This window comes from Acartia tonsa, chromosome 5 (genome assembly GCF_053477335.1).
Source record: "Acartia tonsa isolate MP-2025a chromosome 5, ASM5347733v1, whole genome shotgun sequence".
NCBI lineage: Eukaryota > Metazoa > Arthropoda > Copepoda > Calanoida > Acartiidae > Acartia > Acartia tonsa.
The window spans coordinates 49,309,666-49,590,599 of record NC_137264.1 but is presented as its reverse complement, the minus strand read 5'-3'; the positions used below and the strand labels follow the sequence as shown (position 1 = coordinate 49,590,599).

At 32.6% G+C, this 280,934-nt stretch overlaps 9 protein-coding genes and 1 long non-coding RNA gene across 11 annotated transcripts; 6 read left to right on the top strand and 4 right to left on the bottom strand.

Moving 5' to 3' along the window:
* Positions 1-644: 644 nt before the first annotated feature.
* Positions 645-7,392, bottom strand: LOC145319748 (uncharacterized). The gene is made up of 9 exons (XM_080162082.1): positions 6,981-7,392; positions 6,581-6,703; positions 6,072-6,269; positions 5,043-5,661; positions 4,648-4,789; positions 3,038-4,356; positions 2,617-2,703; positions 1,942-2,130; positions 645-1,476 (listed from the first exon to the last, which is right to left on the bottom strand). Exons 1-9 carry the CDS (start codon positions 7,077-7,079, stop codon positions 665-667), a joined length of 3,588 nt encoding a protein of 1,195 aa, XP_080018208.1. The 5' UTR covers positions 7,080-7,392; the 3' UTR covers positions 645-664.
* A 36-nt stretch (positions 7,393-7,428) lies between these two features.
* LOC145319749 (uncharacterized) lies at positions 7,429-9,077 on the bottom strand. Its single transcript, XM_080162083.1, has 4 exons — positions 8,925-9,077; positions 8,381-8,697; positions 7,940-8,163; positions 7,429-7,725 (listed from the first exon to the last, which is right to left on the bottom strand). Exons 1-4 carry the CDS (start codon positions 9,012-9,014, stop codon positions 7,583-7,585), a joined length of 774 nt encoding a protein of 257 aa, XP_080018209.1. The 5' UTR covers positions 9,015-9,077; the 3' UTR covers positions 7,429-7,582.
* A 4,389-nt stretch (positions 9,078-13,466) lies between these two features.
* LOC145319726 (uncharacterized) lies at positions 13,467-15,131 on the bottom strand. 2 transcript variants are annotated; one of them, XM_080162036.1, is made up of 3 exons: positions 14,843-15,131; positions 14,162-14,488; positions 13,467-13,908 (listed from the first exon to the last, which is right to left on the bottom strand). In XM_080162036.1, the coding sequence occupies exons 1-2, from the start codon at positions 14,995-14,997 to the stop codon at positions 14,182-14,184; spliced, it is 462 nt and encodes a 153-aa protein (XP_080018162.1). In that variant the 5' UTR covers positions 14,998-15,131; the 3' UTR covers positions 13,467-13,908; positions 14,162-14,181. The 2 variants fall into 2 exon arrangements, with proteins under 2 accessions (XP_080018162.1, XP_080018163.1); XM_080162037.1 differs by having other exon boundaries at positions 14,162-14,950.
* A 919-nt stretch (positions 15,132-16,050) lies between these two features.
* On the top strand, positions 16,051-19,606 carry LOC145319727 (uncharacterized). The gene is made up of 4 exons (XR_013880009.1): positions 16,051-16,171; positions 16,570-16,637; positions 16,867-16,934; positions 17,366-19,606. It is a non-coding gene; the product is annotated as an uncharacterized LOC145319727 (long non-coding RNA).
* Positions 19,607-72,612: 53,006 nt separating this feature from the next.
* On the top strand, positions 72,613-149,118 carry LOC145320187 (uncharacterized). Its single transcript, XM_080162627.1, has 6 exons — positions 72,613-72,749; positions 142,900-142,991; positions 147,148-147,241; positions 147,566-147,831; positions 148,245-148,832; positions 148,947-149,118. The coding sequence occupies exons 3-6, from the start codon at positions 147,236-147,238 to the stop codon at positions 149,116-149,118; spliced, it is 1,032 nt and encodes a 343-aa protein (XP_080018753.1). The 5' UTR covers positions 72,613-72,749; positions 142,900-142,991; positions 147,148-147,235.
* Positions 149,119-149,374: 256 nt separating this feature from the next.
* LOC145320186 (uncharacterized) lies at positions 149,375-209,507 on the top strand. Its single transcript, XM_080162626.1, has 9 exons — positions 149,375-149,679; positions 157,010-157,833; positions 162,348-162,498; positions 190,465-190,667; positions 196,219-196,306; positions 201,272-201,383; positions 202,354-202,393; positions 206,891-206,991; positions 208,943-209,507. Exons 1-9 carry the CDS (start codon positions 149,499-149,501, stop codon positions 209,505-209,507), a joined length of 2,265 nt encoding a protein of 754 aa, XP_080018752.1. The 5' UTR covers positions 149,375-149,498.
* A 377-nt stretch (positions 209,508-209,884) lies between these two features.
* Positions 209,885-234,119, top strand: LOC145320374 (uncharacterized). Its single transcript, XM_080162787.1, has 5 exons — positions 209,885-209,974; positions 210,531-210,686; positions 233,103-233,204; positions 233,382-233,413; positions 233,869-234,119. The coding sequence occupies exons 1-5, from the start codon at positions 209,909-209,911 to the stop codon at positions 234,044-234,046; spliced, it is 534 nt and encodes a 177-aa protein (XP_080018913.1). The 5' UTR covers positions 209,885-209,908; the 3' UTR covers positions 234,047-234,119.
* Positions 234,120-234,188: 69 nt separating this feature from the next.
* Positions 234,189-240,472, top strand: LOC145320185 (uncharacterized). The gene is made up of 5 exons (XM_080162625.1): positions 234,189-234,201; positions 234,484-234,807; positions 235,048-235,116; positions 235,486-235,949; positions 238,362-240,472. Exons 1-5 carry the CDS (start codon positions 234,189-234,191, stop codon positions 238,836-238,838), a joined length of 1,347 nt encoding a protein of 448 aa, XP_080018751.1. The 3' UTR covers positions 238,839-240,472.
* Positions 240,473-250,343: 9,871 nt separating this feature from the next.
* On the top strand, positions 250,344-261,391 carry LOC145319725 (uncharacterized). The gene is made up of 9 exons (XM_080162035.1): positions 250,344-250,456; positions 250,968-251,066; positions 253,226-253,324; positions 253,856-253,954; positions 257,425-257,523; positions 259,723-259,821; positions 260,518-260,616; positions 260,847-260,945; positions 261,208-261,391. Exons 3-9 carry the CDS (start codon positions 253,240-253,242, stop codon positions 261,288-261,290), a joined length of 663 nt encoding a protein of 220 aa, XP_080018161.1. The 5' UTR covers positions 250,344-250,456; positions 250,968-251,066; positions 253,226-253,239; the 3' UTR covers positions 261,291-261,391.
* Positions 261,392-261,761: 370 nt separating this feature from the next.
* On the bottom strand, positions 261,762-267,576 carry LOC145320373 (uncharacterized). Its single transcript, XM_080162786.1, has 7 exons — positions 267,499-267,576; positions 267,046-267,118; positions 265,792-265,837; positions 265,557-265,611; positions 263,006-263,116; positions 262,553-262,596; positions 261,762-262,228 (listed from the first exon to the last, which is right to left on the bottom strand). The coding sequence occupies exons 1-7, from the start codon at positions 267,559-267,561 to the stop codon at positions 262,168-262,170; spliced, it is 453 nt and encodes a 150-aa protein (XP_080018912.1). The 5' UTR covers positions 267,562-267,576; the 3' UTR covers positions 261,762-262,167.
* Positions 267,577-280,934: the final 13,358 nt, after the last annotated feature.

Genomic DNA, 280,934 nt, shown 5'->3' with positions numbered 1-280,934 from the left:
TTTTTTCCTTAGTTTAGGGGGTAAACTACAACTGCTATATACTGAATTACAAAAAATGCGACAGATTATACAACAAAAAATTTTCAGTTTAAGCTCTTAACTTTAAGCTCATTAAACTTAATTGGTGGAAAGGGGTAGTTTCACAAAATGCATTTGAACTTAATTTTGTGAATTGCATATTTTTCTTTGTTAAGATGGTAAAAGTACGTGGTAGAAAATTTAACTTTCTTCAAATTTATGCCATATAAATAGAGTTTAAACACATTTAAACAGGTTCAAATATACGGTTCACTAAATTAACTTCAAATGCATTTTGGGAAAAGACTCCTTTCTAGATATTATAAAAAAAAATTGAAGATGAAACTTATGAAATCAAAAAAAATTACATATAAATATATATATACGTAAAGTCCTGGAATTATTGGGATTGACTGCGACCTATAATCAGGTCTTCGTCTTGTTCTTCGTCTTGTTCTTCGTCTTGTTCTTCGTCTTGTTCTTCGTTTTCAGACGAAAGTTCCGACGGATAATACTTGTCTCCATTCTGCCAGGGATGTATATTCTACATGGTTCGGATGTGTAATATTTTTTCCAAGTCTGCTCAGGGATGTATCTTATATTTCAGTAAATATAAATAGATGGAGGTAAGAAAAAAAGGTAATAATTAAGAAAACTGAAAACATTTGTAAATTTTAAAAATTTTTAGCCGTGGACAAACAATATTTCTTGTGCAGAATATACACCCCTTTCCCGAATCAGCTGTAATGTAGCTGCCAAAGATACTGTAATTGTTTATGTTTTGAGAACATTGTTGAGAACTTGCTCTCTGTGGTGGTCTGGAGCTTGATCTTTTCTTCTTCTCTAACTCATCATCTTCAGGCCTGTGTCCCTGTTCCCACAATCTTTGCTTCTTCATGTTGTCCTTTACTCGTTTGTTGGCATCTCTTCTTGTCCGAGCCTCACCACGCTGGCCGAAATCGGGCAAATGTGTATTTGTTCTGTTCAACATTTGCTGCAGCTTAATTTGGTTAGGTTGCTCACTGAGTTGACTATTACTACAACCTGGCTCTGGACTGACTTGACTATAACTACAACCTGGTTCTGGGTTTACGTCTTCATCAGGATTTGATGTGCCTGCGCTTTCAGCATATTCCCGGCTTGAATTAATTTGTGCTCTGCTCGTGCTTGCTCTGCTCTGGTTTCTGTACAACACCGCATCAATTTGATTCGTTGATGGAAATGTTGTTTGTTTTCTGGGACGTTTAGGACCTTCTTTGGTAGGCTTTGGCTTTTGGGCCACTTTTGCTTTTGGCCTGCGTTCTTCTTCTTCTTCTTCACTACTACTACTACTGCCAGTTCCAGTGTCTGGGTCTGATTGATGACCTTCATCTGTATCATCACTCTCTGGTGCTTCTTCTTTGATGTCAGAAAGTAATTCACCTTCTTCTCCATCTTTTTTCCACTTTGCTTTTTCTCCTACAAAGAAATAAAAAATGTTAAAGCAAATGTACATAATTGTAGCTTCAATATTATTTCCATACCTATATGAACATTAGTTACTATTAATCAGATTCAAATGAAAACAAGCAATATTTTTTACCCTATATTAATATGCCAATCAAAGATAAAAGGGGGAATTTTGCATTGGCAGTTGCTTTATAGGGGTACAATATGGAACTGTGAAGAAACGGCGTCGCCACCGCCGAGAACCGCCAATAAAAGCCCCAAAAAAGTGTCACTTTCGACCACCCCCCCCCCCCATTTATTACATTAAGACCTGTAACTTACCGTCAATGTTGATGAGTTCTAAAATTTCCATTTGGTTGTATATCGAAACATTTGAGCCTACTGCAACAACCTCATAATGACCCGTGTGGTTTTCAATTATAATGGCAAGTTTGGGTAATATTATTCCACATGGATGTATCCGAATTTCCTTACTTGCATTGCCGTCATTCTTGCCCTCATTGTCCTCAACCTCCACAATTTCGTCACTCTGGTTTCCGTCATCTTCGTTATCCACCTCGAATGATGGTTCATTGTCCAGCTGTAAACTTCTCTTGGTTTTTGCTTCGGCTTCCAATGCGGTTTGCCTTCGCTCCCGGTTCTTTGGAATGATCGCCACATCATCTAAATAATTATTATAGTCATTATTTCAAATAGTATAAATGTTACCCAACCCCCCCCCCCCCCCCCCCCTCCAAGGAAATAGCTTAAAATCACCGCAGGACCAATACACAGAAGAGTAGAATCCGATCTCCAGGATACAATTAATACCATAAAAAACCTAGTTTTTACCACTTTTATGGTAAAATTTTACCAGCCTATACGATTTAAAAGGTGGTAAAATTTTACCGTAACCTCGATCGAGTCAGTGGTTACTGAGATCTTAAGCTTCTGACGGCCGGACAGACATTAAGCTACTTAGTATTATAGATAGCGGCTGCGCCCATACAAATTTTAGCCTAAAACCCTGTCAGGGCCTGTACGAAGTTTCCCTTAAAACAAAATTAATCCACAGGGTTTTTATCTAAGACTACTTCTCAACTAAAATATTAATAAACTTAAATTTAGGTGATACAGTTCCTACGTTTTTCAAACTATAAATAACAATACCTTCGGCATCCTCATCATTCTCATCACTGCTGCTTTCCTCCACGACACTTGTTGCCTTTCCAGTCACCTGTCTCTCGTTACTGTTGCCTGTAAATAATTAATTTATACATTAATTTTATACGTTTCCAAACAAAAAGCAAGTACTGAAAACATTTTTTCCACCCCCCCACCCCCCCTACTTGGTTGAAAAAAAAATTTTAAAAGGAAATGTGTTGTAGGAGGGATAGAATAAATAAATCATAGAGTTCTTTAAAAATTTTTCAATTTTCCCCCTACTTGGTGAAAAAAAACTAGGGGGGGGGGGGGGAAGAAAAATTTAAAAAAAATTAGTAGCAGAGGAAAAAAAATCTTGTGCAGTATATACACAATACGAGGAAAGATAAAACTTATAAATAATAATTAATGTTCAACAAATATGTACCTGTGATTGAATTATTTCGTCCATAAAATTCTTTCTGTCTTTGCAGTGGTGGAAAGTTTGGTGGTTGTTCATCATCTTGCATTGGGACTGTATCATCAAGATTTCCCACATTTTGGCCCTCATCGTCTGTTTCAGAAATAATTATCTTCTTCGACTTTTTCGAGCCCTTTCCATGCTTCTTCCTTTTGGAGCTTGAGATGTTTTCAAATACATTTACTTTGGGTTTATTATTGGACTGGCTGTTGACAATTGGATCTTCATATAACCTACGTGGCTTTACTGGTTGCTTTACTGGTTCTGGAGTTACTGCTGGATTCTCCGCGGGTGGTATGCGTAAGTCATTCCCAATCTGATCATCATTTGAATTCATTTCAACGTCGTCGCCTCCGTCATCAATTACAAGCTCCTCACCATTGTTGCTTTCTTCATCAGCAATGTTTTCCATACCATTTTCTTCAACAGCATTGCCTTCAGAATCATTGTCTTCAACAGCATTGCCTCCACCATCATTGTCTTCAACATCAGTGGATTCATCAGCAGTGGAATCATCAGCAGTGGAATCATCAGCAGTGCAATCATCAGCAGTGGATTCATCAGCAGCATTCATCTTTCTATTTCTTGAAATTCTAGTTGCTTTCTCACTGGCATTGTGAATCTTTGTCTGTTCTTCACTCATTTCTGGTTTCAAATTGGTTGTGGCGTACGAATAATACATTACAGCTCTTTGTATAACCTTCTTATTACTATGGACTGTCTTGAAAAATTGCTTGGGGTTCTTTGCCATGTCTGCATAATTTTTGATCTGAAATGAATTTCTCGACCTGTCATTGTTTATTCTCAAGTAAATCGGGTTCTTTCCTTGAACTTCGTGGGGTAAGCAACCCATTGAGTGGGCACCTAACATGTGGTAAAATTTCTTGTCTTCGGCTGTAACACCTGGTGTTGAAGTTGTGATTGTCTTCGGTTTAATACGCCGCTTAATTCTTTGTAACTCTGCAGGGGCCAGATAAAATTCACACATCTGTAAGGCTGATCGTTTCTGTGCCTTTTCCTTCTTGTCTTTCTTGTCTTTCTTGTCTTTCTTGTCTTTCTTGCCTTTCTTATTGCTTGTCTCCTTCCTTGGCTTGATTTCAAAAACCTGTTCATACTTGTAGTTTGGGGTTGACAATGCGCGTTCTTGTTTTCGCGTTACCAGCCCTCGAAATAGCCTCCAGCAGACAGGATCCTCATTAGCAAGCATATAATCTTCGGCCCTCTTCTTATTTTCACAAAAACCAGTCGCGTCCTCTTTAAAAGTGTGTTCGAAATTGCGCAAGAACCTAGATAAAAAAAGGGTTTATATCAAAACAGTCTCAATATATAACATATAACATATATCAAGAAAAGATGAACTAAAAGTCTTGCCACATAAAAAAATACATGGTACAAAATTGAAATTCTTTGAAACATATGCCATAGAAATGTAGTTTAACAATTTAACAAGAATACAATATGCAGTTAACATTTCGTGAAACTACTTTTTTAACTAAAGAACATTGAAATGCATTTTGTAAAACTACCACTTTCACATTTAATAGACGCGGAATAGATGCGATAAATAATTGAATTACCTACAAGCTTGTATGTGGTTCCTCACTAGAAAAAGGTCGCTTGAAGACACATAGGTTCCTGTTCTCCACAAATTTGGTGGGATAGCTTCATGTAGGTACGTCTCGTTAAGCACTAACTTACAATGATCCAAGAAACGTTCCACTGAAATAATAATGAAATTTTCAATTAACTCTGCATAGGTACATGTTTATTATTGTACCAGGGGTGTATATTCTGCACAAGATTTATTTTCACAAATAAAATATATATATAAAAAGATTATTGTACATGGTCACCTGCTAGCAAGAATAGGAATGCCCCTTTTATTCGGTTTATTTCCCTTGCCCCCACCTCCCTTCTCCCTGTTTTAAACGTTTTCTCATCATGTCAAATTTACAAAATAATATTTACTTACCAGTTTCGTCATCAATAACTTCCGGAGCAGTCCAAAAGGCAGCTGTGATGCGGGCGTCAAAGGTGAACTGCTCGAACACGACATACAGGAAGGTTATGATGTCTCGGCATACTTTCAGTAAGGTTTGCCAGCCTATATCCACTTTCCGTGAGTCTTCGAAATTTTGGATGAAAAAGATAATTTCTTCTCTTCTCATATAACCATCTTTTTCCAAGGGGTCATGGTTCTTTATTCTTTCTTTGTAAAAATCTGGTGAGAAAATCTGGTCCACGACAACATCCTGATTCTCACTAGGCCCTTTATTCGCCTCCTCCTCATCAAGCTCATCCACATTGGTCAGTCTTCTTAGATCAGTCACCAAGGTTTCCACAATTTGGCCGGTTTTCTTCATTTCTGTTTTCAGGGTTTTAGTATTTTCAGCCATATCTCTTGATACACTGTCTTGCAGGTCTTTGATTTCATTCTTCACTAACTCATGGTTTGTGGACGTTTTGTTTACCAAGTTTCTGATGGACGCATTAATGGGCTCTAGTTGATTTTTCATTTGTGAGGTCAAGAAAGTACGTAGCTGCTGAAATTGGTTCTGAATTTGGTTCATAACGGCCCCGGTGAACAAATCCTTAAAATGAAACATATTAAACCACATATTTTCAAGTCTTGGTATTTTAAAAACTACGTGGTAGAAAAGAAGACTATCCACAAACAAGAGCAAGTGATCCTTAGCATCTTCCATCATTTTTGGACTTTGACAAACAAAAAAACTTGGTAAAATTTGACCAACTTTTTGGTAAAAATTGACAAGGTAAATTTTTAGGCTAAGTCCAGATTTTTGGACTTTGACCAAAAAATCAACTTGGTAAAATTTGACCAACTTGTTTGTAAAAATTTACAAGGTAAATTTTTATTGGTCAATGTTTACCAAAAATTTAGTCAAATCTTACAAGTTATTTTTTCCAGGCTAAGTCGATATATATCCTAAATAATTGTAATTTGTATCCTCTGGATGACAAAATGAAATAAAAATAATACCTCGCTTTCTTCCATCTCACCAGAAGGGCCAGATGATCCCTGGGGTCGTGATGACTGGGACTGGGATCGTGATGATGTTGCAGGAGGAACTACAACTCTCGCGGTCCGTTGACTCGCGGAGTGGTGCCGTGCCCGTGGAGATGGAGGTGGGGTAATATTTATTGGCCTCATTGGAGATGTTGTGGTTCTAGTTGTGTTCTAAAAATAATATAGATAATTATTGTAAAGCATTACTTACCGAGGATTATAGTTTTAAACAACACCGGCATTATCCTAATTTTTTTCTTCTATTTTTTAAAACTTTACCCTCCCCCCCCCCCCTCTCCCGACAAAATGACTGTGTTAGGTTAGGCTAGGTTAAGTTATATGGTTAGAGGGACCCAATTTGTTCAACGGTTAACGAGATTTGTTGGTACAAACCCACAAACAGACATCATGTTAGTAAGTTTAGTTTAACAACAAAACACCAACAAACCAAAAACCGATAACAATAAAACTTAAAACCCTACCTTTGCTGTTGTACCTTTGCCACCTCCAGTAGATTTGTTGCTTCCAGTTTTGGCACTTGGAGCTTTGGCACTTCCACCTCTGGCACTTCCATTAGGTTTGCCACCTCCAGTAGGCTTGTTGTTCTAAAACAAGAAATAATTGTTGTATTTACAATGCATAAAAAGATATTAGATAGCAGTGGCTACGCCCCTAGAATTTTAATTACTAATATCAAATGTTAAACACACTGTGGAAAATTAATAAATAATTATACTTGGTCAATAATCTTTTGTGGTCTGTTAAGCATGAACCGATAAGGTTTTCCTTTCGATCCGGTAACATGCGAATTTATAAGTTTTTTGAGCGAAGGGTAGCAGCAATTTGTACAATAGTAAATTAGGCCTTAAATATAATTTTTACCTTTACAGAACTAGCACTCTTTCCAGTCCTCGTCATTTTGGGATCTAGCTTGATCAATTGCCAGTCGAAATTACGCTGTTGGATCCAGGTCGTTGGCATGGGCAATTTGCATAGTTTTAAATCTGAAATGTGTAGACAGAAATTAAAATTTTATGTAAAATTAAATTAAATTGCAAACATGTACTCTTTCAAATTACAGACTAGACTTATAACACTTTAACTTCATACCCATCGATGGCCAAAAAGGTAGGGTTTTGCTAAATTTAGTTGAAATGCCTTTTTTAAAATTAGCTATAAAAAATAATTTTAATGAAAAAAATATTTTAAAGTACATTTCACATAAATTCCAAATAAAGAGGGAAGGGCCTTCAGTTGAATTTTACAACATTTTACATACATATTATAACAAAAGGGGGGGGGGGGGGAAGTGACACTTTTTGAAACCAAAACTAAAAGTCAAAGGAACTGAACTAAAGAAACAGTTACAGATCTGTCATTTTGCATGGCAGTTGTTTTATAAGGGTACAATATGGAACTTTTAGTTTTGGTTTCAAAAAGTGTCATTTCCCCCCCCCCCCTTTCTCTGCTTTCAATGTACAAAATTAAATTCCGATAGGAATTACGATGGAGACATCTTGATGCAACAGGTGTACGGAGATATGTGCTACTCTGTACTTCAGTAGGTTGGAGGCTAGTTGTGTTGGAGGATGGCTATAGTCTTCGGGATCGTCAGTCTTGCCTACTCCTAATACCAGGGGTGTATATTTTCAGTGTTTAAAACCATAAAACTTAATTCATATTTCCTAGACCCCCCCTCCCCCCTTTACCACACTCTCCTCCTGGCATGATAAGAGAATTACAAATAAATTGTGGTAGGTTAAAAAGGAATTAGATGAAATGTATAGTTCATGAAATATTTCTATACAACAATTAATCATGTGCAAAATATACACCCCTACCTATTATTCTGGAATCTTCAGGAAAGGTGTATGCCGGAAAAAATGTCCTCACTTTGTGGACCAACCATACTGTTTTATCACGACGGCAGTCTGGGACAAAGTAGAGGTCTTGGCAGTCTGTATAGAATTGATTTCTTTCGAACTTTCGTTTGTTGGCATTCCTTTTTCCCCTGACAGCCAGCTTTTCATTTATGTACGGTTTCACTGTGTGAAATATCAACAATCTAAATATGTCATTAATGGCTGTTAAACGGAAAGGTATGTTGCTGGTGAAATCGTTATAGCTTAAGTGTTTGATCAGCAATACACGGAAAGAAAGTTATGTTACATTTTTAAAAATTACATTAAAATTTGTAAAGAGTGGGGGGGGGGGGAGAAGTGACACTTCTTGAAACCAAAACTAAAAGTCAAAGGAACTCAACTAAAAAAAAATAGTATTACCTGTTTGAAACCTCTTTAAGGCCAAAATTATATCCTCGGATGTAAGTTGCAATCACATGATTGGCACTTTCGAAAGCATAACAACTGAACGCCATGGATGGTCCAAATCGGCGGACATGTTCCGGCATATGGTAAAGCATGTGAGTATTGTAACTCAAGCACGATTCGCCGTACATCTCCGCCAATTTTGAGTTCAGGACCATTATCATGGTCTTGAGCTCAGCCACACGTTCAGTTGTTATATGCTCTTCGAGACAGCGCAATATGTGGAATAAAAACTTGCATATCAGACGTTGTTCATCTTTAAGATTTGCCAACTGGAAAAAAAAACATTGTAATAATTTAAGGGAAAACTAGCTCTTTCGCCCCTAGCCTCTAGGGGCTTCGCCCTATATACTTATTGGAAGTCCACCCTCCTCAATAGAAATATATATATAATATAGCACACGTGCGCAAATTTAAAAAGAATGTTATTGCTATACAATATAATGAAACTGAAATAAGCTTTAAATTCTAAAAAGATTATAATATGGTAAAAACCTACCTCTGCATAAAATATCATATGGTAAAAGCCCAGTACTTTGAATTCAGAACTTTTCAAATTGAGGGCTAGCTTCTTCTCTGTCAGGCGCATGATGGACGTACGGGGAACGCGATCAAAATCGCCAACAAGCTTCAATTGATCGTTGATTTCATCTATAATTGGAGTTACTGCAGTTCATGGTAAAATATGGGTGATAAGGAGAAAATTTTCAAAATTTAAGTTCTTTAAACTTTTCAAACTAACACTCTTTTAAGCGGCATAACAAGGCGTACAAATAATGTGTAATAGACATAAATCTAAAAATGCAGAATTTTATCGCAGTGCCCAGAAATGCGCGAAGAAAACACCTATTTTACGCGTCATTTCTTTAGTCAAATGCAGTACATCCCTGTAATTCTCTCCATTTGAACTAAGTCTTCTTCTTCCAATTCTGGATAACTATTACGTCCTTTCTTCAGGTACGTCATCACTTTCTTTACATAGCCCAGGTGCAACGCGTGCATCGGATCACTGGGGGTATCTTGTATTAAATCCAAGCTCGGGTCAAGCTCAGAAAAACTGGTTTTCATGTTCTGATTATTTTCCTCTAACTTGCGGAATTTCTCGTCAGACCTCGGCGTACCCATATTTTGACTGTCACTGGGGTAAAATACATTCATTGATTCGAACAATACCAAGTTCTTTTGACGGAGATAAGTCTGTGAAAAAGCCATCCCTGGAAGGTCACAGTGTGGGCATCCATTTTTTGATCCATGGCCAAGAATGCCGAATACATCGGCTCTCGCAACGGCATCGTGGATGATGGTTCTACATTGAAAGGTATGTCCAGGTAATCCTTCTTGAATTAGTTTGTTGATGAATCGGGTAACATTATCCAGAAAGTTGTAACTGTAGGGACGCCTCCTCGTCTTCTCAAATATGCTGACTGGCAATATAACACTGAAATCCTTGTTGAAGAATAACCTGAAATAATAAAGAAGAATTAATAATAATAGCATTTAATACCTTAGACTTAAAATTGTAGTTACTGATTTATAAAACGTAAAGGCTGGTAAAATTTTACCGTAAAAGTGGTAAAAACTAGGTTTACTTATGGTATAAATTAAGTCCTGGTATACAGTAAGACAGATTTTTATATATGTATGCAATAGAAAAAAGTATCAATAGTAAACTTAGTTTTCTTTCTTATTTCTTTATTGAATGGTTTCCTAAACTTTGGCTTTAAAAATCTGGGCTGTCAATTGATGTAAAACAAATATTTTGATATCCTTTGAAATATAGGGTGCCAATCCTAAAAAATATTTTTTCGAGGGTCATGCTGTATATGAAAAGAACTTTATCCCAACCCAACCCTTTCAAATCCACAATATATTAATTACTTACCTAATCCAGACAGTATAATAGGAGATATGAGATCCCTGAGCTGCTTTCACTCCGTCGCCCGAGATGTCAAAAGTTATATGATCATCAACGGCCTGTTGTCCATTCAACCGTTTAAAGTCTGTGATGGCGTCTTGGAGGATCTCATAGGTAGGGAATCTGGAAAAAGAAATATATTTTTAACTAAAACTTGCACAATTCAAAGAAATTTTGCACCATCGGGCTCCAAATAATATTACGATGAAAAGTAATGGAACAAGGATGACAACATCCATAAAAACCAAAGCACTGTAACGGTACGACAAACGGACATTAACAATTGTGAAGTATCTGAACTGAATTTAAAAATATTAAAGTCGAACCAAAATTGAATGTAAGTAGATTTGTTAAAAAAAAATACTTCAAGAAGGATAAGGTTTATGCACATACTTAAATTTTAAGGAATTAATTATAGAGTGGCTTCGCTTATAATATTGTTCTCAAGTTGTCGCAGGAAGCAATATACCAAAGAATGATCAAACTGATAATTAGAACACTTGAAAGTTTGTTGTTAAAAAAGGAGAAAAATCGACATGTTCAAAATGGACGTACGGAAATTCTGGTAATGATTATAGAAATGCTACGCTTTCTAAATCGTATATAAACATACCTGCACTCAATCAGTGAACCAGGAGCATTTGTAGGATTATATTTGTTTTCTTTGATTTCAACTTTGTATTTGGGTTTGAATAATGTATTATATGACGGAAATTTGAAAATACACGAGCGTTTCAGAATTGCCAGGATGATTCTAACTTTGTTGTGAGAGATGGGGTTGTCTAGAACACAAACGCTTCTGAAATCATTAACAATTTCTTTCTCAAGTTCTGTAAGATGTTTGAAGGGATCCCCGTCATGATCGCCATCAGGTTCGCCATCAGGTTCGTCATCAGGGTCATCGTCATCATCTGGGTCAAAATCATCTTCAGGTATATCAAACAATTCGACGTGTTCCCAGTCCTCGGCATCTTGAATGCTGTCATTGTCTGCATCATTATTATCGTTGGTATTATTGTTGTTAATATTGTCTACAACAATATTAATGTAGTTTGTTTCTTCAGGATTGTTATTTAATCGCTCCAAAACTTGGTTTGCGTAGCATTGATAACATATACTTTCGGTTTCCTTTGTGAAGTTGGTATTGCAGCCTGTACAAACTTTACCTAAAAAAATACGATGTTAAACATGGTGTTTTATAGTTATAAACCTTCCCGGGACCTATGTGAAGGTACCCTGTAAAGGAGAACCCAATCGGTTCAGCGGTTAGCAAGATCCTTTTGAACAGACACACAGACATCCTGTTACTTTAGTATAAGGATAATGCCGTAAAGAAAAACTAGTCAAATTAGAAAGTTAAAAAATTAAAAATTCCAGAAAAAGTAGATAAATGTAGAGAGTGGGTGAAGGTGGGTTAGGTTAAGGGATCCCATGTAGAATATACACCCCTGGAACAAGGATATCTTGAGACAAACTTAACTAACGTTTGATCAAACCAATTGTTTGAAATTTAGATTGAAAGGAAAATAAAAAACAAAAATTGGGAGACAATGTTTGTGGGAATTTGGACAAACAAACAACAAACAGACAGACCGACATCGTTCTACTTTATATTACAGATATTGTAGGTTACCTTTTGACGATGCAGTTTCGTTCTCATATTCCACATCCATCAAATCCTCCTGCTTTTCTTCTTCTAGTAATGGCTGACTGTCTTCACTTTGTGGAGGTTTCTTGCGCCATTTTCTGTTTCTCGTTGCATTACAGAAGAGTTTTCTTATGGACCTCAGTTTATGCTGCAACTGGAAAAAGATTACATAATTAGTGAATTACTTATTTAAAATAATATAGGGGAGTTGTTATGGATCGTTATTTGGGCAAGCTACACGTGTCAATTGATTACAGTACATATGACTATACTGGTGTAAGAGCAAGCATGTTTATAGTGCGCTGACTGCAAGTGAAAAATAGAAATTAAAGTCGAGCATAGATTATACTTTAAGTACAGTAATGAAAAGTAAGGTCTCATCTTAAATATGTAGAAATAATTAGTTGTAAAAAGTCACCTGTACATTTTTCCTCTTATCTCCACTTCTTATACGCTTCAGTAGAGCTTTAGAGAGTGTACCAATCAAATTGTCTCCCATTGCAATAACGTCTAACAGGGGTGTATAGGTAACTCCTGAAATAAGAAGTATATGTTATAATCAGGGATGTATATTCTGCATGGGATCCCCTGCTCAGGGGGGGGGGGGGGGGGTGGAAATAAAAAATAAGTGGTTGGAGGAAAAAAAAATGTAAAAATTAAGAAAACTGAAAACATTTTTTCCATTTCCCCCCCCCCCCTCCTTGGTGAAAAAAAACTAAAGAAATGTGTGGTAGGAGGGATAAAATAAATGAAGTATAGAGTTCTTTAAATATTTTTCTATTTCCCCCCCTACTTTTTCAGAAAAATCTAGGGGGGAAAAAAAATAAAAAAATTTGTAGCAGGGGAAAAAAAATAAATCTTGTGCAGAATATACACCCCTGGTTATAATAATAAGGTTATTACTTGTTTACATATAACGAAAGAAGGAGAAAGTAAAAAAGGGGGGGGGGGGGAGTGACACTTTTTGAAACCAAAATTAAATGTCAAAGGAACTCACAAAATAAAGAGTTAGAGTTACAAACAAGAAAATACCCTTATTTATTCTTTGATTGTCTATAAAATTAATTAAACTTACCTATCAAAATTGTGATCCAATTATACATACGTCATCCAGCGTTGGTCTGACATTTTTTTACTTTGAAAAAAATAACTATATACAATATACATAATATTTTGTTTGTTCCAGTCCTGACCTGGATAATACCTATATAAATTTCCTGCCTTCCCTGAAAAGCCGACGAACGCATATATAATCGAGCCCCACTGGTCGTGACTTTTGCAGAATTCTGCAGTTGCATGGAGTTTTATTATAACAACAATGTTGAACCCAGAAAATTTGTTAATTTGCTATAAAATAAATAATAATAAATAATAAAAAACAACATAACAAAAATATCAAAAAACAAAAACAAAAAATAAAACATATCAATTAAGATCTCCTAGAGAGCTATAGCCAGAAGCTTAAAAAACTACACGTGCATACGTAATCGTCGGCTTTAGGGGTAAATAATGTTTATTAATGTTTATATGCAGGAAATTATATATCTGCACGACCAGTGGGGCTCGATCACTGTCACCATGGGTACTTAATTATAAAATATATGGGCGCTGCAATCAAAGAGAGGTTAACGTAAATGTTCTGAAAGAACAAATTGATGTTATCCTCTTAGGAAATACCCCCCCCCCTAGAAAAACGGCCCCTGGCCTCTACCTAGCCGTATAACTTAACCTAGCCTAACCTAACCCAGCAATTTAGTTTGGGGGGGGGGGGGGATGGGGAGTTAAATAATACAAACAAAATTTTCTAAGAGGATAACGCCACAAATTACAATTAAAATTCGCTTTCAGCATGGATATCCGGAGGCTGGATGAAATCGCCGGCGGCGAGCTCGGCTTCTCCTAGCTTCTCCTTTCTCTTCCCTGAAAGGAAAGAACATTGAATTAAAAATGAGAAAACTAAAGCGTTTTTTAATGAAGAAACTCAAAGAATTCTGAAACATTTTTTGGTTAAAAACAATTTTTTCCCCTGCTACAAAAGACAACTAGCCATGAACAAGAGCATGTGATTTGAAGCAACTTCCATCATTGATCCACTTATTTCTTTTTTCCCCCTCCCCTCCCCCCCCCCCCCGGAGCAGAATATACACCCCTGCAATAATTTCGTAATTTTTACCTTGTTACTCTGGGTTTTATTTAGAAAAAAGGGCTGACGTTGGTGAGGAAAGGTGCACAGTCGGCTTCATGGTCAATGACACGTCTCTCGGTATCATCCAGGCGGGGTCTCTCGTTCTCGTAGAGATTCTCGGGCATAGGTTCAATCTTCTTTAAGTGTGTCTCTACCCAACCGTGATGGTATAAAAGTTTTACTATTTCAACAGCGTCATCAATGCCACATGATTCTTCTTGAACTCGAATATTTAGCTTGGAGAAGAGTCTCAACATCCTAACCATGAGGGCGTCCCATCTGTCATGCAGCTCGTGGTATTGGTATGGATCCATCCTAATTTGAGGAATGATTATTTTGTTTGTCTTGTTTATTTTTGGGAGGGGTGTGATTAATGTTTTTTAACTTTCCGGTATTTTATTTGTCCTTAAACAAGGGGGGGGGGGGGGAGAAGGCCTGGAGCTCCGGAACCTGGAGGCCTATCCAAAAAATATTAAAACTTGGGAAAATTCATCATATAAGAATGATTTTATCCCTAATAACCTATACTCTCAGTCCAAAGATAAAGCCTATACTCCCTGTTTACGCAAATGTGTCAAAACTTCCCCCCCCCCCCCCCCTATTTATTTAAAACAAATTTTGTAGCAGGAGAAAAAAAATAAATCTTATACAGCTAATATACACCCATACCTGTTATTATGATGTACGCGTACCCAGGTGATTAACTTGAATAGCCTGTTATTCAGAACTATCTGAAAAGGTAGAATATTTAAGAAATAAAAAATTACAAAATAAAAATAGCTCGTATTCATTCGAATCCGGTGGATAGGAACAGGTGTTCTCATTCATACGCCAAAAAACTAGGTAACTAGCATATCGTATTATATGCATGGTTTTCTACGAATATAAAAATCTAAAAGCATAAGATTAAAAACAGTTATTTTTAGCCAGTGCCTCCGGCACCTCTGGGCCAAAAAAGTAGTTTCATTCTTATAATTGTACTCCTATATTTGCGACAATCCGTTTATACTACGGTGCAAGACATATATTTATTAATTTTACATTTAAAAAAGTCCTGTATATTACGTAAGCTAAAAAGAGTCCCAAAAATGGGAGAAAAAACGAATACGAAGAATATTTTAGAAAGAATTTTCAATAATTAATGATAAAATTTGAATTATAAAACAGAATGATACATATTAACGTCTTAATTCACTGTAATTTCACTAAAAATGATTACTAAAATACAAAAATGCACCGTAGTCATATAGTCCAGTTGAATTATTGCGCCGATGGAAAGTTACGGTTGCCAACATACAGATTGAATAGGTGGCAAAACACTTTGCAAGACAGTTATATTTTTAATCGTAAAATTGCAACGAATAATAACATTTCATGAATTATATAAGTTATGCAGTTTTAATTAATTAACCGGTAAAATATTAAAATGATATTATATACATAAGGTGTTTTTTAAAGTTTGGCAACTTTGTCCAGCACGTTGATTTTATCATCTGAAAACAGGGTTACGAAAGTTAAATAAATGTAAATTTTTTTTAATGTGAATGTAATATATTTTTGGCAATGACTTAAATGAAATATCATCGATAAAATATAAAAAAATATATTGCAATGGATATAAAAGAAATATTTTTCAATATAAAGTTGTATACCTGTACAGAGCATGTGCATGAATGCCGCTATACCGATTGAAAACTATTGTAAACAATGAGTGTTATAGTTCAAGTCTCTTAGAGAAAATACGTGTTATATCCAAGTATGATTGACAGGAGATGGTCCATGTCACAAGATTTATATGAATGTCAGTTAAGAACTCCTAGAGAGCTATATATTCAGAAGTTTAAAAAAGTACTTGTCTACCAGTCTTGGCTGTTAGTGTTGATATATGGACCCTGCAATCAAAGAGATGATAGTCAGATGTTTAAAAAAGTACGTGTCCACCTTCAGTCTTGGCTGTTAGTATATGGACCCTGCAATCAAAGAGTGGTTTGCGTAAAAGTAAGTGTTTAAATAATTTTAATATAAAAACATTAATAATATAGGACCTTGAGCGTACGGTTTTAGGCTGCCTTCGATTAACGGTTTAAGTTTTACTAGCGGCTATGCCCCTTAGAAGCCTCTAGGGGCACTTAAAGTAGGAAGAGAAAAGTCGAGGCCTCATCCTATTTTTAATTTGAGTTTCAGCTATAGATTAAAATAAATAAAAAGCTTCGTTGTAAAAGAGAACAATATTAATATATATAATAGGATAATTGTTTTAAGCCTTTTTTAAACCTTTTTGATTTGATCTAAGAAACACTTTTTATCCTATTCTTAATATTAAATAATCCGGGTTTAATATATATGAATGTAAGAAATATTAATAAATTATATTTAAATTGAATATTGTTTTTCAGGTTCAGCAACACTGATTCATCAGAAATAACTATTTGGGCGCTGCAATTAAAGATTGGCTCACATAGAAGTAAGTTTTAAATAATGTAATAAAAAAATCAATATAATTTAGGACCTTACGCATGGTTTTAAGCTACTTCGATAAACTGTTTGTTTTATAATTTTTTAAACCTTTTTGATATATGATATAAGAACGACTTTTTATCCTATTCTTAATATTTAAAGTATTCTACTATTAATATATATAAATAATAATAGAAATATTAACAAATTATATTTCAATTAATATTGTTTTTCAGACTTAACCAGGAATCAGATTCGTGAGAAAATATATGGGCGCTGCAATTAGTGAATGGTTTACATAGAAGTAAGTGTTAAAATAATTTTAATAAGAACATGGATATTTTAGGCCATGTTATTAAGACTATCCTTTAACGAAACCTTTTTAATTCAACCTTGCTACGAAGCCTTGTGTGATACCGGTAGAGTGTTTGATTTCTTAGGGAACCACACTAATTACATAATATTATCTTGAGTTAGACAGGTTTTATAAGCTGTAAACAGACTAATACAATTAGATATGTCATTATCTTTAAATTATTTATTATAATTTATATAATAGCACCTTTGAAATAAGCTCATATTATATCCAACCTATATTCGCCCTTTAAGGTTTATGATTGTTTTAAGCGTAACGAAGTTTTATACCCTTAATAGAAAGATATTATAAGATGTGTTTTATGTAAAATAATATTAAAAATATATATAAATTATATTTCAATTAATATTCTTTTTCAGGTTTAGCTTCGCACACAGCTGGGTGTATTCTCTGATTATAAGCTGACCGCAATTCGACCGTGGAACATTTCTTAAGCACCAACATGAAGCTGTTGCCATCAGAAATTCATCCGTTAAAAGTAAGTGTTTAATTATTTGTAATAAAAGATAGTTGGAATAATCCTACACGCAACTACGGCAACACCTCGGCCCCAAAAGGTAGTTTCCATGTATACAAGCATAACAAATATGAAGTTAATATACACAGACACACATCGAACTACCTTTATGAAACTGTATACTAAATTATATTAACAATTAAGCTATTATTAAATTTATTAGATAGATATTAAACTGGTTAGACAAAAGTTAATACATAAAAATAATGTACTAGATAGGTAGCTATTTAAAATTAGATTTTACTACTTTATATTATTGAAACAGTACATTCAGGATATTATTAAAATCTAAACAGCATTACATTCATCCTCGTGCATGTTTACTTCGTGAAGAACAGCTGCCAGTTCGGCAGCCTGGGCAGCGGCGGGCAGCAGAGGGGAAGGACGGCAGCGATTAAGATGTGTAGTAATCCATCCATGTTGATATAACCTCTTACAAACCTCCCTCTGGATCTCGACATTGTCAGTTCTGGCTCTAATCTCTAGACTCTCTCTTAGTACTAACATACGACTATTTAATTCATACCATAACTCCAAATTCCCGTTATAAGACATTCTTAGTTTCTCTCAGTCTGGTTATGTATTGATAACTGAATTAAACTTTCTCTAATAAGCAGGCACATACACAAGCTGTATCTACTTTCTCCATGAAATTTTCCCAAAACCGTTAACTTTCCTTTTTGTAAGGCCTTTTTGATTTGTTAATCCTTTAATTGCTTAATTTAAAAATGAATATTCTTTTTCAGGATTTTGGAGTTGAACCAGTTTTGAAGTACGTGGAGCTTTGCAGTTCCATGGAGAACAACTAGAGTTCCATCTCAACATGTAACAGTCACAGATTATACAAAAAATTTCATTATTTATTATAACGACAATGTTGAACCGAGAAAATATGTTAAAATATGTTAGTCAGTTAAAATTAACAAATAATTTACAGAACGATACTAATAAGTTTTATTATGACGATCAATGTTGAACAGAGAATATTCTGTTAGTCAGTTAAAATTAACTTAAATAAAGCGTATTGATTACAATCAGTGTTTATTATGACGACAATGTTGACACCTAACATTCCACAGCTAAAATTCTAAAAAATATTGACTTTAACATATAAAGCGTATTGATTACAATCCGCCCAATCGGTGTTTATTAATTAAGTTCTACTCGAGAGCTCCAAACATTCCACAAGCTAAAATTCTAAAAAATGTTATTTACAGAAACGATACTAGTAAGTTTTGTAGTTTCAGTATTGACCTGGATAATATCTATATGACCTGTTATGTTATAATATGAAATAAATTCTAAATAAAATCATTATCATCATTATATTTTATTTGCGATTTTTATCATTAAGTAGAAGGATGTTTGTTTGGAAAAATCTGGACTTAGCCTAAAAATTTACCTAAAAATATTGACAAGAATTTAATTAACAAGTAAGAATGGAAAAACCTACCTTAAATACTGGAGATCTTGAGGCAAGTATAAACTTGTGCACTTTTAATTTGGAGGTACTAGTTTCTATCAAACAATCAGTAAACTCTGGATCCTCAAAACAATTCTCCAGGTCACCAGAGAGACAGGATACTGCACTTTCAGGTCCAGGTTTTATAACTTCCAGCCAAATAGTCAGAGTACCTCCAGGTAGGAGACTTGCCTGATTGTTCTTCAGTACATTAATCTCCATAAAAGCAGCATTACAATTTACCTCTCCAGGTGGCACTGTTATCAATCGACATTTAGGCATCAGTAGTAGACTGTTGTTATCTTGGATGCCAATCTTTTGTAGTTTCAGTATTGACCTGGATAATATCTATATGACCTGTTATGTTATAATATGAAATAAATTCTAAATAAAATCATTATCATCATATTTTATTAATTTCATATTCCATATAACGAAAGCAAATAGTGCTGAGTAAAAGGATGCTTTGTTTGGAAAGTATTAGGTCTGAATATTTCCTCATTATATTTTATTTGCGATTTTTATCATTAAGTAGAAGGATGTTTGTTTGGAAAAATCTGGACTTAGCCAAAAAATTTACCTTGTCAATTTTTACCAAAAAGTTGGTCAAATTTTACAAAGTTTTTTTTTTTGGCAGAGTCCAAAAATCTGGACTTAGCCTAAAAATTTACCTTGTCAATTTTTACCAAAAAGTTGGTCAAATTTTACCAAGTTTTTTTTTTTGGCAAAGTCCAAAAATTTGGACTTAGCCTAAAAATTTACCTTGTCAATTTTTACCAAAAAGTTGGTCAAATTTTACCAAGTTTTTTTTTTTGGCAAAGTCCAAAAATTTGGACTTAGCCTAAAAATTTACCTTGTCAATTTTTACCAAAAAGTTGGTCAAATTTTACCAAGTTTTTTTTTTTGGCAAAGTCCAAAAATTTGGACTTAGCCTAAAAATTTACCTTGTCAATTTTTACCAAAAAGTTGGTCAAATTTTACCAAGTTTTTTTTTTTGGCAAAGTCCAAAAATTTGGACTTAGCCTAAAAATTTACCTTGTCAATTTTTACCAAAAAGTTGGTCAAATTTTACCAAGTTCATTTTTTTTGGCAAAGTCCAAAAATCTGGACTTAGCCTAAAAAAATACCTTGTCAAATTTTACCAACTTTTTGGTAAAAATTGACCAAATTGTGTTTTTTTGTCTAAGTCCGAAAATTCGGACTTAACCTGAAAAATAGAGTTGTAAAATTGACCACATTTTTGGTAAAACTTCCAAAAGTGGTAAAATTGAAAAAAAAAAAAAAAATTTAAATTTAGGCTTCATTGTATAAAAGTCATTATTTTAAAGTACTACAACTGATTATGAAGAGCTGTTTTTTATTTAAAACACAAAAAACGGGTTTTTTTGTTTCGTCAAATTTTACAAAAAAAATGGTAAAATTTGACTAATTTTTTGGCTAAAATTTTTGCTGGTAAAATTTACCACGAAACTGGTATATTATACCAGGTTGACCAGCTTTACCACTTTTCTGGTAAAACGATTTTTTTTTCTGGTATTTCGTAGAACCTGGGAAGCTCTGAAATGGTAGGACAAACGGACATTAACAATTGTAGTATAGTGTCAGAACTGAATAATCAGAATATAAATGAATCAGAGTCAAAGCAAAATTGTGAGTACCTCGGGGCTAAAAAAAACTGGTTTTAACCTTATAATTGTACATTCTATATCCGCGGAAAGCTGTTTGTAATATGATTCGAGAAATAACTATTTACTATTAAAAATACTTTCAGAATTATGCCTTAATGTTGCAGGAATAATCCTGTAAGGCTTTTATTGATAGGACTATTAAAACATGACTTTATTTACAACAATGAAATTAATTCGAAAAAAAATAACCTATATAGGATTTTCAGCTGTCGTTGGGGGGAGGGGTGGGGTGGTCACACATAGTAGAATTAATGACTTTTTATCTGCCCCTCAAATATTTTTTATATGTTTTTTTGCTTGTTGGCTGTACCTTATTCCTATTATCTGTTACGTACGGGTGTACAAAAACACTTTAAATGTAAAAATCTCCGCTTTGAAAACAATGCACACACATGAAAACAAAAGCAATTATGTCCTGAAATGGCAAAAATAAAAATTAAAACTATTTTTAAAATACCCATCGACCCTCTCCTTTCTCCCATCCCTTTTTTTTAAAATATGCTTAATCCTTAATTCGAATTTATCATTTTTTTTCATTTTTATCTAATAATAATTTTTATAAAAATATTTTTTAAATGCTTTTATAATACAGTATTCTTTATTCTAACTATAATATTTTTAGAAAAGAAAAACTTAAGGTATATAACTTTATGCAATAAAATATAAATCAACCTCAAAACTATACATTATTCTACTTTTATTATCATACACAACCCTTATAATAAAGTAAAAGGATGTTTGTTTGTTTATATCGCTAACCGCTGAACTGATCGGGTTCTCCTTAACAGGGTAGCTTCTCATAGGTCTCAGGAAGGTTTATAACTATTTTGGGGAGGGTACCACCACCATCCCAAGAGAAATCGCCCCTAGAAAAAATTTATCCCCCTACAAAAAAAAATAATACTAAAATGTGGTAAGGAGGGTTTCGATCAAAAATAAATTTTTTTTAACTTTAAAAAAAATCTAAATTAAAAGGAATGGGTTTTGAGATTCAACTCCCCTCTCCTCAAGTGCCCCTAGAGGCCTCTAGGTGGCTAAGCCGCTAATGTACAATAAATTGATTATACATCCCCCAAAATCAACCTTTTACAGATTGAAATTATTGTATGAAAAGACCCATCACTGGATTCCAGTTTAAAACTTGTTGGGGCTTTTTGTTAAGACTTTGTTTAATATATTCTATTTGTTTGAGGTATGTATTACTTTACTATAAGCCATGAGAATGTAAAATTTACTAAAAATATAACAATCACGAAAACATCAAATAGTAGGGAAGCTTTTTCAAAGAAATATTGCGTCAGTGGGCACTCGAATGGAAGTACAGAGACTAAAGCACATGATTACTTATAGATTAGCTTTGCTACCAAAAATTGTGGATTCAAAAGACTTAATGTGAAAATGAAAAAGTCAAGGAGAAATGTAAATTTTGCTAAAGAAAAATATTGTAAATAATCTACGTATTGAGTTTTAAAAATGAAGGAATAAGAATATGTACCTAAAAAAAGTTGTAATTATTTCAACATCAATAAAAAGAAAAGATGAAAAAAAGATAAACTAAATATATTGAAGCAAAATTTTAATGGACATAAAAAAGGTAGAAAGAAAAAGAAAGATAATAGTTATTTCTTTCATCGTATTATAAACGGCTTTCCGCGGATATAGAATGTACAATTATTAGATTAAAACCAGTTTTTTTAGCCCTGAGGTGCCGAAGTCACCGGCTAAAAAAACTGGTTTTAATCTTATGATTGTACATTTTTATATTCGTAGAAAGCTGGATATAATACGATGCTAGACATAGTTTTTTCTTATGGATGAGAACCGGTTCCTGTCCACCGGATTCGAATGAATACAAGAAAATGATTATATTTGTTTCAAAACTGACGGACCGACAAACAAAGTAAGTTGTGTACTTGATGCTCTTTGGCACAAAAACAATCAACAATCTATCTTAAACAGCAGCTGAGAAAATCATATTTCCCTCTAGCGTTATAGACTATCAGGGTGAATTTATCAGCTTACGAATTTACTTATTAATTTAACCTTTCCACTAAAATAATCATAAAGTAGATAGAAAAGTGGCATGTGTGACGTCATAAAAATATTATTATCCATATCTTTTTTAGGGGTTTCCTTTCCCACTTTTCATCTCATTGTTCCTTGTTAGGCGTATTTTTACGACGTCAGACATAACACTTTCCGCTGTTCCTACTTTTCTGCTTCATCCAAAATATCTTTATTGCTGCGCTGAGCTGGATCTTTAAATCATTTTAGTAGTGAGCCAGATCGGGGTGAGCCAACTTTCCACCAATGAGAGCACAGCATTTTATGAAATGCCGCGCTGTGATTGGCTGAAATTCGGCTCACCCCGATCTGGCTCAACACTAAAATGATTTAAAGATCCAGCTCTGGTCATGCACAATATATTGTCCTGTTTACTTATTTCTAACTCCCTGAAAAAAAGGTTCACCTCTTTATTAAGTTTTATAGTTTTTTTTATTTAACAGTAGGGCAGCTACTCTATAAGTTTAGGCTGTCCGTACTACGTCAGAGTATGAAAAGTTGATCTTCTTTTCCTTTACTTACACAATTCTACTGTAACTTGTTTTCCAAGTTGAAATACTATTGGTTGAAAAGTTTGGACACTGCTCATTTTAACCAACAATCAAGATATTTCAAGGTACCCAAAGCTTACGTTAGATAATGTTTTTAAACTTTGGGTACCACTTTAAATTACAGTCCAATAACCCCAAACTCTCTGCACTATTTTAAAGATTGATGCTATATGTATTTTTCAATATTTGGGCTTATTTTGTTGCGCTACTTATGTACGTAATTATCCTTGTTTTATCTGAACCCGTGTGAGAGCGTAGGTGTGCATTAAACTCCGCAGATTTCCACATGCGCAGCATATTCGCAAAAAGACATATTACCAAACAATTTCAAGTTTAGGGAAGGGGGAGGGGGATTTATGTTTAGAGCAAAGGATAGCTGTCTATAGTGCCCTAGCAAAAAGGGGATAGATATCACTGCTTTTGGCCTACCTATTATTTTGACGTCAGGAAATACCCTACACCCAATTTCTTTTTCTGGGGGGTTTCTTTCTCCCTTCCCTTTCAGGTTCCCTCTACTATGACGTCAATAGAATAGGTAGGTCAAAAGCGGTGACGTCTATCCCCATTTTCCTAGGGCACTAAACACAGCTACACGCAAAGGGGAAGAGGCAGTTTGTGCTGTTTTAATAAATTGCAGTTGTGATGCTTTGATAAAGTAACACATGTGCGGAAGTGAGGGCACTCTGAGAGCATAAATTATTTGATATATTGACATTTTATGGAAGATTACCGCAGTTTAATGGACTTTTTTCTTCCTTTATGTCAAGAGAAAAAAAATATATTTTTATGTTGCATTTTAAATCCTTTGCATCTATAAATTAATGTAATTAAAAAAAAACACGGAAAACAAGCTGAATACTATAAAGGGAAAAATTATATGAAAAATAAACAACCAGATTATGAACTATGTTATCAATTCTAATGGCATCGTGTTATCTCAATAATCAAGTCAGCTAAAAATGTAAGTGTCCTGTATTTAAGCAGTTTTGCATCAAATTTACTTCCTTTTTTGTTTAAATTTATACATTTCTATCCTTCTTATTCAATTCTGACACTCTACAAGTGTTAATGTTCGTTTGTCCTAGCGTTTTACATTTTAGAGCTTCGTTTTTGATAAAGGTTGTCATCCTTGTTTTCTCAGTTTTTGGCTATAATTTTGTTGTAGCCTAAAAAATATATAGTTGTGTCCTACTCTAATATAAATATTATTATTTTTATTATTATTATGCGCATACCTTTGCTAATACATTTACTCTTCATAGGATAAGAGGACAGGTAAATTATCAATAATTCGTTAGGTTCGAATCTCGGCTCTACACCGAGTAGGGGGGAATGCTTTGGCACAAAACAGGCGCGAAACATTACCATACTCAGTTAGGACTTCTAAGACAAAGGTCGAGAAATTAAAGGGTTGGTTGTCTGAAGGACGTATGGCCATATAACCATGCACAGTAGGATATATAAGTTGGAAGGAATTTTAATGTTAGAGGGAGATTTGAAATCTGCATCAAATTTTAAGGATATTTTTTATAAAATTCGTTTTTTGTATAATTATTTATCTAAAAGCGGAAATACAATTTAAGTTCATAAATTTTGACCAATAGGATAGGTGGATTGGAAACTACCTGCACTCTAATTGGTTGAATGATGTGCGACACTTAAGCTTCTCCAATCAGAGCGAAGATAATTTTCAATCCACCAATCACAGATGTCAAAATTAATTAACTTAAATTGTATTTCCGCTTTTATATAAAGAATTATACAAAAAAAACGAATTTAATAAAAAATCCTTAAAATTTGATGCAGATTTCAAATTTCCCTCTAACATTAAAATTCTCTCCAACTTATATATCTTAATGCACAGCATTAAGAAAGGTTTGGTCAAGTTTTACAGTAAAATAAGATCTCGTGGTGTATTCCGTCCTCAAGGCTATTTCAATAATTCAATACTTTTTTACATTTTTTTTAGATATAGTTTTGAGTAATTTATATTTTAAATTTTTAAAATTTTACTTTTTTTCTTCAAATCTGGAAAACCCTAACCTATATTGCAAAGATTAACTAAATCATAAGATGCAGAAAGATAGAAAGATAGATAGACACCCAGTTACTTTTAAAAAAAATCAATTTTGCTGTTTCTTTATTCCTGTTACATAGAGAACTGAATAATCTGATTAGACCAGATTCCTTCCATCAAACTATCTTATGTTAGCGTTACAGATATATAAATATATGATATGACAGCTCGGATAAGACAATGGGCGATAAATTGATATACATACATCCTTAATGTTGATAAACAAAGGTAACAAATATGTAAATGAAATTAATTGTTAAAAATTTTGGACTTTACTGGTTTAAAACAATATTAAAATTTAATAAAAAGAACCCAAAGATTTAGAACTGACAAATAAGAAAACGAAGTAATAAAACTTAAATTTCCCAATGTCCCCTCACTCATTCATGTAATAAAGAAAGGATTAATTTGTCTCAATTTTCTCCCTCCCCTGTATCCCTGTATAAAAACCCATTTCGTTTGTGACACACTAGATTAGTTATGATTAGGATATTTCATGGATTTGGGGGTAAGGCAATTCTGTGTGTGTGTGTGTGTGTGGCCATAATTTCTTAGTGTTTGGACCTTAGAAGTCATGGTCCATTGAGTAGGACGAGACACTTTTGTATAGCCACTAGGGCCAGTCTTATGGTAGCCACTCTTTATTACCTTACCTTTGCCGAGTATGACAGGTGTCCCAAATTAAGTCACTCTTCGAAGAGGAGTTTGAGTAAGGGCTGTTATGGTATTATGTACGTGACTATTGGGTATCCAAGTCACTCAATAATCTCACTTCTTAGACAATTGTAACACAGTGCGTTACCACAAAGATGTCATCGTATTATAACAAGCTCTCCGCGGATAGAAAAATGAGAAATTACGAGATCAAAACCAGTTTAGTTAGCCCCGAGAGGCTGTAATCCCGGACTAACAAAACTTTTTATGATTTTCATTTTAGTATTCGTTGACAATTTTCTGTAACACGAAACTATACATTATTTTTCAGTATAGCTGAAAACTGGTTCTAATCCTGCGGATATCAATTGGTTTCGAAGCCATACTGGAAAAGATTACTGGCCACTTGGTCAGGTGGGCTGACGCACACACTTTATCATCGCTGTAGCTGCGCTACTGCATAGCAAATAAGCAAGGAAATTTCGGTTTTATTCATCCACAACCCTGTTTTCTACATTTCATTTTTACCATCTAACAATATTGAGAGAAATATTAGTATTTTGTATATTTTTGCATAAAAAATATGCAAAACCTAGATCATAAGGTACATTTTGACAGGCATTGTTTTTCATATTAAAAAAATGTTTATTTTTTCTGTAACATAAGACGAGATAGGAAAACAAAAGTGTGTAATCGCTGCCGCATTTTTATCACATCTGCTTAGTGTCTAAAAAAAGACACAATCTATAATACAAAGTAGAATGATGTCTTATCCGTCTGTCCGTCCGTTCCTTAAGATCTCGGTAACCACTGAACCGATTGGATTCTACTCTTCAGGGAATATACCTACTGTTCCTGTGGTGGTTTTGGGCTACTTTATTAGGGGGGTGGGACACCCACAACCCCCCTCCAACCTCAAAAAAAAAAAAAATCCCCTTACCATTTTTTAGGCAGTTATTTTAAAATAAATGACAGCACCAGAAATACTTCATTTTTAAAAATTACCTCTTGGAGCAAAGCCCCTAGAGGCTAGGGGCGAAGCCGCTAGTACCAAATAAATTAGGAGGAGCGTAGGACTAAGTGACAATTATTCTTAAGGGATAAGATAATTGGCGTTAAATTATTGAAGATTCCTCATGATAATAAGCACAATTACCACATCTGTAGATTAACAGTATTGGTTAAAAAGTGTAGACTCTACTAGTTCATTAAGAACCAACAAATCATTATTCAATGAAAGTTTTTGAGCCAATAAATAGGACTACGTGGTTATACAACTTTGGGTACCGCTGTAATGTACAGTCCAATGTTCACTCCCACTAGGTAATGTGATACATACATTTACGGAAATAAATTTACACCGAAAACAAAATAATCACAAAGACAGTTATGTCCATATGTAGCGCAGCAATAACAAGCCAAAACAATATTTGGATATGAAATAAGAATATTATCATATAAAGTTACTCTGTCAGCTTGCCTTGATAAACTGACAATGCAGGGATCTAAAGGGATAAGACAATGGTCGATAAACTGATGTACATCCCAAATAATTATAATCAATATAAACCCTTCCATACATTATAATTATTGGTTGAAACGTTTTGACAATCAACATAATGAATTTACCAATCTAAATTCATTAAAAGTCTCCAAAGTTGTTCATTCGACGAATAAGAAAATGTTAAAATTAAACTTTGGGGACTAGTGTAATAAACAGCCCATTGTCCCCTTCCTTCCTGTGGGTAATTTATAATACAAAGTAGAATGATGTCTGTCCGTCCGTCCGTCCGTCTGTCTGAAGCTGAAGATCTCGGTAATCAATGAACCGATTGGATTCTACTCTTCAGGGTATATTTCTATTGGTCCTGTGGTAATTTTAAGCAATTTTTTTAGGGGGTGGTAAACCCCCAACGCCCAAAAAAAATTCCCCTCCCCCCCAAAATTAATTTTCTTATTTTTTTCTAATTTTAATTTTTTTTTATGTTTTATATATATTTTTATACATTTTTTTTTTTATATATTTTTTTATACTTTTTAAATTTTTATTTCTTTTAAACTTTGTTTTACCAAATTAAAAAGATTGTGAAACCTTCCTTCTCATGTAGGGGCGAAGCCCCAAAAAGGCTAATGGCAAAGACATTTTTAGATCATTAAAAAAGAGAAAAAATTCGAAGGTTTTAAAAATATAAATCAATATAAAAATTTATAAAGAGTAATAAAGAGTTATAAAATGATATAAAATACAGGAAACATCTAAAAAAATGTAAACAAATTTTTAAAATTCTTCCTCTGAACCTTTAGAAATGAAAGCCCATAGAGGCTAGGGGCGAAGCCACTAGTGTCCTTTATGAAGAAGTCGCACAAAGGTCTGAAGAAGACAATATATTTGAATGTTGTGAATTTATTATTTTTTAACTTCATCTTATGAGATTAGCAAGAGATTAGAGATTATGGCACATTAAAAGATTACTGCATTTTATTAGTACCACATAAGACGGCTTTATATTAGAATTAGAATTTAGCTTTTGTTTTTATTCAAATGTTAATCTACATTCTAAAGAAACAAGATGTCTGTCTGTCTGTCTCTTTTTTAATGTAGCTTTTCATAGGTTCTAAGAAGGTTCATAACTATTTTGGGGAAGGTCAACACCACCTTCCCAAGAGAAATCGCCCCTAGAAAAATGACCCCACCCAATTTGTTTTACATTTTCTTTTAAAAACTAAAAAGATTTGACACCCCCTTAAATAGATCCAGTGGCGTGGGGCGGGTGGGTTTCAACACCCCTCTTATAATTGAAATTAGAAAGTACTTATTCCATTTTTAACTCCTTATGGATTGACATCCCCTTTGAATGGAAAAAAACTATAAAACCTTAAAAAAGGTTTATCTATATTTAAGAACAGTTTAACTTTATCAAAGCATTTAATTTAATTTGAAACGATTTTCAAAAACATAGAATAGTAATTTCGCATCGTATTATTGAAAGATTTTTACCGACATTAAAATGAAAAGTTTTGAGATTAAAACCAATTTTGTAAGCATCGAGGAGGCTAAGGCCCGGGTAATAATTTTATGATTTTGATTTAATGTTCGTGTGATATTGTCTGTAATACGATGATTTTTTCAGTATGGTTGAGAACAGGTTCTAATCAAGTTGATATTAATCGTTTTCGAAGCCATACTGGAAATAAGATTAAAGAAAGCCTTTCACCTCTATAGTTGTAAATGTTCGTTTGTCTGTTTTAAAGCTTTAAGGAAAGTTGACAATCTTTGATTTATAAATAGTAGCTTCGACTAATCTTGAGTTAAAACAGCCTAAAACCATCCTAGGAGCTAAGTGAGGCCGCCCTAAATTATAAAATAGAATTTATTAATATATTAATGAATATGAAAACCTTACTTCTTTACAATAAAATAGGATTAACCTAATTCTATATATCAATGAATTACTCAAAAATAAATATACTTTTCGTTTACAGGCTAAATAAGCAATATACATATTTTTTAAGGCATATAAACAAGGAACTATCTATTCATTGTATCAAAAAGCAAAATACTATTGTTGGAGTTGGGGCCTTAACTACTCTACAATACAAAATACAAATAATAGATAAACGGGTATAGTCCCCCCTTTCGTAACAACGCCTCATAAGGGGCGTTTCGTCGTATTTTTACAGTAGCTTTTTGCAAGGGCTAGAAAGTTACTGTGAAAATACAACTAAACGCCCCTTAAGAGGCGTTGCCGCAAAAGGGACTATACCCAAATAAACTTATCAAAGTTCTAATTAAAATCTTACATAAGATAAAAAGGGCAATTTCTGTATTGTAGACGTTTCTAATATTATTATGGGACAAACAAAAGGGCATACATCATATTTTTTAAAATTATTGTAAGGTATAAATAAAAAACAAACTTAATTCACCCTAAAAGAAATATCCTAAACATAGATTAGCTGCGCTTTAAACAAGTTGTTTACACTAATTTGTTTATATTCTACATATGTTAACATTGATTTTTTAGGCGCTTTTAGATTGATAGCATTTCTAGGAAATGCAATTTTAAATTATTTTCCGGGATAAGGGCTCGGCAGCGGTCCATTTAAGATCAGCCTGGCTGCAAAGGCAACTATTTAAATTGACTTGTGGCATCTTTAGATTGATGTAGTAAAATAAAAATAATAATGCAAAAAAATACAAAAAATTATCATTAGCGGTTGCTCCCCTAGCATCTATGGATACAGAAAAAAATAGCATAGAACCATCCTAAAGACTAAAGAAATCTAAAGGTAAAATAATTTTAACCTTTACCGTAACCTATGAGAAGCTTCACTAAATTGGAAAACTAAATCAATTTAGTAATTGTCGAAATCTTAAGCAATGTTAAAAATTAGCATCAATACTTTAGCTAAAATTTCAAAAAATACGTTTTAGGCTCTAATTTTATTTGTCTAAGTTTTATGATAAAATGTTAGATTTATACTCTAACGGAAAAAATATGATGAAAGAATAATTTTGTGGGAAATAGAATAATTAGTTTCTATTGGAATTAACTTTCATAGGAAGGAAAACAATTTTAATCTAATAAAGTTGAAACTTTTTAGAAAGCAAAGATTTTTCACAATTAAAGTACGTTACAAAGTCAATTTAAAATCAATGACATATTAACGACGTTATCACTTAATTAATTTCTACAAAAGCAAAAAAAAAATCTTGTAAGTAAACATATCTCAAACTATTACAAAGAATATATGTCATCTATAGGTTTCTTTAAAAAAGATAATCCACAGAAACGCTAATAAGAAATTAAATGTTTATTTCTTTGTTAAAAAGTAAAAAAAATATTGAGGTATTATACTAAATAGCGGCCTTAGCATCTAGAAGCTCTGTATTTAAAATGATAGGAAAGGACAAAAAATGCCGACAACTATTTAAAGATTTTAATCTAAAACATAAAAAAATCCTAAAACTACCTTTATGTGAAGTTTCCCCTAGATGGTTAACGAAATATAAAGCTACCCCAAAGAAATCTTTCCACTAAAGTGATAGGATTTTTTTTTTATAGACAGACGCAATTAACTTATAAAAGAACTTAGCTACCATTAAAATCCTAAAATAGGAAAGATTTTTCTACTAAAAGTAGAATTTTCTCATAAAATACTTTTATATCTAAGTCAATTATCTAAATTTTATTGCTGTAATCTTGGATGTGGAAAAGAATTCGAACCTTTTTTTTTTTGAAAAACATAAATGTTTAATTTTCTATTTTTAAATTAATATTAAACATAGCTCTCATTAAGGGGCACTATATTCAAAGGAGAATGGAGGGGGTAGAAATGGCCTGAAACAAGTCCTTGTTAAAACAACCCAGAACCTATATGAATCTTCCCTAAAGTGTAAAACTCAATCTTTTAAGTGAGATATTAAAGGACAAACAACCAAAAAAACTTACTACTTTAAATAATTGGATAAAAATACAAATTTAGTTTTGGAAGCTTCTTTTTTTTTGTAACAGGTCTCCCTATCTTCAGCAATAATATTCAAGGTAAATCAGAAAATATAAGAAAAGAGAAAAATTTCAACTAAATCTTTATATAAACTTTAAAAAAATTAAAATAATAAAAAAAGACTAAAATTTCAATTTCTCGAAAAATGCGGAAGATCTTTGTATTTTTGTATTCTGTTATAAGTAGTAAGTTTTTTTGTTTGTCAGTTTAGATTTCGCTAACCACTGAACCGATAAGATCCTGCATTTTAGACTAACTATTCAATTTTCATGATCAATATTTTCAAGTATTTTAAGGTAACTAATAATAATGCATGCTATTACTATGCAACTTGGTAGTTTTAATAAACTCCGCCAAACATTTTTGGTGTGTCTTCATTTCCTTACATGTATTACATTATCAAGTCATTAGAAATGCATATCCTTTATATTAGCAAAAATGGTTACTCCTTCTTTCCTTCGCCCCCATTTTCAAACACCCCCACTTTTCATTTGCTATACAGCATTTTTGCTAAAATGAAACAACAAGCGAAAGTTAATGCACACCCAACATTTTCTGGGTGAGAGCTAATTGATTATCCATTGTTATTTCCCTGTTTTGTCTAATATACACAAACCTGATTCCTCACTTGCACTCTAATAGATTATAACAGTGGATTTGATGCCTTTCATAGCAGGGATCTAAAGGGATAAGGCAATGGCCGATAAATTGATATAATCTATAATGATGATACACAGAATCACCCATTCTGTAAAACACAATTAGTTATTGACACTCAACTTAATGAACCAACCAATCAAAATTCAATATAAAAGTCTTCAAAGATGTTAAGCACACGAATAAGAAAATGTTATTAAAAACTTTGTGGACTAGTGTAATAAACAGCTCAATGTTCCTTCCTTCTCTGCTTTAAAAGCCAGCATTTCCTGTTGTTATTATGACTTTCATTATTGACAACAATATTAGCATGCTAATATACAATCAGATGCAAAAAACATATTTTTATTTTTTTTATTTTGTAACCGCGGTCAACTGTCTATAAAACACCCTAGAAAAATATTTTCCGTAAGATACATATTAAGAAAATCTGTAGAAACCGCCACCAATATTACAAGGGGTTATGTTAAGCTAAATATATCAAAAATATTGGGAATACACATAGTGTTTCATTCACCTCCGCACTTTTAATACATTTTCTAAGCATCTGAATTGCACAACTGCGAAAATATCATCATTATTTGATTTTAAATGTTTTTACGCATATAAAACTCTATTTAGTAAGGGAGAGAGGGGACAATGAGCTGTTTATTACACTGGTCCCCAAAATTTTAAAACAATCTTTTCTTATTCGTTTGCTTAACAACTTTGGATATTTTAGTGAATTTTGATTGGTTGGTTTATCAAGTTAAGTCTCCAAAATTATCAACCACTATTTATAATCTAAAGAAGGGACAATTTTGTGTATCATCATTGAGGAGGTGCATCAATTTATCGACTATTGTCTTGTCCCTTTTTTGATCTCTGATTTAGTTGCGAAAAATTTATGAACACCCCAAATTGTAAAGGCATATTATTGTTTCTTTATTGAATAACTTTGGTTCGTACACAAATATTCTGTAACAGATGTTAGTAGTGTAACTCTTCTGCAACTAGGGTCTAAGAAGTTGTCTGTATGTTGCGACGACGTTATAATGTAAAATGCTCGCTCTATTTTACTACAAAATCTTGCTTTTTCCTGTAGAGAGATTAATCAAGAGACATAATGTCTGATTCCACCAATAGGAGAATCATTACAGAACATTCAAGAGATCTCATTGGTTAAAATTGTGTATACATTTTTTACGAATGCATGTTTTTTTCATTTCATACATAGATAAAAATCAGCTGTAAACAGTATAATTTTTTAGTACAAAGCTTTGCCGAATCAGACTTTATTGCCCAAAAATTTCGTCGTAATTTTTTTAAAATGTGAAAGCTTCAAACAGAGGTGGGTTCTTAAATAAAAATTAGGCTCGCAGTATGTCTTTAACATACAAAAACCCAAACACACACAAACGCTTGAATGAAATCAGAAATTCTACATGACAAGACAAACTAATAACATACTTTCTGTAGACTAAAATTATTGGCGGAAAAGTATTGAGAATCATCTCTATAATCAAGTCCTAAAATGTCAGTATATGTCCTTAAACATAATTCTGTATTGAAGAAGTTTTGCAACAAATTTATGATTTTGTCAAAACTTATATATTTATATTTTTCATATTCAGTTCTGACAATCTACAAGAGTTAATGCTAGTATGTCGTGCCGTTTCAGAGCTTAGCTTTTATGGATGTTGTCATCCTTGTTAATATATAGACCTAACAACATGCTTATCTAATATTGGCGGTGATAATTATTAGCGTTGTTGATATTCAGGCGAAGATAATGGCACACCATTATAAACAATTATAAACCATATTATGCTAACCTATGTTTATTATAACACAATAACAAACAATAACAATTATATATATATATATATTTATATTTATACAAATAATAACAAGGACATTAATTTATGTCTCTAGGTAGCACATCAATAGTTCATGTAAATATAGTTTTTCCTCACGAGTAGAAGTTAATACGACTTTTATATTCTAAAATTGTATAGACTACTTATCTAATTAAAGAGTATTTGTGTTTCTTAAGAGGTGCAAGTGAGACGGACGGACAAACAGATAAGATTTTGGCCGGATTTCCGGTCTCGCCGGCCGGATATTGAAACTATCCAAATACTGGATATCGGGCCATTTTTAATATCCGGCCGGATACCGGATGTCCTGCATTAAAAATCGGCCGGATATCCGATATCCGGACAAAAAAAGTATCCTGCCCAACTCTAAAACAGATACAAGCGTATTACAGAGTAGATTCGCTTCCTAATATACATCAAACACATTACATTGAGAAAGATTCGATTATAGATAAAGACCTTTTTGTTTATCTTTATCAGTTAGGGAGTTGAATCCATTTTTATAGAAGCAGAAATATAATCTATGATTATGGTTTGGACCCTCTAAAACTGTAATCTACCTTTCCACTTTCCCCTCTCTTGGTGAAGATATCTTCAACGCCGATACGATTTTTGAAATGTAAGATTCTACTTTCCCTTCTCTTGGTGAAGATATCTTCAACGCCGATACGATTTTTGAAATGTAAGATTCCACTTTCCCCTCTCTTGGTGAAGATATCTTCACCAAGAGAGGGGAAAGTGGAAGGGTAGATTACAGTTTTAGAGGGTCTAAACCATAATCATAGATTATATTTCTGCTTCTATAAAAATGGATTCAACTCCCTAACTGTTTATTATATGGTATTTGTATAATTTCTTTTTATTTATGTATAGTTTTACTAGATATTGATTAATAATTCTTAAGAGATTTAGATATTCTAAGAACTTTTTGGTAGTATAATAATTCTATGTTAAGCAATTTATATTTTTAAAAAAACTGTTTTTTTTTACTCAAAGATTTCTGTTTTATAAAAAAAAGTGTGTTTTATAAATCAATATATAATTATAAAGAACGATAATCTAAGTTTTAAAGATCCCATTTCAAATTACTACTTTTTTTCATTCTTACAATGAAACTAACAATTATTTAAAGCTTTGCTACTGATGGACATAATTGTCCGTGTTAAAAAAAAAGATTTTCTCAACTTTTTTCCTTTTCACTCTGCCTTGAAAATTTTTACCTACTAAAAGTTAAGAGTTGAATTGAGTTAAATTGTTTTTGCATACTTAGGCGAAGGATTAGCAGCCGATAATTCTTGTTCAACAGCCGCGCAGCCGTTTGTCGGCTATGGATTGTTGAAATAAACTGTAAAAATTTAAATCCTCCATAATTTTTTTCTCGTATACAATCTAACAGAATTATAGACTAATAAACCACAAAAACCTACCCCCACCTCTTGCCTATCTACCAAACCCCTTACGAGGCTATCAGTTGCCTGATCGGACTAATCAACAAAACCTAACGGAAAGTATAGCAATAACACACTAAAAATCATCCTCCCCATTATTTTTAATTGTTTCAAAATAAAGGGGAGATTCTGTGTTCAACCAGGCACTTTCATGGATACCACCTGATATAACTACACAAAATTGGTTGAAGCGGCCACCGAATCTTACTCAAGGTATGCACAAAAAATTTTCTAATCTTAAAATTTAGAAATCTTTAATCTCTACCATGCATCCTTGTCTCTTAACCTTTTAATACATACTTGCAGCTGCGCCCCTAGCATTTAGGAGCTCTAATTTTGAAGGGATATGGAAGGGCAGAAAAATAGCTTAAAATAATACAAAGACTTAGTTATAAAAATAAAAAAAAATTAGCCTAAAACCATCTCAGGGCCTATACGAAACTTCCCTCTAAAGGGAAACCATATAGGTTCAGTGGTTAGTGAGATCCTTCACTACAAACAAAAAAAGCTTAGTACTTAGATATATATAATATGTAATAGGATAGAGATAGGACAATACACGACAAATTAGCAATAGCATATCCAAAGATTAATATTGAATTTTAAACAACTTATAAAATTATGTATAAATATCTTTTGTGACATAACCGACAGACAGACATACAAATCAAGTTGCATACTGGATGCTTACAGGTACTATCATTCAATCTATGATAGACTTGAAACATTTTTTCGTTTGCAATTAAAAAAATCGTTGAACATTCTCACAATTAACCTTTAAGGGATCTAAAGTGATAAGACAATTTATAATAAATTTATGTACATCCCCAATCTTGATACACAAAATGTCATTCTGTAGATTACAATTAGGGGTTGAAACGTTTTAACACTCATCTTATTGAACCAACCAATCAAAATTCAATGCTGTACCATCACCCAAAATAATAGCAGTCTATACTCAATAGCATTTGAAAAAGTCATATTACTGACTAATGGCCGAAAGAAAAAAGTAAATTATTGTTTCTCTTAATATTGCTGCCTTGTTATCAATTGTCCTTGTTACCTGGAATCTAAAGAGATAAGACAATGGCCAATAAATTTATGTATTTTATGATTAACAAAATTATCCTTTATGTAGATTATAATCAGTGGTTGAAAAGTTTGGAAACTCTAATTAATGTAGCAAACAATCAAAATCAAATTAAGTCCTCAAAGTTGTTAAGCCACAAATAATAAGGAGATATTATTATAAAACTTTGGGTACTAGTGTAATAGCCTCTCTCTCCCTGCCTTGTTATTCATAATGCTTGTCTATATCCCATAAATCAAGGGAAAATGTCAAAGTTTCAGAAATGAAGATTTCATTTTTTATTTTATCTTTTTATTTTCCAACGTACTTAAGAGAAAAGCAAATTTATATTTTTTTGTGAAAAACTTCATAAAGAAATATGAAAGTTGATACTTACATAAACCATATAAGTTTCACAGCTACTCTATAACTTTTGTAGCTTGTCCGTCTGTCTAGCTCAGACACTAAACCTTTCACCTACATACTCATATTCACATTTGTATAAGGAATATTTACTAAAAATTTAGCCGTCAATCTTGAACAGCAGTTGAGACATTCACGTTTCCCGACTGACGAACATACACACGAACACACATTTCTAATATAAGATTAGCTTCGCTATTAAAAACCTATGAAGAGCAAGATGAATTTAGCCTTATTCCAGTTGCCCCCTTTACCATAATCTCCCCCAATAATAAGGAGCTACCAAAGGCTAAATTTGCACGTAAAGAATTGGCCATGAAGATAAAACATTGACTATTATTCCATCCCTATATGTATAACTAGTGGCGTCGCCCCTAGCCTCTAGGGGCTTTGCCCCATAAGGTAATTAAAAAAAATTTTAAAAAATTTAGAGGGATTTTTTGTTTTTTTGGGGGGGTTGGGGGTGTCCCACCCTCCAAGAAAATAGCATAAAACCACCACAGGACCAGTAGGTAAATATTTTCTCTGAAGAGTAGAATCCAATCGGTTCAGAGGTTACCGAGAGCTTAAGGGACGGACAGACAGATAGAAACACGGACAGACAGACATCGTTCTACTTTGTATTATAGATAGAAAATTACTAAAATACCTAAACCAATTTTTCGTGTAAATTATTCTTGTTTACAACAAATTGAAATTTTATTGAACATCATTTTAAATTTTGTTGGGGAGGGGAAAAAGGATCGCTCCCAGATATTTTAATCTTTAGTGTCACAATATAATTTATAGCCTAAGGTATATGTGATCAATTGTGCTATTAGAATTTAAGGAACCGTTTTCTGGCATAGTTGAGAGAGGAAACTTGTGTGCATTCATCACCTCATATTCATCGGAATGTCAAATCATTAGAACCGCTTATGATTGAAACAGCACAAACTGTTTTTTCCCCTATTTTTCCTATTCTTTTTATCATACAATCTTTTAATTTCTTTGACATTGAAGCTGTTTAGAGTGCCTACAAGAAAAAAAACGTCATAGAATACAAATGACCAATGATAGGCCAACAAATATACTGAATTACCAATGGCAGGCTAGTATACATTTTAATTGACCAATGGTAGGCTAAAATGACGTCATTTGTATAGGCACTTTAAAAACCTTCTTTGATATTGTGACTCTTTTCGCATATGAAGCAATTTTCAGATGTTATATAATGCGAAAGTGAATGGACATCAAAATTTGTATGTTGGTAGGTGATGCAAATAGTATTGGGAAGGAACATTGGACTGTAAATTACACTGGTACCAAAAGTTATTATAAAGTTTTAAGGATAACAATGGTTTGTAACCAACTAATCAAAATGCATTAAAAAATACCTAAAGTTTGTCAGCCAAAAAATAAGATAATGTGGTTAAAATTTTTTGAGTACGAATGTTATTTACAGTTCAATGTTCCTTCCTTCACTTTTATATTTATTTTCAAAGCCTTGCTTTTTAATATTAATTTCTGTTTTAGGTATGTTTGTTGGAACTTTTCAATGGCAACTCAATATAAAAAAATAAGGAATTAATGTTTAATCCCATATCCTGTTTTATAAGCAGTAAAGTTTCAAGATCCAAGCAAATATAGATCACTCAATTCGTTTTAAAATTGAGCAAAATTAAAACTATAGATTGCTATTATTCTGATTATGTAACATAATTTACTCTGATATTATAACCAGTTTCATAAGTTTTATTATAAAGCTATAATCCCAACTTTAGAGATAATTTATAGAAAAGGTATGCATAATAAATGCAACATATAATGTGGGGCATGTCTATGTACAAACTAGAGTAGGACAATAATCTAATAAAACTATTGCTTTTTTAACAAAAAAAATACCAGGAATCTTAAGGGATAAGACAGCAGACGATGCATTGATGTACATCCCTAATAATAATAAACAAAATTATCATTTTTTTAGATCAAAATTTCTGGTTGGACACTACTTGTCTGGAAACTACCAATCAAAGTGTTTTAAAGATACACAAAGTTTCTCAGCCGACAAATTAGATAACGTGATTATAAAACTTTTGGTTCCAATAATATTTACTGTCCAATGTCCCCTCCCTGTCTGTAAAATATACACTTTCCTGTTGCCGAATTTCAAATATTGCATTCTAATTTTGCATGACAACAACTCAGAACAAGAATTGTATTTTTTTACAAGTTTGGTTTGGCATGACTAGCAACTACTACTGCTGCTAACAATTGATTGGTCTGTTCTGTTGGCTTTATATTTGGTTTGGCCTGACAACTGATAGCAATAAATTTGGTCTGCTAGCTACAGGCCATATATATATACTGTATTTAATATACATTTATATTGGTTTCAATGCCAGTACAACTTGAAAGTGAATTGAAATGCAAAATTTTCAGCTGCTTGACGCAGACAGAGATATTCTCAAATAAATAGAAAAGATTTAGAGGATTTAAAATTGTATCGATTTTGCATTTTTGGTTGGATTATAGATATGTGGTTCACTCTGGGTAAATTAATTGTGGTTTTTGTTTTTCTAGTTCAGATTAATATTATTCAATCTAGAATATGAAAATATAATATTATTATAGTAAAAGATGAATTAAAAAAAGCATTAGTTCACATTGCATTAATCTAAAAGTTTTTTTTACATTTTAACTAATCATAAAGATGAATAAAACATTTTTAACAATAGCTTTGCCCCTAGCCCTTAATCTCTAGCTCCCTAATATTTGTGTTTCGTTTTTCGTGAGTCAAATTTTTCTTGAGCCTATTTTTGTGCAGTTGACCAAAGTTCCCTCCCTCCCCCTCCCTTTCTGCAAAAATCATATATGTATATAATAATAACAACAATATAAGCTTTTAAGGGTGGGGGGGGGGGGTATAAAGGGGTGTTTACAAACAATCAAAATTTTAAAAATACATTAGATTACCCCCTCCAAACCTTTGAAACCCTTATTTTACTCCCTAAAAAAAGCGCTTGGTCGTCCTTGTTTCTTAAAAATTATATAGCATTCAGTCAAACATTATTGTACAGACATACAAACACAACTTACCATTTTACTATTTAGAATTGATCCCAGGAAATAAAAAGGGAAAATTTTCTACATTTTGTCTGAAGTAGAAAATAAATTAGTGTAAGATAATATGTTGAGCATAGATAATTGTTTTCAGTTATCCTTCCTCATTCATTCCTAGTACATCAAGGAAGACAGCATCCATAAAAGAATAGTTATTTCTTTCATCGTATTATAAACCGCTTTCCGCGGATATAGAATGTACAATTATAAGATTAAAACCAGTTTTTTTAGCCACAAGGTGAATACGAGAAAAACTCTACTAATCGTGACCTAAAATTAGAATTGGGTCGGATATCCGAGTTGGCCGGATATCCGGTCATTTTAATATCTTGCCGGATACTGGTTATTGAAGCTATAAGGATACCAGATATCCGGCTGATTTATAATGCCGGATATCTGGCAATTTGCTTGATATCGGGCCATCTTAAATATCCAGCCGAATATCCGGCTAATTTCTAAAGCCGGATATCTGGTATCCGGCCAAAAAAGTACCAACCCTACCTAAAATATATATCTGCTACAAAGTTGCTAAAATTTCTTAATACATATGTACTTAATTATAGAGATGCTTCACTTTAATATCATAATTTAAAAAATTAAGAGTATAATAACATCATATTAAAATTGTTTAAAAAATACTAAAGAGTCAATTGTTTAAAGCATAAACTTTTTTGTGGTTTTTGCGCTTCCTCATATTTGCATAACTTTTATAGTTTTTTATTATATAAACTAGCGGCTACGCCCGCTAGAGGCCTCTAGGGGCACTTGAGGAGGAGAGAGTCGAATTTAATAATTCAATTTCTTATTTTAGATTCTAAAAGATAAAGTAAAAAAATTTTTTTGGGGGGGGGGATTGGGGGTGTCCCACCCCTCAAGAAAATAGTTATAAACCTTCCCGGGACCTATGAGAAGCTACCCTGTTAAGGAGAACCCGATCGGTTCAGCGGTTAGCGAGATCCTTCGGTACAAACATACAAACACACAAACTCACAGACAAACACACAAACATCCTGTTACTTTATTATAAGGATAAGAAATTAACCTTAATGTAGGAAAACTTTGCTTCCGAGTTTTATTTCTGCTCATTTATCCTGTTTAAATACATGTTTAGAAAGAATAAAAAACATGTATAATATTATGATAATAATGCACAGTGCATGCTATTATGTATACTCCTGTAATGTATAATTTAACCTCTCCCCCTCAACTCTTTTCAACCATCTCCCCGTCTTATAAGTCCCCAACCTGGAAAAAGTTTTGAGTGCACAAAATCCAGGGACTTTAAACTAGGGTTGGGCCGGATATCCGGTGTGGCCGGATATCCGGCCGGATACCGGATATTGAAACTATCCTGCCGGATATCCGGCCACACCGGATATCCGGATACCGGATATTGAAACTATCCTGCCGGATATCCGGCCACACCGGATATCCGGATACCGAATATTGAAACTATCCGGATACCGGATATTGAAACTATCCGGCCGGATATCCGGCCACACCGGATATCCGGCCCAACCCTACTTTGAACCTGTGCAAGAGTAATTTAGATGGGCAGTGGGAAAGGCATGGGGCGAAATAAAGATGTTGGGGGGTGGAATTTTACAAAAGGGAAATAGTAAACCCGGAAACTTTGCTAAAATCATATTGCAGATTTGTTAAATCTTTTATACAAAATTGGCGAGTTTCTAGGCATCTTGTTGAGTCCAGATGTTGGAGTAAATTGATTACCAATGCATTTACATTTTCATCCCCAAATGTACACTCATGCATATTAAACATTCATGGAAATGATAAAAGAGTTTGAAATGGATTCAAAAAAAAAAAAATTTATTTAATAACAGATATTAAAAATACTCATACAGTGTATTTTTCTAAATACATTGACTTAAAGATCTAAAACAAAGATACTACAAATCTAGGAGTAAAAAACAGAAATCAAGATTGATGAAACGTATTAGCAGATATTTTAAACTACATACTTCTCCTGTTGTTCATATCCATGGAATGTTGCCCATATGGGTTTCAAGATCTAAATGATTTAAATTTTGATATAATTCATCAAAGGATTTGTTGCACAAAATTTGTTTTCAAGCTTTCAACTTTGGCGGGATGGGCAGGTGAACAGGTTGAACTGAACAATTTGTCTGCCAAATCATTTTAATGTCTTTCATCTTGTAAGTCATGAACATAGAACAATTAATACATAGAAACATATTTAATCAGGATTTGACTTTGTAGCTTATATTTTATAGCTTATAACTTTTATTGTATGTAGATACTAGATGGTTTTTAAAAGCGAAGCTTTTCTATAATTAAGGTCGGCCCGTCCGTACGTCCGTAACGGATAGCTCTTTTCATTAATTTAGGCATGTTTGTAGAATTGTCCTATCGATGTCAAACATTGCATGATGATTACTATAAGAGTTAGGAACTAGCTAGAAGGCAAAGCAACTCTATAATCGTTACCAGAAAGTCCGTGCGTCCATTTTAAACATGTTGCTTTTTAACTTTCTTACAAATTTTTATGTGATGAAATTATCCGATTGGTCTGATTTTTGGAATACTGATTCCTAGGACATTTTTATAAGCGAAGCATCTCTATAAATAAGTCTTAAAAATGTAAGTATGTCCTTAAGCAATATCATGTATTTAAGCAGTTTTTCAACAGATCTACTTACAATTTTGTTTCGTTCGACTTTAATACATTTATATTCTGATTATTAAGTTCTGACACTCTACTCAAGTGTTAATGTTCGTTTGTCCTACCATTTCAGAGCTTCGATTTTTTTGATGTTGTCATTCTTTTTAAAAGCGAAGCTTTTCTATAATTAGGGTCCGTCCGTCCGTCCGTCCGTCCGAGATAGATAGCTTTTATTCGGTTATTTAGGCATGTTAGAATTGTCCTATCGATTTCAATGACTTTGCATGATGATTCCTGTAATAGTTGGGTACGATTTAGTAAGCGTAGCAACTCTATAATCATTACCAGAATGTCCGTACGTCCATTTTAAACATGTTGATTTTTCTACTTTTTTAACAAAAAAAATTAATGTGATCTAATTATCCGTTTGATCTGATTTTTGGTATATTGATTCCTGGGACAACAAAGAACAGTATTATAAGCGAAGCAACTCTCTAATCCAGTCCTAAAAATGTAAGTATATCCATAAACATTATCCTATATTAAGCAGTTTTTCAACAAATTTACCTATAATTTTGCTTCGACTCTTATACATTTATATTCTGATTATTCAGTTCTGACACTCTACTCAAGTGTTAATGTTCGTTTGTCCTACCATATCAGTGCTTCGCTTTTATGGATGTTGTCATCCTTGTTTTTACATTAATTCACATTCCCTGATGAGTATGACACACACACATGAACTAAATTCAAAAGTATAATATCAAAATTTTATTCATAATTTGTCTTTTTCTGTGAAATATTCCAATTGACTTTGGGTTGATGTAGGTAGACACCACTTATGAGCATGACCAACATTTCTCACAGATTTTTACATATTTGATGTTATTCAACGGATATGTATAATAAATGTTGGATTCTGTATATTTTGAAATCTTTACCTTGTAAGATCAAAGATAAATTTCATTTTACAGATGGAAGCACCCATGAGCAAATTGTAAGATAAAATGAAAAAGACTATTTCTAATTTAAACTAAACTTCTGGATTTTACATTTTAAATGGAGAACTATCAACCTATTAAGCCGTATTACCTACAAAATTATATAACAATAGTTCTTAAACAAGGATTATCATATCCATGATAGCAGAATCTCGATAAATCAAAACTGAGACTAACAGACTGTGGATATAGGGTAACAGTACTTTAAAAGAACCATGGCGCGATTCTGCAGCAATTTTGTTGTTGTTGCTTTTTTAGATATCAGTTATAGATGCCTTGATAATGATATTTGTTTGTTGGATGGCGTGAAAATTTACCATCCAAAGACACATTTATAAGTGAGAGACACTAATCAGCCTGCAGACAAAAAAAACTAACATTATATAATAAAGGAGTAAATGTAATTAAGTGAGATTACTATTTTTTTTATATTTTTGAAAATGTCTGCCTGCCTTTTCCGTGAAACTTTTTGCATTTTGTTGTTGTTAGGAAAAAGGTATTTCAACAGCAGTTAGGTTATAGTTGTAGTATGGGGTTAGTAAAAATATTGGAGGGGTAACAACAGTTTATACAAACCTGCTATATATGCAAATATCTTCAAAATTGAACAAAGACAATTAATTCCATATGTAAAGCCGCCATGCAAGCTGAAAAAGTTTCATAAAATAAGAATATAAAATTAAATTTTTGTCAATAATTAAAAAAAGATTGAAATCATAAAATCTATTAAAAGGCATATGTGTGCTCGTTTATTTTTAATAATGAATGTACGGACGGACATACGGCAATGCCCAAGTTATAGAGTATCATATTAGAATTATTACAATCAATTGTAAATAAATATTTTGAATCTTTATATTAGAAATTTTTCTTGTTATTTTTTGGAACAATTTTGTAAGAAAGGTAAGAAGAGTGGTTGCAAAGATGAGGTAGGAAGAAAGTTTCAAAAGCTGCTTCATTTGGATAGTTTGACTCTTCAGGGACTTTTAATCTAGTCCTCAATTGTGTTCAATTAGTAATCGCTACAACAATAATGTCTTGCTTAAATAGAAACATTGCAGCTTTTACCAGTAATTTGGTTTGCATTATAGAATGATTATTCCAAATACGATAAGGCACAGGTGTAAATTAATAAAAAAAATAATTATTTACATAAACAAATTTGATGAAAATCTATTTTTTGCTTTGATAATAAAAATTTATCTTGATTTTTATGTTTTATAGGCTTTTAATAAACTTACATATTTGTTCTTAATTAGAATAGTTATTTATTGCATCATATTACAAACAGCTTTACATGGATGTTAAAATACATGGAAAATTGTTTGTAATACGATTCTCTAAAATTTTTTTTTCAGTATGGCATAAAACCGGTTCTAAACCAGCGGTTATTAAACAGTTTCGAAGCCATACTGGAGTACGTGTACTCTCAAACATCTATGATCAAAAAAGACCCAAATTTGTCAGCTTCAAGTTTCGCAACAGCTTTTACACAAATTGTGACGTCACAGTGAAATTTTAATTTTCAAGAATCAATCAAAAGGAAAAAACTAAGGATCCTCAGGGAAGTGAATGGATCATGGATCAATGTACACCATTAATAATGACATCCTATGTAATTAAAATCATTGTTGGAATAGTTTGTATTAAAAAATCAAAAACAAAAAATTAAAACTATTTATTAGGCAGATTAATGTATCCTAAATCTATGAGAAAAACTGTAAAAACTTCAAAGCATAAACGTCATGTAAGTTTTAGGAATACAGGATAGTATTTGATTATTTAACTTCCAAGTATAAGAAAGTCAAACAGTACTTTTTATCTAGCGGCTTCGCCAAACCCTTTATAGCCATAAACTTGCACGGAAAAAAACACACAGGAACATATAGTATCAATTTTTAAGTAAAAATCTAAAATCTAAATAGTCGTATTACAAAATTATGTAGTTAATCTATTTGCCAAAATTATTTATCAGTTCTTAGAATATAAAGTTTAGTAGCTTCAATAGTTTCTTTATTAGAAATACAAAATCAAAATAAGTTAAATTTCATCATATTAATGTTACGATTGAATTGAATTTTGAAAAATAAGAAAAAGATTATTTTTCAGAATTAAAAAAAGTTTTCTTTAAACCCTAAACCAAATGTATTACCTGTCATGTTTTCATTAAAAGGAGAAAATATTTTAGATTTGTTAAACATTTTTTAGATTTAAATAAAGTATTTGATTAAGTAACAAATAGAATTCTGTAACGAATTGGTACTTACTCAACTTTTAAATTACATATGATATATATGATGAAACATACTAGTTTATATGATGCTAAATACAAGTTCAAATATTTTTGTTTACAAGGGTAAATACTTTCATTTGAGGGAAGCTTATAACATGAATTTTAATCTTCCTTTATATTTATACTAGCAGCTTCACCCCTAGCCTCTAGGGGCTTCCCCAAGAAGTAATTAAAAAAAATGTAGTACATGGGGTTGATCTTCATCAAATGCATCTTCAAAAAAAAAAATGAGGAGGAAATTTTCTTATTTTTTGGGGGGTTGGGGGTGTCCCACACCCCAAGATAATAGCCTAAAACCACCACAGGACCAATAGGTATATACCCTGAAGAGAACAATCCGATCGGTTCAGTAGTTACCGAGATCTTAAGCTTCAGACAGACGGACGGACAGACAGACGGACGATCAGACAGACATCAAGCTACTTTGTATTATAGATTGTATTCACAATGAATGTTCTATAGAACTAACTTCATTCAATTGTTTCCCATATATGTAAGTAATTTGATGCAACCAATAACAATTGACAAACTTAACTATCTAAAGACTTGTAGTTTAGACGTGCTACTAATTATGAGTCTTTGTATTTTGAGTTTTAACTGTCTGTGCATCTGTGAACTTTTCTGTGTGTGTGTGTGTGATTTTGTGTGTCTGTGTGAGTGTATTTGTTTAAATCATCAAATGAATAAGTTTGAAATCTGGCCGTTTACATAAATTAGCATATTTTAAATCTCAGATTTTATAAAACTCACTCTTTCTCTCGCTGCGAAGCTACCTTCCAAGTTGATTAGTCCGTCTTTCGTTGTTGTTATCGTGTTTTTTTTATGCCAATTTTTTTTGTTTACTATTTGAGACATTAATTAAAGCAAGCATGGCTTGCATATAGACGAAATATCTTTATGACAGCAAGATCTCCTCACAGAGAAAAGTAAAAAAGGAAAAAGAAAAATTAATTTGATTTTATGTACGTAATTGTTCTTGTCTTTTCTATATTTTAAATTCACTTTTTCTTTCTTTGTCTTCTTTTTATTTTAATCATAATATTTATTTTAAATAATAAATTTTATAATATTTATTGTTTCAGGTATGTCTCCAATCGGAAGCGTGCACAGCGTTGTACTATGGGAGTTGCGCGAATCGCATCTAAAAAAGTTATACCTGACTTAAGCCAAAAAGGATGATTCACAAATTTACCCCTTCTGTAGATAACAATTAGTTGTTGAAACGTTTGGACACTCAACTTAATGAACAAATGAATCAAAATTCAATAAAGTCCCCAAAGTTGTTAAGCCAAACGAATAAGAAAAGATTAATTTAAAACCTTGGGGACTAGTGTAACAAACAGCCCAATGTCCCTTACCTCGCTAGGTTTGGAATTGATGAAGGGTAATAGAAATCTGAAAATAGAAATGAAGCAAATGAGTACAAATGATACGCCAATTTTGATCACTATTCTCACGTTTATCTAAAAATGCAACATTTAATAATAGCTATTAAAACAATTTTCAAGCATAACTTTTGTCTTATTAGGATAACAATTAAATAAGAAAAATATTTTTACCATATGCAATTCGTGATCAAACACCTAATTGAAAAAAAATGCAAGACATAGCTTTTATTTTAAGAAAGACTAGGGGCAACGAACGCCCCCTAGAAGCCTCTAGGTGTTCTTAAGGTGGGAGGGGGATAAGTCAATCGCCCTTCTACTTTTTAATTTGAGTTTTAATAAGAAATATTTTTTAAAAAATGGGGGGGGGGTATTTAAATTTGGAGGGTGGAGATACGCTCTACCAAAGTAGTTAAAAATCTTCCCTGTACCTAAAAAATAGGCTTAATTGCAAAGGAAAACCAAACAGATGTCATTTTTAAAAAAAACTTTATAAAAAAAATTGGCGCATTTGTATAAACACCCATGAGTTGTCACGAATTACGCATTTTTAGGGAAAGAAAAAAGAGGGCGAGGGGAACAGGTTTGAAGACATCCTAGAATAGTTATGATACGGATCTGCTGCTATCTTGGAATTAGTTTGAAATTAGGTGACAGAAGATATCGATCTCAGATATTAAGGATCTTTTCAAACCCGTTTACCCCTCCCCTATTTTCATTGTACATCAACCAGAAATTTCTGGATACACCCCTTCAAAGCTCTTTCAATATGTTGCTACAGTTCAACAAATTTAAATTGTAAGTTGCGGTTACTAATTTTTTGTTAATTACTAGCTTATATAACTATTAAATATGTAACAACGTACAGCCAGAAGTATATAAAAACAAAAAACTATACTACTTTATATAAATGGATAAGGATAATAGTAATTTTCGATTAGTATTATAGATAGCTTCTCTAAGCCCCGGGCTAACAAAACTGGTAGGTATTAATTCTATGATTTTTATTATAAAATTCGCGAAAATTGTCTATAATACGATGCTATACATGATTTTTCAGTAGTGTTGAGAACTGGTTCCAATCCCGGGGATCTTAATCGGTTCTGAAGCCATACTGGAAATTTTTAGTAGGATAAAAGTTATGCTTGAAAATTGTTTTATTAGCTATTATTATAAAAAAAAATATCATTTTTAAAAAACGTCATTTGCGTCATTTTCGCGTAATTTCTATTTTCAGATATTTTAGAGAAGCCATCTGAAATTAGTAGGGGATGTAATCCAGAATCAAGAGGGGTATTATATTATCTTCAAGGGGGTTTAAGTCTTAGGGATGACGGGTAATACATATCTGAAAATACGCAATGACGCAAAAGAGTACAAATGATACGCAAATTCTGATCACAACTCTCACGTTTATCTAAAAATGCAACATATAATAATAGCTATCAAAACAATTTTTAAGCATAACTTTTATCTTATTAGGATAACAATTAAATATGAAAAATATTTTTACCATATGAAATTTGTGATCAAACACCTAATTGAAAAAAAATGCAAGACATAGCTTTTATTTTAAGAAAGACTAGGGGCAACGAACGCCCCCAAGAAGCCTCTAAGTGTTCTTAAGGTGGGAGGGGGATAAGTCAACCGCCCTTCTACTTTTTAATTTGAGTTTTAATAAGAAATATTCAGAAAAAAAATTTTGGGGGGGATTTTAAATTGGTAGGGTGGAGATACGCTCTCCCAAAATAGTTAAAAACCTTCCCTGTACCTAAAAAAAAGCTTAATTGCAAAGGAAACCCAAACATATGTCATTTTTTAACAATTTTATAAAAAAAACATTGGGGCACTTGTATAAACACCAGAATTATAGGTTTGATGGGGGAAGGAAAAAAAGAGAGGGGGGAGAACAAGTTTTAAGAATTCTGAAAATAGTTATGATCACCATCTTCCACTATCAGTCTTAGGGTGTAATAAATAAAAAGAGGGAGGGGGTTTAATCAACACACTCAACAGTGTAGTCAGTCATGTATCCTATAGCACGGAGAGAGAACCTAATAGAGAGCACTACCGACTAAAAATAACACGACCACTTAAAGAGTAGCTTTGCTAGATACAAAAGAAATTAATGTACTTTTTTTCACTAAACCGCAAAAAGTCGGCTAATTTCTAGAATTGTAATAAGTGCATTTTTACACTTCCGTTTTCTTCGTCAGGAATGGAGGAACTGGTTCTCAGCCACACTGAAAAATCATATATCGTATCTTATTATATCCAGTTTTCTACGAATATAAAAATGTACAATCATAATATTCAAACCAGTTTTGTTAGATCGTGCCTTCGGCATCTTGGGCATACCAAAACTGGTTTTAATCTTTAATTGTACATTTTATATCCTGGGAAAGATGTTTATGATACGATGCGATAACAAACTATTCTAACAAGAAAGAGCTTTTCCTTGGTTAATAATATTTCTATGAAATCTAATTATTTTGTAATATTATTCATTTCTGCCCTACCGATTTTTTTGTACCCTAGCTAAAAAAATATTAAAATATAATTTTACCAACAAATTTTTCTCAAAAAACTACATATATTAGACTTTGCTTATATCCTTTTTTATGTATGTATCAAATTGGAGTATATAGTATCATGTCGCTGATATGTCAGCCATTATCACTACTGTTTAATGCTAGGATTATGATCCTACGACAAACGCAGGAGTCCCAAACGTCGGAGTGGACAAACATTCAATCCTGACATTTAAGAGATCTTAATGTACAACATATAAACAAACACCTTACTACTTTGGCGCTTTATTTTGTGAGATTGTGTGGACAATTTTTTTCCAATCTGTTCACTTTATGAAAAATTTGATGATTATTACTTTTGCACAACGACCCACTACCCTCTAAAAATTGTAATAGACAATATTAGTAATAGAATAAACCTATCCGGTAAAAAAACCTTTATGATATACTTACAATGTTGACTTGTACCCGCTATAATGTTGATATAAAACAGAGTATATTGTCCAATAAAAAATGACGTCATACAATGCAAATGACCGAACCTAGTAATAGTGTCTAACTTTTTATCTTTGTGACGTATCAAAAATCAAAGGATGAGAGGGGAGGTGGGAAAGGAAACCCCTAAAAAAGAGATGGATTTTTGTTACATCACAAAGATAAAAAGTTAGACACTATTACTAGGTTCCAAATGACCAATAATAAGCCAGTATACATTGTAATTGACCAATTGCAAATTGTTTACTGGCCTATCATTGGTCATTTGTATTGTATAACGTATTTTTATTTGACACTATACTTTGTTTCTAGTGATATTCCACTTCCCACTGTTGTGTTATACATATGTAATCACCCTATTTAAAAAGATAATCAGTTTTAGCCTTCTATATTGAAACACAGAAAATGAGATGGAAAAAACCTCCCCCAAGGGTTAAGTTCGTCCAAAGTGAAATGTGCCTTGTTGGGAAGGCAATTTGAAGTTGCTGGATTCGAGTCTCTTGCTAAGCTCTCGTCATAACTTAATCAGTTTCATATAGTTTCTACTTCTATTATTTCAGATGCGTTAAAAGGGGAATGCATTAGTCCATAAACAGGTGTAACTTATTACCATACAATGTTAAGACCAAATTACATGATTTTTGCTGGTGTAAGTTTTTAATCTATAGACTATGTGATCATTCTAAATAACTTCTAAAATTGTGAAAACCCAGCAACCCTGGTAAAAGTAAATCTTATACTAGAACCCATGGCCCAAGGTATTGATTCCAATATTTTGTGCTGTTATTTTATCAACACAAGATAACAAACAAACTTCCTAGGTAAATACAATATTATATACAAAATTTAAGTATATTAATATGTGGAAAATATAAGATATTAATTAGGTATTCTAGGCTGAACTAATGACATTTCTATACAAACTAATACTAAAAACCTATATCTTCAAAATTCACAATGCTACTTCCTTGATATCTGTGAAATGAGAAGGTTTTTATTGACCAGAAGTTTTGCAGATAATTTTACTAAATTACAACCACTTATTTTAACATAAACTTTTCAAGAAAATATTTAATATATAAAATATTTTCTTAAAATTGGTTGCATTTTTAAATCTAAAATACAGAAAAGATTTTTGGTATGAAGAATAAAGGACATTTATAAATATTCAATGATCTTAAGAGAAAAAACAATGAACAATAAATTGATGTACATCCCAATGGTAATATACAAAATTATCACTTCTGAAAATTTAAATTATTGGTGGAAAATTCAAAACACTGATAGTTTGTATCTACCAATAATAGAAGTGTGTTCTTGCTGTGTAGTTAGCTCTAGCCGCGCGTTTTTTGAGACAATAAAAATCTATGAATAAAATCCCCAAAGTTTTTAAGACAACGAATGTGATAACGAATTTATAAAACTTTGGGATAAGTATAGTTGGGAGACCCCCCCATGGGAGGACCCCCCCCTGGGAGACCCCCCCTAGGAGACCCACCCTAAGAGACCCCCCCCTGGGAGACCTCCCCCTGGGAGACCCCCCCCTAGGAGACTTCCTCCTGGGAGACCCCCCCCTGGGAGACCCCACCCTGGGAGACCCCCCCTGGGAGACCCCCCCCTGGGAGACCTCCCCCCCTCTATAAAAATATTACGTAGATTTAATTTAGAGAATAAGAAAGCTCAATTCTAATCTAATGTTATAGTTAAGGAAAAAAGGATTCCAATAATATAATTGTTGTTATGACGTCATACAAGCAGGTGCGTGCACGCCATATTTACCAGGGAAAGAATGAGGTGGGAATGGGGGTAAATATTTTCTCGTATTCATTCGAATCCAGTGGATAGGAACCGGTTCTTATCCATACGAAAAAACTATGTCTAGCATCGTATTATATCCAGCTTTCTACGAATATAAAATATACAATCATAGTTTTTTTTAGCCCCGAGGTACCGAAGGCACTGGCTTAAAAAAATGATTTTAATCTTATAATTGTACATTCTATATCCGCGGAAAGCTGTTTATAATACTATGCGAGAAATGACTATTTTCTTCCAACTTGTGTAAAAAAAGGAGAAAAGATTTTAAAATACAAAGATGTTTGTGAATGATTATAATTTGCTTTGACAATGTGTCTCCCTGACTATTTATTATAAGGACCGTCATACTGACATACTGTTATTATAGAGTAGATACGCTATAAGGAAAATTAGCGTTTATTTTCTGCTAAAATCTTTATGTCTAAATATATTACTAGTAGTTTTATACCAAGAGGGGTGCGGGCAGTTTTGCTTACTCCCTATATTAATTTTTTTGGGGCTCATTTTTCAAGAGACCATTTTTTATGACAGATTTTACCTTACCTTAAATTAACTTGAAGCTATATATATTGCTTCATGAAAAGTAGAACAAAATCGACATAGTGATTAGCGAGATCGTTCAGGACAGACAAACAGACACCATCCCCCCTTTTATATTACTTTAAGTTAATTTAAATATTGTGTAAAAATGTAATGATGAGAATGTAGTAAAACTTACTCTAGAGAATTTTAACCCTAAAGCTTTTAAGATTATCATAAGTTTCCATAGAAAATTTAATGTTTAGAAACATATTTAGGTATTTATATTCGTTTCCATTCAGACAGGTATAATCATTGTTAGTTGCAACTTCTATACAGCTGGTGTCTGTCTGCCAGTCACGTTGTCACTACGTCAGAGTAAGCTATGCAAATTGACTGTTTTGTGTGTTTGTAGCTATAGTTTTACTAGTGTTTGGACCTAAGTAGTCATGGAGAAGGACGAGACACTTTTGTATAGCCACTGGGGCTATCAAGCTCTACGCCCAAGTACATTATGCCCTGACCCGCTGTCTCAAGGGAGCTACTCTTTATTACCTCACCTTCGCCGAGTATGGCAGGTGTCCCATAAAAAGTCATCGTAATGAATGACGCTCTCCGCAGGGGAGCTTGGGATAAGGGTTATACAAATATTATGTACGTGACTATAAAGTATCCAACCCACTTAATAATCTCCCTTCTTACACAAATTGACTGTTGCTTTACTAGTTGTCATTCAATTTCTATTTTCTTTCAATCCTTAATTGCAGCTTATACTGATATCAATACTATAGAGGGTTATTGTTGCTGCGCTATTTATGGTAAAAATTGTGCTCGACCATCCATTCTGCTCATAAACATGCCAAAGAATTCACCACTTTTTAGAACAAAATCAATAATATAACTTTCTTGAATACTAAAATGAAACTTCTCTCATGATCTATGTAAATTGTGTTAAAATCTCTTTTAGAAACAATGATTTAGCTAGTAAAACTTTGGACAAAACTTTGACAAAATCAATTAGAAAATTCCTGCACCCCCACTCCCCCCCCCCCCCTCCCTAGCTAGCCAGAACCAGGTTCTGTGTATAATGTTTAAGTTTCAAGTGTTTATGATTTAATTATCCTCTACTTACATGGGACAAAGTAAATTTAGACCAAACGTAAGGATTTCTTTTCTTGACTTCTAAGACATTAAGTAATAATCATAACATATCTAGAATTATTCATTTTATCTATTCTATATAATTATTTGTATATGAATTTGTTTATGTTCATCAGTCCGTCTGTCTGATATATTGAGTTTCGCTTTCATGCTGTTACCATTCTTGTATGAGTGGTTCCTTGTCCATTTGTCGCTTATTAAATGTAAAGATTATATCTAAAGGAAAACATAAATAAAGATATTTCATTATGTTTTTATTCATGTTTTTAAAAACTTTTTCGGTACTTTTTAATCTTCTTTAATAGCAAAACTGCTCTAAAAAAAAGTTTATTCTATTTCTAATAATATATTAGCTAAAAAGTATCTCGTACTTTCTGAAACCGATTCCCTTACCCTTAGCCTTTTGGGGATGGTGGGGGAGGTAAGGTAAATAGCCTAAAACCACTCAAAGATATGTATAAAGCTCCCCTGAAAAGTACAACCAATTCATGCCAGTATTCTCTGAGATCTTTAGCTTCAGACAAGAAAACCGTACTACCGGATAATGTTAAATTGTTAAATAGCGAAGTTTTGATACAACTATATTTTTAAAAGCGAAGCTTTTCTATAATTAGGGTCGGTCCGTACGTCCGAACGTCCGTAACGGATAGCTTTTTTCGTTAATTTAGGCATGTTAGAATTTTCCTATCGATTTCAAACTTTGCATGGTGATTCCATTAGTAGTTGGGTACGATTTAGAAAGCGTAGCAACTCTATAATCATTACCAGAATGTCCGTACGTCCATTTTAAACATGTTGATTTTTTTACTTTTTTAATAACAAATTTTTTTGTGATCTAATTATCCGATTGATCTGATTTTTGGTATATTGATTCCTGGGACAACAAAGTATAATGTTATAAGCGAAGCAACTCACTCTATAATCAAGTCCTAAAAATGTATGTATTATCCTGTATCAAGCAGTTTTTCAACAAATTTACTTACAATTTTGCTTCGACTCTTATACATCTATATTATGAATATTCAGTTCTGACACTATATATATGTAAGTGTTAATGTCCGTTTGTCCTACCGTTCCAGTGCTTCGCTTTTATAGATGTTGCCATCCTTGTTTATTAACAGCTTCTCTAGTCTGTCCGTACGTCTGTAACGGCATATGCTTTAAAACATTAGACTCCTAAGATATAATTGATGATAATTCCTAAGATGAGTAGGCAAAAAGTATTCATAATGTTCCTTCCAATGCAGCACTCTCTTAATCTTAATGTCCGTTTGTATGAAAGTATGATATTTTCATTCTTGTTTAAATTTAGTCTTTTCTTTCTATTTGTTTTGATTTATTCCCTACGGATACGAACAATAGAATTAGAGATTTTACTTTTAACCATGTTAGATTATAAAGAATATTTAAATGACAAAATAGAGACGAACCCCAAACTGTCCCACTTTGAGAAAGACGATTCCAGTGACGTCATATACGTTTAGGGAAGGGGGGAAGAAAATCTCTTCCCTTTTCTCCAATCTCTTTTGAAAAGATTTTCTTCCCCCTTCCCTTTTTCTTTCCCGAAACGTATATGACGCCACTGGAATCGTCTTTCTCAAAGTGGGACAGTTTGGGGTTCGTCAAAATAGAAAGTAATTCTATTTTAATTCCTTCTTAAAACAAGCTTTTTACTACTAAAATTAAAGAAGTTATTAATCGCATCGTATTATAGACATTTTTAGTAATGTTAAATGAATAATTCCCAGTTTTGTTGGCTTCAAAGGACCATAGGCCCGGGTCGATTAAACAGACGGTTTCGTAGCCAAACTGGAAGAAAAAAACCATTCGAATTGTCAATTAAGGGCTTTGTTAAGGTCAAACTGATTTAATTCGTATTGATCATAGAAACAATAGTTATAACCCACTAAAGACACATTTCCAACATGAAAAAAGATTAGTTTATCCTCCATTAATAACTCCCTGTAAACAAAAAGACACTGCCTCAAGGATTTAAATCCAAACTCAAAAAAAGTTATTCTGATTTGGTGCTACATTTTACGTTGAACTAAAAAAAAACAGGCATTATTCTAAGGAATGATTATGACTTTATTATTTTAAATATGAGGGGGTAGGAGAGGATAAAGAATTAAATGGCTGCCATTATCCTTTTCCTTGTATCCTTTATTAGGATTAATATTATTTGATAAAATATGATTATAATAAAAATAGGTTATATAATTTTGTATATATTATTGTACAAGACAAAAATAAGTAAATGCAAATTTTAAGTTTACCCAGCCGACCTTATTTGAATTGAGACATTCAATTTCAAATGTTTTCTCTTTCTTTCTTTTTTCTCCCTTCCTCTCTCTTTCTAATTCTCTCTCTTTCTCTCTAAAATCCCAATATAATGTCAGAATTTGTGAATTTATTTATTTAGATGTGAATTGATTCTTCCTAGCAAACAAGATACAAATTTAATCCATCTCACAAATTTTATCAACAATATAAAATAAATAAATTTATCTAAAATGATAAGAAATTAATTTTTTCGTATGAAATTAGATAATGGGAACTTTATCATTTTACAAAAAGGTAATTAAGAGTGTGAAGTTACTTAAACAGCAATTTTTTTTTCACAGACAAGAAAGGAATAAAATGATCACATGCTTCTATATATTTGGTAGTCTATGATAAAATCATTAATATTTTACTCCATGTATGTAAGCCTATGTGAAATCAAGCTTATAGTACCAACAACAAAATTAATTCAAAAGCATCACTAAACTCATACATGATTTTCAGCTGTTGTTGGAGGTCAATAATAGTAGAATTGACGACCTGTCCCCCAAATATCATTTTAGATTTATTTTGCTTATTGGTTATACCTTATTCCTGGATAAAATCAATTATTTTCACTCTATATTTAGTCTATGGTAAAATCAAGTAAATTCTACTCTACTTTAGTTATTCTATGATTAAATCAATTATACTCTACTCTATATATGTTAGTCTATGGTAAAATCAAGTTAATTCTATTCTACTTAAGTTATTCTATGATTAAATCAATTATGCTCTACTCTATATATGTTAGTCTATTGTAAAATCAAGTTAATTCTACTCTACTTAAGTTATTCTATGATTAAATCAATGATATTCTACTCTATATATGTTAGTCTATGGTAAAATCAAGTTCATTCTATTCTACTTAAGTTATTCTATGATTAAATCAATTATGCTCTACTCTATATATGTTAGTCTATGGTAAAATCAACTATATTCTGTTAGGAATTTAAAGAATCTTTAAACATTCAAGGAGTGAGAAAAATATTCATAAAAAGAAGAACATGATTTGATACAAAATCTTATTTCTTGGGCATGTTTATAAAACCTTGATGGGGTGGTTCAAACTAGCAGTGTCCAAATTTTTAAAACAATGATTTTAACCTACATAAAGGGTGATTTCTTGTAATGTAAACATTTATGTTAAGTTTAGTAAAGTTGCTTTTTCATAACAATAAATGATGGCATTAATTAAATGAGACCATGTGAATTATACATTAGGATATATAAGTTGGAAGGAATTTTAATGTTAGAGGGAGATTTGAAATCTGCATCAAATTTTAAGGTTTTTTTTTTATAAAATTCGTTTTTTGTATAATTCTTTATCTAAAAGCGGAAATACAATTTAAGTTAATAAATTTTGACCAATAGGATAGGTGGATTGGAAACTACCTGCGCTCTAATTGGTTGAATGATGTACGACATCCAATCAGAGCGCAGATTTTTTAAATCCACCAATCACGGATGCCAAAATTAATTAACTTAATTTGTATTTCCGCTTTTAGATAAAGAATTATACAAAAAACGAATTTTATAAAAAATCCTTAAAATTTGATGCAGATTTCAAATCTCCTCCCTACATTAAAATTCCGGAAAACTTATATCTCTTAGTATGCATACCGATTTGATAGAAATTGTTTTTAGTTTCAGTAGCCCTTTCCCTGAAAACATTCCAATCATTTTATATCTTAAACTTCCACTGCCCTTGCCATCCCTGTTAAACGAAAAGTTGTATTGCATTGACATGAAATTTGGTTTATGTCGATTGCAATGCTTGCAATGAAAGTGATCATAGCTGACATAATAAAGTATTCTTACCATGGCATATTTTGGTCGCCAAAATGAATATACCCCTGAGAATGTTTGGTCACCTAGAGCCTTTATAGTGGGTCCTAAAGCACTACCATCTCAACTATTGCATATAACTAACCCTGTGTTTGCTTGACAATTTCTTATTATGTCCTATTATATATTTTGTACTCAGGCATACCCCCCCAAATCTTAATTTAGTTATGACACGGTTAAAGCAGAGATTCGAACACATCACCACATCGACCTATTATAATAAGTCATTGTAAGCGTTATCAATTTAAGTTTCATCCTTCAATAATTTGCCCAGAAAAACATTAAACATATATTGTAATGTCAATATAATAACAGAACAAAAGTTTTACAGGGCTTTCTTAACAAATACTTTACCTTTCTCGCATATATGTTTATATATGCCTTATATGTATATATATATATAGATATATATGCTATAGATATAACTTAAAAGTTTAAAATTCTGTACATTTTGTATTTTCTTTAAATATGGTTTTACGAACTTTTTAAATATTTAAACTATTTAATTTGTTTTTATTAATCAATTAAACACAAGGAGCGCTGCCATAATAAGCTGAAAGAAATGTATGGTAATATAACATTAAAGTATTAAACAGTAAAGACAAAGAAAACTTTTGACAAAATTTAACATGAAGATATGTACAAAATTAATTTTTGATAAATTCAATTATTAATCATCAACAAACAAGAAAATAATAGAGACGTACAAAAATAGAATCTACAATTTAATTAATTATAAGATATTATTTTGGGCCTTTTAGGTAAGATTAAAATAGAAATAGAAACATTACAAAGCATCAATTTAAGTTAATTAACAGAACAATAGACTTAGCATTCTGTTGGTGTAAAATTGTTGAAATTAATTCTCCAAACATGCTTGCAAACATACAACAACAAATTTACCCCACAAAGTCCCTTAATCAAATCAAGACAATTTGACATGAATAAACTGAATTAGATTTTAACTCCTCGTGGGGCATCTGTTTCTATTTTGAAGGTTAATCTAGAATCTTTTCCTAAGACTAACAGTAACAGTAAAAAGTAACAAGCCTTTTCACTCCACAGGGGGAGCATAGGCCACTGACAATTTGTCAGTGTTTCTGTAACAATGTGGATTTTTTATGGATATCGGATAGGGTTGTCAGTCATAAGCCCTATTATTGCAAAGCGTGTAAACCAACCCTTTGATTGCATGACCTTTGTCTGATAAGTCCTAACTGTGCATGGTAGTGAGTTGCGCCTGTTTTGGGCCAAGGCATTCCCCCTACTCTAACTATTTATGCCGTGCACCTGACATAGCAGCAGTAAGAACCATTTTTAACGTCTTTAGTTATGACACGGTGTTGGAAAAAGATTTGAACCTGTCACCTTCCCGATGACGAGCGGATGCGCTACGTGTTGAGCCACTGTCGCGGGTCCTAAGACTATCAAATAATATAAAAGGGCTGTTAAAATAATAAAAATAATTCTAAATAATGAAAAATTTTGTACTTTCAAATCTATTTAGAATTTTTTTTATTGAAATGCTCAATCCTTTTAATAAGGTCTAGCTTATAAAATAGGAGGTACCCAGCCGACAAATTTGCGAAATTTTCGCCAACTTTCGCAAATAGATTGCGAAAAAATGGCGAATTCGCGAAATATTTGCGATTATATGTTGCGAAAATTAGCGAAAGTTTGCAAAATCGCATATTTTGCGAAACCTTGCAAAATCACGACAAAACATGCAAAAAAAAATTTGCAAAAATGTGCGAAAATGCTTTTTTTTGGCGAATTTTTTTGGGTTGCTAAAATATACAAAATCGCAAAAAAAAAAATTAGATAAAAGTTGCAAATTCGCAATAAATCTTAAAATGTGCTAAAACTTGCTAATTCACTTAAAATGAAAACTTCCAAATTACCTATCTTGCTAATAATTGCTAATGATTGCAATTTAGCACTAATTAGATTTATTCCCAATCTTGCTAATTAGCAAGTTTTAGAAAATTTTGAGATATAGTGCGATTTTGCAACTTTTATCTTAGCTTTATATTTGCGATTTTGCATACTTTATCAACCCTAAAAATTTGCCAAAAAAATAACTTTTTCGCTTATTTTCTCCCTAATTTTTATAATTTATAATCTTGCTAATTAGCTAGTTTATCACATTTTGAGATTTAGTGCGATTTTGTATATTTTTGCCAAATTTTTCAAAATTCCCAATCTTAATTAGCAAGTTTAGCTTATGAGATTAAGTGCGATTTTGCATATTTTCGCCAATTTTTGAAAATTTTCAATCTTAAGCTAATTAGCAAGTTTAGCATATGAGATTAAGTGCGATTTTGCATATTTTTGCAAATTTTTGAAAATTTTTAAGCTAGCTAATTAGCAAGTTAAGCATATGAGATTTAGTGCGATTTTGCATATTTTTGCCAATTTTTTAATTTTCAATCTTGCTAATTAGCAAGTTTAGCATATGAGATTTTGTGCGATTTTGCATATTTTTGCCAATTTTTGAAAATTTTCAATCTTAAGCTAATTAGCAAGTTTAGCATATGAGATTAAGTGCGATTTTGCATATTTTTCAAATTTTTGAAAATTTTCAAGCTAGCTAATTAGCAAGTTAAGCATATGAGATTTAGTGCGATTTTGCATTTTTTGCCAATTTTTTTAATTTTCAATCTTGCTAATTAGCAAGTTTAGCATATGAGATTTTGTGCGATTTTGCATATTTTCGCCAATTTTTAAAAATTTTTAATCTTGCTAATTAGCAAGTTTAGCAAATGAGATTTAGTGCAATTTTGCATATTTTCGCCAATTTTTTAAAATTTTCAATCTTGCTAATTAGCAAGTTTAGCATATGAGATTTAGTGCAATTTTGCATATTTTCGCCAATTTTTAAATTTTGTTAAAAATTTTCAATCTTGTTAATTAGCAAGTTTAGCATATGAGATTTAGTGCAATTTTGCATATTTTCGCCAATTTTTTAAAATTTTCAATCTTGCTAATTAGCAAGTTTAGCAAATGAGATTTAGTGCAATTTTGCATATTTTCATCAATTTTTTAAAATTTTCAATCTTGCTAATTAGCAAGTTTAGCATATGAGATTTAGTGCAATTTTGCATATTTTCGCCAATTTTTTAAAATTCCCAATTTTGCTAATTAGCAAGTTTAGCATATGAGATTTAGTGTGATTTTGCATATTTTAGCCAAATTTTTTTAAGTTCCCAATTTCCCTAATTAGCAAGTTTAGCATATAAGATTTAGTGCAATTTTGCATATTTTCGCCAATTTTTTAAAATTTTCAATCTAGCTATTTAGCATACATATACATATATTAAAAACGCCTAAAAAAAAGTTTTCTAAAAAGTAAGAGACACCTAGCGGCAAATATTTGAACTATATAAAGTAAAAATTTGTTTAACTCTATTTTAAATGTGCAATGGAAAAGACAGCTCTCCACAATTTTATACAAAGGGAGGGAGGGGACATTGGGCTGTTTTTTACACTAGTCCCCAAAGTCTTAGTATTGTTCCTTGGCTTAACAACTTTAGGGACTTTATTGAATTTTCATTGGTTGTGTTATTAAGTTGAGTATTTAAACATTTCAATCACGAAAACTAATCTACAGAAGAGGTAATTTTGTGTGTCACCATTGAGGATATGCAAATCCATTTAGATTTTATTGAGAACATTTCCCGTTAGATAGACAATTGATGTTTTTTGGGTATTAATAGGGATGATGTGAATTGTCTTTCTTATATACCCATTATTTAGTTCAAAGATGAAAACGCACGAGCATTGTCGGTCAAATATGCGCACTAGACCAATAGCAGTTACATGAGGTGCATGTGAGAGCATATGAGCGGTCAAACTGGAAACGTAATAAACAGGGAGGGATTGGGGATTGGAATTTAAAATATGCTGCTACCCAAATTTTATAAAACGTTTGCTCATTTTGGTTGGCTTTTAAAAGTTGGATACTTTTCTAAAATTTATATAAATATTTATCTCAAACTAAATCAAATACAGGATGCCTAACATTTGAAAATTAAAAAAACAGTGGTGCTTCGCTGATAACTTTGTGTTTGTTCGTTAAGATCTCGGTAATCATTAAACTGATTAAGTAATTCATTTTAGGGAAGCTTCCACAGGTCCGTTTTTAAGCAATTTTAGTTTATCATCTTATCTTGTTTATCAACATTGGGAATGTATGTATATCAATTTATGATCCTCGGCCTCTCAGGGCTAATTAATTTTATCTTATAATTGTACATTATAATATCCGCGAAAAGCTGTTTATAATACGATGTTAGCTTATGAAATAAAATCTTTATGTTTTTTCTTCCAATATGTGAATAATATTCAAAAAGATGCATATTTTGTTTTATAAGTTGACCTCTAACTCATCAAAAAAAGTTGATTTTTAACTTTTACCTGTACAGAGACCACCTGGAGGCCTGGAGCTCCGGAAACTGGAGGACTATCCAAAAAATCTTAAAACTTGGGAAATTCATCATATAAGAATGATTTTACGTATGTAACATAAGTTGTGTATAGAGAGAGATAGTTGTGTATGTATATTTATATATTTTTAAAAGCGAAGCTTTTCTATAATTAGGGTAGGTCCGTACGTCCGTCCGTACGTCCGTCCGAGATAGATAGCTTTTATTCGTTAATTTAGGCAGGTTAGAATTGTCCTATCGATTTCAAATTTTGCATGATGATTCCTGTAGTAGTTAGGTACGATTTAGAAAGCGTAGCAACTCTATAATCATTACCAGAATGTCCGTACGTCCATTTTAAACATGTTGATTTTTCTACTTTTTTAACAACAAATTTTTATGTGATCTAGTTATCCGTTTGATCTGATTTTTTGTATATTGATTCATGGGACAACAAAGAACAATAGTATAAGCGAAGCAACTCTATAATCAAGTCCTAAAAATGTAAGTATGTCCAGAAACATTATCCCGTATTAAGCAGTTTTTGAACAAATTTACTTACAATTTTGCTTCGACTGTTTCGATTCTTTTATATTCTGATTATTCAGTTCAGACACTATACAAGTGTTAATGTCCGTTTGTCCTACCGTTTCAGTGCTTCGCTTTTATGGATGTTGTCATCCTTGTTAAAGAGCAATTGAAAATTTAATGCAAACTCAGGAATCTAAAGTGATAAGACATTGAATGACAAAATTACCCCTTATATTATCAAAATTAGTGGCTGAAACGTTTGAACACTTAACTTAATTAACCAACCAATCAAAATTCTCCAAAGAAAAAAAATATTACTATAAATATTATAAAACTTTGGGGACTAGTACATTAAACAGCCCATTGTCCCCTCTTTCTCTTCAAACTTTTCCAACAAATAATCTAATTGTTCATAAGGGGTAATTGTCAAAAAAAATCAATCTTTTATCTTTTATAAGAGCCGAGAAAATCACGTTTCCCCCAAACTAAGACAGACGGACATTTCAAATTATAGAGTAGCTTCGCTACTGATAAAAAAAACAATAAATATCAGAGAGAGAGAAAGGGGACAATGGTTATATTACACTGGTCCCCAAAGTTTTACAATAACGTTTTCTTATTGGTTGACTTAAAAACTTTGGGGACTTTAGTGAATTTTGATAAGTTGGTTTATTAAGTTGAGAGTTCAAACTTTTAAACCACAAATTTTTAATCTACAGAAGGGGTAATTTTGTATATCAATTTATCGGCCATTTTCCTATCCCTGTATAACATACACTTAATCATAGAATAGTTGCATTTATTCAATTGTTCATTAAAATTTTTCCAGTTTGGCTTAAAAACTGACTATTATCCCCTTGATTAGAACCGGTTCTATGTTCTGAAGCTTAAGATCTCAATAAATACTGAACCGATTGGGCTTTCTATTTTAGGTAAGCTTAATATTTGTCTTGTGATAGTTTTAGGCTATTTTATTTTAAGTCGTGGATTGGTTTTAGGCTATTCTATTTTAAGTCTTGGGAAGGTTTTAGGCTTTTTAACTCTCCCCTTTGAATACAGAGCCACTAGAAGCTAGGGGCGTAACCGCTAGTATTAAATAATGGATTATTATTACATGGATTTTACACAGGATTATCATGTTCTTTAATAAATTGAAACTATTAGCTGGCTAAAAGAACAAACGCTCTTATCCACCCACTTTACCCCACCCCTCCCCTCCTACTGGAAGAACAAACTAACAAATAAATGATATTCAAGTTAGTGAACCATTCAATGAAAATTCAATAAAAGTAACTTATATAGTTAAAAATTTTCTAAGTTGTACCTACGTACTACAGGAATCACCTTGCAAAGTTTTAAATCGATGGGAAAATTCTAACCTGCCTAAATTGACGAAAAATATGACAATTCTAACTACTTAAATCTATAATACAAAGTAGAACGATGTCTGTCTGTCCGTCTGAAGCTTAAGATCTCAGTAACCACTGAACCGTTTGGGCTCTACTCTTCAGAGAATATACCAACTGGTCCTGAGATGGTTTTAAGCTATTTTCTTGGGGGGTGGGACACCCCCACCGAATGAAAAATCAGGTTAATCAAACATCTTGGTGCAAAGCCCCTAGAGGCTTTATATCTATAATACAAAGTAGAACGATGTCTGTCTGTCCGTCTGTCCGTCTGACCGTCTGACCGTCTGTCCGTCCGTCTGTCTGTCTGTCTGTCCCTTAAGATCTCGGTAACCACTGAACCGATCGGATTCTACTCTTCAGGGTATCTACCTATTGGTCCTGTGGTGGTTTTAAGCTATTTTCTCGGGGGGTGGGACACCCTTAACCCCCCCAAAAACCAAAAAATCCCCCCCCCATTTTTTTTTTTTTTTTTTTTTTTTTTTTTTTGAAGGGCATTTCCATGGTCCTTTATGGTCTCTCGCAATAATTTTTTTTTATCACCTCTTAGGCAAAGCTCCTAGAGGCTAGGGGCGAAGCCGCTAGTATCCTATATAAAGTAGTAAGCGTTTTTTGTCTGTCCCGAAGGATCTCGCTAACCGCTAAACTGATATTGTTCCCCTTTACAGTGAAGCTTCTTATAGGTCCTGGTAAGGTTTTAAACTATTTTTGGAGAGGGTGTCTTCACTTCCCTCCTCCCAAAAAAAAGAAAATAGGTTGAAATCTTTTTTTTCATCAAATCCTAAAAGGAATAGATTATTTCATCGTTAGATGGTTGTCCGCGGATAGTAAAATGAAAACTTGTAAGATTAACTCCAGTGTTATTGATTTTATTTTACCCTATGCGGAAAAGTGTTTATTGTGATACATGACCCAAGAACCGGTTCTAATCCAGCACAAATTTATCAGATTCAATACCATACCGGTTAAATTTTTGTCTGTTCTTGTATATGGAAATTTACGGATAATTAAAATTGACATTGAATTTGAAATTCACTTAATATAAGGTGTAGAAAACAGGGATCTAAAGGGATAGGACAATGGCAAATGAATTCATGTACATCCTCAATGATGACACACAAAATTACCCCTTCTGTAGATTAGAATTAGTGATTGAAATGTCTGAACACTTAACTTATTAAGGCAACCAATAAAAGTTCAATAAAAGTCCCCAAAGTTGTAAATCCAACGAAAAATACTAAGACTTTGGGGACTAGTGTAAAAAACAATGTCCGCTCCCTCCCTGTGTATAAAATTGTGGCGAGTTGCTTTTATATTTTTTCAATTTGCCATTTACATTGGATTTCAACAAATGTATACTTCATATAGTTTTAATTTTTGCCGCTAGATGTCTCTAACATTTTAGAAAATCATAATTTTTTTTGGTATTTTTGATATAAGTATGGTTGTTTAAAAATTAAATAAGTATATCATATTTATAATAATTTTCTTTTTCATTTTTTTCCGGTATTTTGAAATTTTTTGTAAGAAAGAATAACAAAATCTGAACAACAGACAACAGTATACAAAATTTGAACATTTTCAGCATACGATGGAAAGTATTATAGCCTTTATCACCTAAGAATAAGTATATGAGATTCTCAATACTTAACTTCTGAACCAGAGGTTAAAGTTAAGCATATCTCAAGTAAAGTAATATGAATCCGCCAAAATTTGCAAGGAAGATTAGAAAAACATTGGCGAATTTGCAATACTTCTTGAGCCAGAGCTTACAATGTTTAGTTGAAATATGACGTAAAATTTTGTGAAAAATCTGCAAATAAACATACGGATCCGCTGGGTAGATTAGGAGAATGACTGCTAATTTGCAATGATACGTAAGCTAGAGCTATAATAATAGCCGCGAAAATAAATAGACAAAATTCGCGAATTAGCAAGAATTTGGAGGGAATAAAATAGAGAAAAGCCGCAAATTCGCAATGATTTTGAGGAAAAAAGAGAATAGCCGCAAAAATAAAAAGATAAAAGTCGCGAATTTGCAAGAATTTTTAGGAAAAATATAGAGAATATCCCCGAATTTGCAAGGATTTCTTGAAAAAAAGCCGCGAATTCGCTAGTTTTATCTGCGATTTTTTTGCGATTTATAAAAGGCGAATTTATTAAAGGTGATGACAAAGAATCGCAAATATTTTGCGAAAAATGCTAATTCGCGAATTTTCTCTATTTTTTTTCGCTAAAAATTAGCGAATTTGCATATTTTCGTTCTCTCAAAAATCTAATTAACACAGTCGCAATTATTAGCAACTTTTAGCTTGCTAATTCACAATTTTTAGCAACTTTTAGCTTGCTAATTCGCAATTTTTAGCCTTTACATTACGCAAAATTTTCGCGAATTCGAAATTTTTCGCAAAAAATACAAAAATTTTGCTAAAAACTGCTAATTCGGCTTTAATCCCTTGCTAAAGTTCGCGATTTTGCCTGGCGAAATCGCAAATTTGTCCGCTGGGTATCTTTTGATTTGTTTTGTTTTGTCTTATTACACTAAGGGATGGTGTGAATCAACACAAGAATTAATCAAGCTAATGTTGACGAACAAAACCATGGCCTGGTTTCAAAGTTGTGTTACACTAGTTAAATCACAGCATAATTACACCATGGCCTGGTTTCAAAGAAGTGTTACATTAGTAAAATCACAGTATAACAACACTATTATCAATGAAACTTAATATATTGTGCTTTTGTGATTTAACCCTTACAGATCGGGGGGGGGGGGGGGCTCCAAGAGCCCCCCCTCTAGTTTTTTCAATCTCATTTTTTTTGTAGGTAAGATGGAGAGCTGTAACTTCATGACTTTTTAAGTTTAGTAATTATACGTCGACAAGAGTTGATTTTATAAGGATATCTGTTCTGTGTCGGTTGTGGTGTCCGGTCAAAGTCGGTTGGGTAGCAATTTCTACATTATGACTTTTGTGTATAAGGTAGAAACCTAAAATTTTTTTGGTGAATACTTAGATATCAATGACCTTCTGAGAAAAGTGGTGTTATGACCGTTTGACCGCTCCCTGACCGACTTTATGACCGATTTTTGTCCGGCTTTTACTACAGACATATATCATGAATATCGTGGCTTCTATTACAGCTAGAGACCTATATTTTTTTTGGTAAATCTTTGAGAAATAATAAACAGATAAAAATATTAATTTGCGCCGCCAACCGCCGTTTTACCACAGTTTTACCGCCGTAACCGCCGAAAATGGCGGTTTCCGTATTTGCCGTTTTTCGGCGATGATCAGAAAAAGTAATTTTTTTGTTATGAAAAATAAAAGTTTGTCCTAAAATTTGGTCATCCTAGCTGCAAAATTGGCCGCTCTACAGCTGTTTTAAAATTTAGCGGCTGGCCGCTAAAAGGCGGCTAAGGAGCGGTCTGACTGCTATGACTAGAAAAAGTAATTTTCTCTAAAAATACACACAAACCACCAGAAAAAATTTTTACGTCTTTATCTGTACCAGAAGCTGAGATAGAGGGGGGGGCTCTTGGAGCCCCCCCCCGCCCCGATCTATTAAGGTGGGAATTGGGGCCCGATCTGTAAGGGTTAAATAATATTATACACCATCCCCAGTTTAAATAAACTAAACTAGCAGGCTGAAGGAAGTTAAGGCAGAAAGGGATAGTACATGTTCAATCAAAGTAACAATTGAATAAGTCACAAAGTTTATACACAAAAAAAATCAACTAAAAATTTTATAACAAAACAATAACAAATATGCATAAAGATAACAGGGCAAATTAAAATTTAACATAGTAAAGGACACTAAGATTGTAATGATCATTAATAAACAAATGGATGTAGAATATACGTGGATAACTTAACAGGAGAAAAATTGTCGTCAATTTAGGTTGCAAGTTTCTCCTGCATTTATTGGTCGGGCCGTTTATCCAGTAGGAGGAAAGAGGACGAGGTAAAGGAGTGGTTTTATCCTGCTACAGAGTTCATTTTATTATAGAACATGAAAATCCGGTGTAAGATCCAAGTAGTACGTTATACATCCATTAATAAACAGTAAAATAAAATAACATGATGACATAAAAGAAATGAACACCCAACTGTTTTTACAAGTGAAAGATTGAAATCAGACAGATGAGGGAACTATATGAGGCAGATGTGTAGACTTTTATAAACATTTATATACCTGAACACCCAAAACTTCTTGATTATTTTACTTGAAAACTAATTTCCCAACAATTTTTGGTTGTAATGAAGACTTGCCAAATAAATTCCCTTGGGCTCAATAAATGCTCTTTAAACCAGGCAGGCCAATTTTTGTCTGTTTATCATATTTATCAGGAATTATTTAATATTTTGAAAATGATTGTATATGTAATTATTTTTAAATGTTTGGATCAATAATGTGCTTAATTATAAGGTTTAAAAGTATTTATAAATCATAAAATTTGAAATTGAATCATCAACCTTTAAGAATTATTTAGCAATAGTTGTACCTTGCATATTTAATTTGAAGGCAAAAGGGGATAGCTTATGATAGCTTACTTTTTTAGGATTTAGGATTTGTTAATTAGTTTTATCAGCAAATTTTTTTTGAAGGAGATCAAAAGTACATAAATTACATTTATACAATTCATAATTTTATAAAATGCATTATTTTCCACTAGTGTCATTTAGGTTTAAAGCATGTAACATATTTATCAAACTCTTAATAAATAAATTACAAATCTGATTACAAAAAAATGCATTAAAAAATACTCTGCATTGTTACAGAAATGGTATAGAGAAAAAAGTAATCAAAAAAACTGTTTATTTGGATGCACACTGTGTAAAAATGTGTACTCTTTAAATTGGTTTTTAAATGAGGCAGGAAAAAAAGAGGATAATATGTCATGGATTTTAATTCTCAAAAACACATTATATTGAAAATAATGAATTTATAGAAAAGTATTGCAAGGTAAAGAAATCTTATAATCCTTTTTTACCATATCTAATTTTAAATATATTGGACAGAAACCTTCCCCAGACCAAGGCATTTTCATATTTAGAAAAAAGTCAAATACATTTATTCTCTTCATTGATCTATTGGAGCTCAGAATTCAGTATCTTTTACCCTTTTTAATGATATGTTGTGGGAGAATTGAAATATCATTAATTGTTTTTAAAGCAGTTTGTACTATCATCTTTAAACTTGATAAATTTGATACTTAATCTTACATGAGCTCAAATAGAATCCACTATTGTAATACAATGTATGCATAGAAAATATTTTTTAAAAATAAAAATATATTTAACATATTCTGTTTAGGTTCAGATTATTGCATCAAGTAACCATGTTGGATATACAAAGAAATTTTTTGATTGAAAGTTTCAAGGCTGTTTATAGTCAAACATCCATCTGCTTAGATACATCCTATCATTTTTTTAATCTGAAGCTTAAGATTTCATTAATTACTAAACTGATCGAGTTCTCCTTTACAGAGAGTCTTCACATAAGCAATGGAATGGTTTTAGGTTTTAGATTTAATCCTTGAAACCTAATCCTAAACCAGAATAATGCAAATTGCTAGATAATAGTTATTTCTCGCATCGTATTATAAACGGCTTTCCGCGGATATAGAATGTACAATTATGAGATTAAAACTAGTTTTTTTAGCCCGCATGTGCCGAAGGCACCGGCTAAAAAAACTGGTTTTAATCTTATGATTGTACATTTTTATATTCATAGAAAGCTGGATATAATACGATGCTAGACATAGTTTTTTCGTATGGATGAGAACCGGTTCCTATCCACCAGATTTGAATGAATAAGAGGAAAGTCCCAATGGCAATACATGAATAGTTATTTCTCGCAGCTTTCCACGGATATAAAATGTACACTTATAAGATTAAAACCAGTCTTTTTAGACCCGAGATGCCGAAGGCACGGACTAAAACACTAGTTTTAATTTCATGATTATATTTGTAGAAAACAGGATATAGTAAGATGCTATACATAGTTTTTTCATATGGATAAGAACCGGTTTGGAATGAATACGAGGAAAAAACTATCTTCTTTCTCATAAACTTTAAATTTACATTACCTCATATTTCCTGAAACCACAAATCATAGCACCATGTGGTCTTAACTATTAATACACCAAATAAAAGTATTTAAATTTTATCTTACTGTCATTTAACTATTTAAGAAAAATACGTGACTTCAATACTAAGATTAAAGACAATTTTTTGACTTATAAACTCACCCTCTTACAAGCCAAGCTGTGACTTTTAGACAAAAAAAATGAAATCAAAGAATAATTTAAAAAAAAAAAAAAAAAAAAATATATAATGACTGATTGAGAGATCTACCAAAATTTTGAATATTAATGCTTTGAATGATATAATTATTCTCAAAACTTATGCGGCCAAAAACGTGACGTCATAAAAATGAGGGAGATGGGAGAAAAAGTGGGAAAGAAAACTCTTTTTATGACGTCACCTGGTTGTTTTTAGAGTGACTTTCTCCCCCAACCTAAATTTAAATAGAATTTCTAAGTATTGATGACATGAATTAGATTTTCTAGATTTTTTTCCTTTACATTTGCTAGATGTTAATAGCTCTTTAATGCATAATTTTACACATCATAGCTTGAAGGAAGATTTATTTATCATCCATTTTCTTATCCATGCATGTATGGATGTGTGTGTTACTGTGCTACTGCGGCAGTATTCATTTTTAATATATTTCCACTAACTACAGACAAACCTTACATTAATAATTCATTATCAAACCCTTACATAGATAGTGAGATACTTAAGATGGATAGATTAGCTTGATAGATAGATAGATTAGCTGGATAGATGGATAGAATAGCTGGATAGATGGATAGATTAGCTGGATTGATGGATAGATTAGCTGGAAAGATGGATAGATTAGCTGGATAGATGGATAGATTAGCTGGATATATGGATAGATTAGCTAGATAGATGGATAGATTAGCTAGATAGATGGATAGATTAGCTGGATATATGGATAGATTAGCTAGATAGATGGATATATTAGCTGGATAGATGGATAGATTAGCTGGATAGATTCATAGACGTCCAAGGGGGGGGGGTAATGGGGCGATTACCCCCCCCAAACAATTTTTGGGGGGTAAATACCCCCCCCAAAATAAAACATCTCTAATAAAAAAAAATTTTGCGCGCTATGCGCGCATTTTTAAAACTAAATATTTAATCAAATTTAAATTACCCCCCCCCAAAATTTTACCCCTAGGGTAAATTTTGGGGGGGGGGTAAACTGAATTTACTCCCCCCAACAGACTTCAGGGGGGGTAATTACCCCCCCAATCAAATTTTACCCCCGGGGTAAAAATTTTGGGGGGGGTAAAAAAAAATTTCGGCGAGCTACGCGCGCCATTTTACCCCCCCCCCCCCAAAATACGAATTACCCCCCTCCTTAAAATTTTTTACCCCCCCCTCAAAAAAAAAGCTTGGACGTCTATGGGTAGATTAGCTGGATAGATGGATAGATTAGCTGGATAGATGGATAGATTAGCTGGATAGATGGATATATTAGCTAGATAGATGGATAGATTAGCTAGTTAGATAGATACATTTGCTGGATAGATGGATAGATTAGCTGGATAGATGGATTGATAGGAGAATACATTTTTAAATAGATTAAAATGATTAATAAACGAAAGATAATACAATAGATAAATACATATATTTGAACCCTCAGATAGAAAGATATATAGGTAGCTAGACACATTACATTAGTAGGATAGATAGATATAAATGGATATATTATTACTTGGATCTTACACCAAATTTTTATGTTCTCTAATAAAGTGAAACTTGCAGCGGGATAAAATAACGATCCTCCTTTACCCCATCCTTTCCCCTCCTACAGTGATCGAACTGACCAATAAACGAGTTCTATGTTAGCATGCTAAATTGACGACAATTTTTTCCCTGTCATAATATCCACCTATATCCTACTTCAGTTGATAGAATGATAAAAATAGATGGTGAGATAGATAGATAATAAGGATAATCTTGATTAAGGGCGAAAAATTATTGTTAAGTGTTATGTTCCATTATGTTAAATCCGTTTGGACTTTTATTTTACTTTTAATAAAATTATTTTCAGACAAAATAGTGACAAAATGAGCATAAAATGTTATTTTCAAACACAAGCATAAAAAAGATCATAAAATCTTATGATTTAGTGATAGTTAAAACCTAAAAATGTGAACAGTTTTAAAGAAATAGGTTTGTTTTCTTCTTAAAGGTAGGATGTTTGATTTTAAAAGCAAAACTACTCTAAACTTTCTATCTGTCAATATTCTATGGTCAATGCAAGCATACTATCCTATATACTTATCTATAATATGAAGTAAGGTTGGGCCGGATATCCGGCCATTTTCAATATCCGACCGGCTACCGGATATTGAAACTATCCCGCTTGATGTAATGTCAATGTAATCTTTTATATTATACAACAAAAATCCCTACATTTTCAATTTTAAATGGCTGTAATTTTCAAATTTTTTTTAGAAATCTCAAAAAATAATTTTGGCGACAGCAGCTGTACTTGGCAGCTGCCAGCCGCGGCAATATAATAAAACATGAGATTATGAGGAATTCTGTTTTGTTACTTAAATATTCGGTTATCCGGAATTGACCGGATATCTGACATTTAAAACCAGCCGGATATCCGGCCAAATATGTATCCAGCCCAACCCTAATATGAAGTAAATCGATATCTGTTCGGATAAAGCTTAATTTTCGATTTGGTCCTCCTTTCAGTGACACAAAGGTTCTTGGCTATTTTCTTGGGTGATGAGACAACCCATTTCCCAAATAAATGAGGCTAAATGAGTTTTTAAAACTAAAAAGTACTAAATCCTTATGTTTAATAAATCCAATGGGCTAACGGAGCCGTCATTATTATACAATACAGGAAACTTGTTCTTTACAAGATACAACTTTAGTAACGATGGTCTTTCTCAAATTTAGCTCGATAATTTTTAGCTCTCGGACAATGTTTAGTTAAATATGTTTCATAAGATTAGTACAGGAAAAGCTAAACTGATTAAAAAATACAGATTAGCAGTTCAAGTAAATTATTTCAATTATCGTACTAGTGGCTGCGCCCCTCTCAGTGGAGCGCACAGCAATTCCACTGGAAAATGTGAAACCTTGGAAAGGGGGGGGGGGGGAGTTGGGCAGTCCTCCCCTGTTTCATCTTGTTCTAGAGCAATGTTTACTACCCCCTTTCGAATGCAACTGGCCCCTAGTAAATAAAGACTTTGTACTAGAAGGGGAGCTTAGGGAACAGAAAGAATGTCTATAATCATCCCAAATAATAAAAAGACAGCTTAAAACCATCTCGGGTTTATTTGGATCTTATCCAAGATAAAGATTTTAAAAAAAATTTCCATAAACCTGAACAATGACTTCTATTTATTACTTGTAACTTTATTAACACGCTTTAAATTAGTGAGCAAAAATCATTGACGCACTTTTTGAGTTTAACCCTATGATGCTTGATAATAAAGGCTATTATTATTATACTCACCTAAAACTTTTTCCTTTCAACTATGTTGCTGAATTTATTAATAGTCTATACAAATCAGGGGGGGGGGGGAGAGAACAAGGGCGGCTCAATCAATCTATAAACCTTTCCTTCTCCTATATATTTACTACTAGCGGCTTCGCCCTTAGCCTCTAGGGGCTTTGCCCCAATAGGTAATTAAAAAAAATATAAAAAAGTACTACTGGTGCAGCCTGTAGTTTTATGTGAACTAACTTCCCAATAAACAAAAAAATGGGGGGGTATTTTTGTTTTTGGGGGGTTGGGGGTGTACCCACCCCCCAAGAAAATAGCTTCAAACCACCACAGGACCTATAAGTATAGACCCTGAAGAGTAGAATCCGATCGGTTCAGTGGTTACCGAGATCTTTAGGGACGGACAGACAAACGGACAGACGGACAGACATCAAGCTACTTTGTATTATAGATAAACCAAATGCAGGATTACGTAGGTGTTAATAAATTAATTGTCCATTGTCTTATCCCTGTTTTCCTAGTTTTTATATATGTACATACAATGTTTGATGAAAATTTAACCTTGTCCTAATTGGACCTAACTTTAAAGATCTGCAGGGTTTTAGCATAAAAACACTAATAGTTGACTAAAATCTAAAAATTCGATGAACTACCAGCGTCTACGCTATTTTTTTATAATGGATTAACCTTTTTTTGTGGTGTTTGGAGGGGGGGGGGGGGGTGGTTGTGGTCAATAGCCAGAAATCAAAATTACAACTTTATCGGATAAGACACTATACAGATGTTTTGCTGAAAAAGCTTTAAGAGGCTGAATTGGGAAGGTTAATATAGACTAGTAGTTGGCTAAAACATTTAAGAATCTTCACTGTGAAACACAACCCAATTGGTCAAGCCATTATAGAGCTCTTAAACTTTAGATACACGATCCTTACTACTTTATAAGTACTGCTACTGTGAGACAAGAGTTTTTTTTATTGCTGCGCTTCATATAAATATGATTGTCCTTTTTCCCCAAGTACTAGACAGCCCTACCGCCAATTATTACTTTTTGTACACTATGCCATGGTAAATAGTAAGATTAACACAGTTAAGTTTACTTTTTTTTTATAATTGTACATAAAGTTTCAATCATTTTTACTGGGTTAATATAAGGAAACATCACAGAACAAATTCGATTGAAAATCTTTACAATTTTTTTTAAGTGGGGTGGGGGGGGGGGGTTCTAACCCCTCTCCCCCTCCTCTAATTCTTATATTGCGCATGGTTCAAACCCTTGACGTATTTGAGATATTTCAAACACCTTAAACTTTGTCTAAAAGTATTTCATTTTTTATGGCTCTTTTAATTTGCAACTACAAATCAATACAAATATTTAACATACAGAGGTGAATTCTTAAAAAACTTTTGCCTAACTAAAATTAGTTTGCCCCACTAAAATCAGTGAGGCTCGCTAAAAATTTAGAGGGGATAATTTTGCCTCACTAAAATTTTTTGAGGCAAACTGATTTTAATGAGGCAAAAGTTTTTTAAGAATTCACCTCAGGTTTAACAAAATAGGAAATTGCTACATATAACAATAAAATCTGGGGGAAATAATAAAAATAATAACTTCTTTTTTGTGATTGATAATATGACCAAAAAGTCAATAGTTATTACAATATAAATATTTTTTCTAAAATTTTCTTTTTGAAACGTTTAAGCACAAATGCTTATCCATATTTTAAAAAAAACAATTTATAGCTGTTCCACGTTTATGATGTATGATATGATCGTCTGTATATCCTATTATACCTATAAAGCAGTAAGATTTTTTGTCATACATATTTAAGTCTTCGGTTGGTTTTAAGCTATTTTTCTAGCCCCATTTCTCGGGCCATTCTAACACATAGCACCTAGACGCTAGGGGCTGTACGTTAATCCTCAATGAATAGCCAGTATATATAAGCATATTGAGATTGTAATATAGAATAAACCTCGGATTCCTGTGACGTTGAGGTATAATCATAAAGGCATCATAACTTTATCATAATTATAAAAATATTGCTACGTTTATTTTAAACATTAGACATCTCTATAAATATATATACCTAACTTTAAATTCAAAGCACATATTAACATCGATTTCTTAAAAAAAGACTCCCAATAAAAAGTTCCTCTATATATGTATAAAAAACTCTTTTTCTAAAAATACTTGTTTGTCATATTGGTTGAGCTCATTTTTAATGGATATTATTAACATTCTTGTGAAGAAATGGTTATTTAATGTAGCATAATACATAAATTATGCAAGGGATAAATCTTGTTTATTACTTAATGATAATATATGCTAAATTTACCTCCATATTTTCCTTGTCAGTTTTTTTTTGGCAGAGTGGATTTTCAGGGGCCTTCCTCTAAGGGCTTCCTAGTTTACCGAACGGACACACGAACAGCATTCTACTTTTATTATAGACTAGCGGCTTCGCCCCTAGCCTCTAGGGACTTTGCCCCAAGAGGTATAATTACATCTTTTATAGCCTACCCAGCCGAAAAAATGTGAATGGATTGCAAGTTTTCGTGGAAAATTGCAAAATTCATAAAAATGAAGTAACTTTTGAGACGATTTTTTTTGGGGGGTGTTGGGGGTGTCCCACCCCCCCAAGAAAATAGCCTAAAACCACCACAGGACCAGTAGGTATGTTCCCTGAAGAGTAGAATTCGATCGGTTCAATGGTTACCTAGATCTTAAGGGACAGACGGACGGACGGACAGACAGCATTATACATTTATCATAGATTACAAGTTAAAACGGAGCTAAATGTTAGGTGCAGAGTAGAGCCGCATGGTTAGAGCCCTTCGCAGGGACTAGGCATAAAGACAATTTTGAAAATTGAAATATTTCACATTAACTTTTGCGCTTACAAATCCAGACTTTGAAGAAACTTTAAGGACATGCAGAAAACTTATTGCTTAACTACTCAAAGACATAATTAATCATGTAAATATTAGATTATAGTAGTTATATGTTCTTAAAGTCTACATATAATTTTGTAACTGAACAAAATGATAGTGCTTTTTTTTAGAAAAGTGGTAATCAAATCCTTATAATCAACTAAAAGAATCTCTGTCTGTCTATCTGTTTGTACTGAAATATCTCGCTAACCGCTGAACCGATATGGTTCTCCCTAACAGTGTAGCTTGTTTTAGGTCCTGGGAAGTTATTTGTGGGGAGGGTAACACCACCCTCCTAAGAAATATCGCCAAAAATAAATTTAACTATAACGCACCGCCTAGCAGATATTTTTGTTTAACAGCTAATCTGAACATACATTAAAAAGAAAACATAAAATGTTACATATTATATGTATATCTAATTAAATGCCTCCGCTAATTTGATAAATAAGTTAGCTAATTCTTAAAAACTATTCATATCCTCTCAGATCCTAATATTTACTTTCAACAAACTTTTTCCTCATGTAAAAAAATCGACTAACATTCACAAGAATGACAACATCCATTCCAGTAAAGCCTAACAAATTTGACAAACGAGCATACATAAATATATAAAAAAACGGAGTATTATCTAAAGGACTGAGATTGAAATAATATGTTAATCTGTCACAAAATTGCTTAAATACTGGATTCATAATGTTGTTTATGTTTTTGTTGATATTATTCTTGAGAGCCCAAACATAGGTTTACTGGACTTTGATCATCAGTTTTTATTGGCTAAACATTCGGCAACTTTTTTCTTGAATGATGACAATTTAGGCAGCATTTCTATATCATTTGGCAGTTCGTTCCATTTCTTTGCAGCTCTGAAATGTGGATGTACTTTCATTTTTTGATGGGATTTTAGAGATGCTTTTCTTATTGGGGTAAGCTTAGGAATCACTAGTCGAATAATGCATGTTATAGGATGATTATATCATGAAGAAATTATTTTTAAGGAAGTTGAAGAATTAAATGTTAAATATATTATAATTTCTGGTAACACAACAAATAGAACATACAACAGACCCTACTCGTAGAAAAACTTCGAATTTAAAAACAGAACAAAATTTTGCGTTCCATTCAATGACTAAGGCAGCTTGAAACAAGAATAACAACATCAATAAAAGGAGAGCTGAAACCAACTCAGACAGAATTAACTGTAGAAAAAAGCTTACACAAAAACATGCTTAATCTAAATCGTCCCAAGAATATCAATTTCAAAAATTGAATTAATAGGATAAAATTTTTATTTCAAAATAGCTGTCGATAAATCTTAATAACAACATAGTTAAAAGTGTCATGTGTTGCGTCATAAGAAAATAAATAAATCCATCATTTTTTTTTATTGGTTTTCTTTCCCACTTCTCCTCTAATCCTTCCTTTTTAGACTTATTTTTTTGACGTCATACATGACACTTTCCGTATCTCAGAAAACAAGTATGATTTTACCCTTCGATTTTGGCATATCCACCTCTCCCCCCCCCCCCTAGTTAATAGAAGCTAAGCTACTAAAATGTTACAAAAAAAACACGAAAAACGCCCAATGGACCATCAATATAAATAGAGATGCTACGAATCTGAAAAAAAAGGCAAAAAACATAAACTTAACTTGATTTTGTGTATATATAACTGCTAATGAAGGATTCAAAGTGAGTATGTATGTCTGTTTGTGTGTGTGGTGTGTGTCTGTCCGTCTGTGTATGTGTGTCTGTCTGTCTGTGAATGTCTGTAATGTTTACAAATCTATCAGGAGCAGAATATCTAAAAGTCTGGATTTACCAGGGGGGAGGGAGGGAACAATGGCATATCAATTAATATATCTAAATAAATTTACCTTCAAGCAATGACAGAATTTCTCGCTGAGAATTTTTGAGGAATAAATGCTTACAGCCTATTGTCCCATTCCTGTATTCCTTTGATTTAAAGAGATTTATTCTGTATCTGCTATGTTGAGAAACAAACATATTCAAACTAAAAGTCATAACAACAATATAAGTTCTTTTTCTCAACAAAATAAGTTATTTATCGCTTCGTATAATAGACAGCTTTCCAGTAAATAGTAAAATTTTCTCTAATACGTTATAATACATGCTTTTTCAGTATGAATTACAACCAGTTCTAATCAGCGGATATGAATCGGTTTCGAAGCCATACTGGAATAGTTATTTATCGCATCGCATTATAAACAGTTTTCCGCGGATATAATGATGTACGATTATAAGATTAAAACCAGTTTTGTTAGCCCCTAGATGCCGAAGGCACGGGCTAAAACACTGGTTTTAATCTTATGATTGTGCATTTTTATATTCGTAGAAAACTGGATATAATTTTTTAATATGGATTAGAACCAGTTCTAATCAGCGGATATTAATCAGTTTCGAAGCCATACTGGAAAAGTATATATATTGTAAAACAATACAGAAAATGAATAAAAGAAAAAGGAAAGAGGAACTATAAGACTGAATACATAAACAAGGATAGCAACATGCTTTACAGGGCGGTACTTAGACTTAAATATAGAGATAATTCGCTCATAACATTGTACCTAATCATCCTATAAGTCCCAATAAAAATTTAAAAAGATGATCAAATTGAATGAAATATTTTATTATTTGTTTACATGATAAATTATATGCACTGCACTGTATAAAGAAAACAAGGATGATAACATCCATAATAAAAATGAATATAGAATACGTGGCTAGTGTGAGAGATTCTGGCATACACTTCCTTTACCCCCATACCCTCTCCTCGTACCGGAGGGACGAACTGACCAATAAATGAGTATCATTTTAGCAACTTGATTTGACGACAAAATTTTCCCTGTTTTAATGTCCCCGTATTATAATCAAACAGAATATAGGTAGATATTATTACAGGCGAATTTATTTATTGGTTCACACAGTATAATGGGAGGGGTTTGGGTAAAAAGGGGGTGAATAGGGGGTATCGTTATTTTAACCCGCTGCGAGTTTCACTTTATTAGAGAACATGAAAATCTTTTTTGACGTGTAACATCCAAGTAATAAAAAATGCAGAAGGTAAAGGAAGGTAACAAAGTGGGAACACTTGTATTATTAAACTTTCCTATTGTCTTTTCTCTAAATATTGCTTGACGTTGAAGTCATATAGAAATGGATATTTGTGTAATATGTAATTAATTGTACTAGGAATCACTGAACAAAAACAACAACAAAAAATAATAAGGATTTAAATCATATCAAAATTGGACAATATGGATTTTATTAAAATGAGTTGTTAAACTTCCTAATTTTATCTGGAACATTCATATACAAAGTTTGAAAGCGAAAGGAAGATTCTAACTTAAATAAACGATTTAAGCAATCCTTACAAACGGACACATACTAATGTTTAAAAGCTTTGATTTTAAAAATTAGATGAAATGTATAAAGCAAACAAACCTTCAACAAATCAAATTGATTTCAACAATTGATAGATCAGAGAAATGGACAATTATTCTTCAAAATAATTCTAAGAGTTACTAAGTTAATCTTTCGTTCATGAAATGGAAGGGAGGGTCAAGGGCTAATCCCTCAGATTAAAATTTGTGTTAAAAATAACAATTAATTTTTACGGAGCTAAGATATGTTTTGTGTTAGTTAATGATAATTGTACACCTTTAAAATAACCTAAACCCAGAAAATAGCTATTCTGAAAAGTGATTTCAGAGATAATACTGGACAAACGAATCAAATAAAGAATCAAAAAGTACCTGTAATTTATAAATCTGTTATCTAAGTAAAAGCTCTTTAAAAATGACGTCATACAATACAAATGACCAATTATTTGCCATTACACAGGCAAGCGAGTATACATTTTAATTGACCAATGGTAGGCCAGTATGACATCATTTTTATAGGCACTATACAAAGCTTCATTTAAGTAGGTATCTTTTAGAATTTTTGTCAAATGCCTTGGTTATGTCATGAAATTTTAACCATTAATTAAAAATCTGGTTTAAAATAATATCTATCCCAATCCCTGCAAGATTGATGGATACTTTTACTAGGAAGTGCTTCAATAAAATGAACAACAATATACAATATCAGAGGTACAGCGATTAGTCAAGTAAAATATAATAATATTTCCAGTTTTGCTCCAAATCCGATTCATATCCGATGGATTAAAACTGGTTATGAGCCATACTGATAAATTACTTATCGTATTATATACATTTGTTATTACAGAAGAAAGACATACAAATCATAGCATTATTCCTATGCTGTTGACATGGACCTTCGGGTCTTTGAGGCAGACAAAACTTTAATTAATCTTAGTTTTTTTTTAAATTCTACCCTCAGAAAACTGTCTATATTACAATTTAATACATGGATAAAATATATCTTTTACTCATTTCATGTTTTCTTTATTTTCTGAAAGAGCTTAATAGCTACCACAATATAGTCTTGGGAAGTTTTAGGCTATTTTATTACCTTTTATTTAAATTTTAAAGTTGCTTATTTGAAGAGGTCTTTAGTTTAGTGGTCTGATATTAGAAATATTTATTTTTGAATGAAAATTGAGAACTCCAGATGATAAAAAGAGTTACAATAACAATGAAAAATATTGGATGAACAAAAAGTGTATAAAGAACAAAACTTGAATCTAATATCCTTATAATAAAGTAACAGGATCTGTGTGTACCGAAGGATCTCGCTAACCACTGAACCGATATAGTTCTAATTAACAGGTTAGCTCCTGATATTTTTGGGGAGAAAAAACTGTAACAAAAAAAACGCCCCTTGAGCCTCCACGAAAAAAGTTTTTTTTAACTTTTCTTTTTAAACTACAATTTAAAGTGGGGGTCTACTCCCCCTCCTCTCAAGAGCCCCTAGAGGCCTTTAGGGGTGTAGCTGTAGCAGCTAGTAATTTAACAGTTTGCAGTTAAGTGACTAAATTCATATTTTTTAAAAAGACACTTTTAATTGTTTCAATTCTTATAATATAAATTGAAAGCTCTAATAAGATCCCACCGTAAGAGTTCAAACCTGGAATTGTAGTTGTAATCAGAGATAAAGGGAGAGAACAATCCAATATTGTTTCTTTATAGTTGGACAAAGTTTCTCAAATATCAGCCATGTGACGTCATAGAAATGAGGGAGATGAGAGGAGAAGTGGGAAAGCAAACCCCTAAAAAAGAGATGAATAATCTCTAATTTTTATGACGTCACAAGGCTGTTTTTTTAGACACTTTTTTCCAGCTACATTTTTTCACCCAATTCAAATGGAACACAGTAATAGTGTCTGACTGATTATGACGTAACAAAAATAAATTAGCCAATGAGAGGCCGTTATTGACCAATGGTAAAATTTATAGTGGCCTCTCATTGGCTAATTTTTTTTGTTACGTCATAATCAGTCAGACACTATTACTGTGTTCCATTTGAATTGGGTGAAAAATTTTATTGGGAAAATTTTGGATACTGTTAGTTTTTACAACTCAATCAAGATTTTTATCTTAACTCAACCAAATGAGGTAACGTGCCTTTAAAACTTTGGGGACCAGTATCATTTACAGTCCAATGCCCTTATCTCCCTGAAGAATTGTAGGTAAGGTTAATGTGGGCAAAAAGAAAACAATATTCGTCCTTTTAACCAACAAATATTCAACTTGTAAAAATTCAGCAAATTGTTCAAAATTATTCTTGTCTTCAATCATTTAAAACTTTGACTTTTGTAGCTTATATTTTTTGGGGGGATTGATTTACCCATATTTGTCATCTCCATTTCTTTATTTTTCAGGGTATGACCAATAATTTTTTGTACATCTCCAATTATGATACAACAAATTACCCTTTCTAAAGATTGCAATTAGTGGTTAAAACGTTTGGACGCTTACCTTAATAAACCAGCCTATATAAACTCAATAAAAATCCCCAAAGTTGTTAATAAAACGAATAAGAAAACTTTAATTAAAAACTTTGGGGACTAGTGTAATAAAGAGCCCAATGTCAGCTCTCCTACCCTAATATTTTTTTCTAAATTGAATTTTCCTCAAAAACGTTCTTTGCTACTTTTGGTAGCTTTTGATTCATGGATAACGAAATGGTTGTAGATTAATTTATTAGTCAATTTTTCCTTCTTCCCTTTGCTTTTAATGCTTTGCTATTTTACAATTTTTGCAACAACGTATAAACATCGCAAAAAAAGTGCTGCAAAGGTTGTAATGCCAATTTGCGTAAAACAGCAAAAGTTGTTTTTATAGAAAAACAACTTTCCCTTTGTTAAGGTTATACAACTTATATATAAAGGTGTTTTTACCAATTTTTGTTTAAAAAACAGGACAATTATGCCTAAAAGTATCTAATTACTTTATCGTAGAAACCTAAAGACTTAAAGAGAAAGAGAAAAATACAAGATATTTGAAATAGATAGAAAGAAATAGATATAAAGAGAGAGATGTAGATAGTGATAGATAGACAGACAGAAAGGCAGATAGTGAAAGTGAGAACGAGAGGGATAGAGAGAATCTTATTCCTAATTTTATAAACTAGATATATTATAAATCATGATACTTTCAAAAGTCAGAGATAATCATCAACCATATGAATTTAAAAAGTTCTTTATCTTAATATGGATATATTTCGAATTTAGTGAATTAGTTTTCAATAGCCGGTTGTAGAAGTAATTCAAGCAATATTAGCTTGGTTGTTTTTATGAATTTTGGTATAAAAGGTATAAAAAGACCATTACAACATAAAATAATAATTTTTTTACACCCCATTCCATAATTTTAACCGAAAATTTGTTCATCGTGATTACATTTTTTCCATTTTTTTAATGCAGATTCAAAAATAGGATTATGTCCCTTCAAAGCAAAGCGAACTGTAATTCGCCAATTATTAACATTAGTTTTTAAGCTTCAATTTACCACGACTGTGGTTGCCCTTGTTAAAACACGACTTGCTATTTTCTTTGCTATAAATCTGTATTACATATTCACACACCCAACTTTAATCTTGACAAGTCATGCTAGACATATAAGCATGGAAATATAATACTTGGATATTGTGACGGGGGATTTTTGTCGTCAATTTGGGTTGCTAGTATAGTCCTAAGATATTGGACCTTACTTTCCTCCTTGATCAGTGAAAAGGATGGGATAAAGTCATAAGGGGGTATAATATCATTATTTTAGCCAGTTTAAAGAAACATTTTATCCGGGTATGTGAGAATCCTTCACAATATCCACGTATTCTATAATCCATTCATATAAGCAATATCGGATATACAAAGCAAGCAAGGCATTTTTGTTGGTATAGTCTTGGTCCGAACACCATTATAACTGGCTCAACAAGTAATATAAATAGCCTAGAACCATCAATGCAAAAGCAAAATAGCAGTGCACGCCAACTTGCGCGTTTTCTCAAGCGGTATTATATACATGTGTGTGCAGTATTTGGTCCTGGCTATTCCAGATATTTTGTAGGCCAGGTATTGTCATATGATTATGCAAAGGTTTCTATACAGAAGATGAAATGAAATGAAATATTTATTTTATGACACATGTTAAAAAAATAATAGATAATATGAAATTAAACCTGTATTTACAGGGATAGGGCAATTGGCTCTCCTATGACCTATTCATTAACAATTTTTACACTATAAGAAAAGTATTAGCTTCTACATATATTGTTGAATCTATATAAGTTTTAAAATCATCCTTATTAAAGTTTTCCCATTATGGCATGTTTGACTGATTTATTTTCTTTGAGTTTTCATCTGATTATTGACGCTGCGCTACTTATGTACATGCTGATTGTCCTTGTTTAAATATTTCTTTCATATTTCTGCATATATTTGATCTAAAAAGTATATATACCTTTTTAGAATATTTGATCTATATACCCTAGAAAATTACCCAATTTATTTGGTGTAAAAAAAACTTCAACTAGAAGGCAGCAAATATTTAGGAGAGAATATAGGATATTTTTCGTAAGGGTAACTAAGATTCAATTTTTTTGTATTTATGCAGATTCTGTATTCCTTTCTGTAATGCTGTTCTTTCTTTCTCTCTCTCTCTCTCTCTCTCTCTCTCTCTCTCTCTAGTGGCACTTTAAATGTTTTTTTTTTAAATAATACGTAATCTTTCTATGTTGCATTCTAGTCTCTACGTAATTTTTTTTTGTTGTGATTTCTCTTTTGAGGGTTGTGGTACCCTCCCCCAAAATAGTTATAAACCTACCCTGTTAAGGAGATCGGTTCAGCAGTTAGCGAGATCCTTCGGTACAAACAAACATACAGACAAACACACATCCTGTTACTTTATTACAAGGATATGCCCTCCATTATGTTTTGCTTATAATTTAAAACAGCATCGCTATTAATGATAAAATAATCCTTATGGTTATGCCAAAAATGTAATAAGTGCCCGTAACTTAAATTTAATAATATGAATGTTATATAATCTTATTGGCATAATGGCATAATGGCATGATGTTTACATATATACCATTGGGAGTTCAGTTTATTGAAGAAATGACTAGAAAACATTTATTTTAAGCACAATTGGGATTTTTTATTTACTATTCCGCCATGTTCCTGCAAGTATAATTTAGGTGGTGTTAATTGCATAATAGGTAAAGCAATTACTTCTGTTCTACTTGGTTTTAAGTAGCGCAGCTAACCTATATTCTGATTGCTATTGCATGATTCATAGATCCACACACAGTTTTATTCTCAACATGTCAATTTGATGACGTTGTCATATAGTGAATTTTTTTTCAAATTTAAATTTAAATATTTATTTGGACAAAACAACATATACATTTCATATTAACATTTATAAATGATAATAACATTGCATTAGGTATTTATTAATAAACTGTTTATTGTACACAATGAGTACTATAGGTTTAACACAAAATAATACAAGTATCCAAGGACTGAAAAACGCCTGGGGGCGGTGTTGACAGCCTTTTAATTTCAAACTTTATTTTTTTTTATAACGGACTTTAATATAAGTAATATATGTACACTATATATTATACAGCAATATGCTAGGAAATCTGTTTAGGAAAAGTGAGGGGGGGGGATAGGAAAGTGGAGAAAAAATGAGGCCTCTGTGCAATTATAATAAATGTATATATTTTGAGTGATCAAAAGATAATTTACAGGTTGACTTGAATAATCATAGATTGAGGACACCTTAAACCAGCTCTCCATTGAGGAGCATAAGGACTCGACTCCATTCGTCTATGGAGGTTCTTTTAGGGCAAATGGTTAATTAGATTGAAACTATTTAAAATAATTACAGACTCTAATTATAGAAAAGATTCGCTTTTAATTTGATAATTTATAGAAACAAAATTTAAAAGAAAATATAACTGAACTTAAACTGTGTACTAAGTAACACTTAGAAAAAAATAATAATTTCCCCCCAAGTTTCTATTTCTTTTCTGACAAGCACCATTAGGCATAAATAAATTGGTTACTAATAGTGTTTGCTGCATAGCTAATACAACCCCTTTTTAATATCCCTCCACATTAATTTTGTGGGAGTGGGAGGTTCTGACCCCTCCCTCTTACCGCCTCTTATTAGGTTAAATAATAATAAAGTGATATGAAAAGGGCAGACACTTGTGTTAGAGAGGGGGGAGAGGGGGCGTTTAAAGTGGAAGTGTGTATAATAACTTTCAAGGCAATTCACAGTTTCCTAGTTGTGGACAAAATAAGGATAATAATACGTCTAATAAAACAACAAAGACTTCCAAACAGAAGTAATTAAATCAAGGACAATTATTTTTAAAGAAAGCGCAGCAACAAAAGCTTAGAATAGATAAATTGTTATACAGTACAGTATACATGAGTTTTCTATTAAATAAATGTGTAATAAGTTAATACATAAAATTAAATACAATTCATTTATTTCTTACAATTTTTTAATGAAAGCCTTTTCATTTATCTTTTGAAGTAAGGAATCTAAAGGGATAAGACAATGGCCGATAAATTGATGTACAATGTACATAATCAAAAATGATACACATAATAAATTAGCACTTACAGTTAGTGGTTAAAACGTTTGGACACGCAACTTGATAAACCTACCAATCAAACTGCAATAAAAGTCACCAAGTTGTTAAGCCAATGAATACGAAAACGCTATTATAAAAGTTTGGCGACTAGTATAATAACAGCCCAATATCCCCTGCTTCCCAGATTAGAAGCATGGCTTCTCTATAACTAGTAGTTTCTTACTAACTTACAAGCCAACCATTAACTACCAGTAAAAGGTTTAGTTTTCTTCTTATTTGTTTTCTAATGTTTAGTTCTTTTTACATACAAAATGGTAGTATCTTAATTTTCTGTGTTATATCATTAATTAATTAATTAACTGATTAATTAATTGAAATCTTAAATGCCTAAAATGTATTTAAAATAATAATTTGAATATGCAACGAGTTTTACTTTATGCAAAAGTTAATGCAAAATCAATCAAATTATTTACATACATCAAATGGGGGCATTTTGTGCACAATAATCTGTAAAGTTAGGTGAAAGCTTCCAGTCAAATTGTTTTAAATTATGACCAAACGCATAGTATAATTAAACCCACAATTAAGAACAGTTTGACCTAAAAAGCGCATTTGACTGGAAGCTTGCACCTAACTTTAAAAATAATATCGTGAAAAAATACCCTCGTTTATTTTAGGATTTTATGAATTTAAGATTTATCGAATTGCTTATTTTATTTGTTATCATAGAAAATTATTTATTATAAAAAAGTGTTTGTATATTCAAATTTGTTTATAAATGAAAACTTTAAAAAATTTTGCACACAAACAAGAATATTTATTGATGGAAACATGCAAGAAGTTAAAAAAATGTAAACATATTTCTCACAAATTCCATAGTGCAAAAGAAAATGTTTTCAACTACCAACTATTTTTTATTAAATTACTTTTGGAAGTAAGATTATTATAAGCAAACAAGTTGGGGAGGGAAAGAAGGAAATAGCTTGTTTATGTAAAGTCTTGCTTTTACTTAAACAGATTAATTGGATGTTTTTTACTTAAGCTTTATATTAGGTTATAAAAAATTTTTAAAAACACTCATTTAAAATGAGATATGTTTTGGTTAATATAGAAAAATAACTCTTAAGAACTGTTAAACGGCAGGACCAGGTTATTTTTTTAAAAGGGTTCTTATATATAAGAACAAAGCTAGTGCACCTCCCCCACTCAAAAATAAGTAGCTAAGGGCTAACTAATAGTTTTAAATTGATTCAGAGTTTTAATTTATGAAATTATAAATTTGGCTGGCATATAGATCTCCTGGTCTTAATTCTATTATCAAGTCAATACTAAATAACAAGTTGAAATAGAGAAATGCATTATTCATGTGTAATGTAAGCTCTCTATCTCTCTCTCTCTCTCATTCTCTCTCCCTTTCTCTCTATCTATCTATCTTTCTTTCTCTCTTTCTGAGTGTGTGTGTTCACAGGGATCTAAAAATGGGACAATGAATCAAATTTTCAATATTTTAGGGGTTTCAAACCTTGGGAACTCACTTAAAGTTTTTTTTGAGTTTTCTCAATTATTTTAACAATGACACTTTACTATTTTCTTCAAATTTTCTGGATAAATCTGGTTTTCATAACCTTTCAGCAAAACTCTTAAATTGAATTATTTGCCCATTTACCCATCCCAGTATCCCTAGTGTGTTCATCTCTCAACAAATTCCAATTGTTACCTCTATCTTGATCCGCTACCAGGATTTATCTGCCAGGAAAATGTGAGTAGAAATTCTGGTTGTTTATCATTGTTGCACAGATGCTATATTTGTTATTTAAGCATCGTATTACAGACAGCTTTCCGCGGGTATTAACATGCATAATTTAAAGTTTTAAACCGGATTTGTAAGCCAAGCCAAAGGTCCGGGCTAATAAAACTGGTTTATTTTTATTTTCATGGTTTTGATTTTAATATTTATTGAAATTTGTCTGTAATACGACGCTATACATAATATTTCAGTATGGCTAAGAACCGGTTCTAATCCAGCGGATATTAATTGGTTCCGAATCCATACTGGAAAATGCATTACATATGTCATAGGCATCCTGTGAAATTAATGGCTGTACTTTAAGTTTTTCAGCACCTTTTTCCCAAAAAATAAACTTTATATAAAATGGTTTTATGTAAAATTAAATATTTTCTTAATATCTTGTTGAAAACTAGAATTTTAATTATTTTCTTTCATGATAGCTTTATTTATGTTCTGACAGAGTTTTTATTTATCCTTATGAAGTTTTTTTTAACCCTTCCAAATTAGTTTCATTCAATATTTTTTCTCTATTAGATTTTTAGACTTTAACTTCTTTATCTCAGGAATCTAAATGGATAAGACAATGGCCGATAAATTAATGTATATTCCGAATGATGATACACAAAATTATCTTTTCAGTAGATTAAAATTAGTGGTTGAAACGTTTAACACTTAGCTTAATGTTCCATCCAATCAAAACTAACTGTAGTCCCCAAAGTTGTTAAGCCAATGAATGAGAAAACGTTATCATAACACTTTGGGGACTAGTGAAATAAACAGACCATTGTTCCCTCTATCTCTCTATCTTAAACGCCCCTTGAGTCAAGAGGTGAATAAATTATAAAAGAAAATAAAGCAAATACAATCTAGATTAAGTAGTTTACTTTCTAGTTGACCTTTCTAAGACTGATTGACATTATAATTGTATGTAATGCTTTTAAGAGTATATCATCAAGTCTACATATCAAATCTACATATCATCAATACAAATAAAGTATGACATTAGTTATTAGTTTTTTTTATAAACAATTTGATATTTTTTATCTGTAAACTAGGTGATCTGTTTTCAGTCAAATATTTATGTTAACCTTAAAAGGATCAAAGTACATATATTTGTATAGAAGCAAGCTACTCAAAATGATAACTTAGACAGGGGTCTTAAGGGATAAGACAATGGAATTAAATTGATATACATTCTCAATGATGATATATTAAACCCATAGGTAGATTAAAAGTTAGTACACTCTATTAATCAAAATTCAATAAAAGTTTTAAGCCTCAAATAAGAAAATGTGCCAACAGTCCAACTACCTTTAACTTCCTGCATTTTAGCAGAAAATTAAGATAAATATTTAATATACAGCTACTACAGTTTTTGGCGTTTTTTTTGTCGGCCAGCCAAAGTCGTACCACCACCGGCCCGACAGTTCAGCCCGCTGATTGGCTTAGCCGCACCTAACGCCGACAAGAGAGATCACACTAGTTCATCATATTCAACAATTTATTTATTTATGTTCACCAGATTAAATAAAAATATGATTAGTTACCTATTAAAATTAAATATAATTATGATTATTATGCAATATTAACTATAAAATGTCAATGTGATCTTCTCAAATCGGAATTGAATGAGTTCTTGAATAAAAGTTATTATTATTTTTGTTATTACTATAAAATTCAATTGGTCTGCCCATTACACTGTTAGATGGGAATTAAATGGGGAAAAGTGTTCTTTTTATCTTTTGTATGATTTTTGTCTTCTTAAAAATTTATTGATTCTAATTGGTATTTGCCATATTTCTTCTTATTTTGTTAGTCCATCTCATCAGCATTGCAATATTTATTTTATTTTCTTCTGCTCTTTATTGCTTATGCATGTTACCATTCTTGTTATATTACAATATCACCCTTTACTGTGGAAAAGAGATAAATGGCTCTAATTTTGTAACATACATATTTGCTCAACACCTTATTACAACTTTAGGATCTAGTTCAGAGAGGGGTGATGGGGGGGGGGGGGGTGATTTGTATTTTGAAAGAGAAAATAAACAACAACTTTGGAATGTTTTTGATTCTACACCAAGTGTTAGTACTGTCCTAGGTCAGAGTACACTAAGTATTGTGTTGTACTATAATTAGGTAGATAATTAGAAAAAAATGTTATGTAAGTGAAGTAGGAAGATGTTTTTTTTATTATTTTATTTTCAAATGCAGCTTAATAGAACCTTAGGCTCAAACAGAAAGCAAAATCTTTTTGGTATTTAAATTCATTTTAAATTACCGAAATTTAATATTTTTTTGGCATTCAGTTGGAGTAAGACTTTTTTTATGTAGCTGAAGGGAAGTGGGTAAGAAGGGGGGGGAAGAAATAAGGGAAGGGGGTTGTGGGAAATCACATTTTCTAGTCATTGGGTATAACAATGTTGATCATCCGACTGTCCCTATCGTTTAAGAACCTTTACCATTGAGCATCCAGTATATAATTTACTTAGTCTGGCAGTCTCCCGGTCATGCTAAATAGACCAAAACATATTATATGAAAAAGGTTATGGGATTTTTTATATTTCTAAAAACAATGATTTTGCTTTTCAGCACTATATCTCACTTTGTCCGTTTGTCCATTTACAATTTTGTTTGTCCTACTTAAATTACGTGTTACAAAATATTCAATGCTCGATTTAATTTTGAAAATTGTTACAACTGTTTGGCTGATGTATAAAAACATGAAACTAATGTAAATTAATGCATGCAAACTTTTTTGCATTTTTGTTTTAAAACATATGCAATGCATATTTTGTTCTACTAATTTCAAGATGTTGTGATTTCATTATTTCAGACTTTTCGTGTGTTTTTTTTATGACGTTGAATTATACAATATCCTCAAATTTTTTTTCTTCTTCTTGCAAGTATATGATTTTATAAATACTTTTTTACTTGATTAAGAACATCAATCTTAATATAGTATCGCATGCTTAATTTTAAAGAAGATATGTTATAAAATACGTTCAAAAAGTTATTCTTTATTTGAGTAAAAGAAATTAGTAATATACCTTTCACAATACTAAAAATAAAATGTGAAATAGGCAGGGATCTAAATGGATAAGACAATGGCCGAAAAATTTATGTACATCCCCAATGATGATCCTTCTGTAGATTAAAAATTTTATTGTTGAAACGTTTAAAAACTTTTCTTAATTAACCAACCAATCAAAATTCACTAGAAGTCTCCATAGTTGTTAAGCCAACAATCATGTAAACTTTATATTATGGGGACTAGTGTAATAAACAGCCCATTGTCCCCTCTCTCTCTCTCTTGAAATAGGCCTTTTAAGGCAAATTTGATGTACCGTGTATATTAAAGTTAAAATTTGATATTGGACAAAGCAATTTACTTTGCACTCAAGGATCAGAACTTTGTTATTTTCCAAACACAAAGTGGTGGCATCACAAAATAAACTTCATGTTCATATATCTTATACTAGCGGCTACGCCCCTAGAGGCCTTTAGGGGCACTTGAGGAGGGGGGAGTCGAATTTGATAACCCAATTTCTTATTTTAGATTTTAAAATAAAAAGTAAAAAAATAAATTTTAAGGGGTGGACATTTTTTTTTTTTTGGGGGGGTATTTTTAATTTTTGGTGGGGTTGGGGGAGTCCCACCCCCAAGAAAATAGTTATAAACCTTCCCGGGACTTATGAGAAGCTACCCTGTTAATGAGAACCCGATCGGTTCAGCGGTTAGCGAGATCCTTCGGTACAGACACACAGACAAACATCCTGTTACTTTAGTATAAGGATATTTTGAATAGGAGCTTTACAAAGTGTCCTAAAATATGTGCCGCATGACGTCAGAAAAATGAGGGATGAGAGGAGAAGTGGGAAAGGAAACCCCTTAAAAAGAGATGGATCTATTGACGTCACACGGCTATTTTTTAAAGACACTTTATAGAGCTTCTTTTACATAAAAATAAATATGTGCAATGAAATTAAATTGTTAGGATTTTTACTTTTTTACCAAAAAATATTAATGCAACTTAACTTCATGTAAAATCATCATTTCTTCATTTTATTAGCTATTTTCTAAAATTATTAAGTTGTCATGGTTATCTGGGCTTTAGTTCATAAAAGGGCTCTGATGGCTTACGCCGACAGCCGTCATTTTAGGGTTTCGGCCAGTAGCAATTTTCAGCTGCCAAAAAATTAGCATGTTTTTAATGGACGTACGGACTTTCTGGCAACAATTAAACAGAAGGTTGTTACGCTTATAGGAATCATCATACAAAGTTTGAAATCAATAAGACATTTTTAATTTGCTTTAATTGATTATTTTAACGGACCGACCCAAATTGAAGAAAAGTATTCCAGTTTATTTCAATAGCTTGCCAGCCGTAGCCGCACATAATAATATCAAAGTACACACAGTACAAGGGAATTTGTCAATGGAAAACAAGAAGGTTATGCTAGAAGAAGAAAATTTATAGATACGCTACTATTGGATACTAATGTCCATATTACAAGATATTCCTAATGTTAAGTGAATCATTAAATGTTTTGTTTAGTTCAAACTGATTATTATTAAAATAAAAATCACCAAAAATTAGGGTTGGTCCGGATATCCGGCCATTTTCAATATTAGGCCGGATACTGGAAATTGAAACTATCCGGATACCGGATATTCAGCTGATTTTTAATGCCAGGATATCCGATAATTTGCCGGATATCGGGCCATTTTCAATTATTCAATGTAGTAAAGCTTTTGTTGTCTCAAGCTTAAGATCTAAATGAATACGGAGCCCATATATAAAAATATTCTTTTATTCATATTTTAAAAAACTGCATAAATGTCCAATGATGGTTCTAAGCTATTTAACTGTCTTAGATGTTAGTGGCGCATATAGTAAAATAAAATATTAGCTAAATTTAATACGACGAAAAAGTATTTATATCATAGAAGCCCAAACTAAATTCATTGTTAAAAATATGAAAAATTGCTTAAAATGCAAGATACTTTTTATTGAGTTTCTTTATTGTTCTAAGGCTCTAGCTAGAAATAACTGTTCCAAAAACCAAAGAAATATAGGAAATCTATCTTGATGAAGTCGGTGTCAAATACAAACTGAGAAATAACCAAATTTAGCTTAAGAAACTCTACCTACTTAATTTAATATCAGCTTTGAATAGAATAGAATGTGTTTGAATGTGTGTGTGTTTCTGTGTGTGTGTGTGTGAGCGTGTCGGTGTGTGTGTGTGTGTGTGTGTGAGCGTGTCGGTGTGTGTGTGTGTGTGAATGTGTAAATTTGAAGTAGATATATACAAATGGAAGAAAAGGAAGTGTGGCAAGAAAATGCCCCATTCAAAAAAGAATTAGAATATTAGATTTTTGCAAAGACAAATTCTTTTTTAAAAATTTTTCTTAACATGACGAATGCATCTATTTCTACCCAATTAATATATCCGTTATCAAATACATTGTAAATTGAACTATACTTTAATTCTGATGAGTGAAATTCTGCTTTAGTACCTTTGATTTAGTGGTAGAAACATTTTTTTAATTTTATTTCCGTTCTTTCATTGATTTTTCATTTCTATGTATTTTTACAAATGAGATTTTTTTTCTTAGAAAAACTGTTGGCCAAAAAATGGCACATCTTTTGTGTAGGCTCTGTAATTGTAATTACACCTATTCTTCTTCATTCTATTCTCACCCCTTCCATTCAAATATTCTCTCCCCTCTCCCTCCATCCTTTCTTATCTAGCACCAAGAAACAAACGTAGGTTTGTTGTAAAACCAACCTATTTTTCTAAAAGTTTTCTAAAATGTAATTTTTATAATTGGTCCTGGGCTAGTTTTTATCTATATTTTCGTTGGAGGATGTGTAAAAAAAACTTACTCAAGGATACATAAAATAACCATAATTTACATGGATCTAAAGGGATAAGACAATAGCTATTAAATTAATGTACATCCCTAATGATGGTACATAAAATTACTCCTTTGTAGATTAAAATTTGTGGTTGAAACGTTTGAATACACAACTAAATGAATCAACCAATCAAAATTCACTAGTTGTCCCCATTGTTATTAAGCCAACGGATAAGAAAACTATATTATATGACTTTGGGGACTAGTGTAATAAACAGCTCATTGTCCCCTCTCTCTCTCTGATAATTTACGATGAGCAAATTTCTTTAGAAATAAATAAAAAATAATCAAAATTAGCTGGTTTGTTAGATACCTAGGAATACCCGTTCACACATAGAATCATAGAAATCCACATTCTTTGATAAAATCAAATTCTTCTTGTGTTTTCTTACTTTATACACACACACACACACACTCACACACACACACACACACACACACTCACAGACATATACAAAGTACATGATTTTCATTTCTGCATTTCTCATACAGATAGGTATATGGCACCTTAAGAACATTACGGTTGTAAAAAGATTAAAACAAGTTTTGTTAGTCCAGAGATGTTGAAGGTTGTACATTTTATATTCTTAGAAAACTGGATATAATACGATGCGATACATGATTTTTCAGTGTAGCTGAGAACCGGTTCCTATTCACCGGATATTGATTCGAAGCCATACTAGAAAAGACTATTCAAATATTATTTCCAGTCATCATATGGAACAATTATATTTTATGAGTTTTTAAAACCAGACATTTCTTTTGGTTTCACTATTACTGGATATTATTGTCCCTCATGGAATAGCATTATATAAAGTTTTTTTTGTCTGTAGCTTAAAATTTCAATATTTACTGAACCAATTGATTTCCTCATTTAAGATATGTTTCACATGAATCCTATAAAGGGTTTTAGTTTTTTTTCTGCCCTTTTATACCCTGTAATGTACAGAACTCCTAGATCCTAGAAAAAAAGAACTGTGCAAATATGAAAGAAAATAAAAAATTATACTGAAAACGATATAAACTACGAAAGATGGATAAAAAATAGTTTTTAGAAAAAATGAATATTAAGAAGAAATAAAAAACGAAAAAAGAGTTTTGGTAGGGGAGGGGGTTAACAAAAGGGATAGAATATTTTGAATAGACTGAAAGGGAGAAAGGATCTAGAGGAAAGGAGAGAGATGAAAGAATATAGAAAATTGAGTTTTTAAAGGACGAATATGGGATAGATATAGGTATTCAAAAAAAGGGTATAGTCCTTTCCATGACATCGCTCCATATGGGGCGATGATTTTCTATAGCTCCTTCAAGGAGCTATAGCATAGCCTCTTATCATATGGAGCGATGTGATAGCCCCTTTTAAGGAGCGTTCATATCGCCCCTTATGATAAGAGGCTATGCTATAGCTCCTTCATGGCCTCTTAATAGCTCCTTTAAAGGGGCGTTCATATCGCCTCTTATGATAAGAGGCTATGCTATAGCCCCATGATGGCTCCTTTATAGCCTCTCCATCGCCCCTCCGTAGTCCCTTACCTTAATTTATATAACAACCCACTTGATGGCCCCTACATCGCTCCTCCATCGCCCCTTCTCCAAATTTATATTACATTGTACTTTGATGGCCCCTACATCGCTCCTACATCGCCCCTTCATCGCTCCTACATCGCTCCTTCATCGCTCCTTCTCCAAATTTATATTAAATTGTACTGTGATGGCCCCTACATCGCTCCTACATCGCTCCTTCTCCAAATTTATATTAAATTGTACTGTGATGGCCCCTACATCGCTCCTACATCGCTCCTTCATCGCTCCTACATCGCCCCTTCATCGCTCCTTCTCCAAATTTATATTACATTGTACTTTGATGGCCCCTACATCGCCCCTCCATTGCCCCTCCATCGCTCCTACATCGCCCCTCCATTGCTCCTTCATCGCTCCTTCTCCAAATTTATATTACATTGTACTTTGATGGCTCCTACATCGCCCCTCCATCGCTCCTACATCGCCCCTCCATCGCTCCTACATCGCTCCTTCTCCAAATTTATATTAAATTGTACTGTGATGGCCCCTACATCGCTCCTACATCACTCCTACATCGCTCCTACATCGCTCCTTCATCGCTCCTACATCGCCCCTTCATGCTCCTTCTCCAAATTTATATTACATTGTACTTTGATGGCCCCTACATCGCCCCTCCATCGCTCCTACATCGCTCCTTCATCGCTCCTTCTCCAAATTTATATTAAATTGTACTGTGATGGCCCCTACATCGCTCCTACATCGCTCCTTCATTGCTCCTACATCGCCCCTTCATCGCTCCTTCTCCAAATTTATATTACATTGCAACTTGATGGCCCCTACATCGCTCCTACATAGCTCCTCCATCGCTCCTCCATCGCTCCTTCATCGCTCCTACATCGCCCCTTCATCGCTCCTTCTCCAAATTTATATTACATTGCAACTTGATGGCCCCTACATCGCTCCTCCATCGCCCCTTAATAGCCCCTTACCTTAATTTATATAACAAAGCTCCTATATGGCCTCTCTATCGCCCCTTAATAGCCACTTAATTTAATTATATAACATTGCCCCTACATAGCCTCTCCATCGCCCCTTAATAGCCCCTTACCTAAATTTATATAACAAAGCTCCTATATAGCCTCTCCATCGCCCCTTAATAGCCCCTTACCTTAATTATGTAACATAGCCCCTACATAGCCTCTCAATCGCCCCTTAATAGCCTCTTACCTTAATTTATATAACATAGCCCCTACATAGCCTCTCCATCGCCCCTTAATAGCCCCTTACCTTAATTTATATAACATAGCCCTACATAGCCTCTCCATCGCCCCTTAATAGCCCCTTACCTTAATTTATATAGCATAGCCCCTACATAGCCTCTCCATCGCCCCTTAATAGCCTCTTACCTTAATTATGTAACATAGCCCCTACATAGCCTCTCCATCGCCCCTTAATAGCCCCTTACCTTAATTTATATAACATAGCCTCTACATAGCCTCTCCATCGCCCCTTAATAGCCCCTTACCTTAATTTATATAACATAGCCCTACATAGCCTCTCCATCGCCCCTTAATAGCTCCTTACCTTAATTTATATAACATAGCCCCTACATAGCCTCTCCATCGCCCCTTAATAGCCCCTTACCTTAATTTATATAACATAGCCCTACATAGCCTCTCCATCGCCCCTTAATAGCCCCTTACCTTAATTTATATAGCATAACCCCTACATAGCCTCTCCATCGCCCCTTGATAGCCTCTTACCTTAATTTATATAATCCTTACCTTAATATATATAACATAGCCCCTACATAGCCTCTCCATCGCCCCTAAATAGCCCCTTACCCTAATTTATATAACATAGCCCCTACATAGCCTCTCCATCGCCCCTTAATAGCTCCTTACCTTAATTTATATAACATAGCCCCTACATAGCCTCTCCATCGCCCCTTAATAGCTCCTTACCATAATTTATATAACATAGCCCCTACATAGCCTCTCCATCGCCCCTTAATAGCCCCTTACCTTAATTTATATAACATAGCCTCTACATAGCCTCTCCATCGCCCCTTAATAGCCCCTTACCTTAATTTATATAACATAGCCCTACATAGCCTCTCCATCGCCCCTTAATAGCCCATTACCTTAATTTATATAACATAGCCCCTACATAGCCTCTCCATCGCCCCTTACCTTAATTTATATAACATAGCCCCTACATAGCCTCTCCATCGCCCCTTAATAGCTCCTTACCTTAATTTATATAACATAGCCCCTACATAGCCTCTCCATCGCCCCTTAATAGCCCCTTACCTTAATTTATATAACATAGCCTCTACATAGCCTCTCCATCGCCCCTTAATAGCCCCTTACCTTAATTTATATAACATAGCCCTACATAGCCTCTCCATCGCCCCTTAATAGCTCCTTACCTTAATTTATATAACATAGCCCCTACATAGCCTCTCCATCGCCCCTTAATAGCCCCTTACCTTAATTTATATAACATAGCCTCTACATAGCCTCTCCATCGCCCCTTAATAGCCCCTTACCTTAATTTATATAACATAGCCCTACATAGCCTCTCCATCGCCCCTTAATAGCCCCTTACCTTAATTTATATAGCATAACCCCTACATAGCCTCTCCATCGCCCCTTAATAGCCTCTTACCTTAATTTATATAATCCTTACCTTAATATATATAACATAGCCCCTACATAGCCTCTCCATCGCCCCTAAATAGCCCCTTACCCTAATTTATATAACATAGCCCCTACATAGCCTCTCCATCGCCCCTTAATAGCTCCTTACCTTAATTTATATAACATAGCCCCTACATAGCCTCTCCATCGCCCCTTAATAGCCCCTTACCTTAATTTATATAACATAGCCCTACATAGCCTCTCCATCGCCCCTTAATAGCCCCTTACCTTAATTTATATAGCATAGCCCCTACATAGCCTCTCCATCGCCCCTTAATAGCCTCTTACCTTAATTTATATAATCCTTACCTTAATATATATAACATAGCCCCTACATAGCCTCTCCATCGCCCCTAAATAGCCCCTTACCCTAATTTATATAACATAGCCCCTACATAGCCTCTCCATCGCCCCTTAATAGCCCCTTACCTTAATTTATATAACATAGCCTCTACATAGCCTCTCCATCGCCCCTTAATAGCCCCTTACCTTAATTTATATAACATAGCCCTACATAGCCTCTCCATCGCCCCTTAATAGCCCCTTACCTTAATTTATATAGCATAGCCCCTACATAGCCTCTCCATCGCCCCTTAATAGCCTCTTACCTTAATTTATATAATCCTTACCTTAATATATATAACATAGCCCCTACATAGCCTCTCCATCGCCCCTGAATAGCCCCTTACCCTAATTTATATAACATAGCCCCTACATAGCCTCTCCATCGCCCCTTAATAGCTCCTTACCTTAATTTATATAACATAGCCCCTACATAGCCTCTCCATCGCCCCTTAATAGCCCCTTACCTTAATTTATATAACATAGCCTCTACATAGCCTCTCCATCGCCCCTTAATAGCCCCTTACCTTAATTTATATAACATAGCCCTACATAGCCTCTCCATCGCCACTTAAAAGCCCCTTACCTTAATTTATATAACATAGCCTCTACATAGCCTCTCCATCGCCCCTTAATAGCCCCTTATATCCTCCTTCAAAACAGTTATACACCTTCCCAGGATCTATTGGAAGCTACCCTATAAAGGAGAACCATATTGGTTCTGCAGTTAGCGATCTTCTTTGATACATACAGACAATGATCCTGTTACTTTTTATAAGGATTAAAAATAAAATGGCCTAAAGCCATCTCATTACCCATAGGAAGCTTCACTGTAAAGGAGAACCATGTCGGTTTAGTGGTTAGCAAGGTACAGACAGACATACATACAGACAAAGATCCTGTTACTTTATTATAAGGATTAAAATAAAATAGTTATTAACCTCCCCAGGACCTATGAGAAGCTACCCTATTAAGGAGAACGATCTCAGGACCTATAGGAATCTTCACTGTAAAGGAGAACCATATTGGTTCAGCGGTTAGCAAGATCCTTCGGTACAGACAGACATTCATACATACAGACAAAGATTCTGTTAATTTATTTTAAGAAATACAGATAAAATTGTTATAAACCTTTCCAGGCCTAAAACCATCTCAGGACCTAATTTCTGCCGTTGACAACTCGAGTTAAGTTACTATATTATTTTTACAATGTTTAACTTATCTGTTATTATTGGCTGACGAAAAGTTTGGGCAAAAAAAAAATTTATTCTTCAATGAAATATCTCTCCAGTATAATTTTGCCAAGTGCTAATTTATTAAGAATAAAGTTTGCCACAAATTTACCAAAAAATCTCATTGTCATTTCGCCAGGGAGGATTAGGATAGTTCCCAAAGTGTTATAAGTTGGCTTATCCAAGAGTGCTGTCTAGTCTCCAAAGTTTTATAATACCGTTTTCTTATTCGTTAGATTAACAACCTTGGGGACTTTTTATTGTTTTGTGATTGTTTAGTTCATTAAGTTGAGTGTCTAAATGTTTCAACCACTAATTCTAAACTAAAGAAGGGGTAATTTTGTGAATCATCAATGGGAATAATTAATATATAAACATACATATATATACAGTGTTTTTTTTTATGAGAGCATTTTTGAAAGCAATTTTACCCTACTTATAGTTATCAGAATTTAATGATTAATGGCTTATTCTCTTCGTTTTTTATAACCATTAACAGAAAAGCAAAAAAATATTTCAGTTTTTATTTAAAAAGTACAGTAAATTCAAAATTTCAAAACATGGGTGTCAACATCTAAAATAGTTATTTCTCGCATCGTATTATAAACGGCTTTCCGCGGATATAGAAAGTACAATTATGAGATTAAAACTAGTTTTTTTAGCCCCGAGGTGCAGAAGGCACCGGCTAAAAAAACTGGGTTTAATCTTATGATTGTACATATCTATATTCGTAGAAAGCTGGATATAATACGATGCTAGACATAGTTTTTTCGTATGGATGAGAACCGGTTCCTATCCACCGGATTCAAATGAATACGAGAAATGGTTTTAGCGCATTTTTCTTATGCTCAAATCTTCTACCCTTTCCAAGAATGGAGGGAGTACATTGGGGGGCCAGTATTCCCTCCCTGGTTGAGATATGGCCTTCAAATTTCAAAATGTTCTAGTACATGTCACAAGTAGTATCTATATAAATTTTTAGCTCAATATCTCAACTTTGAAGCGTTTTGCAGCCATTCTTGCAAAGGTAGATTATAAGAAAAATGCACTAAAACCATTTTTAGATGTTGACACCTAAGTTTTAAATTTTTTAATTTACTGTACTTTTTGAATAAAAACTGAAATATTTTTTGCTTTTCTATTAAAGGTTATAAAAAAGAAGAGAATAAGCCATTAATCATTAAATTCTAATAACTATAAGTAAGGTAAAATTGCTTTCAAAAAAGTTCTCATAAAAAAACACACTGTATATATGTATATATATCATTTTATCGACAATCGTCTTATCCCTGTAGATCTCTGATTATCAGAGCATTTTTGAAATATTTGCTGCTTATTTTTTGGCTGCCTTTGGCAAAATAATTTTTTTTCATAAAAAATGTATACAAAATTATCGTATTAATTTGGTAAATATATCATTGCACTTGAATTATTTTTAAGTCACTAACGGCTAATCCCATAGATGACCCTAGGAGTACTTTAATGAATAGATGTGGTGGAGAGGGGGGGGGAGGGGGAAGGTTAAGAATTTAAGGGAAGTGATACCTTCCGGGGGCTGAAAGTGTTAGTCCCCTCCCCAAAATGAAAACTTTTCCTGCGAGTAAAATAAGCTTCAATGTAAAGGAGAAGCATATCGGTTCAGTTGATACTGATAAACATCCTGTTACTTTAATGTAAATATTAGTTTAAGGATAGTCTGTATAATCTCAGGGATAAAGGAAACATTAGGCAATTTTTACAATAGTCTCCAAAGTTTTATAATGAAGTTTTCTTATTCGTTGGCTCAAAACTTTGGGGACTTTTGTCATATTTTGGTTGTAGTGTTGCAATTTTGTGTATCGTTATTAGGGATGGATAAAAATTTATCGGCCATTGTCTTATTCCTTTAGATCCTTGGTATAATCAACTGAATAACAGTTCCAACAACAAAAATTAAGATATTGCTTCGCTTTTTATGGACAAATATCCTGTTATTTTATTATAAGGAAAAAAAATAAACTATCTTAAAATCATCTCAGTACTCAGCGGTTAGCAAGATCCTACTGTATAGACAGACAGACATACATCATATCATATCAAATGGGGGGGGGATTTTTTTGTTTTTGGGGGGGTTGGGGGTATCCCACCCCCCAAGAAAATAGCCTAAAACCACCACAGGACCAGTGGGTATATTCCCTGAATAGTAGAATATAATCGGTCCAGTGGTTACCGAGATCTTAAGGGACTGACAGACGGACAGACAGACGGACAGACAGACGGACAGACAGACGGACAGACAGACAGACGGATGGACAGACATCATTCTACTTTGTATTATAGATTTACGCTAATTTTAACAAAATTTATGTTTGACCTCCTGATTTTAGAGCTTTGCTTTTGTGAATGTTGTTATCCTTGTTATCTTGCTTTTTTTTCCTTTTTCATAACCTATTATATAAAGTAGTAATCTTTTTTTTGTCTGTAGAAAAGCTAACCGCTGAACCTATATGGTTCTCCTTTACAGTGAAGCTTCTTTTAAGTTCATAGAGGGTTTATAATTATTTCGAGGGAGGGTATCTCCACCCTCCCAGAAAATTCACCCCAAGAAAAATATTACCCCATCCCCACAAAAAATCTTTTTAACTTTTTAAAAGCAAAGCTTTTCTATATTAAGGATCAGTCCGTACGTCCGTAACGGTTAGCTATTTTCGTTAATTTAGGCATGTGATTCCTGTAGTAGAAAGGTACGATTTAGAAAGTCTATAATCATTATCAGAATATCCATACGTCCATTTTAAGCATACTAATTATTAACTTACAACAAATTTTTATGTATCAAAATTATCCGATTAATCTGATTTCTGGGATACTGATTCCTAGGACAACAAAATAGAATGTTATAAGCGAATCATATCTATAATCAAGTCCAAAAAATGTGAGTATGTCCTTAAGCATTTTCCTGCATGTAAGCAATTTCTCAATAAATTTACTTACAATTTTGTTTCGAATTTTAAATTTATGTTCTGACTATTCAGTTCTGACACTCTACATTATTAATGTTCATTAAAGGACGCCTGCAAGAAATAACACGCTTTAACTGCTAAAAGACTGCCACAAGAAGACCCAATACCCCAAATTATAAGCCTTCAGCTTCAATAACAAAAAAGTTCTAGGCATTTCAAAATAGCATTTTATGTACAATGGAATTTTTGAAAGATTTCCAATGCTCATAAAAGAAAAAACAATATTAAATTACGTTGCCTAGACATAAAATTATAACCTTATCTTTGTCAGAAACTTAGATTGCCTGTAACTGATTACATTTTTACAATAAAAACACCACATTTCATAGTCAAAATCTATGAAAAAAAATCGATTTAAATTGCATTTTTAAACAAAAATCATAGCGGAAACAAAGGGGTAAACTAATACAAGCTTAGCTGTGATTGGTTGTTAAGCTGATTCAGCCTTCTGATTGGCTACAGTACATTCGGTACAACGCAAGTAAAACTTATTTTTTTTTAATGATTTTGACTATAAAAATGGGTATTTTTATTGTAAAAATATAATTAGTTACTGGAAACCTAAATTTATGACAAAAAAAATAAGCTTATAATTTTGTTTCTAGGCCACGTAGTTTAATTTTAAAGTTTTCAACATGAGCATTGCAATTCTTTCAAAATTTCCATTGTACATAAAATGTCATTTTAAAATGCCTAGAACTTTTTTGTTATAGAAGCTGAAGGCTTCAAATTTGGGGTATTTGGTCTACTTGTGGCAGTCTTTCAGCAGTTAAAGCGTGGTATTTCTTGCAGGCTTCCTTTAAACTTTTTTCTACCGTTTCAGAGCTTTGCTTTTATAAATGTTGTCATCCTTGTCATCCTTTTAAAACTTAAATTTAAAACTGTAGAGGGTCACATTCCTTCCTTACCTTAATGCCCTACCTTCTATAATGAAGGGGCAATACAATTACAGAGGCTGTACAGGAGCCATAAAGGGCCTATGTTATATAAATTAAGGTAAGGGGCGATGAAGAGGCTATGAAGGGGCTATGTTATATAAATTAAGGTAAGAGGCTATTAAGGGGCGATGGAGAGGCTATGTAGGGGCTATGTTATATAATTAAGGTAAGGGGCTATTAAGGGGCGATGGAGATGCTTTGTAGGGCCTATGTTATATAAATTAAGGTAAGAGGCTATTAAGGGGCGATGGAGAGGCTATGTAGGGGCTATGTTATATAAATTAAGGTAAGGGGCTATTAAGGGGCGATGGAGAGGCTATGTAGGGGCTATGTTACATAATTAAGGTAAGAGGCTATTAAGGGGCGATGGAGAGGCTATGTAGGGGCTATGCTATATAAATTAAGGTAAGGGGCTATTAAGGGGCGATGGAGAGGCTATGTAGGGCTATGTTATATAAATTAAGGTAAGGGGCTATTAAGGGGCGATGGAGAGGCTATGTAGAGGCTATGTTATATAAATTAAGGTAAGGGGCTATTAAGGGGCGATGGAGAGGCTATGTAGGGGCTATGTTATATAAATTAAGGTAAGGAGCTATTAAGGGGCGATGGAGAGGCTATGTAGGGGCTATGTTATATAAATTAGGGTAAGGGGCTATTCAGGGGCGATGGAGAGGCTATGTAGGGGCTATGTTATATATATTAAGGTAAGGATTATATAAATTAAGGTAAGAGGCTATTAAGGGGCGATGGAGAGGCTATGTAGGGGCTATGCTATATAAATTAAGGTAAGGGGCTATTAAGGGGCGATGGAGAGGCTATGTAGGGCTATGTTATATAAATTAAGGTAAGGGGCTATTAAGGGGCGATGGAGAGGCTATGTAGAGGCTATGTTATATAAATTAAGGTAAGGGGCTATTAAGGGGCGATGGAGAGGCTATGTAGGGGCTATGTTATATAAATTAGGGTAAGGGGCTATTTAGGGGCGATGGAGAGGCTATGTAGGGGCTATGTTATATATATTAAGGTAAGGATTATATAAATTAAGGTAAGAGGCTATTAAGGGGCGATGGAGAGGCTATGTAGGGGCTATGTTATAAAAATTAAGGTAAGGAGCTATTAAGGGGCGATGGAGAGGCTATGTAGGGGCTATGTTATATAAATTAGGGTAAGGGGCTATTTAGGGGCGATGGAGAGGCTATGTAGGGCTATGTTATATAAATTAAGGTAAGGGGCTATTAAGGGGCGATGGAGAGGCTATGTAGAGGCTATGTTATATAAATTAAGGTAAGGGGCTATTAAGGGGCGATGGAGAGGCTATGTAGGGGCTATGTTATATAAATTAGGGTAAGGGGCTATTTAGGGGCGATGGAGAGGCTATGTAGGGGCTATGTTATATATATTAAGGTAAGGATTATATAAATTAAGGTAAGAGGCTATTAAGGGGCGATGGAGAGGCTATGTAGGGGCTATGCTATATAAATTAAGGTAAGGGGCTATTAAGGGGCGATGGAGAGGCTATGTAGGGCTATGTTATATAAATTAAGGTAAGGGGCTATTAAGGGGCGATGGAGAGGCTATGTAGGGGCTATGTTATATAAATTAAGGTAAGGAGCTATTAAGGGGCGATGGAGAGGCTATGTAGGGGCTATGTTATATAAATTAGGGTAAGGGGCTATTTAGGGGCGATGGAGAGGCTATGTAGGGGCTATGTTATATATATTAAGGTAAGGATTATATAAATTAAGGTAAGGAGCTATTAAGGGGCGATGGAGAGGCTATGTAGGGGCTATGTTATATAAATTAGGGTAAGGGGCTATTTAGGGGCGATGGAGAGGCTATGTAGGGCTATGTTATATAAATTAAGGTAAGGGGCTATTAAGGGGCGATGGAGAGGCTATGTAGAGGCTATGTTATATAAATTAAGGTAAGGGGCTATTAAGGGGCGATGGAGAGGCTATGTAGGGGCTATGTTATATAAATTAGGGTAAGGGGCTATTTAGGGGCGATGGAGAGGCTATGTAGGGGCTATGTTATATATATTAAGGTAAGGATTATATAAATTAAGGTAAGAGGCTATTAAGGGGCGATGGAGAGGCTATGTAGGGGCTATGCTATATAAATTAAGGTAAGGGGCTATTAAGGGGCGATGGAGAGGCTATGTAGGGCTATGTTATATAAATTAAGGTAAGGGGCTATTAAGGGGCGATGGAGAGGCTATGTAGGGGCTATGTTATATAAATTAAGGTAAGGAGCTATTAAGGGGCGATGGAGAGGCTATGTAGGGGCTATGTTATATAAATTAGGGTAAGGGGCTATTTAGGGGCGATGGAGAGGCTATGTAGGGGCTATGTTATATATATTAAGGTAAGGATTATATAAATTAAGGTAAGAGGCTATTAAGGGGCGATGGAGAGGCTATGTAGGGGCTATGCTATATAAATTAAGGTAAGGGGCTATGAAGGGGCGATGGAGAGGCTATGTAGGGCTATGTTATATAAATTAAGGTAAGGGGCTATTAAGGGGCGATGGAGAGGCTATGTAGAGGCTATGTTATATAAATTAAGGTAAGGGGCTATTAAGGGGCGATGGAGAGGCTATGTAGGGGCTATGTTATATAAATTAAGGTAAGGATTATATAAATTAAGGTAAGAGGCTATTAAGGGGCGATGGAGAGGCTATGTAGGGGCTATGTTATATAAATTAAGGTAAGGAGCTATTAAGGGGCGATGGAGAGGCTATGTAGGGGCTATGTTATATAAATTAGGGTAAGGGGCTATTTAGGGGCGATGGAGAGGCTATGTAGGGCTATGTTATATAAATTAAGGTAAGGGGCTATTAAGGGGCGATGGAGAGGCTATGTAGAGGCTATGTTATATAAATTAAGGTAAGGGGCTATTAAGGGGCGATGGAGAGGCTATGTAGGGGCTATGTTATATAAATTAGGGTAAGGGGCTATTTAGGGGCGATGGAGAGGCTATGTAGGGGCTATGTTATATATATTAAGGTAAGGATTATATAAATTAAGGTAAGAGGCTATTAAGGGGCGATGGAGAGGCTATGTAGGGGCTATGCTATATAAATTAAGGTAAGGGGCTATTAAGGGGCGATGGAGAGGCTATGTAGGGCTATGTTATATAAATTAAGGTAAGGGGCTATTAAGGGGCGATGGAGAGGCTATGTAGGGGCTATGTTATATAAATTAAGGTAAGGAGCTATTAAGGGGCGATGGAGAGGCTATGTAGGGGCTATGTTATATAAATTAGGGTAAGGGGCTATTTAGGGGCGATGGAGAGGCTATGTAGGGGCTATGTTATATATATTAAGGTAAGGATTATATAAATTAAGGTAAGGAGCTATTAAGGGGCGATGGAGAGGCTATGTAGGGGCTATGTTATATAAATTAGGGTAAGGGGCTATTTAGGGGCGATGGAGAGGCTATGTAGGGCTATGTTATATAAATTAAGGTAAGGGGCTATTAAGGGGCGATGGAGAGGCTATGTAGAGGCTATGTTATATAAATTAAGGTAAGGGGCTATTAAGGGGCGATGGAGAGGCTATGTAGGGGCTATGTTATATAAATTAGGGTAAGGGGCTATTTAGGGGCGATGGAGAGGCTATGTAGGGGCTATGTTATATATATTAAGGTAAGGATTATATAAATTAAGGTAAGAGGCTATTAAGGGGCGATGGAGAGGCTATGTAGGGGCTATGCTATATAAATTAAGGTAAGGGGCTATTAAGGGGCGATGGAGAGGCTATGTAGGGCTATGTTATATAAATTAAGGTAAGGGGCTATTAAGGGGCGATGGAGAGGCTATGTAGGGGCTATGTTATATAAATTAAGGTAAGGAGCTATTAAGGGGCGATGGAGAGGCTATGTAGGGGCTATGTTATATAAATTAGGGTAAGGGGCTATTTAGGGGCGATGGAGAGGCTATGTAGGGGCTATGTTATATATATTAAGGTAAGGATTATATAAATTAAGGTAAGAGGCTATTAAGGGGCGATGGAGAGGCTATGTAGGGGCTATGCTATATAAATTAAGGTAAGGGGCTATTAAGGGGCGATGGAGAGGCTATGTAGGGCTATGTTATATAAATTAAGGTAAGGGGCTATTAAGGGGCGATGGAGAGGCTATGTAGAGGCTATGTTATATAAATTAAGGTAAGGGGCTATTAAGGGGCGATGGAGAGGCTATGTAGGGGCTATGTTATATAAATTAAGGTAAGGAGCTATTAAGGGGCGATGGAGAGGCTATGTAGGGGCTATGTTATATAAATTAGGGTAAGGGGCTATTCAGGGGCGATGGAGAGGCTATGTAGGGGCTATGTTATATATATTAAGGTAAGGATTATATAAATTAAGGTAAGAGGCTATTAAGGGGCGATGGAGAGGCTATGTAGGGGCTATGCTATATAAATTAAGGTAAGGGGCTATTAAGGGGCGATGGAGAGGCTATGTAGGGCTATGTTATATAAATTAAGGTAAGGGGCTATTAAGGGGCGATGGAGAGGCTATGTAGAGGCTATGTAGAGGCTATGTTATATAAATTAAGGTAAGGGGCTATTAAGGGGCGATGGAGAGGCTATGTAGGGGCTATGTTATATAAATTAGGGTAAGGGGCTATTTAGGGGCGATGGAGAGGCTATGTAGGGGCTATGTTATATATATTAAGGTAAGGATTATATAAATTAAGGTAAGAGGCTATTAAGGGGCGATGGAGAGGCTATGTAGGGGCTATGCTATATAAATTAAGGTAAGGGGCTATTAAGGGGCGATGGAGAGGCTATGTAGGGCTATGTTATATATATTAAGGTAAGGGGCTATTAAGGGGCGATGGAGAGGCTATGTAGGGGCTATGTTATATAAATTAAGGTAAGGAGCTATTAAGGGGCGATGGAGAGGCTATGTAGGGGCTATGTTATATAAATTAGGGTAAGGGGCTATTTAGGGGCGATGGAGAGGCTATGTAGGGGCTATGTTATATATATTAAGGTAAGGATTATATAAATTAAGGTAAGAGGCTATTAAGGGGCGATGGAGAGGCTATGTAGGGGTTATGCTATATAAATTAAGGTAAGGGGCTATTAAGGGGCGATGGAGAGGCTATGTAGGGCTATGTTATATAAATTAAGGTAAGGGGCTATTAAGGGGCGATGGAGAGGCTATGTAGAGGCTATGTTATATAAATTAAGGTAAGGGGCTATTAAGGGGCGATGGAGAGGCTATGTAGGGGCTATGTTATATAAATTAAGGTAAGGAGCTATTAAGGGGCGATGGAGAGGCTATGTAGGGGCTATGTTATATAAATTAAGGTAAGGGGCGATGGAGAGGCTATGTAGGGGCTATGTTATATAAATTAAGGTAATGGGCTTTTAAGGGGCGATGGAGAGGCTATGTAGGAGCTATGTTATATAAATTAAGGTAAGGGACTATTAAGGGGCAATGGAGAGGCTATGTAGGAGCTTTGTTATATAAATAAAGGTAAGGGGCTATTAGGGGCGATGGAGAGGCTATGTAGGGGCTTTGTTATATAAATTAAGATAAGGGGCTATTAAGGGGCGATGGAGAGGCTATGTAGGGGCTATGTTATAAAAATTAAGGTAAGGAGCTATTAAGGGGCGATGGAGAGGCTATGTAGGGGCTTTTTTATATAAATTAAGGTAAGGGGCTATTAAGGGGCGATGGGGCGATGGAGGAGCGATGGAGGAGAGATGTAGGGGCCATCAAAGTACAATGTAATATAAATTTGTGGAAGGAGCGATGAAGGGGCGATGTAGGAGCGATGGAGGAGCGATTGAGGTGCGATGTAGCAGCGATGTAGGGGCCATCAAGTTGCAATGTTATATAAATTTGGAGAAGGAGCGATGAAGGGGCGATGGAGGAGCGATGTAGGAGCGATGTAGGGGCCATCAAGTTGCAATGTAATATAAATTTGGAGAAGGAGCGATGAAGGGGCGATGTAGGAGCGATGAAGGAGCGATGTAGGAGCGATGTAGGGGCCATCACAGTACAATGTAATATAAATTTGAAGAAGGAGCGATGAAGGGGCGATGTAGGAGCGATGGAGGGGCGATGTAGGGGCCATCAAAGTACAATGTAATATAAATTTGAAGAAGGAGCGATGAAGGGGTGATGTAGGAGCGATGGAGGGGCGATGTAGGGGCCATCAAAGTACAATGTAATATAAATTTGGAGAAGGAGCGATGGAGGAGCGATGAAGGGGCGATGTAGGAGCGATGTAGGGGCCATCAAGGGACTAAGATATATATAATAGTGAAGGGGCCATGAAGAGGCGATATTTAATTAAATAGCCCCTTGGGATAAGAGGACATATCATCTCCTCTTTAGAAGGGGCGATAAAGGAGCGATAAAGGATCATTTAATCGCCTCTTAGGGCAAGGGGCTATCAAATCGCTCCTTTCAAGGAGTCATAACATCGCCTCTTGTTATAAGGGGCTATTAAATCGCTCCTTTCAAGGAGCCAATACATCGCCCCTTGTCATAAGAGGCGATCAATTAAAATCATCGCCCCATATGGAGCGATGTCATGGAAAGGACTATACCCCAAAAAAATATTACCCGCTGAAATCATAGAAATGTTTTTTTTTAACTCGATAAAATTAGAAATGATTATATTGTTTAAATCTGTACCACTTTTGATCCCTGTGACGTAATAAAAATGGGGGATTCTCCATCTCTCTTTTAGTGTTTTTTCCCCACTTTTTCTCTCATCTCCCTCATTATATGACGTCACAGGAATCAAAAGTGGTGCAAAAGTGGTACAGATTGGGCTTCTCTTGTATTAAAGAATTATTCATATTTGAGACTCATTATAGAAATACAGGGATAAGGGATAGGAAACCTGGCCATAAATTAGGTCTCGGCCTGGTTTTGAAAGGGATCATGCAACTTTTACCATTTGCCTAATTTAATGACCTTACTGGCGGACGGCTCATATTGGCTACCGCTCTAAACCAATAGTGTTCTGTGATTGGTTGATACAAAACAAGCCCAAATCACAGATGGCGGAAATTTTAGAAGCAGACAATGTTGGAAAAAATAATGATTTCGTCTGCTACGAAAAAATAAATATAAATGGTGTTAGATCACATTAGTTTAATTATTAAATCTGCTTAGAGTTAAACATTAAAAAAGGGCCACATAGAAAAAACAAAAATAACGGGATTATTTTTTTGGAAAGAAGGTAGCTACGAATTTTCATTTGGTAGTTTATAAATTAGATGTTGTATTTTGAATTTTAAAAATTTAGTACGGAGTTGATACAACACCTTCACCCTAATTTTTGTACAATACAACACAGTACAGATATATCATTACATTATATCCAGTATAGTATCCAAAGAACTTGATAGAATGTTACCCAAGTGCATATTTATTTATTTATTTTGAATTTTAATTAGCAATGAAATTTTCAAATAAAATTTTTACTCATTAATAAAAATGCAAATAATACAAACTAAAATCTGTCTGAGGGAAACCCAACGATAGCTTTCTGACAGTTCAAATTACCAAAGTAAAAGATAAAAAATTTTGGGAGAGAAAAAACTTCTTTTTAACAAAAGCCATTAATATATAGGTTTATAAAAAGTTATGTTTTTTACTTTAAACTAGCTACCTGAATTTGATTCTATACTTTATCTACACACACACACACAGCTTTTTCATTAGCATTTTATACGAACCACTGCGCTATCCCAAAACTGGTTTATTAGGCTAGAAATAGGCCTAGGCTTGAAATAGGCCTGAAATAATATTTTCCTACGTTTCCCATCCCTTATCCCTGATGATAATTGGTATTGTTAATTTTTTATCGATGTATAACACATCATAGCATATCAGCTATATTAGCCAGTGTCGTAAGTCGACATAGTCAATTAAAATGTAGCCGCAGGTTTGACCCTATTCTCATTAAATCAACATTATTATCCTTATAATAAAGTAACTGGATGTCTATCTGTTTGTGTGTAATGCTAATGTGTAATTTCGCTAAGTCCTGAACCGATATTGATCTCCTTTACAGTATAGCTTCTTATAGGTCCTGGGAAGGTTCATGACTATTTTGAGGGAGGGTACAACCACCCTCCCAAGAGAAATCGCATAAAAAAATTACTAACCTCAAAAAAATTAAATGTTTTTTAAACTTAAATTAAAAATAAATCCAACCCTCCCTCCTCAAGTGCTCCTAGAGGCCTCTAGGGGCGTAGCCGCTAGTGTAATCATAAGGTCATAACAAGTTAACCATGACCACTACTATTTTATGTCATTTTGTCGATTTACAAACATAATTGTTTGTCGACTCTATGTCAGAATACACCTCCCCTGTCCCTGGCTTTACCTGGAAAACTAAAATATCCAAATTAGGAATTTGCTAAACAATATTTTGTATAAAACTAAACTCTAGTGGTCTAAAAACTAACAAGGTTAATTTTGTTTAACTGTAGCGCAGCAAAATAATACACACATACTTCAAATATCTCAATTTTTAAAAAAGTAACTATACTATTGTATTTTCAATATACAGTATAATATAATGTTATAGGGTACTTTTGTATGTCCGTTGAGATCTCTCAAACCACTAAACCAATTGAGTTCTCAATTTTAAGGAAGCCCCATCTTGGGCCTTGGAAGTGTTTTAGCTTTCCTTCACATTTGATGATGAAGTATAGAATAAAAAAGCGACTTAAAACAGTATGATAAAACCTCAATGATTTATGCCATATAGTTTTGGGAATCTAAAACATCAGACACTTGGTATAAATATTGGCTGAATAAATCTCATTATTGTGTATAAATAAGAGTAAGACAATCCAAGGGAAGGGTTAAATGACTGTATGTCCCCGCCCTGTGGACCCTGTGCCGACTTTTGATTGGGTCTCTTAATATTAGCCTCTAGCATCGTAATTAATAACACAGCCATGTCGCTACAAAGGAGCAGAAAACTATTTGCAAGCAGACGAAAAAGATCCCCAAGACTGGGTCTAGGTATATATACATCTATACATATTACATTTCTTTAATACAAAGTAGAATGATGTTTGTCTGTCCGTCTGTCTGTCTGTCCGTCCGTCTGTATGTCTGTCTGTCTGTTTGTCCGTCCGTCCCTTAAGATCTCGGTAACCACTGAATCGATCGGATTCTACTCTTCAGGGAATATACCTATAGGTCCTGTGTTGGTTTTAAGCTATTTTTTGGGGGGTGGGACACCCCCAACCCCCCAAAAAAATGAAAATCCCCCCCCCAAAAAAAAATAAAATAATTTTCTTGGGAACACATTAGACCAAGCCCCAGGGGTACTTTTTTTATTATCTCTTTGGGCAAAGCCCCTAGAGGCTAGGGGCGAAGCCGCTAGTATTATATATAGTAGCTTCACCTCTGAAAACTAAATATTTGATATTTAATCGAATGTTTTGTTAAAATCAAACTGATTCTAAATATGAAATTTTTGTTTTATTTACATCAATAACCTTAAACGAGCTGGATTTTATTTGTTTGGTTAGGGATACATTCAAATTATTTCTTGTATAATAATTCTTTAAAAATGAATTAGTTGATATTTGTCATATTTGTATTAAAATTGCCCTAAATCATAAAACGATCATAAAATCTTCTACCAAAGTATATTTTAAACATAAATATTGAGTACGTACAAAAATATACCAACATTCTATTATAAGAAAAGAAGAAAAAATAAATTTCCTCATGGTGGTATAAAGAACCACTATTTAGATATCCAATTGGGGGGGGGGGGTGTAAAGGGTTTTTAACCCCACTCAAACTTTAAAATCTTTTTTAAACCCCCCCAAATGCTTAGCATTAGCAAACCCCCCCAAAACTTTAAAATTGCATTAAAGTACCCCATCAAACCTTGAAAACCCTCATTTTACCCTCGTCAAAAAAAAGCTTGAACGTCATTGAATCGCCATTTAGTTTTAGTTTTACAATCTACCTCTTGGATAGTTTATAAAGATCGCTCTGTACACTTTCCCTAAATTATTCCTATAGTAACCAGAAAGGGGTAGGTTGTACGTCTATCAGTCTGTTTGTGTGTTCCATGATCTATCACTAGCCATTACTTTTCAGGGACGTGACCTACAGTTCCTGGACATATTTCTACATCTTAAAATAATGGGATATTGTTGGATTGACGTAAATTTCTGGTTAAAGAGGAAATACAATAAGATATATATAACATAACAAAAATTACACATACTTCTTTCATGTTGGGAAAAAAACTATCAAAGATTAAAGCAAAGTATTAAAAAGAAACATTGTGACATCGCCTCTTTATGGGCTTTTCGTCGTATTTTCAAAGTACCTATACACCTATTTCTTGCCCCTTCAGGGCTCTTACCCTGCAATGCCAACCCCCAAGAAAATAGCCTAAAAACAGCACAGGACCAGGATATATTCCCTGAAGAGTATAATCCAATCGGTTCAGTGGTTACCGAGATCTTAAGCTTCAGACAGACGGACGGTGTCAGGGATGTATATTTCCTGATAATGTATCACCTCAGAGACAGACAGACAGACGGACAGACGGACATACAGACGGACAGACAGACGGACAGACAGACGGACAGACAAACAGACGGACAGACAGACGGACAGACAGACGGACAGACATTATGCTACTTTGCATTATAGATGAATCTTAAAGCAATGTTTAAAACAAATAGGACGATAGTAACAATTTTATATATACAATTGTACCTAGCAGTTCAGGAAGAAAAATCTTCATTAATTTTTATATTGTTTTTTTGCTTTTGGCATAGCAAAAAAAGCTAATTACTTGTAACTATTATACAACCTAAAACAGTGTTTCATAATTTCTACTTTAATTATATAGCACTGTGACTCAACACGTAGTGCATCTGCTCGTCGTTGGAAATGTGATAGGTTCGAATCTCGTCCGACACTGCGACATAACTAAAGACGTTAAAAATGGTCCCTACTTCTGCTATGTCAGATGCGTGACATAAATAGTTAGAGTAGGGGGAATTCCTTGGCCCAAAACAGACGCAACTCACTACCATGCACAGTTGGGACCTCTCAGACAAAGGTCGTGCAATCAAAGGGTTGGTTGTCTGATGGGCAAATGGACGCTTTACACCGCAATCATAAAGCTTAGGGCTGACAACCCTATCCCATATCCATAAAAAAAGCCACATTGTTACAGAAACACTGACAAATTGTCAGCGGCCTATGCTCCCCCTGTGGAGTGAAAAGAGCTTGTTACTGTTAATATGGCAATAATGAAGCAGTGCTACTCCTATTTTGGCGATTTTATCAAAAGGATCTTTATGGAATTGATATATGACCGTGTTTATCTTGGGGTATTAATTGGAGATAATTCCCCTTCTTATACCAATAATTAGCTATAATATGACAGGGCTGTTAGGAATAGTTTTGTTTTGTCCAACTTTTATTTAAATAATCATCCTTCTTACAATCAAAGCTTTTCTGAATTTGGTGATTGACTGTCCTTACAACTCTATAATAAATTTTGAAATGATGTTTTCTTTGACGATTAAGCACCATGTAACAAGCAAAGATTCTCTACAATTGCAACTAAATATGCATGTATGTTTATTCAAGCTTTTTTCGACTTATCTAATGCTATATTGGATTTTTGTTCAAAGTTAAAAATTAACACAAATCTCTGCTACTTTGTGGTTTTTTATGTTTATATGTCCGTCTGAGCATCAATTTAATGAATGTTATCGTCCTTGTTAAATATCAAACTATTTACCACCCAATTGTGACAACTAATTTACATATGTATGTGGTTTAGCGTGACTGTGTTTGCTTGTGTACCAGTCACTACAAGTGTGTCTTTGCGTGTGCGACATTCGGACACAAAGTGTGAGCGAGTGGTGAGGAAAAAAGGTGTTTTTTTTAGAGTGGCAGAACTACCAAAACTAGTAAAAAAAAGTAAAATTTCTGAGAATAGAAAATTCTTTTTCCCTGATAATTAGGTATAATAAGCATTATATAAGGAATCCGATACTATATATTCGTTGCATAATTATACACCATTTTTTCCTTTTTTCTCATGTTTTCCCTTCCATTCAAATTAATATTATTTTTTCAGGGCTTTTTTGGGGAAAAAGGAATTTTTACCTTTTTTACTGATTGATTTAAAAATTGTTTCTCCAAAGAATCTTTACCTTGGGCAACTCTATAATTTGAAATGTCCGTCTGTCCGTCTGTCCATAGTCCATATGTCTTAGTTTGAGGGAAACGTAATTTTCTCGGCTCCTATAAAAGATAAAAGGCTGAATTTATTTTGACAACATCCCCATTATTAAGGAGCACAATTAACTCTAAAACATCAATGGCATCAATCGGACTGCTTTTTAGGCTATTTTTGTATTTTTCACATTTTTCTCCATATTTTGGTGTTTATGATCCGATTTTAAATTTTTTTTTTCAGTTATAGATATCAAAATTAAATTTACTTTCGTTTAAAGAAAACAACTATGACGGTCAGACTGATTGGTTTCTCCTGAGGATCTTTACCTTGGGCCCCATAAAGTTTGTTTGTCTGTCTGTCATTACCATATTTAGAAAATTGCAAATCTTAACCAATTTTCTTAAAATTTTATTTTTTTTCGCTAAAGGCTTCATAAAATGATTATTAGTCGTTCTATGCAGTATTTGGATGTTTATCTGACAAATTAGTAGTATGTCTGTATAAATTTAATATTGCATTTCTATACTATTCTTTATGATTTACTATGTTTTTTTTGCTGAAAGTATCAGAAAATATCTTCTAAGGACGAAAGACATCATTTTATTTTTTTTTATATGGCATACGTTTTCATTTTATGTCAATTCTATAGTTGTAACTTAATAATACTTGAAGACAAGTTTGTCATTGTTTTATTTATTTTCTATAAGATAATGAGGATAGGTAGGTTCATAAGTAGCGCTGTTTAAAAAATATATTATTTATGTTAATGTGGTAGTCGGACTGACAGACTGTCACTTCCTAGAGCATACTACGCTCCGAGACTCCCGATAAACACGCAGGTGTTAAAGCTCCACTTAGCACATTTTTCAACAAACCCTTTTCTTTTGTTGGACCGCCAGATAATGCGGTCAATTCTACCAGCCGCCGACGGGGTGAAGGGGTTTCCCCTCCCCCCTCATGTTCCAGATAACCTACCCTTTTCTGGGGGACGCCAGCCTTACCCCCACAGGGGCCTGCCCTTCGGCCTTTCACCTGGCCTGCAGTTCCCCATTCTCTCCAAACCCATTTACTACCTAACTCAATATCTATAATCTGTTGTATATAAAGCCATTAATTTGTTATGTATAATCAGTTCTAAATAAATCTTCAAACTGTAATCTACTTGGAGTATTTTATTGATAGAATCATTAAGGCTAGGGGCTCTTTTGCCGGACTCACCAAATAGGGTTGAACTGCTTCACCCCTATTACATTAATATACAAAAGAGGAAAAGATATTTTGATGAATTTGCTCTACTAATTCTAAACAATTTATGGGACAGTTATGGTTTCCTAGAACTTGCATATCCCTATAAGACTAAGAACACTCTAACTAGCCTAGAAAATTATATTAGGATTTAGCCCAGTATTTTAGGTTTTAATGATTTAGGCTATTTCATTTTTTTTCTGAAGTCTTTTTATAGTTTAGACTATTCAGCTGCTTTTTATACTTCTTCGATTAGGAGCTTCTAGATACCAGAGGCGCAGCGACTAGTAAGAAAAGTAATTTTACCGAAACGTACAGGCGGACATTTAGAAGAGCAACTACGATACATAAATTTCTTTAAGTACTGATATTTGACATAATATTGACATTGTAAATCGTGTAAAGAATTGATAGAATACAAATAATAAATAATTGTGAGTGAGTGTGTGTGTGTGTGTGTGGTATGAGTGTATAAGCGGGTTTCAAAAATATCCATAAAGTGCTTTTTTTACTGGTACCATAGAATTTTGACCTTATATTGATACAGTTTTTTAATTTAAACTTTTGAAACCTATCCATATTACCTCTCACGATTTTGTTTAGTCCTTTGACACTGTACACGTACAGTGTACATAATTATTATTTGATTGATCTGTCCTTAATTTTTATTCATATTCAATTTTATTGTTTGTATATGAATATTTAATACCTGTATTATAATACTATTATTATTATTATTTGTTAGGTGTGTCATAAAATAAATATTTCCAATAAGTAAAAAGTTATATATAAAATAATAATTATGCAATAACTTCTAAAAATGATTAACGGTGCTTTTACTAAAACCTATTTTTAGCTATCAACACACCCCTAACCCTGTATTGGAAATATTTGCAAAATATACTTCTAGCTTCTGCGGAGAGCTATATGCCAACGGGGGTTAACCCATAGGGGCTCTTCTAAAAATGTTTACTTAAACTAACCTAACCTAAATTACACATCGCAAATACGTTTTTTTTCTTTAAAAAGTTCGTTTATGGTCTACATGCTAAATGAGGGAAACCACCATATGTGAGGTTACAATAAGATTCCTAAAATTAAAATTCTTATCTAGATAGGAATATAATGAAGCTGATTAAAGTCCCTCCACCGATTATGACGTCATACGATGAAATAGCCAATGAGTGGCCAGTATAGACTGCCATTGACCAATGGTAAAATTTATACTGGCCTCTTATTGGTTATTTTATCGTATGCCGTCATATTCTGTGGAGGGACTTTAATCAACTTCAATATAATTTAAAAAGCAATAATTTTTGGGACACTCTAGTGTATATTGATAAAATGATTGGGATTCAAAATAGGATTACAAATCTAATTTACATAAACACACTTACATATAATATACGAGCGGTTTCGCCCCTAGCCTCCAAGGGCTTTGCCCCTAGAGGTATAATTGCAAATTCTATTACCTACCCAGCCGAAATTTTCGCGAATAAATGGCGAATTCGCAAATTCGTAAAATTTCTATAAAAAAATTGGAAGGGGGATTTTTTTGGGGGGGATGTCCCGTCCACCAAGAAAATAGCCTAAAGCCACCACAGGACCAGTAGGTATATTCTCTGAAGAGTAGAATCCAATCGGTTCAGTGGTTACCGATATCTTTAGGGATAGACAGAAAGACATCATTCTATTTACTTTGTAGATACACACAAATATATATCCTTATACTAAAGTAACAGGATGTTTGTCTGTGTGTCTGTCTGTGTGTCTGTACCGAAGGATCTCGCTTACCGCTGAACCGATCGGAGCTGGATCTTTAAATGTGTAGCCGTTGCCGTAGCGGAAGCCGTAGTCGTAGACGTCGCCACTGCCAGTGCTGCCAATAAAACATGGATTTTAAAATGTTTTTTTTACGTATTATTACTTCTTTTCTTCATTTTTTTACTGTAAATTCAAAAAATGGTTGTGAAAAGATCGCATATAGCCGTGGCCACATGTAGCCAATTTGATTTAAAGATCGGTAATAGGTTAGTGGCTGTACCTCTGGCAACGGCTACACATTTAAAGATCCAGCTCGGGTTCTCCTTAACAGGGTAGCTTCTCATAGGTCCCAGGAAGGTTTATAACTATTTTCTTGGGGGGTGGGACACCCCCAACCCCCCTAAAAAATGAAAAATCCCCCCCCAGAAAAAATTTTTTAAAATTTTTTTTAACTTAAATTAAAAATGACGGGGGGGGGGGCACCCCCCCACAAAAAAAACTTTTCTTTCCCCCCCCCCCAATTTTTTTTTTCTTTTAAAATCTAAAATAAGAAATTGAATTTAAAGATCCAGCTCGGGTTCTCCTAAACAGGGTAGCTTCTCATAGGTCCCGGGAAGGTTTATAACTATTTTCTTGTGGGGTAGGACACCCCCAACCCAACCCCCCAAAAAAAATTAAAAATCCCCCTCCCAAAAAAAAAAAAATTTAAATTTTTTTTAACTTAAATTAAAAATCACGGGGGGGGGGGCAACCCCCCCCACAAAAAAAATTTCTTTCGCCCCCCCCCCCCCAATTTTTTTTTTCTTTTAAAATCTAAAATAAGAAATTTAATTATTAAATTCGACTCTCTCCTCCTCAAGTGCCCCTAGAGGCCTCTAGGGGGCGTAGCCGCTAGTCATATACATAAAGTAATATATATGCTTGTTTTAAAAGTTGTACATGATATGTTCTGCATCAACAGCCTCTAGGTCAGTCCTATGTTATTTTAAAACCGTAGTAAATGTCCTATTCAATGATTCTTTTTTTTACAATAATCGCATAATAAATCAAAAGAATTAAAATTATTGTAGCAAAGCTTGTAAACAAGTCTTTTTATCCTTCTATTGGTTATTTTAGGATTAGATTTAAACTGCCTCTCTTGTTGACAATTGTAATACGTGAAACCTTTCAACGATTGTAAGTAAGCGTCCTTGTTTTCCTTGTTGTTATCAAATGGATATTATTTAGGTTGTGCTAAAAATAAAAATACAATATAAAATAAAAAAAAATTGATGGGTAACTTTATTTTTGTCTGTAGCTAATTTCTGTGGAGATCTTAAAGTCGAGAAAAGCTGTGGATAGGTCTTGGAATTAGTTTTGACTACCATCTATTAAATTAGATTAATATATATTTTTTAAATTTCAGGTATGTTTTTTAACAAGAACACAAATGATCAGATATGCGCAGATTTTAAATAGGATTTATGTATTCCTAATAGGATTTCATGAACAAACCAAAAAGTTAGGTATAGTTATTTCTCGTATCGTATTATAAACGGCTTTCCGCGGATATAGAATGTACAATTATAAGATTAAAACTAGTTTTTTAGCCCCGTGGTGCCGAAGGCACCGGCTAATAAAACTAGTTTTAATCTTGTGATTGTACATTTCTAAATTCGTAGAAAACTGGATATAATACGATGCTAGACATAGTTTTTTCGTATGGATGAGAACCGGTTCCTATCCACCGGATTCGAATGAATACGAGAAAAAAAAAACTTAACTAAAACTTATTTTGAGTTATTTTAGAAACTACGTTATAAATGTAAACTTGTTTAAAATTGAAAATACCTATTTATCTTGACATATTCAATAAAAAGCTATTAAACGTGTATGTATAAGCCTAATATGAACTGTTTATTGTAATAAGGTAAATGCTACATAGTAATATGATACCATGTAGTTGCAGGGCTTTAGGAATTAAAAGGTTGGTTGTCTGTAATAATTGGAATTGATTCACCAATTTTAAGACATTTTACACATTTAGCAACGGAGGTTAAATCCATAAATAGCACAATAACGTAGTTAAAAAAAATAGAATGATGTCTGTCTGTTTGTCCGTCCCTTAAGATCTCGGTAACCACTGAACCGATCGGATTCTACTCTTCAGGGAATATACCTGTCCTGTGGTGGTTTTAGGCCATTTTCTTGAGGGGTGGGACACCCCCAACCCCCCAAAAAACAAAAAATCCCCCCATCATTTTTTTAAAATTATTTAAAATAGTGGTGGAGTGAGGGCTCTCCAGGTAATAAAAGATGTAATTATACCTCTTGGTATTTAAAAGGTATAACTTCTATGCTTAGTATTTTTACCTGTAATAAAAATAGCCAAATTCCTGTACTAAAACGAATGCATTCATCTTCAAATACACTTTTAAGCCCTTTTACCTGACCTATGTTTGTGTTATTGCTTATACAGACCTATAGTAAACATATATATTATATCTATATAGGTATATTGCAGTAAGGCTGGTTCAAAAGACACACATTTTAGATAATAACATTACTGTGACAGCCAAATTTTTGGTTGAAATTTTACTGTTATATCAATATGATTCACCTGTAGACTATGTCCGTAGAAGAATGCGCATTTTATATATGATATAATTATATACATACAGTTGGAAAGTTAAAATATTTATATCAACAAAAATAAAACTTATAGGTGAATGGCGTCAAAGGTATATTTACCGATTATTTGAACCTATCCCAAGCGACTAAAAACGTAACTATAGAAACCATACAAAATTTGTAAATCTTGAATGATTGAGCAAGTTAGAACAAGAAACAGCCAGTATAAACTTTATTTGACCTATAGCTGCCTTTTGATAAATTCAAATGGCAAAAAGACCTAAAATTATCCAAGTATCTATATAAAATTCCCTAAAATGAAGAACCTAATCGTTTCAAGGGTAAACAAGACGAACCTTGTCACTTCATCTTAAAACATCTAAATGTTAATAAGAAAAGAAAAATATTTTGAGCTTCCCACTGTTATACATATATATTTACTAAATACAACACTTTTAGACATATTGCTGTACGTAGTGTTAAAAAGATCATAGAATACAGTAGTTGACGAAAACGTTTCTAACATTTGATTTTAATTAGGGAATATTTCAGTCCGCCAGTACCTACGACGCGAAGTTAAGAAAAGCAAATTAATTTATCTTTATTTTAACTAAATCGCAAATAGAATACTTTTAATGTTGAAAAAATGTTTACTTTGAATGCTTTGATATTGTTTGAAAGCTGGCTTCTGTTATCTTTTTAGATTTAAAAATCATGAGATTTTCTTTGTATTTTTACGAAGACCTTGCTTATGAAAGATTTTGTGTAAAAAATATTATATTCAAGTTGATTAGTTCCATGAAAGCGAAGCTTATGACCCAATATACAAAGGCAAACGACATAACAAATTATATTTTACTAGCGGCTTCGCCCCTAGCCTCTAGAGGCTTTGTCCCAAGAGGTATTTTAAAAAAAGGTGAAATTTGTAAAAGGACCAATGAAATCTTCAGCAAAAAAAAATTTGATGGATTTTTTTTGTTTTTTGGGGGATTGGTGGTGTCCCTACTCCCAAGAAAATAGCCTAAAACCACCACAGGACCAGTAGGTATATTCCCTGAAGAGTAGAATCCGATCGGTTCAGTGGTTACCAAGATCTTAAGGGACGGACGGACGGACAGATAAAAAGACAGACAGCCAGACGGACAGACAGACGGACAGACAGACGGACAGACAGACGGACAGACAGACAGACGGACAGACAGACGGACAGACAGACAGACAGACGGACAGACAGACAGACAGACAGACGGACGGACAGACAGACGAACAGACAGACGGACAGACATACGGACAAACGGACGGACAGACATTATTCTACTTTGTGTTATAGATAACACTTTTAATATATCAGAAACATCTTATGTTCTTATTCGTTAGAAGGTAATTAATATGTTACAAACGATGTAGTGACGTGGGTAATGGTTTTATAAGTTGCTATGCTGTTCAAATCATACCTTGTTTTTACGGGATAACTTAATGTTTTAAATAGATAGGACATTTCTAACCATCCTGATGTATTGACGGAAAAAATCTAACTATATAAAAGGTTTGCTCTAAAAAAAATTATTTAAAAAAGTTTATGTTTAGTTGATAGATAAACTGAGAATCTAGCATATGCGAAAAATAAATCAGGGTATTCAATAAATTAACCAGGGAAAAAAGGGTTTGTAAATGATGTAACAAAAAAAACATTGTGTTTATGTAAAGTATTTTATCCCTATATTTATTTCTAATTCCTTATTTTTCTTTCATTGCTTTTTATATTTTCCTTTTTTCCATCTCTTTTTAATCTTTAATATGACATTGTTGGTTGGGACAAAAGAAGCTTGAGAGTGGACAGTATACTGGTCTAAAACCATCTTAAGTCTTAGACTAAAATAAAATTTCCTAAAACCCCTTTTTGAACCTAGTTGAAGCTTCTCTAAAATTATAAATACAGAACTCAATCGGTTCAGTGATTACCGAGTTCATAGTAAACAAACATAAAAACCTTACTTCTTTGTATTTTAGGACATACCTTTTTCCCTTTTGGCTTAAACCTTTATCCATGAGATAATGAAAAGGCGTACATTTATAAAACTGCTCCCGAAAATAGTTTTTTTTTCATAGCTTCTCTTTATTTGTTCCATTCCCTAACTCAATGAATAAATTATTTTGAAACTCAGATTTAATTAATTAGGCAGGTTCTAAAAATTATCTTGTTTTCAAATTACATTTGAAAATTGATTTCCCATTTGTTCCCTAATTTCCAAAGTTGTACGACAGATAACCCAACTATTGCAAAAGCTATTTTCAGCTACATCATCATTAATTTAAAAATAAATATTAAGACAACTTATTATACATTCAAAATTTTGATTTTTCAAATTTTGATTTTTTTTTAAAGTTTAAAGCTTTTTTAGCTAGTAGTAAATATTGAGATAGGATGAATGCTAATCTATTTTTATTACTCTTTGGTGTACATAAAAATACTAATCTATATATAATTCTTCTATGGTGTACATATAATACTAATCTACATATTATTACTCTATGGTGTACATACAATACTAATCTATTTATTATTACTCTTTGGTGTACATACAAATACTATTCTATATATTATTACTCTATGGTGTACATACAATAATAATCTATATATTATTACTCTATGGTGTACATACAATAATAATCTATATTTTATTACTCTATGGTGTACATACAAATACTATTCTATATTATTACTCTATGGTGTACATACAATAATAATCTATATATTATTACTCTATGGTGTACATACAATAATAATCTATATATTATTACTCTATGGTGTACATACAAATACTAATCTATATACTATTACTCTTTGGTGTACATACCAATACAAATCTATATATTATTACTCTATGATGTATATACAAATACTAATCTATATATTATTACTCTATTGTGTACATACAAATACTAATCTAAATATTATTACTCTATTGTGTACATACAAATACTAATCTATATGTTATTACTCTATGGTGTACATACAAATGCTATTCTATGTATTATTACTGTATGGATTACATACAAATACCAATCTATATATTATTCATCTATGGTGTACATACAATAATATTCTATATATTATTACTCTATGGTGTACATACAATAATAATCTATATATTATTACTCTATGGTGTACATAAAATACTAATCTATTTATTATTACTCTATGGTGTACATACAAATACTATTCTATATATTATTACTCTATAGTGTACATACAATAATAATCTATATATCATTACTCTATGGTGTACATAAAAATACTAATCTATATATTATTAGTCTATGGTGTATCCAAACAAGACAAATAGATTTTCTCATGAAATGCCTCACTTAACTACGTCCATGCAGGACTAGAGAAAAACTTTCGGAAAAAAACATAGGAAATATAAATTTTTCAGCCATATAACAATTGCCTGGGGACATTGGACTGTAAATTATGCTTGGACCCAAATTGTAATAAACCTTACAGTTTTGGTCCAAAACTGATAAAAACTTCTTATGTGGCATGTAAAAACCTTTCTATAGACATCTTAACAAGGTTCTAACACAATCTTAGCCAATTTGACAGACAGAGCCGCCATGCCTCAAAATTGAATGGGTATGTCTTTTTTATGCCAAATTGGGAGGGATCGAGTTAGAAATCTGGTTAGGGTGTCTATAGAAAGGTTTTTACATGCCCCATAAAAAAAAACATTATAGGGTCTATCTCCAAGATTTGAAGTACTTATGGTGGTTCAAATTGTAAGGGATTGGTTTTTTAACACCCTTTAGAAGTCTAAAAATAATATTTCGTCAATGGTTTTAATCTACTTTGTAGTCTACATCAATTGATCGTCCATTGTCTTATCCCTTTAACAATGCCTTAAAGATTGTTTTTGACAATGATTGTCGCATTTTCCTACGCCCACGAAGTTATTTTGTTGCCGTGTTTATAGAAAATAAACATTTCTTTTTCATAAAACTACTTCAAATAGATTAAGAGGGACAAAATGAAAGAATACTATAGGCTGAAGTAGTGACATTTTGTGTGTGTGTGTCCTTTAAGATCAAATTATTTTGTTGAGGTTTTCATCCCCTTCTCCTACTCTTCTTGTCCTTGTTTTACTCACGTTAACATAATTGTGACGTATTTACATATTAAAATACAAGGGTTGCTACGCTCTGAATAATGCAGCAATTATGCTTATCATGACCTGACAGACAAAGATAAGTACATATATTAAGTCAGGAAGGAAGGGAAAATTTTAATAACAAATTAACAGGGATCATAAGAGATAAGACAATGAATGATAAATTGATGTACCTGTCAATTTAAATTCAGCAAGTATCCAAAAACATTTTGCCATAAATAATATGTTTAAAGTGATAAAACTTTGGGTACCATTTGTATTTACAGGTCAATGTCCCTTTCCTTTATGGTTAACTTGTGGCTTCGCCCCTAGCCTCTAGGGGCTTTGCCCTAAGAGGTGATCAAAAAAATTAAGGCGAAATTCGTAAAAGGACCAAGGAAATCTTCAGCAAAAAAAAGGACCTAGGAAATATTCAGAAGAAAAAAAATGGGGGGGGATTTTTGTTTTTTTTTGGGGGGGGGTCCCACCCCCCCCAAGAAAATAGCCTAAAACCACCACAGGACCAATAGGGATATTCCCTGAAGAGTAGAATCCGATCGGTTCAGTGGTTACCGAGATCTTAAGGTTCATACGGACGGACGGACAGACATCATTCTACTTTGTATTATAGATTATACCTAACTTATCCATTAATTAATTTAATCTACGGAAGGTTTAAGTTTATATAAAATAATAGGGCATAAACATCAATTATTGTCCGTTGTCTTATCCCTTTAGATCCCTGATATTAAGAAGATTGCATTCATATTATTCTGACACACTTTCACATTTGAGAAAAGAAAAATGTTCTCATTTGAACAGTGGAGACAAAGATTATTACAACAATGGATGTAGAATATACATGGACATTATGACAGGAGAAAAATTGTTGTCATTTTAGGTTGAAATATCCCCTCGCATTTAATGGTCGGGCCGTTTATACAGTTGGAGGGGATGGGATGGGGTAAAGGAGGAGATGGGGGAGATGGGGGAGATCGTTATTTAGCCCGCTACAGAGTTTACTTTTCTAAAGAACATGAAAATCTGGTGTACGATCCAAGTAATAATATATCCATTATTACAACTGAATACTTGTGGTGAATGCGTCCCTAGCCTCTATTTTATTATTAATGGATAATTGCTATAATACTACTTATAAAGAAGATTATTCATGCTATAGCTGGATCTTACCGTATGTACAGGGTGGGCCACATAAATCCGGACTTTTTTCACACGGCCATAGCTCCAAAACTACTTGACCAATCAGGACGTTTGACCACACTATAAAAAGCTTAGGTCATTACCTTTTTGCCCATAAAAATTTTTGGAGGATGGAGGACGTGTACTCCGAGCTGGCAGCGCTTGTGTTCAACATGGCAGATTCGAAATGAGCGCTAGTTTACCCTAGATTCTCAATATGGGCCCACTAAATCTAATCTCAGACCATCTGTAGCTGAGATAGACTTATGAAACTAGCTGGATATACTGTTAGATACTTAAAGAAGACACTAGAAAAGACTAGAGCGCTCTATCCCATCTGGTTTGGCCGTAGTACTCCGGCAAAGTGAAACGTGGCAGATTTTAGGGTGTCAAAAATGTAAAAAATCTTGAAAATTTCTCGGTTCTCGACTACATGGGCCCATTTGGAACCTTAAAAATCGTATTAGACTATGTGTTACGATGATAACCATAGCTTAATCTTCATGCCATTTCCAAAAAGGTATAACACGTTGTTCTAGCTTAATTGTGGCCAAAATGAGAGCCGCCGTGTCGAATGGTAGCTTGAAAGATGGGTATATCTGGATCCTGCGGTTACTCACGTCCCTAAGGAGATGTGGCCTCCCAGCAGCCCCGATCTTCATACAATTGACTTATGGGCCTGGAGCGCCATTAAAGCACGAACCAATAGACGCGCCTATACCACAAAGACCTCCCGCATTGCCACTATCAAGCAGAACTTCGCCATCTTGGACAGGGACATGGTGACCAGGGTCGGGGGGCGGTTTAGGGGGCGGGTAAAGGCGGTGATGGAGACTGGCGGCGATTTTATTGAATAATTTAATAGTCATATACCTAGTTTACTTCCCAGTTTTTAAAATTCAATAAAATCTTTAAAATTGACGATTTTATGTTCATTTGTTTAAAAATAAGAAAAAGTCCGGATTTATCTGGCCCACCCTGTATATAAAAAAAACGTATTAATGCTTTGTATTTTGTAAAATAAAGAATTATAATTTTCGGATAAAAAAGTTATTAATTAATGCTGACATATAAAGCTTTTACTAGCGGCTTCGCCCCTAGCCTCTGGGTTTTTTCCTCCAAGAGGAAATTTTTAAAAATGACGTGAGTATGGGAATCATTACATCTTTTATTACTTACCCAGCTGAAAAAATTGCGAATAAATCGCCAATCCCAGCTGAAAAAATTGCAAATGAGTCGCCAATTTTCGCGGAAAATGGTGAATTCGCAAAATATATGCAAAAAAAGACAGACGGACGGACGAATGGATGGACGGACGGACGGACAGACAGACAGACGGACGGACGGACGGACGGACGGACAGAGACGGACGGACGGACAGACATCATTCTACGTTGTATTACAGATTATTATTTACATTTTACCTAATTGTTACTGGAAACTTCATGTTAAATTGAAAATGATAGGATGATTTTAACAGACTTAAAACAACTTTCTGTAGAAAAGCTTTAGAGAATTATTCAGAATATTATTTTCACTTGCTCTAAATGTTCATGCATTTGGAAACAAACAAAATTATCCTAGAATTTAAAAAATCTGTACTGAATATTTAATTTATTCATGCTACAGAGTAATAGTTATTTCTCGCATCATATTATAAACAGCTTTCCGCGAATATAAAATATACAATTATAAGATTAAAAGTTTTTTAGACCTTAGAGGCCTAAGGCACAGGTTAAAAAAATGGTTTTAATCTTATGATTGTACATTTTTATATTCGTAGAAAACTGGATACAATACGATGCTAGACATAGTTTTTTCTTATGGATGAGAACCGGTTTTAATCCACCGGATATTAATCGCTTTCGAATGCATACGAGAATAAGTTTTTCTATATCAGTCGTCAAATGAACTAAACTGGATGCTGATAGCTACTGCCTGTATTGAATGCATTGTAGTCCAAATGTTTTTAATTGATAGAGCTCTTTTAACATTATTATTTAAATATTATTTATTTATATCCATTACATAATCCCCAAATCTAGAAAAGATAAAAATATATCTAATAAATAGCTTTTCAGTTTTTAGATACAAAATTTTGAAAATAATTTTTGGAATCTCTCTTCTATGTTAAAAAAGTTTCTGTGAAAATATTTGTCAAATATGTTTTAGTGATAAACATTATACATACATTTCTAAGAAATGTGCGAATTAAATTTTATTGGATAGAGGGATAAAATTTTGCTTTTGGTTGTAAATATCCGCTGAATTAGAACAAGTTCTCAGCAATACTGAAATATCATATAGCATCGTTTTACAAACAATTTTCATAAATACAAAAATTTTAAAAAAATTAAATAAAAACAATTTTTTTGGCCATTCTGGTTTTATTCTTGAAATTTTTCATTTTAATATCTGCGGAAAGCTTTCTATAATACGACACGATAAATAACTGTTCTTAAAATTGTATATCATTGAACTTGTCTACTAGGAGTGTGTTTAAACTTAAATAATCCCAGAAATTAGTTTTTTTTTAAAGCGAAGCTTTTATATAATTAGGGTCGGTCCGTCTGTCCGTTCGTAACGGATAGCTTTTTTCGTTAATTTAGGCATGTTAGAATTGTCCTATCGATTTCAAATTTTGCATGGTGATTTCTTTAATAGTTAGGTACGATTTAGAAAGCGTAGCAACTCTATAATCGTCACCAAAATGTCCGTACGTCCATTTTAAACATGTTGATTTTTCTTCTTTTTTAACAACAAATTTTTATGTGATCTAATCATCCGATTGGTCTGATTTTTGGTATACTGATTCCTGGGACAACAAAGTATAATGTAATATGCGAAGCAACTGTATAATCAAGTCCTAAAAATGTAAGTATGTCCATAAACATTATCCTGAATCAAGCAGTTTTTCAACAAATTTACTTACAATTTTGCTTTGACTCTTATACATTTATATTATGATTATTCAGTTCTGACACTATACAAGTGTTAATGTCTGTTTGTCCTACCGTTTCAGTGCTTCGCTTTTATGGATGTTGTCATCCCTGTCTTCTTTTAATCTGTTGTAAAATCCTTTAAATAGTTATATAATTTATATACACACAACAAAACTAATTGTAACCTCTAGCTACTGGGATAGGACAACAAATAAAAAATTAATCATGTATAATCCTTATAATAAAGTAACAGGATGTCTTTTTGTCTGTTTGTGTGTACCAAAGGATCTCGCTATCCGCTGAACCGATCGGGCTTTCCTTTACAGGGTAGTTCTCATAGGTCTTAGGAAGGTTTATACCTATTTTTGGGGAAGGTACTACCAACCTCCCAAGAGTAATCATAAAAAAATCGAAAAAAAAATTAGCATAGAGACTTCAACGCAACATAAAGAGGTACCGTAGAGACTTGACCCAAAAAAAAACCCAAACATTTATAGTGCCATTAGAGACCTCTAGGGGCGTAGCTGCTAGTAAATATATATTAGGACAACCGGCACTTAACTGTATTCTCTTTGGTGAACGTTATCTTCACAAAAAGCTTGACAGTCTGACAGAATGACGAACTGAACATATAGAGTAGCTTCCCTAATAAAAAGTACAATAGAGTTATTATTAAATTTTTTGTGCATTTTTAGACAGTGTTTTGTTCTTTTCTACCCCCTCCCCTGCCCCGTTCCAACCCCCGCATAATAAATTTTGGAAGCCCTAGGAGAATAGGGTTAAAGGTTTAAACCATTATTTTTATTAAAGTCCGCCAACATTGCATAGTTAATTTGAAGGGCAAGAACTAGACAGTGTTTAATTCCTTTCCCTACTCAACATTGGGCAAAGTGGTTAGAATACAAAACTTCAATTTTTGATAAATTATTTCATGATTATGAATTATGAGGTTATTTTTTTTTATCCATTGCACACTGGTCCGAAAACGGAGATTTGGGTCAACAATTCGTTTTTAGCCGTTTTTTGGCCGATTTCGATGCCCAATACGGCAAATTGGGGGTTTTAGGGGTCAGGGAGTCCATTTATGAGAAAAAAAATATATGACCTCGAAGGTCAAAGACCTTTAAAATGACCTTTAAAGTCTGTTTTTGCCGTTCTCGTGGTTTTATTGGACATTTAGGGGGGGAAGGAGGTGTCCAATCAAGGCGACACTAAAATACGTTTTTATAGGGGATTGCATTAGCTAAATTTCATGTGAAGTAAATATTTTTGTAAAATAAACTGGTTTTGCACCAGCTGAATTTCAAATTTTGCCTTTATTTATAGTTTTAACCCATTTATATAAATATATATAAATATATATATATTATATTATTAAGACATACTTTTAAAAAGAATTTATTTGATACTTTAAAGTCTTGCAAATTGTAATTTTTAATTAATGAAATATTTAAAATTATTAAAGCCCAAAAAATGTGTTTATGTTTAAATAGAAGAAGACGAACACACACACGAACGCACACACACGAACGCAGACACACGAACACATAGTTTCGACCAATCAGAGGCAAGAGATTTTTCTTAATTGTCCAATGAGAACTCAGTATTTTGGCTTCGACTAATAGGAGACAAGGACCTTTGTTTCGACCAATCAGAGGCACACACACACACACACACACACGAAGACATAAAGAGTAGGCTGAAAGAATAATATCAATTATATGAATATAAAACAATAAAATTGACATTTAGAAATTTTTTTAACTAATCTACATGAAATATAACAGATTTTTATACTATTTAGCTATTTCGTATGTTTTCATTTTGTTTCTCAGATATTACTCCGCAAAAATAGATCCTTCCCCCCTCTACACGTTCAGAATAATTTTAAATTACAACATCGATGAAATTTAATCGATCTAATAGTTTTTAAGATATTGCACAAAACGAACAAAACCGGATGCCATATATATCGTGAAATATGAAGTTAATTACAATATCAACAAATTCTCTTTAATAAACATGCGAAAAGCTCAGAGAGTACTCAATAAGAAAATTTTGCCAAACTGACCCTTATCCTAAAAACTGAGAAAAAAAAACACATTTTTGCATTTTGTACCATTTTTTGTGTTATAAATAATTTTTGAACTTATATAGGACTTATTTTAGTTGGACAATTTCCAACATGCGGATATTTGATTTTATCAGATTTAAGCAAGTATAGCCAATTTAACAATGTCAATAATACGTTCTTAGATTTTAGAGTTCTGCAGCTTTGGCCCCAAATTATTTCAAAAAACATATTATCAACATGGGTTGATATTTAAAATATAGGTGGCCCAGGATGTCTTTGAAGGCTGGCAGGTCAACTTTTGTCTAAATTGATGGGTAGGAAAAATTGAATTGTTGACCCCTTCGGACCAGTGTGCATTGCCACAAAAATATTTGAAACATTAGGTAGATAGTCTTATACTATAGTATGAAAGTATTAATAGAAAACAAAAATCTTTTAACCCTAAACATTTATAAATTTATACTGTATATCAGTGTATATTATTACGATTAAATAAAACAGTTTTAAACCTCTCCAAATATTCATAGTAGAGTTGCTTTCTAATATTTTGATTAGATTGAAAGAACAGCGGGCAAAGTTGGCCATTAACATATTCCTTCCAGCCAACAATTGATGAGTTCAACAGACAGGGAAGCAATAATATTACAACATAATCACAGCTTAGAAAAGGCTAATTTTCTACTGTAATTATTATTATAAATAAGGATTATTAAAACAGCCTAACTTCTTTCATGTTGAGCTAATTAAATTAATTATCCATTCTCCCATCCTATGTTTATCATTCTTGTAATTTCATTTTTTCTTTTTTCTTATCTTTCAGCATTTTTATTCTAGATTTTTATTTGCTTTTTATATTAAAATTTATGTAATGGTCAGGGTCAGGGATAAGATAATGCATGATAAATTGATGTTCACCCCTAATTATGTTCAAATAAGTTACCCGTTTTGTTGATTTAAATTATTGATGAACAAGTCTACAATGTTTTTAAACAAGCGAATGAAAGAAGAAATGGTTTTTAAAACTTTGAGTTTCTAAGGAGAGTGGGGTTTGGGGGTTGTACAATAAACCCCCAAACTTTTTAGTATGATTTTCTACACTATTAACTATTCACCTCTATAATATGACTAGAGGCTTCGCCTCCATCAGACTTTGATCGGGAAAAAAGATAGCATGAAACCGTCTAGGAAGATGTGTCAAGCTTCTCAAAATAGAGATCTTATTTGGGTCAGTGGTTGGCTAGATCTTTAATGACAAAATACTATGGGAAAAATTTCATATCTCTTTGAAAAAAATCTATTTCTAGTAAAATAAACTCCTGCCCTCATTCATTTATTCTGTTTTTATCCATCTAAGATATAAATAATATATACATACATGTACATATATATGTAGTATGTTATTCTTTTATGCATAAATCTGGGACCGTTCAAAAACTCCACCAAATTCAATTCTTTATGCAAAAGAAACATTTTAAAATGGATAATGCATTTAGGGTCGGTCCGTCTGCCCGTCCATCAGTAACGGATAGGACTTATCATAAATTAACGCATGTTAGAATAGTCATATTGATTTCAAACTTAAAATAACAATTACTGTAACAGTTAGTTACTATTTATTAAGTGTAGCAACTGGTTAAAAATCAATCATATCATCCATTTTTTTTATCAAAAAGCCTTTTGAAATATATCATTTTCCATTGATATATTAGTTCTAATATTCGGAGGTTCTTTCAATAATATAAAGAATATAAAGCAAAGCAAACACAAATTCTAACTTTCAACAAAACTGATTTATCAGATTTAAAATGATTCCTGGGGTAATATGGACCATAAGATCACAGCATAGTTCTTCCCTGAAGTAGTTAACAAAAATTATATTATACAACAATAAAAAAGAGTCTTTGAAACCTGTAGGAATGCATCCAAACTTTTTTGTTCAGTTTTTTATGTGTTTGACTTTGAACTAAAGTTATTGGTAGAATATATATTTTTCAGATGCCATCTTTGCATATTGTATGTACATATAATAGGGGTGAAGCGTTTCAACCCCTAAATGGCGAAGTCCGGCGACAGAGCCTCTATCCTAGTGATTCTATCCAACAAGATACTTCAAGTGTTTACAGATTGAAGATTTATTCAGAACTAATCATATATTACAAAGATGCAGTTTATATACACAGAATTATAGATAATTGGATAGGCAATCAAAAGGAATGGAGATGATGGGGAAGCTCTATCCAGGTGAGGGAGAGAAGGGTAGGTCATCTGAGGGAGTAGGACTGGTGTCACCAGAGAAAGGGTAGGTACCTCTGCTGGAAGGGGGGAGGGGGAACCCCTACCCCCTTATCTGCCGGCAAGTTGACCGTTTTAATCCGCCGATGATAAACAATGGGCTTTTGTCTGAGGGATCTCTGTTAGGAGATAGAACACCTGATATCATATCTAAATCTGGCTTGCAGCAAAGCTTATCTGGGAAATGACAGTCTGTCGGTCTACCACATACACAATGTCACATGTAGCGAAGCAATAAGAATTACCAACAACAATTATTCATTTGTTACATATCAGGGATCTAAAGGGATAAGATAATGGCCGATAAATTGATGTACATCCCCAATGATGAATTACAATCTCTGTGGTTGAAACTCAAACTGTCAGACACTAAACTTAATGAACTAACAGTCGATTATTCACTAAAAGTCCTCAAAGTCGTTAATCCAACAAAAAAGAAAACGTTATTTAAAACTTTGGTGACTAGTATGAATACAACAAAATAATAGTTTAGAAGTAAAATGTACATTTATTATTGTCCATCTATTTTTTTAAAGCGAAGCTTCTCTATAATTAGGGTCGGTTTGTACGTCCGTCCGTCCGTCAAACACGGATAGCTTTTTCGTTAATTTAGGCATGTTAGAATTGTCCTATCGATTTCAAACTTTGCATGGCGATTCCTTTAGTAGTTAGGTACGATTTAGAAAGCAACTCTATAATCATTACAAGAAAGTCTGTACGTCCATTTTCAAAATGTTTTTTTTTTCTTTTTTTAACGACAAATTTCTATGTCATCTAATCATCCGAGTAATCTAATATTTGATATGTTGATTCCTAGGGAACAAAGTATAATGTTATAAGCGAAGCAACTCTATAATCAACTCTTAAAAATGTAACTATGTCCATAAACATTATCCTGTATCAATCAGTTTTTCAACAAATTTACTTACAATTTTGCTTTGACTCTTATACATTTTATTCTGATTATTCAGTTCTGAAGTGTTAATGTCCGTTTGTCCTACCGTTTCAGTGCTTCGCTTTTATGGATGTTGTCATCCTTGTTTACTTGTGGCTTTGCCCTTAACGCATAGTAATTATATATTTTACGAGTAAGGAAGGTGGCTGTAGATAGCCTAAAACCATCCCTGAAACTTTTGAGGTTTCTTTGAAATTAAGAATTCAATCGTTTCAGTGGATAGCGAAATCTTAATGGACAAACATAAATACTGACAACAATATTATAATTGTATAATGTACAGAGGAATTAAGCAAGTTATTAAAAAAGTTGATTTTGACTTATACTTTTGAACAAGGACGTTTATGTTTCTACTGGGTGCAGCAAGTTGTCAATAAATAAGTAAATGTATACTATGCACTTGTTTTGACTTAAGCAAAACAAGCGTTGTTATTTTAATTTGATAAAAATAAGTTAAAACTTAACTATTTTATTTGATAAAAATAAGTTAAAACTTAGCTATTTTATTTGATAAAAATAAGTTAAAACTTAGCTATTTTATTTGATAAAAATAAGTTAAAACTTAGCTATTTTATTTGATAAAAATAAGTTAAAACTTAGCTATTTTATTTGGTAAAAATAAGTTAAAACTTAGCTATTTTATTTGATAAAAATAAGTTAAAACTTAGTTATTTTATATGATATAAATAAGTTAAAACTTAGCTATTTTATTTGGTAAAAATAAGTTAAAACTTAGCTATTTTATTTGATAAAAATAAGTTAGAACTTAGCTATTTTATTTGATAAAAATAAGTTAAAACTTAGCTATTTTATTTGATAAAAATAAGTTAAAACTTAGCTATTTTATTTGATAAAAATAAGTTAAAACTTAGCTATTTTATTTGATAAAATTAAGTTAAAACTTAGCTATATTATTGGATAAAAATAAGGTTGGGGGACAAAGTGACAAATCAGTCATGTGACGTCTTCAGGGAGATGAGAGGAGAAGTGAAAAAAAAACACCTAAAAAGAGATGATAATTACTCATTTTTATGACGTCACATGGCTGATTTTTTGAGACACTTTATCCCCATACAAAATAAACTTAGCTTTGAAAGTTTTAGTGAACGGTCATACGGACAAACATAAGAACTGACACACCCTGGTTATTGAGCAGCTGCGGTACTAATAAAAATATATTCATGTATTATTATTACATATTAGATAGAGGTCACAGGAATTGTACTAAGTTTTGAAGGTAGAGCCAACTTTTTCAATGTCATTACCGTATATAATATCCTATTTTAAGTATTATTTAGAATTAGACCTTAGATATATGAGTAGCTTAGCTAATCTATAGCTTTACGTTTGACCCGAATTTGCAGGAATGTCTGGTAATAAATAACAAATGAGAGAAAGACATACAGACCAGCTTTTAAAGTTTAAAAGCTTCGCTACGTTTAACTTTGAACAGAGGGTAGGTTTATAAGTAATAGCAAAAGTTTCTATAAAATACTAAAGTTACTAAGGGTGAAAATATTTTTTATGGCCAACTTTAAAGTAGGTTAGTTTATTCAGGGAGGGAGGGGATATTGGGTTGAAAATTACACTGGTACTCAAAGTTTTGTGAACTGGTCATGCATATATTCTTCGCTATTGTCTTACCCCTTGAGATTCCTGTAGTTTAGTATAATTTAGAAGGGATAAATCATAAGTATTAAACAATTTTGCGTTTTTCTTCAAAGTGCCTATTCGAGGACAAAGAACCCCACTTTTTTATTGACTTTTTAAGTAAAAGGAAAGGGGTTGTATTGTTGTGTTAAATTTTACCTAGGTTTGTGCAGGTAGGTAATATTTGGTAAAGGGTAGACTAAATGGGTTATATCAATTTAATAAATACAACTTTTTCATTTCGTTTTTGTCGTGATTTTAAAACAGAAATAGAAGACAAAGGTACGCTAAAAATACAATATTCTCTAGAAATAATTCAAATGACAAAATGTAATTAATTGATCCTTAAATATATTTAATTTGTTTATTGCATGTTTACATCGGGCGTTGTTCATTTTACAAAAGCAAAAATACCATTACTGCGTTTTTAACAATAAATGGTTGTGTTTTTGTCAATTTCAACATTATGTGTCATACCAATAGCGACATTAGTTGGGAATCAAATCACGAAAAAGTGATTTTCAGCTGTCGTTAAGGGGCAACCTTTTTATCTGCCCCCCCCCCCCCCAAAAAAAAAAAAATATCATTTTAGATTTATTTCGCTTGTTGGCTTTACAGTACTCCTGATTATATGTATACATAAAACATATATGTATGTACGTATTTCTATTAAAATTGCTGTTAAAAATAAATTCAATGTTCATCTGCTGAAAATTTGCTTTAAATTTGCTTAAAATTGATCTTTCTTATATAAGTCTAAGTAATCAATATGTAAACAAGGATGACAGCATTCATAAAAGCGAAGCACTGAAACGGTAGTACAAACGGACATTAACACTTGTATTGTGCCAGAACTGAATAATCAGAATATAAATGTATAATAGTCGAAGCAAAATTGTGAGTAAATTTGTTGAAAAACTGCTTGATACAGGATTATGTTTATGGACATACTTACATTTTTAGGACTTGATTATATAGTTGCTTTGCTTATAACATTACACTTTGATGTCCCAGGAATCAATATACCAGAAATAAAATCAATCGGATTATTAGATCAAATGAAAATTTGTTGTTAAAAAGTAAAAAATCAACATTTTTAGAAAGTCTAAATAATCAATATGTAAACAAGGATTACAACATCCATAAAAGCACTGAAACGGTGGGACAAACGGACATTAACACTTGTATTGTGTCAGAACTGAATAATCAGAATATAAATGTATAAGAGTCGAAGCAAAATTGTAAGTAAATTTGTTGAAAAACAGCTTGATACAGGATAATGTTTATGGACATACTTACATTTTTTAGACTTGATTATAGAGTTGCTTCGCTTATAATATTGTACTTTGTTGTACCAGGAATCAGTATACCAAAAATCAGATAAATCGGATTATTATATCACATAAAAAATTGTTGTTAAAAAAGTAAAAAATCAACATGTTTTAAATGGACGAACGGACATTCTGATAATGATTATGGAGTTGCTACGCTTTCTAAATCGTACCTTACTACCATAGGAATTACAATGCAAAGTTTGAAATCAATAGGACAATTCTAACATGCCTAAATTAACCAAAAAAGCTATCCGTTACGCACGTACGGATGGACCGACCCTAACTATAGAAAAGCATCGCTTTTAAAATAAGCAACTGACTTTCTTTTTATTAAATGCGAAGCTTTTCTATAATTAGGGTCGGTCCGTCCGTACGTCCGTCCGTCCGTCACGGATAGCTTTTTTCGTTAATTTAGACATGTTAGAATTGTCCTATCGATTTCAAATTTTGCATGGTGATTCCTTTAGTAGTTAGGTACGATTTAGAAAGCGTAGCAACTCTATTATCATTACCAAAATGTCCGTACGTCCATTTTAAACATGTTGATGTTTTACTTTTTTAAATAGCTTTTTCCGTTAATTGAGGCATGTTAGAATTGTCCTATCGATTTCAAATTTTGCATGGTGATTCCTGTAATAGTTAGGTACGAGTTAGAAAGCGTAGCAACTCTATAATCATTACCAGAATGTCCGTACGTCCATTTTAAACATGTTGATTTTTTTACATTTTTAACAACAAAATTATATGTGACCTAATTATCCGATTGGTCTGATTTTTGGTATACTGATTCCTGGGACAACAAAGTACAATATTATAAGCGAAGCAACTCTATAATCAAGTCTAAAAAATGTAAGTATGTCCATAAACATTATCCTGTATCAAGCTGTTTTTCAACAAATTTACTTACAATTTTGCTTCGACTCTTATACATTTATATTCTGATTATTCAGTTCTGACACAATACAAGTGTTAATGTCCGTTTGTCCCACCGTTAGTACAATATCATAAGCGAAGCAACTCTATAATCAAGTCCTAAAAATGTAAGTATGTCCATAATCATTATCCTGAATCAAGCAGTTTTTCAACAAATTTACTTACAATTTTGCTTTAATTCTTATAAATTCGCATTCTGATTATTCAGTTCTGACATTATACAAGTGTTAATGTCCGTTTGTCCTATCGTTTCAGAGCTTCGCTTTTATGGATGTTGTCATCCTTGTTAATTATTGAGTTACAACGCTATCTAAATAGTGCCTAACTGTTGCAGTAACCTTTATACAAGGTTTGAGGTTGATAGAACGTTTCTAACATGCCTTAATTGACAAAAAGATAACATACTTATACTTAAACTTATATTTAAAAATTACTCAGTTATGTATATGAAAGCTGTAGCCATATAATGATGTGTTCAAATCTAAAGATCTAAACCCATGTAGAGTAGATTTAAAGCTAACCAATAAAATCTATTATTGCTTTTTCCTGGGTTTATACAAATATATCTTTTATATATACATAGATATAGATTTGGAAGGAAAATTTATCATTTTTCTGCTTTTAAAAAGTTATTGGGATAATCGATGTCAGACGCATATGGTAGGTCAAACTATATATACCCTAGATATATAGTTGCTTGCCAATTAAACAAGAATGACAACATCCATCAAAGCGAAGCACTGAAACGGTGGGACAAACGGACATTAAAACTTGTATAGTGTCAGAACTGAATAATCAGAATATAAATATATAAGAGTCGAAGCAAAATTGTAAGAAAATTTGTTGAAAAACTGATTGATACAGAATAATGTTTATGGACATACTTACATTTTTATGACTTGATTATAGGGTTGTTTCGCTTATAATATTGTACTTTGTTGTCCCAGGAATCAGTATACCAAAAATCAGATCAATCGGATTATTAGATCACATAAAAATTTGTTGTTAAAAAAGTAAAAAATCAACATTTTTAAAATGGACGTATGGACATTCTGGTAATGACTATAGAGTTGCTACGCTTTCTAAATCTTACTTAACTACTACAGGAATCATCATGCAAAGTTTGAAATCAATAGGACAATTCTAACATGCCTAAATTAACGAAAAAAGCTATCCGTTACGCACGTACGGATGGACCGACCCTAATTATAGAAAAGCATCGCTTTTAAAAAGAGCAACTGACTTTCTTTTTATTAATTATTGAGTTACAACGCTATCTAAATAGTGCATAACTGTTGCAGTAACCTTTATACAAGGTTTGAAAGCGATAGTACGTTTCTAACATGCCTTAATTGACAAAAAGATAACATACTTATACTTAAACTTATATTTAAAAATTACTCAGTTATGTATATGAAAGCTGTAGCCATATAATGATGTGTTCAAATCTAAAGATCTAAACCCATGTAGAGTAGATTTAAAGCTAACCAATAAAATCTATTATTGCTTTTTCCTGGGTTTATACAAATGTATCTTTTATATATACATAGATATAGATTTGGAAGGAAAATTTATCATTTTTCTGCTTTTAAAAAGTTATTGGGATAATCTATGTCAGACGCATATGGTAGGTCAAACTATATATACCCTATATATATAGTTGCTTAAATAACAATATCCATGAAAGCAAAGATCAACAAATTATACAAACGATCATTACCAATATAATTAAAGAGTGGCAGCACTTGAAGAAGCAGAATATTATTTTAAAGTTTATAGGAAAAATCAGTGTAAATCCTTTAAAATTTAACTTGGATAAACGATGCTTTACAACAACGTACTTTAATTTCTATGACTTGATTATTTAGATTCTTTGCTCTTAACATTGTGTCTTATTGTCTTAGGTCTCATCATTCCAAAAATCAAGATAAAGCAATGGGTTTAACAAGTAAAAATCAGTGTCAAAATTGCAAAATTACTTTCTAGTAATGAATTCAAAGATGCTTCAATTTTTTTAATTTTACCTTATTTTTACAAGAACCACCATGCAAAGTTTGAAATCAAGAGGACGTTTCTAACTAATCCGGTACCGTTGTAAGCACCAACCCAAAATGTAATTTTGAAAAGATGGTATATTTGACTATTACATTTTTCCCTTTAAAACAGAGAAAACTAATTCTATAAAAACAACATACACACACAAACACATATTAATTACACATACACACTTAATTTACCCAGAGCCGCACACACACACACACACACACACACTCACAGACAAAGTTTTGTTAGTAAAAACTTGTATAAAATGAATAGAAAAGGATAGAACAAATTTAGTTTCTAGAGCCATTCGGTTACAGTTAATTACATTACAGTAAAAGTCCAGCCTAGAGTGTTATTAAACTGTAACAAAATAATTTTCTAGAACTATGAAATCTTCCACAAAAGTTTAGCTTGCTTTACAGCTCAGATAACATCGTTTTTCTTCTCCTAATTTTGATCTTTGACTTGAATATAAATTTCACTAACGGTTTCATCCTAGCCTACAGGAACTATGCCTCTAGAAGACCAAGGTATAATACAGGAATAGGACATTCGGAAGTTTAATTCTTTTGCAAAAAAACTAAACTAAACAACATTAGATGAATAATTTTAAAGTATTATTTAGTAAACAAGGATAAAACTGTCCAAAAGTAGCGATGCACAAATGGAATAATTTATGGAAATATGGACAAAATGGTTTAAAGAACTGATGCTAAGACACACGGACGGTCGGAGAGACAAAGAAAATTAAATTGTAGTTTTGCTACTAAAATAGTGAAAATATAGAAGAAATGTTTAATAAAAAAAAATCAAATATCAAACCTAAGTATTGGTAGGAATATTGCATATGCTATTTTTTAGATAGCTCATTGAACTTGTTTTTTTTTAAATTTTAAATGACTTATTAACAGGTTGCTACTTTTACCCAAAAAGTAAAGAAAAAAACATCTTTTAAATATTAAATTAAAATTTGGGTTGCTTGTTATTGCTGCGCAATATGTAGACATTATTTTCCTTGTTTTTTTAAGTGTAAATATTTTTTTCAGGTGATTTTCCGGAGCAACCTAATCCAAGTTAAATTATCATCATATTCTCAAACAAACAATGTGAAATATATCCAGAAGTTTTAATTTTACAGGTAGATAAATTAAGGTGCTTTTAAACAAAATACTTTGTTGAGCAATATTCAACCCTACCTTTTTTTAGGGTAGTTTTTTTCCTAGGCCAAATTCCTGTTGGGGGCCATTACCCTATAGCAGCGTTGTCCTAACCCTGCAGGATTTTTAATTACCCAATATAACCTAAACTAACTTGTCTAAATAAAAAAAAAAAAACAAGGCACATAGGGCTGGTTATCAATCCTCATAAGGCATTTTGTGCCACTAAAACTGTTTACCAATTAGTCAGTTCGTATGTAGCTATGACTGCGAGTTAAGCATGTCAGAGTCGCCCCATCAAATTAATATCTATAGAATTAATCTTAAAATCATTGTAACTTTATTTTAAATCTTTTAATTTATTATAAACAAGTTAATTTCTTTATATCTAAAAACCATTTTTTAACCTGGTTGAAATATCCTATGAACTTCAAATTATCAAATGACGATTCTTCTGATGATTAGGCTTAATATACATTTTATTTAAAAAGTTTGCATGAACACAGTAAAAGTGTCGGACTGATTATGACGTAACAAAAAAAATTAGCCAATGAGAGGCCACTATAAATTTTACCATTGGTCAATAATGGCCTCTCATTGGCTAATTTTTTTTGTTACGTCATAATCAGTCCAACACTTTTACTGTGTTCGTTTGCATCTTTTAGTTTGAATTTCTGTCTTTCGTATGTATTTTGTTATCTTATAAGCAGTTTGAATTTAACAAAACGTTTGAAAACTTAATAATAGTCTGTAATATTTGATAAAACAACTTATCATCAGCATTTAAAGAGAAATTTGAAATTTATTCCGTAATAAATTTCTAAAATATGATTGACAGAGTGTTTACACTAGCCCTAATACAGAGCTAACATATCTTGTTTATTTTGTATTTTTAAACATCTAAATTATGAGCATCTTTCAAAAGCAATGCTTCTCTATACTAGGAATTGCAGTCTCTAAATAAATCCGTGTGTAATAGACGCATGATTGATTATACAATGTGTTTTAAAGGATTTAGCCATATAACTAATAGAATAAAACTATAATCACATTTTGTATTGTGCTGAATTTAGAAGGAATTTTTTGTTTAGACTTTAAACTTCTAGACTTACCCGCGACCGTGGCTCAACACGTAGCGCATCTGCTCATCGTCGGGAAGGTTAGAGGTTCGAATCTCGGTCCGACACCGCGTAATAACTAAAGACTTTGAAAATGGTTCCTACTGCTGCTATGTCAGATGTGCGACATAAATAGTTAGAGTTGGGGGAATGCCTTGCCCAAAAACAGGAGCAACTCATTACCATGCACAGTTATAACTTTTTAAATAAGTCTAGAGTCAAAAGTCAAACTTCTAGAGTTAAAATGTTTTTTTTTATGTTTGTTGCTTAATTTTATGGGACTCATTCACTTTTAGGAAGTTTTCATTCTTGTTTTAAATTTAGATTTGACAACCACAAGCAAGAAATGTGTATTTGAGTTTTATTTATTTCAATGCATGTCTTTACTTTTTTTTAAAGCGAAGCTATTTTATCATTAGGGTCGGTCCGTCCGTGACGGATAACTCTTATCGTTAATTAGTTCATGTTAGAATTGTCTTACACATTTCATTCATTGTCTTATCCCTTAAGATCCCTGACTGCCATACCTCTAAAGAAATCAAAATACATAGGTATAACTAAAGTCAGAATTAAAAAAAAGACAATTTATCGTCTGTTGTCCTAGAACTGTATGCCTAGTATATGATGCAGAACTACCCTAACCTAATAATGCAAAGCATCAGTCTTCATGGAGAGAGACATTTTCAAGGAACAATAAACAAGCAATTTTTGGATCATAGAAAGAAAACGATGTAGCGGGTTTCGTCGTATTTTCACAGCAGCTTTTTGTTTTATTTTAGTTTTATTTTAGGTTAGGTTAGGTAATTGTTTAGGATTGCCCTGTAAGGTTAGGAAATTGGCCCCGCAAGGGCTATAAATAATGTGTTTTCTATGATCCAATTAAAAAAAACAGCCTTTATAATTGTATGCATATAATATTCTATTTTTTTTTTCTAGCAAAGCTACTCTATATCTAGAATCAGTCAGTCTATATGTGTGCCCATCAGTACCTTTCAGTTTCATAAAGAAAGAATAAGCTTTGCCGCCCCTTGCCTTTAAGTGAGGGTAGGAAAGGAGGTCAATAAAATAGCAAAAAATAACTTCATATGGCTTCCTAGAAAAGTACAACTACTTCGGTCCAGTAATTTCTGAGATCTTAAGCTTACTACTTTAAATCATAGGATAAGAACCACAAATTGGCCATTTGTATAGCACTTTTATTTTTCATAATAATTGTAACTGCGTTACTTATTGTTATTTTTTTTCCGCTTTGTCCTTTTTCGGTAAGCTTGTCTCTAGTTCTGTGAGTGTTTATAGTCGTGACAAGAATTCAATTCTTAGCACACACAATTTATTAAAATGATGCAAAAACACAGGAGTTGATGGATTGGACAATAGAAAATCAAACTTTTCCTCAAATTCTCAATTATACATAAAGTTAGGTAGCTAGAGAATATTTAAGGGAAAGAACGGGTTGTAGATTTATTAAAACTATGCAAAAATGGAACTGACATTCAAATAAGAATTCATTAGAAAAAATATAACTTTCTTGTTTAAGAAGAATTTTTTTTTAAATTGCTTAAAACGAAAATAAAGATGCTGTGAGTATTGGTGCAAAAATATGACGTAACAAAAAAAATTAGCCAATGAGAGTCCACTATAAATTTTACCATTGGTCAATAACGGCCTCTCATTGGCTAATTTTTTTTGTTACGTCATATTTTTTGCACCAATACTCTCAGCATCGAAAATAAAATTTTAAAAAGGCATTAACTGATATTATTTTGCTCACTAACTTTTCCAATCTATCTATCTTCTCTATCTATCAATCTATTTATCTTCTCTATCTATCAATCTATTTATCTTCTCTATCTATCAATCTATTTATCTTCTCTATCTATCAATCTATTTATCTTCTCTATCTAGCAATCTATTTATCTTCTCTATCTATCAATCTATTTATCTTCTCTATCTATCAATCTATTTATCTTCTCTATCTATCAATCTATTTATCTTCTCTATCTATCAATCTATTTATCTTCTCTATCTATCAATCTATTTATCTTCTCTATCTATCAATCTATTTATCTTCTCTATCTATCAATCTATTTATCTTCTCTGTCTATCAATCTATTTATCTTCTCTATCTATCAATCTATTTATCTTCTCTATCTATCAATCTATTTATCTTCTCTATCTATCAATCTATTTATCTTCTCTATCTATCAATCTATTTATCTTCTCTATCTATCAATCTATTTATCTTCTCTATCTATCAATCTATTTATCTTCTCTATCTATCAATCTATTTATCTTCTCTATCTATCAATCTATTTATCTTCTCTACATATCAATCTATTGTCTCTTAACTTTCTATAGTGCCTATAAAAAGGGGGATAAATTTAAAAATGTTTGGCCAAAGTATCCCGAATGACGTCATATTAGAATAGTTCACTATCTTCCAACTCTTATATGCTCCACTATTTATGGTCTTTATTATTTTTTTTACTTTTTCTTTATCCAAGTATAAAGAATGAAGAAGAACACATCTGTGTATGTAGTGTTTTGAAAAATTAAACTGAAGTTAAATTCAATTTTATACTGTGCAAAATAATTTTGCACAGATTTTTATATATACATATGTACACTTGCAACAGTTTGCCTTTTTTTGTGGTGTGGCTACTCTAAAACTAGATTTATCTGCATTTTACTCATCCGCTTTTTGGCAAAAATGTGGTTGCACGGATTTTTACGTGGCATGTGAAATTTTTTTTAGTGGCGTTGCAGCTCTATAACCAAGATATGTCACTTATCTCGAGTAAATTACTATAATTGGCTGTATTTTTCTTGTTTTCTCATTGATTTTAATTCGTCTTTAGTTTTCTTTAGTTGTTCATCAATCCAAACAATCAGAAAACATTAATTGACAACACAAATTTACTTCATTTTCTAACATTTTAATCTTCGGCTAGTAATTTTTTTCTCAATAGCCAACATTCAAATGACTGTTCCCAATTAAAATAAACGTTTATCTTTTCAGGGATGCTGTGTTGCGGGTCCCTTAGTTTGAAAGTTGCGGTGATATCTGGCGGGCCCCGCAATACCTTGCCCGGAGCGCGGGACACGTAATGCAGGTAAAATTATTAGTCGAAACAAAACACGGTTATAAAATGTTGAAAACTATGATACTTATGGAAATAATTGACCTTGTTCGGAATATAAAAACCTTTTAAACAATACAAACTATCTGTATAATTTAACCTAAGGTTGGCCCATTACCATTTTCTGGCACTTAATTAATTCAAAGGTTCTTCACTGTTCATCTTATATTATTTACAGTAACAATCTTTTGCATACTTTCAACCAGGTATAACAGGATAGGACAAAGTAATTTAATACATTTATCTAACATATCTTTATGTAGAAGTCTTACTTTAGAATGTTTTAAATTTTTTAAGGATTCAACTGACCTGTCTATAGCAGCATCAAAACTAGACAGTACAAGTGATGCTAACCAATCATCAACCAATGAGAATCAAGCTTACAATCAAGCGTTAACCAATGACAAGACATACGAAGCAAAGGCGGTAGTCAATAGCAGGCAAGATCTTCAGTTGTTGACCAATGAGAATCTCCCAAATTCTGAATCGAATGAAAAGAGCAGATACAGATCTCAGAGTCTAGTTACAAATGAAATTAAACAAAGAATTCAAACTGTGTACAGGTACAATTTTTGTAACTAAAATTGTAGCTTGACAAAGTGTCTAAAAAATCAGCCTTGTGACGTCATAAAAATGAGAGATTATCCATCTCTTTTTAGGGGTTATCTTTTCCACTGTTCCTCTCATCTCCACCAATATTATGACATCACATGGCTGACTTTTGTGACATTTTGTCCAGCTACCTAAAATTTCTATTCGTCTGGCAAGGTTGGATTTTCTTCATTATCAATGATGAGCCTTTTTTTGTCTGTTGTTCATCAATTTGGTTAAAATTAGATTCATGCTCCTATCTGAGATAAGATTTTTGTAAAATTCCCTTTGACTAATGGTCATTATATTATTTTAATACTAAATTTTTTTATTAATAAATGCTTTGTGAAAGATATTATCAATGTTTCAATCAGTTTCTGTTAAGGTCAAGAATCTCTGACAAAACTTTCCATGACCGTACAGTGGACTCAACCAGATGGCATCTGCTCACACCAAGTAGTAGAGGAGAAAACTACAACAACAGTATGTCATATCACAACCACCATGAACAACCCACCCAACCTCCTCCACAAGAAGACAACGGTCCTGATGAACCACAGCTGTTGCAGTCCAAAGAGCAACAGATCCCAAATCTCCCACCATCAGATTCATCCAAATTTACCAGGACGACATCTGAATCATTCAATTTACCCGCGAAAATTCACTTTTCTGAGATTCCCGCCAAAACATTGCAGAGGACAAAGCAAGAATCATCGCAGCTTAGACCAAGGAAAATTTGTGGCAAAGGTAGCAGCAGACGGGCAGCACGAACAAACAACAGAAGAGGCAGTCTTCCTTCCTCAGGTGAATCAGCTGATGAATTTGTATCATGTGACGAGGAACAACAGGAGGAGAACTCGGAGGAGGAAAAGTCTAGAGGCAATGCTGAAGCCTTATTGTTGGAAGAGATTACCCGAAGGTTGTCTAGTGATGGTGACAACAACGGGGAAGAGACCATTGAGGACAAATCAAGGTAAGACATTTTTAATGACAATGTAAATGTCAGACATTTTTATCCAGAGCATTGCTATTATTACATTAAAAGCTTTATTTTCCGAAAAACTTAATCAAAACATCTTTTTTTAAGGTCAAGCACAATGGATGTTAAAGAAAATGAGAGGTCAAATTGGTCTGGAACTTTTGCAGCCTCTTATATTCAACCTGGGGAAGATACAGGGGGAGGAAGCAGACATGTATCCTCTACACAAAGGAATGTTGGTCATATAATAAGTAATATCAAGTCAGAGGTGAATTCTTGAAAAAAAATTGCCTCAATAAAATCAATTTGCACCACTAAAATCAGTGAGGCTCGCTAAAAATTTAGAGGGGATAAATTTGCCTCAATAAAATTTTAGTGGGGCAAACTGATTTTAGTGAGCCAAATTTTTTTCAAGAATTCACCACAGGACATTGTTAAATGTAAAACTGTATTTTAAACACAAGTTTAAGCTAATCTTCACATAAAACGTTTATTTTTTAGTAACAACCAGACATTTATGACCAATATTTTATACATAGGTCTTCCATCAAAAGAAACCACCAAGATGCTACAACCAACCAGCTGTCTGAACACCAATCTGACCAATCACATCACAGTAATCCCCAGCTTTTGGCGCCAAAACTTGACACAAGTTGGAAAATGTCTTCGCGCATTTATGAGTCCCCACCACCGTCGCCATCATTTAAATCACGACGCCTGACGGCGCATTTTGACATTACTGATGACAATGATCCTGCAGTAGTTGTAACAGATGATTTGTCTGACTCTGCTGCAGAAGTGGGAGATAGAAGTACTCATTCTAGCCATAAACCTTTACAGGGTAAGATACTTTTTAGCAATAATATATTAAAGTCAAATTTTACCCAGGTGTATAAATAAATCCAGTTAAGACTAAACAGTTAAATACAGAAAACAAGAATATATTTTTTTTGTGTTAAACTGTAGAACACAACCTAAATATTGATAGGATATGCTGTATTTAAAAGGCAAAACATAAAAAGGAAAATTTCTTTTTTATTTATCCAGCACATCATGTTGTCTTTAAGATCAATACAATATAAATATTTAATAATGCTGCATACATAAATAATAGATTTACGTAAGATAAGTGTAGATAAATATATTAGTTGCGAGGCTACAAAATATCTTAGGTCTGTCCGTACGTCCGTTCGGAGTTTTGACGGTTATTGCATAATTATGAAACATAAAATGTTTAAAATGAAAGAAAATAATCAGTGTTTGATTGACAGTGTCTGCTAAAATTGTGGTATAAATCAATCTTAACAATACTTTCACTGTATCATAGTAAAATATTATTTTTTTAGAATAATATCTTGTTATTACTGCGATACATTTGAACATAATTTTCCAATGTCCATAAACATAATCCTGTATCAAGCAGTTTTTCAACAAATTTACTCACAATTTTGCTTTGACTCTTATACATGTATATTCTGATTATTCAGTTCTGACACTATACAAGTGTTAATGTCCGTTTGTTAATACCTACTCAGTGCTTCGCCTTTATGGATGTTGTCATCCATGTTATGAATATAAAGAATATATAAATGTGGTAATTAGTGATAGTATGCGCTGCTTCATTATAAGTAACATTTTACAATTCCCAAGATGATTAGCTATTCAATACACCAGAGTACCTCGGAATTTGACCTTATCAGAGCACATAAACAGGACCACTAAATATGATTTCTGACAATATAAATTGTTGAAAAAAAAACATTTAACTTGAGGAATAAAGGATTTTTTATATAGAGCATTTATCGTAATCTAGAAACCATAATACAAATTTTAAAGGGTCTGTTTTTTTCTATTGACATTTCTTTTGATTAAAGCTCATGAAAATGTTCAATAAAAGTCATGATGGTATTATTTTTTCTCAATATTTGTGGTCAGGTCTTGTACTCGAACATAATCCATTTCATAGGTCCTATAATACATATACTGTGAGAGAAGGTAGACCTTATGTTGTCTGTATTTATTATATATTTTTATATTTCCAGTCTCCTCTCCTATTGTTTCAACTGTTACTAGCGGCTACGTCCCCTAGGGGTCTCTGGGGGCACTAAAGAGGGGGGGGGGGGTAGAGGTGTCGACCTTCGCCCAATTTTTAATTTTAGTTTTAAAAAGAAAAAAATGTAAACAATTTGCTTTAAAGTCTTTTTTTCTAGGGTTTTTTTTTCTCATGGAAGGTGGCAGTATCCTCCGCGTAATAGTTTTAAACTTCAAAGGAACTACAAAAGCTACATTAAAGGAGAACCATATCGGTTACGCGGTTACAGAGATCCTGCGGTACATGCAGACACAGATCTTGCTACTTTTAAATAAGAGTATTATTACAATTAATAAAAATTATATTTATGGTCCTAACTTACTAAATACATTACATACAACATACATTAATTTCATAGTTCCAACTGACTAATTTATATTTGTTTCGTAGTCTAAACTGACCGACAAGTAATGTTTCATGGTCCAAACTGACCAACATACATTTGTTTCATTGTCCCAACTGAACAATATATGTATGTTTTATGGTCCCAACTGACCAGCAATGATAAAAGATGAAGGTTGCCCTGAATTTTGATTACACTAATTCTATTTTACACAAAATATATTCAGTAAAAACCAACACAAAATATTTCACGTGAGTAAAGGAGAGAGAGAGAGAGAGAGAGAAGAAGAGAGAGAGAGAGAGAGAGAGAGAGAGAGAGAGAGAGAGAGAGAGAGAGAGAGAGAGAGAGAGAGAGAGAGAGAGAGAGAGAGAGAGAGAGAGAGAGAGAGAGAGAGAGAGAGAGAGAGAGAGAGAGAGAGAGAGAGAGAGAGAGAAATACACAAAGAGAAAAAAATTAACTTTAACCTTAACAGTAAATTAACAATTTTAAAAATCCAAATTCATTATGAAACAATATAATAAGAAAATAACTGATAATAGTTTGTTGCAAAAAAATTGGTGGTGGCAAACATATTCTTCAGACGCCATATCACTCCACCTGAATTTGAGACAAAAGATGAAAATGAATTTCTGTCAATTTCCCTCCAACTTAAAGTGGACCAGAAACAATTTAGGCTTGGTTAGGTTAGGTTGGGTTAAGTAAAATTGCAAGAGCCCTACAAGGCTGGTAACCCGTAGAAGTAGAGCACACAGCATTAGCTATGGAAATGTATTTCAAAAGTTAAACAATAAGGGTGGGAGGGTTTCTATGGTCCACTCGTAGGAAAGAGGGATGTTATCTAAATTTTTTGTTCCACAAATATTTTTGTAAAATTTATATTCAGCTTTTGCAGCCAAAGGATTTAATATCTCCCCCCCCCCCCATAGCTCTTAGTACTATAACAAGGACAACTAAATCAATACGAAGCATACCAATATTATTTGAAAAAATTGTTTTTACAAAGAAATTATGCAGTTAACAAAAATATGCCATTCAATAAATTTTAATTATCAATTATCAAAAATGATTTTGTGGCTTCGCCTGTTTAAACTATTAAACATATTGTTTAACCAAAATACATTTTACTATATATAAAAAGATAACTCATTATTATACATTTATTTTCTTAACTTACTGCATGATGTTTAATACATGATAACTACATACTGACTGCCTTAAAGCAAAGCCTGGAATGCCAATGTGCGCTTCACTATACGTGGAGCTGGTTGTACATTTTTGCAATGATGCAAATATATTTGCAACACGCCCCATCATTTAAGGCCTTACCCAAATATTATTATTTATTTTTTCACTAATTTAGGAAGGGTAGTGGGTTTGATCTAATCCCTAAACATAAAATTTTAAAGAAGGTAGATATATGTAAATAAAAATATATCGTGGATATTTGATCAAAATTGAATTAATGTTGGTATTATACAAATTGACTTACCAGTACATTAATTCATGCGATTGTACTTTCAAGTACATATTGTTTCAGCTATCAATTTAAGTACATTTCATGTAAACTCTAGTGACTGATATCAAGTAGCTCTAGAATGTACACAAAAATTTAAAAATGATCAAGGCAAAACATTAAAAATTTGCTTCTTAAAGTTTTTTAGAAACCTTATTTTTTTTACATATTTTAAATTAATCTTTCAAAAATAATCTAAAAACAACCCTCATAATCAAAATTGTTTCTACTGCTACTATGTTAGGCACTTTATATATGAATATCAAATTGCAGTTTACGTTACCTTTAACAGCTGAGACCCATACACTAAGGTTATGCAATAAAAAAAGATTTATTATCAGACTGATATTGGCATATTTACTCTACATTATACCAGAAATGATATAGGTACAGCTTTTCGTTAACTTGATTAGCTTGCCAATTTTTTAGACAGAGTCGACGGGATAGAACTAAGGGGATGAATGTCTGTGCAGGCGCTTCGTTTTAATTTTCTATGGGGGTCTACGTTTGTGTGTGTGTGTTTGTTTGTGTGTTTGTGTGTAAGTTTGTGTGTGTGTGTGTTTTTGTTTGTATGTGTGTGTTTGTGTGAGTGTGTTTGTGTGTGTTTGTGGGTGTGTATGTGTTTGTGTTTGTGTGTGAGTTTGTGAATATTGGAATGTGTTTGTGTGCATTTGTGTGTGTTTGTGTGTGTGTGTGTGTGTGTGTGTTGTGTTTGTATGTTTGTGTGTGTGTGTTTGTGAGTGTGTTTGTGTGTGTATGCATTTGTGTATGTGTGTGTGTGTCTGTGTTTGTTTGTGTGTGTTTGTGTGTGTTTGTGAGTGTGTGTTTGTGTGTGTATGCATTTGTGTATGTGTGTGTGTGTGTGTGTATGTGTTTGTGTTTGTGTGTTTGTGTTTGTGTGTGTTTGTGGGTGTGGATGTTTGTGTATTTGTGTGTGTGTGTACATTTATGTGTATGTGTTTTTGTGTGTGTGTTTGTGTTTGTTTTTGTGTGTTTGTGTGTGTGGGTGTGTTTGTTTGTATGTACAATCTTAAGTTGTGTTTGTGTGTGTGTGTGTATGTGTCTGTGTTTGTATGTGTGCATTTGTGTGTGTGTATGTGTGTGTGTTTATGTGTTTTTGTGTGTGTGATTGTGAGTGTGTGTGTGTTTGTGTGTACAATCTTAAGTTGTGCTAAATGAATAAACTATGAATGTAAAGTAATTGTGCAAATTTCAAACCAATCAACCCTTTCCACAAGTCAGGGATGCAGGGAAAATACAAAGGACAGTAAATTGTAGATCAAATAATAATGGCAAGTTCCAGGGATGCAGGGAAAAAAAACAAGGATGGTATTTTTAAAGAATGAATTGGATTATTGTTCTAATATTCAGCTTAAATAAATGTATTTCAGTTATTTAAACCATCTTAAGTATTAGCTAGTAGATGAGAATCAAGCAACATAAGCTTGGTCGTATTTGATATTCATAAAAAACAAATAGCCATAAACACCCACGGAAAAAATGAACTGGTAACCAGTCTTGATTTTGTGTTCAACCGACCTATAGAGAGTTTGTCTATTACACTAGTCCCCAAAGTTTCATAATAATGTTTTCTTATTTGTTGACTTATCAACTTTGGAGACTTTAGAAAATTTTGATTGGTTAGTTCATTAGGTTGTGAGTTTTAATGTTTCAACCACTAATTTTAAACTACAGAAGGGGTAAGTTTTTTGTATCATCATTGGGGGTTTATATCAACTTATTGGTCATTGTCTTATCCATTTAGATCTCTACAACCAACCCTTTATTGTACCTTTTTATATCAAAACTTTTTCTTTTTGATCATTTTTATTAGCTTAAATATCAAAATGTAATGTTTTTATTTTTTATTTTCTCTATCCAAGTTTTCCTGGGCACTATTCAACACTGTTTTAATTGTTTATATATGCACGGGCTTGGCACAAGGCAACAGGCCTCAACAAATTTTAATTATAATTGCCAAATTATTATCAGTAATTAGTAATTGTTAAATTAGAGTTACTTTGTATTGTTTTAAGATTGGAAACAAGGATGACAACATTTGTTCAAGCAAAGCCGAAGAAATTAAGAGAATGTGAATGTATTTGCTTTTATTTGAATACAATGTCGATTTGTTATACAATTGGATTTAAAGAAAGAGTTTTACCTAATCAATGCAGGAATCCACATGTTCAGATGAAATATGTTGGGTACATAGGGTTTTGGCTGCGGGGGTGAAAATTTGGGGAAGGTTGACCTACCCAATTTAGATCTTACACCTTTATAGTTAAATGATATGATATATTTTAAAAATAATTTGGACTGTGTAATCATTTTTTAATAGATTTAGTATTTTGTTAAAAACTAAATACTTTTAATATTCTTTATACATATTCTCGTTGGAAATCTTTATGGAGAAAATTATAGAACACTAGACGCGTTCCTTAAATCCATTAATTCTCATAGAATTACATTACATTAGTATAAAAATCTATGTTGAAATCGAAGTGTAATTATATTATAGGAAATAATTATTGAATCAGCCACCATTTTCTGTTTATGACATCTTTAAACAATGTTTGCAATTATCTTCAATATTAAAACAAGGATGACAACATTCATAAGTAGCGAAGATAAAAAATCATGGATATCGGGGAAAAATTACTATAAACCAGTGCCATACAATAAATATTAATCTTGATAAATTAGGGAAATTAGGAAACCTTAAAAATCACGAAAATTTTAAAATGTAGGAATCGATCTAGAGCACCGCAATTTATAGACAACTCTTAATGAAACTTGATAAAAATATTTAGAATATGAGCATACAATCCCTGATAATTTCAGCCGCAAATCCTGAATAGAATTCGAGAAAACCAAAGAAAACCTAAAAATCTAGCACCCCAATTAATAGAAAAATCGTAATAAAACTTAAGAAAAATATGTAGAATGTAAATTTAAGCAATCCCTAAAAATTTCAGCCCATTCGCTACTAACAAGAATGACAGAATGACGGAAAATAAAAATCAAATAATGGAAGCTTTTGGGTCAGAGAAATCTTCACAAAGATTTTCAGCTATTTGTTTCAAATAAGAAAAAATCCACAAAATTTTACCATTTTTAAATATAATGCATAATTTAGTTTTATAAGACAAACATAATAATTATTATAATTGTAACAAGTTTAAGTTTACAAAGTTTTAACAAAACTAATTTAGTTTAAATGTTGAGTTGTAAATATGAACTCAAACATTGTATTTATCTATAATACAAAGTAGAATTATGTCTGTCCGTCCGTCCGTTCTACTCTTCAGGGAATATACCTACTGTTCCTGTGCTGGTTTTAGGCTATTTTCTTGCGGGATGGGACCCACAACCCCCCACTATTTTTTTAGGCAGTTATTGTAAAATAATCTATAATACAAAGTAGAATCATGTCTGTCCGTCCGTCCGTTCTACTCTTCAGGGAATATACCTACTGTTCCTGTGCTGGTTGTAGGCTATTTTCTTGCGGGATGGGACCCACAACCCCCCACCATTTTATTAGGCAGTTATTGTAAAATAAATCCCTGCACCAGAAATAATTGATTTTTTTTGAAAAATACCTCTTGGGGCAAAGCCCCTAGAGGCTAAGGGCGAAGCCGCTAGTGTTTCAATATAGTAATTAAAAAGAAAGCAAGACTTATAATTATGTATCTTAACATAATAAACACAGATGAATAAGTAAAAAATTATTGAAATAAAAAGAAACCGCTATCCTTATTTTTCTCGTATTCATTCGAATCCGGTGGATAGGAACCGGTTCTCATCCATACGAAAAAACTATGTCTAGCATCGTATCATATCCAGTTTTCTACGAATATAGAAATGTACAATCATAAGATTAAAACTAGTTTTTTTAGCCGGTGCCTTCGGCACCACGGGGCTAAAAAAACTAGTTTTAATCTTATAATTGTACATTCTATATCCGCGGAAAGCCGTTTATAATACGATACGAGAAATAACTATTATATCTATGAAAAATATCCTTTTATATTGTCAGTTCATAAATTGTTTAAATTAATATTGCTGTCTGATTGCAATGATTAATTAGTTAGGCATAATTGTTAATTAAAAAAATCTCCGCTTGATTTGCATAAAATTAATAAGTAATACATTTTTAGACAATAAAGATTTTAATAACAGATTGACTGAACTTTTTTTCCTAATTATTAAATTATTTTTAGGTGATGCATCAACATCCTGTAGAGAATGCTCCAGTGCCAAATTAAACAACCAACAACAGCTGCATCACACCTTCCATCCACTACAACATCACTACAACAACAAAGATGAAAATGGCGCCAAAAGTGATGAAATTCATTTTGGCGCCAAAATTGTTGACGAAAATGACTTTAGTGAGGAAGATGACATAAATATGATAGCAGCTGCACAACCCTATACCTTTCATTCTGATATTCATCCTACTAGATCAATACAACATGAGTATGAGTATGTTAATGATGATGATAATATTGATAATAATAATAATAATAATGATCCCAATCCCGATATTATTATTGGTAGATCCTCCTATGTATCCTCGAGTAGTTGGAGTAGTTCCAGCAGTGATATTCATATTCATATAAACACGGCAAGCAGTGATATACATGAAAATAATAATAAGAATGCACAAGAATCTATGGCAAGTTTTAGTGATGACATTACTCTAGCCGATAATTATGATAATAACAAAGTCCCTGAAATTAGTGATAATAATGTTAATAATGCAAAAAGTTATAGAAGTGATAACAGTGATACAAATAAAATCATATCATCAATAATAAATAATGATGGTAATGATGATTCCAACGGTGAGATTACATTAGACGCAGCAACTCTTGCTGATAGTATAAGTGATGTCTCTACGGCTGACAGCAAAGCTGTGAATGAATATGATGCTGATATAACTGTACCTCAAGATATTGTTGACGAACAGCTGCAGTCGAGACCGCAGCAGCAGCGGTTGCAGGAATCCTCTAATCAACCTGATCTTATGCAACCTAAACAGGTAAAGTTTTTTTTTCAATTCTTAAGTTCTTGTTCATGAACCGATTTGGTCTTTCTTTACAGAGAGGCTTTGTACAGGTTCAGGAAGGTTCTTTATTTTTAGGGAGGGTACATTAACACTCCTAAGAAAAATTGCCTCTAGGAAAAAAATAACCATTATTTATATATAAAAAAATTGTATTATCAATCAGTTTTAATAATTAAAAATTCTGTACAAATATGCCAATAAATAGAACATCGCATTAGAATTTTAAAGTGTCCCTTTTATGAAAGAGATAAAAATGAAGTTTTCTAAAAGTTTTGTGTGGGTCGATGTTACCACATATTGACATTTATGTATTTATGTGACTGTACAAACTGAAAATTCTGTCAGTTCCAATTTTAAATAAAATTTCCAATGAAAATAAGATTTTAACTCAACAAACCCCTCTTTTAGAGTTTTATAGGAAAAAAAATATCTTATACATAGTTAAGTACAGTTTTCAAAGAAACCCCTTGGATGGGTTATATAACCTTCCAGGCTATATTAAAATTTGTTTACATTTCATAAAAGTATAGATTTAAAACTTTTTAAAGGATTTTTATGTCAAACACAATCAAAAGCTTTGATCAAATCCAAAAACAAAAGTCTAATATAATTAGATATCCCATGTAAAAAATAGCTGTAGGTTTGTGTTATATTACAGGGCATGTTTGAGGCTATAAAAAAGTAAATAAAAGTATAATAAAAAAAAATTATAGCTTAGAAATAGATAATGTTATATTGATAATCTTTCAAAAGGTTTTTGTTTATAATTCATTGTACTGAACATAAGTGGGTGCTTTTAAGTTGCTTGGGAACTGTCAACTTTAAAGCACTCAATTTTGATTTGATGCAAACTGTTTAGAATGGAATGGCACAAGGTTTTAGTTTGCATAGCCCTCTTGGTGAGCAATTAAAGAAAAGTTTTATAAAATTAATATGAATGACAGAATTTTTATCTTAAACTGGACTTTTTAAATATAATATACTGAAAATAAACTTTAATCATTCTTATCCACTTGTCAAAAAGTGTATTTTTTTTCTTTTCAAAAGCGAAGCTTTTCTATAATTAGGGTCGGCCCGTCCGTCCGTCCGTCCATCCATCCGTCCGTCACGGATAGCTTTTTTCGTTAATTTAGGCATGTTAGAATTGTCCTATCGATTTCAAATTTCGCATGGTGATTCCTTTAGTAGTTAGGTACGATTTAGAAAGCGTAGCAACTCTTTAATCATTACCAAAATTTCTGTACGTCCATTTTAAACATGTTAATTTTTAAAAACTTTTTTAACAACTAATTTTTATGTGATCTAATCATCCGATTGATCTGATTTTTGGTATATTGATTCCTGGGACAACAAAGTATAATGTTATGAACGAAGCAACTCTATAATCAAGTCCTAAATATGTAAGTATGTAAGTAACATTATCCTGTATAAAGCAGTTTTTCAACAAATTTACTTACAATTTTGCTTCGACTCTTATACATTTATATTCTGATTATTCAGTTCTGACACTATATAAGTGTTCATGTCCGTTTGTCCTACCGTTTCAGTGCTTCGCTTTTATGGATGTTGTCATCCTTGTTTGATAACAATTAGATAAGAATAAAGATAAATTAAATATTCTATATTGTAAAGCATTAGGATTCTTGTTTATGTATATCCAATGAGGTCCCTTAAACTTCTGCACCTGTTATTTCACAATTTTCCGGGAAATTTATATAAGTCGATAGCAGGTTTTATACTATTTTGATGAGGGTGGGGAGGTGATGGATATTCGCCCCGTTTAGAGTACTGACCTCAGTTAAATTCTAAAATAGTACTATGGAAAAATTAAAAAATTGTCAATAAACTTTGGAACTGCAAATTTCATTCATGAATTTTGCCATGAAAAGGCAGAAAATGTTGCTTTGTAGACAAAATATGAAAGGTTTCTCTGGTGCATTTTATCAGGGCCCGGCAGCAGAACATTTTATTATGCAATTTTTTAAGTTTTGGATTTGATCGGCTTGGCTGTGTTTGTTGGACGGCAAACAGTTGATCGAAAGTAGTTCGGCTTTAAATTATAAATTTACCAAATAATAAATGTTCCTTCGGAGTTTTGAATTATTGAATTTTATATTTAGAATTTGTTTGTATGCTTTTAAATTTTGATATTTTATCCAGCAATGATTTAATTAGGGCATGTCATATTCCGTCCTTATGTATGTCTTAAAATAGAGAAATTAATATTTTCCATAATTTTCCTTGCAAATCTAAAACTTTTGCTAGAATTTAAAAATCAAATGGTTTACAATTTAAAATATCTATTTTGCTATCCATAAGATTTTAGTTTACAGCCTAGTTTAATGTTTTATGGCATAAGAAATAGTGGAAACACACCTCCAAGCAACAAGTGGAGCACCGTAATCACTCTTCACTTTATCAGATTAATTTTTCCTTCAAATATATGTTGGAATTAGGGCTATTTTAAAGCTAGCATTTATAACTTATGTTAATTTAATGTTAATATTAATTTTATTTTGTAAGTATGTTAAGATTGTTAAGGGTTTGGTCCAATTACAGCTAGAGGGATTTTTCTCAAATAGTTTTATTTCAAGTCTAACAACTATACTTGCAAAAATATCTCACAATTTTTACATTTTTTGCGCGCAGTCACTAGATTTTTCTTTATTTCCGTCCGTCCATATGTTTAAATTCAAAGTTAAAGCTTGATAAAGGATTATGTTTTTGGACATGCTTACAATTTATAGGACTTGATTATAGAGTTGCCTTGCTTATAATATTTTACTTTGTTGTCCCAGGAATGAGTATACCAAAAATCAGACCAATCGGATAATAAAAAAGTAAAAATATCAACATGTTCAAAATGGACGTACGGACATTCTGGTAACGATTGTAGAGTTGCTACGCTTTCTAAATCGTACACAACTACTACAGGAATCACCATGCAAAGTTTGAAATCGATAGGACAATTCTAACATGTCTAAATTAACGACAAAGGCTATCCGTTCCCGACAGACCGACCCTAATTATAGAAAAGCTTAGTTTAAAAAAATACAACGGACATGATTGGCTTTACCATCAAAGTGCCTTGTGGAGCACAGAACCCCCCCCCCCCTCTAACCTCCCACTTAGATTAAAATAAGAGGGATAGGGTAGTTTTTGTTTATAGTTATAGGTCAGGTTAATTGTTAGAGCACCGCAGTTATAGGCTTCGCAGGGTTACAGTGCCTCCCCCTCGTTGCTAAGGCCTAGGAAGAAAAAAAAAGAAAAAATAACTACCCCCTCCCCTAAATTACTTTAAACTCATTTTTAAATAAAGTGGGGGGGAAGGAGGTTTCTTGCTCGACATACAATTTAAGGGAAAGCTTTACATGATCTAGTCATATAGAAATCGAGCAAATTAGATTAGTCACCATGTCAAGCCATATTGTATTTATTAAATAACGTAAAAGACACCGTAAGATATGCATAAACACAAGGTTAAAAAAGTCCATAAGTGTTTTAAATTTTGAGGACAAACCGTAAAACAGATAAAATAAAACAACAGACAACTGTAATACAGAAAAAATATCATGTCATGAAAACATAACAAAAAGTCAAGCAGTTTCACAATAAATGTAGGCATATTAGTATGTGTACCAGTATGTAAATGTTTGTATATTTACGGGTGGGGCGTACAGCAATTAAATGAAACGGACAGATTATAGTTACAGGGTAGCTGCGCGCCTAACTTGATGTGATTATGATTATAAAAACTAGTTGAGAGTAATATTTATAAACATGACAATCATGTATGACAGATTTACTTTCAGTGCAGTGCATAATATCATTCTACAATTATTAAATTCTATATATATAAAGTATCTCAGGGATCTAAAGGGATAAGACAATGGTCGATAAATTGATGTACATCCCCAATAATGATGCACAAAAGTACCCTTTTTGTAGATTTAGATTATTGGTTGAAACGTTTGGACACTCAAATTAATTACCGAACCAATCAAAATTCAGAAAAAGTCCCCAAAGTTGTCAAACAATCATTATTATAAAACTTTGGGGACTAGCGTAATAAACAGACCTATGTAACCTCCCTCCCTGAACGTAACTGGATGTTAGTATGTATGTAAGTAATTTCCAGTAAGATCTCAGAAACATACATATAACTCCTGCAAATAAACTAAAATATGACTAGTAATAATACTGAGCTTTAATTTCTTTTGTAAACTGAATTATTCAGCGTTTGCGAGATATTATAGGGCACACGTACAATTTAGTTCTTTAGCACATACTAGAAGAACGATTTTTCTTGTAAAATAGTGACCCTAAACCTTCCTAAAACCTATCAGACTAAAAATAAGTCATATCGGTCTAGCTTTATGCGAGATCTTTTGATAAACAGACAGAAGACAAACAAACATCCTGTTATTCTTTCATATAAGGATAACTTTCTAAACCGCTAATATTATAATATGTTGTTGAAATTTCAGGGAACCGTACAAACTGCAGGCGGTAATGGCAATAAAATTCGCCACGGGTCTGGCGGCGGTGCAAACGGAGGCGGGGGGCGGGCTGATTATTCGCCGCCACTACTCCATGGCCCCCATTATGTTCAACGAAAAAAGAGAACCAACAACGAAGGTAGGTTTTAGAATTAAAATATAGAAAAGGAAAAAGTTTGGCTCGAAAATTAGATTTATGAAAAATGTTGTACTTGTTTTTTATTTGCTGATTCTTCTGAATTACATTTACAGGAAAAGTATTTGGAAAACAATACACCAAAGTATTTTTAAAAGCGAAGCTTTTCTATAATTGGGGTCGGTCCGTCCGTACGTCCGTACGTCCGTCGGTAACGGAAAGCTTTTTTCGTTAATTTAGGCAGGTTAGAGTTGTCCTATCGATTTCAAATTTTGCATGGTGATTCCTTTAGTAGTTAGGTACAATTTAGTAAGCGTAGCAACTCTATAATCATTACCGAAATGTCCGTACGTCCATTTTAAACATGTTGATTTTTTTACTTTTTTAACATCAAATTTTTATTTGATCTAATCATCAGATTGATCTGATTTTTGGTATATTGATTCCTTGGACAACAAAGTATAATGTTATAAGCGAAGCAACTCTATAATAAAGTCCTAAAAATGTAAGTATGTCCATAAACATTATCCTGTATAAAGGAGTTTTTCAACAAATTTACTTAAAATTTTGCATCGACTCTTACACATTCATATTCTGATTATTCAGTTCTGACACTATGTAAGTGTTAATGTCCGTTTGTTCTACCGTTTCAGTGCTTCGCTTTTATGGATGTTGTCATCCTTGTTGGTACTTAGAAGAGCAAGAGTAAAAAGGGTGGAAGTGTGGAGGGGGGAGGTTGTAGGGGGGGGGGGGGGCTGGGTTAAAAGCACAGAGATCTAAAGGGATAAAACAATGGATGATTATTAAATGTACATCACCAATGGTGATACACAAAAATAACTCCTTCTGTAGATTAAAATTAGTGGTTGAAATATTTGAAACCTCAACTTATTTAACCAACCAAACAAAATTCACCAAAGTCCCCAAATAAGAAATCGTTATAATACAATTTTGGGGACAAGTGTAATAAACATCCCATTGTCCTCTCTCTCTCTCTGGTAAAGGCACCTAGGTACTTTTAAATTGCTCCAACATTTTCTACTAGGGGGTCGACATGATATGTATTCTTTATTCCTTATCGTCGGTTCCATGACTAATTTGATTGTATTGTAAACACCCACTATCTCTCATACAAAGACATCCAACTACTTATTTCTTTTAAAAAACACGTTTACCTTTCCTCGATTTTGATAAGAATTGTAAAATATGCTGACCATTAACTTATAGTCATCTAATATATTTTTACTCCAAGATAAAAAAAAGTATAGATAAGAATCCAGGTAGAAGATTTGGTGGTGGTTTTCCTCAAAGCTTTTAGTCAAGAAACCCTCTGATCCCCTCGCCATTATTTAAAAATAAATGGAAAAAAGGGGGGGGGGGGATCAGGGTGAGTTTTTTTCTGGTGGTAATTGTTCCCTTTGGTTTGGTTAGGTGAGGTTTTTTTTGACGCAGGGTATCCTTGCAGGGTTAGGTTCCCTACAGTAGATGGGAATACAGAAAAAAAAACTACACCCACCACCAAACTTATGGTTACTGTGCTTGCTCGCTAGGGATTTTGAGGGAAAGTAGCGTTTTTGCCTGTGTACCTTGAAATATTATTAATAAAAAAAAGTTTTATAATAACTTTCTTTGATTCGTTGGCTTTTAAACTTTTAGTCTTTTTATTGAATATTGATTGGTTGATTGAAACTAGCAATGGTAAATAAAAAAAAATTATCATTTTTTTTCTTCAGATGATTATATTATGTTATTTTCTATAAGGTTATTGAACTATTGAATTATTTTTATATTTTTCATTTAATATTGCTGAAGTTACAATATTAGATTTCATTATTTTAAAAATAATAAATGATATCCTTATACTAAAGTAACAGGATGTTTGTCTGTTTGTGTAATTGTGTGTCTGTACCGAAGGATCTCGCTAACCGCTGAACCGATCGGGTTCCCGGGAAGGTTTATAACTATTTTCTTGGGGGGTTGGACACCTCCAACCCCCTTAAAAATGAAAACCCCCCCCCAAAAAAAAATTTCATTTTTTAACTAATATTAAAAATGATGGCAGGGCACCCCCCCCCCCCCCCCCCAAAGAAAAAATATTTCAACCCCCTAAAATATTTTTTCTACTTTTTCTTTTAAAATCTAAAATAAGAAATTGGGATATCAAATTCGACTCCCCCCTCCTCAAGGGGCGTAGCCGCTAGTATGTATTGTATATATATCACCAAAAATTGAAATTATTTTTAAATTTTTATGTCGACTAAAGACATGGTTTAGACAATAAAAGTTAAAAATGCACATCTTTAAATGTGACACAATCACTTTCTCGTATTCATTCGAATCCGGTGGATAGGAACCGGTTCTCATCCATACGAAAAACTATGTCTAGCATCCAGCTTTCTACGAATATAAATATGTACAATCATAAAATTAAAACTATTTTTTTAGCCCGTGCCTTCGGCACCTCGGGGCTAAAAAAACTGGTTTTAATCTTATAATTGTACATTCTATATCCGCGGAAAGCTGTTTATAATACGATGCGAGAAATAACTATTCTGAAATAAAAATTATCACTTGAAAAGTGTAAACACCGATAGGTTGACCCAACTGATCAAGATTTAACAAAAGTACCCAATGTTTTTAAGTTTGGTAAAACTTTGGGTACCAGTTTTACACACAATCCGATGTCGATTTTATTGAAGATAAATTATCGTCTATTGTCACATCCCAAAGTCCTTGGTGTAGTATGTAAGTATTTTGAAATGAGGTCTCAAGTATGATTTATACACAGAAAATGGGGTGTAATATATATCTAACTAGCGGCTTCGCCCCTAGCCTCTAGGGGCTTTGCCCCAAGAGGTGATCGAAAAAAAATTCGTAAAAGGACCAAGGAGATCTTCAGCAAAAAAAATGGGGGGATTTTTATTTTTCGGGGGGTTGGGGGTGTCCCACCCACCCCCCAAGAAAATAGCCGGATCTGCTGCAGTTCATGGTAAAATATTGCTGGTAACGAATGCTTCCTGTTTCCTGGCAATGTTAGAAGATTCCTGGATCTAGCATAACAAGAAATATTTCTGGAGCTACCAATGTTTATCTTTCCTGTTTACCAGCAATTTATGCATATTTCTGGCCACTAGCATGTTTGAAATATTCCTGTTAAAAAGCAATATTTCCCTTTTTAATTCACATTTCCCTTTTATTACACTTACCCCACAATTAGAGGTTTATAAGATTCACACAACTCAAAAATGGCTATTTTGGCATGTTTGTCTGATGTGGGGGGGGGGGGGGGTAGTGGTGTTTCTCTGTATTAATTGAGGGAGTTAGGAAAAGCTATAAATATTGCTTCGCTCTGCAACAAATCACATTAGATTAAAAACCTTAAACTGATCAAATGTAAATAATGAATTAGAGATAGAGGGGGGGGGGGGGGGAGAGACAGATATTATAAAAATTTCTTATTTCTATTTTTTATCAACAGTTATTAATACAACGTTTACGAAGGTGTAAAGTAACAATATAAAAGTAGTCAGGAAAAAAGGTTAATAGGTCCTGGGAATATTAAAACTTTTTGGTTTATCGGTTTGCAAGATCCCTCTGTGTACAAAGACCGTCAAACACACACACAAACAGACACCCTGTTACTTATTAATAAGTATAAAACTCATTATGTAATTGTAACTTACTTTTCCTAAATATTTTATTTTAAATTAAAATCCTTCACTACTTTATATTGTAGATTATAGCGGTTGCGCCCATAGCATCATGAGGCTCCGTTTTTAAATTGATATGACCTTGTGAAACTTCTCTAAAATGAAGAACTCAATAGAATCAGTGGTTAGTGAGATCTTAATTGAGAAACAAACAAATATTGCTATATTGTCAACCTCGCTTGCTTGAGTTTACAAAGCACCAAAAGGAAGGAAGATAATTTAAATTTAAAACACCCGCCAAAAGTATCAGAGATTCAGAACATAATTGTGCGTTTCAAATTTAAAAATGATTAACCAATTAGCTTTTTTGTCAAGAGGTTACTTTATCTTAACTCGAATACCCACCAATTAAAACCCCGTATTTTATAAGACGAAAAAAAGATGCCATTCAAATTTTGGCGCGAAAGTGTTAAACTTTCCCCTAAAGTTTATACAGCCTCAAATGAGGAGGGGGTGGCGTTAATTGAATTTAAAAACTCTCTCGCTGTCTGTACAGTATTGAGTGGGATGGGTTGTAAGGTATAGTTACGAAATTTTGGCGCCAATTTAGACATATGCGTGTAAAGGTTTATTGATTTGAAAGTCTAAAAAAGGGAGGGAATATTTAGAATAATTTGAAATAAAAATCTCCCGCCATAATCTAATTACTTACATGGTTTCATGGTCTGTACGTCACAGTTACGCCACTCTTTTTGTTGATTTAGGCTATAATTGTTGGCGTTATCCTCTTCTTTTTTATTCAATTTTGATTCCTCCTCCCCCCCCCCCCCAAAAAAAAAAACAATGAAACCTGGCCGCGGCACTTTTTTTATAATTAGGTTAGTTTAGGTTACAGAGGCTAGAATTAAGTTTTGGCATTCTATAGGCGTTCAAGTTCGTTAGTTTTTCTGTTTGATTTCAGAGCCTCACCTAGAAATAAATTAATTTATTAATACGATTAAAATTACGAATAACTCCCCCACTTTTCAATATATTATAAAAATAAAAAGTCGCGCCTAAATTTTGGCGCGAAAGTGGATATTGAGATAGAAACAGTTAAATTTATAGATAAAGATCCAACTCTCCTATATCCTTCCCCCACCTCTATTAATAAAATAATTGACTCAACTGTCCCTTATTAATCATTGCTGTTACCCCCTAGGAAAATGTGATAAGGGGTATGGGGTAAAAACTCCTGTAAGCCAGTATTCTTCTCTCATTGCTGGTAACCTGGAAAATTTGCAGATTGCCAGCTAACAGGAACCTAGGATTTAGGGGAATATGCGTGCTGCTGGATCCAGGAATCTTGTAATATTGCCAGGAACCAGGAAGCATTCGTTACCAGCAATATTTTACCATGAACTGCAGTCGATCCAAATAGCCTAAAACCACCACAGGACCCTGAAATGTAGAATCCGATCGGTTCAGTGGTTACCAAGATCTTAAGGGACGGACAGACGGACAGACAGACGGACAGACAGACAGACAGACGGACGGACGGACAGACATCATTCTACTTTGTATTATAGATAAAATATCTTTTGTATGCTGTATAACAGGGATGAGACAATGTAAGATTTTCACAAATAAAATCTTTTATTTGAAGGAGAAAGGATTGTAGTTAAATTATATCGCCAGTATCATCTCCCCCTTTACGTGGCAGATGTCCTACTTACCCAAATAAATGGATCAGTAAATTTCGGAAAAAGATTCAACTCACCAAATGCTTCCCATATATATATTATATACATACGGTTACAAAAGTATTATAGGACATGTGGAGTAGCTACTTTAAGAATATTCCCAGTGATCTATAGGGATAATATATACTATGAACAATAAATTTATTTACATTTCTAATAATGATAAACAAAATTACCATACTTTTTATATTAAAATTATTTGGTTACCATTTGGAAGAGTATGAATAAATCAACAATTTGAAAAGTTTTTGAAGCTAACTAATAAAAAAACGGGTTTACAAATCTTTGTGCACCAGTGTATCTTCAGTATAATGTCCCCTCCCTTCCTGATTAAACCTGAATAAAAATGAAAAGTAAAATGTTGTACTATATATATGTATGTATTGGGAGACGGCGGAAGTAAATTGTACAAACTCAGTCAGCAACATTTTTATATCTTGGACATGACGAGAATACTACCTTTGAACAAGAAAAATCATGTCTAAAGGTAGTGCAGCAATTACAAGCTAACAATATTTTATAATGAAAAAAATAATAAATAATTTTTAAATAAACATTATAGCGGGTGCAGTACTCCCATCATGGCATATAGGGGCACTTGAGGTAATGGAAGCGATTTTTCTTACCAGGTTGTAGGTAAACCTCTCCTAAAACAGTTTAAACCCTAACTGGATCTACAAGAAGCTTCTTAGTAAAGGAGAACCATATCGGTTTACCGGTTTGCAATCCTTAGCAGCACACAGACACGCAGATATACTGTTATTTTTACATATAAATAATATCTAACTGTATTTCCATATTTCTAAAATTATAAATCTACTAACACATGTACTGTACACTTTTCTTTTTATTATTTTGAAAGTACTTTAAATGTTTTCATTTTATTCCTTTAAAAGATTTAAATACAAGTGCCTTTTTAATTTATCTATGCTAACCGCTGAACCGATCGAGTTCTCCTTAACATGGTAGCTTCTGATATGTTTATAACTATTTTGTAAGAGGGTACCACCATCCATTCAAGAAAAATCGCCCCTAGAAAAAAACCCCCCTCAATTAAAAAAATGGGGTTAAGGGGGGGGGGGTACTTCTCTTCCCCAAAAAAATCTTTTAAAAAATGGGTTTTTGAATTCAATCCCCCCACCCCCCAGACGCTAGTATAAAAAAGAATTAAATTTATTAATCGCTCCTAATTTTAGAACTGTAATATTCACATACAAATTGTATAAAAAAACGGTAATCTTCTTTTTAAAAATTAACTGACGTTAGATTGTTATTACTGCGCTACTTATGAAAATAATTATGCTAGTTCTTAAGAAACCCAACCACTTTTTTTGGTAACCACAAGCCTTTCTACAAGCTGTGTTAGAATACAGAGGGATAGGATAATGGCAAACAAACGATGTTGTCCGCCATGTCAAATTTTAGTAAATATGAAACACAGGGGCGTCTAAGGTTTGGCTAAAGGGTTAATCCCCCCCCCCCTCCCTGCCTCCCCTTAAAATATTTGACCCAATTTTTGGAGATTCTTCACTAAAGCATTTGTTTTGTTTTATAGTTTAAAGTCCTTGGTTTTTTTCCTTCAATTTTTTAACATTTCACACCCAAAAAGTGGGTTTTACATTCCATAATAATTTAGGAGGGTTATTTACCCCACTTAGTTAATTCTTTCCCCGAGGAAAAAAACTTTACTGGGGAGTAAAATTTGTTGCTGTAATTTTATCCCCCCCCCCCCCCATTTGAATAATCATCTTTGTCTCACATCTTGTTAAGACAGGAGATAATTATTTCTTCTATTGTCCTATACCTGTATCCTAGAAAGATGCCTAAGAATTTAATCATTTAAATTATAGTCCACAAACACTCTCAACTATTTTCCCTCTTATTTCTTTTCTTACATTTTTGCCTTAAATTTTCTTTCAATTTTAGTTTATGAATTGGTGCTTTCCTTACTCTTGAAATTAATTAAAAATGGGGGGAGGGGGGTTCATATGCATACCCCCTGCCTTGTTAGAAATAACCTATCCTATCTAACTGACCTAAAGTATAACACAATCGAAAAACTAACCGCCAGCCCCCCGCCCCACCACCACAATGAATTTAAACAAACGTCTTGCTAAATTCAATTATTGTTTTAGGGACTTACAATACATTATACAACCCATCTTTTGATTGCAATATAATTTTCTGTAAATCATGATAAGTTAAGGCCAAGGCAATCCATCTACTCACACTTTTCAAAATTAACATTCCATTAAACTTTGATATTGTTTGTTCTATCTAACTTTAAAGAAGTTATTTGTTGCCTTAATATTGTTATTTCTTTATGTTTACCCTACTGAGTACTGATGAACATGATATTTCTTGTTCATTTGAAACAAAAAATAAACACAAATAAAGTGTTAAAATAAAATGAAACAAAAATGAAATGTTAAGTCTGAAAGGTAGACAATGAAATAAGATAAAAAAAAGGATGACAACACCCATAAGTATCAACATTCTAAGCATAGTGAGATATACAGAAATTTCACTAGAAATTTCTGAAGCATCTTCGATTTCTTGTTTGGTGAATCATCACAAAAAAAAACGTTTTTCTATCAAAACTTTCCTGTGGACAAACAGACATAATATCATTATAGAGAAGCATCCCATCTATAAAGGTATAAAGGCAGTGTGGGTGTGTGAGTATGTGTGTGTTTGTTTTTGTTGTGAGGAATGAATTTTAATAAAGTTGTTCTTACAAATTCTTTCTACATAGCCTAGTGTACGTTTTTAGTTGCGAGGCTACTCTTGTTATTTAAATAAACTTATTTTAAGCTTTCCCGCGATCGTAGCTCAACACGTAGTGCATCCACTCATCGCTGGGGAGGTGATAGGTTCTAATCTCGGGGCGACACCGCGCCATAACTAAAGACGTTAAAAATGGTTCCTGAATGTCTTGGCCCATAAACAGGTGCAACTCATTACCATGCACAGTTAGGACTTCTCAGACAAAGTTCAATCAAATGGTTAGTTGTCTGAAGGATGTTACTTAACCTAATATCCTTGGGTGTTAGAGTATCGCATCCAATTACACGCGGATGAGGCTCTGGATTCTCTAGATGATCACTTAAATCGAAGGAGAATCCCGCCCTTACGAAGTAATGGTAATGACATTTCGGCTTTCATATTTGATATTTATCGGATTTTTAAATTGAAACTGTTCTGATCAATGAATATACAGTCTACAACTTATTTTTTGTCAAATAGTCCTAATTTTCTCGACTTCTGTAAGAATGAAGTATAAAAATCCTTTTAGAAGACTTCCTATGAAGTCAGATAAACAGACGAATATGCTGCGGTTATGGAGTTAATGAAATTAAATGAATGCAATTATATTGTTATTATTTCAATCTGTAAAAAAAAGTATTAAAACTGCAATTTTGGATCTTCTAATCTACTGCAAGCTCACTTTTATTTATTTACATTTAATACACACCCTCCCTTGATTTAATCAAGATTATATCAAGGGAGGGTGTGTATTAATTACATTTATATTAAGGGAGGGTGTGTATTAATTACACACCCTCCCTTGATATAATCAAGATTATATCAAATGTATCTTCTGGAATGTTTTTTTTCAAAAACTAAAATTTTGTATTTATACTTTATACTTACATAAATGATTTAAAATTTTCAATTTATTTGTGCATTATTGAAGTTTATGAAAGAATTGTAGAATAAATTCAATTCTATCGCGTTAGTGTATTCAATTCGTTGTAAGCCTGCTTTCATTACATTTACCATACAAACTACATAAAAACGTTTAAATAAAATAATTGCCTTATTTTGATTTCTCATATTTTATTCATAGCTTATTCTTGAATTTCTTTTATCTAAAGATTGATTATGTTAGTTAGACTTTATAAATAGTTTAAGTATTTCTTTAAATCAAATTTGGTTATAGGTTTATTATTTACTATTAATACACCTATTACAGTTTAAGACATAATTGTTACTTTTATATTTAAGTCTTGTGATCTTTTTAGATATATTTGCGGTCAAATAAAGATAAAGTATAAAAAATTGAACATGAAGGATTAGGACACTAAAAACAAACAATTGAAGGGGGGAAATAAGGATGACAAAAACCCAAAGTAGCAGAGCATAGATTTTTAAGAAAGCATTTTCAAAACATCAGAAAATGCCACGCAAGCGAACGGACAAGATTAATTATCGAAAATAAACTTCACAGCAAATTCTAAAAAGTTATATATCATAGCAGCTAAGTAAATCCAATTTATACAACCCGCCTTAAATAACATAACCTCTTTTATATCTGATATAACTAAAGAGAATTTCAGAGTAGCTTTGCTACTAGATAGATAGAGCAAGGGGCAAAGAAAATGGTATTTAGAGTGTAATTTGAAACATAGAACATGTAAGATCGAACATTGCACATAATCTACAAACAAAATAGCCTAAAATTTTCTAAATAGTCAAACTTACTATTAATATCATTATTTCTTAGTTGAGAACAATAACATCATATTATTGTTATTTGTAATGCTGTAAAAACAATCTATTTGGTCAAAAATATAATCAAACTCTACTAAACCAACAATCAATTATTGAGACATAATTTTTAATTTTGATTTATGACAAAAGTGGTCAAGATTGTCTTTTTATAAATAAAATATCTACTATGCCTAAAATTTGGGTGTTATAACCTATTCAAATTAGAGTTATTGACAGAGAGACAGACAAAATTAGGGGTATAAAGTAGGGATGGCAATCTGTCAAATTTTTGGACCGGATTCGGATTCTTACAAGAATCCATCTAAAAAAATGGCGGATTCTCCAAGGATTCCAGATTCGGATTTCGGATTCTGGCAATATTTTAAAAGGCTTTTTTAAGAAATTAAAAAATTTAGGTGCTACATATGTCCTTAAAAATCATGTTCTTGGTGTTCTCTATAATTCACTTCATAGAATCAAACCAGATTTTAAAAGATATTATATATAATGATGATAATATTTGCCTTCAAAAAGGGGGAGTTGAAAGAAAAAACTCAAGATGTTAATTTTAGCCTACTAATTAAGAATCCAAATTCACTATAAAAAAGCGGATTCCGGATTCGAATTCTGATTAAAAAATTGGGTGGATATCGGATTCGGATTGCCAACCATAGACTATTAAGAATGCTTACTGGTTAGAGTATTCTTTACAAACATTATCATTCATCAATCCTTAATCTACACCTATTTAACTACAACATAAATGCAGTTATCTATTGACAGACATACAAAGTAAATTGAAGAATGGATACTCGTACATCAGGAGCACTCATTCTAACCATTAATTCCATCTTGTCCCTAAAAATTTATGATATAAATATAGTTGGAAGACATTTTGAATTCTAAAGTAGCTACCCTACTAAGAATAGCAGTGTATACTGTATGGTATGATATAATGCAGATAATATAATTGATTGAAACACACAGGCATAATCAATATTAATATTTTATATCATTATACTTACAATAACAATATAAATATGCAGCTTTTTAGTAGAAAAGCTGCTTCTTAAGCATTAATGTTTGCCTGTCTGTCCACCTTTTTCTTCTGTCTCTGTTAGGATACTCTACAAAATACAATTAAAACACTGTTCTTGGAGATGTATTCTTCTTCAGAATTTAGCCCTTAAAAAAGCCAGTTTAAGTGCACTACTTTTAAAAAGCGTTGTATAAAAAATCATTTCATCCCTGTAATGTTTTGAGTTCTTTACTTTTCAGTGTGTTAATTATATTCATATTTCTTAAAATTTAAATAAAAATGTATGCTTTATTTTCTAAGCATTTTCTGAGTGAGACAAGTCTTTTAAATTAATTTTTATGTCTATAAATCTTCATTTCTTTGAAAAACTGCATGTTTTCTATCCATCAGTATTCTGTGTTTGAAAAACTTTAAAAAGGGTCTGAATCAATTAAGTTCTATCTTAACCCCTTACAGTCGGGCCCCTTGCCGCAACTTAAACAGTCGGGGGGGGGGGGGCGTTCAACGCCCCCCCATGTTATCTCAGTTCCTATTAGAGGTAGAGGACTAAAATTTTTTGTGTAAGTCCCCTGCGTTATGATAATTTTCCGACCTTAAGTAAGTCAAGGTCAATTTTTGCTTCCTTCACCCTTTTATTTATCAACCTTTGTTTTTAGGTCCTTTTTTACTTAAAAATTCCAAACGGCGGCGGATCTTTATGATTTTATCTTTATGATTTATGTAGACATGTAAGAAAAGCTTAAGTTTAAAATTTGAAGTCTCTAAGTCAAAAATTGCGGCTACAGGAGCCATTTAAAGATTTCTGGAGACCTGGAGGATCAGGACCTGCAGGATCATACCTGGAACCTGAAATTGACTTGAACACCTGTATTTAGTATGAGGATGTACTACTAGAGGATATTTTAGTATTTTGGTAAGATAAAATGCTTTTTTTAAGTCAAAAAAATATTTTTGCTCTTTACCTGGATGACCCTGCCAGGTTTGCTGGCATCCTGTGCCCGCCAGGATGGAGATATTCAAAAAATTCCAACTCTCGGTTATGTGTCATACCCAAACTTAAAAAGTCACGCAGTTTGGGCTCTTTATCTTTCACACACAGAAAATAAGATAGAAAAAACCGGATGGGGGGGCGTTCAACGCCCCCCCCCCGACCGTTAAGGGTTAATCTTATCTCTATAAAAAGGGCCTATACAATTTAGATACCACCATAATTTTCTATCATAAACATTTTTCTGTGTCAATAGCCCATAAAAATCAATACCACTATTGGTTTCTATCCCAAATTTTTCTGTGTTCGAAGAGCCTATAAAAAGTGTAAAAACTGATTACACTAACACTTACACACAAACAGGAACAAATATTGTTTAGAACACAGGACAATTATGTCCATAACTAGATAAAAAACTAGATTTTGAGATAATAAGAAAGGTAAAATGTAGAAAAAATATGGAAAATGTGTTAATTTGTATGTGGATTTTATGTGTACTTTATATATGTACAGTGCACAGATAACACTAGTAGCGAGTTACGTCGTAACTTCACAGTAGCTTTTCTCCTATTTCTAGCCCCTGCGGGGCAACTACTAACATTTACCTAACCTAACCTAAAATAACCCATCAAAAGTTACTGTGAAAATTCTACAAAACTCTCTACTTCGTTTTCTATCCAAGATTTGAATAAACTACCTGCAAACCTTGATTTGTCTCTTTGTCTATGTATACCTTAGCAGATAACCAAACTTTTGCTACATGGTTACAAGTTGAGCCTGTTTTACGTCAAGACATTTCACTAAAATCAATTTGCTGTGCTGTGCTGATTATTTCCAACGACTTTAAAAAGATCACTAGTACTAAAGCCAACAACTAACAAACGTGTTATATTTATCCTAGGAGGGAGGGTAAATTGCAGTATAAATTATACAAGTTCCAAATTAAACACAATCTCTCATAGACTGGCCCAAAAACTTTGATGACTTTTAAAAATTATGCCTGCGTTGTACAAACAGTATCTAAACAAGACTTTTTCACCAATAATTAAAATCATATTTTGGATGTAAATCAATCCATCGTCCATAGTCAGATCCTTTAAGATCCTTAGACACCAAAATCTTTTTGTTTTCCTAAATAATTATCTCTATTTCTGCTTACACACAGCACAGAAATTGAAAGTTACTTTGATAGACAAAATAAATCTAGACATGAACACTTAAAACACTTCTTATAATTCAAAGTTAAGATATTATATATGTCAATTGTCCACGAAAAGATACAGACAATATTAGTAATTGGCAAACATAGAGATGGAGAGGAGTGATTATAGAACAGAGGTGGATTCTTTAAAAAAAATTGCCCCACTAATCGCTTAGTAGGGCAATATTGTTTTCGTGAAAAATCCTCCAAAATCACATATAAAAAAATCTACAAAAATTAAATAAAATCTTATGTTAATAACCCTTCTATGATTTTGTTTATTATTTTAGATTTTTAATTTGATTTTGGTGGATTTTTCACGAAAACAATTTTGCCCCACATAGCGATTAATGGGGAATTTTTTTTTAAGAATTCACCTCAGCTGTGCAACTTAAAAAATCATATAACTGAAACATTTTAAGTTTAAATTTTTAAATTAGAAGGATTTTTGGGTCAAGTGAAGGAAACAAAGTTGTGGATTTCTCCGTATTTTTTCAGTAGCTTTTGAAAGGTTATTTTAGGTTAAGTTAGGTTTGGTGATTGGTATTGGCCTTTCAGGGTTAGAGCACCCCGCATGGGCTAGAAATAGGAAAAAAGCTACTGTGAAAATATGACAAAACCCGCAACTTCGTTGCCTTCACTTGACCCGGATTTTAAAGAATATCTCTAGTAATTTTATGTAGGAGAAAAAACAATAGTTAAAAAATACAGGTATGGTAGAGAAAAAGATGATAAATGAAAAAAGTGTATGTATTAGAAAACATTTACATAATATGCAGTTTCCTTTAAAGTTCAATGCGACCATAAAATTCTCCCATTCCCCATATTTTTAAAAATTGAAAATAAGTATGAAGAAGAGGGGTCTCTGAGTTAAAGAATTTATTTGAGAATAAGTATTATATAATGATACTACAATAAATATGAGACATCTAATATAGTAAGCATAATAAAATCTTTATACACAATATACATATATAATACAGGTTTCACACTTATTTTACAAGCAAGCAGTCACGTATTAAAAATATATTAAATAACATTTTACCGTTTCTAATTGTCTTAAGAATCACAATTCTAAAATTATTTAAGAAGATAATCATTATAATAAAAATATTGGGAATATTCCCTTTCGTGGCAACGCCCATTAAGGGGCGATTCGATACATTTTTAAAATGGCTTTTGATTATTTAGGTTATTTTAGATTAGGTTATATTAGGTTAGGTGATCGCCCCACAGGGTTAGGCAATGGGCCCCGCAGGGTTAGAGCCCCCCGCAGGGGCTAGAAAAAGTAGAAAAGCTACTGAGAAAAAAATGAAGAATCACCCCTTAAGGAGCGTTGCCACGAAAGGGGTATACCCAAAATATTTATATCATATAGCTAAAAAAACAACACCTTGACTATGAAATATAGGATGATATTGTCAGGCCTTATTTTAAGTACACAAACAGGCTTCATTGCAGAAAATCTGATGTAAAATAGTTTTAGTTTAGGTGCAATATTATCATTCTTAATCTGTGAAGCAAAAAATATGTATATTATTACTTATGTAAAAACTTTGGTGGTAAAACTGAATTGTTTGTTGGTGACACTTGAATACAAGATGAAATGCAGTTTCTGTTACAATATATTTATATACTCTAGTTACTTCACCTCTAGCCTATAGGGGAGGAAGAGGGTGTTTAAGATTATAGATTAAAGCAACCAAAGGTAATTATAAAGTGCAAACAATCTGTATTATCAATTTCTGAGATCTTTAGCTTTAGTAAACAATAGAGTTATCATAACACTAGCGGCTACGCCCCTAGAAGCATCTAGGGGCACTTTACTTAAGTTAGGAGGAGGGAAAAAAATTGGGGGTTAGGGGGGTGAAGACACCCTCCCCCAAAATAGTTTAAAGCCTTCCCAGGACCTATAAGAAGCTCACTGTAAAGGAGAACAAAATCGGTTCAGCAGTTAGCGAGATCCTTCAGTACAGACAAAAAACGCTTACTACTTTATATAAAAGGATTATGTTAATATTTCTACTATCAAGTTCTCCCCACAAAATAAAATAGTTAAAAACCTTACCTGGAGCTATAAGGCTGTAAATGAAAACCAAATTGTTCCAGCTTTTTTCGAGATCCTTAAAATGTATTTAAAAGCAGTTTGACATTACCAAAACATTTGATTATAGTAACAAGTATCGAAGCATCAGTAAAAGTAAAGCAACAAATTAGCAATCTTTGATTTAGGGTAAGTTACACTTAAATCTGTATACCTAATTCTCGATGGAATCAATATTCTATAATTTTATTATTATTGGTTGAAAAAGCTACAAACCAATTAGACAAACTGTTCGTATGATACTGATTACGAAGATGCTAAACTGTCGAATTATACCTTTTTTTCATGCAAACTTTGAAGTCGTTGCGACAATTCTAGCAAAAAAGAATTTAGAGATAACATGGCAGCAATTGAGCTCAACTGCTAAAACTTAACTTTTTAGGGTATCTTAAAAATGTTGAAAAAAATGAGTTGATATAATGTATGACTGTAGAAAATAGAACATGGTAGAAATATGTAAAAGTTCTTGGATCAATTATCTATTGCTAATTGGTTTAGTTCTCACCCAACTATTACAAACTTTAGCTCACACACAGACACACACACACATATTTTCTGTATAGACTATGAGACAAACATTTCATAGACTTGTTTGTCTGTTAACCTAACCTACAAACAAATGAGTTTATCAATAAATAAGCTACATTAAAATTGTAGTCTTAAAAGAAAGGTCATCATTTTTATAATTTGGTCATTCCGTCGGACCAAGAGAGTAATTAACTTATCAAGATGTTTAAAGAAAAAACGTACATTTGTAACGTATTTATTTAATTTAAAAGTTTTAAAAGTATAACTGCTATGTGATCCCTCTATTGTTTGTTAGATAACTTTCTATAACTCTAAACTAGCGACTAACAGCAGGGCGAAGTGTTGAAGTGGAGGGGGGGGGGGAGTTAGAGGGCAGACACTATAAAGATGGAACAGGGATGTTGATATTCAAGAAAAACTGTTTTCATAATTTTATTATTAAGATATATTATTTATATTTGTCGAATGGGCGATTTAAAGCGTTGGAATTTTGGTAAATTTCCTTTCAAGTGATAGTTATTTGCAATTGGCATACAGAAAGGTTTTTTTTATCAGGTGCTTTATCCCTGCAATCCCTGACAATATAGAGTTGCGGAACTACGACTAGGGGTCTTTTATAACTTCAAACTTGGTATAATCCCTGGTACCAACGAGTGGACCGCCGAAAACTCAACCTCCCTCCCCCGCCCATCTCGAATTATTTTCATCTATAAAATTTATTTCTTGCCCTTGCAGGGCTCTTCAACCGTTACTTCACCCAGCCTAACCTAAAAAAACGCATCAAATTAACGTCTTTTTTTGCGGTCCACTGTCAGTTGTAGGGAAATTGTTGAAAACTTTTAATAGAAAGAAATGTTATATGGATTAAATCATACACTAAACTATGATTTTTCCTTAAAACTAACAGAAAATATAAGAAAAAATATATTCGCCATGAATTCAAATTAGATTTTTTTCCTATGAATACAAATCAGTTTTTTTTAGATATTATTTCCAACATAAAGTAGTAAAGTTTTGTCTTTCCTGTAATATATCTCTAACGACTGAAACATAGACTTCGGGGTATATAAATATAGGTCATTGGCAGATTTGATTTTATTATGCCTTTCTGAATTAATTCACAATTTTTCAAGAAGCTAAATTTTTTTCTAGGTTTTAGGTGCTTGGTGGAAGGTCAATTTAAAGTTTAGAATCTTTTATCTTCACCCTAAAAAAACTATTTTCTTATTCACAATCAAATTAAATGGATTGGGATTTGCAACAACCTTTCCCAAGGGCAAAGCCTTTAAGCTAGTAAGTAGCCTTAAAATAAGAAATTATTATACAAAAATAATAAAGAAATTAACATTTTAAATAGTCATTTTTCGAACGTTATATTATAATTAAATTCTTAGTGACAGAAATATTTTCTTATAATCAATAGAAAACTATTAATATTATATTTATAAATGTAAGTGTACATAAAATCTTGTACATAAATCAATGTTCTGATTTATATATGTACATTAGAGTACCTCATAATTTGGTCATAGTACAAAACAAAAACCAACCCATAGGATTTTACTTGAAAAAAAGATTATCTTTCAAAAATTAAAATTTATGGGTCTTATGTATCTATGAAAATTTTAAGTAAGCTAACAAACTTAAACACTTATTTTAAGATATCTGATTGTTAGGCATTAGAAATTCTTTAATATAAATAATATAATTGTTGTACAAAAAACTTTTAAATATTTTGAAAATATGGTAATATCCTCTTAGATTTTTTTTTCAATTTTGAAAATTTGAGTACTCCCCCCCTCCCATCCCAACAACAAACAACTTAGCGCTCGGCTCCCTAGCCTGCCTAGCCGCAGCGCTCGTCCCTCTGTCTGCCTAGCTGCAGCGCTCGGCTCCCTAGCCTATAACCTAACCTAAACTAAAATAGTTGTTCGTTGTTTGGGGGGGGGGGGGAGGTGGTCTTACTCAAATTTTCAAAATTGAAAAAAAAAATTCTATGAGGAGAACGCCGAAAAAATATATAAATATTTTTTCTTTGAGTTGCTTCCCTTAAAAGACCTTGACATTATTTTTTTAATCTTATTGAGACATTGGATAATGTGCAGTAAATATAATGGAGCTATATGTTAAATTTTAGAACTAAATTTTTGATAATTTTTTATTTATTTTATGTTAGATTAAAAGATAGGACTGGGGACAATATTTAAACTTCCTTTTAAGGTTACATATCCATCAAACTCTACTTTTGGTAGAATAAAGGTTGTTAATTGATTAAAACCAGCATTAAACTATACAAGAACTATAATAATTTTGAGGTCCAGTTTCTGTACTCAAACATGGCCTATATGAGAGGTGACCCAAAGCACATTACTTATGTATACTTTATGAGTAATCTTATGTCATTCATTTATTTTTTTATTTAGTCAAACTACATACATGCATTTATGTATAAAACTAAAGGAAAAAAGTACATTTATTAATCTCGACTTGGACACTTTTGTTTAGAAATATTTTACTATGTATAGTGGTATTTGTTTTTTGTCTAAAGGAAGATGATTAAATTCCCTCCACAGATTATGACGTCATACGATAGAATAGCCAATGAGAGGCCAGTATACACTGTAATTGACCAATGGTAAAATTTATGCTGGCCTCTCATAGGTTATTTTATCGTATGACGTCATAACCTGTGGAGGGACTTAAATCATCTTCGTCTAAAGTTTAAGATTACAATAACTTGTGAAATAATTGAGTCCTCCTTTTCTTCGGGAAGGCCCCGGGATGTTTTTAGGCTGTTATTTTTAGACTTGGTTTTAGGCTGTTTTCTGCCCCTTCTTAGAACTTTTAATACAGAGCCTGTAAATGCTAGGGGTGCAGTAACTAGTTTTCATGATAAAATGTTAGAAAAATTAAATGTTTAGTAAAAACTAAATAATATTTATTGATTGATTAGCCATAGTTTCTTAGGGTTTGGGCCTAAGTAGTCATAGAGTAGACAGAGACACTTTTGTCTATCAGGGCTATCAAGCTCTACGTTCAAGCACATTACGACTTGACCCGCTGTCTCATGAGAGCTACTCATTATTACTTCACCCTCGCTGAGTATGGCAGGTGTCCCAAAATAAGTCACCGTAATGAATGACGCTCTCCGCAGAGGAGCTTGGAATAAGGGTGTACTGATATTATGTACGTAACAGTTGAGTATCTAAACTTACTCATTAGTCCCCTTCTAACACAACCAGGGGAGTTGTGTGATTATTATTGCGAATGAGAAATTCAAGTCAACACACGGAACTCTCACCACCGTAGCTCAGTGTGTTACCACTGAGCCACGGCGCCCCTTAACTAAATAATATGAAGTCTTTGGTGTAAGATAGGGGTGGCCCAAAAAGGCTTATATAAATGTTTGACAGCTTTAAGATGTGTAAGTGTAAACTAGTAATCCCCTAACATAGATTATTGAAGCACTAAAGCTTTATAGTTTCTGATGTATTTGATAAAAAAAAGAAACCTAAGCAGAAACCTGATACGAACCTTTACTAAACTGTAATAATAATAACCGTATTTAAAAACTAAACAATTCATTTTGTGTGAAATGTAACAACAATTTGACCTTGGCAAAGCAGTTAACAGCATTCAATCTAATTTTATAACTCTTTCTAACATTGTAATTGCTTTACAGCGCTTGGAATAATTAAACCGAATAATCTTTTAATACAAATTTTAAATCTTCTAATTATTACTTTTTAGAGGCAAATCTTCTCTATAAGTCTTATGTAGATTGGACAGTCCCATAGATTGTGTATTAGTATAAATAAAGGTGGGAAATATTTGTTCGTATTTTTAGTTTAAAAAAAACATATTTTAGACTTTTTATGAGGAAGCCATCGACTAGAAGTCTACGGGCAAAGCCACTTGCTAGAATGATATAAAATGTTATGTAAAGAGAAACAAATATATATTAATATAGGAACTATTTGTGTTATGTGTACATTTGATTAAATTACAAAATAAACCTTCATACACTAACCAAAAAAAAAAGATAAATACTTAAATAACAAGTACAATCACGTGCATAAGTAGTGACGCATAGCAAACTAACGAATTGTTTTTATAAATGAAACATTACAGGATTTAATTAAGGCCAATAAATACTTTTCAAGCTTTAAATAATCATTTCAATGATCTCTTAGTATCCATCATAATTAATAAATTTTTAAAAGTGGAACTTTATCCATAAGTAGCGAAGCACATACAAAATCAAAGATTTAATTACAAACTAAGTTATTCAAGCAGTGGTTATAAATTAAGAATACAGTCATATAGACAAAAATCACGAAATTTTTCATATATGTATTTTATTTTTGTAGCATTGGTGAATTACGGACAGACTTACTGAATGCTCAATATTTAAGGGAATCTTTACACAAAAGAACTTTAGCCGTTTATCTTAAATTGCTGCTTAGAAACTCAGATTTCCCACAAGGCGTTACGGACTGAATGACTGCCGGACAGACAGACAAAGTTAATAAAAGACTATGTTCACTATAAAAAAATTGGTATCAGAGCTACTCTACAAGGATATGGCTGTACGTCCGTCCAAACGACTGACCGGCAGTAAACTGCAATTACATCATTATTCTTTTCTTCACAAAAACTATCTAAATTTTTTGTATTCTTCTGTATTCTTTTCTTGTTAAATTTGAAGCTTTGTGATTGAGAAGTCTGCAGAAGGTTTAACTTGATTTATATTGCTTTAATATTGAAATTAGTCCATAAATCTAAGTTAAACTATTACTTTTCGTGCGGGGATGAGTTACACCAATTTTTGTTGCGCTGCTAATTTAGGGTAATGTCAATAAACTTTGAAGGGTTTTAAAATTTAAAAGCGATTTCTCAAAAAATATTTATAGAATTTCCCTGGACCTATGAGGAGCTCCATTGTAAAGGAGAATCATATCAATTTAGCTGATCCCGCATACAGACAAACATCGTATTACTTTCATATTAAATTACTCGAACTAATCTATTATCTTACAAAAATTATAATAAATAGCACGTACAGGATATTGAATTACTTTTAGAAATTTAGATGATAAAGATAGTTATAGTTAATAGTCACCGAGAAGCTGCATGATTACAAACGTCAGTGTAAAGTCGTGCAAAAAGTTAATAATTTATTTTGCACATTTTTTTGCCTTGTACTTGGTTGTAATACTTACCAAAAAATGCAGGAAAAAATAGATAAATAAAAAAATTAAGTAGATTTCAACGACTTTATATAGCATTTCTGACATAGTATGGACAAAAAGGAAGTTTTGACGACCAATCAAGATTAAATAAAAGTTCCCAAAAGTTTTTTTTAGCCAACGAATGATAAAGAGTGTTAATAAATTTTGGATGTCAGTAAAATTCACAGTCAAATGTCCTTTCCTTACTGAAAAAAATCGCTGGATGTCTAATCCTTTGGATTTCTTTCTTGTATGGCCATCAGTCTAATTCAGTTACATTTTTAAGTCTTATTAGTGGCTGCCGAACCCTGGATTATTCCAAAGTGAAAATATAACCAAATTCAAAATTATTTTGAAAATACTATGATCCAAACCCATACTAAAAAAAATCCTTAAACTGTTCTAGTTAGCCTAATTTGTCCAAGAGTTTTCTAAAATCTGAATAGTCAAACATGTCTTCTTTTACCCTATTCCTTCATGCCTGCTAAAACGCAAACATTTTATTTATTTGCAGTCTAAATTTAGATTCTCGGTGCATATTCTAATTATTTCAAACAGGGAGGGGAGTCCATTGACGATAAAATTAATCCGGAACCGGTATTTGCAATATTTCTAAGGTAGAAGTAGAAGAATTGGAAGGGAGATATTTTTATCATCCTTACTCCCATCCCCTTATCCCTGACTTGAAATGAACGTAAACCCAGAGAGAAAATTATAATAAATAGAGTCACAACAACTTTCAAACTGAAAACTATTCTTAGATTACTCACAGGGAAATGGGGATTATACAATAGATTAATCTTTATCCGAAAATAGTTATTTCTCGCATCGTATTGTAAACGGCTTTCCGCGGATATAGAATGTACAATTATGAGTTTTTTTAGCCCCGAGGTGGGCTAAAAAAACTGGTTTTAATCTTATGATTGTACATTTTTATATTCGTAGAAAGCTGGATATATATGTTTTAAATATGTTTTAAATTCTAGTTTTTTTGGTAGCTTGTATATAATATTTAAGGGAAAGAAAGGTGTGTTGGTTGTTTAAATGTCCAATGACCTTTCTCTCCCTGAAATAAACAAGTATTAACTACGTTGTTGTTGTTTATTTAAATTTGACATATCTTCCAGGGTCTCCATAGATACTAACAAAGATATTATTACCACCGAGAGAGGGGACAATAGGCTGTTTATTACACTAGTCCCCAAAGTTTTATAATATCATTTTCTTGTTAATTTTGATTGGTTTATTAATTAAGTTCAGTATTCAAACATTTCAACCGCTAATTGTAATCTAAAGAAGGGGTGATTTTGTGTATCATCATTGGGGATGTACGTCAATTTATCGGCCATTGTTTTATCCCTTTAGATCCCTATTTTATTACGCTGTTATAATTCAGCTACGGATCCTGGAGCCGGAGCCAATCTGGAGCCGACCCTTGTGTTGCTGGAGCCGGAGATTAGCTGCTAAAAAGTGCGGCAGCGGCTTAGCTTCGTTTACATAAAATTTAAGCCATAGCTGAAGTATTACTATTTTTTTTCGCAGCCCATCCAGAATAAAGCCGCTCAAAAAATGGCGGCTTTCGACACTGAATGAATAAGTACGCTTTCTTTAAATAATGTTAAATATACATACCATGTTTATATTATTTTAAAGTTGCAATTCTTTTAATATTATATGTTATACCTTATAGTTGAGAGAATATTAATGCAACATATAGAATGATTAAAGTTCACATAGATGCAGAGGCGAATTATACTATCCACACCTTTCCGCAAGAATCCGCAAAGTGTGGCGATAAAATTAAGGCCTATATTTCATGTTTTCATTTACAGTTAAATCCTTCTTTCCCCTTCTTCAGAGATATTTAATTTTTAAAAAAAATTAAAATCCTTATCATTAAAATCACTAAGACGACTTTCAATTTTTAGGATTAATATATTGCCTATCAAAAATATATTAAATTGAAATACGATTATTGACAATTAATTAGATTATCTTTCGAAATGAAAAAAATTCTAAACCTATTTTTTATATCCCTGAAAATTTTACCTTTGTTAATTTGAAATAAATAATTGTCTGCTAATATGTTCATAACATTCACATAAATAACTCCCAGTGGTAAAAAAAATAATATTAATTTGTTGTAATTTATAAAAGATTTTTAATGTAATAGCGTTCGTATTTGATTTTATAAGATATAATCATTTATAAAAAAAAGTGTTATTAGGCAATCAGCATTGGAGTTTTTTTTATTACAGTCATAGCAGTGCCGCATTATTTTGCGGTAACCAAGACGAAATTAAAATTATCTCCCGCAAACATGTATTCAATTTGCAAATGAAAAAAAGGCCCAGATGCAGTAGTCAGAAAGAATAGTTAAAATTATCTAGGTTAAATGTTAAAATTTTTATAAAGGGGGGGGGGGAGTTCTAACACTTTTACGTAAACAGTGATTATAGGCTTTGTCTTTGGAGTGAGGGGATAAATTATTTTACAAAAAAGTTTCCTTTTGGGATTCTGGACAGGTAAAAAAAGTTCAAGTCAGAACAAAACTTATTTAACAAAAGTTGCTACTTTATGGGCAGTTTGAACTTATTTGAAGAAAATTTTGAAATCATGCTCCAGGTTCAGGTACTGCAGGCCTCTAGGTGGATCCTGGACAGGTAAAAACTGAAAATTTTTACTTTTAAAGTCAGAATAAAACTTATTTAACAAAAGTTGCTACTTTATGGGCAGCATGAACTAATTTGAAGAAAGTTTTAAATCAGGCTCCATGTACAGGTACTGCAAGCCTCCAGGTGGACCCTGGACAGTTAAAAACTGAAAATTTTCACTATTTAAGTTAGAAAAAAACTTTTTTAACAAAAGTTGCTACTTTATGGATGGTATGAACTAACTTGAAGAAAATCTTGTAATCAGGATCCATGTTCAGTTACTGCAGGCCTCCAGGTAGATCCTGGACAGTAAAAAACTGAAAATTTTTACTATTTAAGTTAGAACAAACCTTATTTTAAAACCTGCTACTTTTTAGCTAGTTTACCTAATAAGCTTAAGATCTCGGTAACCACTGAACCGATCGTATTCTTCTCTTCAGGGTATACACCTGTATAGGTCCTGTGGTGGTTTTAGGTTATTTTCTTTTGGCGTGGGACACCCCCAACCCCCCCAAAAATAAAAAAAAATTCCCCCTCATTTTTTTTGAAATTTAGAGCCAGTGCCTCAATTTTTTTTTTGATGATGCAAATGATGAAGATAATGATCCACCCCATGTACTACATTTTTTTAAATTACTTCTTGGGGCAAAGCCCCTAGAGGCTAGGGGCAAAGCCGCCAGTAAATTAAATAGTAGAAATTTTAGTTTTTAACTGTCCAGGCCCACCTGGAGGCCTGCGGTACCTGAACATTAAGCCTAATTTCAAAATTTTCTTCAAGTTAGTTCATACCATCTATAAAGTAGCAACTTTTGTTAAAAAAGTTTTTTTTTAACTTAAATAGTGAAAATTTTCAGTTTTGCAGTACCTGTACATGGAGCCTGATTTAAAAAACTTTCTTTAAATTAGTTCATACTGCCCATAAAGTATCAACTTTTGTTAAATAAGTTTTATTCAGACTTCAAAATTAAAAATTTTCAGTTTTTATCTGTCCAGGATCCACCTGGAGCCCTGCAGTACCTGAAACTGGTTTAAATTTTTTTTTCAAATCAGTTCATACTATCCATAAAGTAAGTTAAATAATTTTTTTTCTAATTTGAATTTTTTTTACCTGTCTAAAATCAACCTGGAGGCTAGCAGTATCTAAACCTGGAGGCCAAATAAATTATTTTTTTTTTAAATAGGAAAACTACATCCCAAAAGGAAATTTTTTTGTGAAATAATCTCTCCTCTCACTCTAAAGATAAAGCTTATAATCACTGTTTACGCAAAAGTGTCAGAACTCCCCCCCCCCCCTCTTAACACTAATTGAAAGGCCATAATTTATTGAATTAAAATGTGATTATCTTCCTATTATATAAAGTAGTAAGCGTTTTTTGTCTGTCCCGAAGGATCTCGCGAACCGCTGAACCGATATTGTTCTCCTTTACAGTGAAGCTTCTTATAGGTTCTGGGAAGGTTTTAAACTATTTTTGAAGAGGGTGTCTTCACCCCACTCCCCCCCCAAAAATATTTTTTTATTCTTTTGAAACTCAAATTTAATATGGGATGAGGTAGACTTTTCCCCCTCCTAAATTAAGTGCTCCTAGAGGCTTCTAGGGGCGTAACCGCTAGTATTATTTAAAGTAGTAAGCTTTTTTTGTCTGTAGCGAAGGATCTTGCTAATCGCTGACCAGATATGGTTCTTCTTTACATTGAAGCTTCCTATAGGTCCTGAGGTGGTTTTAGGCTATTCTATTTTATAGATAAAGTCTGGGTATGGTGTAAGGCTATTTTCTGCCCTTATTTATCCTTTAGAATAGAGCTTCTAGATGCTAGGGGCGCAGCTGCTTGTATATATCAAAGCGCGAAGCTTTTTTATCATTATTAAAAGCAAGTTTTTCTATAATTAGGGTTGGTCAGTCTGTTCGTCCGGAACGGATAGCTCATTTCGTTAATTATGGCATGTTAAAGTTGTCCTATCAATTTGAAACTTAATATGTTGATTCCTTTCATAGTAAGGTACAATTCAGAAAGCGTAGCAACACTATATTCAATACCAGAATGTCTGTATGTCCATTTTAAACATGTCGTTTTTTACTTTTTTAACAACAAATTTGTATGTGATGTTATTATCCGATTGATCTGATTTTTGGAATACTGATTCCTAGGACAACAAAGTACAATTCCATAAGTGAAGCATCTCTATAATCACCTACTAAAAATGTATGTATGTCCTTAAATATTATCCTGTATTTCAGCAGTTTTTAACAAATTTACTTACAATTTTTTCGTCTTTTATAAATTGATTAATGAGTTCTGACAATCTACAGGTGTTAAACTTCGTTTTTAAACTGTTTCAGAGCTTCGATTTTATGGATGTTGTCATTCTTGTTTTTTAATGTCTATTTTTGGGGCGTCCAAATAATTACTGTTTGGAGGAAACAGGGGGCATAACTTCATTTTTCACACAATTGAAATGAGAGTGCGATCTAAATTAATGATCCTAGTATGTTAATGCAATTTTTAAACTTAATCTTGTTAATATAAATATAGTTTTTAATTGAAATTAACAGGGTTTAGAAGCTGCGGGTAAGCCTCAGTGAAATCGTCATATTATAACTTTAGAATTAAGCTGGATATCTAAACATGTTTCTTAACAGCCATTCTCCTTATTAAAATCTTTATTTTCCACACCTGCGGAATTTGAGGCTTGTGTGCGGCTGTCGATCCCTTGAAATTACTATTCTTAGCCCAACATAAGAAAACTGTATATTCTATGATAACAGCTGATTAAGTAAACAAAACTTCCTTTTAATAAAAAATTATCTATTTTTGCAAAAATCGTGTTATAAATTTTTTTTAAAAGTTAGACAGCTTAAAAAATAAAAATAAATTATATTTATTTTACACCTTTTTTTGTTTTGCTGCCTTAATAAGGAAATATTTAATATATTTGAATCGGCTTAATGCAATTTTTTTTCTTTTTTTATGATTATTCAATACGTATGAAAAAGTAACATTTAAAAATCTCGCCACAAGAAGATTTAACAAACAAAATATTGATTTTGAGTACAATTTGATTTTTAAGTTTTAGAAAAACTATAGAAATATTCAAAGTTAAGTGTTTGTTTACATTTTGAAAAAATTATTTTGCCCTGTTCTATTTAATTAGAACTTTTCAAAAAAACTTCATTTAATAAAAGATTAATATTTTTTAATGTTTTTTAAAACATATTACTTTAGATTGGTTAAAAGTTTATTTTTCTATGTGATTTAGGGGTTGCAATTTTTTTGCAAATTACGTTTTTTGGCTTTTCATTCAAATAAGTTGCACAATTCTGGTTTTTACTGTATAAATTTATTAAATGACTTCAGAAAAACATATTATAATCCTTACATTTACTTTTTTTTCTAACAATCTATTTTTTAGGAGACTTTTTATATCGCTGACAAAAATGGCATTATTCTGCAAAAAAAATATTTTTTTTTGCAAATTTAAAGATATGTAAGTATTTAATAAATGGTTAACTTTAATTTTTGTTTTAGCAAAATGGATTATTGTTTCTTATAGGATGAAAATAAGGTATCGCAAATATTTGTTGCAATTTTAATGCGATTTTATTGCAAATAGGAAGACATAGGATTTTAGTTTTAACAGATTATGATTCTGGACCCAAAATTACATAGGACTGAAGTTTTCGTTTGTTGATTGCTGAAAGTTAAAGTTTCTTGCTCTAGAATCGCTATGTGAGTTATCAGTTACGGACGGACGGACAAATAATGTATAAAAAATCTTCGGTTTCTTAAATTATGAAGAAAGAGTAAACGCTCAAAGGCAAATTTCTACCGTAAACAATTTTGCTTAGAAAAATATAAACAAAATTATAAATATTAGTTTAGCATCAAAGAGAATTAAAAATAAATCCGTACTTTTGCATTTAATCAATTGGATAATGTACACTGCAAACTCAAATTTTAGAATTTTTTAAATTTTTATTTTAATATTTTGTTAAAACTAACTCTCTCTATCAAAATTGTGGGGAATGGGGTGGGGGTTTGCATTGAGATTTTTAGAAGAGTACCATCAGAACTCATTTGTTCTTTTTTAGTAGCGAAGCTACTGCATAATTTTGTTTGACTGTCTCTATTTAAGATGGATATTCGTTTAGTTTAGGAAAATATGAAAGTTGTCAGATGCTAAGTTGAGGATGCAATGTTTCTAATTTCGTGTAAAGATATCCATGAACATCATCAAAGACCATCTACTCATCATTTCTATTCCATCAGCTGAACTTTAAACTTATTAGCTTCGCCTCTTATTGACATTGTCATCCTTGTTTAAATAATTAATTATTTCAGACGAACCGCTAACAACGACGAGTCGGCAGCCGCGCAATGTTCGAACCGCCACCAGCCCAACAACAGCCGCGGTCCCCACAACCATCAAAGGTTCAAGCACAACTGAATCAACGGCGGTCTCGTTATCACCGGCGGAAACGATGGTTGATGATAGTTATTTCTGGGGCCAGACACACAAGCCTGAACAGCTGACTAAAGATCAGGTACACTCCCTTCAGAGATAAAGGGATAGGATAATGGCCCATAATTAATCTTTTCTGTAAATTTTAAAAGTTAGTTTCTGCGTAGGGGTTAAGTTAAAAGAGGACAATAAATACATAGGGATAATCATCCAACTAAATTGAATCATAATTTAAGGAAAGGGGGGAGATTTTTTATCGTCCATTGTCTTATTTCTGTGTACCTTAATGTTGCTACAACTTTTCGGGGGAAAGATCTGTTTATCTCCAATTGCCTTATCCTTATATCTCCACTCAACAATATTATACAATATACATACAGTTGTTTATGCGGGATTTATTTAGCAACAATGCTACTCTACAATTCACAGGTGCTGGTCTTTGACTCTAGAACGGTATGCTTGTCTTTAAGGGCTATAAGAATATAACTTTATCTTTACAAACAAGTTCTTAGATATATAGGACTATTCTAACTTACCCCAATGGATGTAGAATATACGTGGATATTATGGCAGGGGTAAAATTTTCGTCAATTTAGGTTGCTAATATGCAATTTGTTTAATGGTCAGTTCGTTCATACAGTAGGAAGGGAGGGGATGGAGTAAAAGGGGTAGAAGGGTGATATCGTTATTTTAGCCTGCTATGTGTTTAACTTTATTGGAGACCATTATCTGGTGTAAGATCCAAGAATTAATATATCCATTGCTACAATGCTATGAGAATAAAACATAGTAAAGGATGAATTTTCTTTGAGGAGGTCGAATTTACCAACTGAAAAAAAAACAGAACGACCAAAGAACACAGTAATAGTGTCTCACTGATTATGACGTAACAAAAAAGACTAGCCAATGAGAGGCCATTGTTGACCAATGGTAAAATTTATAGTGGCCTCTCATTGGCTAATTTTTTTTGTTACGTCATAAACAGTCAGACACTATTACTGTGTTCACGACCAAAAAAGTCATCTAAGAACAATAAAAATCCAATCATCTATTAGTTAAAATACAAAAAACCATTGGCACTATATTGAACATTCTTTTACTTCTAATAACGAAACTATTATTTGTTTCATACCTGTTTTCTCTTAGCTCTGAGCTTTGCTTTGGTTTCGAGGATTTTTCTATTTTAGAGATTTGGGGAGAGGGGCGGATAAAGGGGGTCAATAAATACCCAGGGAAGAAGGACAATAGTCATTAAATATTTTTTTTATCAACAATGTATTAGGTATTACAGCAGGCACTAACTAATATCTATATTAATTTGGAGAAAGACTTATTAATCCCCCGTTGTCCTAATCCTGTATCCCTGACAAATACTACTAGCATGCTCAGTTTTTTCACTCTAAACAAACAGAAACCATATTTGCAAATAAAGACAAGGACAATTATGCTCATTCATAAGTAGCGCAGCAATAACAAGACACTGTTGATGAAAATAGAATGATAAATAAGATATACAACAAATACTAGTGGCTACACCCCTAGAGGCCGATAAGGGCACTTGAGGTGGAAGGGTATAAAGTCACGCCCAAGCCCTCATTTTCAATTTTAGCTTCAAAAGGTAATAACTTTTTTGGTGATTGGAGTATTTTTTCTAGCGATATTTTTTCTTAAAAGGTTGTTGGTACCTTCTCCCAAAATAGTTACAAACCTTCATATGACCTAAGCTAGATTGTAAAGGAGAACCATATTTTCAATGGTTATGAAAATCCTTCGGCATAGACATACTTAGAGATGAACAGGCACACACCCTGTTCCCTCCTTTCATATAAGGATATCTTGAAAACAAAACAAAAATATAAAATTGCAAGGGCTTTTACTACAGTAAAATCAAAACGGCGTGCGGTATGGGGTTGTACAAGGGTGGCAACACACCTCCTTAAAATTGAAAATGGGAAGGCCTGCCTTCTTCTTTTTTACACTTCCGAATGTGCTTTCCCACCCACCTGGTGAATCTCTTTCCACGCCACTGATTTCAAGTCAGAAAGATTAACTTATTTTTTTTGTATTAAATACCTGATTAAATACACTTTTTGTACTTCTTTTATATAACTTTTCTTTATAATAAGGAAAATTAAATAAAAACATTAATATTTTTACAGTATATCTATAATACAAAGTAGCTTGATGTCTGTCCGTCTGACCGTCTGTCCGTCTGTCTGTCCGTCTGTCTGTCTGTCCCTTAAGATCTCAGTAACCACTGAACCGATCGGATTCTACTCTTCAGGGAATATACCTACTGGTCCTGTGGTGGTTTTAGGCTATTTTCTTAAGGGGTGGGACACCCCAACCCCCCCAAAAATAAAAAAAATCCAACCCCCAAAATTTTTTTTTTTTACATTTTTTGTAAAATCTCAGTAACTGCTGATCAAATTGGGCTCTACCCTTCTGGGAATATACCTACTGGTCCTCTGGTGATTTTAAGCTATTTTCTTGGGAGGTGGGACACTCCAACCCCCCCCAAAAATAAAAAAATCCCCACTTCCAAATTTTTTTATTTTTTTTTTATTTTTTTAAACAAAAACCAGTAATTGGGGTGGGGGAACCCCACTGCAACATGGGGCAAAGCCCCCATGAATCCCCCCCCCCAAAAAAAAAATCAAAATAAATTTTTTTTAATTTTAATTTTTGTGTATGCGAACAACCTAGGTCTAATTTTTACGAATTGAAATTTTTTTGTATACGGCAAACAACCTGGGTTTAATTTGTACAAATTAAAATTTTTCTGCATAAAGCGCACAACCTGGGTTTAATTTTATCACAGAGTAATTAAACAAAGAATATTTTTTTGAATATTTCTATTAAGGAGGGTTGACTTCCCAAAACTATATAGGGCGAAGCCCCTAGAGGCTAGGGGCGAAGCCGCTAGTATACTGTAAAGTAACAATTTAAACACTTTCATTTTTCGTTGTGTAGATTCTCCACAATAGGTAATTGTCCTTCTGTCTAAGGACCTTTCAACATCTGTTCTATTGTATAGATGTGTATAAAGATAACTAACTCCCTCCCTTTTTAATGACCTTTTTTCATAATGTATGATTCCATTTGCCCCTCTCTTCATAATAATATCATCTTTACAGATATGAATTTTGGGTACTACGTCAAACCCTAGATACGTCAAACACTAGATGCGACAAACGCTAGACAGACAAACAGTAGACAGACAAACCCTAGACACGACATACGCTAGATACGACAAACACTAGAATGCGACAAACGCTAGAATATGACAAACACTAGATCTTTTCTAAAGGCGACAAACAATAGATACGACAAACGCTAGAATTAATCCTATTATGTAAAGTAATACGCTTTTTTGTCTGTAGCGATGGATCTCACTAACCGCTAAACCGATATGGTTCTCATTTACAGTGAAGCTTCATATGTGTCCAGGGAAGGTTTTTAACTAATTTTGTGGAGGGTATCTACCCCCCCCCCCACAAAAAAAAGTATTTTTTTTCTTTTTAAAACTTAAAAAGAAAATGAAATGATCTTTTTTGTATGTAGCAAAGGATCTCACTATCCGCTAAATTGATATGGCTCTTCTTTAAAGTGAAGCTTCATATAGGTCCAGAAGGTTTTTAACTAATTTTGTGGAATTTAAATTATATTGCCTATTACTGACTAAAATTTTAAGGTGATTATTATTTAAAGTAATGCCTGTGGTAGGGGTTTGTAGAGGGGTGACAACACCTCCATTTAAATTTGAATTAGTATTGCCTGCATTCCCCTATTTTTCCCCAAAATGACCCCGTCCCCAGATGAATCGCTGTACTGATTCAAAGACAAGGACAATGTTATAAAAAATAAGATGTTTTTTCTCTTGTAATAAACAAGTATTGTTAGTATGAATCTAAAAAGAAAAATTTCATTACAATTGAAATTATTTTATATTCATTAGATTTATTTGATTTAACCCACGGCCTAGGTAAAATAGATTTCTGTAAAACGTTTCAGTCAAGCAACGGATTGTCAGAATTATAGATATACATACATACACTTACTACTATATAGCTGCGCTGTTGAAAAAGTGTTGTTTGTAAGGCGAAGTCATAAATGGTCAAATAATTAATGCTCATAAAATAATGCTCATCCTAAGTCTTTATTACTCCGCCCATTTATATATCCCTTTGATGTTTAAACAAAGCAACTGTAAAAAAAACTTTATACATACATGTCATTTAAAATAATTATATTTAAATTACTAAAATTCTTTATCTCTTTAATTATATTAGACTTAATTTAATAAACCTTCTTTGATGTATCTTGTAACTGTTAATGACTATAAATACAAAAAAATAACACATGCTGGTTTAGTTTTAACTGTATTGCAAAATAACCTTTTCATTGCTATATCACATTTTCTGCAGGGAAGGGACAATGATAGCAGAGCAAGATGGGACAATGGGCTGTTTAGTACACTAGTCCCCAAAGTTTTATAAGAATGTTTTCTTAATCGTTGGCTAAACAAATGAATTATGATTGGTTGGTTTAATAAGTTGAGTGTTCAAACGTTTCAACCACTTATTTTTTGTTATAGGGGATGTACATAGATTTTTACGGCAATTATTTTATCCAGTTAGATCCCTGCAATAATAGAAATATAAATTTAGTATTAATGAACGAAAAAATTTATAAATATTTTATAAGTTTATATTCTAGCGTATGTCGCTTCTAGTGTTTGTCGCACTTTACAAATTCTACTGTTTGTCGCGAAATGGCAAATTCTACTGTTTGTCGTAGTCTAGTGTTTGACGTATCTATCGTTTGTCTGTCTAGCGTTTGACGCATCTACTGTTTGTCTGTCTAGCGTTTGTCGCATCTACTGTTTGGCGTATCTAGGGTTTGACGTAGTACCGAATTTTGTAATGCACCATTCCACTTTCAATATAGACGAAACTAGAATGGTACTTTCATGATTACAAATCAGCATATTTATAAACATCGATTCCTTATTTAAATTAACATAATAACAATAATAGATAGATTATATTCATGCTTTAATAAAAATGGTTTCAACCTCCTGACCGTTTTATGTTCTTTTTGATTCTAAAAACTATTATAAAGGTGCCACTTATGGACAAACTTGTACTGTGTCTTTGATCATTTAACACTTCTACTAAGATTATTAAGTTTGTATTTTAATTTTCACACAGTTTTATGAAACAAAGGCCTGAGTATGATTTTAAAATATTAAGAACAATTTGAAAGTGTACAAATAATTTTTATTTTGTATGCTTAAATTTTTAAATCTAAACTGTTTTTGTGGTTAACCAAACAGGAAATTGATCAAATCTCACACATATAATCTACAATTATTAAAGAAAAAAAAGCTTTTCTACTGTTCCTATAGTTAACTAATCTCTACGCCCCTAGAGGCCTCTAGAGACTCTTGATGGTGGGAGTAGTTGGCATTTTAATTTCTATTAGCAAGATGAGGTATCTCCACATTTCTTGGGTCTATAAAAAGCTTATAATAAAGGAGACCCCTAACGGATCAGTGGTTAGATAGTTCTTTTGCTACAGACACACACACACATATCTCCTATTACTAATACTTACTAAAATATTTTCAGGAGGAGTTTTACAAGAACTATGATCCCATAGAGGGAGTAACAACAGCAACTGTCCTGGGCGGATTCTTCATCTTTGTCTGCGTCCTAGGAATGTCGTCTTCGATTTATTTCTTACCATAATGTATTTAGTTACAGTACACAAGGATGACAACATACATAAGTAGCGAAGCACAAAAAATAGTAAAAGGAGCAGATATTCATTGGCATAAAAAATAATAAAAAAACAAGACCGACAGACCGGCGGACTAGGTATATTCTGTAATGAATGTTTATTGTTATAGGAATCTTCAAATTCAAATTCCAGTCGTCTTTAAAAGCGGCGGAGAAATTCACTGATGAAAAAATTGAAAGGGAAGGGGTAAATAACTGTATGTTCCGTTTCCCAAGGACCTTGTGCCGACTCTCAATTGGGTCTTTGTTGGAAATATTAACACAGTTAAGTAGCAAAAACAATTAGCTAGCAGACGAAAAAGGCCCTTGGGAATGGTGGCAGGTAGTTATCTTTATATGCATCTACTATAGATCTGTTGATGGATGGACGAATTATAGCTTAGCTTAGCTAGTAAAAAATTAATGCTGTAAATAAACAAATTATTTAATTACAAAATTTGCTTAAAAACAAAAATCAACAACTTGAACTCTTCAAAAGAATTTTGAAGTAATAGCAAATATTAAAATATACATCTAAACAAAAAAAACTTTTTGTCTCTCATTTCGTTTTCTTCTCTCTTTATAAACCCTTTCTTTCTCTTTCTCTTCAATTTCCATGAACAATTGTTTGTTTGTTTTACCGAGGCCCCTTCTTTGAGCAATTTGCTAAAGAGTTTCAATCAGTAATTTAATAAATTTGAAAAAATGCTACAGGTTTTTGCATAGAGCGTTAAGTAAAGAAATGCAAATTTCTCATGTTTGATCTTCTTAAATTTAAATCATAGGTTAACAAGATTAACAATATAGTTTGTACTATTTGAAATAATAACAAGGTTGACAACATTCATTAGTGTCAAAGCTTAAACATAAAAAAATAGTTAGATAATCAATTGATTTTATATTTTTTTAAGCTTCATCATCATTACACTAATACACATCAATTTTTTTGCTCCTTTACATTAGATATAAGATCATAATGTAAGGGAATGGATGTATTGTGGAATAGCTTTATTACTAAAATTGAACTTGATACCCTTTTGTAACTAATACCACTTGAAAAGCATGACCTAGCCACTTTCAAAATTGATGATTCATAAATTGATTTAAAAGATAGCCGAGTGAAACTTTATATAATGACGTCTATAGAAAATTTTTTTAAAATATTGGTATTGTCTATAAAATAAGCTTTAACTCATGTAATTTTCTAAGTAAATTAAATGTAAAGTCAAATTGAATCTGAATCAAATGCACAAAAAAAAAAAGAAATTTAAATGCATTACATTATCTTAAAAGAATTCAGAAGGTTCTTCTAACCTATATTATCATTTTATATTAATGGAATATATTTAAGGTCTAAAATGTAGAAAAAGCAAGAAAATATGTAAAATATTTTTCATTCCAAACATTTTGTTGAATAATGTAATGTATACATATAAAAATATATATAAATTTATGCTTCTTTTATGTTTAAAAGGATTTTTACTTGAAAAATCTGACCATTCTAAATTCTCTGCAACCTTTTAAAAGTTGTGGTAAGGAATGGAGAAGAGAGTGGAGGCAAAGTTTACCAAGAAAATAATATAACTGATTATACACCATACATCAAATATATACAAGTATATGTATTAACATCCAACAAAGCAAGATTGGGGCAGGCAAAAGGGTTAGGTGTGAAAAGAGGAGTAAATTGTTATTCCCTGAGGGATGGAGGGTATATGAGGGTATATTGTTAACATTGTTAAACTAATATGCAGAGGATAATAATCATTACTTGGGCCTATATAAATATTATATGATATACATACAAATTACACACACTCTATCACAAGTATAGACCTAGACATATTGTTAATATTCCTGGATAAACCTTTCAGGTTCAGGTTTTATATTCATAAACTTTTTACCTTAACAACAAAAAGATCTTAAAATTGTAGTTTAGGTCCTTTAGCATTCCAAAACAATTAAAAACAAACAGCCCAAACCCCTTCCTAAGACTGGTCTCTGGGACTTCAACCATTCTATAATCAGTAGGCATGACTAATCATTCAAACAGTTTTGGAGATCTTAAGCTTTATCTGGACTTAAAGACATCTACTTGAGTGCGATTTCCCTCCAAGTGCTTTTAGGTTAGAATAGGGTGGGAGGAAATCGACCCTATATTTTTATTTTGGATTACATTTTTGGTGGGTTCATTTTTTATAGAAAGGGTGGAGGTTCTAACTCAAAAAAGTTGACAACCCTCCCCTGGACATATTTTAAGCTTCAATGTAAAGGAGGTAAAGAGAGACAGATATAATTCCTGTTTATTTTATAAACTCCTGCTTTCCACACAAAAATACATATTACATATGTTTATAATATCATGAAAATTATATTCTTATTTTAAATAAGCCAATGATTATTGGTATGCTTACACACACAGCAAGAGAGGAAATATTGTAGACATGAATATTTTTATGGGGGATCCATTCTCTAGTCATGAATATAGGGAGGCGCAACTATTATTGTACCTGTAGAGAAAAATAATAGAGATGGGGGGATTCCAGATGGGGGGAGTAAATAATAGCTAGTTCAGGATATAAGATAGATGAGGTTTTATTGTTTATTGGTCCATGAGAATACAATATGTACACAAGTATATATTTAATAGACCCCACCTGGCTAGATACTTCCATTTCAGCATTTTCAACATGTTTCCAAATGATGATTCTCAACAAATTGTCATTGAAAAGTATAAGAATCCATATATTTCATTTTAATTGTAAATTAAAGATTTACTTAAGTTTCACTGTCATATTCTTTCCTACTTGGTTTGTACTATATAATGTTTAACATATTATACATATTTCATTACCAGTAAACCCATGAATTAAGAAAAACAACCAGGATCAAAATTTCTAGCAGTAGCAAGGGTTAGGTTAGTGCCTATTTCTCTTTATAGTCAGACACTTTTATAGCAGCTTTACTTATACAATTATGAAATATCTTACATTCAAGCTTAATTTTGTTTTATTTCTACAAAATGAAGTGCACCTCTATGCTTAGTTTCTCTATTATAGCATATTCACATAATATATATACATATGATAATAATATACATTCCTATATGTATGATGAGTATTACAATACAAGTATTATTATTGTTTGGGTGTGAGAGTGCATGAATATTGGTGAGAGGTAAACTATACAATATATATCAGGGAGGGAGGTGACTTTGGACTGTAAAGTACACTGGTAACCCAAACTATTATTACAGCGTTATCTTATTTATTGCCTCAAATATTTTGGATACTTTTATTAATTTTATTGATTTGCTCAAACTAGAAACATCCAGAATTTTCAACCAAAAATTCTAGTCTACAATGCAGATAACTTTTTTCATCATCATTGGGGATGTACATTGTACATAAATTTATTTCCATTGTTTTATCCCTTATGACCCCTGACAATATATAGCACAGTAAGGGACTTGAATCAGAACCATTGTGGCTTTAAAGGAAAAGAATATTTGAATTCTACATTTTTGGGAGGCAAAATGAGGTGTACTTAAAGTATATTGAAAAAATGATTTGTTCACATTATCTGGGATGTTGTCTCCCTCCTACATATATTTTTTTCTGGAGGGGGGGGGGCTAAAAATCTATGCCAAACTATTTTGTTGTTCATCTTCATCTCCCTACCCCTCACCATCACCAAAATTATGTGCACCATTCCCAACTCAAGTTCCTTACTGAATCAACATAGTGTCCAGGAACAAAATATGTATTCTAAAAAAACATAAAAAAATGGAAAAAATAAAAAGTTTAAAAGAAAAAATGAAATTAATTGAATGTGTTTAACACTTAAACATTTTAATGGTATCTGTAAATGTTAATGATGCATTACTAATTAAAATATCTACGCTGCTAAGAAATGTAATTTTTTCTCAGATTTTAATATAAAAGTCCTTTTGATTTTGTTATGTCATTTTTTCAGAATAAACTACCTGTCCATGATCCCATATATAAGTAGAGATTGAGTGAGTGGGAGTTAGAGATATACAAAATAATGCATTTATCTATATATTACCATTTACAGCTTTGCCAAAGTATCAAAAACAAAGTAAAAACTTTTGACAGAAAAATAGTAGATATTTTTTCACTGAAAAGGGTCTATAAAAATAGATATCTAGTCAAAATAAGAAATGTATAAATCCAGAACAGTAATATAAAGAATAATCTCAGTGAAAAAGGCATAAAAGTAAACTTAATAAATAAAGAAATGAGAAAATTTGTATTATATTTATGAAAAATCAATTATTTGTTAAGGTTGTTTGTATTTAAAAAAGATTTAAATAAAAAAAAATATTTTTTTCTTAAATACTAAAATCAGTCATAAATATTTGTTATTATTAGATAACAAACGTTTCTGTATCGCATTATTTATGTATATTTATGTTTATGGGGTCATGAGATGTTATTTAGACAAGAAAAACATTTCACACAATATTATATATCTCTAGTAAAACAAAAAGCAAGGGAAAAAAACAATCAAAAACTAGTACATCGATAAGAGCAAGATTTATAAAATTATATTTAATCCTTTTTATTTGGTTATAAGATAGTTTAAGACTATTTTCAGAGGCGTTTAGACAAGAAAAGGGCATTTTGAGAATTTGTTTTAGGAGAAGAATATAATATGCATATTAGAGAATGCGCCAAAAGTAAATAACTCTGTATTCGAAAGAATGGGAAAGGCCAAAAATATGTCTAAAAACATTCAAAGACTTAAATATAAAAATATAGCTTAAAACCACCATGGAGCCTTTGTAAGGTTTCCCTAGAATGGAGATTTCAATAAGTTTAAGCTACAGTAGAATACCCCTTATTAAAAAGAATCAAAGACGACAATATACAACCTTTAGTTGTGTACAAATCTAAACTAAAGCCGTGGTACAAGAACAGAAAGAAAAAATTGACCAACACTCCTGCCTCAAGATCAGAAGCCACCACCAGTATTAATCAAATAAATAAGGAACAACCAATACTTGATTGATTGATGAAGAGATTAAATTCATTTGACTGAAATAAAAAAATATGATAATTAGTAAATTAATTGATAGATTTAAAAAAAATATTTAGAATAACCATTTAATGAATCCGGATATTGAAGTAAAAGAATTGAGGGGGAATGATATATATATGAAACTCTCCTCTTAGAGTAGGGACTCTATCCAGATTTTATTTTTGAAATCAGTTAATAACGTCGGAATTATAAACACAGCCTAGTTCCTACTAAAGAACAAAATGCAATTTGCTAGCAGACACAAAGGGTCACTGCCACTTTCGGCAGTTAAATGTCTGGATTATACAACTAAACTCTTACTTTGTTTTTATCCTTATACATACTTTATGTAGTAGTTACTAGTTAAGACAATAAATAAATTAAACGAACGTAGGGAGAAAGGAAAGTTAAAAGAGACAATAAATAATGCAAAAAAAAGATAATAAATACAGACTAACGGAGACGATACTAAAAAAGAATATTCGAATTTCTCTACTGTGTACTTTGGAAGCAAAGAATTTTTAATACTGTTTCTCTATGTGGACCTCTAATGTATGTATACCAACCTAGCAGTATCATTGTACATACATAAATATTTTCCACAAAAAAAAAATGGATAGGTTTTGTGATTTTTAATTTCGACAAATAAGAAGTAAGCCTTTCTTTTAAGAAGTATCATACAATTTTTCAAACTCTACCTTACACCTTTTGAGATCTTGACCTTTTGTGCTTTATTGTTCTAGGAATCACAATCTCCGAAATCCACTTTATAGAAGAATTGTTTCATATAGAAAACTGATGTAAAAATGTGTTTAAAATAATAATATATCATATATATATACCTTATCTTATACCTAGTACTAGTACTAGTTTCCAAAATAGTAAAAACCTCTCTTTTGCTATAAATATTTTGATTTTTATATTGGTTGATATTTGTCAGGAGTTTGAATGTTTACAACTTCAGAAGATGCAAGCAGGACAGGTACGCATTTCTCATAGCAAAGCTACTCTATAACTAGTGTAGGTTTGAATGTCTGAACGTAAAACTGAAAGTTTTAACTTAAAAAGTTTAGTGTTAGATTTTAAGCTGCACCATTAATGGAAAAAGTTCTTCGTGTTGTTTTATAGAGTATTATACTTTTTTGAGTCTTGCTTAATCCTATTATATAAAGTAGTAAGCTTTTTTTGTCTGCAGCTTAAGATTTCGATAACTACTGTACCTATTGAGTTCTCTGTTTTATGGAAGCTTCTTATAGGTTCCTGAATAGTTTTAGGCTATTTAATTTTTATATCTAAGTTAGGTTTTAGGCTATTTTACTAATTTCCTTACTCCTTTAAATACAGATGCTAGGAGTGCAGCTGCTAGTTGTATTATAATTCAGTAATATCAAATAATCTATCAAACATTTTGTTTTATTCAAACTGCTCTTAAATATTAAGAATCATAGGAATGTTATCCATTTTAGCTGGACATCTGAACACACTCGGAATGTATAAAAGCTCCGCTTATAATACATTTATTCCTTCTACTAGTATAAAGTTTAATTCTTTAAGAATTTGAGAAGTATAAAAAGAGAAATGAATTCCTGCAAAAACCTTCATTTTGCACCGATAACCACTCACCCCCCCTCCCCCCTCCCCCCTCCCACATTTTATTAATCAACTTAATTATAATTTCAATAAAATATAAAAAACAATACCAGCCTTAAATACTTTTTTTCAATGCCATAGAGGTGATATATTACCATAAAGAAACAACAACTCGATAGTATATCAACCTTATCTGTTTTCATAACAGTCGAACTAAATAAATTAGATATATATTTGGGAGGGGGGGGGGGCGGAGAGGGTAAGTAACCCTCTAACAAATTGGATGATTTTTTTGCGAATTCTCGCTAATTCTTCTCTAATCCTTAGATTAAGGTGGATTACTATAAAAGTGTAATATCAATTCAAATCATTTCTGTCTCAGTTTCTATTCAAAGAAAGGGATGAAATTCTATGGCTTTTAGTAAAATTACAGATTTCTTAATAACTTTTAAACAATTTACTGAAAGCCATGAGCACTAATTATTGGCCATTTTATTGTTTTTTATTTAAACCTAACTTAATTTCCTTTAAAAATCTATATTTTGTTTTTAGAATACTAAGCTCTCTCAATGTTTATTCGACTAAAAATATTTTTGATTTAATTTCTAAGTCTAAAGAAGTTTTAGATCTGAAAATCTGTAATATTTTACATAATTTCTATCATACAACTATACTAACTTTTCAGGGGTAAAATAAAGTTATATAGCCTAAAATAGAAAAGTAGGTATGACTTTATGACATGAAAAAATGAACTAAGAACCTTTTAAAATTCAAAGTAACGTGAAAATCTAGAAATCGATCTAGCACCCCAACCAATAAGCAAATCTTAATGACACTTGGTGAAAATGTGTTAACGGATTTGGAAATTACAGTGTAGCTTCTCATAGGTCCTGGGAAGGTTTATATTTATTTTGGGGGAGGGCACCATCACCCTCCCTAGAGAAATCTCCCACTAACTTTTTAAAACTAAAATTGAAAGTTTGGAAGGGGTCAAATTTTTCCCCTCCCCCCTAAGTGCCCCTAGAGGTCTTTAGGGGTGTAGCCGCTCACTAGTACGTGTATTAGTTTTAACTATCGAAGGAGGGTCTAGAAGCCCAGCAAAACCTTGTACTTTTTTCATTTTGAGATGGTTTTTGTACTCTAAATTATATTATAATAATATTGGTTCTTAAGTTTCTTACTCCAGATAGAAATATATTAATATGAGAAAGGAACAAAACGTGAATAAACAATTGCGTTGGTTTAATTTTAATAGATGCAGCTATGAATTAAAAAATGCATCAACACTTCCACCCAAAAAAATTTATCAACACTTCACAAAGTTTTATGTCGACTTAAGAATTTCAGATAAAATGATGATCTCTGAAATCTCATCGATATTCCGATATTAATTATCATTAATAGTTATTTCTCGCATCGTATTATAAACGGCTTTCCGCGGATATAGAAAGTACAATTATGAGATTAAAACTAGTTTTTTTAGCCCCGAGGTGCCGAAGGCACCGGCTGAAAAACTGGTTTTTATCTTATGATTGTACATTTTTATATTCGTAGAAAGCTGATATAATACGATGCTAGACATAGCTTTTTTTGTATGGATGAGAACCGGTTCCCATCCACCGGATTCGAATGATTACGAGAAAAGCCTTTCTAATAATTGTTGAATGTCTGTCCTTGTCAGAGGATCTGATGTATGTTACAGCTTCCAGTTTTCTTTCATCTTTTAATTGAAAGATTAGGCCAACCAGGGACCAAGGGATAGATATTTCTCAACAACCAGGGAACAAGGGATAGATATTTCTCAACAACCAGGGAACAAGGGATAGATATTTCTCAACAACCAGGGAACAAGGGATAGATATTTCTCAACAACCAGGGAACAAGGGATAGATATTTCTCAACAACCAGGGAACAAGGGATAGATATTTCTCAACAACCAGGGAACAAGGGATAGATATTTCTCAACAACCAGGGAACAAGGGATAGATATTTCTCAACAACCAGGGAACAAGGGATAGATATTTCTCAACAACCAGGGAACAAGGGATGGATATTTCTCAACAAAAATTATATTAAACAAGGATGACAACATCCATAAAAGCGAAGATCTGAAACGATAGGACACACGGACATTAACACTTGTATAGTGTCAGAACTGAATAATCAGAATATAAATGAATAAAAGCAAAATTGTGAGTAAATTTGTTGAAAAACTTCTTGATACAGGATAATGTTTATGGACATACTTACATTTTTAGGACTTGATTATAGAGTTGCTTTGCTTATAATATTGTACTTTGTTGTCTCATGAATCAGTATACCAAAAATCAAAACATTCGGATAATAAGATCACATAAAAAATTTTTGTTAAAAAAGTAAAAAATCTACATATTTAAAATGGACGTACGGACATTCTGGTAATGATTATAGAGTTGCTACGCTTTCTAAATCATACCTAACTACTACAGGAATCACCATGCAAAGTTTGAAATCGATAGGACAATTCTAACATGCCTAAATTAACGAAAAAAGCTATCTGTCTCAGACGTACGGACGGACCGACCCTAATTATAGAAAAGCTTCGCTTTTAAATAAGGACAATATGTTAATAACTAGCGCGGCGTACAGACACACACACACACACACACCATCTCACTAATTATATAATATTAATTTAATATATCTACACAGTTAAAGGATTCTAACTTGCATGACAGCTGTTAAAAAGTTTTTATAGTGACTCGGGATGGAAAGGCGGACGTATGGACATTGAGTAGCTGCGCTACTGAAAATATATTATCAACGGGAACGAGTCTTTTTTTGGAAGCTCTTTATTGTGTTTATAAAAAACGACGTCATACTATAATAGACTATTATTCTAATATGAGGTAATTCGGGATTATTTGACCAAACATTTTAAAATTTATTCCCCTTTTTTAAGCACTAATTTAAAAAACTTTTGGCCGAAAAATCCCGAATTACGTCATATGATGGATTATTAAAAAATGACGTCATTTTTTATAGGCACTAAAAATGAGCTTTCTTGATAATTTTTCAAGAAAGGAAATAGTTTTATGAAAAAAAATAACAGCAGGCATACATGAAAGGGAAAATTTCGGCAGCAATGAAAATCATTAGTTTAGAACTTTGACAATAATTTTAGCAAATTATGCTGTTACATAACATTCTCTAATATAAAGAAAGGGATGTGTATTGATTTACTAATCCTTCTGCGACCTTAGCCCTAAAGTGTAGAGGAGCTGTAACCAGATCAAATAAGCATTAATATTGTCAATGAAATATTAATTTAGCTGCATTATACAGGGTGCAAGGAATGTTCTTGTTAAAGATTTCAAAGTAAAAAATAACTAGATTTTTTTTTGTGGTTTTGATTAAATATGCAATAAGGTGCATCTGGAAATGGTTGGTAAATTAAATTTAGGAGGCCTTCAAGAGACTATGACTGTGCCTTTTCTTAAAAATTTGAAAAATTTGCATTTGATGTAAAATAAAATGAAATAGTTCTTATTTTACTTTCAAAGTATAGTCCAGTCACCCTGCACTTTGTCCATTCTGATCTGTACACTTTGTACACTGAATGCAGTATAATTGTAATGCATAAACTTTTTATTTGTATTGCTTAGTTATCCCAATTAGAAGCATAGAAGGTGCAGAATAATTGAAAAAAATCCGCCTTCAGGACTTTATGTAGGTCATGATATGTGTCCCCATCTAAAAAATTGTTACATTTTGAATAAGAATTTTGAATAGTTGAATGAATTGAATTCTTACTTTTTGTCACAAAAAAAGTAACACAGACGTCTGTAGATTGGCTTCTTTATTTTAGTTGCTATCTAAGTTTATTTTATTAACAGTTTTTTCTTTGTAGGATGAATGTTCGGATGATGATATATTTTACATGGACGAGTATGGAAATTACATCTTCCCAGTATCACCTAGCCAGCCAGGAACCTGTTCATGTCCACACAGGTATAGAAACTATATATTCCTAGTATCACCTAGCCAGCCAGGAACCTGTTCATGTCCACACAGGTATAGAAACTACATATTCCTAGTATCACCTAGCCAGCCAGAAGCCTGTTCATGTCCACACAGGTATAGAAACTATATATTCCTAGTATCACCTAGCCAGCCAGGAACCTGTTCATGTCCACACAGGTATAGAAACTATATATTGCTAGTATCACCTAGCCAGCCAGAAGCCTGTTCATGTCCACACAGGTATAGAAACTATATATTCCTAGTATAACCTAGCCAGCCAGGAACCTGTTCATGTCCACACAGGTATAGAAACTACATATTCCTAGTATCACCTAGCCAGCCAGGAACCTGTTCATGTCCACACAGGTATAGAAAATACATATTCCTAGTATCACCTAGCCAGCCAGAAGCCTGTTCATGTCCACACAGGTATAGAAACTATATATTCCTAGTATCACCTAGCCAGCCAGGAACCTGTTCATGTCCACACAGGTATAGAAACTATATATTCCTAGTATCACCTAGCCAGCCAGGAACCTGTTCATGTCCACACAGGTATAGAAACTATATATTCCTAGTATCACCTAGCCAGCCAGGAACCTGTTCATGTCCACACAGGTATAGAAACTATATATTCCTAGTATAACCTAGCCAGCCAGGAACCTGTTCATGTCCACACAGGTATAGAAACTATATATTCCTAGTATCACCTAGCCAGCCAGGAACCTGTTCATGTCCACACAGGTATAGACACTATATATTCCTAGTATCACCTAGCCAGCCAGGAGCCTGTTCATGTCCACACAGGTATAGAAACTATATATTCCTAGTATCACCTAGCCAGCCAGGAACCTGTTCATGTCCACACAGGTATAGAAACTATATATTCATAGAAATATAATATATTTTAGCCTGTTTTTCAATTCCATCATTCAACTTTGTGTGTTTCTGTCCTTGTATCTGTATTATTTATTTATATTCATTTTTATTGAATTCACTAATGTGTTTTTAATTGAAATATGTCATTCTCAAACTAGCACATTAAAAGAGTTTTAAAAACATGTATGTGTATCTAATGACACCTAAATATTCCTCTTAGTAAATGCAAAGCTTTTTTACATTTAGTATGTGTTCGTTCGTATGTTTATAACATATAGATATTATTGAAAAGTTATCCATTTAAAATAGTACATTAGCTTTTAAACTTTTTATCATGATTGTATGATTATAAGAAATAATTCTAAAAGAAGATGATTAAAGCCCCTCAACAGATTATGGCACCATTCGATAAAATAACCAATAAGAGGCCAGCATAATTTTTACTATTGATCAATTACAGTGTATACTGGTCTCTCATTGCCTATAATATCGTATAACGTCATGATCTGTTGGGGGAATTTAATCAACTTCATTCCAAAATCGAGGCAACTCTACAATCATTAAAAGAAAGTCCATTTTATTCAAGTTATTTTTATTTGAATGAAATATTTGTTGTTTTTTTTTCTTAATTATTAAATGGTTTATACATGCCCACCAATATTAAGAATCCTATTTGTTGTGCAGGCTTTCTTTATTTGCTAGTGTTTGTAAAATTTTCTGATTTGTTGGACTTCGCTAATTTGGACGTTTTCATACTTGTATGTCCTTAAAGCATTCTATAATTATGAGTAGATTTTTGGTCTCTAAAACCCGAAATTAATTAAATGAACTCTAGTGTCTGCATTAATTAACTGCTACTAGATAATTATATAATAATAAAAAAAACAAGGATAAAAAGAAGGGTAGCAAGAAGAGCTGTATTAGTTTTTATAAATGACCAATGGTTAAAATGTGAACCTAACCCCTAAGACCAATAGGATATCCAATAAAATAAAATAAAAATTAAATTGACATTGTTACAAAATAAAATTTGAAATTAAATTCCTTTTGTCATTTTCAGTGTGTACGAGGCAGAGAGTCGACGCCCCAGCCTTGTATCCGCCCTGTCCACCGCCTACACCGTGAAATCACTGCCCGGCGCCATGCTCTACATCCCTCTGGACCACGCCAACGAGTACAACACGCCGATAGCGCTGAAACGGTCGCTGTCCGACCCTGAGATATACTTCCCCAGCGCTGTTAAACATTCATTGATAGTTGCCGTAAACGGGCTGTTAAGTGCTCGAAACGCGACCACCGGCGTTTTCTCGTACGGCAGTGGGCATATGTTTAACGGCGGGAGTAATAACAGTCACGGCGGTAGCTTTGTTGGTTCTATAACGACGGGCGGCGATCATAACCATTATCAGATCAATGGTGGCGGCAGTAACGGAAGTAACGGCGGTTCTGTTGTTGTAACAACACATCATCCGGTCAAAGAAAAGGCGATGTCCGCCAAATCAGCGATTCGGCCGCCGCTACGGCGGGAAAGCACGCTTCAGATAGATATAAATGTGATCCAACCCACGCCAAATATTTCGCCAACATGCAGTATGAGGAAAGTTTTGTTATGCAAAAAGGATTAAATCGAGAAATTGCAATATGAACTACTACTGGCTACGCTCCAGGGACCCTATAGGGGGGGGGGGGGGAGCAAAACCACTCCGCAAATTTTAATATTAGTGTTAAAAGAAAAAATAAAACAAAATTTTGAAAGCTACACTATAAAGGCTTCGGTACACAGACAGAAAGACATCCTTACAATAACAACAAGTTACTTGTATCGTATTAATAATTTCATAATAATTTGTTTTCATCCTTATTGATAAGATTTTTTACCTATTACAATTATTCTGTTTTGAATTGACGATTCCTAGAACGATTAAACGGAGCGTTAAGGGCTAAGCATCTCTATGATAATGTATTTAAAATATAGCATAACAAAACAACAATGCACAGTCGAAGCATATCGGGTGAAAGCAAAGATATGGAAAACGAACAGGAGACCTTTGCGGGTATACCTCTGCTTGTCGTACCTAGCACACCTGTCAAGGTAAGGAGTTGCGTGATGCATATAAAAAAAAACATGTTTTATCTTTAAGAGGTTGTGTGATTTCTCTATAGAGTCTTCCCTTCTCAACCTAAACATGTTTTAGAGGTTGCGTGGTTACTTGAATGTATGCCTATCCTTAAACTGGAGGCCATTTTGTCGAACCTGACTCCTATTGTGGTATTGTCTGTCAATCTGTCAAGATATTTGTGGGCATATCAAAACATGTTGTTGTTGTAAGAGGTTGTGCGATGTTATCCATTTGATTTACTCTGTAACATATGTGCATAGGTCATTAGTATCTAAGCACTTTATAACATATCAATGGATTATGTGTTATGGATAATTTTTTATCTTCAATTGAAAATGCCAATATAGTCCTCAGGTATTGGTCAATACGTTCCTCCGTAATCAGGAATGGTGGGTGATTGGGTAATGTCATAAATGTGATGGTGGGGTTTACTAATATATTATCCAGCTGAAGAAAGATTTTATCAGGGTATGTGGTATCACAATATCCACGTATTGTATATTCATTAACTTATCTAAAAAAATTCAGGTTCGTCGAGTATCCTTCTCTGAGCACGACTATTCCTCGTGTGAAGATTATGAACCTGATGGCTCCGAGGTCGAGTCCTCTGGTCCAGAGGACGCCACGAGGCTGGACGAACATGGCCTTCGGAGGTCAAGGTGCCAACGACAGTCTTCGTTACAGGTTAGTAGTCAAAATTTCAGACGCTAGATGGCTCCACTTAAGATTTTAATTAGGTTCTTTGCTGCTGGATGACTTTTTTATTTTCAATATCTTTAAGCTTGAGGATATGCTTACATTTTGCCTTATTACTTTAAATTTTATTTATTTATTGAAATATATTTTTAATATCTCTGGTAAGTTAAGTTAACTCTTCGCCACCAAAGATTTATATATTTTCCAATTAAATGAAACCGGTTATAAGCTGTGCTGAAAACCTAAGAGTAATTATAACATGTCCACTGAAACGCAAATGACTGGATGTGTGTCTACAAAACTAAAAGTACACACAATAAAATGTAAAAAGTGAAGAAATATTTTCAAATAAGTATGTAAATATCAGACAGATAAAACATTGAAAAGAACATATCAAAAAATCTTTTCTGCGATTTTCCCTTTTTTAGCTATCTAATAATAAAAATAAACTGTTGCTACACAAGGACAATTATAAGTAACACAAAAAATAATAAGTGTATAGAAGTCATTAGATTTGCTAACCTTTAACTATGTGTCGGTTTTTACTAGGGTTGGGCCGGATACTTATTTGACCGGATATCCAGCTGATTTATAATGCCGGATAACCGGATATTGAAGTAGCAAAACAAATTTTCTTTATAAAAATTGGCTGTCGTTTAGCTGCCGACTGCCAGATGCGGCGGCATTTAAAATATAAAAAGTAGGAAATTTCTGTATGATATAAAAGATTATATTGCCGGATATCCGGCCGGGTAGTTTTAATATCCGGTATTCGACCGGATGTTAAAAATGGCCGGATACCCCGCCCAACCCTAGTTTGTACTAGTCTGTGTACAAATATTTGATTTTTAAACGAGAAAATATGGTCATTTTATTAAGACTCTAGCAAAGTGAAGTATGGACCCTAATTATAGAATAGCTGCGCTACTTATTATATGCATTCTCGCACATGAGCTATGTCTTCTTGGAGAAGCTCCAACCTTGTTTATGTTCCAACAGGAGACTTCTAACAAAAACTTGACCAAAAGTTTAATGAGGTTGAACCCAGGGAAGTAGGGATATTATTAGATGGGCTGTAAAGAACAAGGAGGAATGCGTACAATAATAGTAAAGCTATATATAGTAAAATATTAAACTAAGACAGACAGGGAAAGAGAGATAGGATAATTGTGTGAGAATTGATGTCAGGAAGTATAAATACAAAAAAAGAATAGAAGAACAGACAAAAAAAATTATTAGAGTATCTTCACTAATAAAATTATATTATTAAAAATAAAGCTACATAATACAATAAATAAAATAATAAATTTAAAACTCTATTCTAAGTACCTGTTATGGCCGTTGCTGTTTATGGAACTGTAAGGTCAGGGCTACCTGCCTAGAGGCTAAGGGCGCAACCGTTAGCACTTATTAAGGTTCCAGGACAAACGCAGGAGTCCCAAACGTAGGAGTGGACAAACGCAGGAGTTTTAAGATATTAATTTAATTAAGTATTTATATACAGATTAGGTTAGGTTAAGGTATGAATATACAAATAAGCCCCCCGCAGGGGTTAGACATTTAAAAAACCCAAAAGATGGTCTAAAATAGGTTAGGTTAGAGTGTCCACTCAGACGTTTGTCCACTTTGACGTTTGGAACTCCTGCGTTTGCCCCCAGGAACCTTATTAAGAAACTGACAACCCATGGACAAATAAACCTTTGTCTGAAAGTCCTAACTCTGCATAGTATTGAGTAGTGTCTATATGCCTTGACTTAAAAGGAAATTCTAATCCTTCTAAGATGTAGAATTTGCGGAGACTCGAACTCATTGCTTTTATGAACATATTTTTAAGCCAAATTTTTATTTAATTTACCTATACCATGAAGTCCTGGGTTATAGAAGCAGAGAAATAACAACAATATATAAAATTATTATAAACAACAATAGTAGCTGAAGAACCTAGTAATAGTGTCTGACTGATTATGACGTAAGAAAAAAAATTAGCCAATGAGAAGCCACTATAAATTTTACCATTGGTCAATAATGACCTCTCATTGGCTAATTTTTTTTCTTACGTCATAATCAGTCAGACACTATTACTGGGTTCGTAGCTGAATTTATGTCCATTCAGATTTCAGAAACCACTAGACTGTGATATCTGTAATATTTAGGTTATATAGGCAGGTTTTGGCCTTTTTTAATCAATGGTAGAGATTAAACCTAAGGTACATCTTTAAAATTCATATATGAACTAACATTTGTTAGATAGATAATTTCGTCAATAAGAATTTTTGGCTCAATACCAGCTGAGTATCCACGTGGATATTCATGAGCCGAATTTTTATTTATTAATGTTTATAACCCGTCGATAAACAAGAAAGATAAATTTAACCCTAAAAATGAGCGACCGTTTTACAGGCAGTTGTACAGTAGATACTCTTCTTTAAAAAATAGTTTTTCTAAAGTTTTTTCAAGCATTGTTCATTATACTTATCTGAAATATATTCTAAACCTTTAGGAGGATAGAATTATCTGAAATAACCGCAGAATAAGGTCTGGTTCTAGAAATATTTTCAACCATGTAGTTACAACATAATTTCTTTAAGATAAAGATTATATTGTAATGTTTATTATCTTTAAAATTTTAGACATAAGGGCTAGCATGAACTTAGAAACTCTCTAAATGTAAATGAACAATGATGACACTATCCATAGTAACCATCATAATATTTTATAAGTAAAAACAAAGTGCTGATTAATTAAGCATTATGCTCCTGGTATCTAATATTTTTTGTTTCAGGTCACTTTTAAATATAGCTAAATTCGTTTTTTCTTTTTTTTATAGGCGTTATCCTCTTAGAAATTTTTTTTCTTCAAATTTTAAAATTTGAGTACCCCCCTCCCCCCCCCCCCCCCCCCCCGACAACGACGAACAACTATTTTAGGTTAGGTTAGGTTTTAGGCTAGGGAGCCGAGCGCTGCGGCTAGGCAGGCAAGGGGGCCGAGCGCTGCGGCTAGGCAGGCAAGGAGGCCGAGCGCTGCGGCTAGGCAGGCTAGGGAGCCGAGCGCTGCGGCCAGAGATCATAGTTCGCTGTCGGGGAGGGGGGGGGGGGGGTACTCAAATTTTCCAAATTGAAAAAAAAAATTCTAAGAGGATAATACCTTTTATAGATATAGAAAAGGTCTTTTTTGGTTTACTTTACCTGGGTTTAAACATCTTCTGTGACCGCCAGGATAAATGAATAATCCGATCTATAATTGTATAATTTGAATCTGCAAGGGGTCTCTTACATTAATTCCACAAATATTTAGGCTTTTAATTGTTTAGTTGAGGGATAAAAAATAAACTTTCTTTGGTAAGAGTTTTATCCCCGTCCCATGAATGATTCATTGGAACATAATAGATCGGAATTTAAATTCGAAGCTTACCATTATCAAATATCCATGCACTTGATATGACAGGTGTCCTTCTTTAATCAAATTGAAAGAATTATAATTCATGTTACAATTATTGGTTGAAAAGTTTAAACACTGCTGGTTTGAATGACGAATGAGAGAATTTGATTTTAAAAGTTTCCATTCCTACCTGCATTTAACCTAACTATTTAACATACGTACAATCTCTAACTGAAGCAAATCTTTGCTTTGTAAAGAATGGCGCATTTATTGAAAAACTAATTCACTTTGTTTGCCTTAAGTTTTTACCAGATAAATAATTGGACCTACTAAATGAATGCGAATTTGCAAAAAGGTTTTAATCCAAAACTAGCCGCTGCGCATCTAGCTTCTAGAAAGAGGGGTAGTAAAACAGCCTTCTTTAACAAACCAAAGACTTAAATTACAAAAAAAATCATTAAATTACTCAAATATTACTAAATTACTAAAAGAATACTAGATTATTTGCTTATAATCATATGTTTTTTGCATTATCAATAATTGTATTAAATTTTATTCTATTATTCACTTACAAAAATGTTGTCAAATATAATAATAATTGAAATTGAAATATACAATAGTCCAAAAACACCCACCCTCCCTCCTAACCCATTGTTTATTATAACAAAATATTTACAAATATTTGCAGGTAAAGATATTTATCAATCAAGAAAAACTTGTGTGCCATAATTTTCTCAAATTTCCTCAAATCTTTTATATTTGAAATAATTTTTTTCATATAAGAGGAAAAAAACACAATAGCTAAAACAAAGGGAGATACTGAATTATGTTAGTGAAATTAATGGCAAAGGACAGTTTGTGCTGTAAAAATGATATACGGGACTTTTGGCTTGTTAACTAAAATAAAAGGAATACTTCATTTGGAAGAGATAGTGCACCGCAGATGCTCATGTTGTTTGATTATTGAACCAATAGAGCACTTATTTATTTCCATTTCTACAGGTAAAAATGAAAAAAAAAAAATTTTAAGAGTTAGATGTCAGCTTATGAGACAAAATATGTATGTTTTTTCTTCAAATATGTGAATAACAATCAAAAAGAAGTATATTTTGTTTTATAAGTTAACTTCTAACTCTTCAAAAAAAAATCTTATTTTTAATTTTTACCTGTACAGAGACCACCTGGAGGCCTGGAGCTCCGGAACCTGGAGGCCTATCCAAAAAATCTTAAAATCATCATATAAGAATGATTTTATCCCTAATAACCTATCCTCTCAGTCCAAAGACAAAGCCTATAATCACTGTTTACGCAAAAGTGTCAGAACTCCCCCCCCCCTTGATTAAGAATTGCAATTAGGTTCAAAACGTTTTAAGGACACGATAATTGATGATAATTTTTTTTTAAAATTCACATTTCTTTCCTTTCTCTTTAGAGGTAAAAATGGTTGCAGATTTATTTGTCATTGTACTTTCCCTCCTAAGGAACAATAGATGTTGATTGGGTTATTCATTACAAGTTATATTAATATATATGCCAATAATGACACACAGAAAACTGTCCCGAATTTGTATTAATTTTGAGGAACAAGACTCCAGTTACGTCATATTTTTCTTTCCCGAAAAAGGGAAGGGGGGAAGAAAAAAGAGATGGGAGAAAAGGGGGTTTCCCCATCTCTTTTAAAGAGAGATTTTCTTCCCCCCTTCCCTTTTTCGGGAAAGAAAAATATGACGTCACTAGAGTCTTGTTCCTCAAAATTAATACAAATTCGGGACAGTTTTCTGTGTGTCCCAATAATGAATGCTTTTACATAATTAATAAAATTTTCACCTACCTTGTTAATGCTACGTTACTTTTTGAACATAAGTATAATTACCATGCATAGATTATTTTGCTATTTTTAAATACGGTTATTTTTTATAATAATTAATCTTCTTTTGTAATTACTTCTGTTTATATATGAAAAGGATACTCTTCCCCGCTTTTTATCTTCCTCCATTTTGGAGTGGTATAATTTAAGATTGGAACATTTTTCATGAAAAACTATAGAAAAGTATTACGGACAAATAAACGACAAGGATCTTCAAAAATCAAAAAATGGAAAAATAAATTTATAAACAGCCCCAATTATGATAAACAAACTTACTCCTAAGAGAGAAACAAATTATTTGTGGTAAAGAGTGTTGCTTAGTTTGTATTACCTAATCTAGTTTTTAAGCCAACGTATGAGAAAATGTGTTTATGAAATTTTGGGGACCAATTTACAGTCCAATATTTCCTCACTCATTGCATGATACCACTTATACATCATATTACATTTTGAACTTTAAACGCTCAAGGTTCAATTCTTTTTTTCAAGGTTCACAAAAACTGTCAAATATCTGTGCAGACACTTCAAAATTAAAAGAAGCCTATAAAGGCTCCATCAACTGTAACAGTAATTATTTATGCCCATTAATAGATCCAGTTACCCGTATATCATTTCTATTTGTGTTATGTATTGGCCTTATCAGGTGCAAATACTATTTTTAACGTCTCTAATATGCTGCAGTTGCTGCCAGATTCTTTTTATTTCCTTTTTTTTAGATTATCTGTCCCAAATTTTGAGAGGGTAATTTCTGGAAATAATTGAGAAAACCAATTACATGGTTTTTACATTGGGAATCACTAGAGTAGTAGTAAATGTTTAAAAGTGTAGCTACTCTATAAGTATATGACAATCACTTTTTTGAAAGTGAATCTACTCATTAATTAGGTTTTGTTCGTTTGTCTGGCTTTCACTGTCAACATATCAGTATTGCAGTGATTGAAAACTTTCTCCTTTTAACCAATACCTACACTACTACTTTTCTTATATCTTAAAAGATTTTTTAATATGTATATTTTTTTTACAAAATTATGTATAAAAGCTACCTAGGACATATACAATGACATCCTTGTTATTTGCCAAAGAATGTTGTTTACAAAAGAAATATGTATTACAGGAATTTTCCTTTCGTTGTTGTGTATTTAGTACCATTTAGATAATGTTATTTATTTTCATAATTAATTAACAATATTACATAATATTTTTGAATGGTGATTCTTAGGATGATAAGGCAAAATAATAAAAACAAAATAGTAACTATAAAACTTCAGGCTTATCTAAAAACAGAAGTTATATAATAGCCCACAAAAATAAAATATTGATTATATTTCAAAAGTGCCTTACAAAATACGTCTCTTATATGATGTCATGAGATATGTTTTAATTTAAGATAGGTAAGGAAAGGACAATGAGAGCCGAAGTAATATTAGTTTCTTTTTCCACTTCATACGTACCAGCTAAAAATGCAGATATGGAAAATTTAATACGAAAATATTTTTCTATGGGCCTTTCCCTGTATTCTCGACTTTAATAACACTCAAGGGCTGACATTTCTTAACCCAATTATGCTACAACTCCAGCTAACCTTAGGTGCTGCTATTAAATCAACATAAGACTAAGTTGATAAATTGACAACACAAAATTTTTTGATTAAGAACTTCTTGCTATAGTTCTAAATATTTGGTTTTCAGCTCTTATTGTAGTAATTTCAGATTATGTTACTGTTTTCGCACTATGTATAGTTGATATCAAATTGTATGTCAACACAAGCGTTCTTAGATTAGCATAGCAGACAAAGAATTCAGGAACAAATATTAAAAACATTTTCGTATATAAATGAAAAAAATAATATTCTATTTTTTAAACTTAGCAGGGCAACAAATTGTAATTACAAAAATAACAAATTCAAATGCCCCCAAATGATATAATATTTTAAGGGCTAATTTGATTGTCTCGACAGAATGTATACTTTGCCAATGAAATCCCTTATTCTTCATATAACTCTGTTCTAATAATCATAACAATTGCTATATTTCTATATTGATAAAATTACAGCATGACAGTTTTACAGGGCATTGATGTACACTTACAATAATCATATTTACATGTTTGTGTCCATTTTGTCTCTTTTTTCCCAAAAATAATCTTGAAATAGAAATGCTTATGAAGCAACAATATTAGTCTGTTTCTAGGGATATTGAATACTCTAGAATTACTTTAGAATATGTCACCAAAACTATATGTAACTATAATGTGATGTTATTTTGAATACAGGACACAGGGATGCTGTTATAATCTGCCTAGACTTCCTAAAATGATTAATATCTATTTTCAGAAAGTCAAGGAAATCTACACGTTTTTGTATTTAGTGCCTCTAATCTGTAGCTAGATCTCTGACACTGCAGGGCTAAGCTGTACTTATGTTACCTATCATAACTTAACCTAAAGTAATAAACAAACCAAAAACTAAGAAACTAAGAAGGAGGGGGTTACCAGTTCTCTACAGGGAATTTGCATAATCACGGCTTATCGCCTAATTTGATCTAAAACATTTCTAAATTAAAGTTTTTTACATTTTAATACTCATTTTTTCTTTGAAATTGTAGCTGAACTATTTTTGGATAAAATTATTCTTATTCAGCATAGTAATAAGCTTATGATAAAATCTGTATTTCAATCTGTAGCAATATACAAGAAATTAAAAAGGAAATATTCGAACAACTTAACATGAGGTAAGACTCGTTTAAATTTTCTTTAAAAATGAGTTGCAATTTGAGTCATACAATTAGACAAACGTACAGATATTCTCTACCTACAGAGTTGCTGAACTACTAAAATATAATGAAATATTAAAAATCAACAAAATTATTCTGGATTTTTGCAAAATTTTCAAATATCCAACGCTCAAAATCACTTATGTAAAACTATATATTAAGATCGGGGATAGGTTACTACTATAAAAAAAATAATGTCATTTTAGAGTAACAAAAGATAATTTTTCGTTAATTTAGGCATGTTAGAATTGTCCTATCGATTTTAAATTTGCATGTTGATTCCTTTAATAGTTAGGTACAATTTAGAAAGCGTAGCAACTCTATAATCATCACCAAAATGTTCGTACGCCCATTTTAAACATGTTGATTTTTTTACTTTTTTAACAACAAATTTTTATGTGATTTTATCATCCGATTGATCTGATTTTTGGTATATTGATTCCTGGAACAACAAAGTATAATGTAATAAGCGAAGCAACTTTATAATCAAGTCCTAAAAATGTAAGTATGTCCATAAACTTTATCCTGAATCAAGCAGTTTTTCAACAAATTTACTTACAATTTTGCTTTAAATCTTATACATTTATATTATGATTATTCAGTTCTGACACTATACAAGTGTTAATGTCTGTTTGGACGTCACCGAAACTGTCCCAAATTTGTATAACTTTTGCGGAACAAGTTCCAATTACGTCATATTTTTCTTTCCCGAAAAAGGGAGGGGGGGGAAGAAAATCTCTTCAAAAGAGATGGGGAAAACCCCCTTTTCTCCCATCTCTTTTTTCTTCCCCCCTTCCCTTTTTTTTCTTTCTCCCTTCTCTTTTTCGGGAAAGAAAAATATGACGTAATTGGAACTTGTTCCGCAAAAGTTATACAAAATTGGGACAGTTTCGGTGACGTCTCTGTTTGTTCTTGTTTTCGTAATTTCCTTTCTTTTTATAAAGACTTGTAATCAATCAGTATCATTACATTTAAGAATCTTAGTTGAAAATTTTCTAAATCATTATTGGAATAGAGCTTCTCCATAATATGGCCAATATATCCTAAAATTTGTTTGCTAAATGACTTTTTAATAAAAAAATCATTTATAAAAAAGGCCTTTAATTGACTATTTTATGATTTTTGTCACGACAATAATTGCAAAAAAGACTTTTTTTTAGCTGTCAGATTGTAACAGAATGTGGGAAATGTGGGCAATGAGTTACTATACCAACGATCATCCAGTATGTAATTTACTTTGTCCGTCGGTCTGTCAGTCATGCTCCAAAATATAAATATTAAAAAAATACTTTGGAAAGGTTTGTGATTTTTTCTCCAATAATCTATTCTTGTTTTAATAAAGTTATCGATAAACAACCTTCTGCAACACCATAGGTCTTTGAATAGGGAAAATGGTTTCATAGCTATTTATCACTCTATATATATTACTTTAATCTTGTTTTTAACAAATACTCTTTAAATCTCTTTGTCCAAAACCTAATCAACAATTGTTTTGTGCTTCGCTACTTAAAAGAAACTGCTTCAGACAAGAGGTTATAGTCAGTTTATTGAATTAGTTATCAGTGATAGACCATTGGAAGATTAAACAAGGATATCAGCAAAACATAGAAATATAGATTTTCTGTAACGATAAGAATGTAAATTATAGTTAGAATGTCCAATTAGACGAAGCCCAATCTGTCCTACTTTTGATTCCTGTGACGTCATAAAAATGTGGGATTTTCCATCTCTATTTTAGGGGTTTTCTTTCCTACTTCTCCTCTCACCTTCGTTATTTTTATTACGTCACAGGAATCAATAGTAGGACAGATTGGGCTTCGTCTCTAATTAAAGAATGACTGTAACAAAGAAAAAAAAATGCACAGAAAGAAATTTTCTTTTCTATGTTTGTTTTTAATTCCCCTAAGTGTGCTTTCTTCTTTTTAAAACTGTTCCTTCACAATTATTCGGCCCTACTTCCAGAAAAGAATGGAAGATGCATTGAGCGGTATAAAGTATCTGAAATATAAGTGGGAGTATCATTATGTACTTGATTGTGGACTTTTTAGAGACTTCTGCGCTTCAAAAAGACTTTCATTATGTTAAATTAATATATCTGTGTATTGAAACAAAAACATATCAAAACATTTAAGGTATTTCTAAAATGTGATTTATTACCTACTATATGAGATACTAACGGCTTCGCCCCCTAGAGGCCTCTAGGGGCACTTGAGGAATGGGGTTGAATTCAATAACCCATTATTTTATTTTAGATTTTTTTAAAATTAGATTTGAGGGGTGGGAGGGGGGGGAAATTTTTATTTGTTTGGAGTGGGAGGGTAGTGGTGCCCTACACCAAAATAGTTATAAATCTTTCCAGGAATTATAAGAAGCTACCATGTAAGGAGAATCATATTGGCTCAGATGTTAGCTAGATCCATTGATACAGACAAACACACACATCCTGTTACTTTATTATAAGGATATTACTTTTCTTGTGATTAATTCTTTGACCAATGAACAATAGCATCCACTTGATCCATTTTATTTGTTTTCATATACTTTCACTTTCATGATTCATTGTTGATGGTATCCTATGCCATCCTTGTTTTTTTTTCTCCATAAAACTTATATCTGTCCGCAAGTGGAAGGAGTTAAGAAAGTTGTTTGTGAATACTGTGTAAAAATTACTTCTTCTCTCAACTTTCTAGATAAAGATAAAAAAAAGTCAGAAGAGTAAACAGAACCAAAGAAGTCATCCAGTATTTTTCAAAAGCTGGTAAGTAACCACCACTCACCAAAAAGAGAAAAAACTAAAAAAGTGTTTTTTAAGGAAAAACTTTTTTTTATCTCTGTAGGTCTTTTTTCTGTCTTAATAAATCCCACCTTAAAGAAACAAGATTCTTTTTTTTAAACATGAAAAAGACAGGGAGATTCTGAATGCTCCACATCCAATCCAAGGGGTGTTACCATTTTAGTTTGTTAGCTTTATCAAAAACACATACATTTATGTGATGCATTAAACATTGCATTTTTATTTTTTGTTCTCATATTTAAATCTTTATCATATAAAAAATGCAATAGTATCAAGCTGACAATATTTTAAAGAAAGAAAAGTATGCTCACTAATGACACATTAATTCAAAAATCTAATTCCAATAAAATCTTATAATCTATAATACAAAGTAGCTTGATGTCTGTCCGTCCGTCTGAAGCTTAAGATCTTGGTAACCACTGAACCGATTGATTCTACTCTTCAGGGTATATATTAAGGGATCTAAGATTTTTTATGTATTAAGATTTTAAAGTTCTAGGTTGTGGAAACATGATCAATATGTATTAACAACACCTGCTAAAGCTTTTTTAACCATAAAAAAAAATTCGCGGCCGGCGGAAATCACTCCAAAAAATACGCAAAAATGCCTTAAAATACCTCAAAATCAACAAATTTATGTATTTTTACATAATGTTACTATATTTAACTAAGACTAGATTTAATCATTTTTAATTATCATTATCAATTAATAGATTCAAGTGATAAGTCCTATTTTACAATTTAATAAATTTTAGTATAATAATAATTGAATTTTTAAGAGTGTCAACCATTTTTATGACTATAACTCATCTTTTTTTTAAGCTCAAACAAGAAAATTTTCGAAAAAAATATATACAAAAATAGTATGTTTCTCCTGTCCTAATTCATCTTAACCTCTTGCTTACACTCTTACAAGCTACTCTTTCCCTGCCCCCTAACATTCTACCCACCCAAAAAAATTTTAAAAAATAATTGAGGGGGGGAGTGCGATTGAGCAACATTTTTTAACCATACCTAAAATACAAAGAAACTTTGCTTAAAAATGTACAACATAACAATAAAATTTTGCATCAGAGTTGCTTTAACCCCTTAATATTGACGGCTTCCCCTGTATACTCTTTTAGTTGCTTCGCCACTAACCTTTAGGGGCTGGCAAAGAAAGTCAGGAAAATAGCTTAAAACCACCTAAATATATTTATAAAGCTTACTTGATAAGTGAAACCAATTCAGACCATCAATATTTGTAATCTTTAGCTTCAGTTGAAAAAACCTTGCTACTTTAAATTATAGGATACTTTACTATCGGCTACACCCCAAGAGACCTCTAAGAGCCCTTGGAGTTTGGGGGGGGGGTGGAAGTTGATTCCCCCCCTCAATTTCAATTGTTGTTTAAAGGAGAAAAAATTTAGATATTGTCTTTTTGGGGGAGGAGGGAAGTCATTTTTTTCTAGGGTTGATTTCTCTCGGGAAGGTGGTGGCATCTTCCAACAACATACTTATAAACCTTCCCAGGACATATCAAACGCTATATTGTAAAGGATAACCATATCAGTTCATTGGTTAGCAAGATTATTTGGTACACAGATACACAGACAGAGATCCTTTTTCTTTTTATTAGGCTTTAACAAAAACTATTTTTCCAACAATTATAATGAACTTTCCAATATATTACAATTCCATCTTCCTTCACCCCCCTTTAAAATACCTGTCTTGAGGCTTAAACAAAACAAGACTAACTGTCCTTCAACAGTGCAGATGTAGAACGACACAAAGACACTTAAGATGCTGCTAATAATGTATTACTGAACAGATAGGCTGCAATTACAAATTACATATATACGGATGTACAGACACATACCTTAATTGTAGAGTATATTTGCTACTATTTATGGGCACCATGACAACTAGAAATGAAAGATATATAGATGTAAAGACATACAATAACTGTAGAGAAGCTGCGCTACCATTACAATTAGTTGAAAATTTGGATATATCATATTAAATATACAGACAGGAATAAATACCAGGGAAGAAGGGAACATTAGGCTCTTCATTACACTGGTACCAAAAGGTTCTCTTATTCATTAGCTTACCTACCAAGGTTGGGGACTTTAATGTTTTTTGATCGTTTGGTTCTTTAAATTATGTGTCCAAATGTTTCAACCACCAATTGAATCTGCAGAAGGGGTGATTTAGTGTGATATCCTTGGGCCATTGTTTGGTCCATTTAGATCCCTGGGTACCTCCATTCCGTAGTTGTAGAGTAGCTGTTGATTGAATGCATTTATGGATATACAGACAAACGGATGTACAGAAAGACCCTTATTGTAGAGCATGTATTCCTGCACTGCTAGTCACTGCAATTACAGATTACAGACGCATGTGTGAATGTATAGATTAAGGAATATAAGTTGGTTAATTTTGAAAATTTAGATAGACAGACACACATATATTACCTATTTGTAGAGAAGCTGTTATTTATTTTGATGCAATTATTGATATACAGACAGATCTTTATTATAGAGTATCTGAACTAATATTGATGTATCCTTATAATAATTTGTTATTGTATTTCGTCTGCAAACGAGTTTCAAGCTTTGTGATTGGTTGTAAACAATTCTCTCATTGGTTAGTTTAGCAAATTAAAGCAATTCTATTTCAAATGTCGTCTTTTATGTCAAAATTATATTTACATTTTTTATGTTTTTAAATGCATTTTTCTCATATAAAAAAGCAAAAACCAAAAAAATATATTAACAGAAAATCTTAAAATCATATAATGTTTACTTTTCTTTCACCTAGAACTTTGAAGTCACCAACTTATATCCCTTAGTATATATCTATCAGTCCTGTGGTGGTTTTAAGCTATTTTCTTGGGGGTGGGACACCCCCAACCCCCCCAAAAACAAAAAAATCCACCCCCTTATGTAATTAATATAGAGCGATTGCTCTAACAAATATTATCCACAGAATATTTTTTTTGTAGAAGATTTCCTTGGTCCTTTTTTTTTGAAGGAGATTTCCTTTGTCCTTTACGATTTTTGCCTTAATTTTTTTTATCACCTCTTGGAGCAAAGCCCCTAGAGGCAAGGGGCGAAGCCGCTAGTTGTAAATAAAGAGTAAAGATAATTATATATTTTTTATACATCTCTCCCAATTAAATTTAAAGCCTTCCAATAACTTATTTTTTAATTTTTCTGAAAAGGAAACCATAGAATTAAAAAGGACTTAAAATTTACAAACTAACCTCTTTTCTGTTTAAACCAATTTGTGTAGTTACTAACCCATTATACTAATTAGCAAAATAAATTCAAAGGAGGATTTATTATCATCTAAGTATCATATACTTTACTATCTTCTTAAGAAAAATGTAAAGGAATGTATAGGAGAATATATTTACATACCATTTTATTTTTCTTAAATCTGAAATGAATGTAATTAGTAATATCATTTTTTGGTGGCATAATATTTATAAAGTTATAGATGGTAGCAGAGGTGTAAATTAATTTCCAGTGTGGCTTCTAATATTTTCTAATTCCTTTGAAACTGATGAATATCCAGTGAATTAGAACTGGTTCTTAGCCAAGGACCTCCAATGGGGGGGTAAAGGGGTGATTACCCCCCCCCCCCAAACGAATTTGGGGGTGCTCCAAAATATTTTTATTTTACTCCCCCCCCCCTTATTAAAATTACCCCAACCATTTGGGAGGGGGTGTCAAACACCCCCCCCCCCCCCCCAACAATTAGGGGGGGTAAAGTAGGTACTCAAAAATTTTACCCTGGGGGTAATTTTTTTTTTTTTTGGGGGGGGGGTAAAAATATTTTTCTTCTGCCAACAGATTTCAAGGGGGGGTAATTACCCCTCACCCCAAGCAAATTTTACCCCTGGAGTAAAAATTTTTTTTTTGGGGGGGGGTAAAAAATTTGCGGCACACTTCGCGCGCCATTTTAACCCCCCCAAAACAAATTACCCCCAACTTTAAAAAAATTGTATCCCCCCCAAATTAAAAAGCTTGTTCTTAGCAATACCATAAATTATGTCTAGCTTCATATTATATCCAGTTTTCTACAAATATAAAAATGTACAATCATAATATTAAAACTAGTTTTGTTAGCCTATGCCTTTGGCATCTCAAGTTTAACAAAACTGGTTAAAATCTGATAATTGTACAATTTTATATCTGCAAAAAGCTGTTAATAATTTGATGGGATAAATAATTATTTTTCATATTTTTTTTCTGCGGAATATGAATTTTCAATAGAATACATATATCATTTTACTCCTGTTGAAAATACCAACCTTATTATTGGATGTCATTATTGGGTATCACCATCCTCATATTAAAATATCATAGTAGGGTAACACTGATCTTTCATTGAGTTTTAGAACAGTAGCCCTCTTTTCTACTCAATCTATTTTCTTTAAATAGATCCAGCAAATATGTTGCTAAATAAATTATCTGCTAAAATCCACTTTTATCTCTCTCTCTTTCAACTCTCTCCTATCTCACTCTATCTCTCTTGGCTCTAGCAGAATTTTTCAGAATTTTGGTCGAAATTGTTTGAAAAGGAAAGTATTGGCTTATTGAGTTATGAGTCAACTTTAGTGTTCCTGCTTTGTATTATTAGAAATTTCTGACAAAGCCTTTTGATTTTTATAGATTTTTTGGCAACTTTTAGATATTTTTAGATATACTGACAATCATTTTACATTATATGCAAGAAAAGGATCTTTACTGAATATGGAATAAGATTATCTGTATTGTTCTTAATATAATTTGTATGTGTATACTATTGTGCTAACTAAAAAAAAGGGCATTATCAATGTTTGAACACCAAAAAGTTTCAGTTCTGTTGATCCTTTATAATAAGTCAAATCCCCTATGGGTACACAGATAGGACATTGGACAACAATTTGACCTGTCTTTATGGATTTTGATTCTTTGAATTCGCCTATGTATACCAATTTGTTAATTGTAAGGGTAGAAAAGTGTTGTTGAGATTTTACTAGATATTTTCACCTCTTCCATTCAAACCCATAAACTGAAGAAAAGATTTTTCAAACAGATGGGATTAAAAAAATGAAATGTATAACAAGAACTGTATTCCAGTAATAATAAATAATATCTTAGGAAATATTCATTAAATGTTCAAATGATTATAAAATAAGAAATATCAAAAAAAAAATTTTAATCATTATGTTGTTCTTGCATCATACTAGCTTCAATAAGAGGTTAGTACCACATTATGTTTGGTTTGTTTTAGAAATATACCTCCAAGTAGCATAATAATAGAGCTGGGCAAATACTTGACTAAAAATTGTAGAAAGTTTGATCTTGCTGTTTGTAATGTCTTACTTTTGATACAGCAAGAAAGATATACATCCTGTTACTTTAGTACAGAGGATTAGATTATAATGTTAGAATATTTGAATAATATATAATGCAAAAAGAAATGGTAAACCAAAAGTTAATGCTAAGATTTGCATAATTTTTTTCATCCTGATCCCTTTTTCTGTCAAGGAGTGAAGCTCAAATAATCTAGGTGTTTAAAACATTCATGTCTAAATTGAAGAAATAAACATCAATAAATGTACCTTTCAACTGAACTGTACCTTTTAAATTATTAAAATTGTTCAATTAAAATGCACTGACTTAACGGTGATGAGAGTTCGAGTTCTAGTCCCCATGTGGCAACTCGAATTTCTCAGTTGAATACATTCACGCAACTTCCCCTGGTTGTGTAAGAAGGGGATTATTGAGTAAGTCTAGATTCTTAATAGTCAAGTACATAATATCAGTACTACCCTTATCCCAAGCTCCTTTGCAAAGAGCATCAATCATTATGGTGACATAATTTGGAAGTCCTGCCATACTCTGTGAGGGTGAGGTAATAATGAGTAGCTCTCATGAGATAGCGGGTCAAGTCATAATGTGCTTGAACGTTGAGCTTAAAAGCCCAAGTGGCTATACTAAAGTGTCTCAGCCTACTCCATAACTACTTAGGTCCAAACCCTAAGAGACTATGGCTAATCAATCAATCAATCAAAATTAAAATGCATTTTTTCTGTATTAAAATAATATTTATGATTTATATCTTGTTATTGTCTTAACTTTTAACATATTTGTCCTTTTTACATAAAGCTTTATATTTTTTCTCAACCCTTTTAGACAAAGCTATGAATATCTTCAAATTACATTTTGATATAAGAAATATAGTGTTCAGGAGAACAAGATTATCATAGTATAAAATCTTTCATATCATCTAGTTAATAATCAATATTATGGTATCATGCAACAAAATAATAGATATTAAAATACATATTATCAATAAATAGCAGATTATCACAATAATGTCAGAGTTTGAATTATAGCAATCTCATGTTTTGGATTTAGTGCAGTTCACGGAAAAATGCTTCTGGTAACTAATATCTCCAAAAATCGATGAATTTTAACATTGCTAATATACATTTTATGCCCTCACACCGTTTTAAGGGGCATAGGAAGTTCCACAAATCATCTGGAACAGTCAAGATCCAATGATGCACAGGGAAAGCTTCACTGAAAAAAAACTTGTAAAATAAGTCGTGTTTTTGCGCATTTATGTACACTGAGAAATAAGTGTGCATTATTGATCAATGACTATAGCAGATTGTTTGTAGGCCTTCTTCTGTCTGTTAAAATTTTTTGCGAACATAATCTATAAGTTTCACTGTTTGGCCGTTAAAAGCATTTGAATTTCATAATTTTTTTAAGACAATTGTTAGGAGGAACATTTTACTGTCTGGTCCTATATTTTTTTAGTTTTCAAAATCTTTTAACAAACAAGGAAACCTATCTTAAAATAATTCTTAATAAATAAAAATTTATAAACATTTTTTACAATTAATGAATTTAGACTTTTCTGATCTTTAATCAATTAAAGCAACACAATGTGAATTGTTAGCAAACCAATAAGATTTACTACAAAGCTAATTCTAAGCCTCAACAAATAATTTTCGAGATGCATTTCCCACTCCAATGAGTATTGTGCATACCTTCAGGCATACCTGTGACAGAAATAAGGTTTCTGGAATTAGAATATAATAGTCTAAATTATAGGACACTGTGTTCTAGTTTAAGGCTTGGCAGTTGACAGTTGTTAATGCAGCTTTCTGGCTGATTGTTGTAAAAGTTGCATTATGATAGTCAAAAGATTGCTAACTAATTGTTGAAGTTAAGTTTTCATAGCATTTAAAATCTATTAATCACTACATTTGCAAATGCTAGATAGTGTGGCAAAAAGTTTTGATGGGGATGTAATTTTTTGACATAATTGTAGATTCAGCTATCTACAACTTGGCTATGGGTAAGTTTTGCAGTGATGGCTTGTTTAAAACAGTGATAACAAACTATAATTCATAATGGAAAAAAACATCACCAAATGTACAAAATTTGGATATATCTTTTTTTTGATAATCACAATCCTTGTGACTGTTAGCATACCTGTCAAGCACTCTACCTCACATATCTTCATCCCTATTACATAAACACAACAAAGCAGATTGATGACGTCATGTGCATAATGCAATTTGCAAATATTTTCAAGATTCCTCCAAATACATAAATGTACTTTAAGCATGATGATATGCATGGAAATATTTCATAAGACCTTTAGCTATTCCTGTGAAATTTTGTACAATTAAGATTCACATAAAGTTTACTCTGTATCCTTCATTTTCTTCTCTATTGTGATTCATGAATCTATTTCCAATATTTGTTTAAATTTCCTTATAGTGCCCTATACCAATCAGTTTTCCTTGTAAAGAATCTTAAAAAGTTAAAACCCTGTTTTGCCTGAAACATTAATAATTTGTATATTTGTTGGTTATTATTAATAATTGTTTTCTTTTTTTTAATTGGTCTTTGAATTCAGTTGATTTATGCTGTATTTGAACTGGCAGCTGAACCATACTGAAATATCATGTATGGTATCATATTATAGAGAATTTAATTGATAGTAAAAGTGGAAAGCTGAGCTGGATCTTTAAATCATTCTAGTGGTGAGCCAGATCGAGGTGAGCCAGCCCGATCTGGCTCACCACTAAAATGATTTAAAGATCCAGCTCTGGTAATATTATAATGATGTAAATACTATTATCTTATTAGATAGTAGTTCATTTATTTCCAAAAATCTAACTTTGATCAACAATATTTATAATATTCTAACAGCAATATATAGGTTATTGTTTTCTCTGTTTTTTTTTCATCATATGCACAATAGAATAATATTTTATGTAATTATAATTATTTGAATAAAATGCTCATTTTGCAATTGTTTATGCTCTTTTGTTTGTTAATAAAACATAATCTAAACATATTTCAAAATTCAACTTGGCCAAACATGAAAATAAGGAAAACCTTTGATATAATATTGGAGGAATTATTATGTTGCAATAGAATAAAACAACAGAGAGACATAGAATAATTAATTATTCATTTACAAAATTCATTTACAATGTATCTGTACTTTTAAGGCCTTCAGCCCCTCAGTTCTACAAAAAAAGTAATTTTTTTAGTAATTTTAAATTTCTTTCATATGTTTAAAAAACCTGTTTATGAAACAATTTATTTAAAATATGATTTCCTTACTACTATTACTGTCTTTAGTTATCAACTATAATTATTGTTCTGTTATTGATCTAATGAAACATCTAATCTTTTAAATCTATTGGGAATACTAAGCTGGACTCTAACTAACTTGTTTGGAAAGGAAAAGATGAAAGTATTTACTGTTTAAATTTCAATCACCAAACTAAATATTTCCTATCTCATTAATTACAAATTTTACACAATATAAAATTATTGTAAGTTTTGGTGAAATTTATATGAGAGGAATAAAGAAAAAATAAAGCTATTATTTAGTAGCCTATTATATACCTTCAAAGTTTTCCTAATACTTAAAACTATTTATATACCGAATATTGTAAGAGCATTTGTGTACAAAAAATACAATAATCAAAACCCTCTGAATTAAATACAATTTTAAGTTTCTCAGAAATACAGTAATATTAAAATCTGCTGTACAGTAAAAAAGTGAAGTGTTATTTTAGTTTCTGATATAAGAATAAAAAGTAGCTACTAAATAATATTCAGTCATATACATTTACAATATAAATGACTTAATAAGAAAAGGCAGGTGGTAGTATAGAAAAGAGTTGGGTTATGGAGCCCCACAGATTCACTGCAGTTACATATAACTAGCTGGTGGTTCCAGGTAGAAATCTAACTGTAAATGAAAAGAGAAAAGTGGGATGGAATCCGCTCTAGACCTTGTAGATTATTAACTGTATGTTGTATTCATGTTTAGCTGTAGACGGAAAGATAAATTGATTATGGTGGATGGAAGGAAGGTGTACAAAGTAGCAGATGTGTCTCATTGGAAAGCTAGCACACACTGTAAAAAAGATTTTTGATATGAATAATTATAAAATGACAAGTAATGCATTTTACACACACATGAATTAATACCTGAAGCACAACCCCTTCCAAAAAAAGTAAGAAATTCCTGATAAAAAAATCGTTTAGATGCTATGGATACAAAAAGTATGCCCAATTTATATGAAAATCCCCATTTCCAAAAATATACATTTTGTCGTTTTTAGTATATGCATTTATGCTTTCAAACTTTTACCTTAATATTACAGGAATCTTCATAAATCATTTGACTATTATACCATGTTTGAATATACTGTGAAAGCAAAATTAGTCTTAGATAAGGTTTTACAAATATTATATTTTTTTACCCAATTATTTTTCTACAGTGCAGCCTCTGGCATCGTTAACATATTCTTGAAATATTATAAAATGGAAATGTGAGAAAGATAGCTTTTAACCTGTTAATATTCAACAAAGATGGAGAGAGAGAGAGAGAGAGAGAGAGAGAGAGAGAGAGAGAGAGAGAGAGAGAGAGAGAGAGAGAGAGAGAGAGAGAGAATACATCCAAACAACAGACAAAGAAATTTTTACTGGGTACTTCACAAGAATTATCACATTTGAAAATCTAAAAAATAACACAAAGTTTTATTTTCCTTATATTTAAAAATTATAAATTGTAATCTATAATACAAAGTAGAACGATGTCTGTCTGTCTGTCTGTTTGTTTGTCTGTTTGTCTGTTTGTTTGTAGCGAAGGATCTCGCTAACCGCTGAACCGATCGGGTTCTCCTTAACAGGGTAGCTTCTCATAGTTCCCGGGAAGGTTTATAACTATTTTCTTTGGGGGTGAGACACCTCCAACCCCCCCAAAAATGAAAATCCCCCCCCCTCAAAAAAAATAAAATTTCTTTTTAAAACTAAAATTAAAATAGTGGGGTCGACTACCCCCCCCCCCCCTAAAACAAAAACAAAAAATTACCCCCCCCAAAGAAATTTTTAAAAAATATTTTTCTTTTATTTCTAAAATACAAAAAATTGGTTTGATCAAACCTCTTGGGGCAAAGCCCCTAGAGGCCGGAGGCTAGGGGCGAAGCCGCTAGTACTATAATAATTTAATTACAATTAGAGCATTTTCTGTAAACACTTCTTGTTTAAAATGCTGTCTTTTAGGCAAAGTTTTTTAGTCATCAATATGACCAATAAAGAATATCTGTAAACCATATCTATGAAAAAGCGAGACAGCGCGAAATTGCACAAAAAAATGACATCATACGATAAAAGAACCAATGAAAGGCGAGTATAAATTTTACCCTTTGTCAATTACAATATATACTAGCTTCTTATTGGACAATTTTATTGTATGACGTCATTTTTTTGGTGCCATTTTGCGCTGTCTCTGAAAAAGCTTACAAACAAACTAATCATTTACATTAAAATTAGTTGAAAAATACTTTATAAGTGTCATCAATTTCAAATTTGCAAACACCAAAACTATGCATTTTTTCCATATGGTTTGTAAATTGGTATAACTAAGTGATAATTCAGATGGGACCCGGCCTGCAGTTACTAACTTTGATAATATAATATTCAAATGTTGACATAGTAGTGTATATAGTGCACTTCTTTAACATATATTAAAATAATAATTTTTGAGCTAAAATGAAATTTTCTCAAGCTTCATCAAAATTTACTTCTTATAAAAGTAACTCTAATATACAAGCTAATGCTAAAAATAAGAAATCCATGTAATAAAGTAACAGGATGTCAGTACAGAAGGATCTCGCTAACCGCTGAACTGTTATTGTTCTCATTTATAGGGTAGCTTCACATAGGTCCACGGAAGGTTTATAAGTATTTCGGTGGACGGTACCACCACCCTCCGAAGAGAAATAGCCCCTAGATAAAAATTAACCCCCCTCAAAAAAAAACTTATTTTTTTAAACTAAACGATAAAATGTAGTTTGAGAGGAGGGATCGACCCCAAATTCCCCTCCCCCCTAATTAAATTTTTTTAAATCCAAAATAAAAATAAATGGGTTGGTTATCGAATTTTACTCTCCCCTTCTTTAGTGCCCCCTAGAGGCCTCTAGGAGCACTTATTTGTTGTTGAATTTGCTACAGTTTAACGGAATATAATTGTACTAGAAAAGCAAATATTTATAAATTCCTACTTTTCAGGCGAGCAGCTGTGAGTCCCCAACATCCCAGCGGAGGCGGAGATTTGGCGGGTCAAAACAGCTGACTCTTCCAACCAGCCTTAGCAAGATGTCCTACCTACAGGCATGGATGTCAACTTTTTAATTACTTTTTATTTTTAACAAAAATAGTAAAATAAGTAAACTAATATTATTTTTTTATTTTGTTAATAAAAAAATCTAAATACAATGGTTTACTTTTAAAAACATCAAATCTTTAGAGGAAAAATATTTAATAAGTTTACAACCCTATTTATTACAGGTCCCTGGACAGGAAAGACCAACTCAACTAAGGTAAATTGCTCCCAAAATAGTTTTAATTATTTTTATCATTTTGTTAGTTATAAGTTTGAGAGGCCTAACCCCCTTAGAATTGTCCACCTAACCTAACATAAAAGTGGATTAATGAATTTTAATGCTAAGAGGGACCAAAAGTTATTATTGGTTTACATTAAAATATTTCATTTAATCCTACACTTAAACAGTGGCGTGCGAACCGAAGGGGGCAATCGCACCCCCCCCCCCTTAGCGACCAAAATGCCCCTTTTTGCCCCCTACCCTACAAAAAGCAAAAAATTCCCAGTTTCCAAAAAAAAGATCAAAAAATACTCTTAAAAAAAAATTTTATATAGGGGGAGGGAAAATTTAGCAAAATCTACATAATGCCCCCCCCCCCCCCCCTAGACAAAGTGCTTCGCACGCCACTGCACTTAAACATTAATTCAATCATCATATGCAAATTTTTTCAGAATACCTGGACTCGACCGTAACGGACGGCCAATAAGCAATGGATCTGGTGGTAGTAGCAATAGTATCGGCGGGCCCGGCGGTTCAAACAGAGGGCGGGGCGGATTCGGCGGGAGTGGCGGTGAATTGGGCTCTCCGTTGTTAGGACGGCGCAATCTTGCTCCACAGGAATCAATATAATAATTCATTGCTTATTTTTTGCATGAAAAATAAATGATATAACGTTTAAGAGTCGCGAAGCACTAAAAGTCATAGATGGACAAACGCAAAATATTATCAATAGAGAAAAATATTTAGTGATCAGTAAAAAAGAGAGTAAAAAATGAAAGGAGGATGTAAAAATAGAAGAATTAGAGAAAATGACAAAATCTTCATAAAAAATATAATATTTCCCATTCTTTACTGCTGGACGAAAAGACAAAATTAATTTCTAGAGTATCTTTGATATTACTTACATTTTCATTAAAATATTTTGAAACTTTAGAAAGAAGATTATGCTATTAAGGTATATCAATAATTCTATTTTGCTATTGCACAAAATTTAAAAATGTCTATAATCTATTTAACTCTATTATATTGATATAACCAGGCGAGTATAGAGAGCTACTACTCCATAGCATCAGAGGGCGACGGTGACATATTCGCCTCCGCCGAAACTCTGGGCGTAATTCCATCACGCGGCCGCCTGAACCGCCAAACCAGCTTCTGCCTGCCCGACACCCTGATATCCGAGTACAGTGAATTCAACGACCTGGAAGGCGATTTAAATTCGTCCATTTCTGATTTGTTCTCTGCGCGGCGGATGTGTCGACTGGGCCATCAGAGCACGCTGTCCGAGCATGGCTCCATCTTGTCCTTGTCCATAGACAAGGAGGAGATTATGTATGATGGTCCTGTGGGCGGTGGGGCCTCTTCCTCTGCTACTCTTCCCTCTAACTCAGGCATGGATAAATTTATAGGATAAAATAGACCTGAAACCAAACCGGTGCTTTCCTTAAAGTGCTTAGCGAGCATAGATCCCCATTCTCTATTTTAGAAATAAAACGAAAAAAATAATAGGGAGAGGTTTTTTTTCATGCACAACTGAATTGAGGGCAAACGCTGACATTTTTTTATCATCAAATCTTGGTATCCTCGTATTGCTGTCAAGTTTGAACTAATACCTTTATCCCTAACAATAGGAAGTGACCCTGCGGGGCTTCCGGGAGAGGACGAGGAGACAGGCAGTGGGAGAACGGTTATTTCATCAGGTAATTAACTTTAATTGCAAGAACTTTGTCCGTAAGTCCTAACCTTCAAAGCAAGGTGAAGATTAATTACTTCAATTGTAAGATCTTGGTCAAAAGTTCTTATCTTAATTATTATGATTAATAAATGATTAAATAATCTTCTCTTAATAATATCCTGTTTTTTGTGGGGGGGGGGGGAGCAGCGAGAGTTTGAAGAAGAAAGAAACATTTGTCTGGATTCTTCATCTAGATCTTTATCATTTAGAAAAAAAACATGTATTTAAAGACAAAAATAATTACTTTTAACCTTTCATATAGAAGCATATTATTAATGTATCTATAAACAGAAACAAACATTTTGATAATATCTATTTTAACTTTTTTTTTCAGGAAAACAGCAAATCTGCAGCAATAAAGAATGTGCCAACCCAATAGAATACAATGATGACAACGACGAATTCGACGCCAGCATGCATGTCGGCGACGAAAACACCGGCGGCGGCTGCTGTAAAAACGACAGCGGCGGCGGGTCGTGTCTCGATCTTGTCGATGAACTTCCATTTGAAGAAGATGATGTTTATATATCATCCTCCTGTTCTATATCAATCAGTAGTTCGGCGGGCGGCGATAACGACCACACGTTGTCCTCACACCAGATAACGGTACCGGTGTACGTTGAACCGGCTCCGCCGGAAATCCGGCTTCCACCGACGCATAACGATGATCCTCCCGCCAGCGACAGCCATCTCTCTGTTGGTGGTATGTATGGCGGTGTGGATCTTGAGGCTGGTTCTGCTGATATTGTTGGCCTCCTTCTACAGGGAGATCACCGCCGTCCACGTTTTTCACATCAGGTAGGGTAACGCGGGGTAATTCCGGTCAATTTTTTTCTTCAACTTAAAAAAAAACATACTTCCCAAAAACTTTTTCCGGTTTTTAAGAGTGCAAATGAACGATATGGCAATAACGAAGAAGCCTGTCTTGGTCCCATTAAGATCTCGCAACTAGAAGTCGGTCAAAAATCGGTTTAAAGGGCGGCGGTTGGCCTATACCGGAATAGCCCCACCGGTGGGGCTATTTCGGTCAGTTGACTTTGGGGGGGTGGAACACCCCCTTAAAGTATTTTTTTTTTAATTTTAAACTATGAGTAGAAAGCTGAGGTCATTAGCTTTCTAACAGTACTAGTCGCATGCAGATCAGACAATTTTTTGACAACATTTTCCCCATTTTAAAAAAGTCGGTAAAATCGCAAAAAAAAACATCAATTTTTTTCATGCAAACTTTTAAAAAAAAATCATACTTTTTATTATATGATTAGGTTTTTTTAAGCTTTATACATAAATTAGAGGCAATTTCTGATTCGCAGGTCTTGGAATTTCTTGAAAAAAGTGATTTTTTCCAAAAAAATTTTAATTTTAAAAATCCTGCCAGTTTTGACAGCAGTTTTTGATACAATTTTTCTTGTCTCAAATTGGCTAGGATTGACCTACAAGGGTGGTTAAGGTGTCTAAAGATGCAAAATTACATGCCTGACAATTAACTCGAAATGATATGGGGTCTAACTCTAATATTTCAACACATTTTATGCAACAGGAATTTTGAAAATGCAAAATTTTGAATATGTACTCTAAATCTTGGAGATAGAACCCATATCCTGGGGAGTTTTTGTTAGGACATGCAAAGAGCTTTCTATAGACACCTTAAACACCTTTCTAGCTTAATCCTAGCCGATTTGACATAAAAAATCCAAACTGCGCAAAAATCGCGAACACCCTCTTATACGAAAAAGATGTAAGAGTTTCATATGGAATTTAAAATCTTCTAGCGGTCTTTCTATTAGACATACCCCTTCTTACATGAGCCAATGCAGCTGATACATCTTCAGGCAAATATTTAAGGCGTTCCTTTGGGTGATATACTCTTCCTATTACTATAAAAATGTGTCTGAAAAATTTTAAATGTCTTTACAATTTGAAAAGCTTAGGCAACAAAACATGACATAATACAAGCAGTAAAATGACTAATAATGTACATCTAACAACAGGCAAGGGAAGGTTAAAGCCTTTGTCATGCATTGAGGTTGTTCATGCTTCCAGATCACCTGAAAAAAAAGTTAGGGTATTATAAATTTATAAATACAGTAATAAAAAAAAAGTAAAAAAAGTGACCGGAATAGACCATATTTTTGAGACGAAAAAAAAATTATGAAAAAATCAAGTTAGAACAACGCCTCCAATTGCAAACGATAAATCAATGCCATATCTTTCATTTTACAAAAACCCGCGGGTCAATAGGACTTACCATTTTTTCACAATTTTAGGTTGAACATGGCCTATTTTGAAATTTTTTTTTTGCAAATTTTTTGCAACTTTTTGAGGGCAAAAAAATCATAGAAGGAGTGATCTGACAAAAATTTGCTGAAGTAAGAAATGAAAGTATAGGCAATAAACTACAACTTTGCTTTTCTGAAGATCTCTCGCAAACGTTTAGAACACCGTTAAAAAACGGTTTTAAAAAAGTTAGTCGAGTGACCGGAATTAGACCCCCCTACCGCATTTACCCCGCGTTACCCTAAAGGACTTTTAGTAGTGCAGCTACTTAGAAATTAGGAAAGGCTTATCTTAGTCTCCAAGAAGTGTGTGGGTATTTATCCTGTATTTTTATCATGCTACCATGTAGTTGTACTAGTTAAGCTTACCTAAAATAGAGAACCTAATCGGATCAGTAGTTATTAAGATCTTAAGCTTCAGACAATAAAACCTTGCTACTCTAGATAAAAGGATATATACATTATAGATTACTAGCGGCTTCGCCCCTAGCCTCTAGGGGCTTTGCCTCTAGAGGTTTGATCAAACCAATTTTTCGTAATTAAAAAATAAATCTTTAAAAAAAAATTCTTTTTTGGGGGGGGGGGAGAAATTTTTTTTTCATGGGGGGTGGTTTAGTCGACCCCACTATTTTAATTTTAGTTTTAAGAAGAATTTTTTTTTGGGGCGGGGGGGGAATTTTATATTTTTGGGGGGTTGGGGGTGTTCCACCCCCCAAGAAAATAGTTATAAACCTTGCCATCCAAATCATTATGTTCAATATGTTTCAAAATAGGGGGACTGGGGGGGGGGGGGGCTGTGCTAGACTAATCTCTTACATCAGGTAAATCACCAAAATACCACTTCTTCAAAACAATAGAAACCTTTATTCATCATAAATTGTTCTGCGGCCTAATATTTCAAAAAGCAAATCTTAACTAAAAATATTTATTTTCCTAGGAAACAATGCACACAGACTCAGGGCTTGACACAGAGGACATTTGCCCCGCCTCGCCAACAAACTCCCGCCTTTCCATAACAGAATCGCCGGGTGGCGGCGGTGCTGGAAATCACAAGCAAGCTCACGGTGGAGGCGGCGGCGGAAGCGATGCAAATACTTCTAGTGGCGGCGGCGGCGGCAGTTTTGTCGAGGAGGAAAATTTACGCCTAGTTCTTGTACGTGATATTGGCATTCAGTGCTGCACAGACTCGCCTGCCACGGTAAGGCGGAGGAACACCACAACAATGCAACAACAAACGCCGCCGCTAGGTAGCGTTCTTCCCCCCACAGACACGCCCATTCTAGTTGTTAGTAATGAAAATAATAAAGGCGTGACTTTGGATAAATCTTTAGCTGAAACTAATAGTGCGCCCAGCATTCAGCAAAATAATACGAACAATCTTGCAAGAGGTCATTCTAATGAATTGTTATTTTGATACAGATAATTGGAAAATATAATTGTAAATATAAAAATATATACAGTATATATATATATATATATATATATGAAGCCCTGATATAAAGATAAGTAGTATCTTATTATTATTAATATTATTATGTTCTATGAAATTATTTAGAGAGAGCTAATGTATGTATTAGCAAAGATTATATTGATATTAATTGTTGGAACGTGTAAAGTAACCGGTTTTTGTGAAGTCATATTTTTTGGACAGCTGTTATCCAGCTTCTGGTGCAGCGGGTAAATACGTTTTCATTTGCCACGGCCAAGGCTGGAAAAAACAGGGTTGTCAGAGTGCTTAGAAATTATTATAAAACAAGGTTGCCAGATTAATATTGCCTAGATTTTATCCCTCAGAATATATTTGTACAGAATAATGATTTTTTTTAAAATCTTGATTTCCATTATATATACATATGATTATTATATATATATTTTCCTTTTTAATATGGATGCAGCCGTAGTGATGATCATTATATTCCTACAAATGGAACATTTTTAAATGTATGTATATATATTTATTATTGAAAAGATATATTTTCTTCCCTAGATTGCTGCAATGATAAATTTTTTTTCTGACTTGACGATCAATATTTTTATTGATGCAGAACATTTTTTTCCTTAGATCTGGATTTTAAAACATTTCAGCTAATGGTCAAGGGGACAATGGCAGATCAATTAATCTACAACCTGTTATCCCACCATATATTAACATGTAGGACTGGGGTAAAATTACTTATCATGAATTTTACAATCCCTGTATTTTTTTACCCAAAAATTACAATTTTTATTTTTTTAAACTCTAAGATTTTTTCATGGAAAAATGTTCTGTATTTATAAAAAAAAATAGAATAGCTTGTTATATCTTAAAAGTACCATTGAATAACTTTATAAGAAATTTACATAAGTTTTGAGTTAAAGTTAAAAAGTAATGTTGAAAGAATAATAACATTGACACAGCTTACTTTAGCAAAGTTCAGGTTTTTAAGGAGAATTCAAAACATCAATATTTTTTTAAATTTTTTAAGAGGCCCACAAAACCCGTTAATTACAGTAGATTCTTATTAAACATGCCAATAATAAGATATTTAAAAAGAAATAGCTTTTAAATTGTAAACTTATCAAAGTAATTTCAAATCTTCAACAATTAAAGCAAATGTAGAGAGAGAGAGAAAATCACATATATTTAAAGCCAGAAAAATCATAGATTTAAGATTTTTTCAAATTTTTAGCCAAGAAGATTAGTGATTTTGTGAGGTTATAAAAACAATTGGGTGAAACCAGCTGAATATATTCTAAATCTTTGTTTATTCGTGAGTTGGATTGTAATGGCCAAAGAGAATTAGACCTACTTAATTAGCAATTATTTATAAAATCATATTAAAATTATCTGATTTTTAACTTTTATGAATTATTCATTTTGTACTATGCAAAACCTATACTTTGTTTCAGTGGACTGTGTTGAAATATCTGCGAGTAAAATGGACAATTTTTATTGGAAACCGTTTTCTTAACTTCAGCATCTTAAAACATTACATACAAGAATATTTCAAAGTATGTTTTAATCTTACTATATATAACAAGCTATGTACAGTTTATATCAAAATTAAAATAATTAAAATTTAAAAAGTGAAATAGTAATAATATACTCTCTATAATAATGTTGAAAGCATATCAAGTAATATTTTCTATAAAATCATTAGTGCAATAAACTTTTTTTGGTTGTACATATAATTGAAAAAAAGCAATAAATTTTACATAAAAAGAAACATGTTTAAAATTTTAAAAATGACATAAAATGAAAATTATAAGTATATTAAAAATTCTAAAGTATTTTTTCTGACTTTGATAAAAGTATTTACATTAGAGAGAATGCTATTTTAAAAATATAAAAATTCTAAATATAATGTAATGGAAAAAATATCTTGAAATACAAAATGATTCTACCTCCAATAAAATTACACTGTTCGTTCAACATATAGAAATTTTAAATGATATATTTTGAAGAAAAAACTTTAATTTCCAATACATTGTTTAATTATGTCAAGTCAGAATAAAAAGTTTGTCAAGAAATGCAGTGTTTTTGTGCTGTGCATTCTTTTTTTATGTGAGTTTGATATTATTAATTTTAGGGAACTATAATAATGTGTTTATTTCAGAGATAAAGATTATTCATTTTTATAATACAGTCTCAGAATTTCAATTCTTTATACTAAAGTAACAGGATGTCTATTTGTCTGTGTGTTTGTGTGTCTGTACCGAGGATCTCGCTAACCGCCGAACCGATCGGGTTCTCCTTAACAAGGTAGCTTCTCATAAGTCCCGGGAAGGTTTATAACTATTTTCTTGAGGGGTGGGACACCCCAACCAACCCCCCCCCCCCAAAAAAAAAATATTAGAAATATTAATATTAGAATATTAGATGCTGTTCTATTTAGTTGGGATACCTTCACAAAGATAGGGGTTGGTGTTAACTCTATACACATTTGTCAAAGGGCACACCCCTTGATAGACCCCCCTAATACAGCCTAGGCACACCCCCTGATAGACCCCCCTAATACAGCCTAGAGGGTTGTCAAGTAAAAATTATTCACCCCCCCCCCCTGAATTTATGCTTTCAGCATTGCTAATGAACAAAAAAGATACAGAAGTTTTTATGATATAAAAAAATTATGTTATGAATAAATCTTTTTCTCTATTTGTACAATTTTCTGTTGTTCCCCTAAAGCTTTAAATGTTACGTCTTGTAACATTTATACATAATATATCATACTCATGTAAAGCAACCATTTTTTATGCACACACGGTTGTTAGGCGCGTCATTGTCCTTGTTATTTGTGGAATTATAGAGTCATTATTTTTTGTCCACAAATGCGAGATTGTTATTTTTTTTGAAAACTGAGAAATACCATGAAGAACCTGATACAAAATTTATTATTATCCTAGATTTCCTACAGTATATATATATTAGCTTAGAAAAAATGATAATTACATTTGATTATAGTGGTTATTTTACTGCTACTCTTCCCTGAAATACGAATTTCAACTCTGGAAAAGAATCTGTTGTTGAGATATTGAGTTTTATTACTAAAAGTTGAGCCAAAAAATAATTTTCAAAAATTTTTATAGTTTAGATTTTTATGGCTTTGTCTCAACACAGGCTCTTTCACAGAGTTGAAACTTGGGTTCAGGGAGCAGTGCTACATTTTATCATTGTCATTTTAACTGTATTCCAGATTGATAATCTGAAAAATTGTATCATTATTTCAACAAAAAAAAAGACCTCTAAGTTTTTAATAAAATATTAATTCCAGAATAAGGCTCCAAGTGCATAATTAAAACATCTCCAAAACATCTTATTGCATATCATTATCTTTGTTTTATTTTTTACTAGCGGATACGCTCATCGACCTCATCCCATTTTTAATTTGAGTTTCATAAGATTTTAAAAAGTATTTTTTGGGGGGAGGGGGGTGTAGACACCCTCCCCAAAAATAGTTTAAAACCTTCCAAGGACATATAAGAAGCTTCAATGTAAAGGAAAACAATATCGGTTCATCGGTTAGCGAGATCCTTCAGGACAGACAAAAAACGCTTACTACTTTATAATAGGATAATTGCCCTTAAATTTTCTTATGGCTTTAAAAACATTTAAATACTTTTAGCTTTAAGACTTAACTTCATATTTAGTATTTAACTTTTTTTTCATTTTTAGAACAAAGGAAAACCTAATGTTTTGATTTTGTACATTTTTCATTACATTTAGATTCTGCAAAGCACAAAGGGATTAAACCATGGGCGTAGAGAAGGGTGGTGTAGTATATACACTCCCTCCCAACTTGAAAGGATTCATTTTTGGCTACATTTACTGAATCTCCAAGACATAAGATCTAGAGTAAAAGCCTATAAAGAGGAGAATTTTTAAAAATTCGTTTCGCTTCGCGCCCCCCCCCCCCCACCCTATCAAAATTCTAAGTACGCGCCTGGATTAAACCTTATAAAAAATGTGGAAGACTGGGAAACAGAAAAGTTAATAACATTATTTGACATTTCATTCATGAAGATGTCTTTTTATTATTATTCTTTCATACCTAATCTTATATTATTTTACACATTTTTATGTGCGCAGAAACTCTTAAACTGGAGTATGTCTGATTGTCTGTCTAATGTCAACCCAATACAAATTAAACATGACAAAGTCTTGACAGTACGGTCTGCATATATACAACTTTTACCTTTCACAAGAATTTCTTTATTAACAATGCTAAAGCTCTTCTTATTTTTTATTTAGAATATTTATAGTTGCTTATTGCTGCGCTGCTTAGTGTCTCTGTTTTTTTTTGGTATATTTAAGAAATTAAGAGGGGATTGAAAAGTTATCAAAAGCATAGCCAAATAGCATAAGTATCAATATTCTTATTTATTTTATCAATTTCATTATTTTCAACAAAAAAATATTAACCTACCTCAAATTAACATGTAATTCTCATAATTAAGAAGCATAACTTGAAAAATCATAATAATTTGTAAATGACCCCTTCTTTGTTATAGAAATAGTATTTTTGTCATTTTTATGTCTTAATTTTTGTAATTTAATGTGATTGAAAGTGGGAAGTTGTTCATTTATGTTAATTGAACTCAGACTAATCCAATAATTTTTTTAATAAGTGAAATATATTTATCTAATTTAACAAATCAAGTAAATCTCAAAAATTTTATTTAAGTTTGAGTACATGATAACAAATTTAAACTTCTTCTATCTTTCAATCTCTAATGTTATTTATTAATTAGTTTGTTCAAATGATTTTTATCCTTAAAAAATCTTCCAAAAATGCAAACCACTAAAAAAATCCTCAAATCTTAGTTTGTGAAAAAAGAATCCCGTATCCCAAAATGATATATGCAATATATTGTTCTTATGTGATAGACTCTATCTCTTATGATTCTAATAAATTATAAACTGATAATATTATATAGGCCTTAAGTAATAATGATCATTTACAAATCTATAACAGCCTTATTCTTATTTTCAGTGCACAATAGTTGTCAGCCAGCCAAGATATAGCCGTCAGTAAATCGAAAAAAAATCGTCTAAAGGTTAAAAATTGTTGAAAGAATGGTAAAAAGAAAAAAAGTAATTTATTACTAATGGCTTGGCCTCTAGTGGGGTACTTGAGGGTTGGGGAGTCGACCATCCACTGATTCTTTTTAAGCAAACAAAATTGGGGTTTTTAGGGGTTTCAAGAGCGATTTCTTTTTAGAAACCATTCCAGAAAAATTAAATGAGAACCATATTGACTTAGCGGTTGGCGAGATCCTACGCTACTACACGCAAAGACATACATCCTCACAGTGCGCATGAAGGTGCTTTGACTTTTGTGTCAGAACCTAAATTGGGACATAGTGCATTTCATTACCCTAGGTTAGGTATCTTCATTTCACTTTTCAACAAAATTTAAAATGCAGCCGTTTTTGAGAAAATTAGATTTGAAAATTTCAAGATCAATTGTCATCCACTAGGAGTTATCGCATAATCATGACAAGAAAAGGAAATATTATTTTTTTTAAATTGTGAACAACTTTGCTTTTATAAAGTCTGTCATAAAACCTCTCTATATATGATTTATTTAAGGCTAAATTTCCGTGACCTTAGCAAAGCAACGGATAAAAACGGCCATGAATCAACTCACTTAAAGGACGCCTGCAAGAAATACCGCGCTTTAACTGCTGAAAGACTGCCACAAGTAGACCCAATACCCCAAATTTAAAGCCTTCAGTTTCAATAACAAAAAAGTTCTAGGCATTTCAAAATAGCATTTTATGTACAATGAATATTTTGAAAGATTTCCAATGCTTATAAAAGAAAAAAACAATATTAAATTATGTCGCCTAGACACAAAATTATGACTTTATCTTTGTCAGAAACTTAGATTGCCGGTAACTGATTACATTTTTACAATAAAAACACCACATCTCATAGTCAAAATCCATGAAAAAAATTCGAATTAAATTGCATTTTTAAACAAAAATCATAGCGGAAACAAAGGGGGAAACTATTACAAGCTCAGCTGTGATTGGTTGCTTAGCTGATTCAGCCTTCTGATTGGCTACAGTACACTCTGTACAAACCAAGTTAAACTTGATTTTTTTTAATGATTTTGACTATAAAAATGGGTATTTTTATTGTAAAAATATAATTAGTTACTGGTTGCTTAAATTCATGACAAAAATAAGCTTATAATTTTGTTTCTAGGCCACGTAGTTTAATTTCAAAATATCTAACATTAGCACTGTAATTCTTTCAAAATTTTCATTGTACATAAAATGTCATTTTAAAATGCCTAGAACTTTTTTGTTATAGAAGCTGAAGGCTTCAAATTTGGGGAATTGGGTCTACTTATGGCAGTCTTTCAGCAGTTTAAGTGTGGTATTTCTTGCAGGCTTCCTTTAAGGAGTTGTTTTATGAAGAACTTTATAAAAGCAAACTTGTTCAAAATTTTGAATAAATAATCTCTGCTTTTCTTGTCATGATTATAACTCCTAGTAGATGAAAATTGATCTTGAAATTTTCAAATCTAATTTTCTCAAAAACGGCTGCATTTTAGATTTTGTTGAAAAGTGAAATGAAGTTACCTAACCTAGGGTAATGAAATGCACTATGTCCCAATTTAGGTTCTGACACAAAAGTCAAAGTACCTTTAAACGCACTGTGTCCTGTTTTTTTATATAACAAAATTTTCTTGTTACAAAATGAAAATAATGTGCATGTACCTTATATACTGAAAGGAAAAAATCTGTCCGGCCATAAATCCAAATTAAAATCCTTGCTTCTCTTGGTTTCAGTTTTGCTGGCTTAACAAGAACAATACAAAACATTTGTGCATATCTTATTACTTCAACTCTTCCAAAAATATATATTTGTGCTTTCAGGAAAATATTCTAAACACATTTATGGACACAAATATATGATTCCATGTATGCGCAATTCTTTATTTACAACTAGCGGCTACGCCCCTAGAGGCCTCTAGTGGCACTTTAAATGTTTTTTTTATATTTAAAATATGTCTGTGTTGCGTTGACGTTTATTTTGCTTTGAACTCTCTTTGTAAAATCGAGAACCGTAAAAACAATTTCGATTTTTTGTAATTTCTCTTGGGAGGGTGGTGGTACCCTGCTCCAAAATAGTTGTATACTTTCACTGGACCTATGAGAAGCTACCCTGTTAAGGAGAACCCGATCGGTTCAGCGGTTACCGAGATCCTTCGGTACAAACACACTGACAAATAGACATCCTGTTACTTTAGTATAAGGAACTAGTATGGATTCACGCGTTTGATTGGATGGTTTTAAATAGGACACTCAGACCTTTATATACTTACTAGCGGCTTCGCCCCTAGCCTCTAGGGGCTTTGCCCCAAGAGGTGTTAAAAAAAATTAAGGTGAAATTCGTTAAAGGACCAAGGAAAACTTCTGCAAAAAAAAATAAAGGACCCAGGAAATCTCCTGCAATAAAAAAAAAAATGGGGGTTGGATTTTTTTTTCGGGGGGGGGGGGTTTGGGGTGTCCCACCCCCCCAAGAAAATAGCTTTAAACCTTCACAGGACCAGTAGGTATAATCCCTGAAAAGTAGAGCCCAATCGGTTCAGCGGTTACTGAGATTGCACAAGGTGGTTGCGATGGAGAGATACAGTTATTTAACCCTTTCTCCCCCTAGTGTTTTACTCTAATGTCTTAAGATTAATAACGGGGGAACCACTTTTTTTCCTCCAATTTTTCCTCATTTTTTCAATTTGTGTTTTCTTATGTAGACTTGTATAGTTGCTTTAATCCTAATTTTCTTTTCCTTCCATTTTAAACCTCAGTTCTTTCCCTTTTTCAACTCTCTTTTCTTCTTTGAATAAAGTTGATTTCAAGAATTGGCAAATTCTCTGAAGTTACAGTATAAAAATTGCCTTTAAAAGCGTGTAAAAGTGTTGTAATTAATGTGTAAAAGATATTCATAAAATCCGTCAAAAGTTTTGTGTAGAATGAATATTTAATGGATCAAGTTTTATTCGACTGAACAGAAATTTTCTATGTTTGCTGCCAGAGAGAGGGGACAATGGGCTGTTTATTACACTAGTCCTCAAAGTTTTACAATGACGTTTTTTTATTCGTTGGCTTAACAACTTTGGTGGCTTTTACTGAATTTTGGTTGGTTATTAATTTATGTGTCCAAACGTTTTAAATGATAATTATAATCTACTGAAGGGGTAATTTTGTGTGACATCATTAGGTATGTACATCAATTTATCGGCGATTGTTTTATCCTTTAAGATCCCTGGTTTGCTGCTGCTGAGACCACGGCCGCAGATAAGTATTTTTAAAACAAATCCGCGAACGGTCATAACAATAGATAGGTAAACAACAAACCTTCATAAAGTACTAGGAAAGCTTCTCAGTTATAGTGCCAGTGGGGATATGGCTCGGTGGGTAAAAACTCTCTGGTGGGGAGCTAAAAACACTTTGTAGATCATAAATTTTAACGTTGGGTGGATGTCGGTGGTCTATTTATAGGAAAGAATGCATTATAGCGAAAACATTATTGAGTACTCGCAATAATAACAAATGGTAAAAAAAAGGTACATTAGGAAAACTAAACTTAAAAGAACCATATTAAAATATCTCTATATTAATATCTTTTTAAGTGAAGTAAGATGGGTGATTTTTATTATATTATAGGGGCTAAACTTTTCGACCCATGGTTTTCATATACATAAGTGGTGATTTTACAAAAGCGTTTTGTCCGTTGTGTAATCCTTAATTGGAGAATAGGTTTTTCTCGCATCGTATTATAAACGGCTTTCCGAGGATATAGAATGTACAATTATAAGATTAAAACTAGTTTTTTAGCCCCGAGGTGCCGAAGGCACCGGCTAAAAAAACTGGTTTTAATCTTATGATTATACACTTTTATATTCGTAGAAAGCTGGATATAATACGATGCTAGACATCGTTTTTTCGTATGGATGAGAACCGGTTCCTATCCATCGGATTTGAATGAATACGAGAAAAGTTTATTTATTTATTTAATTGTATTTTTTTTGTAGAACCACGCTGAAGAAAACGACATTTTAATATTTTGTTGAATACTAAATACTAACCAGATTTATTAAGATGATTCAACCAAGCATTATAAAATTATACATTTTTTTCAGATTTTCAACAGTTATCGCCGTTTTTACCGGAAAAAGAACGGTGCCACGGGACGGCAGTAATTTAGATTTAGTAATGAAAAATTTATTATCTCTTATAGTTTCCGATATAGGATGGGGGGGGGGGGGGGCATAAGAATATTAATAATTCAAAGCCCCCCCCCCCCCCCGAAATATGGTAAATTTCTTTTGTATGTGTGTCTTAAGTTAAAGTAGATGCATATGTTTCAAAACTTGATATTTAAACTTGACTCAAAAAGTAAACTAAAAAAATCGGATCTACTGCAGTTCACGGTAAAATATTGCTGGTAACGAATATTGCCAAAAATCTATGAATTTTAAAGGCTGCTAGCTGCCAAACGGCTGAATGTACAGATCATACCCGCACACCATTTTAAGTGGTATAAGAAGTCCTACAAATAATCTGGAATAGCCAAGATTCAATGATGCACAGGGAAAGCTTCACTGAAGAAAAAACGCGTAAAATAGGCCTTTTTCGCGTATTTCTCTGCACTGCGAGATAATTATGCATTATTGATTTATGGCTATTCCAGATTATTGGTAGGCCTTCTTATGCCGCTTAAAACAGTGTGCGGGCATGATCTGTACGTTCAGTTGTTTGGCAGCTAGCAGCCTTTAAAATTCATAGATTTTTGGCAATATTCGTTACCAGCAATATTTTACCGTGAACTGCAGTAGATCCAAAAAAATCAATTGTCTGACTAACTTATTAAAATTTGGAAGTTGTCAGGAATAAGGGGTGACCAAAAAGCAAAATAAATCTAAAATAAAATTTGGGGGGCAGATAAAAAGGTCGTCGATGTGTTGCTCCCAAAAATCATTAAACCTTTACAAATTACAAATATTTTTTTTTTTCGAATTAAATGAGCTGTTAGTTACAGCTGGTAAGAATACATGACTAAAAAAATCTTATTGTTGATCAAAATTTGTTAAATTGATTCCAGTTTTTATTTATAATTACATCTTATTTCTAATTATTATATTAACAAGATGTGTACAATACATTATTATTATGATTGTTTTCTAATAAGTTAGTTGTGATTTATACACTAACAAGTGATGTATAATTTGAGCATTCACAGGCTAAAAATGTCATGATAAAATCAACCTTTACACTTTTGGAGGCGAAGCTTTTCTACAAGTAAACATAGTATGTCTGTCTGCGCCTATGTGCCTTGATTGTTAGTTAAGACATGTCACAGTCGACTAACAAATCTTGCATGATGATTGCTATAACAGTTATCAAAAATCAGTTTTAAAAGTGAAGCCTTTCAATACTTACGGCCTGTACGTCCGCCCGTACGTGTGTACGTAACGTTGAGCTCCAAAAGTCATTATTATTATTACGTATTTTATTGGTTTTTAATCAGTTTATAAACATAAAATCACAAAAATATTACTAAAATATAAAATTGAAAATTATTTACAATTATTTTTTTTAAAGTCTTGACTGAAAGATAAAAAATAAAATTTCAATATTTAAAACACTACTTGGGCGTTTAAGGAAGTCTGTACGTCTATATAGAACATGCTTGCTGTTTTTCAACTTTTTGACAACATTTTTTTGTATGATTATAATTGATTAGCCTATTCATATGATTTTTAAAACATTGACAACAATGTGCAATATTTTAAGCGAAGCATTTCTAAAATCAAGTTCTAAAAATGTTAGTATTTCATTAAACATAATCCTGTATTATGCAATTTTGCAACAGGTGAATGAACATACTTTTATACTTTTAAATTAATATTCTTATTGTTAACACTCTACGACTACAAGTGTTCTTGTCCGTTTATTTTACCGTTTGAAATCATATTTCATATTATTGTACACTACTAAAGGATATTTTAGCATTTTGGTAATATAAATTGATTTGTTTAAGTCGAACAAAAAAATATATTTGCACCTGGATAACCCTACCAGAACCCCCCTCACCCGACCTATAATGGTTAATGATAGTGTTCTATGTGTAACGCATTACAGAGGTGTCCTAAGTTTTATAGAACAAGCTTTTGATAAAAAAAAAGTAAGCTTATTTATAAAATCTAAATTATTTCATGTTAAGGCGACATTGCTTGCTTAAAAAATCCCCAATCACAAGGTATTATTTATATTTAATTTAAATTTTTAAAACCTTACACTTTCAATAATTTCATTTATTTTAATCATTTAAAAGTTTTTTACAACCCAAAACAATGATTTAGAAAAAATATATAACTAGCTATAATTTTGAATTTTTTTTGTAATAAAATGATAAAATAAAATTGAAATTAAATGTTTTTCTAAAAGATTTGATTGATGCTTCCAAGCTCGGTTACACTGGATTAGTTGAACAATTATTAGCCCATGGAGTCAACATTGAAGGAACTGATAAAAAAGGTGATGATTATTTATCATCATTTTATAGACAGGTTTCCGCGGAACGTAAATTAAAAATAATAACTTTAATTCCAGTTTGGTTAGCCCAGAAGGGTCAAAGATTAGCGAGATTTTCAGACAGACAGATAAATATTACTTTGATATCTATAATACAAAGTAGAACGATGTCTGTCTGTCTATCTGTCTGTCCGTCCGTCTGTCTGTCTGTCTGTCTGTCCGTCCGTCCGTCCGTCCGTCCATTAAGATCTCGATACCCACTGAACCGATCGGATTCTACTCTTCAGGGAATATACCTACTGGTCCTGTGGTGGTTTTAGGCTATTTTTTGGGGGGGTGGGACACCCCCAACCCCCCAAAAAACAAAAAAAACAAAAACCATTTTTTTTTTGTAGAAGATTTCCTTAATTGGTCCTTTTCCGTATTTCGCCAAAAAAAAATTTTATCACCTCTTGGTGATTAGCGAAGCCGCTAGTAAGTTATATAGTAAAGAAATATTAATATGAATATGTAGGTCAGACCAGTCTTATACATGCAGTATTGGAGGGGAGAACTGAAATAGTTGAGCTGCTAATAGATCATGGTTCAGATATAAATGCTACAGATAAATTTGGTTGTAAAAGTTTTTATTTATTTATAAAGATGTAAATAAAATAAAAATGTCGTTATAGCATATACTAGCGGCTACGCCCCCCCCCCCCCCCTTGAGGCCTTTAGGGGCTCTTGAGGAGTGGGAGAGTTGAATTCGCTACCCCAATTTTAGAAGGTACTTTTTAGTGGAATTTTAGTTTTTATAAAAAATATCATTTTTGTGGGGAGGGGGTAATTTTTTCTAGGTGCAATATCTCCCCCAAAAAGCTATATATCTTCTCAGGACCTATAAGAAGCTACATTTTAAAGGAGAACCATATCGGTTCCTCGGTTTGCTATATCCTTCAGTACAGACCCACACTTACAGATCCTGTTACTTTATATCAGGACCAGCGGCTTCACCTCTATCCTCTAGAGGCTTTGCTCCAATAGGTAATTTTAAAAAATTGGAGATGCAACCACTACTTTTAAAATATTTTTTTAAAATTAATGGAGATTTTATGTTTTTGGGGGGTGTTGGGGGGTGTCCCATCCCCCAAGAAAATATACAATAACCACCACTGGACCATTAGGTATATTTGCTGAAGAGTAGAATCCAATCGGTTCAGTGGTTACCAAGATCTAAAGGGACGGAGGGACGGACAGACATCATTCTACATTGTATTATAGATATACATACGAACACAAGTTTTGGTATTTGTCTATCATCATATTTGTCCGACTTTTCAAATTACTTTTGATAAATTCCTATTATATTAGCCTTCTCCTAAAATAAACTGATGATTGTGTTACCAGTACTTACTAAGCAATATAACATCCTTATAATAAAGTAACAGGATTTGTACCAAAGTATCTCGCTAACCGCTGAACGGATCGGGTTCTCCTTAACAGGATCGTTTCATTGGGAAGGTTTGGGGAACTATTTTAGGGGAGGGTACCATCATCGTCCCCAGAGAAATTGATAAAAATAAAAACAAATAAAAAAACGCCGCTCTGCGGTCATTTTTGCAATTAGCTAAAACCATAACTAACACCATATAGCGGCGAAAAAAAATATTTTTGGTAAATAGCTGATTTTAAAATAGATTGAAAAGAAACAATTTTACGTGTCCCTATAGGCCTCCAGGGGCGTAGCCGCTAGTACAATGTATTATTACTAATACATTCACAATTTGAACCAAGTAATAGTTGCTGACTCAGATTATGACGTTAAAAAAAATTAACCAATGAGAGGCCACTATGAATTTTAACATTGTTCAATTACATTGTATACTGGCCTCTCATTGGATGATTTTTTTTACGTCATAATCAGAGTCAGACACGTTTACTAGGTTCTCACAATTTAGTCTTAAACCAATTTAATGCTAAAGATGAATCTGGTAAATTTTTACATTGGATATCTTATAGATTGCCATAATTTAAATTCTCAATCATTTGTATCTATTTAGAGTAGATTAGGTTAAATTGGATACAGGTTATCCTAAGTTCATAAATATAAATTTTATACTTTTTTGAAGGATGTGAGAAATATCTCTTAACCCCTTACCTTTTTGCTTTATATTAAACTAGCAGCTTCGCTCCTTGCCTATAGGGGCTTTGCCCCAAGAGGTATAATTACATCACAAATTCACAAAAAAAGCGAATTCGCAAAATAAGTAAAAAATTAGTTTTAAAAAATTGGGGGGGGGGGTTAAGGGTTGTCTCACCCCCTAAGAAAATAGCCTAAAACAACCACTGGACCAGTAGATATATTCCCTGAAGAGTTGAATCCGATCGGTTCAGTGATTACTGTAATCTTAAGGGACGGACGGACAGACATCAAGCTACTTAGTATTATGGATTATTTAAGCAGCGGCTTTTTCAGCCACCTCTAAGCCGCCCGAATCCTCACTTTTCTTGGCCACACAAAGCCTTATTCAGCTGCAGCCGTTAGCTACCCTAATTCTCAGCTGCCTACATTACAGGCACTGCAACTTCAGACACAGATGCAAAGAAGAATTGAGTAGCAGCCAAATGATTTTAAAGGTTTTCAGCAATTATGATTTTTAGGGAAGGTTTTTACGGCTTTATTGAAAAGAACGTGTCCTAACTTTTGTGATTTTTTAAAACCCATTTGTGACGATCTCCAGTTAGACAGTTAGGACACGTTCTTTATGTATTTCTTATTTTTTTCATGTCAAGGATGGAGTCCACTGATGCGAGCTGCTGATGGTGGCCATACTAACATTGTAAAAACCCTGGTAAAATATAAAGCCAATGTGAATGACAAGAATAATGAAGGTACGGTATGTATTCAAAAGAAGGGTGGAGGAGGGTAAGACTTGCATGTTAATGATTCAAAATATATAAGTTCTAAATTTAACTGCGTGTTTTATTTTCTAAGGCATTTTTTAATACTAACAAGGCATTTAAATATAAAGCTAAAGATTTTTAAAATTGCTCTGCCATATTTGATGTACTTGAGCAGTTAATTTCTATAAATATCTTTGGAGGTTTTAAGCTATTTTCCTGACTTCTCTGCATTGCCTGATATTAGAGTAAAACACTAGAGAGGTAGAGGGTTAAATAAATGCCTCCCCATCCCAATTACCTTGGGCCGACTCTCAATGAAAATCAATCAATGGTGTCGTGAATATGTACACAACCAAGTAGCTGTAAACAATTTGCTAGCAGACAAAAAAGGCCATTGGAAAGGGGAGGGAGGTAGTTTTCTGTATTTACATCTATAATAATATAGATCTGTTCTGCCCGACAATCTAAAGGTATAATAAGAACTTTAAAGCCTATACAAAGATATTTCTATATTTACAGATTATTCCCCACTGATTCTTGCTTCTTGGTCTGGCTATGAAGAGATTGTAAAGTATCTGATTAACCACGGAGCAAATGTAAATGACGAGAATATATATGGTAAGTACTAATAATAGTTATTTATCATATTTTCGTAATATTGTGAATGCTAGAAAGGATATTAAAATTATTTTAACAATTTTGGTCATGTGATCAAAATTTGAATTTTCCTTCTACTATTGCCCCCTCTGGGGGCGAAGTAGGTGGAAATTTAAATTTTTGTCACTTGACCTTAATATTGGTGAAATAATTTTGAATGACCTTTCTTGTATAAGCAATATTGATAAAATATGATACTTGTTTTTGTCTCATTCTCTATCTTTTTCTTAAATTCAAAAAAGTCTATCAAAAAATTTACATCATCTAAGGGTGAACAATAAATATCTCGATTAGCTGAAATAAATTTCCTATTCGAGCCCTAGTTTCCTAAAGTGTACAGCAGATAACCCAATTATTGCAGACCCTATTTTCAGCGACTCCGGTCAAATGGAAAAGCAATTTAATGTAATAACGATTTATACATTATACATTCAAAAATTTTAATTTTTCAAATTTTGATTTTTTTTTAAGTTTGAAGCTTTTTTAGCTAGTAGCAAATATTGAGATAGGACGCGGAAGCTACGCACACTTTCGGAAACTAAATTCAGTTCATCAATATCTCTGTCTATTTTTCTCTATATTTCTTCCCCCTCCCCCCTCCCTCACTTTTCTGTCTATTTCCTTCTCTCTCTCCTCCTCTTTTGTACGTTCATTTATACAATAGAGATAACCTAGAGACAGCACAAGGGAATTTTGTTTACATTATGTATCGGCTATAAATTGTTGAATATCTTAGGTTAAAGCTTTCCTTGGGTGAAATATTTGAAGAAAATATTTCTTCCATCATATAATGTGAAGCGTATGACACAACATATAATAAGTTAGTTATAAATAATTTAATTTCTTATAATAAAGTTATTTTTCTAAAAATTATATCATTGCAAAATTTAGTTGCAAATAATGTTGCCTATAGGGCTGTATTTCATATACAACAAAAAGTGAACAAAGGTTTCTTTTTAAGAAAAAAATGGGGTCAGATTGACCATCTATGTCTAATGTTTATACCCACATCAAATATTAAATTACTAGAGTTGGCTCGATATAATTATCTCCCTATTGGCTAGTTTTCTATATGCATATCTATTTCTCAATAAATCTATTTTCCTCACCCGGCATTACTAACTAAAAGAAAGTAAATATTTAATAATTTAAATGATTTTTAAAAGATTTTTTTAAATTATATTTTTTTCTTTACATTACCATCACCAAAGGGTTAATGATGATGATTACAATTTTAGTTTAATATTTGAACACACAAAATGTCGCCACAATCGAATTCTTTTAAAACATAGTTTTCTTAAATTCATCATATTATAAATTTAAATTTTCTTTTTTATGATTAGAAATTAAATACATCAATATAAGGTAAATAGCAACATGAAATGAAAAAAATGAATTTATTTTTAATAAAGTAAAATAATGGGTCTTATCGTTCTGGGCAATGAGAGTTTATTATGGATTAATGGAGCACTATGAGTTTTAATCATATATTCCTTGGAAAACTTGAGCTCGTTTATAGACATTTATTTCCTATATAGATCTGACATGGATCTTGAAGCAATTAAGCAGGCCGTTTTAGAGTGGATCAATTTTGGACATTGAATTTGTAATCAACATCTACAGTTTAAACGTCATATAAGAAACCTAAATATAAAAAATTGATTTTGTCCTTGAGGGGAAATGGGGGGAAGGTGTTTCCATGCATTAAAAATTTTAGAAGTTTATTCTGGAGGTGCAACTTTTTTTCTTTCAAAGTATTGCTTTATGCATCTTTTTGAATTTGTCTTGTTGAATAATATAAGAATATCAAATTGGTTTTAAAAAATATTCATCCAAGCATGAAAAATCTTAAATTAAATGTAAAATCTCTTGGTTTTTAAATTTATTTATGGATTTTTCTTGCTAGGATCAATAGTTTTAAAAACAGATTTTTTATTCTTATTCTACTCTTCAAGACAAAATTGGGAAGGTGCATAAAGCTATACTTTGAAAGAAAAATAATTGCCCCCCCCCCCAAAAAAAAAAAAAAAAAATTCTCCCCACAAGTGTCTTTCTAAAAGTTTACATGCATCAGCGAGCCTCCCCATTATCCAAAATATTTTCTTTTCATTTTTTGGTCTCTTATATGATGTTCAGACAGAAAGTGTATGTAGCACATTTAGAATTAGAAAATCATTGAAAATCAAGCCACTCTAATGTACAGCATTTATTTCTTCAATTCCACAGTACAAAATTATTCCTGTATTTAAATTTAACATATCATATAGGAAAAAATATTCTTGTATTTAAAATTAAAAATCATGTTGGAATTTTTTTTACAATTTTTAAATTTTTTAATAATGTACAGCAAATTATTTCCTTTTTATCTCATGTTTTGAAATTTATAAGATAGTTAGAATAAATTACAGAAATAATGAAAGTTTTAAAGAAGAGAGCGTCAGGGGGGGTCGAGGGGGGTTTCCCCCCTCAGGAGAGGGGGGGTTGAGGGGGGTCTCCCCCCTCAGAAAAAGCTTGGGCTTAAATCTTCAACAAATAAAGAAAACAAAATTATTTTAAAAATTTCTTTTTTATGTTAAATATTATTATTTTTGCGACACTTGATTTTGAATGACAAAAAATGTTGAAATAAATATTACCCACTGTATGAAATGTTAAATTAGAAATCAATAATGATGTTGGAAAATTTATTCTCATTTTATACTCTGAAAAAGGGAACTGACAAAAAATAATAATTTTTATTCCAAACTTTTAAAACAGCATGCCTATTTCTTATTGGTTGACACTCTAATTAAAATAAAATAATGAATATTATTTCAAGACCAGAAATAAATTTGAAATAAATAATTTTCTTTCCCCTATATTTTTAATTCCAAAATGCCAAGAATTAATTTTGAAATAAAATAATTTTCTTTCCAATATTTTTATTCCTTTTTCTTATTGGACGTCATTTTGTGTCCAATGAGAGACTAGTGTTTAAATAATTTAAAGCTTATTACAGCATTTATTTTGAATATGATAATAGCAACATTCTTACATTAAATGTGATAAAAAGAATTAAAGAATTTCATGAAAAAAACTTAAATGTTTTTTATAATGAAAACTATATTCAATTAAAGGAAATAGGCCAAATAGATAAACAAAACATTTTTCCAAGAGGTCTACACTACATAGAATTAACAAAACTCAATTGTATGAAAAATTAGGTTAAGATTTCCTTGAAGAGCTTTTTTGATTAATTACTATAAGGAGGGTCATAATTTAATTGTGAGCTATGTTTTCTTAATTTGTTGAAACACAAAACTGATCAAAAGTGTTTTAAAAATTTCCTAACAATAGTTGCTTCACCTTTGGTATGAGCGAGCATTAACAATTAAAAAATTTAAACCATTCATTATTGCTTTGTAATTTAACAAGTATGTCTTTATGCAAAGGTTACACTGCATTGATCAAGGCAGCTTGGAATGGAAATGTTGAGATTGTCAAGAATCTAATTGCACATGGAGCTAATGTAAATAAAAAGCAACACTGGGGTAAGTTAATTATGTTGTGGAGATATATGTTTTTAACTTTGACAAAATTAAAGGATAATTTAGGTGATATTTATATGACTTATTCAACTCTTGAAATTTTTGTATGTAAATTTGCTTATAATCTTTACTATTTAATACTTATATTTGCGATTACTTTTATTTAATGAAATCTTCCAATTTTTAACATTTACAAAACGGCCTGCCGTATTGCATCAAGATCCATGACAGATCTATATAGGAAATAAATGTCTAAAAACGAGCTCAAGTTTTCCAAAGGTCAAATGTTAAAAACTCCTACTGGTTCAATAATCAATAATAAACTCTCAATGACCAGAATGATAAGACCCATTATTTTACTCTTTGAAGAATAAATTAAATTTTTTATTTCATGTTGCTATTCAAATTATATTGAAGTATTAAATTTCTATTCATAAAATAGAAAATTTAAGTTTATAATGTAGTAAATCAAGGAAAACTAAGTTTTAATGTAATATGATACTAGCGACGCGCCCGAATGTGTTCAGATATTAAACTAAAATTTAACATTTAGCTAAATAGTTTAACCCTTTCAGGACGATAATTTTAAACAAAAAACATTAGGGTCCTAAAATATTTTAAAGAAAGAGAGACAAAATTATAAATACGGTTTTAAATAAAAATAATGAAATTAAAATAAAGACGGAAGAAAAGGGAAGTGAGAGAGAGGGAAATTAAATCTTTAAAAAATGATGAATAAACGAAACTATAAAAGTCGTAGTAATCTTGAGTAACTTGATTTGTAGTACGGTTCGGAGAGAGAGAGATTGAGGGATAGGTCAATGGAAGAAATAAGAATAATAGTCGGGGATAGCTCAATGGAAGAAAAAAAGTTAATAGTCGGGGATAGGTCAATGGAAGAAATAAGATTAATAGTCGGAGATAGGTCAATGGAAGAAATAAGATTAATAGTCGGGGATAGGTCAATGGAAGAAAAAAGATTAATAGTCGGGGATAGGTCAATGGAAGAAATAAGATTTATAGTCGGGGATAGGTCAATAGAAGAAATAAGATTAATAGTGTTGGGGATAGCTCAATGGAAGAAAAAAAGTTAATATTCAGGGATAGGTCAATGGAAGAAATAAGATTAATAGTCGGGGATAGGTTAATGGAAGAAAAAAGTTAATATTCAGGGATAGGTCAATGGAAGAAATAAGATTAATAGTCGGGGATAGGTCAATGGAAGAAATAAGATTAATAGTCGGGGATAGGTCAATGGAAGAAGAAAGATTAATAGTCGGGGATAGGTCAATGGAAGAAAAAGAGTAAATAGTCGGGGATATGTCAATGGAAGAAATAAGATTAATAGTCGGGGATAGTTCAATGGAAGAAAAGAAAATTAATAGTCGGGGATAGGCCAATGGAAGAAAAAAGTTTAATAGTTGGGGATAGGTCAATGGAAGAAAAAAAGGTTAATAGTTGGGGATAGGTCATTGGAAGAAAAAAAGGTTAATATTCAGGGATAGCTCAATAGAAAAAAAGGTTAATAGTCGGGGTCAGCTCAAAGGAAGAAAAAAAGGTTAATAGTCGGGTATAGGTCAATGGAAGAAAAAAGGTTAATAGTCGGGGATAGGTCAATGGAAGAATAGGGTTAATATTCAGAAGTGAGATAACGTAGAATATAATTTTTTAGGTGGTGCCTGCACCACCGTTTCACTAGTAATACATATGAGATTCGATATTGGGAGCCAGAAAAAAATAGGAGCCGACTCGCGAATTTTGTATGTATAACTTTTAGAACATTACATAATACATGCAAAAAAAAAAAAATTATACAATATGTGCCTTTACTTTCTTTTCCAAAGTGCATAATAATTTCTAATTATTATCTATAATACAAAGCAGTACAATGTCTGTCTGTCTGTCCATCTGTCTGATTGTCTGTTTGAAGCTTAAGATCTCAATAACCACTGAACCTATTGGGCTTTACTCTAGGGAATTTACCTGCTGGTCCTGTGATGGTTTTAAGGGGGAGGGGAGGAGCCGAGCCCCCCCCCCCAAAAAAAAAAATCCTTTTAAACAAAAATTTGAAAAGGGGATCGACTCCCCCCCCCCTAAAAAAAAAAAAACTTAAAATACGAAAAATTAGGTTAATCAAACCTCTTGGGGCAAAGCCCCTAGAGGCAAGGGGCGAAGCCGCTAGTTTTATTATATTGTATATAGGAATTTCTCCATTGATGGAAGCTGCTCACTATGGAAATGAAGATGTTGTTACATACCTTGTAGAAAATGGATCCAACGTAAATGAAGAGGCTAATTATGGTAGGTTTTATTTTGGTAGTCTATTTTGCATAATTTCAATTCATAATAACTAAACAGACTGTGGCTTATACACAAACTTAAATTAAATAGAACACTACTGGCAATAAGCTCAAACGTTCAACTTTTGATGGAATAAAGATTATGGGTTTCTGTCAATATAAAAGTAATCATAATATTAGTTAAGTCTGTTTGAATAGGTTAAGTTTGTTACCTTATAGCTCAAAAGAACTACTGGGTCCTGAAGGACAAGTCACGTTTATCATTGTACACAGTGTTTTTAATATATCAACCACTAGCTGCTTCGCCCCTAGCATCTAATTGAGGTTTTTTAATTTAAAAAAAAATCTAGTGCTGCGCACAATAGTCTCCACAGATTTTTTTTTTTTTTTGTGGGGGAAATTTTCATTTTTTCGGGGGTTGGGGGACGGGGTGTCCCACCCCCCAAGAAAATAGCTTAAAACCACCACAGGACCAATAGGTATACACCCTGAAGAGTAGAATCCGATTGGTTCAGTGGTTACCGAGATCTTAAGGGACAGACGGATAGACAGACAGAGAGACATCATTCTACTTTGTATTATAGATAAATAAAATATTGAATATCTTTGTGGATCTGTACATTTGTATCTACAAAGTTACTTTGGACACCAAATCAAATTTTGCAATATTATATTAAAATATTAAATGTATAAATAGGAAAAACTGCAATTATGTTTGCTGCTTCCAATGGTCATGCTGATATTGTTGAATACCTAATTGCTCAGGGAGCAAATGTGAATAATAAGGATGAAGAAGGTAAGTTTTTCATTCTGAAGAGTTGACTTTTCCTTTATTAATTCATAACAAATCATTGATAAATAATGTATAGTCCATCTGAAACCTAGGATCTTTAAAGTGCTAGACCAATATGGCTCTGTTTTTTCTCAGGGAGTAAAAGGATGACACCAAGAAATTATTTTTAAAACTATTAACCCCTAGACAAATATCCTGCAATATGCCAAAATTTACATTGTAATTATACATAGGAGAGACTCCATTGTTTTATGCTGCTCGAAATGGATTTACAGAGGTTATTAAGCTTCTTATAGATCATGAAGCTGATTTGAATTTCCAGAATGTTGCGGGTAAGTTTATTTATTTAAAAAAAATAATTTATAATGTCTTATTTGATTATGCAGAAGAAGGAGGGTCAGTTAAAGGCTACATAATCATATTGGTGATTTCACTTTTTACAGTTAGGCACGGGAAGCCTCCTTACTTTCATCTTTTTAAATGAATCATCTTTACTTCTTAGACAGTCCCCAAAATATTTTGTTACTCTGTAATGTGAGGTAATGATTTTAAATATTTCTTTCTATTATTAATTTTTAATTATTTAATGCTTAGGTAAAACAGCTTTATGTATAGCAGAATCTGAAGGTCAAACAGAAGTTGCTGACCTCCTAAGAGCCAACCAAGAAACAAACTGAGGAAAAGAATGCAAGTGATAATAATTATTTTATATTAATTTGTTGTTGAAAATATAAGAATCCAAGGAAATAAAGATATTTATTAATGGTTTAAGAATCAATATTTTCTGTTATTAGACCACAGAAATCATTCTGCTTGATTTGAAATCAAAAAGACAGCTATTACTATCAGTTCTAATTAACTGTACTCATAGACTCCAAGGGGGGGGGAGGGGTAAAGGGGTGATTACCCCCCCCCCCCAAAAAAAAAATGGGTTTTCAATTTTTACCCCCCCCCCAAATAAAAAAAATGCCTCTATAAAATAAAGATTACCCCCTTCCCCCAAAATGAGCTTGGGCACCCCTAAAATTTTTATTTTCAAAATTTTACCCCCCCCCCGGGCCCCCCCCCCCCCCGTCAAATAAAAAAGCTCGGACGCCCCTGGCTGTACTTAAAGGAAAGTTACTTAGTGCTTATTAAAAAAACTCAATATAATTGAAACTTTTATTAAATATTACATTTTATATCAAAGCATATTTAAACAACATTAGTTTAATTTAAATCATGATCATAATTTCATAAATAGTTAAAATATGATAATTATTTACTAATAGTCTTACTCAATACAAGAATTGAATAAAATCAATTAAGTAGCTAGACAATAATTTAGAGGCTGCTACTCTTTTAAATAATGAAGTTTCTCTATAAATCAATTTGTATGTCTGTCCAAAAGTCCACAATATAGAAGAAATTGGATTTTCTCAGGCTGCTATTTGAGATAGACTGCTGATATCCCTAAAAATGTGCCCTATAACTTAGATTGTCTGTTAACCCAGTTATTATTTTTTGTACTTCACTACTTATGGATGTTGTCATCCTTGTTTTTTTCAGTGTTATTTACTGTGGGGGCCACTGAATATTCTTGTATGGCTTGTCTGACATTGTTCCTCCCATATTTCTAGATAAATAAATTTATAAATAATTATAAAAAAAAGAGAAAGTAATCATTTAATTTTAAAATTATAACTGTGCATTTTCTTCCTTTAAATATATAATTAGTATCACGCACCTGACATAGCCGCAGTAATAACTACATTAGTACATAGACCAAGATTGACCCCATTCCCATAACCTCTCTTTAGCTGATTTAAATTTTTATTTAAAAGACATCAAGTTCAAATTTATAAAAGAAAGTTAAATTATAATTAAAGAACGAATTATAGGCATTAAATGTAACAACATAAGATTTACTTATACTAACTAAAATTCTAGAAATGCATACCTAGCAAACTGTCTGTACCAATTTGTTTGATTTTCTGCTTTAATCTAAAGAATACAAATATTTTTTAAATTAACATCACGAAACCTCAGATACAAGTTTTTTTAACATATAGGCTAAAACCTTTATTGTGTAAGCTGCGTTCTTAAAAGCCCTGCCCTGAAACTGTGCCTGGTAAAAAGGTTGCACCAGCTAATGGAACAAGGTATTCCCTATACTTTTTATTATTACTTTTAATTAAGAAAAAGAAGTAGCGGGTTTCGTCGTATATTCACTGTAGCTTTTGAATTAGGTTAGGTTAGGTAAATGTTAATGATTGCCTTACAGGGTAAGGATATTGATGAAAGGTACAGATGAAAATACGACGAAACCCGCTACTTACCCATTTTAACATCTTCAATCATGACGCAGTCAACCTCTTTTGACAACCAACGGACCAATTGGATTCAAACGTACCTTAGTACTGCTTGGGAAGTTATGAAGTCCCGGAGCTTCGATCATGGGAGGGGCGGGACTCAAGTCCAATGGGGGCTCTACATCCATATTTACCAATTTCTTGGATGTTGTCTACAATTAGATATAAATATATAGTTGGTAGATTCATATAGTAACTATATAGGACCTATGTGAAGCTTACCTGAAATAAAGAACCTAATTGGTTCATTAGTTATAGATATCTTAAGCTTTAGACAAAAACTATTTCTACTTTATATAATACTAGCAGCTACGCCTGTAGAGGCCTCTAGTAGCATTTAAATTTTTTATTTTTTATTTTAAATATATCTAATTTGAGAAATAATTTGTCTATGTTATCAGCTGTTAAATTTATATCTCTACGCTGCGAGACTACGCTAGCGACACTATGCGGCGGAAATATTTCAATTTTTTCGATTTTATTGTGATTTCTCTTGGGAGGGTGGTGGTACCCTCCCCCAAAATAGTTATAAACCTTCCCGGGACATATGAGAAGCTACCCTGTTAAGGAGAACCCGATCGGTTTAGCGGTTAGCGAGATCCTTCTGTACAGACACACAGACAAACATCCTGTTACTTTAGTATAAGGATGATTTAGATAAAGGTATAATGTGTATGTTACCAATCTCTCTTTATATAAAAGTAACATGATGTCTGTCTACGTAAAGTTCCATCGAAAGGGTTTAAATAATTTTGGGGAAGGTACCAATAGTTAAATCTTCCCTTCAAAAAAATAACCAACCAAAAAAAAGTTTTCTTTTCCTTTTAAACAAAAATTTATAGCGAATTGTAGACTTCACCGTTAAACCCTTCCCTCAAGAGGCTTCTAAGGAGTGGCGGCTAATTGGAATATATGAAAGCCTAGTTTTTTTTGTGTACATTAACATGTAAAGTAATCTTTGTCAGCAGCGCAGCTACTCTATATTTAGGATAATAAAAATTAGGATAATTAGTATTATCAGTCACATACAATCACAAACAGATAGTATATACCTTGCAGTAAAGATAATCTATTTGTATGTATTTATTGTAGTTCTATATTAATATTCCTTCGCTATTAATGGACATAAATAATCTTGTTAAAGCGGAAAATAGACATGTATGAAAATAGCCAGACTTTCTCATAAGTAAGGAATCTTACTCATAATATTGACTTAATATTTTTCCTTGCATTGTTGAGTCATTTTTCAACTAATTTTAAAATGTTAAGAGTATTCTAAAAACTTAGTTTTCCTCATCCTTTATATCAGTTTTAATAAATTTGCTTTTTTAAGTATGAGCGATGCTTTACCTCAAAATACCTATCAATCACTAAACTCCCTCAACCCACTTATTCCTTGTAAATCTATTTTTTTCGTCTAGATGCCAAATCCCCGCGTGGACTATTCCTGCCCTAAGCCTGAGGGGATATCAAGTACTCACTATAACCAAACCTAACCTGATCTAAAAGGAAAAAAACTACAATTTCTTTCAAAAATACAAAGCGTGGGGAGGTTCAGTTCACGACAATTCTTCGAGAGAATTTAGTCAAAAAAAATTAAAACTGATACTTTCATTCTGTGCATTTCCATTAACTGCTTTGCTAACATCATGAAAAAAAAATTCTGGAAATCATTAGTAGATCGTTTTTATGGCATTTATGCAAACCAAATTTGTAGAGGAAAATGATAAACTTTCAATTATTAAAGCTTTGAAAAAAAAACTCTTGCAAGAAGGAGAAGATAGGTTTTAAAAAGGAAATTAGTAGAGGAAAAAAATATAACTTTGAATTATTGAAGTCTTGAAAAATAAAACTCTTGGCATGCTAGAAGGAGTGAATAGGTTTTACGTCGTAACAAACTATTATTATACAATCAAAATTCTATAACATTGTTAAACTGAATTTCATACAATTTATGTTTGAGAATTAATTATAATTAAAATTGTATGACTGTTGGTCAGCCGGACATTCCCGTATTATAAAGAAGCTTGCCAATGAGAAAGAAAATGATTTATAGAAAGTTAGTTAAAAATATAGTTTGTTTATATTTACCTCTCAGCTCATTGACTGGCATATTTAGATTTAAATTAAGCTTTTTTTTTATCTATTTATAAGTTCAATTCTGATACAAATTTTAGCAGCAAAGCAATTCTATGTTTTCAGTCAATACAGCTTACACGAATAACACAATCATTTTTTTCAAACATAAGCTATCATCCTATCATCTATAATAGTACGATGTCTCTCTGTCTGTCTGTCGGAAATTTCTTTAACTGCTAAACAGATATATTATGCTTTTCAGCGAAGCCACAGGTATCTTTTTAAGTGAAACTTAAGATCTTAATAGAAACATGATACAAAGATATAAAAAAAAGTTTTTTGTTTTAGCTAAATATCTCAAAACCCAATTGTGTGTTCTTCAAGGGAAAATTTCTACCGCAGAAAGACAAGATATAGATCTCTGGCTGCTGCGAGACGGGTGGACTGTGCTAATAGCCAGAAAGACAGATGGACGAAAAGTCAGACAGACAGACAGTATTTTAAATAAATTACCAGTGGAACAAAATCTACGGTGTCTTCAGGTGTATTTGCAGGTGTGGCACCATTTCTAAATAATACGAATTAAACTATTTATATTCCTAAAAATAAATTTTGAAGAATTTTCTGGCAATCTGTGTGTATACTCAAATTTTGAGATGCATCTAAAGTGGATTCATATTGCGCCAAGCTAAGTGAAAAATTAATTTGTATTTCGATTTGGAAACCCAAGAAAAGTAAAATTTTTTACCTGTATTGAGTTTTGTAATTTATTTCTTTTGGTATCAGCTTTTGACCTAGGTATAAAGATATGAAATATATAACAACAAAAAATAAGTAGTAACTTTAATCAAATAAAAAACTTTCTTGTGATGATTATTCTGATGAATTTCTGCGCTTTTTACTTGCATCTAATATTTACAGGAATTATCATGCAAAGTTTAAAATTGACAGGAAATTTCTAACATGCCTAAATTAACTAGGTAGACGGACATGTGGATGGACTTGCCTTAAATGTAGAAAAGTTTTGCTTTTAACAGTTATTGTAGGACTGTTTTGCAGCCTATTAAATATCTATCCATTACAGAACCTGTTTAAGCAGCTATGTTGGACTATTTTCGAGTCTATAAAATATCTATCTATCAATTACAGAACCTGTTTTAGCAGCTATTGTGGGATTGTTTTCCAGTCTAATAAATATATATCTATCCATTACAGAATCTGTTTTAGCAGCTATTGTGGGACTATTTTTCAGTCTATGAAGTATCTTTCTATCCATTACAGAACCTGTTTTAGCAGCTTTGTGAGACTATTTTCCAGTCTATTAATATCTATCTACCTACATATTACAGAACCTGTTTTAGCAGCTATAGTGGGACTATTTTCCAGCTTATGGAATATCTATCTATCTATTACAGAACCTGTTTTAGCAGCTATTGCTGGACTTTTTTCCAGCCTATGAATATCTATCTATCTACATATTACAGAGCCTGTTTTAGCAACTATAGTGGGACTGTTTTCCAGTCTAATAAATATATACGAACCTGTCATAGTAGCTATGTTTGACTATTTCCAAATCAATGAATTTGAATATTTATCTACATATTACAGAACCTGTTTTAGCAGCTTTTGTGGGACTGTTTTCCAGTCTAATAAATATATACGAACCTGTCATAGTAGCTATTTTATATTGCTGGACTTTTTTTCCAGCCTATGGATATCTATCTATCTACATATTACAGAGCCTGTTTTAGCAACTATAGTGGGACTGTTTTCCAGTCTAATAAATATATACGAACCTGTCATAGTAGCTATTTTTAACTATTTTCCAATCAATGAATTTGAATATTTATTTACAACATATTACAGAACCTGTTTTAGCAGCTATTGTGGGATTGTTTTCCAGTCTAATAAATATATATCTATCTACATATTACAGAACCTGTTTTAGCTACTATTGTTGGACATTCCCAATTATGATATATCTATCTATCTATTACCGAACCTGTTTTAGCAGCTATTGTGGGACTGTTTTCCAGTCTATGAATTGGAAACCTGCAGGAACCAGAATATACCTGACCCAGGATTCTTATGATAAACGAGAAAATAATCTTTTCCATAATAAATATGTTAAAAGTACGGAATTAAGTTACTTTTACAGGCCATTCTCCCCTATCAGATTTTCGAGATTTTTTAGCTTCTCTTAATAATTTTTGCTAAGTAAAATAAAAAACTAGAATAAATTGATAAATGTATGGTGTACATCTTTGTTACTTTGAGTCTGTCACATAGTTCAAACCACTGCACTGTACCCATTTGTTTCTACTTTTCTAGTAAGCTTCACATTGCTTCCTTTAAAATCAAGGTTGTTCCCATATTACATTATTAGCACCTTTAGCCTTTCCCGCCAAAAATGTTTGCTTAAAAATAACAATAAAACATTAAGAATCAGTTCCTGGCCGTTTCTTGGATCACGTGCTGCAGGTTCTGGGGTCATTCTGGCCCATGTCGGACCACTCATATTATATATTCTATAGAATAAAGTAGAATGACAACATCCATAGAAAGTGAACCACAAAAAAACAGATAAATATTTAATTAGCCCAAGCGGCTGCGCGGGGTAATTTTTTCTAAAGGATATTTCTCTTTGGAGGGTTTGCTGTAGCCTCCCTTAAAAAAGTTTCTAGGATTTATGAGAAATTATATTGTAAAGGAGAAACGTATCAATTCATTGGTAAACGATATCCTTCGGTACATACAGACGCTGTTACTTTCATTTTAAAAAAAACAAGGATGACAACATCCATAAGTAGCGAAGCTCAAAAATTATGAATGAATATCATGAAAAAATTACTATAAAGCAATGTCATACAAAACAATAAACATTAATCTTGGTAAAATAGGGAAATCATCAAACCTTTAAAAACACGCAACCTTATAATCATGAAAACTTGAAAATCTAGGAATTGATTTAGCATCGCAATTAAGAGACAAATCTTAATGAAACTTAATGGAAATACGTAGAACATGAGCATATTTAATCCCTGATAATTTCAGCCGTCAATCCTGAATAAGAACCGAGAAAAACATGAAAACCTAAAAATCTATGAATCGATCTAGTACCCCAATAAATAGAAAAATCTTAATAAAACTTGGGGAAAATATGTAAAATATAAAATTAATCATTCCTTGAAAATTTAAGCCCTGTATCTTGAAAAGGAATTGAGAAAATCACGAAAACTTGAAATCTAGGAATCGATCTATCACCCCAAATAACAGACAGATGGACAAAACAATGTATAGATTAGATGGGCATATTTCATGAGAATATTTACTAAAAATTTCAGCTGTCTATCTTGAATAGTAGCTGTGTAAATCACGTTTCCCTCAAAACATTTCAGACATACATATATACAGACGGACATTTCAAATTATAAAGTAGCTTCGCTACTAAAAAAGATTGATGCCATTCAGAGAGCATTCACTGCTGTAAAATGAGACTTTGTTATACAGAAGTAGTTATTAGAATATTGTTACTAATCTTACCTAAAATCACTATTATAATGCAGAAATAATCAGATAAGTACAAAATATCAAAATCTATGATCCAAAATTTAGAAACGTTTTTTTAAGAATCATAATTGAAGAGTGAGATGTTCGAAGACTTCAAAAAAAATATTTCTTTTTATTATCTTTAGTTTTTTCCTTCCTTATCAAAATATAAATTATTTTAAAACAGCACATGAACTTCAAAGAATGACGTAAACACAGAGGCCACGAGAAAGATATAACTGAAGGGACTTTAAGGGACTTAACAGACAGACAGACAGACAGACAGAAAAACATACTGACTGATAGACAGACTTTCAAACAGACGGAGAAAGGGACGCATAGTTGACTGAAAGGACTAACAAGAACAATTAGATTCATGTGCAGGTCAGAAACAACAAAATAATCCTGATATAAACCAACAGAAAGTCTGTCTGCACCGAAGGATCTCGCTAACCGCTGAACCGATATAGTTCTCCTGGAATGTTTTTTTTAACTATTTTTGGGGGAAGGTACAACCACCCTCCGAACAGAAATAGTCACAAGAAAACTTATTTCATCCACTCCCCCGCCCCCCCCCCCCCCAAAAAAAAAACAACAACTCGAAAATGGGTCGACTTAAATAAGAATAAGAATACTTGTGTGTGTGTCTGTGTTTGTGTGTGTGTGTATGTGTGTGTGTGTGTGTGTGTGCTTCCCGACGGATTGACGGACATGCCTAACGTATAGAAAAGCTTCGCTATGGAAATGGAGGTTAACATTTTTATGTTAGTTTATGTTCTCCTTGGCCTTATATAAAGATTTAGAAAGGCGTACATACAAACGTTCAATTGACAAAATGTTTATTTAAATATCTTTGATGTTTCAAATGGCGAAGCTTTTCTACATTTAAGGCCGATCTTCCGAACATTTCTAATGTCAAATCAAGGATGTCAAATCTTCTCAAAACATTGCTATAAGATTATTTTAGCGATGAAAGAAGGAAGATCTTGTTATAAATATACATTATTGAAAAGGACATAACAAGGACAATAAGGCACAATATTACATATCATCGCTTTGCATTTTGTCAATTTTTAGCGAGAATAAATTTTGTTTTATTCTTCTTAATATCAAAAGCTATGACACTCTTTAATTGTTAATAATAGTTTGTTTGATTATTTTTTTATTCCTTCTATTGTATCAATACCCACTCGTAATGTCTAAACTATGAAAAGATGTCTATTATTTTTTTCTAGCCTCAGGGATACAGGTATAGGGATAGGAGATTAGACGAGGCCTTATTCTTACCACAATTTCTATTTGCAAATACTTTGATAGTGGTAATATTTAGTGGGAAGAAAGGTTTGTAGATTAATTTAAACGCCGTTGTCCTATCTCTCCACGTGTATCCAATAGTTATGTTTACAGATATGATTAAAACTACTTTCCTTTTAACTTAAACAAGCAAAGTTATGGTCCAAAGAAAAACAGTAAAAAATGACCTTAAATTCAAACTAATGACCAAGCCCCTAGACTAAGGGGACAACTTTTAAAAATAGGTTGGGAAGGGGGGTTGAATGGGTGATTTAACTTGGCAAAATGGATACACCTCTTCTAAGATAGATTTTAAAAATTTCTGGAACCTGTTTCACTAAAAAGAGAAGCATAATATGTTAAGGGGTTAGCGAGATCTTCAGGTACAAACACACAGACATAATACATTTACTTCTATAAAAGAATTAAAATATAAAATCACTAAACCTTGACAATTTTAATGATAAATTTTTTAAAGATATAAGCGTACCCTCTTGCCATTTTTAGAAGCGAAGCTTTTCTATAATTAGGGTAGGTCAGTCCGTCCGTCCGTCCATCCGTGACGGAAAGCTTTTTTGTTAATAAAGGCATGTTAGAATTGTCCTATCGATTTCAAACTTTCCATGATGATTCTTGAAGTAGTTGGGTACGATTTAGAAAGTGTAGCAACTCTATAAACGTTATCAGAATGTCCGTACGTTCATTTTAAACATTTTTTTACTTCTTAACAACAATTTTTTATGTGAAAAATCATCCGATTGATCTAATTTTTGGATTGCTGATTCCTATTACAATAAGTTACAATATTTTGAGCGAAGCATCTCTAAAATCAAGGCTTAAAAATGTCAGTATGTCCTTAAACAGAATTCTGTATTTAAGAAGTTTTGCAACAAATTTACGAATAATTTTGTCAATTCATATTTTGTATATTCAGTTCTGACACTCTACAAGAATTAATGTCCGTTTGTCCTACCGTTTTAGAGCTTCGCTTTAATGGATGTTGTCATCCTTGTTTTTATACAATTTTTTTTTGTTGTTATGGCTACATATTACAGAAGGTATAATACCTGAAATTCAAAACCTACTCGTAAACGAGCTCGTATTGGACGGAAGGACAGGCTCCTACTTTGTTTTTGCTCCGGATGAAAGATAGGCCTTTACGTCCTTTCAACTCAAATACATTTTAACAAGGACAAATATCTCCATTAGCAGAATAAAATAGATAGAAACAGAAGAAGCAAATGTTTCAGATACCTCCTCCCTCTACTAACAAATTGACGTCCTAGTAAGAATTCTCAAAAATTGGGTTGGTATTGTCACCCAAACCCCTAATCATTTAAAATTTTCACCTAAATTTCGCACTATTTGCCTTAAATAGCAAAAAAAAGCAATTAAATTTTCATACTTAACAAACCCCTAACCCCACTACAAAATATAAAAAAGCTTATACGTCCATGATGGATTGATCTGACCACAAATGTTAGAAATCTAAAACATTCCACATAATTAAAAAGTTTCCACGATAAAAGAAGCATACAAAATTTTTTCATAGGTGTTAAATAATTATAATTTTTGTTACAGACATTAACTCTAGAGTAGCTGTGCTAGAATTATCCTTCCTAAAATGCATTTGTTTTCAATATATTTTTTTTAACATCGTTGCCCTAGTTTATTTTTTCAGCAGAGTATATTTTTATGTTTAAACATACTTTTCGTAGTCATTAGTGCTCCAACAAATGATGGTATAGCTGCTTGCTGTCAGGAAGGTGTCAAGTTTGAGCCTGGTTACCAACGTGTCATATAAAAAAAGGTACCTGCTGCTGTTATGTCTGGCGCTTGATACTTAGTATGATAGTATGAATATGGGAGTGTCTTAGCCCGCAAACAGGCACAATTCATTACAATGCATAGTTAGGACTTTCAGACAAAAATCGTGCTATCCAATAGTTAGTTATCTGTCGGATTTGGGGTATTAAAGTAGGAGGGGGCACTTTTGGAAAATACATTTGGGTGCATGGAGGGGGGGGGGTTATATTACGGTACTTAATACAAAGTTACGGAGTGAGAAAAGACATACAAAAGACTCAATAAGGATGCTGTGAGTATTGGTGCAAAAAATATGACGTAACAAAAAAAATTAGCCAATGAGAGGCCGTTATTGACCAATGGTAAAATTTATAGTGGACTCTCATTGGCTAATTTTTTTTTGTTACGTCATATTTTTTGCACCATTACTCACAGCATCCTCAATAAGGTTTGTGAAAAAATAGTATTAATAATTTTTTTTATAAATAATACTTATTACGAAATTTGGTACCAATTTAACCTATGCCAATCACAATGTAATGAAAAACAATAACTTTAATAACCATAAGATGCGCAGCAACAAGAATGAGCAAATTACAAAGGAAAAGGAAAAGGGCACTTTTGGAAAATGCATGAGGGGGGGGAGCTAGCTATGCCTATTTCAGTGCTTAATGCATAAGTAAATAGTTACAGAGTAAGAGAGGCTAAGCTTTAATGAACATACAACGGTCATGCCTCAATAATTATTACATATTTGTATAATTACGGAGTGAGAGAGGCTAAGCTTTAATGAACATACAAATTAGGTTTGAGAAAAATAATTTGATTGATAAATTTTTATATATATTATAGATATCTAGATATTACTTATTACGAAATTCAGTACCAATTTAACCTGTACCAATCACAATGTAATGAAAAACAAGAACTTCAATGACCATAAGAAGCGCAGCAACAAGAATAAGCAAAAGAAGGGGGTACTTTTGGAAAATACATAAGGGGGGGGGGGCTGCTATGCCTATTTTCGTGCTTAATGCATAGGTACAAGTTACAGAGTGAGAGAGGATAAGCTTTAAAGAACATACAAATTGGGTTTGAGAAAAATAATTTGATTGATAAATTTTTATATATATTATAGATATCTAGATATTACTTATTACGACATTGAGTACCAATTTAACCTATGCCTATGAAAAACAAGAACTTCAATAACCATAAGAAGCGCAGCAACAAGAATAAGCAAATTACAAAGAAGGGGGCACTTTTGGAAAATACATTAGGAGGGGGGAGGAGGGCTATGCCTATTTCCGTGCTTAATGCATAGGTACATAGTTACAGAGTGAGAGAGGATAAGCTTTAATGAACATACAAATTAGGTTTGAGAAAAATAATTTGATTAATAAATTTTTATAGATATTATAGATATCTAGATATTACTTATTACGAAATTTGGTATCGATTTAACATATACCAATCACAATGTAATGAAAAACAAGAACTTCAATGACCATAGGAAGCGCAGCAACAAGAATAAGCAAATTACAAAGGAGGGGGCACTTTTGCAAAATCTTAAAAATACTTGAACTGTGCAGACGTGCCTCACATGTTCAATACACACTGACACAGAGTTCAAGTTTTGAAGTACAGAATTTGTTTTCTCGTATTCATTCGAATCTGGTGGATAGGAACCGGTTCTCATCCATACGAAAAAACTATGTCTAGCATCGTATTATATCAAGCTTTCTACGAATATAAAAATGTACAATCATAAGATTAAAACCAGTTTTTTTAGCCGGTGCCTTTGGCACCTCGGGGCTCAAAAAACTAGTTTTAATCTTATAATTGTACATTCTATATCCGCGGAAAGCCGTTTATAATACGATGCGAGAAATAACTATTAAAAAATGTCAGACAAAAACCGTTTTGCAAATCTCCAAGTTAACAAGTGAGGATATCTCCAAATATATCATGGAGGCTATCTCTAAGCTTACGGGTACATTGTTACAGAGTGAGAGAGGCTAAGCTTTAAAGAACATACAAATTGAGTTTGAGAAAAATAATTTGATTGATAAATTTTTATATATATTATAGATATCTAGATATTACTTATTACGAAATTTGGTATCAATTTAACCTATACCAATCACAATGTAATAAAAAACAAGAACTTCAATGACCATAACAAGCGCAGCAACAAGAATAAGCAAATTACAAAAGAGGGGGCACTTTTGGAAAATACATAAGGGGAGGGCTGCTATGCCTATTTTCGTGCTTAATGCATAGGTACATAGTTACAAAGTGAGAGAGGCTAAGCTTTTACAAATTGGTATTGAGAAAAATAATTTGATTGATAAATTTTTATAGGTGTAATGAAAAACATGAACTACAATGAACATAAGAAGCGCAGCAACAAGAATTATCTAATTACATGAACAAAGAACAGTAAATTTAGACAAATCCCAAATTGTGTAAAAAATGTGTCAAAAATCATCCATGTGACGTCATAAAAATGAAGGATCATCCATCTCTTTTTTAGGGGTTTTCTTTCCAACTTCTCCTCTCATCTCCCTCATTTTTATGACGTCACATGGATCATTTTTGACACAATTTTCACACAATTTGGGCTTACACTCAGTAATAAATTTTAAAAATTCTAATGATTGAACATTAATTATATTGGCAGTAGCGAATGGGTTGTTTTTATAACTTTGATTACTAAGCGACAAACAAACAAACTAAAATCATTGAGTAGATTCTCATATAACCTTAAAACTTCAAAAGTTAATAACCTCAAAGAAATCTTGATGCAAGAAGAGTCAGGGAGAGATGGATAGGACAATGGGCAAAAATTATCAATTCCCAAATCCTGTATTTATGTAGATGCCTCTAGAGGCACTTGAGGGGGGAGGGGGCAGTCGACCTCGTCTCCCCCTCCACTTTAAATTATTTTTTTTAAACGTACAAAAACTAAGAGGGGTATTTCTAGGGGCGATTTCTCCCGGGAGGTTCGTGTAACTCTCCCCCAAATAGTTATAATCCTTCCCGGCACCTATGATAAGCTGCACTGTACAGGAAAACCGTAACGGTTCAGTGGTTAGCGAGATCATTCAGTACACACAGATATACAGATCCCCTGTTATATAAAGATACCATACCAGGTATATTGTTGAGTGGGGGGGGGGGGAGAAAGTTTTGTAGATTACTTTTTTTCTGAAGAAAAATTGTGACACATAATTTAAGTTTTCTGTTCAATATATGCTTATTCAATACAACCAATATAACAATATGGAGTATCCTCATCCAAGAAGTTAGCAGTATTCAATATCTTATATAGCAGCTGAGATAATCATTTTCCAAAATAGTTTTAAGGAGAGAAAACGTGATTTATAAAGTATCATTATTTCTTAAAACATCAAAATTATGGATCAGTAATATTTGACATAATATCATTTGACATAAATTCATTTCACATAAAACATTTGACATAAAATCACTTCACATAAAGGTACATTTGACATAAAAACATTTGCCATAAAGGTACACTTCACATAAAAACAATTCACATAAAGGTACATATGATATAAAGGTACATTTGACATAAAGGTACATTTGACATAAAGGTACGTTTGACATAAAGGTACACTTGACATAAAGGTACATTTGACATAAAGGTACACTTGGCATAAAACGTTTCACATAAAGATACATTTTAAAGTGTACCTGAGGTTGTCATTTTTTTCCCCGAGCATGGCAACTGGTGAACAGAATCTCAGTTCTGCACCACAAGCCTCGCACGACTGAAGTTCCCATGTCTATACAGTCATATTTATATGAAAATATTTTTAGAAGATTTTTGAATTTTTTTTTGAAGATTTTCCCCGAGGTAATTTTGGTTTCTTTTAATATTAAATAAAAGTTTCTAAAATCTTCCAAAAAAATTTGAAAATCTTCAAAAAAAAATCTAAAATGTTCTAAAAATATTTTCATATAAATATGACTGTATAGACATGAGGACTTCAGTCGTGCGAGGCTTGTGGTACAGAACTGAGATTCTGTTCACCGGTTGCCATGCAATGTACCTTTATGTCAAATGTACCTTTATGTCAAATGTACCTTTATGTCAAACGTACCTTTATGTCAAATGTACCTTTATGTGAAATGTACCTTTATGTCAAGTATACCTTTATGCCAAATGTACCTTTATGTCAAATGAGTTTATGTGAAACGTTTTTATGTCAAATGTACCTTTATGTCAAAGGAGTTTATGTGAAATGATACTTTATGTCAAATGTTTTATGTGAAATGAATTTATGTGAAGTGATTTTATGTCAAATATTACTGATCCCAAAATTATTTAGCTTTTTTGAAACAACACTTTAATATATGTTTGAAGGAAATTTAGTTTCACAATCAAATTATATGTAATATGGGATATGCTTTTAGGTGGCATTGTGCTAAACAGTATTTTGTACACTGATTATACATACAGCTTAGGGTCGTTGGAATGTAAATTATACTGGTACCCAAAGTTTAAAAAACATTCTAAAAACTATGAGGACTTAAAATCTTGATGGTTGATAATAACTAGTAGTGTTCAATATGCTCCACCAATGATAATTGGGGGTGTACATAAATTTATCGTCCATTATCTAATCTAAGATCCTTGCTATAACTAGTTGAATATATGAGGTTCTTATAATTGTAGACGCTTGTTATATTGTTGGAGAAAAAAATACATAGATATCAGATAGTACAGACCTAAAAATGATTTGAATACTTTCTGTGATTTTTATCTAATTCTTTGTTAAAAAAAAAAACAATATTTGCTAGGTTTTGAACCTCTAACGTCATCGTTTACATTATTTTTGTTGATAAGTTGACCAAAAGATGATGCTGTGAGTATTCATGCAAAAAATATGACGTAACAAAAAAAATTAGCCAATGAGAAACCACTATAAATTTTACCATTGGTCAATAACGGCCTCTCATTGGCTAATTTTTTTTGTTACGTCATATTTTTTGCACCAATACTCACAGCATCCCAAAAGATACATTTCAAAGAAAATGAGAGTTACATAAATGGAAGTAGAATATACTTGGATATTATGACAGGAGAATAATTGTCGTAAATTTAAGTTGCAATATCCCCTCGAATTTATTGGTCAGGGCGTTTATCCAGTAGGAGGGGAGGGGATAGGGCACAGGAAGAGGGTGGGGAAGATTGTTATTTTAGCCCGCTGCAGAGTTCGCTTTATCATATAACATGAAAATCTGGTGTTCGATCCAAGTAATAATAAATCCATTGTTACATAGATACAAATTTAAATAAAATATACAAAATATTGATTAAGAATAAAGTGTCAAATTGTTGTATTGCATCAAGAGGTTAAAAAGTCAACTAAGAACAGGGAGGGCGAGGACAATGACGATAAGATAACTCTACTACCCTTTCTTCGCCCTAATATGTATGTGCTACAACATATAATTTTTGGGAAAGATAGATTTATTTGTCATTTGTTCATCCTTCTATCCCTGGCTTAGAAGATGTTCATCAATCGCAAGAATGGATGTAGAATATACGTGGATATTTGTACAGAGGAAAATTTTTCTTCAATTTTTTGGGGATGTATGAGGGGATCGTTTTTTTAGCCAGCTACAAGTTTTACTTTATTAGAGTACATGATAATCTAGTGTAAAATCCAAGTAATAATAAATCAATCATCGCACGCCTGTAAAAAAAAAGGTAGTACAATATCACAGTTGTACATCTTAATATTAGTCTTGATTAGGTTTTAAGCTATTTCTTATAGCTTATTTATATTTCTTAACCTATAAACAGATATCCTGATGCTTTTGTCTATAGGAAAAAATTTATGCTTCATATAATGAACTGGTTTTTACAGAATGAATCGAACACCAATATAGAAAGGTGAAAGGGGTTCAAGAAGAAGACATGAGAAGGAGGGAGGGATGGAACATTGGGTTGTTTATTACACTAGTCCCTAAAGTTTTATAATAACGTTTTCTTATTCGTTGGCTTAACAACTTTTGGGACTTTGGTGAATTTTGATTGATTAGTTTATTAATTTGACTGTTCAAACGTTTTAAACACCAACTTTAACAAATTTACTTTCAATTTGTTTCGATTTTTACACATTTATATTCTGATTATTCAGTTATTTCACTCTACAAGTGTTAATGTTCGTTTGACCTAACGTTTCAGAGTTTCGCTTTTGTGGATGTTGTAATCCTTGTTTATCTCTTATTTGACCCCTATAGACATAAATACTAGTGGCGTAAAATTAAATCTTTGCATCGTGGCAAATTTAATTATTAGCAGCACTGTATTTAATAAATCATGTATTCATAGCAACTGTGACCCTAGGTTTTTACGGCGATAGTGGACAAAATAATGCCATATCTCCCGGTCATACGCCGTCATGCGTCAAGTTGGAAGGGTGACGCAAATTTCATATCTCAGTTTTCGCTATTTGATTTACTATTTTTCTCTATAAGATAAATTTTTCTCAAATCGCGTAATCTGCGATCTGAAATTTCTACAACATGACGCATGGCGGCGTATGACTGGGAGATATGGCATTTTTTGTCCACTGTCTCTTAGGTCTGCATACCGGAATTGAGTGGGTTTATACCCCCCCCCCCCCCCTAACATTAATGTGTGCTTTAAATTAACAGAAAAGATTTTAGGAGAGGATAAAAAGCTCATTTAACATTACTGTTTAGCAATAGATGATATTTTTCGATACTTCAATATGTACGTCCATCATAAGTCAGATTCTTGAATACCAAAGCTATATTTATATCTTACTATATTCTATTACTTGTAAACTCTTTTTTAGCATATCGTTGCTGCGCTATTTATGGATGACAATGTTCTTATTAAAAGTAAAGCTTTTCTATGATTAGGGTCGGGCCGTCTGTCCGTAACCGTTAGCTCTTTTCGTCAATTTAGACATGTTAGGATTGTCCTATCAATTTCAAACTTTGCATGATTTGTGCAGTAAGGTATATTTTAAAGCGTAGCAGCTCTTTAATCGTTACCAGAACGTCCATTTAAAAATTTTTCATCTGATTTTTGGAATAATAATTCTTAGGAAAACAAGGTACAATATTACAAGCGAGGCATCTCTTTAATCAAATCCTAAAAATTAGAGTATGTCCTTTTTACTGAATTCTGTATTTAATCAATTTTGCAACAAATGTATGTACATTAGACTAAGAAAATAATGTTCTGATTATTAAATACTGACACTCTACAATAGTTATTGTTCATTTTTCCTTCCTTCAGATTTTAGAGCTTCACTTTTATGAATGTTGTCACCCCTGTTTGTATATGAATAACTTCTTATTTTAAGGCCTTCCTTGAGAAGTGTTTATGTTTATTTCTCGTATTCATTCGAATCCGGTGGATAGGAACCGGTTCTCATCCATACGAAAAAACTATGTCTAGCATCGTATTATATCCAGTTTTCTACGAATATAGAAATGTACAATCACAAGATTAAAACTAGTTTTTTTAGCCGGTGCCTTCGGCACCACGGGGCTAAAAAAACTAGTTTTAATCTTATAATTGTACATTCTATATCCGCGGAAAGCCGTTTATAATACGATACGAGAAATAACTATTCTCGTATTCATTCGAATCCGGTGGATAGGAACCGGTTCTCATCCATACGAAAAAAAACTATGTCTAGCATCGTATTATATCCAGCTTTCTACGAATATAAAAATGTACAATCATAAGATTAAAACCAGTTTTTTAGCAGGTGCCTTTGGCACCTCGGGGCTAAAAAAACTAGTTTTAATCTTATAATTGTACATTCTATATCCGCGGAAAGCCGTTTATAATACGATGCGAGAAATAACTATTAACATTTTAACTTAGTGTTGTTGGATTTATGTTTCCTGAAAGTCACGGAACCTCTCTTAATTATCTTAAATATGTAGATTATTTTCAGAATTTAAGAATACATCAATATTCTCTGTAAATTTTATTATTTTACTCTGATTTTCTGGGCTAGGGGGATGTTTCATAATAGATTAAAACCATAACAGGAAAAGTAATCAAATCGGTTGAGTGGTTAAAAAAGGGATGGATAGACGGGCACATAGTTTAACTATATGTTATGGAAGCTCTTTGCTTGTTATTTATGTATATAAATGTTTTTCCCAAGAAAAACCGTCGCTTTAATGAATATGATCTTCCTTGAATGCAATTTAAATTGTACAATAGCATTTATTAAACTCAAAACTTCTCTAAATTATGGTCTATACGTCACCAATTCAACTATGAAATGGAATTAAAAATTCAGATATCAGAAACATCAGTCGTATGTAAAAGCCCGGAAATAGGTTTAAATTGGTTGACAATTCACGGCTGCCGAGCCCTGAGCAACCATTTTTATAATTTAAAAGTCCTATACTCCCTTTCTTGATGTTGTTATTCTTGTTTAGATACTTTAAATAGATAGGGGGGCTCATTTGAAAAGGTTATATTAATGTTAATAAGGTTAATTGAATTCTAGATTAATAATTGAAACAATATACAATCTACTACAGGCCAAATAGAATTCATCTAAGATAATGAAACAAGGACAATTATTGTAAGTAGTGCAGCAATATCAATCTAACATTAGTAGTAAGGTTTTTATGTTTTTAAGTATAAGCTTTCAATAACTGCTAACTCCTTCAAAACATTCCCGGTTGGTTTTAGAATGTTTTGTTTTTAGATTAAAGCTTTGGATAGTTTTAGGCTATTACCTGCCTTCTTAACTTCTGAACACAGAGCCATTAGATGCTAGAGGCTCAGTCACACTTTTTTTAATAAATCGCTAATATCAAATTTTTAAAAATTTTACAAATCATCCAATAAATAAAGAAGTTGCCATTCACAGTCTTATAGCATGATGTGATTGTACAGTACATTCAGATGGATGGACATACGCAAGTTTTAATGTAGCTACTCTTTTTAGTAGCGAAGCTACTCTATAATTCACTTTGTCTCCGTCCGTAACGCTATGGGGGAAACGTAATTTTCTCGGCTTCTATTCAAGATAGACAGCTGAAATTTTTCAGTGAAGATTTCTATGACATGCCCATCTAATCTATACATTGTTTTGATCATCTGTCTCTTATTTTGGGTGCTTGATTGATTCCCAGATTTTCAAGTTTCTCAATTCCTATTCAAGATAGAAGGCTGAAATTAATAGGGATTGAATGAGC

What these genes read in the sequence shown, in the direction of transcription:
- LOC145319748 (XM_080162082.1), bottom strand. Translation starts at nt 7,079, where the DNA reads ATGCCAACGACCTGGATCCAACAGCGTAATTTCGACTGGCAATTGATC. An exon ending in GCAAAGGTACAACAGCAAAG is followed by an intron (nt 6,270 to 6,580) that starts GTAGGGTTTTAA and finishes TATTATTTTTAG; the next exon opens with AACACAACTAGAACCACAAC. An exon ending in GAATGATGAGGATGCCGAAG is followed by an intron (nt 2,131 to 2,616) that starts GTATTGTTATTT and finishes ATAATTATTTAG; the next exon opens with ATGATGTGGCGATCATTCCA.
- LOC145319749 (XM_080162083.1), bottom strand. Translation starts at nt 9,014, where the DNA reads ATGCGCCTGACAGAGAAGAAGCTAGCCCTCAATTTGAAAAGTTCTGAA. An exon ending in ATATGATATTTTATGCAGAG is followed by an intron (nt 8,698 to 8,924) that starts GTAGGTTTTTAC and finishes TTTTTTTTCCAG; the next exon opens with TTGGCAAATCTTAAAGATGA. An exon ending in CTTAAAGAGGTTTCAAACAG is followed by an intron (nt 8,164 to 8,380) that starts GTAATACTATTT and finishes TGACATATTTAG; the next exon opens with ATTGTTGATATTTCACACAG.
- LOC145319726 (XM_080162036.1), bottom strand. Translation starts at nt 14,997, where the DNA reads ATGAGAACACCTGTTCCTATCCACCGGATTCGAATGAATACGAGCTAT. An exon ending in CGCGTACATCATAATAACAG is followed by an intron (nt 14,489 to 14,842) that starts GTATGGGTGTAT and finishes TCCTCAAATTAG; the next exon opens with GATGGATCCATACCAATACC.
- LOC145320187 (XM_080162627.1), top strand. An exon ending in AGAATTCAAACTGTGTACAG is followed by an intron (nt 147,832 to 148,244) that starts GTACAATTTTTG and finishes GTTTCTGTTAAG; the next exon opens with GTCAAGAATCTCTGACAAAA. An exon ending in ACCATTGAGGACAAATCAAG is followed by an intron (nt 148,833 to 148,946) that starts GTAAGACATTTT and finishes TCTTTTTTTAAG; the next exon opens with GTCAAGCACAATGGATGTTA.
- LOC145320186 (XM_080162626.1), top strand. Translation starts at nt 149,499, where the DNA reads ATGTCTTCGCGCATTTATGAGTCCCCACCACCGTCGCCATCATTTAAA. An exon ending in ATTAATCAAATAAATAAGGA is followed by an intron (nt 201,384 to 202,353) that starts ACAACCAATACT and finishes TATTTGTCAGGA; the next exon opens with GTTTGAATGTTTACAACTTC. An exon ending in ACCTGTTCATGTCCACACAG is followed by an intron (nt 206,992 to 208,942) that starts GTATAGAAACTA and finishes TGTCATTTTCAG; the next exon opens with TGTGTACGAGGCAGAGAGTC.
- LOC145320374 (XM_080162787.1), top strand. Translation starts at nt 209,909, where the DNA reads ATGGAAAACGAACAGGAGACCTTTGCGGGTATACCTCTGCTTGTCGTA. An exon ending in AACGACAGTCTTCGTTACAG is followed by an intron (nt 210,687 to 233,102) that starts GTTAGTAGTCAA and finishes CCTACTTTTCAG; the next exon opens with GCGAGCAGCTGTGAGTCCCC. An exon ending in GAAAGACCAACTCAACTAAG is followed by an intron (nt 233,414 to 233,868) that starts GTAAATTGCTCC and finishes AAATTTTTTCAG; the next exon opens with AATACCTGGACTCGACCGTA.
- LOC145320185 (XM_080162625.1), top strand. An exon ending in TACTCTTCCCTCTAACTCAG is followed by an intron (nt 234,808 to 235,047) that starts GCATGGATAAAT and finishes CCCTAACAATAG; the next exon opens with GAAGTGACCCTGCGGGGCTT. An exon ending in GTCCACGTTTTTCACATCAG is followed by an intron (nt 235,950 to 238,361) that starts GTAGGGTAACGC and finishes TTATTTTCCTAG; the next exon opens with GAAACAATGCACACAGACTC.
- LOC145319725 (XM_080162035.1), top strand. Translation starts at nt 253,240, where the DNA reads ATGCGAGCTGCTGATGGTGGCCATACTAACATTGTAAAAACCCTGGTA. An exon ending in GAATGACAAGAATAATGAAG is followed by an intron (nt 253,325 to 253,855) that starts GTACGGTATGTA and finishes CTATATTTACAG; the next exon opens with ATTATTCCCCACTGATTCTT. An exon ending in AAATGACGAGAATATATATG is followed by an intron (nt 253,955 to 257,424) that starts GTAAGTACTAAT and finishes CTTTATGCAAAG; the next exon opens with GTTACACTGCATTGATCAAG.
- LOC145320373 (XM_080162786.1), bottom strand. Translation starts at nt 267,561, where the DNA reads ATGAGTGGTCCGACATGGGCCAGAATGACCCCAGAACCTGCAGCACGT. An exon ending in CACAATAGCTGCTAAAACAG is followed by an intron (nt 265,838 to 267,045) that starts GTTCGGTAATAG and finishes CTTTATACCTAG; the next exon opens with GTCAAAAGCTGATACCAAAA. An exon ending in AATTACAAAACTCAATACAG is followed by an intron (nt 265,612 to 265,791) that starts GTAAAAAATTTT and finishes CGTATTATTTAG; the next exon opens with AAATGGTGCCACACCTGCAA.